The 288,358-nt window shown below is 27.4% G+C and overlaps 8 protein-coding genes and 2 long non-coding RNA genes across 12 annotated transcripts; 6 read left to right on the top strand and 4 right to left on the bottom strand.

Moving 5' to 3' along the window:
- Positions 1-10,486: 10,486 nt before the first annotated feature.
- LOC149056326 (uncharacterized) lies at positions 10,487-12,360 on the bottom strand. The gene is made up of 3 exons (XM_089227057.1): positions 11,968-12,360; positions 10,666-10,869; positions 10,487-10,603 (listed from the first exon to the last, which is right to left on the bottom strand). The coding sequence occupies exons 1-3, from the start codon at positions 12,358-12,360 to the stop codon at positions 10,487-10,489; spliced, it is 714 nt and encodes a 237-aa protein (XP_089083183.1).
- Positions 12,361-37,286: 24,926 nt separating this feature from the next.
- LOC107165767 (alpha-tocopherol transfer protein-like) lies at positions 37,287-45,807 on the bottom strand. The gene is made up of 6 exons (XM_015514157.2): positions 45,432-45,807; positions 44,714-44,876; positions 43,742-43,991; positions 41,968-42,078; positions 41,754-41,859; positions 37,287-37,490 (listed from the first exon to the last, which is right to left on the bottom strand). The coding sequence occupies exons 1-6, from the start codon at positions 45,577-45,579 to the stop codon at positions 37,336-37,338; spliced, it is 933 nt and encodes a 310-aa protein (XP_015369643.1). The 5' UTR covers positions 45,580-45,807; the 3' UTR covers positions 37,287-37,335.
- Positions 45,808-45,960: 153 nt separating this feature from the next.
- On the top strand, positions 45,961-67,400 carry LOC149056324 (uncharacterized). Its single transcript, XR_016191341.1, has 3 exons — positions 45,961-46,263; positions 59,706-59,838; positions 66,545-67,400. It is a non-coding gene; the product is annotated as an uncharacterized LOC149056324 (long non-coding RNA).
- On the top strand, positions 52,337-55,738 carry LOC149056325 (uncharacterized). Its single transcript, XR_016191340.1, has 3 exons — positions 52,337-53,915; positions 55,177-55,310; positions 55,373-55,738. It is a non-coding gene; the product is annotated as an uncharacterized LOC149056325 (long non-coding RNA).
- Positions 67,401-81,719: 14,319 nt separating the features above from the next.
- Positions 81,720-89,287, top strand: LOC107171049 (pancreatic triacylglycerol lipase-like). 2 transcript variants are annotated; one of them, XM_089225392.1, is made up of 8 exons: positions 81,720-81,756; positions 81,859-81,890; positions 83,968-84,097; positions 84,175-84,308; positions 84,506-84,763; positions 85,486-85,686; positions 88,263-88,446; positions 89,021-89,287. In XM_089225392.1, exons 2-8 carry the CDS (start codon positions 81,872-81,874, stop codon positions 89,121-89,123), a joined length of 1,029 nt encoding a protein of 342 aa, XP_089081518.1. In that variant the 5' UTR covers positions 81,720-81,756; positions 81,859-81,871; the 3' UTR covers positions 89,124-89,287. The 2 variants fall into 2 exon arrangements, with proteins under 2 accessions (XP_089081518.1, XP_089081519.1); XM_089225393.1 differs by having other exon boundaries at positions 81,733-81,890; positions 83,977-84,097.
- A 17,657-nt stretch (positions 89,288-106,944) lies between these two features.
- Positions 106,945-259,956, top strand: LOC107165238 (FMRFamide receptor). Of its 2 annotated transcripts, XM_089227306.1 has the most exons (4): positions 106,945-107,322; positions 139,976-140,045; positions 232,160-233,011; positions 255,660-259,956. In XM_089227306.1, the coding sequence occupies exons 3-4, from the start codon at positions 232,193-232,195 to the stop codon at positions 256,377-256,379; spliced, it is 1,539 nt and encodes a 512-aa protein (XP_089083432.1). In that variant the 5' UTR covers positions 106,945-107,322; positions 139,976-140,045; positions 232,160-232,192; the 3' UTR covers positions 256,380-259,956. The 2 variants fall into 2 exon arrangements, with proteins under 2 accessions (XP_089083432.1, XP_089083433.1); XM_089227307.1 differs by lacking the exon at positions 139,976-140,045.
- Positions 132,386-132,880, top strand: LOC149056323 (uncharacterized). The gene has a single exon (XM_089227056.1). It carries the CDS (start codon positions 132,386-132,388, stop codon positions 132,878-132,880), a length of 495 nt encoding a protein of 164 aa, XP_089083182.1.
- LOC149056322 (uncharacterized) lies at positions 180,792-181,391 on the bottom strand. Its single transcript, XM_089227055.1, has 2 exons — positions 181,206-181,391; positions 180,792-181,097 (listed from the first exon to the last, which is right to left on the bottom strand). The coding sequence occupies exons 1-2, from the start codon at positions 181,389-181,391 to the stop codon at positions 180,792-180,794; spliced, it is 492 nt and encodes a 163-aa protein (XP_089083181.1).
- LOC107165236 (protein CFDP2-like) lies at positions 182,012-182,536 on the bottom strand. The gene has a single exon (XM_015513391.1). The coding sequence runs from the start codon at positions 182,534-182,536 to the stop codon at positions 182,012-182,014; it is 525 nt and encodes a 174-aa protein (XP_015368877.1).
- Positions 202,037-204,863, top strand: LOC149056321 (uncharacterized). Its single transcript, XM_089226758.1, has one exon. The coding sequence runs from the start codon at positions 203,732-203,734 to the stop codon at positions 204,845-204,847; it is 1,116 nt and encodes a 371-aa protein (XP_089082884.1). The 5' UTR covers positions 202,037-203,731; the 3' UTR covers positions 204,848-204,863.
- Positions 259,957-288,358: the final 28,402 nt, after the last annotated feature.

The raw sequence follows: 288,358 nt of genomic DNA, 5'->3' as shown, positions 1-288,358 counted from the left end.
AAATAATGCATTTTGTGGAAAAAATAAAACGAAAAGCATTCTCGTTTAATACTCACACCGATATTAAAACAACACAACTCCCATAAATAAACGTATAAAAATTATAAAAATAAAATATTTATTATTGTTATTACTATCATCATGGCTACCAATAGTATAGGCTTGGTATATAAAGGTTATTTTTTCAGATATATTTTTAAAAGGGAAGATTGATTTATTTTTTATATTTAGCTCACATTTTCATAAGTAAATAAATATTTATGACACCCACCATTTTAATTTTTGAAATCTCATTATCATAAACATTTCCAATTTTACACTAATTTACTGAATTGATGTATACTTACAGCTTAGGTATCTACTGTTAATAATTTATTAACATGTATAATATTTCAAATATTTCTATGTTTATTTATTATTCTTTTATTCTCTGGTACTTCAATCGTTAATATCTAATAATAAACCAAACTAGGATCTTATTACAAAATAATTTAAAAAGAAGACAAATATATTCAATACTACGTACTTGCTTGAAAAAAAAACAATGCCTTTACCACTTTTTAATTTAGAAATAATCATAATATAAAAAAAAAAAAAACAAAAAAATTCTAATATTCTAATATTAAATAGCCAAACCATATCACCATAAGCAGCTTTACTTTTACTAGTAATTAGGTACTTAAATCAATAACAATAATATTTAAAAAAAAAAATGTAATCTAATTTATATTGCTATATTTAATTCATGATTATATGATGCCTTTATCATTAAGTTTAGTCAGGAAAAATTAAAATAATTAAATTTCAAAATAATCTACTAACTCAAAATGTATATACATCTACATATTGAAAATTTAAATTATAACTATAGAATAAAAAAATAGCATATTGTGTTGATAAAAATTCGTATGTATAGGTGCGAAGCCATTGGGTGAATTGGAAACAACGAATTCACATGTAACGATATTATTAGTATCATTGCTACTTATAATTATATCAGTGAATCGCAATTTGCTAGTTCCTACATGGTAGGTCTAACAATGTTCGTTTCCGCTGCCTGCCTATTAAAATAATAAGCAAGAATTACATAATAAATGTGTGGAACTGTAGAAGTATTAAAAAAAAATCAAACCACGTGGTTCAAACGGAAAAACCAGCATAAAAATGCTCGAGTCATGAATCCAGAGACGATGATGTGCACTCTTTAACATTGTTCCCGTTCTATGGTATAAAAATGATAATTATTATAATCCCACCGAATGAATTATGTTCGAAGACAAACATGTATCAGGCCACAGGTCAGCAGCACTCGCATATGCTTATTTATTCAGGCTTTATTACATTTTAAATAATTTATTAAAAACCGTTTTTCGATGGCACCTTTATCATAATATATAAACTCAAACACACAAACAGATTTAATATTTTACGTAACATAATGGGTATGTGGAGTTGATAAGCGATTTACGTACCTACAATTATTTGGCAACGAGCTAAAAAGGTTTATGGGTTTTATTTGCTAAAAAAAATTATTTTAAACGTTTGTTTGTAGTACATAACTATGACACCATTATCCGTCGGATAATCGGTGCGACGATTTTACACTTAATGATTTTTAATTTTTAATGTGTAATATTATTGTTCTATCAATAATTTGTAATATTAAGTACATGGGTGTTCACGTAGTATTCTACAACTCTAGGTAGTCGGCTACTCGTTTAACAAAGTGTAAAAATTTATCTTAAAAAGTTCAAAAATTATTCCCGTATAAATATTATACATATAGCCTATTGGTTGGAATTACGTTTCAGTTTTAAAAATTACCTAGTGCCACATTAATAATTAATAGTCGAAGACTAATAATTTTAATGAAAAATTGACTTTGATTAGGTTTTTTCTGTAAATAATAATATTTAGATTTTATAGGTATGGATAGACTTGCAAACCAAAATATGAATACCTGACAATGGTTCTTAGGTAGAAATTGAACCGAATGATATAGATATATTGGTTTTAAATTATGTGTAGGTATGTTTAAGTTTTATTTTGTGCCCACCATCACTTTTGGTATTGATAAAATACGAATAGGGGAACAAAGATTACGAATCAATCCTACATATACGTGTTCATATCATCGAATAGTGAGTGTTCTTTTTGACAAAACGCAAGCACAAAAGTAAATATTTATTAAACTCCTATTCGTATAGTTATCTTTTTAACGGAATTCTAATCATTAGACTGAAAACTAGGATCTTCTGTTTCTATCGAGTGGTTGATTGGTGAAACACAATTCAAACATTTTTTTTTTCTTATGAAACACTAAATTCGGACACTGTACATCTACTTTGTTTTTATTAGCTATTGGTCAAGATTCAGTTTAGTAAAGGCTAAGGAATAATATTTTTGATTTTGAGATTATAATGCATTTAAGATTATTAACACAAACACATGATTTAAGTTGATCGTGGTGGTATTAGGTCATTTATTATTATAATTATTATCATTTTTATCGATTTGTTATTTCTGTAATAAGCAAGGTTGAAATATATATATATATATTTAAGATATGCAAAGTTTAAATTATACGAGAAATTTGATATTTAAGACTGTCATTGGCATTGGTTAGATTTTCTTGAACTGAGCGAATTGCATTAACGTCGGCATCTGCTCCGATAAATGGTTAAAGTGAGTGTGGACTGTGTATTCTAAGGAATAACAATAGTTATGTTTTATAATACATTTTGATTGAACTTTATTACTATTGACGTATACGAATAGAAATAAGCAAACGTCTGCAAACAAAAATTCTCAGGCAACATTATAGTACAGCAAGCTGTATGGTGGATGAAAATATCTTTTTCTAGCTTCTGAAAGTATAGGTAAAAATCGTCCAATATTCATATAGTAGCGTTCCTAAAAAATGTAAAGTTGCATTAGATATTAAATGATTTGATTGTTGTTTGTAAGTTTTAACTTCAATGACCCTAAAAAGTAATTTGCGAATGGCGCCAAAGTCCTAATAATAATAATAATACTATTATACGTTTGCTACACGATATACACAATAGAATAATATAGAATTCAGTTAAAGCGCGTTAAAGTAGCCACGGGAAATTATTCAAGCCCCGTCTGAGATTTTCGTGATTATACAAAATAATATTTCGGGTCTCTACCTGAAATATGCAGCTCAACATTATAATATTCTCTAATCCTATATATATATACATAATTAAATAGGTTCGGTTAGCCTAACCTATCCATATACAGAGTGATTCACCAAGCATACTCACCCTTATTTTTACCCTTAATAATGCATTTATTTGAATCCTAATTTTCTAAATAATAAATATAATGGTTATTTACTTAAAAACCATATTTTAAAATTCTTGAATTGTGTTGCACTACTTAAGAGGTGACTTGTGGCGTGGCAATACATACTTCTGTTTTTTGTCAAGTAAGAACCTCCTCTTTTACTAAAAATTTGTAAAAAAAATTTGAAAATGTGGATGAGTAGGTTCTTAATTATTAAAATTGTTATATGTGAGATAATAGTCCTTAAAAACGTATTGTAAAAATATAAAATGGACGTCAAACTAGATTTAGTATTTATTAAATTTGATCCCATTTCATAAATGATTAAAATTGATAAATTAATATTAATGACTAAAATTTTCAATTCAATGCAGCCCCGGGTCTTATAAACCAATTACCAACGACTTATTATCCTTGGAACAAACAAATAAAGTTAAATAACTCATACACTACTAGTTACGAATTTTGATACTGATAAGTAACAATTTTCAAAAAAAATTTCCACTGTAAGATTTATAGTCGAAAAGTGGTATTCTCATTTGAAAAATAAAAGTTTTACCTCTACTGATCATTCATTAAGTGGTACAAATAATTTAAAGAGTGAAAATATGGTGTTAAATAATAAAAATAAAACAGATTTTGAATAACTATATTATTAAAGAAAACAAGTGGTGGACATGCTTAATAAATCACCCTGTATGTATGCATGATATTCATTCATCTTATAGGTATATACATATCCATAATATGTTTATTATAAATAAAAATTTCACTTTTGCGTTGTGCACAGAAACGGTTAGGTCATTTAAATAATACATTTATTTTGAGAGTATAATACAAACATCTATTTTGAATTCGGTAGAAATCTTATGATCAGTAATATCTGCATACATACACAAAAAATAAAATCGAAGGCCCTTGGCTCGCCGTGAATTGCTATCGTGTATCGGGCTCATTCTTGGCATGTAGTTACACTCGTTATCATATTATATTTCAAGCTACTTCGCAAGTGTGTGTACAGTCATATTGTCAAGACCGAATGGTATTTGCATAACGAAATAACGTCTGCTCTCGATATGTCTATTCGTTCGATCAACGTGGTGTTCTTTGAGTTTCTTTCAAATCGCTTAAGTGGTCTAAGATTCAACGATTAAAAAAAAATTCATTGAAAATTTGGCCTCCTATTTAAAAATTACATGTTTTTATGACCAAGAGCAGTTCATGAGAAACACATGTGTGGGCAGGGTGGAAGTGGTGGTAATGAAAATATTTTGTACATACTTATAATTTACAATCATATCCCATATTTTATATTTCCCTATTGCTTTCATATTTTTACACGGCCTAATGGGGGAGGGTGGTCAACCTATCCCCCCCCTTCCAGTAAAACCGTCACTGTTTGTGACTTAAACTAAAATTTAGTATCTTAGCAAAATAACTGATCAAATACTATACAACAATACAACTACAACTACTCATACAATTACAACTATACTATGGAACATTAATAATATGTACCTGACGCTTGCAAATATTTTGAACACATTTCTAAAAAAAAAAACAAATTTGACATAAATGTATTAAATTTTTAACTAATGTATAATATACTTAATATATATGGTTCAATAGATACTAGATAGATACATATTTGCAGAGAATACGAGAATGAACGAATAAAGAAACTATAAAAAGTTGATTTTAGTTTTTGGTTATCGTGAACCTAAAGTACAATAAATTTGCGGTGATTAGTCATCTTGGTTAACTTTGATGACTCTATAACTATAGGTATTACCTAAAAATATCGAAAAATCATGATCTATTTTGTATTTTGGTAAAGTCATTAAATATTTTCAATATAGTATCGAGTGTTGTATTAACGTGCTTCCTTTTTTTTTTTTTCTTTGAAAATGCCTGTCATCAAATGCTCCGGTGAAATATAATTTTTATTAAACTATAACATAAAATAAAAATAAAGCACCCTCCGAGAATATTATCAATATTATTTTACAGCTAACCTAACCTGAATAATTTAAACGAGTTTTTCAAAACAGAAAACGAGGAAATATTTTTTAATCAATTTCGACTTTTCTACTTAATAGCTATTAAATTTTGACAAACAATTTTTTATTGAATATAAATTATGTTTATATTATTAAAATATTTATATTTTAATCAGCAATTCACAATTATATAAGTGCCATAATCTATAAATATTTTTGTGTAATAACTGTTTTATATTAAGTAGGTATTTAAGTTAAAGGAGGATAATTTAATGATATTATAAGGTAAAAAAGGGTAAATATTTTTAATTTCACTAGACTTATGAATTTGTAATCGATAAATCAGTCCCCGAGCATTGTATTTGCACGAAGAAACAGGACTCGATGCGATAATTTTGAAGGTTACCGAATATTGAGATTGAACTATTCCTCAGGAAGCATAGGTATTATAATAATAATATATATTTCCTATTATTATATTTGTTTATTTTTCGTCGTTTGTCGAAATAATTTGTAAAAGTCGCTGTGTCCCCGTATAGGCGTACTATTTCATAGTATAATATATCACGCGCTACGATACAATAATATACCTACCTACTACAATGCATTATATTATGTGGGTGGTACGAGAAATAGGTAGGTAACTACGATTCGTTTTTGTTTCGTGACAGAGCGAAACGACATCATTTTTTTTTATTTCCATATACTCGTACATCAAGGTATAGTAACCGTGGTGGCGCTTGATTTGAATTTTCGATAGAAATCCGGATGAGAGATGTATATTTTTTTCTTATCCAATTTTCATACGGCAAACTACGTATATACGTATTATACACATACGTTTCGGTTAATAATATTATGTATGTGTACATACCATAGCGCTCCAAAAATGCACACACTTGGTTATACCTAAAACGAAAAGTAGGCACGGCGGGTGTGTTTTATTATACATATAATAATATATATAAACATATACATTAGAATATGTATACCGAGTGCACTGTGCATAACATGTATTATATATATGTATGTATGTTTATATGTTTGACAGGATATTTAAGTGAAAATGATTTTCGGAATGTGTTTCACCAATCAAGCATTCGATAGAAAAAGAAAATCCCATTTTTTTTCTTTCTCATGTATATCCAACGAATTTTTCCACGAAAATATAATAATATGAGGAAGAGTACTACAGTAAAATATATTTACTTTTCTGTTCGACTTCTCTCACACACCGTGACGCACACTATATAATAATGTATTATAATTATGTATAGGTACATGTGCATATTACATATCACATATTAGTATAATAAGGGCATATGTATATGTGGACAAGTTCGTGTAAAATCTAATGGTAATTTTTTCTTTTTATTATTATTCAACGTCTAAAATAGTTTTAAAGAATTCAAAAATCACTAATAATGTATATATATAATTGTAACGTTCGTCTTCATAATGGTCCCTCGCACAACCCGGTTAGAATAAAATAAAAAAAAAAACCACTTAGAAGTCACTCTGCTGTATATTTTCATTGCGCCACTAAAATAATTAACAGAATAAAAATAACTAAAAACAAAATGATGCGTTTAAAACAATAAGTGCCCCACGTTTCCTTTTAATCAAATTTCACCTAATTTCCAAACCCGTGTTAGCTCAAAATTATTTTCTGATAATATATTTCTTCATTTCAATATATGAAAATAAATAAAATATTATAGACTGATATTAGGTCCATATTACCACACCTCATACTCTAGTGGCCAAAATAATTTTGTAAACAAATCAATGCACATCAAGATTCTACAATTCTAAAAAGGAAATAGCACGTTCTTCTCTAACTCACTCTAAAAATGTGTCTGATCAATAAGTGGTTTCTCATCTCAAGACCCCAAAACTGAACTAAATCAACTTCACTTAAACTTGTTCAAAAATTGTATGTAAGTTAACCCCCATCATTACAAAAAAAATAACATGGTTTTGAAAATTACAAATACCATGACTCTAAATTGCCTACCCAGTGTGCCGTGCATTGTTGACCTGAATCGATTATAATATTAATAATCAACTTTTGTGCCTATACTGATTATTTTTATCAAATTCATTCGTTCAGTGTTTGAATATCTATTGTTTTGTAATGACTAATAAACTCGTTTATAGACGTCCGACATCCGTATAAAAGTATTTGGTAAGTTTTAAGAGGAAAAGTGAATTGTTTAAAATAAATAATCAATTACATACCATGTCTAATGTATAATATTATAGTTTTAGGTGTATCTAATTTCTCAGAATAAATTCGATTATGTTGCTATGTAGGGAAATCAAAATATAAATTATCCTTAAATCACCATCGTCAAAATATGTGCTTAAAAAATATGTGATAGCACTCAATGGCTTTGGGTTAAGAAAAATAAATAAAACTCGTCGTTTGAAATATAAAAAAGAGTGTCGATATCGAGCACCACTCGAAATCATTACATTTAAAAATAATAACATTTATACGGCATATAAGCGTATTACGAGAGCTAGTTCTACATTAATATTATTATTATTGTTACAAACGTTCGAGTGTACTGGCGGTGGCGATGAGCCAGACAAATGAACAGATGTTAATTTACGGATATCCGATTCCGTATTGCGGTGTTTGCGCACACACGTTTTCGATCATACATATTATAACATTATAATATATATTATTATAATTTGTAATAATAGTAATAATACACAATATACATTTGGTTGACAACGGTAAATCTGTGTGGCACTTCGTGTAATGTTTGCATGCTGATTTAATAACATTTGTTCGTAATTATAATAATAATAATATGCGTGTGTGGGCAACATTATACGCACACGATACCCGTGAATAATAATACTAATATTAATAATTTAAAGCCAAACGGCACCGTGTGGTCCGCGAATCGGCCAAAATATTTATTGCCGAAGGGAAACGGCGGCCGAGGCTTCTCCAATACACGCACACGATCAGGGGGCCAGACGAGGATAAACAATAATATTATAATATGCGTAATTATATCCAAAGTGCGATATTTATTATTATTATTGTATTATAATGCACGTACTACATTGCAACATTACACACAACCGTCATAATATAGGTACTGAGTCGGTCAGTGCATTATTACTGTTATAATAACAATGCTCACAGACATATTGACCAAAAACTCATTATAAACAGTAATTTACGACCACAGTTGTTTTCACACGCATTAAAATTTATAAGTGCATAATAATTATTTTCATTCCCCGTCACTACCTATGATCGTTGTTGGTGCAGTATAATACTATGATAATAATATTTTCTATCGTCATTTTTGCAACTGACGAAAAAAAATAATTTGATTATAACATTAAAAAATAATACAATGCATAATATAGTAAATACTAATACAATTAATATATTATATGTACATATATATATATATATATATTATGTTAATATTATCAAGTGATTTTTTCGAAAATAGTGATATATGTTTAGGGTGCATATAAAATGAAAAAACGAAGCTCGAATCCCATTAGGCTTGATGGGCTAACAACACAAGCTTTAAAAATCGTCCAACACTTTCTACAACAAATTTTTGTTTTGGTGGGATCGACGTCTGTTAATGTTGTGCTATTATGTTTACTGTTAAGTCTAATTCCTTGCATTATATATTACTTTTAATAATACATTCAAGCGATGTAAGTTAACTTTTTATTAAGTTATTTAACACTTTTTAATACATATTGTTTTGGTGACGGATATTACCTACTAATAAATTAACTGCAGTATAGACAGTGATTCATTAACTTCCAATCATCTTTAGCGATTACCAACATTTTTCCTTTATAAATGAATTCTGATTTTTGGAATTTCTTCTACATTTTGATACATATTGAATAAAATACATAATGTGTAATTATGGTTATAACCCCATGTTTCAACCAATTTAGTACATATTAAATATTGTAAAATATCTACCATAAAACCGTCAGTATGAGTACAAATTCATATTGAAAACAAGTCACAGTATTACAAAACGCAGTCATTATTCAACTCAAATATTAAATTTTGATGATCATGCCATTAATATTCATTGTTATATAATTTAGGTTTAAAGTGAGCTTTACTAGCTTAATAAATTATCCGTACTGAGTGAATGGTAGTCGCTATATAGATGCATGGAGCAATGCATTGAAACTACGGCTCGAGGATGTCCCAGGCATCACTCTGAGCCCAGAGTAAAGAATTCATCTCGATACTTTGAAGAGACTACGAATTGATACTTTGATGGAAAATCATAGGCTGGCGTTTAGTAGGATGGTGGATACGATACTCGGATGGAAAGAGGTTTCAGAGGGTGACTGACAGGAAAGAGGTGGGTGGGTAGGTAAATGTGATGTAATTATGAGGACAGAAAGGCAGAATTCCCACTTATGTATAACATTTGAAGTTGGTGAATAAATGATACGGGGCCGGATGACAGTATTTTGATAAACAGTACCCACCCACTTATTCCTTGTTTTTTGAACGGGAACAAAAAAGGTATACTTGGTAAGCTCACCTACAGTTAGAAACCACTCAAATTCAATTAGATCTAAAGAATAACGATTATTAATATTATGTGATAATTGATATCGCACATGGATACGAAATTATATTATCTAAGACACAATCAGTAGTTATGGACAGTTTGTGTTTGATTTCATAGCGCATAACTAGTGACTAATTATGTTATAATATAATATAGTGGTACAATATTTAGTTCTTAATATTCTGAAAAGGTTTATTTGTGTTTGTATTGTTCATTTGTTGTTTAAATACGTCATATATGTGGACAAAGTTTGAGACGCCTTGCAGTATGCTTGTTCTAAATATTAACCCGGGTTGGCTCCGTCTTCACCATTTCCATCCCTGCCACCACACGGTTGATTGCTCCGTGTAAATTGATACACCAGACAAAGGTTCTGAAAGTAAATAATTCGTCATCTATTATCCGCGTAACGGTATCATTAGAACACGTGTGTCTCCAGTGGCGGATTTTCAAAAATTTTGTGGGGGGGGGGGGAGTCCTAAAAAATAATATGTATTTCAAATGTATTATTTTTATTTTTATAAAAACAAATGTGTTATATTATAATATAAAAAATTTAATCTAAAATTCAAAAATTTACAAAATAAAATCTAATCTTCTTTTGGTTTTGCCTAGTTCTGTCAAGACTGCGTCAACAGTTAAGCATTGCTCATCGCTATGAATCGACATCATTGCCAAGCCGTTTAGTCTAGTCTGAAATTTAAATATTTTTTTTATTGATGTATTTTGCATAATATTTGATTATTTATTCTTACCTCGGTCATAGAATTTCGTAAATATGTTTTGATTCTTTTCAAATTTGAAAAAGAGCGCTCATTTGATGCAGTGGAAACTGGTATAGTTGCAAGGATCTGAAGGAGTTTGAAGACACTTGGGTACATTTCTTTATTGCAAACTGTCATTGCTTGGAGTGCGTTTTCTGGCTTTTTTCCCATGTTTTTTAATCTTCTTTGCCATAATTTATATTCAGTTAATAATAACGAATGATTTGTGAACTCCAGATCATCTTTGTAATCATCGGCTAATTGAATAAATTTATCCTCATCTTCTTCTGTATCAAACAGAGACTGAAAATTATTGAGTTTAATCTTATGGTTGACAAACCTTTGTTCAAGTTCAGTTATGTAAGAATCCATGTACGGATTAAATATGGATATACGGTAATACTCTTCGATAGATTTTGCTTGAATATTCATTCTATGTACTTGTCTTCCTACAACTCTCGGAATTGTTATTTCCACTTGAAATTGTGCGGCTAAATCGTGTGCAGCTGTATATATTTTTTTAAACGAATTTTCAGCATTATTTCTAAAACATTTCATTTCTTCTAAAGTTTCATCAGCTAATATATTTGCTAATTTTAAATCAATGCCAACTTTTTGCAAATGTTTAGATAGGGGTAAACCAAATCCAAAACCTTTTGATAATATTAATAATGAAATAATGAATTCTCCATCTAAGATTGATTTTTGTAAGCGTAGTGCTTTTCCACATGTATCATTATCGTTCCATTCTGATATTTCACTGAAAGACTCTACAATAAATTCAAAAAGTTCTAAAAAATCATGCACTGCGTGGTAACGTTCAATCCATCTCGTTGCACAACTACGTTTAAGTGTTTTTTTTGTTGTGTCATTGAAAGAATCTAACATTTTTTGTGATAAAACATTTTTTCGTTTGGGATGTATGAAGAAATCTCGAACTTCGCCAATTAAGCTTAAACAATTCATGATTGGTCGCACACCACATGATTTGGAGACAACAAGGTTTAAAATATGCGCAGAGCAATGAACATACATCGCAGAAGGATATATTTGTCTTATGTGAGATTGAACGCAGTTATAGATTCCCGACATTGACGCAGCACCGTCATAACCTTGGCCACGAAGGAATTTAAGCTCTACACCGAATTGCTTAAGACTTTTTATTATTAAATTTGCTAAACCTTTTCCTGTTGTATCATGTGCTGGTACAAATTGTAAAAACTCTTCACAAAGCACAAGTTTATTTAAATCAACAAATCTGACACAGAGAGACATTTGTTCCACATTCGATATATCGGCTGTTTCGTCAGCGAGTATTGAGAAATATTTTGCATCATTTACACGTGCTACAATGTTTTTGAGTAAAACTGAATTACAGGCTTCAATAATAGAATTTTGACTTGTTTTACTCGTATATTTAATTGTACCATCACTTTCTAAATACATTTTCAAATTTAAATCTCCTTGAGCTCTATAACGAAGAATTTCTCGAAAGTTTCCTTCATTATTTTTTAAGTCATTGTCATCAGATTTAGTAAGAACTAAACGACCGTCATCACGATGACCTCGCAGAGAAATGTTCTGACGGCCACATAAAATAATAGCTTCAATTATTGGTTTAATTTTGTTTCTGTTTTCTGTAATCTGTTTAACCCTCCCAGTATCTAATTGTTGTTCAATAGACATTGTTGGATTTTTTAAAACGTTTGAAAAATTAGTAGCATCAAGAAAACATTTTTGGTGATATTCTAGAGTTGAGTGTTTGGTAAATATTTCCACCGCGTGTTTCCAGTTATTAAATTTTTTTAACACAAGACTACCTAACAATTGAGAATTGTGTCCACCATGAGATTTCGAAAACGCTACACAAAATTTACAAAATGCACCACCTTGTATTCATGAATACGACAACCAAGGAAATCGCACTAACCACGAATATTGAAATTTAAGATTTCTTACTTTTTGGTCTTTTCCAGAAGTAATTGATGCTATCGGAAATTTATAATTTATTTCCGGTGTCCAGACTTTATTCAATATATCATAAATTTCATTTTGAGAAAGTATTTTGTTGCAGAATAAACTGATATCATAATTATTATGAGTTAAGGACGAAGACAAAGTTGCTAAATCATGCATAGATTTTTTTGTACTAATATCAGTAACATCATTAGGTGAAAGTGGTCTTTTAGTTGATACATTTTCTAAATGGTTAACATTTGACGTTTGAATAGGTTTTAAAAAAAAAATTTTAATGGATGTTTGGTTTTTCGACGACATTTTATTGGAAAATAAGTTCGTACTCACTTATGATTTTTTGTAAATCGGCTATTTCGTTATTACAGTGTGTCAGTGTTAGTGTCAATTGTCGGCGGTCAACTAATCGATACATTTTAATAGTAGGTATAAAATAACAAAACTAGTGTTTTAATAATATTGTCCTCTATAATGGAAAAATACGCAGATAAGCTCACTATAGCAATACAAAAGAATATCGGGAATTAACGCTACGACGGGCGATTTTATCAAAACGATTAAAATAGAATTGTTGTACAATATTATACTATATTATTATTATTATTGTAGTACAGTTTTAATAATTAACCTACTTATATTTGAAATATATATATTTATTATAATGTTATTACTCTGTGTATGCGTTACCTATGTAATTATATAATTATATATGTATACATCAGTGTCTGGGGTGGGGTCCAGACCCCATAGATCCCCCCCCCGTAAATCCGCCACTGTAGTGTCTCCATCAGTCCATCGTGAATGCATTATTATTAAAAATTAATGATGTTAAACGCGTGGAGCTAGTAAAATGTAATATTGCTAATTTGAACCAAGTATGAATTCCATTTTTATTTTTATGATTATTATTTTCATGCAAACATGATAAAAATACTATCGCAAAAATCAAATTTTCTTATACATTTTTAATTAACATTTTTTTCCGTAAATAAACTAAGGCTAACACGTAAAGCACTGTAACATCATTACAAGTACGCAATAATCATATTTTACTCATTTATAGCTGTATAAATTTTTATTTTATGTATAATTATACAAAGTCAATAGATTTTGTTTATATATGATAATATCATATCATATTATATAATCATTCATAATTTTTCTATTTAAGCAGTATTAATCAAATGTATTATCAATTATACATTTTAATTTATTTTAATATATTAATGTTGAGTTTTTAAAATTCCATAATAAAAAAAAATATACATCTATAAAATAAATAAATATAATTTTATTCCAGTTTAAAGGGTATGCTATAAGCCTATAAACATCAAAGGATTTTATTTATGTAACATTTTAAAACTTATTCTTTAAATAATTATAAACAAATTAAATATGTATATTAGTTTATAAATAATTTACAAAAATAAAAATCTATATTTTATGTATTGAACTGATACCTTAGGAAAATATTATATTATTCATAGAATGCTTTTTAAAATGTATTTAGAATAAATACTGATATTCCATACTTTTAAATTAAATTTAAAAAGTTTTGAATTTTAATAGTTGTATAACAGTAATCATATCCTAACGAAGTTTTAAAAAAGCTGTGTTAATATATATTTTTTTTTAATTTATTGCATAACATTATTACTAAATTAAATCTATAAAGTATTGTACAACTGGAATACAATACATTATATAAACGAATAAATTAAACTACATCATTTTAATATAATATTAATTGGGACAAATTTTTTTTATTGTCAACATAATTTATGAATTTATCCAGGTAATGACGGAAAACCAGTTGACAATATTTAGTGAGGCGTTTGGATTACGGTTCGATTGTAAGTATATGTTTTCAGGACTGTGCTATATATTACCGTTAAATACTCAACGGCCGACAGTAGTTCGATAAAACAAAAGCAAACGTAGTGGTGAGGAGAGGGGTATAAGGGATTCGGAAAAAGAATTAAGAGCTGTGCCTACTAAAGCTATTTGAAAAAATATCTTACCAGACGTTGACGTCGGCAACATTATTAATTAATATAACCTAACGCATGACACACCACACGCACGCCTCAGAAAAGTCACGGGGTCCAGAGTTTCTTAAAGCATAAGACATATGCACTTATACATGTTTTATGGTGAGTTACAACCATTTTAAACTTAAATCGAATATCAAGAATACACAATGAACACAAATACAAATAACATCCAATTATTTCATTGATAAAAAATATGCTAAGGTTTATTTAGTTTTAATATGAAAATTCAGTTTTACGAAACAAAAAACTTTGATAACGATTATGATGATCATCACAATATTTAGATTAGTATAATATCGTTCATCTCATTCGATAGTGATGTTTTTCGTTTTATACATATTAAATAGTTGTAAGAAAAAAATAGTAAATTAAAAAGTCTGAGGATGTAACGATATGATATTAATAATTGCTGTATCGTTCCCAACACCATCTTATAGATATCTAGTCCTTTCAAAGTGAGACGTTTTTTAATTAAATTGTCTGAATAGTCTGAATTAATGCTTAAACATCATAACCAATAAACGTATAAGGTTTTAAGGTACAATAACAACGGTGATGATTATGTGCATAAAACAATATAACATAATATATTAATATGTTTAGACAGGACTAATCTAAATACGGCTACTCCGATCCATAAAACTGCACTTTTCGCTTGTCGTAAGTTAACAACACAACATTTCAATGATTTTTGACTATTATTGGTATATTTTATGACATGGATCAATTAAGGTAGATATTATTTCGTTGATTAAAATTTTAAAATTAAATTAAATTAAAAAAGGCGGGTAAGTCGTGGATGTCGCTCTGCTGTACAGTAGGTTACGAGTGGGTTACTGTAATGGATGGAATTAAATTTGAATCCAATGATATTATAATATCATTGTATACGAAAAACGATTCTGAGCGAAGACGGTTTATCTGTCTAGGATATATTATAGATTATTAAAAATTTTCAAATCTTAGATTTAAAAAGAAAAATTTTTAATAATTTCTAGTTTAAAATAATAGCGTTTTTATACAATAAATTTAGCTGAGTTAAATATTTCGTTCATTAAAATACACAGAATTTTAAAATATATCAAAAACTCGGAACTAACAAAAATTAGCATTATAAAATTAAATAGGTATAACGTATAAAGCATTAAATTATTAAGTATATATCGAACTATACATCATTCGATCAGAATGATCAGGTTTGTTTTATCTTAACTGCAAAAAAAAAATTCCAATACCAATTATGTTCGGTCTTTGATTATAATTATATAAATGCATAACACATGGCAGTTCATATTATTAGTGTGTTTGTCAACAATTTAAAAAAAAAAATGTCTATCGTATGATGATTATTGATTTACACATTATTGTAAGAAAAACAAAGTTTATTGTACGCAATATGCAGATCAATATAAATAGGTACGACTTCGATGAGTAATTTATTTCATACACTGTAAGTTGTTTTTAAACAATGAAAGTAAAGTTTGTTGTGAAAAATAGTAATGTCTCTAAAAACAGAAAAATCAAATTATATATGCATATCAAACAATTTAAATCATATATCATAAATTTAGTACTTTACAATTATTTACCAGTAATCATACAATTAACTAACTAAATATTGTTACCTATGCCATAATAATAATAATTGTATATAATATAATAATATAATTTTATTAGTATACAAAATAGAATAAATTATTGGTTCAATTAATACAATAATAACTACCTATAACGTGATTTTCATTTTTTTTTAGAAATTTTGGAGATTATATTAAAATTTATTGATTTGGTTTTCCAATACCTATTTTAAAGACATAATTTAAATGTTTATGGGATTAATATTAATTTTACTATAATGAGTGTATTTATTTTATTAAAGTCATCATAATTGGAGCAATAAATTGTATCTAAAATTCATTTCTGAATAATTAACGATGTACCGATTTTTATTAGTATAAAAGTAAACAATACTGAAAACTTACAAAATAAAATACCTATAGAAAAATAAAATATATTATATATGCTAAAATCAGTTTTTTAGAAAAGTTGATGATATTTTTTGTTTGTAGCTTTAATGAATAACAGTTATATAGATATATTACTAGGTTTAAATTTTAATAAAACAATCGATTAGAATTGTCTAGACATTACTTGTACAAAATTAAAAACTATTTCAACTCAACCTATTACGTATATTTTATTAACTTTTAATTTTTTAATGTAAAAATAAAATTATTAATTTTAATTAAAATGAAATGTTTCAAGTTTCATGGTTTATTGTTTTTTTAACTAAAAAAAAGTAAAAAAAAAAACTAATAAAGAAGAAATTCGTTATTTTAGTTCTTAATTTATAATTTCATTAAATTTTCAACTTTAATCACTCAGAAAAATTGTGTGTTAGTTTACTATAAGCTTTTTTTCAATTCTATTTTGAATAAATATTTTCAGTCTTGTATTACATGTTTATGTCTAATGTGTTAAAATTAAAAATTGAATTAATTTTGAACTAAAAAATGAGTAGGTAGGTTTAGGTTTCATATACTCAGTCTATTGATTATTTTAATAATTAATCTATTGATAATCATAAAAATATCAACAGTTATTATAATTATAATGATGATCGTATGAATTGCAACACATATATAATAATAATAAAATCCAACAGAGTGCCAGACGGATGTGCTGCGGAAACGTGGATGTGAGATTTCCCTCGGATATCCATTATTTGGGATAAAAGCTATAGTCTGCCCGGTTCGAGTGGGCGTCGGTTGATTTGTCCACCATTCCTGCACTTGACGTAATTGACGTCGTCAGTATTAATCAATCTGCCGCGGGTACTCGTCGAGAACATCCGTCGCGTAGTCCGCGGCGCCGTCGAGTCCAATATTATACTTACCACCCACTCCACCCACATCCACGTTACACGAGTTCGATCCGTGGTTTTTGACCAGATCCATTTCCGAATTAAAGTGACCCCGTCAATTAAACCGTACGATCAAAGAATCGATCGCTATCTACTCGTGCACTGCTACGATATTAATATGTGTAACAACATATAGGCCTAAATATCATTAGATATATAATTACTTTGTATCTCACCGATCGTCTTTCTCGGACCAGTGTTTTTAATATCACGGTTAAATCGTATCTATTTTCCCCGTGTTTGTGGGCATAAGCCATCAGATGAAGGTTATTAGATATTGGAACAGGAAACGGTGAACGTTTTGAGTCGGTACTGCGGTGATGGTAGTGATAAAAGCGGACACTCTATATGTGTACATAATAATAATTAATATTGAAAGAAAACTATGACGCGGTCCGCAACACTTGAAAGTTCAAAGTACAAGCACAAGTGTGTACCTCAAACGCTCGATCCTATTCTATTACCACTTGGTACTTAGATACACAGCAAAAAGCGAAACAAAATCAAAACTGTCTTATTTTACCCAATCACGAAACAGGTGAAGAGCGGGGACCGAGCTGATGGTACACGTATTCTAACAAGGACCTTGGTGATTGTTATCCAGATAACTAGGTCCATGACGATGAATACCGACTAACGGAGTGTAATTTATAAAATTAGTATATTCGCTTTCAAGAAATATTACGTTCAATTTTGCATATTTTGGCATCTATGTTTTACTTACCATTGTTGGTTAAAATGTCACCTTACTTAGCACCATTATAAAAATATAGTTCATGTTTCATACAAACCTAAGAATAACAATGATAATTCAATGTACAAACATGATTACGATGGTCGATGGATTATAATAATTACTTATAATTTGGTGAAAAACCCGATAACTTTACTGTGAAACATGGACGTAGGTATACGTTAGTCAATTGTAGTATTATTATTTAATGCCAAATATCGATGGACTAACATTTTTCAAGAAAATAGACCAATAACAAAAACAAGCCACGTATTTTTGAAGACATTACCTCGTCAATTAATGCAAGAATAAATTAAATATCGTTTAAATTCATTTCCGAAACAAATACGATTGGGGCAAAAAAGAATACTGTAACATAACAAGACATGACGTGATGAGTGATATACTCCGTGAACGAACTTCTGTTAGATGTATTTATTTGTTTTCGTGGTTATATAAAATTCCCTAAAGCTACAAAAGTATATGCACCAATATTGTGAAAGGCTCATCTGAAGAGAACAATATTATTATTATAATATAAACTATTGCCCTGACTGCTTTTAAGTTTCGTGGGTTTATATAATCTCAATGAAATACAAATTATATATTCATATATTTATATTATAAAAGTAACCACTTATTTATAACTTATTTAATCAAATTAATCAATATACTTAAATAAAATTATAAACAAATAATTTATATCTTGTAATAAAATAACATACAATTAATATTTATTAATAGTTAGTAAAAATGTAATAATGTAAAAAAAAAATCATTTATTTATGGTCTGATCATAGATATTTTATAAAAGAATCTTCCGTGGGAGCTTATAACATATTATGATCTTCAGTAAAAGTTTGATAATTGGAGAGACAGATAGGGGTAGTCAAGAGAACAAGACATTTCAGAGGCAGGTCGTTATAAGTTTTAGTTATAATTTTCAATGTTTGGTCGACACACCGATGGTTATTTTGAATAGTCACTAACAGACTTTCGTTTAAAAGTATAAATTTAATAAAGCTATATTTAAACGGAAAAAACATCCAAGTGTTCGTTATCTCAAGTTGATGAGCTACAGTCAGTTACACATAACACATTTTTTGTTCTTTTAATTTATACACAAGCAGTCATCTTTATATATATATATAGCTCCTAGAATTTCCATAGAACACCAATAGTATATTACTTACAATCCTAAGTATTGAGTATTGTTTAATAAAATAATAGATATTTTGTTAAATGTGTTAATTATTTTTGATTAATTGCCTATTAAGTTATTTAATTAAAATAATACTTATGTATTGACTTATTTAATACCGAATATATATTATATATTAGCACAGAAATGCTTTGATTCGATAATATTTCGACTGGAATGTGCATTTGCCAGTACCTTATTCAATTCCTGTAGTTGGGCATACTGCAAATAATAAATTATTATACCGGTGCTCGAGTATGAAGACTTAAAAACCATAATAAATATAGAGTACCTAAGGCCTGTCTCCTGTATGATAATATTCATCAACTGTGATCTGAAATAATATTAAACAATAAAACATAATTCATTTTATTCCGATGTACCATTTTATGTTTACCTCTAAAACAACAGCAAAAATCAAGCATCTTGGTCTGTAACTTTTCGCCATCTAATGATTGACTGAACTAAAACTGGAGCTGAAATTTCTAAATGTTTGAGGTTTTTTTTTATCTATTCATGTTTGTAGTTTATAATAATTATTTACCTAATATAGATAGTATATATTATACTGACGACTTGAGGTTTACCATTCACTATATTATATAGAATACCCACGTTTATATTGAACACATTTAATAATTTTCCCGCTCATTTTTGGCATTCTATAAAAATCTTTGGTATTTTATAGAATGCCAAATTCAACAACTTGGTGGTATAACATATTCGCGGTATAAAAGATCTCGATGACTATAAATAACTCCACAAAATATATTATGATGTGACCGTAATTGTGCGACCGTCGTCAAGATTCCACAGCCTATAAGGTGATCTGCTTAAACATCACAGGACAATTTTTGGAATATTATAATGTACGAAATTACGTCTACGGCGCCAAGTAAAAAAAAAACCTTTCGACGAGGCATACGCACACACAATTTCATTGAGATGATAGACGCGTAGGTAATACATAATAATATTGTGATAATAATAATATAAAATATTTCGTATGATATTTATACGTAATGATATAAAAAATATATCATGATTTATAATATTTCATTATATACATAAATCACTTTTCTGGTCTTGACCCTCGACTAAAATAGTACAAATTCCCCGCCGACAACTGCTAAAAGGCCTCGTACGACACTTGAATTTTAATAACATTACTGCGACGATGGATTCTAGGGAATGGGTCTAATTATTAGGTCTGTAGCGGGTGGTGTGACCGACACCGGTGAAGGGATGGAGATGGCAATTACTTTAAAAGGCCAACACAAAAATCCCAGTCCTCCACATGATGTGATGCGTTCTTTCAGTTTTAATTCACCCGTCAAGCCCGGGCCAAGGGTGACCATAGCTTAATACGGGTTGACTGCTGTGGGGCTGGGGTTTTTTCTAACCCTCGCAAAAATCGTTGGACATTATGCTTGCTTAATAATATTATCACTGTGTAACATGGCGTAATATTATTATAGCAATATTATGTTATCATAAAACAGTGTATTCACTGAAAAAAAGTACACAGAAAAAATTCAGAAGTGGTTGTGCATACGCATAATTTAAGATTTCAAAAAATTGTCAGTCACACCACTTTATGATCAAATAATCTAGCCTTATACCCCTCAAACTTGATTTAAAAAAATGTATAGTTAACTGATTAACATAATAAGTAAGAGTAACTAAGTTATAGAATGTACCATGATTTATGAACACGCGGTATATCATGTTGTTATTGTCATTGAAGTCTTCATCGTTTATAATCCGTGTTAAACGGCGTTCTGTTAAAGACCTGATTAAAGAACCGTCGACATATTTTACAATAGTTAATCACCGTCACGTTAAATACAACTATTATAATTCATTAAATACTAACAATAGTCGTGAAATGGTTAAATATTTAAGGTTTTCTTCTCTCTCTGGTTGTGAAATTTGAGTAGAAAACAATAAACATAAACAATTAAACAGCCTATAAGATATTTTCTAAATCCTAATGCCATTATATGTGTTCAGTAGTTTGTGTAGTAGAAACATTGGTGCCAGCTTATAATTATTATAGAAGTTATCTTTTTTCCTGGCCAACTAACAAAAATTATAAACGAATCTTAGCCGATAAAGACACTATCAGATGTCAATGATGGTTTAAGAACCTTGCATTGTTGGTAAAATAATAACAATAAAACATGTTTAATAACCTCGAAAGAACAAATAAAAAGCTGATAAAAAACAATAGATGAAACGCGAAAAAAGCTCTTTGGTTTCTGAGTCTTACCTCTTATTAAATTGTTTTTTTCCTATTTTAATTGAATGGGTATTGTAGCAAAGATTAAAACTTTTTTCATTGGGTGACTAATAATAATAATAACTCTTTTTGTTTTTTTACTTCTTAGTTCTAAAGTAAATTCAAACTGATATCTACAGTCACATAAATAACTGTCGTTTAGGTTCCTATATAATTTAAGGTATACATATGTTTTATCAATAATACGTAATACGTAATAAAACGTAAAAAAAATTATTTTTAAACAATACTAGGTACCATAATAGTATCGTAATGTTTTACTTAAATTAATTTTAAGGAGGTAACTATACATACATTTTTATTTTTATTTTTTGTTTAATGTACTGTGAAATTATAATTCTATAGGTATTATGCATCATATTTACTTTGAGAAAAAAAAATAGTACATAGTGAATTTAATTATATTTCTAAATAATAATAATAACTGTTATTTTTTTTATTAAGGAAGAAAAAGCCTCGATGACGGAAACATTGGCTTGTTTTACATAATATGTACTTAAACTAAATTGTACAATTTAATATTTTACAAGAATAATAGTATGCTTAGGATGACTTCTTCGTCTGGGCCGAGTGCGTCGTGATGGTGCTCAGGTATGTATTAACTATTATTATAAAAAATATATTTATATATATATATATATATATATTATTTAATATTAATACATTTAGATTTAATTTCAAGAATTTATTACAGTTTTAAATATACAATATGATATAAATACGTGTATCGGTCATTTAAAGTGTTTGTATAAATTGTTTAATGCGTATAATAAATAATACTCCCTGTGTTAATATTTGATATGTTTTTTCTCATTTTTACAGTCCATAAAACGGTTATACGTATACCCACTGGCTGTTTAAAATCGAAACAATAATATTTAAGTTTTGTAAATAATTTTTCTATAATATGATATTATTATTTGTATGTTATGTTATTCATTTTTATTATTTAATAATATAAAAAAATATTCTAAATTTATGATATTATGATATAGTCATACTTAATTATTGTCTCAAGTATATTTATCAATCATCAAATTATTATAAATAATATTGTTCATCATGATAACAACATGTAAAGACAAACACGTGGCCACGTGGGCAATGTGACCATTTGAAGTGCTATAATAACCGTAAAATCATATTTCATGTATAAATACTATTGTAAATTTAATTTTATTTAAAACCCAGATATTTGGAAAGAAGGAAAGTAGCATACGATATTGCCCTGTTTAATTATTGGTATTTAATCGAAAATCACTAAAATATCATTAGTGACGACGGTCAAGGATTGAAAGAGGACTGAGGACTAAGATAAGCATTATATAAAGAGTTATGTGTTGGGAGGTTATAATATGGTTTTCTAACTCAAAGTTGACGAAGAAAAGACAAAGCTATACATGATTTCAATAATGACAAGGTTTTACAATATAATATACAACGCCATCTACTGTTTAACGCACAACGATAACGTTTAATAAGTATTAACACATAGATATCGTATCATAGTTGTATTTTATTTTATTTGAGTAGAATTTAACTTTAAAACTAAAAATATGTCAAATTAATATGTATCATTATGTTTTAATTATTTAAAACCGAATACGAGAGACTTCGATATTAGAAAAAATTAAAGTCTACAATGTGCAGGCTCTCACCATACACGCTCACACCAATATATTATCTGCTTTAATGATAAAGGCATTAACATTTTCACAATTTTGAGGCACACTTATAAAATTATTGTGACCTATATTATCAAATACATAGATTTTTTATGCCATTTTAAAAGCAGTGTCCGATAACATTTCTTTTCTAAGTGAAAAGCATCTTTTTATCTGTACTTTGTTTTACGAATAATAATAAATAAAAATAAAAAATAACGGATTGAACATTTTGATGCATATAAATCAACATGTCCATGAATAGTTTTTAAGGTCTTGCATATAAATATCTCTGTGTACTAAAGATAATAGTTTAATATGAAAGACTTTGGAAAATATAGAAGCAGTGATTAATATTGTAAGTTTCTTAAACTAATTATGCATCAACAAACCATATTTTGTATGAATTATTGCCTTAGTGCAATAGATACTTGATGCAATATTTTATACATTTTATGCTTTCATGTTCTAATGTATTATTCTTCTAGAATAAAATAAATACAATTTTGATATATTTTAACGATATACATCATATTATATAATATAATTATATTTTACGATATTAATAAACTTCGGAAAATAAAATAGATTAAAACATTTCATTTGTGTTAAAATATAATAATTTATTATAGGTATCTAAAAGTGTATTGTCATAAACTTCTAGCAATAGAACAGTTTTAAGAGTTAGTTTATTGGATCGAATATGTATCAATAATTTGTAGCCAATCTGGCATTCGAGTCCATTGTTAAGACGTGATATATTCACTTATAGTATAATACTATACAATACCATTTATACTTTAATTTATAAACATTAAACATAGTAATTATTAATTCATTATAAACCTTCATTGATAAGTCATTCTAATCAATTCTAATTCTCTTCAAACTAATACGTTTAAAATAAAATAAAATAAAATATTTTTCGTAATTTAATTAGAATATTTAAAATTTAAAATCCTTCTCATATTATACATATTTTTGTAGGTACATTACATAAATTACAATATATCACGGTTGTTACAAATTAAGTAATTATTTAATTATTAAAATATAACGAACACTACTATGTCCTTTTCAAGCATAATTTGCACGAAACTTTGAGTATTATATTATAATATTATAATGGTAGGTACTTGCTAATTGCTATTGTAATAAAATTTAAATCGAAACATACCGCATGTGCAATTACGTGAATTTTAATTATATTAAATTTTAATGATGTATTTTTATTGTATCTATAACTATGATGCTTTCCAGATACGGTCATTCGCGAAAAGTTCAAAACAGGCATCCGATATTTATAACAGATAATTATTATGTTATACTATTCTACCATAATACTCTATTCAAGTAATATCATTATTAATAATATACAATGCCTTAAAACATTATTATAATGTTATTGAAATTATGTTTATGTATAACATGTTTTCACCAATTTAGGGAACACTGAATTTCTCAGCCGGATTATGTTGGAACAAATCAAATTTTTTTTACAAGCTAGTGGTACATAAATACACATTTTCAAATAAATTTCAAATTTTTAACCCTCTCGGTACGCGCATTCGCAATGCAGCAATTTTTTTTTTTAAATATCAACCGGTATTTTTGATAGACTGAATTGTTTTAAGTCATTTTGACCAATTAACCATGGCTCTAAAAACAAAATTGACTGAATGAGAGCCATTTAAATTTTAATAAATAACACATTTTTACAATTCATTATAAAATACATAAAACTATTTATAATTATTTATTATTGGTAACTTTTTGAATATTTTTACGTATTTTTTTTTATACGTGTCATAAATAAAATTAACATAATATCGATATAAAATTATTTAATTAAAATTTATTAAAACTGTATACGTACCTAAATAAATTCAAAAAGTAACCAATAGTAAATAATTATAAATGGTTTTATGCATTTTATAATGAATTGTAAAAATGTATTATTTATTAAAATTTTGAATGGCTCTCATTCAGTCAATTTTGGTTTTAGAGCCATGGTTAATTGGTCAAAATGACTTAAACAAATTCAGTCTATCTGAATTTGGTATCAAAACAACCGGTTTCTATTAAAAAAAAAAAATAATAAGTTGCGTTGCACATGCGCGTACCGAGAGGGTTAAAAATTTGAAATTTATCTCAAAATGTGTATTTATGTATCACAAGCTTGTGAAAATATTCGATTTATACTAACACAATCCATCCGAGAAATTCAGAATTCCCAAAAATTGGTGAACACACGGTATATAATATATATATTAATCCATTTTTATTTAGTTTATTTTCATTATAAATTTGTTAATAGTATTGAAACAAAATATACCTTTCGAGGATAAATTTTATTAAACTTGCTGATAGTAACCAAGCTTTTCTCGTTTGTAGTTTTTTTTTAATCTTGTTTTGAGTGTATCTCAGTTTTTAATGTACCTCAATTCACGGACAAATAATTGCCATGTACCTGGCTGTTTTGTGAAATAATTTGTCCTATATGGACAGCCAACAGTCACGGATAAGATTTGGTACTAGTTATATATTTTAACTACTCTCTAATTTGTTCTGATATCTCTCAAATAACAATATTTGGGATTTTTATTAAAATAAAATCGAACAGTTTTTAAGATTCAAGCTACAAACATATATTTTGTTTTAAGTAATATATATATAGTTTCTTTAATCAAGGCCCTTTAAACGCAATGATTTGATGATTATTGATTAACAATATAATTTGTGTTTATTTAAATACAGCGAATTAAAATTCTTTCAAAAAATAAACAGAACATTTTTATCGAAGCGACCGTACGAAATCATAAATAACATAAATTGCGTTGTACCTATACAAATAACTGAAACTGACATGTGAACCATAAGTGTTTGAAGGAGCAATCATTGTTCTTTAAGCAGTATTCGTGGCGCCATTACTAATAACGAGGCGTAGTTTATCATTCATCCCGACGGCATAAAATGGTTTGCGATCGACATTTATTTTAGTACCGAATCAGATGTTAACTATTGAGCATTGTTGAGCATTTTTTTTTACCGTATATAATACTAACGGAAGGCCACAGACATTTTAGCGCATTATTTAAAACATTTGATTCTTTATGATTGTCTATATGACTAGATGTCTGATGGTCATATTTTGGACAGTTAATGTAGAGAATTGATTATATTTGAATGAAAAATATAATATAATTTTTTAATCACATTTTTTGTAAAAAAATGTGGATGATAAAATCAGAATTCTTGGTATATAAACGAGAGGTCAATATACAGGCGGTACGGACGTACATTTCTCAAAATTTACCTGTTTTAAAGTTATGGTAATGACTGTAAAACAAATTTTGAACTTGTAATTTTAAACATTTTTCAACATCGCAAATCTCAATAAGGCTAACTAGTGATTACTCCAAAATAAGATTCCAAGCAAATAAAAATAAACTACATGCACTATTGTAATATTAAATAATATAAATTAAATTTACCTAAAGAAGTCCTAACATTTTAAAACGTTTTTTGTCACGATAGAATGCTTTAGTACTTATTTGGAAAAAACTAACATCCTAAAAAAACACATAATCCACAATACTTTAAGCGAAATATCAAACTTCAGTAAGTTGGAGTGGTACCTCAGGGACATGGGAAAATTACATTTGTAACTTTTACTGATCACAGAAAAAAAAAATATTCTTAATACAAACTACTATCGACGACGCAAACGAAATTCTTATTTCTTCACAAGCAATACAAAGTTGACATGGTTTCTAATAAACCTATGATCAATGTTTTTCTAACATACCATTCATCACCGTCAAGAGTATATTAACAACTATTGTTATTTTATTTAAAAAAAAATAACAGACTATCATCAATCACGAACACCCTTCGTTAATTTAATTATTTTTAGAATTAAAATATATTATGTTGAAACGACATACAAATTAATAATATTGTAATTGCATTATAATTGTATACATCTAACGGATCTACTACCTCTATGGCATATTGGTATCACATTTTACAGGCTAATAACAGCTGTTGTTAAAGTCTTTTACCTAATAAAAAAAAAGAAAAGAAAAAAAAAGCTGCATACATTTTTAGATTCTGAACGAAGTGATGAATGTATTGATTTTACAATGATGTGTGTGTTTTTTTTTTTTGTGTCTGTGTACAGCATAACTAGTCGAAATAATGCTTCAATTTCAAACTTTGGGGGGGTTTCAGATGTAAAAGTGAATATCCTTGGTGCATTATAGAGGTCAAAAGTAAAAATTTTCTAACAGTTTTCAAAATAATCGAGAAAAACAAAAAAAAAAAATGACAGAAAAACGAGAATTTTTACGCAAAACCAGTTTTCGACTAAATCGATTTTTTTGTATGGTTGTAATTCAAAAACTAATCACTATAAATACTTGAAATTTTCACCAAATGATTATGTAAGTGAGATCTGTATACAGTTTGACTAATTTTTGTTATTTATGGACCACTAAAATTTTCAATTTTTTTGAGAATTTTTTTTGAAGTGTCGGTAAAAAAATGTTGACGACCAAAAAAATTTGAAAATTTAATACAAGGTTCCTTATGAGTTGTTCTTATTTTTTTTATAAGCGTTTATAGTTCAAATTTTTACGACAATATTTAAATATAATATATATCCTAGACCGAGCAGTTGAAAAGTAAAAGAAATATATTGTCACAAATTTTTTTTATAAGCATTTAAAGTTCAAATCTTGACTAAAAACATAAATATTACGGCAATTTTAAAATTATCTTAGATAGAAATTCATAAAAGTTTTTCTTTTTAATTCTAAGATTTGAGATTTTAATACAAGGCTCATAATATATTTTTACAATAGCAGTTGAAAAATAAAAGAAATATATAGCCACAATTTTTTTTTACATGCATTCAAATTTTAATTTTGACAAAATACGTATAAATCACGAAAATTCGCAAATCATTTTAAACTAGAAATTCATAAAAAAATTTCCTTTTATATCTAAGATATGAAAATTTAATACAAGCCTCCAAAATATTTTTACAATAGCAGTTGAAAAATAAAATAAATGCAGTCACATTTTTTTTTTACAAGCATTTAAATTTAAATTTTGACAACATACATAAAAATCACGAAAATTCGCAAATTATTTTAAGCTAGAAATTCATAAAAAAATTTCTTTTTAAATCTAAGATTTGAAAATTTTTAATAATCTCCCTATAATATATCCTAGACAGATAAATAGTCTCCGTTCAGAATCGTTTTTCGTATACAATGATACTATGGACTATGGTAAATTCCGCCCGGCAAAATATCCAAGCAAAAAAAGGTACATGTAAATTCCGCTCGAAAAAATATACAGGTACAAAAATCTTTCCGCCCGGAAAAATAAATATTTTTAATCTAAGCGTTCCGTGAATGTATGACGCGACCGTACTTTTCGCGACGCGGTGCGTGTTATAACTTATAGTATTGGGAAGTCACAACATTTTCGAACACGGAACAATCGTATCTCAAACGATAATCGTCAATCATGTCATATCATATCAGCTTTGACTGCAATATTGTGGATCTAAAATTTCAGATAGAAATATTATAAATTGTGTTCAGTACACGTCCTAGAGTCTTATACGCTTATACCTAGTACCTACGCTATAATGGCTCAACTTATCGAATCAGAACGTGGAAATATACTTTTATAATATAATATTTTTATTTTCGGGCGGAATTTACATGTACCTTTTTTTACCTGAATTTTTTTCGGGCGGAATCTACACGTACCTTATTTTACCTGTATTTCATTTTGGGCGGAACTTACATGCGCCCATTATTGCATTTAAATTTAACCTACCCTAGTCAGAGGTCCACCCCACCCCCAATGTACAGCAGAGCGATACCCACTTACCCGCTTTTTTTAGTATTGCGTGTATTTAGTTGGTCTACCTTTTTTGCTTGTGCATGACTATAATCAGTAAAATATTTTATTGAAAGAAATCTAGATATCCTAAATACTTAGGAGTGAACATAATAATTACATTTTCATATACCAAGGCTATAAATATTAAACAGATAATCACATTGTATAAATTATTTATATATACCTAAAAAAATAACATACTTATTATAGTATTACAAAATACGAGTTAAACATCTTCAGAAGTTCAGACTGCTTGTTAACTCATTAATTTGGTTCTTATACCGTTTATTATGTTTACACAATATACATATTAATTAAACACCTATTTATGTGAATATTCTCCATATTATATAAAATAGGTATGTACCTAAGCAAAAAGTATAAGCTGTATAATACTGGCATACCTATACTTTTCTTATTATTATTATTATATGGTACCTAGGTATCTAATTATATTTTAGTAAATATTATTTTATATTATATTAAAGCAATTCGATGGTTTTCATTAAAGTTGTTTAACAACGAGACAATGAAGACATAATTAATAATAATAATAATATATCACGAACGGCGTTAATAAGGTTATAATAATAATTTAAAAAAAAAAACGTTTTAGTAGGTACATAATTACAAACCAATTACCGGTTTTCAAACAAATTATCGTACACTGACCTTCCTAAGGTCCCCTAGCTGTACCGTGAAAATATAGGTACGAAAATTTCGCAATATTTTAGCGAAGTCGGTAAATTGCGTCATAGTTATATACTACGTAAATTGTGGCCCATGTACTTTTAAAATACACTTAAATTGCGACCCGGGTATATTTGAAATGTACGTAAATTTCGGCCTGGGATATTCCGATTTCCGGTCGGTTGTACAATTTAAAGATAAGTATTAATCATTGAATGATCGATTTAGATAATAATAATATATTAATAGCAGTCAGTGTGCATTTGATCGGAGACCTTATCTAATAACAAATTTTTACTGACACATTATTACTAATTAATAATAATATATTTTTTTATTAAAAACAGCAAAACCAATATTTTTAATCATACCAATATTGATACAATTATATTGACAGACCTAAGTCTGAAAAATGAGAAGGAAAATATTGATTTTAATATCATTGATAAAAAATATTTGGGTACTTAGGTAATAAAAATTATAGCCACGCCGCAATTTACGCATGTGCAAAATATGCCTGGGCCACAATTTACATAAAAAATTAAAAATGGGCCACAATTTACAGTGACCCTATTTTAGTGTGTTTCGATTAGAATAAAAACAATCGTTGATATCAAAATCATGTAACACCACTTACCAGGTGACGTCTACATTCTAATTAGAGCTTGGTTCGCGAAGGTAGATTCAGATTTTGTTTGAACACTGAACGAATAGTTTCAAGTTACAACTATTAAAACCGTTTACTTGTCTGCTTGTATTTATTAACTTTTTTATAAAATAGTTTATACAATTATAACTTTTGGATTTTTTTACAAATCACAGAGAAATATCAAAAATATTTTGTACCATTTTTCAGATTCTTTCATTTTTTTTAACCACAAAAAGTAACCAATATACTATTATTTTGCATAGTAACTTTTCAGAAGAAAATATATTCATATCGGATCAAAAATAATACAAACACACCTAAGTATATATTTATATTTATTATATATATATATTTATTTTTTTATTTTTTATTTTTATTATCCCGCGGCAACTCAGGCCATTGGGAAGGGGGTAGTACTGTAGGCTCTTATGGATCTGTAGGTTGGTTTTACACGTGGGTGAGAGTTTTTGGCAGAATTTCTATTGGGGCACCCGTAGATTTCTGCCATGCCCCGGAGTGGAGGATGGCGGCACTTGTTCTTCGGACACTTGCCCGGAGATAAATGCCGCCCGATGGTCGAGGATCGAACCCGCGGTCCGGCTGAGCCACAGCCGACGCGGTAGACCACTCGGCCACCTCGTCCCCCTATTATATTATTATGCTATCACAGATTATTATATTATATTTACATTAACTTGATAAATCGTATGATATGCACGGTGTTGCATGGGAGAGATTTACCTTTACAAAATGACAGTATTATAATATATACACAATATATATAGTATATACCTATATAGATTTAAATTTATGTAACTCAAATTCAATGTCACAATAAGGTTAACTAATTAGACGTACATAACGTAATAGCTTTGGTGTTACTTGAAAATTCCTAAGAAAAATGATTTATTATTTTCAATAATATTATTTTAAGCGTAATAAGGATATACAATTTAAACGATTACAATTCTCGAAGTTATGTCACTGGTCACTGTACACTTCCTTCTCACTAGATACATGTCTTACAACATGCCTTTTATAACTTATAACTTTTACCAGTTGCATTACCTGTATACAGTCATACAGATTATAACTAAAATTTATAAATAATAGTTATTTGTCTATAAGCGTATATTCGTAATTTATTTATTTTTAATTATATCTGTAATAATTATAATAGTTATACGTTAATTCAAATAAGAAAAAAAATATGATTAGAATATTACGTTATTACGTAAAATTGTATTATTGTCTTGATGTAACATTTATTTTACCTCATTTTAAACTAAATACATTATAACTATTCAGTATCCACTTGAAATAAATATAACTAAAACAAAAAATACAGATATTATTAAATTTTACATTTGTCAATCACCTTTTCAATTTTAACATGGTAAATGATAATAAAACATATTTTTGAAATAATTGTAAAACAAGGTATAAACAGGACGGGTTATAAAAAATATGGGACATAAGTATTATATTTCGGCTATTAATTGTTAGGAAACTAAGAAACTAAGGAACGAATGGAATACCAAGACATAATTATGATACTAAAATATACTTTGTTCCTAATCATTCGGTAATAATGAAAAGTTTACATTAATTAATGATATAATAATTCTGTTAGTAGGCCTTATTTGTTTTTAATTAAATTTGGTGTACAAGGTGACGTGATATATCTACGCCTACAACAGCTTCGACGTTATGAGATTACTGTGGATATTAATAATATATTTAAATAAATAAAATTTATAAACGTTACTTGTGTGGTTGTATCTTTGTCCACCAGATCACGGAATTAGTACCTACAATCGGAGGCAGTACAGCTTTTCGTAATAAACTGGTTTTATAATTTACAATAACTGATATTATATTATTCAAATAAGTGACTTAATTTCCATATATATATATATATATATATACATCGACATTGGCATTAACACAACAGACTTTACTAGGTATACCGATGAGGGATTTCTTCGTTCTTAGAAAAAACAAATACTTATAGGTAATAAGTGGTAAATTACTTAATTGTGATTTGTGAGTAGAAGTTGTTTGATGAGTTTTACCATTCGCAAACAACTATAATAATATATTATAAATATCATCAGATGCATATTGCATAAACTAATAATGATAGAATCATGTTTCTTCTCTGCCTCTAATTTTCAGTGAAAAATCGTTCTGTTTTTATTTTTGTAAATGGTGAATTTATGAAATTGTGCACACATTTTTTCGTATCACTTGTATTATTAGTGGCACTCGTCAAGACATTAAATGTCTTATCCTCGAACACTCTAAGTTAATGACTCTATAAAAAATTAATCTTGATCACCACTGTTAATTTAAGATGAATTACAATGGCATAGTATATTTATCGTATTATGTCCGTTCCTGTAGTGACTGATTTTAATATTCCAGAGCTGTTCAGTCGTAAGAACATAATTATGACCATAATATGATATTTATTCGATGCAGTGTCGGAGATAGATCACCCAATGATATTTTTACTTTCCAAATGCAATATATATATATATATAATTTAAATCAAACATAAAATATTTTGGTAAACTATGATCAAGAACATAATATTTAGCAATTATAAAGCTATACATAAGCTAAAATGTAAGATCAGATTTTATTTTTCCAACGTTTATATATAGTAGTTTTATATTTTTAATGAACGATTAAAATTGATAGTTAGTAACGGTTCGGGCCAGGTAAATACTATAAATCAACTTCAAAATGCACATAAAAGTTTAATGGCCTAGGAGAGTGACTTAAGTAGTTTTTTGTTTACAGTATTTAAGTCATGAAGAAATCAGAAATGCGTTTTTAGTTTTTTTTTTTTTTTTAGTGTTAATATGCTATTATATAACAAGATACATAAAAATGTTCTATCAAAAAATTCAATGACAAAATATTAATCATAAACAAAACTGAAATCGGTTATCAATTTCTATCTTTTATAGTAAACGGATATTTTAATGATCGAAGTTTTAAGTAATATATCATCAATATCACAATAATTTTTATTGGATAATTTATTAATAATTTGTTATTTGTCACCATAATTTCCCCAATTATATATCAGTAGATATGTATTTATTTAATATTATAATATAGCAAAATGAATAACTGACACTCCTCTGCTGTATGCCATTATGAATAAAATAATAAAACGATTGTCTACAACATAACATTAAGGACATCATTAAATATACTACTTTATAGCCTAACTATGGTTTTTCATAAAAAAATTTAAAAAAAAAAATGTATATATATATATATATATATATATACGGCAAATATTACGTGGCTTTCTTGATCTATGTGTTTAATGTATTCCCTTTTTTTTATATTAAAAACAAATGGATTGATCGTTAAAATGTTTAAAGATTGGACGAAACACGGAAATAAACGAAAAACTAGAAATGCAGTAGGTAGTTACTGCATAGTATAGATAATGTTAAATATAATATCATTATGAATTCAGAACGAGTTGTATAATAAGTAGGTACCCATTTGAAAAAAAAAAAAAAATGTTTTGAGATTCTCATCTTATTTCCCTATGTATAAATACCAGACAACAAGGTGTAATAATTAATTTATAAACATGTTTTTGAGTACTCAAGTTCAATTCGTATTTAAATATAGTCGTATTACCTACCTACAGCAATAAAAATTTAAAGCATAAACTGTAATTTATTAATCCACTTAATTTGCCTTTTTTGTCAAGTTATTTATCTAATCCATCTAAAATTTGTTATGAACTAAAAACTAATATCAGTTTAATTTAAAAAAGTTTTGTATTTTAATTTTATCTTTTAAATTGAACTAATCAGTTAAAAATTATTTAGAACTGTCTTGCAAACAATAACAAAAACTCAAAATAATTATGAAAAACAAATACTTATATTCGTATAGCTATTATACACACAAATACATAAACACATTTACACGTTCATATCAGTTTGTATGTTATGATATTAGTTGCCAGTTACCAAAAATATATTTTCAAAGGCGATGATCGGCCATTGAATTTTTAGAAGAAAATTCATCACAGAGTTTACATTACTATAATTATAATTAAAAATAATATTATTTTAAACATTTTTCAATCGAATTTGAATAAATTAAAATTGAAATGCAATATATTTCAACTGTTTTTTAATTAATCAGATACACAAATCCTTATACAATTATTGTGTCTCTTGATCAGTTATCAAATATTATTCTATAACATTAATCATCTCGAATTTTGATCTATAATGCATGTTGCACTTAAATGGGTGGATCACAGTCGTTAGTAGTACTAAATATTTATTATTAAAAATAAAAATGTATTTGAAATATAATATATTATTAAATAATTCAAGTGATCATCATATTAATACACATTCAGGTTTATTTGATTAAAATATTGAATATCTAGAATGTTCAAAATATATAATTCTTCTTATTTTTTATTTTATTTTGTGTTTGTAGTTATATTACATGTATGAACTGTAATTAAATAATTTATTTTGATATCAATACATTACAGTATTTTACAACTTACAAGATAATGATGAATAACCCTTTGTTCTAAGCCAATCGATTTATATATGATATTGACAAATTGTTTGTCAATACATTATAATATTTGATTTAAGTACCTACGGATGTTGTATCTACAATATGCAATGTATAATGCACATATAATTTTATTATCTCATCATAATACAGACGAATGAACGAACAATTTTAAATAATAAAGGTATTAAATAGTTAAGAAAATGATAATGATATTTTTATAACAAAAATAAAATTCATAAAAATACAAAAATATTTCTTCAACCTCTAACTGTATTCAACATTTTAAAATCGGAAATCTGTTTTTTATTTAAAGATATGCCTATGAAATAATTGTTTAAAAATTACACAATAATAACAAACCATATAGGTAACAAGATAAGAATGAATAACTCTAAGGAAATTAATTATTATAAATATCACTCATCGAGAGGTGTGATTTATCCAATCTTCGAATATCAACTTAATAATTATTATGACATCACAAGAGTACATAAATACATTGAATCCCATCTAATGATTTTGGGGCTATCTGTGATTATTTTTAGATAATAATTGATATCGTGTTTTATTAATGGATTACTCGTAATATTTATTCTTGTCTACATTACTATATCAATAAAAATAAAATATTATTATGCATTTGGAAAAAATAATACAATTTTGGAAAATACATCAAGTTAAAAACGTTTTTAAGCATTTTGACAATGACAGTTTTTGTTTTTTTTATAAGGGAATTGAAAACTATTAATTTTTAATCAAGTGAATCAATTTTAATTTAACTATATAAGTATAATAACTGTTTTCAATTAAAAATTAAAGATACTGGAAAATTATGCTTGAAAAAAATTTGCGTCTCATGAAAATAATTTAACTTGTAGTAACTTGTGTGTGGGAATGGGTAACAACTAACCATCAACCTTCACACAAATAATAATTAAAATTAATTTTTTGAGTATTTGAGTAACCACTTCTTATATATCATTAAAATAAGTAATCTTAAAAAATATTAATTCATTAGTTTTAAGAATATTTTTAATTATTTAAAGTAGATACACTCATAATAATTTACATATTTTTAAATTACGATTTAATTATATCCATTGGTTGTTATGCAGTACTATAACAGTAAAAAGTTATAAAATGTATCAAATTAAGTTTCAATATCATATGCAATACAATTATATGAAATATAAATTACAAAATATAACGTTTGATAAAAAAATATTTTATAAAAATAATGTGCCATCCTCTAGTTAAAAATAAAATAAAATAGTATCCGAGTCTCTAAACATATATATATATATATATATTTTAATATTATAGAAGATCTTAACCTCTAGCCAGAATATTCAAACATTAATGTAGTTATTTGGACGAAAACAAATAATACAAGTATACAAAGTACGAGTATTTGGAGTTTGACCGAAAAATATGATGTACACGGAGATTTCTAACAAATATAAGTTTTCAAAGTAATTTTAATAAATGTATTCTCAAACGCACGTGTAGTTGTTGGGTTGTTTAAAAATGTTTTTTTCTGTTATTTATTTAAAATTATGTAATATATTTAATAGGGTCTTGGGTTGGTGCTTACGTGTTGAGCCATTTGTATTCATATAAAATAAACTCGCGAGAATCGTACAGCCAAAAGCTATAAATACTTATAACTGTATCATGGATGGGTGTATAATAAAAATGAACTCAAAAGAAGTTAAGAAAGGTACAAACTACACATTTTTTTATATCACATAGGTACTATTGTATATTTCTATTAAAAAATAATGAAATATCAACTTATACTACTAAGCATACTTTACATAAAAACGCATGCTATTAATATCACCGAAAAAACTAAATACTGTACAAAACCTATCAAGTCTATGTCGGATAAACTTATGAAACGAAAAATTAATCAATTCACAAGTAAAAAAAAAAATATATTTCTAAAAATTAATCACAAAAATATTAGTCGACTTCAAGTTTTCTAAACGAGCCTTCAACTCCAGCCAGCATGTTCACCTTAACGCAAGGTTTCTTTGACCTTTTGTTCTCATCACAATTGACCGAATTTTGAGACAGGTACCAATCCTTGTGTTTCATCAATTCTTCTTGCCAATCAACTGCAATAATATAAGATAAATAAATAAATAAAATAAAGTTATAGATAGTTGGATTTTGACATGAAAATATATTATATAAGATGTTAAATATCCCTCAATAAAAAATAAATATAATGTTTTTATAGTAAAACACATTGGAATGTTTTGGAATATTAACACGACATTTTTCCTATGCCCGGTTGGTGTTTTGTTTTATTTTATTTGTTTGTTTGATGAATCAGTCAATATTTTTCTCATTTACATTATTATAATGATATATTATCACGATCATACGTTTGAGAAACATATATATTTTTACATTACTGCGAAATACATTTTTATGATCCACGTATTATGTTATTATTTTCTTGATGCCGTTTGGACGTCATATTATCTAAAATATAAATAAACCGCGAATCGCAATAATGTCATGCGCACGAATCGGCGATGTTAAAAAACGGCACGTTTCATAACAATACCGACGTGGTTAGAAAACTCGATCGAGCTATGACATGCGTATTTATATATAATATATGTATATATATACATATAAAATAATAATTGCATGTGTGTATAACAATATGTCTGTATGTATTATAGCTGTATTGTACCTATATGTATACAAATGATATTGTTGTTGGGTTACATCGGAACGAGTAAAATAATATTATCATTTCGGTGAATGCAATACAATATTATTGTTTTAATAAACAGGTAGGTACCTATCCAAATTCTGAAGCTTACAAACTGCAACACGCGTTATTTTATAAAAGTGACCGTAAAAAGTTAACACACGCTGGCAGCAAAACAAATAATAATAATAACAATAATGTATAGGAAGTCTATGAAGCGTATAATATAATACTATTATGACGTCACACGTGGACATAAAAATCGTAAATACAATATAATCCGCCATATAGGTCCTACCTACTCGGACTGACTACTCATGTAATAATTATGGAATATGGTGGGTCTAAGTTCAAAGAAAATGTATACACTTTTCTGAAAACCAACACTGAATTATATAAATAATAATAATACGAGTATACCTTATGTAGGGATTGTATCGTTTTTGGGTCACTATCGGTAACAGTCCGACCGCATGAAATACTATATTACTATCACACCTATTTGAATGACTGAATTATTTTCACGGATAAATGATAACACCGTTAGAAGTTAGCAATAATAAGACATGCATGCATTGGTCTAGCGCGCACAGTTCGGTCGACCTCATATTATTATTATTATCGATTTAGCCTCGTCGTAGATAATATACAATTATTATAGAGTAATTAGCATGCATATCGCAGGACGATAGGACGATGTATTGGTTATGGGGGGGGGGGGGGTTCTTTTTGAGTAGAACGCAGAAAAAATATGTGGACACGAGTAGTGTATAATATTCTTTAAATTCACCAGTAGGTGCATAATATTATCATCATTATCATCGTTCCGTGTCGTGAAATTCACAAATGGACCTTGATCGTGCAAGCAACCAATATGTAATCGATATCATCGATATAAAAATTATATAATTTCGTATACTTTTAGACTTTATTCTATAAAAGTTATTCATACCATTTTGCTGTTATTTTTTTGTCCTAGTACATTTCGATAGTTGGTAATTATGTGATACCTTCAATAAAAGAGATTTCCTGAATACTCTATCATTATATACACTGCGTATAGCATAATAATTAATCAGTGGCCATTAATTATTATGATACACACGTTGTCAAATTATACATTTGAGGTATGTATTTGGCAATCATGGATTTTTAGTGAACGAAAAACAATAATATAATCAAAATAGATACAGATGACAACTCTTCCGTTCCCACACCACGTATTACCACCGCCCGAAGACACCTTTTAATTGGCGAATAAAAAATATAATTTTTCCGAGGACATAATAAATTAATACTATTATTTTCGTGATTAAGAACAAGGAAACTAATTACAATATTATTATGTTATAATCTAGTTTGGGACGAATACATATTAATATACGGTCGACTAATCGATTCATGATACAGGTTAGGACACTCGGACAATCAGACAGTAAACTAGTTTTATATTATACAAAATAGTACGTTTTAGTAGGTAGTACAACGTAAAATGTATGAAAATTGAAATTTATGAAATGGCTAGTCATTTCAAAATAAATGAAAAATTTCCAACCGGCGTCAGATTGTCGTTTATGTAGATATTAATAGTTCATCACACAATTTATTAACGATATCAAAAAAACAGGTATCTAAACAGGTTGATATAAAAAAAGAAGGGTTTTATTTTTTTTATGACGCGTAGAGAGCAAAATAGTTAACATCAATTGTAGCATTCTTTGTCGTCTACATATAGGTTGGTCTGGTCGATATTAGTCACCATCGTCGCGTTGTCGGTGCATAAAAATCCGGTTTTTTAAGTTAGGTAATAAACTAGTATAATGTTATTATTGTTGTCGTAAAGAATAACAAACTCGATTATTATATTTAAGGAAATAAAAAATCCCCGAGGGCTTAGTATTGAGTACACGATAGCCAGTTCCATTATTTATATCATTATTTGTTAACAAAACAACAAAAATATTGTTAGGTATTAGGTGGTATCTACCGAATTCGTGCCAATAAAACGACAATTAATGTATTCAAGACACACGCGTCAATATATTTTTATTAAATCACCCAGTTGCTAATGTAATTATTTTTTCCTCAATGATGTCTTATAGTATATTATGCAGAAATAACAATTCTTCTGTTCTGCGGAGTCAACCAAATTTTATTATTTTTACTTTAATTGATACATGGAAGTATTCTACAACCTACATTGATATCAGTTTTTAAATATTTTCATATGCAACTTTATCATACTTAATCATTCAGATATTTATATATAAAAAAAAAAAACAATGACAATTTTAAGAAATTTTTAACCATTACTTGAAGTAAAATATAAATTTAGATTAAAATTTGGGAAATTTTTCAACTTTAGTTATTTTTGTTAATATAATCCATCGCACCAATCTGACAAAAGTTTTAGATGTATGAATGGACAAGTATTAAACATTTTTAATGTGTGAACTAAAATATAATCGAATATAATTTACACATGTTTATAGAAATTTGTAAAGTTGGCTCACCATTAATGAAAACGCACGTCAAGCCATCGAAACTCAGACAAAATATACGTCCACATCATTAAAAAATAGAAAATTCACCGTGTTAAATTTATGCAATTTATAAACAAAGGATAAAGTGCCGTGAATACTAAAATTGATGTGCACCGAGTCGATGATCGTCCGTGTGCAAAATATAACGAGACATATAAGGCATAATTCATATTATATAATTTTAGTTTAGTCATTACGGATCGATAAAATCTTAAAACGTTTCATACATTCCACAATAATTACGAAGATGACTACTACTGTAGTATATAACACTAATTATCTCTACTGTCATAAATAATAATTTAGCAAAATAATATTCAAATACATAATATGGTCTGGCCAAACGCTCAATTTTCAATTTTCGTGACTTGACATAAACCTTTAGTTTCGCGATGTAGTTTAATCCTCGTGGTATAAATAAAATGGTAAAATAGTACGAACCAAAATTTTAATATATTTATTTATATTATAGCAACCTAATGACATCAGTGATATTACGTGGTGTATATGCGAACAAGCAATAGTGACGTATTGAGTAGACTTGAACCAAATCTAGACTTATTATCTTCCATATCCCATGTTGTTTATACCTAGGTGGTAGTCTAAAATGCGTAGTTCTTAGTGTTCTTACCATACCTTCTAAACTTATGACGTAAATTGCAACGTGATACGTATCAACCGATAGTAATATTGTATATCAAACCGTTGTTCGTGAGCAAAATATCAAGGATACAACTCAGCAACAATATTATAACGATATCAAATAAATAACATAAATAAATATACTTTTAACGATTATGGGGTGAGGAACGCGTTTTATTTTATTACTATTGGCTTGGAGAAAATCGCTTCAGTAACGTTTATTATAGTCAGGAATATCACAACGTTAAAGGATAACATTATAATATACCTACGTAAATCACGCAAAGTGTAATAATTTATTATATTATTATTGTTATTATAATTATGTACACTTCGAGAGGTCGGAAAACCTATTAGAAAATTAGAAATTATTAGAAAACAAAGACTGTACAGTGTACATATTGTCTATAATATTGTTTTTTTTTTTTATAAATAGTTTATAAATAATTTAACGGGAAAAGACTTACCGATTAATTCTTCGCTAGTTTTCGGGAAAGTACCACCATAGTCCAAAGGCAGGATGTCTGGTGTGAGATGCTTCTTCAGGTCTTCGAGGTTGCTGTGAATTTTAATCTATAGCGAGAAAGACAAGAAAAAAAACGTTACTATCGAAACCGTTTTAATTGTAAATAATATTTTGTTCAGAAGCACGTGGTATGTCAAATGCCGAAAGTAACTCACCCTGTTGGCAATTTTCTTTTTCAAAACACCCAGCACCATGTTGACCATTGTTTGAGCGTAGCTTGGCATGTTGACAATGTGAATTTCTTGAATTCGCAATGGATAGGCTGTCTGAAAACACGATTTCAAACGCATATTAAAACTTTATTACCTACACGTTAAATTACGCGCATCATAATGAACGTCATGTCATGCATTTCGTCATCAGCTGTCTTAAGACGACACGGTATTAACATGACAATAATATTAGGGAGGTTAACTTAACCTAACCTATCAATAGTATAACAAAATATATTCGATTGTTTTTGCCACTTCTAACTGATTACAAAGACTATTACTGGAATTTCGGAAAAAATATCGTTGCTTTATGCACATGTGTACATGTAGTTAAAATGCACAAATTCTTTCAACTCAAATTTTTAAGTCAATTACATTATATGATTTTCGAAAGCTTCAAAATCGTGAACTGTAAAAGTTAAGTGTGCATTTAAAACTTTGATTTATAATTTTGGATAAAATTTAAAAAAGACCCAATGAATTATGTCAGTCCCAACAACACACGTAGGAGTTGGTTTGTTTTTTAACTGGTTTTGTAGTAGTACGTCATCGGACTCACGAGGTAATTACGATATTGTTAATTAGTTGAACAATATAATTAACTATAATATAGGTAACTAATAACCAAAGCAATTGTCTCTTTAATATGATTTATTGTAAAATATGTAAATGTATAATATTATACGTAAGTTCACGGACAGGTTTATTTCTGGTAGAAATTATTTTTATTTTTACTAAAAAAAAAAAACGCAAATTTAACAAATATATCCCGAAGCGTCACAATAATTATAATTTTAGACGGATATATTATTACGTATGGAGATTGTAGCGTTCATATTTAAATAGAATATGTTTTTAAATATAATTATTATTAATATAGAAAACTGGTAAAACGATACGCTTCGGAATAAATCACCAAACGACTTATTTAAAAACGTGCCGCTTTGTATAGGTAGCAATAACATAATTCGGCTCGACACGATAGTATGCAACCTTGACAATGGAATTAAATAATTCCGGAATAGGTTCCGTGACGTAGAAAAACCGATCTAACTAGTTTCTTGATTCGATCCATAAATTTACCATACAGAAATAAGACGCGGAGGCTTGCTGCAGTCATGATATTCCACAGAGTTTATGTTGTCCGCAAATGCCCATACAAAAATTGTATTTCTTCGAAGAATGTGCCTACGTCAATAAATCGAATTTTTATATGAAATAATACTACTGCGATATCACGTTGTGAGTGTGTGTAATAATGTTCTTACAAACATACCATATGATACATTTTAGCAACAGGTTTGTCCGGACTAGTGGGTGTACCTTCTATAGATGTTTAAGGACGGTTTATGTATAAATTATATCTTAACAGATAGTTATAAGTATATTATACGTATGCTGATTCAATACGTAGAAAGTCAAAGTTTTTAACTATAACTTTGTGTACAAACAACGAAGTATGTGTTCTTATAAAATCATGAATTACGATTTGGTTAATCATAATAATAATCATATCCAGAAAAACGAAAAAAAATCAAAACCCATTATTAATTAGATTTCTACGCGTTGTTTAGCAATTATTTTTCCATTTCTTACCACGGTTATTCGCCTATTGTAAACAATATTATTTCTGTAGCCCGTGTGGTGTTTATTCTATTCCATAAAATTAGGTTCCAGTGATCGTGTATAATTTCATAAACAAAACTAGTATACTCACTGTAGCGCAGTAAACGAACTTCTTCATATGCGGTAACATAGTGGTCAGATGAGCCATGGTGATGTCTTTCAAGTCAAAGACGAAAATTTCCTTTTTGTACATATCCAATTTGGACAACCTGATATCGATAGACATAAAGTTGACCTTGACGTAGTCTGCGAATTCAAAATCATCTATTTCTGGGCATCTGATACGACTTAGAGAAACCCTGTAGCCTTCTGGTGTTAATTTTGGTAAAGGAATGAAAAGCCTAAACATTGAAAAGAAAAATTGATTTCAATTTTTATTTAGAACAATCCAAATCTTCTATGGCCATTGGACATAACTTAGCGTTACATAGTATAGATAATATTGAGATAAACAGATGATTAATTATTTTTCTATTTATAGCGTGAATTAAAGCTTTAATGGCATCACGAATGTGTGTTTGCAGCTATAATGATTTTATGTAACCTAAAATTTTACATTTTTACTTACAATAGTTTTACTACCAGTTGTATCAATATAGCTACTTAATGGTATAGGTATATAATTATAATATTATTCTAATAATATATAGTTAAACAATCATATATTATAAATAGTTATTATTATTATAATGTAATACTGTTATATAATTACGCTAAAAATCATTGAAAATTTTTTGACTGTTGGCCATTATTATTACCTACTATCAACAATTTGAAAAGTAATCGTATACATGATATATACTTTAACATCCACAATTATAAAATTAAAAATCATTATAGGTTTAAATAATATATTATCATTCTTTGAAAATCCAACAAGTGCCTAATTATAGTACCTAACTATTTACACTTTTAAATTAATAACCATGACATGTACATAATTAGAAGTATGTGTATAAAATAAACTAATCATCTAAGAAAATTATAGGTATTAAGTACCATTGTAAATAATGTCCAGTAATAATGTATGTATATTATAATAATATAAAAAGTATGTACTAACGATGTTTTCATTGAACGCAAAAGTGGTGGTGAAGTAGGATCCCTGTCACCAAAGAATTCTGGAACCATTGACTTTAATGTGTAATATTGATCTAAAGACTCTTTGGTTCTTTCCATACTGTTTTTACAAAGAATTAAAAACATACGAATTCTTCGTTCATCACCTGAAAATAAATAACAAACGCGTTTCTACGTATATACAACTCGTTAAATGTAATGATTAGTGATAAATACATTACTTTTTAGAATTAAATATATTTTGTCGAGAAAATCACCTATTTATAAGTGTTAAATGTACACTTCAAATGAATTATGTGAAATAATTATAGTAATAACTTCAAACATCTATTTTACGAGTTTGTGTTTACTTTTTTGTACAAAAATTAGTTATGAAAAGTTCTAAGCTATTCCGTCAATTAAAAGATATTAAAACTTTGAAAATATTAGTATAATATTGTTTAAACAACTGCAAAATAAAAATCATTATATAATTTTAACGAGATAAATATATATATATATAAATAGGAAATTGAGGTTTTTTTGTATTATTATTAAATAATGTTATTACTTATTTAAATTAAGAAAGAAAATTCTAAAACATTGGAATATTAAGACGATTTATTTTTTACGACTTTTAAATTTTATAGAGTCTTATCATATGAGCATAATCTTAATATAATTTATTAGGTTAGGTATAACAATATAATAATATAATTTACCATCAGGGTTGGGAAGGTGGGGCTGTTTACGCATCCATTCTGCAATGGTCTTCACGTCCGCGTCGAGCTTTTCTTCTGTCATGCCCAAGTCTTGGTAAATCTCCTTCAACTTTTCGGGCGTGGGTAACAGTAAGGTTTTCGTGGCCATTTTTGCTGGCGTTTGGTGAATTTTGACCGGAGTTGAATATGACTACACTTATACTACCCTCGGTACGGTTTAGAGCGAGTTCTGCGTGTCAGTGACGAGATAGATATAAATTCTGTGATTTATGATATTAATTATAATTGACGTCGGTCAGTGTACAACTCTTCGATGGTCACCGTCGTCGCAGTTGTCACCGTCGCCGTATCGATAACGACTTGCACTTGGCCAGTATCCGACGAGGTTCATATATATAACAAAACGGGTACAACAAGAGGCCCTCGTCCCCCACCTAATCTCGGTCGTCGCGGAAAACCCACTGCGTATATCTACCCCACCACCCGTATTATAGGTGGAGTTGTAGTCGTGACGCGCAGTGCGGTCTTCGTTGTTTTTCCCCATCCACGGTCTCGACTTATCCCGAGTCACAGTGATTACGTGTTAGTAATTTATTTACGACACAAAGGTCTGGAAATATAATATATAACATATTTCATTATTATAATCTTTTTTTTTTTTCTTAAAAACGATACCAGAATAACGACAAAAACTTTGCGTATCCTTGGGAGTTTATACCACTCGTTGCGATAATACCACTCAAACGGGTCGACTACACTGCAACCGAACAAACAACCCAACTGACGTCATCGGATCTGACCAGTGTTTCCGGAACCCCACTGGACCTATATGGTTTGAACATTTTAGTTATTATATGGCGTATAGTCTTTGCATATTGTGCGCAGTACGGGTGTTTGTAAATTGTGCTCACATTAAATAGGTAGTAAAAATATTATAGTAAATTGCGCCCGTGATTTTTTGTGTTCTAAATGGGTATAGTAAATTGCGACTATAGTAAAATGTTTGCGATTATATTATTAACTATGAATTAACGCCTCCGATGTCTGAAAATGATCGACTTACACAATTTTTTTGTTATATTTTAAACACGTATATTTTATTTGCTGATCTTCCTCCGATTATTTGAGCATCAGCTTTCGCAACATGAACACGGACAACTAACGCCTGTGAATCTTTCTACAGTTATTTTATTAAAAGCTTTTATACATCTCACCCTCAAATTTATGATTTTGATGGAAAAATTATTCAACAATACAATTAAACATTATTATGAGGGCCGAATATGTGAAGATAATGTCTCATTAATATGCAGATAACTTATAACTATATTTTTTATCATAAAAATTGTTTTACCTAACAAAAAAATATGTAAAACTATAGTTAATACCTTAATATTTAGAAAAAAAAATTCTATTTTTATTAACTACCAAGTAAACCAAAAAAAAACATTTTTGGAGGACATTGATAGTCTCCTCATAATGGTGTCTTCTGGGCAATGCTAAATAACTATCATAAAATATTATTTCTATTAGATGCAGTTCACTGCAAAGAAATTTGTACCTGAAAAATATCGTGCGCAATTTACAATTTTTTCATTGGGTGCAATTTACGTTTGCCCCGCAGTACATTAGATATGGGTAAATAATCGGTAGGTACAAAACATCATAATATTATAATGATATATATATATATCGTACATTTTGACATTGTATTATGATGTTTTAGAGTGCGACGCGATAAAACCGTTTCTGAATATTTTTACAATACCTATATACATATAAAAATAATGGTATAATTCACAGGTTGGGCTGCATGTGCTTTGTATAGCTATAATTATTGATGATAGTAGTTAATTTTGACGTGGACTGTAATACGTTTTAATGAAATAAGGAATCGGAAATATTTATTTACTTAGTTCAAATAATAGTAAGTTTATGCATGTCATTTATTTTATGTTTTATTATAATTTGGACATTTGGTAACTAAAACCCTCAACGCATATATATGGTATTACAGTTTTAATATTTAGATACATATTTATTATTTCAATAATTATTACAAAGAAGAAGAAAGAAAATTAAATTAAATATTATTAAATTTTGTTTTACAGTTGTATGGTAATTATTATGAAAATGTTAGTAGTTTAAATTGTTTCAAGATTAGAGTGGTTCAGTAGTTCGGTAGGAGTCTGGACGGTTCAAATTGTTTTTGGTAGTGAAACCTATCGGTTTAGCGTTAATTTAAAATGCATTATGACTTATTAGTGGTGATACCTATTCCACAAGCAAGATGTTATAATTCACTGAACTATTTTTATATTATTAAAACAATGAAAAAAATTAAATATGATTTACATATTATTAGATATTATGTCATCGTATTAATTTTTTTTAATGTTATGTATTTAACCCTTTAAAACGGTAAATATTTCTGTATAAAATGTTTTATAATTTGTTTAAAATACCTCGAACCATAGATTATAAACATTCTTTAAAAATAAACGGTATAAAGAAACCCTTTTTAACATAATCTAAAACTAATTAAAAAAATAATTTTTTTTTTTAATAATAATAAAAAAAAAAAAATAAATACATTTTATTAATTATAAAGTAACTATATGATAATATTAAAATTGTATTAATCACTAATTTTAAGAGTAATAACATTGATTATAAATATTATAGTATTTATATTTACTACTATAGTATTTATAAACAATGGTAATAATATAGTTATTAATCGAATTTTTGAAACTTAAATAACATACTACACATTTTTCAGATTTTTACATATCACAGGGATTATCATTTAATTACGTACCGATTTTTAATATGTTGTGCACAACATATTATGTTGCATATTTATTTATGCAATATTATGCTATAATGTTCTAAATTAAATAAATTACCAAGTCAGATATTTGGAAGTATATTATAGCCAAAAGTTGTTTATTGAATTAATTTGATAAACTTATCATGGCAATTATTTTAAACAAGTAAAGTATACATAATATATGTATAGTACAGCGATAACTAGAATCTCGATAACTTAAAAAACTGGGAGCATACTACTTGCGTCCGAAAATATTATCAGTAGGTTAGTTGCGTTCCACAAAAAAGATTCAAAAAGGGTCATAGCCTATTTGCATTCTATAATACCTTTTTTTATAACCTAATTGCGTCCCGAAAATATCGATATATCACCCATATAATCGATATCAATAAGTTGGTAAAAAACACATTTTAATTTAATTTTTAATTTATTTTAATTTTAAATTTCTTAATTTTTACAATTTGTCATAATAATAAAATTCATATTTTTTATATTTTGGCATAATAAAAAAATTCATGTATTCAATTTAAATAGTGAGATTCATTATATAGTATAGTTTATGAACTATTGATTTGAGTGACACGATATCGATATTAATTAAATAGCCAACTTGCGTCTCCAAAACGGGACGCAAGTTACCAGTCAAATTTACTACCTGTAACATATAACTTTTTTTGGGACGCAAGTAAAATGCAGCCAAAAAACTAGGCAACTCAATTTTCTTAATTTCCCTATAAAATTCTTCCCTTATTAATAAGTTAAGTAACTCGAATAATAGATATCTCTAAGCGAATTTGTATCCCCCTTCAAATTCGAGTTATCGTGACTCGACTGTACTTTATACTAATTTCAATTTAATTTATAACCATACGAGTATAATATATGAGTTTTCAAGAATTATGGGCTGTTTTGAAAACAAAAATGTTTATAAATATCTGAATAGACTAAAAAATATAAATTAAAAGAAAAAAATGCATAATTTTCCATATAATGTGAAAACTTATTGGTTTCAAAAATATAGGTACCTATAAAATATATAAATTGAACTTTAAAAAATTTTGTTTGTATAGTTTTTAGATTTTTTTGTCATAAAATTAACCAACTTACGAGGAACCTTGCTTTAAATTTTCAATCCTTAGCTATAAAAGTTTATCGTTTTATATATTTTTGTTCACTAAATAATTTGTAAATTTTCAATTAAATAAATTTTGTTAACATTTGAATTTTAAATGGTTAAAATAAAAGTGCCTCTGTATGTATTTTTAGTATTTTCCAACTACTATTAAATCAACTTATGGGGAATCTCGACCCAATCAATAACATTTTATCGAAATTTATAAAATAAAAACTAAAAATACGAAAAAATTAAAATGTCTTTAAATAACTTAAAAATTATTGAAACATTTGTTGTAGTGTAGGAATTGATAAAATAAATATTTGGTGTACATTTCAATTTTCTACAATAATTTGTTTTTGAATAACAAAAAAATAAGAATAAAGGTACCAGAGAAATTGAGTAAATATCCAATGTTGTAATTCAAATGCTCATACAAGTTTAATTTGACATTCCAGTAGACATTTTTTATTTGATAAAAGTAGACAAACTCATGAAGCAACTTGTATTAAATTTTCAAACCTTAGTTTTAAAAAGATATATGTTTATAAATTTCTAACACAAAATAAATTGCAAATTTTAGTGATTTTTACGTTAAAATTCGAATTTTAGTTGCTTTCAAAAAAAAAATGCGTAAAATTTAATTTTAAAACTTTTTTACCAAAAATATTAAAAATTTCGATCATTTCAACTGTCTATAAACAACTTCATATGATTTGAAATATTTTGAAAATCTTATCATGTACACAAAATGTCAGTGTAAACATTCAGTGAAAATTTCTTGTATCTACGGTAATTTAGAGTTACACCAATATTAAAATTTGATTTTCTCAGAAATTGATATTCGTGAAAATTCCCGTTTTTCCTTAATTTTGTTTTTGTTTTTTCACGGTGCTTTTGAAAACAACTGGCAAATACAAATTTTGACCTTCTCAATGCACTAGCTAGATACACTATACAACCAGAAAAGTTATTGAAGTTAAAAACCGAAGCATTATTTTAACAACTTATCGTGTAAAAATACACACACAAACACAAAAAACACACAGAACAACGTAAAATTAATATCGCTCCACTCAGAATCTAATAGATTATTAAATTAATATATATGTATATTATATGCGTATTATTAGACAAGTAGATAAAATGTTATGTTTAATTACTATAACAACTACATATTATAAGAAATATTATATAAAATATAGAACTGTATTGTGATAAAACAATTTCGTAGTATTATTTTGAATCAAAGACTAGTCATTTGTAAAACTATACAACAAATCAATTACATTATATTAATATTTAAATATCCTACCTAAAAAAGCTAGGTTAAAACAGGAAATTTAACTCTTACACATCGATACAATTTTTTTCCATTAAGAAAACATGTTTCTAACTATATTTATTTTTAATATTAGACTTCAATAATATGTTGACAATTACATAAAAAATGTTATGTATTCTGCAGGTATTAACTTCTAATTAATTTAGTTGACATAATAATTCATTACAATATAATAGTTTTTTAAATTGTTATATTATGTATTTTGTATTTGAGTTCAATTTTACAATATTATATTGAATACAACAATTAGTCAGATTTTTCACTAAAAAGGCCATTGAAATATATTGATACATCAATATCGTTATAGTAGGTAATATAATATATTACATTTTGGTTGTTGGCATATAAATGTTTTTATTTTTTAACACCTAATTATTAAAATAATAATAAAAAATAAATGTTTCATACGTCTCTCGTCATTTGACCTTATTCCATCGGTCGTAAAATCGGTTAATTTATAAATTACATAAAAGTAAGTATTTATTAAATTATTGTCTCAATATCGTTAATTTAATTTTTTTTTAGCATACATGACGTATCAAAAACATACTTTATACACTTTAAGATGTATATTAAAGTGCATTTTCAATATAATGTTAATAATTTTCAATACCATTTATTTTATTGAACCTGCATTAAAAAATAAAGGGCATCGAAAAATTTAAAAAATTTGAGCAAACGTTACTTGTATGTTAAACATAGCTTAGTTAATTTTTTTAATACAGTAGTTTTTTCATTGCGAGAATTAAAATTTAAAAAGGTGGACAAGTCTGTTGCACAATATTCGTCGAGCATGTCATTATTGTAATGGATATGTTACATTTGAAATCAATGATAAAGATATCATTGAATACAAAAAACGTTTCTAAGCAGAAACGTCATCCTAGCAAAATTATTTATAAATTATCAAATTACTAACTTTGCGGTAAACTTTCTTTTATTTATGGAGGTAGAAGAACGTTTTGAGAATTTTTCATTAAAATTTTTCAATATAAGGTACAAAATGAAAAACTTTTTTGAATTTTTAACCAAAAAAATTAGAAAAAAATGCTCTTGGATATAAATAATTAGCACAATAACATTCAAAATATTTTGAAAATCTTCTATGTATAGAAAATGCTCATATATGATTATTTCAATGTTTTATTTGGTCTCAACATCTTACTTGGTAAAGCCATACCAAGGATTTTTACATAATTATTGAGACGCCAGTAGAAAAAGTAAAAAAGTAGTAGTTTAAAAATATAGAATAATATCATAAGTGCGTACTTTAAAAGAATGTTATAATTAGATAAATTTAAATACGAAATAATTTAAATATTTTATTTTCAATGTCGTATAATACACATATTTAGTTCTTACCTACTGAATATTATTAAAAAAAAAAAAACTGTATAGCAACATCAGTTTTCAATCTTCAAGTTTTACAACTTGTTGTGACAAGTAACTATTATATACAAAAACTAAAAAATATATGTTTTTATAGATCTAAAAAAAGCTTCGGCTATATATAGATTGTTAAAATATTACATTATAATCAGTGGTCGAAGTGGGGGGGGGGGGGTACGGAGGGATGGCATCCCTCTACTTTTTTGTACTTACATTTTTCATCCCTCTACTTATTTTGTCTAGAATAACGCATTCCTCCTAAGACTTGTGTTTTAAAATGAAATAATTATTATGATTTTTATAAAACTTTTTATTTTTCGTATAGGCCGTTTCGCAATCTTATTATCTATACCCGTTTTTAGAGCCACGGATTAAGAATAACCATATACCTTAGTCGTGTTTAGAGCTAATAACATAATATTTTAATATCACAAAACAATAACAATATTGATGATAATAAGTAGGGACGTAGCAACTAGCAATATGCTAAAATATCTAAACGTCATTTCTGACAATATTTTGTTGATAAAATGGTAACTGATAAGTAGATGTGTATGCGTGAACGTGAGTCGATCAATTTCTAAATTTAACCCATGGATAGAATATTGGTTATGAGTGTGATGACCATAATTAAACATGTATACTTTTGATAAGGTTTTAAGCTTTATGATTATGGTTAATGCGTGTCAGTACTCACTTTAGTTTATGTCATGCATAAACAAAATGTGAACTATAAAAAAATATACTATACAAGGTATGAAGAATGTTACGATGATATCAGGAAATCTGAATTGTAAGGCATCCCTCCACTTATCTTGAGCCATTTCGACCACTGATTATAATATCACTTTTTAAGAAAATAATAATAAGTTTCTGTTGTAATTGTATCATATGTTTGTTGAATATTTCTCATTAATCGTGATCTTTGTACTTGTGACATACCGTCACTAGGTAAACATATTTAATGCTTTGATAAAAGAATCTTTGTTTTTATTCGTATCGTATAAGTCGATTAAGTAACTATTGAAATTGAAAAATTGTATTACACATATTTATATTTATGAACATTTATTTAATGTGAAAATATAAAAATCTTCAATTCGAATTCGAAGCCAACTTTAGAGGTCTCCTATGTTTTGTGTTCAAATAATTTGTAAACATATGTAAATATAACTATAATATTCCTTTTGAAAATATCTACACCTATAACTAATATTATTCTTAACATAATTTGTAATGAAAATAACTTAAGGTGCATAATCATAGATAGCTTGAAGGTTTTTTGCATAATTTCAATAGTTTGAATCACCTCTTTTTTTCTTTTGTATCGAGAGTCAGAGAGGAAACCGCGTTAGCATTACTTCTCCTCTGACTCCCATCGTTTATTGATTACAATTACATCAACAATTATTAGCGGTGGGAAAATTCCCCACTCACTAATATTACAACAAAATTTTTCTAGTCATGGGTACAATACTGGGAGGCTCTGCCTACCTAGGTGGCTACAATAAATTGACTAGATTTATGTCCGGATTCTGCGTCTGGATCACACCGCCGCACCTCCATGGCCTAGCGGACTCGAGACTTCTTGCTCTCTACAGGGTGGGGTTAACAAGATCCTCCAGCGACTGACCTGTATATGCCGTTCCTACGATGGCTAGATCATCGGCGAACTCTATGAGCTGTACCCCGGGAGGCACGTCCATTTTCAGTAGAGCGTCATATGCGACATTCCACAGAGCCGGCCCGAGGACGGATAGTTTTAATCACCCACATGTTATTAATATGTATTATGATAAGTAGGTAAACATATAATCATTATAAACTATACACAAATTTTTTTACACATATTATTTATATTTGCTACAAAATAAATACTAAATATAGTATCATAAACGGTAACACCATAGTATAGTTTGAATAATATTATATCTATCGAATAAACAACATTGTTATAGTTTGTTTTTATTTGTAAATTATGCATAGATTATTATTATTAAATAATATTAATATATTATTGAGGTTTTGTTAAATTCGGACATGATTAAAATACCAAACTTAGGGATTCAAATGTATTTAAAATATTCTGAAGTTCAAATAAACAAAGTAGTGGAACAACTTTTTAAATGGTACCCTTAAGCAACTACATTCATCAAACATTAAATAATTGATGTAACTTTAAACATACTAGTTAAATAATCAATTCATATATAGAAATATATATAAATAAAAAAATTCGTTCGTTTATTAAATTATTAGTGGAATGCTACTAGATGTTTTCTTCTGTAAGAAAAATTAAGTTTATTGGAAAAATATATTTTTTTTTTTTTTTATTAGGAAAAATATATTTATTATACATTTGGCAATGGATTTAATTTAATATAAAGTTTTTATTGTTGATTTGCATTTCTATGACAGTAAATAAAGCGTTAGGAAATGGATTTCACAAAAAATGAGTTGGAAAAACATGTGTACCCATCCCAAAAACAATATAGTACGTTAACGATAATATTCCTTGGATTTAAACATTAAAAATATGTGTTAGGTTAGCTTATTCAGTCAATCAAAAGAGTAAAAACTTAAAAACATATAAGTGATTGAAAGACTTTACACACTTTACACTTCAAAAAGTTGTTTTTAAATTACTTTAAATTATGTTATCAGAATAATATTTTAAAAATCATTCAAACTTTTCAATGATAACTGTAATAATGATCATCCATGTCAGTAATGAACATAACGAAGGAGTAGAAAATTGTATGTAGGTAATAATATAATTTCGTTAAATATTGGTATGAGTTTTTAAAACAAAGATATCAACTACAAAACCTAATTAACCACATATTTTTTCCGGCGTGAAAATTGAAAAGGTAAAATGCATACGAGCTTTAAATAAAGAATAATAATTTTTATATTATTTTCATATTTATGATATAATAATATAATAATGTATTGTTAGCACTTTTTCTTGCAATAGTTGTAATTTTTTTTTCGTTAAAGCCATTCATTTATTGCCAAATGATTTAATTCCTAACAGATCATTCATCCATTCACATCATTTCAGGAAATTGTGTATGTGATGAGCAAAGAATTTGGAACTATCTATGTCATATGTCTTCTTGTCACTTTCGGGAAGTGGTTTGGCTACAATTTCACAGTCCAATTGACAACTTCTTGAGCACAAGAGCAAGTCATTGTGTTAGAAAACCATTCAGGGAAAAATAAAAACAAAAAAAATTTGAAAAATCGTTTATTTTTAGGGGTTGTAAATTAGTTTCATCAGGGTCAAACTAAATCTGGATCGTCTGATTTGACCGAAATAGATACATCTATAAGAATCACATGCACTTCATTACAATAATAAAATCAAGTAATTAAATCGTCGAATGAATATTGATATAATAATTTATTTGATATCGTTGTGTGTATAATATTATATTATAATAATACAGTAATTTATATTATGCGTTATAACTTACAATACACATTATTTTTGTTAAGTCGTGTTAATATAATTTATGAAACAAATTTGTTTCAAGGTACGTTTGTCACCCACAGTTAAACAGCATAGTGAATTACATAGTTTTTCCATTGATAATAAACTTCTTTAAACTGTTATTTTTTGAACTTGTTTGGGACAATATTTTAAAATTCTTGGATTTTGTATTCAATGACCTGTGGTGATACAAAGTTCTATTATTTTATGTGTAAACCGCTCTTTTTATTGAAAACTATAATGAATTTAATTTGGTATTTTAATTTTTAATGAATAATTTTAAATGTATTAAACTTTAAGCACCTAAGGTAAGTACTAAGTACTCTAGTTCTTATACATAAAGCTAAACAACTCAGAACCCAATAATTAGAATAAGATATTTCAATATTAAAAAAAAATAAAAACAGATTATTAACTAATCATAGTGAAACAGTGTATTTTCATTTCAGAAAAAAAAGATATTTGAATCATAACAGGACTTCTCAAGCCTTTAATGATAAAAATAACTTAAAGAACCTACTTAAAAAATTAAAATATTAGAATTTGAACAAATGCATTATTAAAGGATCAAAACTCGAGCATTTTGGCGAATTTCTTTGTACAATATTATAGCGTTTGACTGTCTCAATAAGCGTACTTGGCATAATGTTCAGATTAATAATGGTTGGTCTTAAACAGAAAGACAGTGTTTCTGAAAAATATAAATTTGAATAGTTGTTTTATTCATATGCGGAAGCCAACCAAAACATACAACATTTGAAGTTATACAGGGTAAACTATACAGATTTGTATCATTGTATATTATTATCTCTCATCGACTTTTACCTACTTATAATACATATACGAGTTATTGTGTAAATCGGGTACAATCCAATTTTCATATTGGTTTAAACTACATATTTAAATGTTTTGTTGTATTGAAAGAACACATTTAATTATTAATCTATTGAAAAAAAAGTCAAGACAGACATCGAGGCCAACTTGAAACCAAACGATAATTATTGTGCAAGAGAAGGCAATATTCTAGTTCTAATAATTTTTCTTGTTTTCAAAAGAAATTATTAATTATACTCTTAAATCTTAAATCTTCGCATCGTTAATATTATGTACTCACTCGTTGAACATTTTTAACATTTGTCGCTAACTAATTTAATATTATATAGATAGATTTCTCAACGTACCTACTTAAAGCCAATACTATATTATAATAAAATACAGTGTATCAGTGTCTGTAGAAATCGTATTCTGGAAACGTGCTAAACTGGTTTGAATAGTACTTATTTGTACAGTGTGAACAAGGGACTGTACACAAACCGCATCAGATATAACAACTGACAATGGGATGCGTTTTTTTCGTCTTTACGAGAAGTAAACGTTTACCATTATGAAAAAATGGCGTATGGTATGTAATACGTCAAAATGATCATGGAAAAGACTAACGCAGTTGTAGGAAATCTCCTTTTTTTTCGCAAAAATTTACGTTATTTATTGCAATGCATCAAACTATCAGTCAATTAATCGAATTCAGTATTATGTTTCAAATACTTATATCTACAATTATTTTAGCATACATAGTGCAGGTATAGAAACGCATTCAAAAAAGTAGTTGCTTTTTACATTTATATGCAATTAACTACGTGATGGATACACATTCTGCTAAAATAATATAAACCATTATAACCTAACCTAACCTTCCTGGTTTCTCAACGTGTAATTTATTTAAACCGTACGACTTGGAAACGAATTGAAAGTACTTTAACAATATAAATATCATGTTAATTATATATTTATATATTATTATAGTCGTAGCACGATCAAGTTTAGCGCTTGTCGAATTTACACTATTATACTAGAATGTATTTCACCAAACAGGTCCACAATATACCAGTGAAGCGTGAAAACGATAAAAATAAATGTATTATTACAGCAGAAGATGATGTGGTAGGTACTAGGGGTATCTGTAATTCGGTATGACACTATCACGACCGTATGTGAATGCGCATGGAAAACAATCTAAACAGAAATCAGTTTCACGTGTAGGATATTACACTATTATTTTTAGTATCGGTGACCGTGAAAATTCATGAAATCTAGCGACCGACCGTCAAATCCGAGCATACCATAATAACGTCACGAAAATTTAAGACTAATAATACCTAGTATTTATTTATATATATAGCATTATAACCACTAGTCATAGCGGTGGTTCACGTGATTAAATGTTTTTTATAATGATATTCTTGTAGGTAATAATAATTAGCGCCTAGGTACCGCCTCGCGTGCATAAATAGGTACATATCTAATATTATTATTTATACACATAGGTACATACGTGGGTGTCATAGTTTGGGTATATACCATTATGTTACCAGATATGTACCAGCAGTTACCGTACGATAACCATTGCGGTAATCATCAGATAATAATTTTATAAACATACGACGGACAATCTACAGTGCAATTATGCGCGTCGTATTGGTGGTAGGTATAGTTCTAATTATTGTTAGCGTGGTCGAACCTCCTCTGACTTCCGGTCCGTAAATATTAATATTATGGCTAATTAACGATAACTTTATCGTAAAACTAAAACTTATAATACGAAACCACGAACATATAGTCGATTACACAAAGATAAATCGCGTATAATTTATATAATGCAGGTATATAATATGACGTTATTAAGTCAATATAATTTTTTTCTACTCTTATAATCCCGAGACATTTAAATCGACTTAATACAACGATCCCACATGACATTAAATATATATTCTATTTTCGTGACCTTGATTAGTATCAGCAAGTACAAAAATAACCATTTTACCGAAATAATTATACAGGAAGCTCACAATACATCGGTTTCTATATGACATTATTATGCGCATATTTTATCGTATTTACCTATTTACCAATATATTTATGTGGTACCTACATCAAATACCTAATAACATATCTATCTTAGCCATCGCTGCAACTAATAGGTATACCTATTACCAATTCAATAGTCAATTGTATATACAAATACCAGTAACATTACGATATTGCTTATCAAAATATGCTCTTATAATTCGTACAAAATTTGTGAAAATTAATAATTAAAATATAATCTATAATATCAAAATAATTTCTCATGTGTAAAAATATCATATTTAATATTGTACTCATCATAGGATAATGCCAATCGCAATACGTCGAAGCATAACAAAACACACGAACTTTAGCGAACTTTTCTACACTTGAAGATCGTGTAATATTATATTAATATTATTCAAAACAAATGGACTTCGTTTAGAAAGAGAAATGAGGTGTCGATATGGAATAAAACAGAAAATAGACTATGTGTGAAAAGACGTGTGCTCAATGTTCAAACAAAACCTTGATCCCAGATTTTGTTTTTTTTTTTTGGAAAAATGTCACGTTAAAAAAATGTATCGTTTGTTTTGTAAACATAAACACTCATTTGACATTGACATTACGTAAACCAACTTACTTTTGTATTTTACACGTGTTTTTTTAAACTTCTTCTACATTTAAAAAGCCTTCAATATGTTTAAATACTAAATGGTTAACACTTGCTCAGTTGAGGTGTGCAAAACCAAAGCTAGTCAAAGAATTAAATTTCACAGGAATTTTTTATTTTATTAACATCCTAAAACACTAAAAAACACATTTTGAAGAAAAAAATCACAAGTCTGATATATAATAATTATGTCCACATTTTTAAGCCTTTTTTAAAATTATGTATATGTTTAATATTTTTTTAAGTATGTGGACTCCATAAAGATGATATTATTATTATATTATAATGATCAAGAAATTTAATTTCTTAAAAAATTATTTACTTGATAAAAACTTTAAAAATGTAATACAATGTTCCTCGAAAATTGTTCATTTACCTCATAAAAAATATCAAAAATAATTATATAGTCTACATTTTTTTTTATAGATGTTTAAACATACAATGTAAACAACTATCGTTAAAATTGAAAATTATTTTAATGAAAATCCATAACAATTTTCTTTTATATATTAGATTTGAAAATGTAATACAATATAATATATTATTATAACTGAATATTTAAAATATCTAAACATTTCAGATGCATGTAGATCATTTTCTTGTGACTCAAATACTATTTCTAATTTTAATGCGAGGAAAAAATTGGGAAATTGTCAGTATCAGATTTATGTATTGAACCATATCATGAGAACCATTAGAGCGTTTAATGTCAAGTAAGATAAATAATATTATTTGTATTTAAATTTTAATACCTAGTATCTATAGTTAAATAATATTCTCAAGTATAACCTAAGCAACAGACATAATTGCTGTATCAACTCCAGCCACTGAATAGAATAATATAGTAAAAATAAAATTAGGTATCTACATAAAAGTTTCATCAAAGTTAATTCTATGAATTCATAATATAAAATATTATATTATATAATCTATATTAGTAGTAAAAATGTATCTATCCAAGCGCAGTTATCTTTAATTAAATATCAATTTAAAAATTAATTGTTTTTAATTTCACATAAAAAGAAAATTAAAAAAAACAATTAAACACAATTATAATTTGAAAAAGAAATTAAAGATAACTGTCTATTGTTGCTACATTTATTATAATACTACTTGTGTTAAATTGCAATGAGTTTAATCTTATAAATTATTTATTAAATTTTAAAGAAAGATAAAATGTTTTATGAGTAATTTTTAACATTTGAATGAAGTTGATAGCTCTAACTGCAGGTTTTGATATTCTGGAAGCATTAGCAAATCAAATATGTCAACCCAAAACAAGATTGAGATCACACAAACTAAAACAATTTTGTTTCAACATCAATAAATTAATAATTATTACCTTTTGCAATATATTTGTTATTTTCATTTAAATAATATGTGTTGGAAACTTGTTTTGAAATATATGAAAAATTTATATATTATTCTTGAGTAAAGAATATTACCTATTAAAAAGTACGTGGGTAATAGGTGAATATATGAGTTAATGAGTTATAAAAATGATTTGAAACAAACTTATTTAAATAAAGTAGAAAGTAGAAAACTAGAAACAAAAACTTAATATTTAGGTAGGTACTTTCAAATTTTAATTTCGTGATGAAAGCGCATAGTTTAATAATATGATAACTATTTTATTTTAATGAAACAAAAATTTTAGTACTGAATTTCCCTCGATAATTCCTTCAATATAGTTCTCTCTCGCTCGTTCTATGTGTACGCTTCCCCGTGAGAGCGGGATGGTGAAGAGGTCTATGTACATATAGTACCGATTTAGGCTGACCTATTAGTATCATATTATAATCTACTCGGCACACGCACGTAATCAAGTTTGGCGTTGGACATCCAGTACCTAATAATAAATCCGTTTTATTGCAAATGATTGGTGTCAGATACAAAAACAATAATTTATCATCGATTTCATGCAATATAAATACGAGAACCAAAACGATAATGCTAATTATTTGCACTTATCATTTATATTTCGTATGAAGTTTATGAATATAAATAATAATTATTCTATAAATCCTACATAGTCATTTTTTAAATTTTGCATAATTAAAAACATCACATTTTATTTTACGTTTTATACGATACTGCGATACACTGTGACACTATTGCTATACGCTTGAATTTAAGTGAATGTGTGCTTGAATATAAAATTTTATTATTAAAAACAATTTTTCGTTGATTGATTATATCAATACGAAAACTGTAACGATATGCAGTTATAATTCATACAAACTGCGTGAAAGCGAATAATAATTTTTTAATACATCTAAAAAGAATTGAGTACCTTAGTATAGAATATAGATAGTCAATTTTAAACGTTTCAGGAGTATGTTAATGTATTATATTTTATTGTACGTATTTTATGTTATTGTATGTAATTCAATACACTGTAGCTTAAATGAACGCTCGAATTTATGTGACTTTATATTTGAAGATTATATTAAAATATTATCGAAAACATATAACTGATAGGTAACCATAGTTAGGTTGACTTATTTGTGAAATACCTGCCAAGCATACGCAAGTATGACATTGGATATCAAATGGTTAATATTTTTATGATATTTTGTCGGTGAATTTCTATCGTGAAATTGCCACCTCTCGTCGTCGTAGATAGGCAGTGGATACTAATTAAAGGTGAAACGATAACCACGACAGTCGTGAACGAAGAAAGACCACCAGGGTTAAATTTAGAGCCTGGAATTATATTCTTTAAAAATAGCCAAAATAAGATATTAATATTCTCTTGAAAAGTTGAAAATATTCTTCCAATATTCTTTAAAAATCATAATAAAATATGCATTTTGCTTGGAGCTAGCTATTTTTTTTGTAGTAATTCCATTTTTTGCCGCGCATTGTTATCTTAGATAAGTCACATATCTTATATACAACAGTGGATTGCAGCACATTACTACGAAGGGTAGGTATAACAATCGTATATACCAGGGATGGGCAACTCAAAGTAACTAGCGGGCCACTTTTAAGTACTTTACAATCTTAGCGGGTCGCAATGCATAGGAAAAAGCAAAAAAAAAAAAGGTCCTTCAAATTCACTAACATTTATTTTTTTTATCTTTATTTATTTATATTTACAATTATTATTTAATGTGATATTTGAGGATGAGGTTTTATATGAAGTAATTTGAAAATGTATCGCGGGCCAGATAAAAAAGGTACGCGGACCGCCAGTTGCCCATCCCTGGTATACACGATGGACGATGGTATATAAATATATAGTATATTTTCAATATAATATCATTATCACTATTATCGGACATAATATAATTTATATTATTTACGTCACTGCAACCAAAAATATCGAATATCTATACAAATTAATCGATATATTCTCTAATATTCTTTATTATACGAAATATTCTTTTATCTTGAAATATTCTCAAATATGCAAAAAAAACTTTTGCCATTAATTATTACACCTGTTTCATGATTCGTAAAGATTTCGAACCCGCGTCTGACTGCATAGACTCATAAAAAATATGCAAAAGAATATAATTCCGGGCTCTAGTTATATTTAATAGTATTCCCATAGTTGTTTTATTTTCCTCTTTTTTTTTTTTATTAGGATTTAGTCGGTAACTATGAATCGTAGTTGAATTAAAAATGTATTTAATATTATTCGTAAAGCTTATAGTATCTATATTTTATGAAGGTATCATACTACTGATTTTTTTGATTTTTACAATTAAAAGCTAAGATATTTAAGTGCACAAATTATAATTAGAAACAGAAACTATTCGTATTATTATAGTATAGTAATTATATTTGAATTAAAATTTAATAAATTAGATATAGTAATACATCTATACACAAAACCAGCTATAGTTATACAGCTGAGCATTTTTTAGAGTCATAGTTATTATTTGTTATTAAATTATAACAATAATAATTCAATAAATATTATGTTTAAGATACTATGCGATTGGTAATAAATTATACATTAAGATAAATTGATATTATTAAAATCACTATATACAAATATTGAAAAATCATTGATGACCCTGAAGATTGTTATAATACCGTTTTCCGTTACTATATTTGATGGTTAAGACGAGCAGTTTTATAACGTGTAATGTGATCGGGGGACCTTATTGTAACGACATTTTAGTTATCCAGAGAGGTTTTCTATTCCTTATGGATAAGTTTTCCATAGCTGGGGGTTAGATCACTATGTTCATCAATAATAAAACAAGTCTGGTTTATTTATCCATATTAATTATATATATATATATATATATATATATATATATATAATATATATATATATAATATACTTTACTATTTTACAGACGGTTGTTAATAATTGTATTGCTGAGTTCTCTCTCGTTGATGTCCAGTGTCGAACTGTCATTTTTATAATATGATAATAATCTGCATACGAAGAAAAGTGTTAAGCGTGTATATTTGTATTGATCAATCGTATAATGCGTGTTAAGTGTAGGTTTAATATTTTATATATAATGTGTAACGAACGTTACAAACGGAATAAGAAGATCTTTAAAGAAAATAATGTAGGCATGAAAATGAACGGATTCTTGATCTGTTGTTGAAGAGGTAAATAAAATCAAAAAGTATACGTAATTTATATATGCCTATTTAATTTAGACCTAAACTTTTGAATAAATCTCAATGCGTCAATGTAAGCTTACAAAATCTGCGGCGACACCTTTCTGTTGAATTATTACTCTCCATGATATCTCCTAATATCAAATTTGTTTTATTCAACTTGCTTTCATAGACATTGGCCGTTATTATGCTTATATACGATACGTTTATAATCAAATTACTTTAATGCATTTTTTATTATTGCTTTAAATGTATCTTCAAAATTAAATTAGTAATTAAATCATTTCATGACCCAAAATTGTTTCTAACAAATTCTAAATAATAAATGAAAAACATATCTAAAATCGATATAACATCATACTTATTTGTAGAGTATATTAGTATACATTATAGTCAGTATACACAGCAACTCATTAAGTATTCTTACATTCCTATGATGCATTTTTGATTATAAATGTATGCATTCCTACTGTGATATTGCCACTTCACGTCGTTGTAGATAGGCAGCTGATACTAATTAAGACTAAAATGATAACCACGACAGTCGTGAATTATGAACGCCACGAGGGTTATATTATTTTCTCGTACTTGAAGCATACTCGCACACCATTAGTATGCTAAGTTGGATACCTTTTCCATCGATTCCATCAATGATATTAATAAAAAAAATCTGATTTTCAAGATTGTTTTACTAATTAAGGAGTGTCACGTAGAGATATAATTTTTTTTTTAAAATAAAAATCATCTATTCTTCTTTAAATTATTTAGTGGATAATTTACCGCAAATTTTTACGTATCATATACAAAATGCTTACTAGTAGTTTTTGAGTTATTTAACTTTGTGTATTAAGGATAAAAGATTTAAGAAAAAAAGGTTTGTAAGACAGAGAGAGTAAGGATATTTGGACAATTTCAAGATTAATATTAATCTATGCACCTTAATAATTATTGAAAAAAAAAACTCTGAGTATAGGTAATACATATTCTAGATCAAATATTACATATATTTAATTTAAAAAATCATTTTCTGAAGACTATTATCTTTACTACAAACATTGTAATAACTGAGAGACTACTCGTTTTGAAATGGACATATTACAATTTTTAAAATAATTATTCCCTAGATAATTTCCAGTAAAAAAGGAGGAGTAGTAGTTTAAATAAAAGTAGAATTTTATATCACCAAAAGAGACTGCTTAAATAATACAAAAAATCAAAGGATTCGACAGGTATTTGATAATATCTATCAGAATTTCAATAAGTTCACTCTAAGAGAAAAAAAAAAGAGGTAAATCTATAGTAAATACTAATTGATATGTGTACTACATTTCATTATATAAGGTAATCATATTCTTTTAATCCTTTGTGTCCGTGTAAATTGTAGTTTTTATTTAGTATTATTTTTATTAGATAAGAATTTTAAAACTGATAAACCATGTATCGTTGTAAATGCATACTATTTTTTTATTACAGAAACCAGAAACTCAACATTGACATTATAGTACGCCTTTCCTTGCGTACTTGTTTTTGTTGAAGTATACCATATTATTATTTTTTTTTTTGCATAATATACCTACGTAATACGTAATAGATTTAACGATGAAGTGATGCAGCTTACTATAATAATAATTGATTATATTATTATTATACGTTATTTGGAATTGAAGGTCATTAATATGATATAATAGTTACCTATAATCGATGTATACAATACCTGTTTTTTGAAATGCATTGCTTGAAGTTGTCTTGTATGACGTTTAATATTTTAATTTATACTTGATTTCGTAGTTTTGGCCATTTTACTTGTACGTAAAATAGACAATCGTTTCGATCTTTTAAATACCCAAAATTGGGATATAAATGATTGCGTCACGAATTAAGTTTTTATTCTTTTGCATACATTTTCTGGTGCGACTATTCCAAACACCACAATCTGAACACTGCAGTTTTCGGCACGTTTTGAGGTACCTATTACAATTTAACCGACAACTTATGACGGGCTTCAATATTATGTACCATCTATAAAATATATATATATTTTTTTTTATAAGCCCATTGTATTATATAACACTATTTTATCAATGTATAAGATCGAAACACTTCCCGAAGGAAGAGGAGGAACATGTGTCAAGCTGTTAGTTCTTACTTCCGGATAAGTTTTTTCGAGCGAATCTTCCGACGAGGGTGTCAAGCAAGTCATTATGTTGTTTTTATACATTTCAACTGATTTGTATAGTATAATATGGTCATGAATCATAATTAATTAAAACAAAACCTATTTATTTTTTAAGACTTTCCTCTCTAAAACGTATTCACGGGAATTTTATATAGAAGAGAGATGCAAACTTGACAGTGGTTTATTTTTCTTTATTTAAACGGTCATTGAAATCAAAATATAATTAATGTTGCTCAATAATATCGACACATTTTTTTGTGTCTTTGTACCGTTTAATAAATTTGCATTATAACTTTTTTTTTTTTATTTGATTTTTATTATAAAATAATTATAGCAATATTGCATGATAATATATTATTTTTTTTCATAAGAACACTTTATACAAATGCGTCAATGCTCCCTAAGTATTGTATTTAATTTAGTTTTTTAAATTAGTATTTAGTAGGTAGGTATATCATATTATATTGACATGTTTTAAGATATATAATACTTTAGTTATAAGCTGTGCCAAAAAATTTTTAATAAAATTAATATTACATTGTATAATATTATATTAAAGATCAATATACTGGATGATAGTTGTATGCTTGTATCTTAACAATAGAAAAATAGATTTCTTTAATACTTTTGTATTAAATTTATTTTTACAGATTACTTTAAATGGTTTATTTTAAATGTATGAAAAACTGAATACTCAACTCAAGTAATGATAACATAACTATATACAATATCCATCCACTGAAAATATTAGCAGATTACAGATATTGCAGCTGAACATAAACCAGATAACTATGCATCGTGAATGTGTATGTCCAAATTGCATATCGTATACAATTTTAACTATATTCTTTTAAATTTAATTTTATAGAATTGGTTGTTTTGAAGATTTAATACATGCTTCGTCTTAACTTTTTATTTATTTATTTTTTTTTATAGAAATGTTTTATTTCAAATTTGTAAGAGTTATTAAATTCATAAATTTAATAATAGTTGTTTAGATACTTTAAAATTTCTGAGAAAATATCTCTTTGAAATGAAATTCTAAAGGAATGATGGTGATCAATGTTCATACAATAATCACGAAATTATATGGGAAAATGGAATCAAATTATTTGAACTATCGTGTTTTATCGCAGTTTTTAATCCTTTGTTAAACAAAAAATCAATATTTCAGAGACTTTATAAGGGTACTCAATTTAACCATTGTAATATTTTAAGCATCGGTATGTGTCTTTCGTGGCATATATGAGAAACTAACTGTAAACCCAATGTGATGCTCATTGCAATGTTAAAAATCGATGAATTAACTTATTATGGCAGTAAACTGGTATTAAAGAAGACAAATTCAATCAGATAGCACTGATTTCTGATATTTGAATTAACTTTTTATAATTTCAAGATAATGAACTTTTAAAATGATTAATTGCAATCTTGTGATAAAGACAACTATTATTACAACTTAGATTTTTTTTAAATCGAATTTCCATTTTTCCCATATAAAGCATAGATCATCTTTTACATAAAAAATCTATCTATTTAATGATGTGTAAGACAAATAATTTTTGTTATAAAAACATGTATAAACATTTAAGATATAAATAAATTACAAAAATAAATATGATTGGAAGTATAATATACAATTAAACTTTGTAAATATTCAATATTGATTGTGTAACATGATACTATATTATTGTGAAATATTCATATTTATTGCATAATAAAAATTAAATATAAGCTATTGCCTTATTAAATATATATGTAATTGGATTTTATATGTATGCTTACAAAAATAATATAAAAATTAATATTTTAATTTTTAACGATTTAATTGTTATGTACTGGATTCAATATTTATTATATAAATCTAGTATCTTAGTAAACAATTTGTTCAGTAGGTATCTTTAAATGTGGTACTATTACACACAAAATGTCAATTTTTATCAGTACGTCCTTTTTTTTTTTTTTTTTGTTGTAAAAATCTATAGTGATTCATTATAATGATATAAGATAGGTATAAGTTATAATACGTGCTACAAAAAATAAGTAAGATATACTTATACACCCCACCTTAATATGTTTTACCTTTAATATATATTATCTTAAAGGTGAGATAATTTACTCGTATGAACAATACAAATTTAAAAAATAAACTTTTTGATATTCAACCATTTATTTCGTATTTCTAAACATTTATTAAATATAACAAATTGCAAAACAATTTCATCAAAAATAGCAATAATAATTATAATAAAACAATATTGAATAATATAGTATAATTATTATATACTTTAATGTATTCTATTTAATGGTACTTTGTCACGAATTCTTGTTAATATTACTTTAAAATAGGTGGTTAGTTAAAAATATAAAAAATTGTATCTTTTTCGGAATAGATATAATTTAAACCATTATCGGACATTGTAGCTTAGAATTTTTAGATGGTGGTGAATGATTTTTAATATCAAATTAAAAAATATATAAGTAAAAGTAGGTATGACATATAATTATTACGCACTATTAAAAATATAATTTAAATTTAAATTAAAATAAGAACTTAGAAAAAAAAATAATTTTCACACTTTATGAAATCGTTTATGATAACGACGATATTAGTTCATCGTGTTTTAAATTATTTCTAAAAAATTGGCCTTCGTTTACCCACTTAAGAAAACACATGTTATGACAGTGATTACTACTACGACCAAGCACCTGTCTGTGCCATTTTGAGTACGGTATAAAGACCTCCACACGAAGCGAGTGACGTTCACAGTAAAGTCAAAGTGTAGAATCATATAGCAGAACCCAATAGTACCTCACATGGTCGAGTAAACATCCGACCGCGTTAGTGGGTTTGATATCATTCGTCAGTTCTATTCTAATTCAAAAAATAATTATGAATTATATCATGGAAAAGAGTATATTATTATTCATTCAGCGACGTCCAGTAAGTTATAATAGATAACTATTAATCAAATTAAACGTTGGCTTAACAGCAATTATATAATATATATTATGAATGTATTATTTAAATATTTTAATTTTTATACTGTTATCTGGAATTAACAACTACTTTAAAAACACAATTCATGCACGGCAATTTTTTGTTTGAATCTCAATTGAGTGAAAAAAACGGACATATAACAGGTAGAGCCGAAAGTCCTTGTTTATAAGAATCCAAAATAGGATAAGAATTTAGAATTAGTCGAAACGATATATTTTAGTATCCAGTTTTAAACGGGAAGTAATATTGCATTATATTTGCATAACCTGGTCCTGGTCATGGCGGAGGTACAATTTAATAAATATCATAAACACTGCAATATCAATTCTCTTCGATAGGCAACGTATTTAATTGGGTGGCTTATTGGTTTGGATCAAAAAATTAAAAAAACAGAGTGTACCTAGTCAATTTAGCTTCCAACTAAACCCGGATCCACGAATTATTCGGTTTTTGTTTTTCCCATCATCGACATCGAATCATAGTTGACGTTAAATATCGTCTGGACCATGTACATTTTATATTCAATTATCATACAATTATTTATCAAAACGTATAAAACAATAATACCTAAATTAAAAAAATACTACTTTAATTAAATACTTTTTCGTAAGATATAAGGTTATTTTATGTATAAGATAATGTTTATATGAGTCATGTTTGCACTAAAGAAACAAAATGTATGAATTCATTAAATCGGAAATAAATTATTATACCACATTTTTGCACAGCGTGAATTTTTGAAATTTTTGATCCACAGACCTTTTACTCGAGGAACACCACACAATTAAAGATAAGGTAAAGTGGAAGATATTTTTGTATTTAGTTTGTGTTTTGTTACTTTATAAGTAAAATGAATAAAACTTTGAAATGAAATACCTTAGTTTTAAAAATAAATTTTCTGTGAAAATTATATTATATTACTTAGGAACTTATATTATGATGTTATATTAAAAACGAACCAAAAAAAGATTCTGAGAAAGCCACGAATATTATGCGCCGCTATGTTTGTATGAACGTTTTGAATGGTAAAATATGAAATGGGTCTAAAGAAAAGATAATAGAATAAATAAATCCCTTCAAAATATATTTGCATTCCAAAATTGTATTAAAGTTATATCACTAAGTGAACTTATATAGATACTTACGGTCTATGAATGTGTACCAAAGGTACTTATGTATGGGAATTTTGTGACTTGTTCGTGCGGCTTTTATCGAGTTTTGGTATTCACGTAGGTGTGTATAGGTACTATACAAAACAAAAGCTTTACCAGTTGTGTATATGTACGATCTTTATTTTCGGAAAAACAAAAATAATAGTTAAGTCCAATAATACACACCTAATAGGTAATTGCATAGGATTTTCATATTGGCGATTTAAATTTTATACTTTTCAGAGTGTTGTACAGTTACTAGTGTCCAATATTATACAGAGTGCTAGTTTATTACATACACCCGTCATTACGTACATACTTTGACAGAGCACAAGATGTTTGAGAATATCTTAGAGTCTACATTTAAAATAAAATTCATTCAGCTTTAATTTCATTGTTTTAAATATTTTATCTTTGTATTGTGATATTTAACTCGATTATAACAATATTATAATATGCAAAGTGTTTGCAATTCGTGGTATACACCAAAGTGTGGCTTAAACTATGTCAAAGTATAGTAATAACTACCGTATTACGATCTGTAGACAAAGTACAAATGACTGGTAGACATATTGACAGTTATTTGACATTCTAAGAGCACGATCGAAATTCTATTTCACAACAGCGGTTCTCGTTTACATAAAAAGTTAATAGTATTGAAATTACGTTTGTTTTATTTTATTTTTACGCTTATATTGTAAAACAAATTGGTACGGCAGTTGTTGACTTCACCTAACGCGTTTTATCTATGGCTTGCACGGTAAAAATTATAAATCATATGAGCTGCAGCAATAATAATATTGTCGTTATGTCGACACCCACATTATAATCGTTGTATCAGATAATGATTTATTTATTTTATTGGTAATCAATATCAATTTTAAATTTTGTGAACATGCAATACTGATTTTTTTTTAAAGTCATTTTTGATATTGATCAAAACACAAACAATAATTTCAAGAGATTTTACAAACTTGAAAATAAAATGCAATGTGCAAGTCATTATCGATTAAAAATGATTAAATCCAGTTAAACAAATTAAGTTCCCACTAAAGTAAATTAATCAATATTATATGTTGATTTTTTTCAATTACCATATAACTTAATGAGTTTGGATTTTTTTCATGGTATACATTCACGATTATAGTTACGTTTGGAAAAAATGTTCAGTATATGAACTATATATAGATTAAAAATATACGTCATTTTATACCAGTGTGTTTCAACCATTGTGCCACAGCACAATACTATGCCGAGAGACCGACTAGGTGTACCACAAGAAGTTTTTGATATTTGTAATATGCTGGTTAAAAAATATTGAAAATGGAAATTTATCTTTCATTAAGTTTGTATTGAAAGTTTGTGCCACGAAAACTTGTGTTGTATAATAATGTACCGTGAATCAAAAAAGCTTGAGAACCACTGTTTTAAAAACATGATTATTAAAATGAAGTAAATAATCGTAAATAACATTTGTAATGTTGTAAGCTTAACTTACAATATAGGCATACGTAATATGAATTTATGACTGACAAAGTGTTTCGAATGTACTAGGTATTTATGAATTTAAACCGAAATCAAAATAGCATATTTAAACATAACTTTTTATAAATGTTCATAGTTTATTGTGTATAAACCGACTCATATTAATCATAAAACTCTATACAAGCAGACTATCCGATAACTAGGTTTGAAGAATAAAAATAATTTGTAAGTGCCACGATCTCTAAACAAAATTAATTTATTGAAAGTTCAGCTAAATAATAATTAATAAATTCTGTTATTAGTATATATTCTCTCAATGAATGGCGTCTCTTTCTGTTAGGTAATTAATCTTATTTATATTGATGTTTATTCTATACTTTTATTCTTAGTTTTGTATATATACTTTTATTAAATGCAATTACATATTGTATTATGATATGAATTTTAAACATTCAGTTAAAATCAAAATAAAACTAATATCTAACAAGTTAAATTACATTTTTAAACTAAACTTTTAACTTTAAGCTTGCCTTACATTTGTCTATATTAAATTTACTTAACGAATTAAAACAATCTGCGTAAAATTGCCCTCCTTTGATAATACTATATAGTATGTATGTATTATGCACTTTACCTGTCACAATATTATTACATCATAAAGAGTAACACAATACGCACTATGTATTATATAGATAATATTGAAGTATAACACACGCCATAATACTTGTATTTGATTAGGTAACATTAGAGTACAATACTATTAACAATAAATTGGACATCTCCGTCATCGAGCTGTCGAAGGTCACTGTTTTGACAGAATGGTTATTACAATGATATAAGCTCCTGTACACCGTATACCAACAAAATGTGTGTTTGTGTACGACAAGCTCATTTTAATATCGCGATTGAAACAATAAAGTTTGTTGTTTTTTTTTATATTTTTTACATTAGATTAACATCCGCTGTTACATAAACGCAAGCAATTTATCAATCTTTGTGAATGTTTTCGTTTTTGTGTTTCGCACTCAGTGCTCTCATATATACATAAATCAAAACGTCCGAGACAGTTATTATTTATTTAATTATTTTTTTTTTTGTCATCGTACACCGTTTTTTTTTTTTTTGAATAATCCGACCTACAAAATTACTGTATATGGGGAGGTATAAAATTTAATATGAAGTCAGGTGCTCGTGGCAATGCCATAAACACTGCACAATTTACATATCATTTGTTGTTAAACAAGTCTGGAGATAGGAATTACTATATTAATATAAATATCAAAACGCTAGCTCTGTTTTACAATGGGTTTAAAATACTGACAATGCAGCGTTTGATTCTAAATGTACGCATACTTTCACGAAAATACCTATATAATTATTATAATTGTTTAAGAAAACAATCGAAATTAAAAATAAATGTCATTAGGTACGTTTTTTTAACGCAGTAGTTTTATTATGACTCATCGACTGAAGAATATTATTTTTCTGTTCCTTGAAAAATGTAAAATTATTATATTACATATGTTATAACGGTGGTTCCCAAATTTTTTAGACTTTTTCAGAACAAATTTAGTCACGGTTCCCTAGCCGCTGTCGTGAACAATACGATGAGTACAAATAAAAGACAAACTCAAGTTTATAATGCACCAAAGATATTCACTTTTCCATCGGAAACCACCCCCAAAGTTTAAAATTGAAGCATTATTTCGACTAGTTATGCTGTACACAGACACACACACAAAAAAAAACACATCATTGTAAAATCAATACATTCATCACTTCGTTCATAATCTAAAAAAATTCATCGTCATTGAAATATAATTAATTATCAACAGATATAAATTATTTTTTATAAGATCAACAAAAATAATTACAACAATTTGTAAATGGGCGCCTGATGAAGTTTTTAAATTTTTTTTTCATGTGAAACATAGTGCTCTTGAAATGGTACTTCTAAGGCAACTTGGTTCACAAATTTTGAGAACCATTGCTATACAAAATGATGGAAAAATGCAGAACGATAATAATAATAATCATAATATTAATATCAGAAACGCTAACATGCTTCTTACCAGCCTTTACTGTCTATGCCATTTGTATGTATTAATATGACCATTGTCCTCATATGTATGACCTTGGTTTTTATGTTATAAATAACTTAAAGGGGGTGGGCTGACGTCACGTCACACCAGCCCACCCAAGAGTAGATTTCAAATTAAAGAATTGAAAGGTGTTATACAAATTCATAAAAATGGCGTACGAACGAGTAACGTCTACATTCCTATAATTGGTGGTCTGGAGCGATGTCACACCAGCTCACCCCCGTTATTTTATTTATAATTTAAAAACCAAGGTCATGTAGATGGAGCAATATGCATACAAATGCAAACAAATGGCATATTAAAGGTTGCATATGAAAAACCATCAATTTTACATATGGGGTGAACTGGTGAGATGTACGAAGAACGCTGTTCATTAAACCACATTTGGCCACCTTAAACGTTTTTATGGTTATTATGTTTAATCAATCGCTAAGTATTTATTTATTTTTAAATCTCTTTTATCAGTGTGTACTGTTTCTCTGTTGTAGTAAGCCCATGTCGGGCATGTATACATACTTGGTATCCCAATGACAATGCTTTAAGTACTAGGCTATTGAGTATTGATTGGAATTTACTTTTATTACCTTTCACAAGTACCAATATAAGTATATAACATTGAGTATTTTTTGACATTTACTTTTATTACCTATTTTAGTTCTGACGGCTAGTTGAATTACACTATAGTTTTCAGGACTGGATATGATCGGATTTGACAGGATTTCAATTTTAAGACCACTTAACCCGAGACTTCGGACTTTAGAGTGCTGACATTAAAAAATAAACTGCTTTTGTTTTTTTATTATATACCTACAAAATAAAATAAAAATGGGGTAAATTATAATTGGCCCAAAAGCTTAGGAATATATAACTACATGCGCAAATAGTATTAGTAATTATTGCTTTATTTTGTTAATAAAAAAAAAAAATATTAGTAATTAGTGTATTACATTCTATGTATTTTTATACTTTAAGATATTAACTTAACGTTTATAATATTTGAGCATAAAATTATTAAACAAGGAAAGCGCATGGCTTTTGATAAATTGTTTTTTAGTTAAAATTGCTGATCGTCATTAATAAAAATCATTAGAATAATATAATAACAATAAATATAGCTTGTCTTATACTACTATCATTCCCGGATATTATTATACATTCATATTATGGACGAAACATTTTATTGTATTAAGTAACGATTTAGAAGAATGAATATACATTTGTTTAAAATATAAATTTAAATTTATTCTTAAATATAGGTACGATTTTGTCCATCACATACTCAAGTGCCAAGCAGAAGTACAACTACATTCTGATGACAAGACGTGTTCCTGTAAATCGTCATGAACAACGTGAATTGGTTGAATCCCTCACTCTACCAGATTATAGGAGAGGTGAAGCTTGAAATTTAAACAGGCAAAACTTATATGCCGGAGCTGAAAATTCATCTTAAAGTCAAACTGCTTTAAACCATACGCTTCGCTGTATATCGAAATAACTGAAAACTGCTGACTGTTATTGTGTCATGGTTTATTTTTTGTACGTATAGGTGTCACAATCCATTTCTTAGATTAATTTATTCATAGTTTTATTATGACATTGTGGTTATTAATGTTTGAACGTAATATTTTGTCGTAATGTTAAAATTTTTAATGAATTTCTAGCATAAAATAATTTATGAATTTTCGTGATTTTTACGTATGTTGTCTGAAATTCAAATTTTGAATGCTGGTAAAAAAAAAAATGTGACTATGTATTTCATTTATTTTGCAACTGCTATTGTAACAATGTGTTAGAAGCCTTGTATTCAATTTTCAAATCTTAGGTATAAAAGGAAAATTTTTTTTGAATTTCTAGAATAAAATAATTTACCAATTTTCGTGATTTTTACGTATGTTGTCAAAATTAATATTTGAATGCATGTAAAAAAAGAGGGTAAGTCGTGGATGTCGCTCTGCTGTACAGTAGGTTACTGTAATGGATGGGATTAAATTTGAATGCAATGATAGGTATCGTTGTATAGGAAAATCGATTCTGAACGGAGATGATTTGTCAGTCTAGGATATATTATATTTAAATATTGTCATATATTCTATTTTGAAACAAATATTTTATTTTTCAATTAAGTCGCATTTTGCATAAGGCATGGTTAATCAATTAGTGTAGTTGTCATGCTTTTATCATAATTCATAATTCCTTATATTATCATAGATATACGAATACCTGGTTTGAGGATAAATTGTTATCAGTACGCGATTTCATAAAAATTTAAAACTCAAACGCTCAAAACATTTTTCCTATAATGACACTTCAAATTTTCTATATAGCTATTTGAAGAAAAACTTATAGAAAACATAGTTTTGTATTTTTAATCCTTAGTTATGAACATAGATAACGATTTATCCTGAAACGATTTTAAATATCTGTGCAAGACAAATTGAAAATTTCAGTCGTCTATAAATATCTCAAAAAAAGTCAAAATATTTTGAAAATTAAATAATAAAAAGGAAATTCCAATCTAAATAACTGATCACGTATCTACGACTTATACTTTTTGAATAATAACAAATGTTTAAAATCGTTTGAGGATAAATCGTTATCGTTACGCTATTTCGTAAAAATTTAAAATTCAAACGTATTTAAAATTTTTCCTATAATGATGCTTCGAGTTTTCTCTATAGCTATTTGAAGAAAAACTTATAGTAAACATAGTTTTGTATTTTTAATCCTTAGTTATAAACGCAAAAAATTTTATGATTTTTCAACTTCAAAATTACTTGCAAATTTTCGCGTTTTCGACAGATTTCGTAAAATTTTGAACTGTAAACGCTTATTAAAAAATGAAGACACGTAATGAAGACACACACTACGAAATATAACCGAATTCAGGCATTCTCCAGCTCAGTCAGGGTTCTGGAATACATAAACCGGAGTACGTATAGTTGCAAGATTGAGATTAAATAATGAATGAATTAAATACTGGGATCGCAATTATGATTATGTAAATATAGATAAATATTATTATGATTCATTTAATAAAATTATATTATGCACACCATTCCATAAAAAAAACTGTGTTCATATATTTATTAAAATTTCTAATTCTTAGCTATGAAAATTAAATATTTTATACATTTTTAACTAAAAAATCAATTTTATACAATATACTATATATTTACATACAGAATATTTTAGCATGTGTGTAAGTGTAATCATTATGTATATCATATAGCAATATATTATAATATATTAATACGCCTAATCCATACTAGGTTGCAATAATCACAGAGTAATTTTTCCTCCATATAGGAACTCACGTCTTTAACACTTTTTTTACCGTATATTAACTTATATACGCACCTTTTTTTCATCGTGTAAGAAGTAACACATCTTATTTTTATATTCGTGTAGGAATTAACAAATCACATTTGTAGGAATTTACGTATGTAATCGTTTACCTATTACGCTCGTTAAGGAATTTTGCTATACCCCCATTTTGACGAGAATATATTCTTTTGAAGTTTTCTCATTGGTGAATTGAAGATTTACAAGTAGAAATTCAATATTACACGTATTTAATAAAATTGTGAAATGTTCTTACTGCAACCAACTATAACGTTATGAGATCGTTGTTTAACGGCGTTTTGGATAGGCAAATTACTAGTAAAGAACATGTTATCATTATAGTTGTCATTAAACATAGTTCAAGTAAAACGCAAAATATGACAGTAATTATTTTTTATATATATATTTTTATCTTACTTTATTAAGATAGGTTATTATAATGTCCATATTATTATTTTTGTCTTTCTTTTAACTCTATAATTGAAAATAAAATATTCTGAAATAATAAGTTTCAGAGTTATACAAAGTTTATAATTTTTACTCAATCCGACAAACGGTGAATTAAATATAATTTTCCATCACATTTTATTTGATATAGCTGTATAACTTAATTTCAACCGGTGGAAAAAATGATCAATTAATACAAAATACAGTGTTCTATAAATAATTAGTGTATCTTGGTTTTGGTGTAACCCAGTTTAGATTGTAATACACCAGGATGTAATATATAATATACCTACTTGTAAGTTTATATATAGGTGAGTATATAAGATTACAAAGGTTATTGTGAAATCTTATTTGTGTATGATGTATAACATTTTAGATTCTGAACGAAGTGATGAATGTATTGATTTTACAATGATGTGTGTTTTTTTTTTTTTTTGTGTCTGTGTACAGCATAACTAGTCGAAATAATGCTTCGATTTCAAACTTTGGGGGTGGTTTCCGATGTAAAATTGAAGATCCTTGGTGCATTATAGAGGTCAAAAGTTAAAATTTTCCAAACGTTTTCAAAAAAATCGATTTTTTTATATGGTTGTAATTAAAAACTAACCACTATAAATACGTGAAATTTTCACCAAATGTTTATGTTAGTGATATCTATATACAGTTTAATTTTAAAACATTTTCGACTTTTTTTGAGTTATTTATAGATCACTGAAATTTTCGATTTTTTTGAGAATTTTTTTTTGAAGTGTCCGTAAAAAAATGTTGGACGACTAAAAAAACTTGAAAATTTAATACAAGGTCCCTTATGAGTTGTTCTTATTGTAGCTAAAACAAAATTAAAAATCGTAAGTCACAATTTTTTTTAATAAGCGTTTACAGTTTAAAATTTTACGAAATCTGTCGAAAACGCGAAAATTTGCAAAGTAATTTTGAAGTTGAAAAATCATAAAATTGTTTGCGTTAATAACTAAGGATTGAAAATAGAACACTAAGTTTTCCTTCAAGTAGCTATAGAGAAAACTCGAAACATCATTATAGGAAAAATTTTAAGTGCGTTTGAATTTTAAATTTTTTATAAATAGCGTAACGATAACGATTTATCCTCAAATGATTTTAAACATTTGTTATTATTCAAAAAGCATAAGTCGTAGATACGTGATCAGTTATTTAGATTGGAATTTTCTTTTTATTATTTAATTTTCAAAATATTTTGACTTTTTTTGAGATATTTATAGACCACTGAAATTTTTTGAAGTGTCGAAAAAAATTTTTTGGCCCTATCAAAATACTTGAAAATTTAATACAAAGTTCTTCATAAGTTATTTTAATAGTGATTAAAAAATTATAAGAATACATAGGCACAATTTTTTATTCAAATTTTAATTTTGACAACATACGTAAAAATCACAAAAATTTGTAAATTATTTTATCCTAGAAATTCATAAAAAAATTTCCTTTTATACCTATGATTTGAAAATTTAATACAAGGCTCCTAAAATAGTTTTACAATAGTATTTGAAAAATAAAAGAAATATATAGCCACAAATTTTTTTTATAAGCATTTACAGTTCAAATTTTGACTAAATACATAAAAATTACGGCAATGTTCAAATCATCTTAGATCGAAATTCATAAAAGTTTTTCTTTTTAATTCTAAGATTTGAGAATTTAATACAAGGCTCATAATATAGTTTTGCAATAGCAGTTGAAAAAGAAAAGAAAAATATAGCTACATTTTTTTTACATACATTCAAATTTTAATTTGACAACATACGTAAAAATCACGAAAATTCGTAAATTATTTTATTCTAGAAATTCATAAAAAATTTTCCTTTTATACCTAAGATTTGAAAATTTAATACAAGGCACCTTACATGTTTTTCAATCTTTATCACAAAAAAAAATGTCCACCGGAAATTCAAATTAAATTTTTATTAGCATTTGAATTTCAAATATTGACAAAAATTCGTCAAAACCATGAATATTTGCAAATTATTTTGTAGCTCAAAATTCATAATATTGTTTGTATATATATCTAAGGTTATAAAATTTAACACCAAGTTTTCCATAAGTTTTGCTTCAAATAGCTATAGAGAAAATTTGAAGTGTCATTATAGGAAAAATGTTTTGTGCGTTTGAGTTTTAAATTTTTATGAAATCGCGTAATGATAACGATTTATCCTCAAACCAGGTATTCGTATATCTATGATAATAATATAAGGTATTATGAATTATGATAACTACATGATAACTACACTAATTGATTAACCATGCCTTATGCAAAATGCGACTTAATTGAAAAATAAAATATTTATTTCAAAATAGAATATATGACAATATTTAAATATAATATATCCTAGACTGATAAATCATCTCCGTTCAGAATCGTTTTTCGTATACAATGATACCTATCATTGCATTCAAATTTAATCCCTTCCATTACAGTAACCTACTGTACAGCAGAGCGAAATCCACGACTTACCCGCTTTTTTTTTTTGTCTGATTTTTTTCATAATAGTGTAGAAATCTTTCTTGGGGTGTCTAAACCCCACCATGAAAGTTTCATAGCAATTGAACGGACGGTTAAGGGAGGCATAAGAGACATACAGAAAAATTTTCATTTTTATGCGTATAAGATATTTATAACAATAAAAAGGACTTGCAATAGTCATTCTCAATTCTACAGTATTTATACAGCCGAATACTTAGCACGATATAAAGGAATCCAATTAGCTCTAGAAATCAATGATTCAAAAATAGATATATGTTCTGACTCACTCAGCGCCTTGATTAATCTGAAATCCAAAATACTAACTGAGTCATTGGCTCTAAAAATTAGAAAAATTCTTTCCTCATCAAACAAAGTCATTAGATTCATTTGGACTCCAGGCCATTGTTACATAAAATGAAACGAGGATGCAAATAAAGCAGCAAGAAATGCATTAAATAGTCCCACCATTAAAATAATTACTTTTTCATCACTTGTTGACATATAAACATAACTTTACAAACAAATATTACATTGATTTTTGGAACACCAAATGGCCACAGTCAATAAGTTAAGAGAAATTAAGCACTCTGTTAAACTGCCCGAACTTAAATGAAGCTAGGAAATACTTCAACATTCCTGACAACCTGTAGGATGCAATGGTCCATTTTCTAAATATCAAAACATAATTTTATATCTAAAAAAAATTGAATTGTACAATATCATATATAATAATGTAAAAATGTAATATTTTTGTTAAAGCTAAATGCTAATATACCTATGTATTTGATGCTTGATCAATAAAAAAAAAAAAAATAAATAAATAAATAAATGGTTATAATTTGATATAATGTTAACAAAATATTTAATAAATTCTGTTCTAAAAAAAAAAAATATATTTTCTTTGATCTGATGAAATTATTCAATATTTAAACATCATAGATGCCATAGTTTATTTTAAACAAAAACAATAATGCAATATTATATCTATTTACAATATAATTCAGGGTGATTTTTCAAACGTTATCCTCCAATTTTGTTCATAAATAATTATTATGGATTAAAATGATGTTTAAAGTTTTTAAGTATACTCAAGTATTGTATTTTAAAATACTAAAAATTTTTAGATTCTGAACGAAGTGATGAATGTATTGATTTTACAATGATGTGTGTGTTTTTTTTTTTTGTGTCTGTGTACAGCATAACTAGTTGAAATAATGCTTCAATTTCAAACTTTGGGGGTGGTTTCCGATGTAAAAGTGAATATTCTTGGTGCATTAAAGAGGTCAAAAGTAAACATTTTCCAACAGTAAAAATTTTTTTTAAATTGTTTGAGTATTACATTAATTCTAAATTCAAAAAATAATTAAAATTCTCATTTTAATATTAATCGATATGATGCATTGACATCTAAAAAAAAAAATTGTTTAAAAATGCACTGTAAAAAATAGTTGTTTATTTTGAAAAAAATATATTGTTCTTTCAAATGGTATATTCTTTGATGTTTTATATGTTAAATAAAACTATGTACGTATTTGAAATATGTGATGTTTAATATTAAAAAAAAAATGATAAAACTCACGAAAAAAATGCAAAAGGTATTAAAAGAATAATTTCAGCGAGTATGCTTGATGTAACACTGTGTATATATAACCACTTAAACAATTGTTTTAAATTACTAAATTTATAAAAAACGTATGTTAGAGCACGTGTGAAATTTAAATAGTCTAGCTAATATTATAGATGAACATGTATACACTACGTGTCTACGTGTTGTCGAGTATTTTCATTATACATATTAGTACATCACTAAACCAATAAGTAGCCATTCGTTGAACAACTTGTAAGTAAATTTTACATATTATATTTGTTTATTTGAAGGGTAAAAATTGACGAATACTTCAACGTTTACTATATTACTATTCCTGTTGTACGCTTTTTATAGCAGCCGAGAAAAAATGTCGGATTTGAAAAAAGGTAATCGTGACAATTAATATTATAATTACTCTAGCTTATTAGTATTATTATACATACATTATTTTTTTCTCTCTCTAACTCATGCATAAAATAGAACATTTTACGTTCACAATAAGCAATGATTGTAGGTAATCATAATACTTTCTGAAATTAAAGTGAACAAATTATCTCTTTTACCATTTAAAGGCAAGATCAATATCTAGGTCATTGCATAGTATTTTTATTTTTAAGTGAGTTATGAGTACCTATTTAATTTTAATTCTTTATTATTTGTTAATTTTATTATGTTGAGAAAAAAAGAAAACGAATGAGTTTACATCTTCTTAAGGCATAATTAAAGTTAATTTTACAATACTTTAGATATTTATTTGTATTTTTGACGTCAAATCTAAATGATACCTAAATAAGTAAATAAGAAACAATGAGGTTGACACAAAGTATACTCACAATATCACTTACACTTAATAATAATAGTATTTATATAGAACACTAAAATTTCAAACTGCAATCTCAAATAAACCATAAAACACATTTAATAAATTAAATTATATAGCTTTAGAACAAAATTAATATGTTATTTTTAATGATATAACATTTTAATTTTACCTACCTGTTTAGAACAGTATTAATATTTAAAATTCTAAATTTGTTTTTTCTTGTTTAAGATTTCCATGTAAACGTATAGATATAAATTACCTTAATCTAATAACAAAATAGGCAATTATTGTTTAAGATACTTTGTTGGTCAATATAAAATCCAAAATGATAGTAAAAATGTGCCAATTATTTGTAACAAACGCATTTGGTAAACATATTTATTCCTCTACGGGAAAAATATTAAACACATATTGATAGTTTATAGCTAGTTGATAACAATATATGATAATTGATAACACTGAACACATCGCAACCATCGTGATTACGGACTTGGCGATTTTGGTAAAATCAATTATATATTTGTATTTAAAATCATTGAACTACATGAAAAAATCATCTACATGTTATTCTTATATTAATATCGATGGTTAAAATTAATATCTGTGATTATCTAATCGCAAAAAAAATTAGTAACGATCATAAATTTTATGTTTTAAATGTACAAATAATTATAGTATGCATAAATGTTTAATAGAAAAAAAAAATGGAAAATAATTCATGGGGCATGTCCTCCTTGTCTCTCACCAATTAACACCATTGCGGGTAGCTAAATATTAGATCACGTTTGCATTTTCTAGAGCTCGTGAAAAAATTATTATTTTTTGTTTATTTATATTTTAATTGATTAAGTATCTACATTATAATATCACCAGGTATTCAGATTGAATTATCTGAAATTTGGTTTAAACATTCTTTTAAAATATATATTTATTAAAAAAAAATAACAAATGTTTGGGACGGGAAGGTTGCCAGATAATAATAAAAATTCAAGAAAATATTTAACGATAAAAATAAATATAATTATAGTATACATTACTATATATTATATAAATATCATACGATGAGAACTATATGATTATTAAATACTGAATAGAATCTTTTTAGATTTTTTTATTTAGTGCGTTTAACTAAGTTTATCTTGGTCAATACTTTTCCGAAATTAAACAAAGCTTTAAAAACCTCAACAAGGACCCCTTACTGGAGGGAAAAGTTACGTTATTTATCCAATGATGAACTTGCTTCCTTCGAAGTTACTACAAATTACTGAGTGTACTTAAATTTGTTATTTATATTCGAATTACCACGAGATTTTCATGTGATCGAGCATTTGCTCCGAATCACTAAAAGTTTCAAATTATTGAAGTTTTGAATTACCAAGAATTGATTATATACCACATTTAAGTAGCAAATATTTGTTTTATTTATATATTTGTTTGTTTGGTTTTTGATTTATTTTATTTTAATTATAATATAATTATATCGTTATATGGTCACTATTCATTTTTTTAGTGGCATAAAATTTACTTCAAGTATACTGTATCATGAAATAATATTATGTAGATTATATATGTACACATTATTAACGATTCACTAAATTTAATAAATAAATAAAACCAAAATTCACGAACAACAAAAAAAGTTTTTTTAGGTTTACCTGTATTGTTCTTTATCGCCTCTTGCTCATCCATTACTAAGAATTCAAAACATTTATGTATTCAAGCGACTGATAACTGTCCTAATGAATATATTAAATTTTATTTGTATACAAAGTACGTAAGTTTATCTATCTTAATTAAATCACACGCGTGTAATGTGAAAATTATATTAATTTATTTTATGTTCAAAGTGAAAATAACACTATTGAGTTAACGGAAGACTCAATCAAAAATATTACGTTCGCATCGACTAATGTTTTAAAAGTTCTAATACACGGAGTCAAAGGGTCGAAAGACGATGACTTTAATGCGGTAATTAGAAAAGGTGAGTCAAGTCTATCATAGGTTAGGTTGAGAAAAATTACAAATTGAGAAAAATTTCTCAATGACGTGATCGCGTACAGTATAATATACTAGAATGTGCTAACGAAATTTAAAGTCAATAGTAATCTTTTGATTAGATAGTTATAATTAATGAAGCGCGTATTCAACATTTAGCTCATATAAACATTATTTGTCCAGCTTATTTCTCACAGGCAGAGTATAACATAATCACGATTGATTATTACCCTCTTGCGACTTCTTTGAAATGTTACGATGTTGCTGTTCAGAATCTGCCAGTCATCGCCAAATGTTTAACACAATTTCTGGTTGCGATCCTCGATGAATACGATCAATTTGAATACGTACACGCCATTGGATTCAGCTTGGGAGGTCAAATCGCTGGTCTCGTGGGGAAACTGTTGAAGGAGAAAGGGAAAATCCTGGACAGAGCTACGGGTAAGCCAAAATCACGTCAACCATAATATATGTCTATGCTAGTTTATCACGTGGTTCGAAAAATATACAAGGTAGTTCACCAAGTACGCTTAAACAAATTTGATTTTTAATTTTTAATTTATTCAAAATTCAGATTGTGACGCCATTTAAGGAGTATCTCATAATACGGTAGTTACATACAAAAAATATGTGTGTTCAATAAAAAGGGGATATGGCGAACCAAAAATTGAATTATTGTGTATGACTTATTAATTTTGAAGATAAAGTTTCATTCTGTTTTTGACTGATGATGACTGATATTGTATGTAACTTCTTGTATTTATATATATTTTTTATTATTATAATTGCTTTTATTTACCGTAAATTATGGATCATCATATGAATAATATTTGGGCTATTACTTTATTTCATGGCTTATACTCAACTTGTAAATTCTAAGTATTCAAAAATTATATAATTAATGGTTAAGAATTCATAACATTTTTATTCAAATATAATATTACATTTAATTCATACACAGATAAATTTAAGGTGAACATATTAGAGAATCAACCCGAGTGTAAATACTTACATATTATGACCAGTTAAAATAGTATGACCAAACATATTTTTTTATTAATAGTATTAAGTTAATATCATAATAATACACTAGTATACGACTATCGATTAAAATAACTGATTCGTTATAAAACCGATCGTCACAAGATTTATTTGACAAACAGGCCTTGATCCAGCACTACCCCATTTTGAACATTTATGGAACTTATTGGACGCAGAAAGTGCGACCGTAGTCGACATCATACATACGAATTGCGGTCTTCTCGGACAAATGTTGCCGATTGGTACAGTTGATTTTTACGCCAATGGTGGAATCACACAGCCCAGATGTGATAAGTCTAATGATGACTTGAATAAGTATAATAGTGAGTATTGTATTCATATATCGTTTGTTAACAAGCCATTTTTTCTTTAAAATTTTTTACATAATTTAATCACAACTATTTGACAGTAAAATAATACGTTTATTTAGCTGGTGTGGTTGGACCAATTAATAATATTGTAATATTAGTATAAAAAAATTAAAACCGTGACTATTGGTTATACCTTTAAAATAGTTCGATTGGCACTGACTGAATTATTGACAATCAAAATTAAAATGAATTGAACCGATAATTAGATAAATATATGAAAAAAATATCATCAATTTATTGTATGCATTTCTCAAATTCCAGTTTACCGAGCTTTCCAAGAAAATTAAGTTGCATAATATTTTGTTAAGATTTTAATTTGTCAGTAAAAAGAGTGATGATGATATAGTCAAGTTGAAGTGATTATTAATTATACATTTTAGATTCTAGATTCTGAACGGAGTGATGAATGTATTGATTTTACAATTATGTGTGTGTTTTTTTTTTGTGTGTCTGTGTACAGCATAACTAGTCGAAATAATGCTTCAATTTCAAACTTTGGGGGTGGTTTTGATGGAAAAGTAAATATCCTTGGTACATTATAGAGGTCAAAAGTTAACATTTTAAAAAAATCGAGAAAAACAAAAAAATGACAGGAAAACGGGAATTTTTATGCACACTCATTTTTCGACAAAACCGATTTTGGTTTTTTATGTAACTTTAAAACAAATGACCATAAATACATACAATTTTCACCGAATGTTTATATAAGTATATTCTATTTACCATATAATTTTCGACTTAAGTTGAACTATTCATAGGCATTTGAAATTTTCGATCATTATTAGTTTTTTTTAAATTAATATCGATAAAAATTTATTTGTTAGCAGAAAAGCTTGAAAATTTAATACACGGCTCTTAACATATTGTTACAATAGCAGTTGAAAAATAAAAGAAATTCATAGTCACAATTTTTTTTTTATAAGCATTCAAAGTTTGAGTTTCGACAAAATACGTAAAAATCACAAAAATTCACAACATATTTTAAGCTAGAAATTCATAAAAAAAGTTCTTTTTAAATCTAAAATTTGAAAATTTAATACAAGATTTCTTAAAAGTTTTTCAATCTTTATCACAAATAAAAAGTCCACCGGAAATTAAAATTAAATTTTTATGAGCATTTGAAATTTAAATTTTTACAACATTGGATTTTCACTTTTAGCGATCTCTTTATTTTAGTGTAACTCTAAAATGAATGACCACAGATACATGATATTTTCACTGAATGTTTATATAGGGTTCAAAATATTTAGATTTGTTTTGAGCTGTTTACTGACATTTTAAATATTCAACTTTTTTAGTTTTTTTTTTCTATAAATATCGATAAAAATGTATGTGTTCGGTAGAAAGGCTTGGAAATTTAATATAAGGCTTCTAACACATTGTAATAATAGAAATTAAAAAATATTAAAAATACATATACATGATTGTTTTTTATAAGCATTTAAAGTTCAAATTTTGACTAAATACGTAAAAATTACGGCAATGTTCAAATTATCTTAGATAGAAATTCATAAAAGGTTTTATTTTTAATTCTAAGATTTGAAAATTTAATACAAGACTGCTAACATATTTTTACAATAGTAGTTGAAAAATAAAAGAAATACATAGTCACCATTTTTTTTTATAAGCATTCAAATTTTGAATTTTGACAACAAATTATGTGAATTTTTATGAAATCGCGTAACGATAATGATTTATCCTCAAACCAGGTATATGTACATCTATAATAATATAAGGTATTTTGAATTATGATAACTACGTGCAATGTTTATGGAAAAATTGATTAACCATGCCTTATTCAAAATGTGTCATAATTTAAAAATAATATATTTGTTCAAAATAGAATATATGACAATATTTAAATATAATATGTCCTAGACCGATAAATAATCTCCATTCAGAATCGTTTTTCGTATACAATGATACCTATCATTGCATTCAAATTTAATCTACCTTAGTCAGAGGTTCACCCTACCCCCTAATGTACAGAAGAGTGGTACCCACTTACCCGCTTTTTTAAATTTATAGAATGTGATTAAGTTGTAAGTTATATCATATACACGTAGCGTCGTAAAGTATAACACTTGTGTTGCTTGATTTTAGTGTACACGTCTATCAAAATTACGATCAGGATAATGATGAGATTAAGGGGACATAACATGTGTGAAATGGGGTAAACATAACTATAAAAGGAGAAAATAATCTCTAGACCAAGTTTTTTATGTATGTTTCGTATAGGAACAATATATATTATCAAACATATAATATAGTTGAATACAATTCATTGATTGCCAGAAATTAATTTTTTATTTCGTTTGACATGAGAAAAACAAAAAAAGGTTATTATAATTTACAAAGTTGTTCGATTAAAATAAAGTGATATACATAATATTATTATTCGTGTATGGTTTCTATACTTGCTGGTAAATAATCTAAATTATTTATGATAAAAAAAAATTACATAATGACGCTCATGATAATACCTATGGTTGTTAAATATTTTTTTTGTAAAAATTTTCTTTTGTCAGAATACTGGTACTTTTGTAGTCACGAGAGAGCATATAAATTCTACGCAGAGTCGATTTACCACGGAACAGGCATGTCTGGATTTTATGCGATGACTTCGGCCACCGTAAACCAGCTGTCGTTATTGGGAGGGTTTAGAACATATTTGGGAGCTAAAGTATTGGTTGGAGAATATCTTGATCCTGAGTAAGTATTGATTTGAAACTTTACGAAGATAGTAGTAGTATCATACCTACAGCTGTTGAAATATTATATTCGTTTAAATCACAATGAACTGATAAAAAACGCTTAAAACTGATATACCAAATTATGTTGGTAAATATTTATAATTGACATACATGATTAGTTGATTGATAATTATTATCAAATTTCGATTAGTTCATAGTTTCTTTCATAACAGTTTAAGAATGTTGATAATTATATGAGTAGATACTTCCTATCCAATAAAATATATTTTACCTATAACTTGTTGATATCCTATATAATAATATCACAGATTATATAATCTGTTATTTAACTTTTTATATAATTTGTGATTATATCTATATTCCCAGATATTATATTTTAATAAATTCGCACCGTTAATAATTATCACGTTTTAATATAAAACTGGTGTTATAATGTTATACTAATTATTATATGTTTGTAAAATTGATGAAACAATGATATTTGGTAAAAACGAATTAATTATCTATTTAATTAATTACATAATAAGAAATAATCAATTTATATTACCTGTATAACTTATTTTAATTTTTAGCACAAAAGGAGTTTACAACTTCTTAACCAACGATAGTCCACCTTACGCTAAAGGAAGAAATACATTTCGCTCAAATATGATGCAATGGTTTTTTAGATTCTGAGCGGAGCGATGAATGTATTTAATTATAATACTCAACTATGCGTGTATTATAGATAACAAACAAAAACCTATCACAGTAGAAGACAATTATGTATTTTACTATTGAAAATATGATATACCTATACAATAATATTTCGATAAAATAGTGGCCTAATATTCATTTAATTATTTTTAGTTTTTTTTATTTATTATTATTAAAATTAGTGGAGTGGTTAAGACATATCGAAAAGTTTCTTATCACGAAAATAAATAAAGTGTGTACTTTAAAAATAACTTAAACACAGTCAACGAATCAATGTAATTTAACCGTCATAATTATTAAACAAGTTAATTAGATCATTAAACATTATTTTCGCAGTATTTAGAAGATGTTCCATATTTTCACCAAAAATAGTATGGAAAACCAAGAAAATTATTTCCCTGAATATATTATAGAGAGTTCCATAAACTTTATGTTAGAGTGACCCCATTTAAGTAAAATTCATCAGATAGAAAAAAAGAAGGTAAAGGGAGGGAGAGGTTTAGGATTTAATGATGGTTTTGAATCAGAACTTGAGCGATTTCAATTTAAATTAAACATTCTAACTATAATGTACATATAATTCATAAAGAGTACAACCATTTGAACATAACTTAAAAATATAATCTTAACATTTTGATTAACTTACTGATTTGTTAAAGCAAAAAAAAAAAAATAATGTTAAAGAAAAATAAGTAAGTATCGAAGCATAGGATTAAGATAAGTTAAAATAATCTCATGGTTCATTACTACACTAACTCAAGTTCCCCTCCCCTCTCGATTATACCAGTGTTTTTTAGTACCATACAGACACTATCCAATTCCAAACAGATGAACGGTCTCACTATCAAATGGTAAGATAATGGACAAATTTATAATATTTATTAAGTACTTATTTTCATCATATATATTATTTTTCCAATTACCACATGAATTCGTCAAATCTCATAATCAGTAAATAAAGTATAAGCCAATTACCTAATAATAGATTAAACTCAAATATAAACTTAAAAAAACCTGTAACCTTCATAATTTTAAGTGGCGTCGAGTATATTTCGTTATTGATTAGGTCACTGTATAGGATATTTATGTGTTATTTGCTAAATATTTTAACTCAATGATAAATCATTGCGTATAAAAAACGAATTTGAGCAGATAAAATCAGTCAGAATATGATCTTAAGTACCTACATTGAAATTAAAATTTATGTTTTTTCATCACAAGAATTTTTCAAACCTCATAGCATTGCACACATTTAATTTACTATACCTATCACCTAGATATAAATAAATAAAGTACCAAATAGATGATAGTAATAGATAATAGTATATAAATAAATAATAATTATATTAACATTACAAAAAAAAAATTTAAGTTAAACTTATTTATATTAATGGTATTGAGGGTACTTCTCCATTGAGCTCGGTACTTTATTATTGTGTTGTCAGACAAATATTTTAATTCAATAATAAATCATTGCATACAAACACGATTCTGTGTGGAGACGATCAGATAGCATATATGCTTATTTTATAATATATTTTATTGATATTATTATTAATATTTTATTAGTGCATAGGTGCCAGCTACAAACATGGTATAGTTTTCAATTATTTTTATATTATTTCTTATTTTAAATTATTTTTACTAAAAAATAAATCGTATATAATATGTGATCATTATTGTTATATCTTACCTTCTTATAATAACTTATAAGTCAATACCGACATGCCATACCTACTATAGAAAGATAATGTTCAAGCTCAAGAAGTCTTATCTAGTATATTTAACAAACACATTAACATAAATACATTAAAAATTACCAGTACAGCAGGTAAACACGAAATTATCCGCTAAAAAATACATAATATTACATATGAACATAAATAAGGGGTGAGTTTAAATGTAATAAATTATCAAATTAGAGCAATATAGGAGTAAAATATTCTGCAGTTTGTTGTATGTATAAGCCTTGTAGTTAATTTAATTTAAAATATATTGTAATCAAAATTACGATATTTTTTTAAATTCTTTTCAAAATACTTAAACCATGTATGAAAAATAAGTATGCGTGAAGGATTTATGCACGTTATTGGTATAATGGTTATATTTCTGGTATATATATTATACTGATGTTGTAATTGTGTTGTATTGGTTTTAGTTATTCTTTAATATAAAAAATAAAAGCGACCGCTGAACATGTTTAGAAAAGTGTTTTATATTGATTAACACAATCATTTTTTTTTTCACATAGGATGTTTGACATGGCAACATGGCAATCACAGATTTTATTTAAGATTCATCTCGAAACAATATTTTTGACGATTTTAAAATGTTTGCGATTTGTTTTGCTTGCTTCGTTCATTACGCAAATGAGGACGACTCCACCAATGCATATTATATACTATATTTAAATTTTATTTCATATTACACAAAATAAATCTCAGTTTTCTTAAGACAGGAGACAATTTGCTTTTTTTTAGTAATAAATGAATGTTATCTGTCCATTTTAAATTACTGCTCATTTCTATGCCTAACTATTTTGAAGTCAGATCATTTATAATTTATAAATTTATTATTACACAAGAATAATATTTTGTTGTTCTTGGAACATTACAACTGACTAAATGTTATACAATTTTTAAGGAATTTTCGTAGTTTTTTCAAACCTTCATCTTAAACTTAACGTCTTTACGTAAAAGAAAATGTTTCACCGCTCTGAGGACCACGCATAATTGCCATAATTTTTTTTAAAGTCATTTACTAGTTTTTTGCATATTTTTTTTATGATCAAGCATCGGGTACACATGCCAAAAACTCTAAGTCTTTAGTACCTTTTCAAAAGTTTTCCTTCTCTTTTCTAGGTTTTTGAAAGTTGAGACTGTATGCTGTAACAAATTTAACAACCAATCTTTTAAGTTGTGATAATTATGATAGTTTTTGATAATATTTACAAGACGTGTAATAGTTTACATTATATTTTTTTTGTAGTTTCGATAATACCACCGATAATAATTTCATGAGCTACGAATTCCCTCTCGAGGTGCAAAATTCTTGACTGTAAAATATAATTTTGTTTAATTTGTGCAATTTATTGAGATAATAAACTAGATGTTTTATTGTCTAAATCGTTGAAATGCTAAATGATATCAAATTTATTAGAGGTTACTAGTAACGCTAAAATGTATACATTCAAGCAATAACTATACCGAGTAGCGTGTTAAATTACCTTTGTTAGGTTTGGAATCTTAATGCATGCTCTTCCATTATGTTTTGAAACATGTTTTACATGTAAATTTAGTATTGTTTTATGAATAAAATAAATATATTAAGTGTTTTGCTAAATTACCTAATTCACATCCTGCAGTAAAGTCTATATAAGGTACATGAAACATAGATAATGCACATGAAATATTTGACGAATTTTCAACATTCAACATTTTCAACTGTCATCCAGCTTAGATGAAATATTTAGACGCTACATAACTACTAAAACTTAAAAGGTAAGTACATAAGATTATTATTATTATATTATCATAAACTAGATATAAGCGCTATTTACATAGCGTTTAAAATAATTTCAGTTATAATTTACCAAAAAGGTTAACCGAATAAACCATTTTGACCAAACAATTTAACTAGTATAACATTTTATATACGAGAAAAATAATATCTTGAACTCAGTTTTAAGGAAAGTGAAATTAATAACACAACAAATACGAGTAATTTAAAAAGAACACATTTTAAATTATTTGTACGATCTTAATTATTGCAATAATGAACAAAAGTCACTTTAAACCATGGACTTACTTAATCTAGTACAATGATACATTATAATAATTAATATAAAATCATAAAACTTGAGTTATTTAACATAGATTTATTATATATAGATAGATGGTCAATAATTTAAAGAGTTTGAGAAATAGGTTTTATAATACTTAGCTATAATTCCGTAATGATTGTGGGGCGAGTTTTCATCCTTAGATTTAAACTAGGTAGGTACTAAATAATATAAAATAGCACGATACGTGTTTATCAATATTGATGTGGTGGCGATTGATTTAGAATGATAATTTATAATTCGGTCGAAATGTCAATAACTGCAGAAAACGAAAAGCACATAAGCTTATTCATAGACAATTCGTGTCTCTTGTAGTTTTGGTCCAACAGCATTGTAAATATAAGAAAAAGAAATTTCAACTAGTAACTTTGAATGGTTCCATTGGGTATGAACATTGTGTAGTTAAGATCCCAGTACGAAATACCTATACGGTCTTTTGGAATGCCATATAATATAAAACTGATAAAAGTCATGCAATGTATCTTTGTAGTACAACAAGGGGTGGTTTTACTGATATCGCCTTTCAAATGAAAGTATATATTCGTTCTCGGTAATTGCCAGTCTTTGTGTGATCGACGTAATACTTTATAGTTGAAATAAATTTCTTAAGTTAATAATAAAAACAAGATTCATAAACATGGGGTTTTGTTACATATTTAAAATGTATTCAATTTTTATGTCGTTGGCTGATACCAAACGAACAACTACATCAGCCTATTCAAAATAAATATTTTATTCACTTTTTAAAAAGTTACTACATTAAACTTTTATAATAATATAATAATATAACATTGTTTATATCCTTACGATATTATTATTATTATTATTTATTTTTACTGAACAAAATCAAAACCAATGCAATATTAATAGATCAAATTAAATGAATACTTAATCACATTTTTATTACTATTACACATTATAAATAGATATTATAATAACACATATTAATATTATATTAAACACACGTAATCGGTGTTTTTAATGGGTAACCCGTTTAACATAATATTATTGTCCATTATGATAACTTTGATTTTATATATATATATATATATATATAAATCGTTTAAAAACATCATAAGTGCATATAATATTACTTGTATGATATCATTATTATAGGGTTTATTTAAAATTGTACATATTGTTCTAATACACTAGAATATGTTATTTTCAATAATATACAAATATTGTGATGATTTTTTTACATTTAAATAAAATTACGACTCACATGTGACGACTAACAAACGAGTTCGAAACACTAACCAAATATATAATTATTAATATTGTTGCTCAAAACTTATCGAGTCAAATGGATTTCACAATACCTACTATTGTGTTTTGGATGTGTTATCTGTATGTGGGTGTACTATACATCTGTTGGAATAAATAATTTATACACCCCTTCAAAGTAAATCTTCAAATATACAACACTGCTTACTGCCGTATTATTGGGGCATGCGATTAAATAAAACTTAGAATATTGTATAAAATATTAGAGTATTATCGTGTTGTAAAAAAAAACTAAAATACAACTAGACAAATTAAAATATCGTAACTGTACAAATAACTGTCTAGTGCATAATGTTATTATTTAAATTTATTCAAACAAGTTAGGTATGATGTTTATGTTAAACTATATATTTAGGTTAGAATATAATTAAATTTAATATATAATAATAAAATTAAATCTATGAATATTATAAAATCTACATACTATAAAAACCAAACAGAATTTTCCCATCCGTAGAATATATTATATATATATATATATATATTTTTTTAATTTTTAATTTCCCGTTGATCTTTCTAATGTGTTTAAAAATTTTAAGAAGTGAGACGACAGATAATGTTGAAATGCTTTATTTGTCACAAAAATTTATCGAGTTGTTCATGAAAATTACGATTAAGGGAGTTAACTTATGTTTTTAAATGATAATTTAAAATAAAATATTTATACTATTTATATCATACAATTATTAGATATTTTTTTTATATTTCACATATCTCTAGCGATATAGATATATTATATGTATCTGAAAACACAGTAAAATGCATGAAAATTATTTGATCTTTATATTTTAATACAAATTATTCAGTATATTTTTTGTTTTAAAGTTAGCCACGGCTTATGATTTAGTTGACTTACAAATTTAATTATCGACATTTCATTTTTAACAAAATAACATTTGAAAATTAAATGTTGGAAAACAACAACACAATTGTTTTTATTTTCCTATAACCTCTTATTTTTGTATTTGTTTCAAATTAGATCTCAGAAATTAACTTAATCTCAAAAGATCAACCTGATAAATAAAGTTTTGAGTTAATAGTATATCTAATGTATTTTGTACTACACAAAGTTTTAGAAGAAGTGACTTGGAAGAGTTACCATGGTTAATGATTACATTATTATAATCTATATATATATATATATATATATTATGTGTATGTACTTAATTTATATGATAAATATATATACATATGTACATATATAGTTTCAATTAAAAAGATTTACTGTTTTTTAAAGTAAGATCTAAAGACACACTAAAAATAACAAATTTAGTATATAGGAAATCATTCATAGCTTGAAGAACATTTTATCATTATATATTCTACAAACACTCTTTACTATAATATGTGTTTAATTGTTTCTGCCAAGACTAGGATTATATAAATGGTATTATTTCTAACGTTTTCCTGCAGGTACTACCTGTAGGTAGTATTTTAAGTTTTATTCTTTTTTTATTTCAATGGCATGTAAATGTATCAATCTCTTTTTAACCCTTTCACTGCCAGATGTTTTTACTCTGTAACACACCCCTGCCACATAAATTAAACTTTTTCATTAATTTTTTTTTCTTAATTTTAATATTTTAAAAGATGTAGCGAACTAACCTACAAAATTCAAAAAATTTAAAAATCATTATTGACTCAGTTATTCAAGTTTCAGAAAATATATGTCATGGTTTCCCAAAATACGGCAATTACCGTCTATTAGAAATTAAATAACATAAAACACTATTTTATCAAACAATTTTATTAATATTTATTAGTTTATGTTATACAATTTTATAAAAACAATATAATAACTATAATAACTAAAAAAAAAAGTAAAAAAGCGGGTAAGTCCAACATTTTTTTACCGACACTTCAAAAAAAATTCTCAATAAAATCGAAAATTTCAGTGGTCTATAAATAACTCAAAAAAAGACGAACATTTTTGAAAATTAAACTATATATAGATATCACTAACATTAACATTTGGTGAAAATTTCAAGTGTTTACAGTGATTAGTTTTTGAATTACAACCATATAAAAATATCGATTTGGTCGAAAACTGGTTTTGCGTAAAAATTCCCATTTTTCTGTCATTTTTTTTTTGTTTTTCTCGATTTTTTTGAAAACTGTTGGAAAATGTTTACTTTTGACCTCTATAATGCACCAAGGATATTCAATTTTACATCGGAAACCACCCCCAAAGTTTGAAATCGAAGCATTATTTCGACTAGTTATGCTGTATATAGGATGATATTTGTAGAACTGTTCGATGAAAATGTGCATAGAATAATATGCAATTATATTTTGTTGTTTTGCATAAACTACCACTGAAATTTGAACACATTATTGATGGGGTAATTTTTCTGAAAAATATATTTTGGAAAAATAATTTTTAAAATATTCCTGAACTTGATAACTTATTGGATTATACAAAATATAGGCGTGGTTAACATAAAAAGATCACTATAATATTTCCCCCCTCTAAAAAAAAAACTAATATAGTGATTTAATATTTTTAAATAATTATATAATTTTAAGTAATACATTTTAAAAATAATTATATTACCATTTCATACCGATGACAGTAATAATTTGATTGATTAGTATACATTAACTTTCCAATAACTTGATACGAGTATGTTATATTATTTTCATAGATGTAAAAAAATGCTGACGAAAGTGGACGTATAATGAATCAAAAAATGTGTTGAAGCTAACAAAATGCCATTGAAAATAATACCATCAATGAATCATTATTAAACGAATTGATAAATATAACAGCATGCTGAATAAATAACCTTTGGGGTAAGTGTCTGAAATAATAATGCATTATTACGAAATTCTCTAGGTTTTTGGAGTTTGTCGTAACAGAATTATGGGACAACTCTGGCGCATTGAGACAATTTATATTATGGCTGTTCGTTCGTTTGTTGGAATTAAAATAACAATAATAATAATAATAATAATAATATGAGAGAAGAGAAAAAGCTTTTGGAGTGCAGCTTCACGAGAGTAATTCATAAAATAATATAATATAAAACTTATAGTGTTAAATCCTTTGCATTTCCGAAGCCACTTATTTAAGACATAAACACTAAAAATTTCTTACGTCATTTATACTATAACACATATTATCTTATTAGTTATTAATTTTAAAGCTTTCGATATTAGCTTTGTGAAAATCGCATTCCGATGTGTCATAACCATTTTTTGAATATTTCTGATAATCACTATAAGATAATGAAAAACTTATATCAGAATGTAATTTTAAGAATCAACGAAAATCACGCTTAAGGTAGTGGAAATCTTAGTAATATTATTCAAATCAATAGGACAAGTAAAAAAAAGATATTTTTATAAATAAATCATAATGAGGTTTATACATAACAAAATGAGATTTTATAATTTTATAATGATGTAATATTGTTAAAGTTTAAATAATAATAATTTAATCTACCAATAACAATTGCTGATCATTTTGCTGATAACATTATGGGAAAACTCTGGTACATTATAAAAATGTATATTATTAGTTAGTTCGTTCATTTGAGATTAAAACAAAAAAGTAATTATATTAATAAATAATAATAACATTAGAGCATAACAAAATAAGACATTATATTATTATAACAGAGTATACTTAAAAGATAATATTATAATTTACAGTTAACAGTTGCGGAATTATAATAGTAAGCCTACCTAATAATATGAAAGAAAATAATAAGCTTGTGGAATACAGCTTTCTGAGAGTTATTCATAATATAATGTATCAACTACATGGTATATCACCAATTTAAGTAATATACGTCAATACTAGAACACAATATATTTACTCATTAACTATAAATTATTACGCTCCTGATTTTAGATTCATAGAATTCACATCCCACATACTTATAGTATCGTAAGTCATAAGTATACGTACCTACTTCATATTTTTAATGATTGTTAAAATATGATACGAAAATTACTATTAGAATATAATGATATGGATCTACGGGAATTTCGTCTGGGGCAGTATAAATATTAATAATTTATTAATCTAATCAATAGCGTGAATAATACAAAATAAATGAAGTAAATGCATAATAAAATGAGACATTTGATTTATTTTTTTTTTTTTTCACAATAAACAAGTTATACCAAGGATGACCAACTTGTGACTTAAGTCATAGTGGAATGCGACACGCGGTCTTAATAAAAAAAATATGTTTGCCACCCTGGTCTGTAGCTTAGGGACACAATAAGTTTGCGGGATTAGTGCAGAAAACATGCTTATTCATTTTATAAATACCATACAAAACGCATAACAAAAATAAAATATAAACAGGTGGTATTTTTAGTGTGATCATTCATTCATTATTAACACTCATCACCAGGTCCCGGAATTATATGTAAATGCATATTCTTTTAAAATTCACCTAGAATAATTGGCTGTAACACGATTGCGCCCGTCTTACCTTTTTAATTCAAAAAACGTAACACGATTACGCCCAGCAAATCAGCACGATTATGTCCGTTTTACCTTTTTACCTTTTTACGCTACATGATTGCGCTCCATGCAATATATGTCTTGCCCTTATAAATATCGGTCTTTGCCCAATACACTTTTTAAAAAGACAGTCGAAGTAGTAACTCAAAGTTGAAGTTAGAAGTTCGAGTTATCCATCCAAGTTCGACAAGTTTAACAATTTTTCTTCTTAATTTTATAGGCTTAGGACTGACAACAAAATTAAATTATAACTCAATACAATTACGAAAAATACTGTTTATAATTGCTTTGCTATAATTAATTTTTTAATAAAAGGCAAATTAAAAATAAAAAAAAATTACGAAAAATACTAATTAAATTTTTTATTTCATTGGTTATAATATTATATCATATATTGATATTATGTGTCCACATTAGTATACACTAATAATATATATTTTTTTTTAAATTATAATATGTCCAAATATGTATAAAAAACCCCATTAGAATTACAAATTATATTTTATGGCACAAAATTGTGGTCCCATTGCTTTCAAATATTCCATGTAGCTAAATTTTCCTGTGTATTAGTTTTATACTTGCATAGCCATTGGAAAAATACGTTTATGAAAAAATAATAATGTCATAACAATGTTTGTCATGTATTAATACAGTCGAACTTGGTTAACTCGAACTTTTAACTTCAACTTTGAGTTTACTACTTCTACTGTATTTTTAAAAATTGTATTGGGAAAAGACCAATAATTATTGAGGGCGAGACATATATTTCACAGAGCGCAATCGTGTTGCGTTTTTTGTAGGTAAAAAGGTAAAACGGGCGCAATCGTGCTAATTTGCTGGGTGCAATCGTGTTACGTTTTTGGCATGTAAAAAGGTAGTAGGACGGGCGCAATCGTGTTTCACCGGAATAATTTTGATCATAAACGCCAACGTTTCATAATTTGTAGATTCGATGGTAAATTTTTTTTTTATGCATATTTTTGCATATTTGAATGAAAATGCATATTAATTGCATATTTTTTAATAGTTCCATAAATGTTGCATATTCTACAATAATAATAATCATTACAATTCCAATCATTTATGTGTCATCACTGTTGACTATTCTCATTTTTTTTTTTTTTTTTTTTTTTTTAACCAAACTGGTAGAGAATCTATCATTGTTTAAAAGAAGGGGATGGAAAAGAATGTCACGATACCATTTTATTTTCAGACATCTTGGTGAATTTTCGAAAGAACTGTGAGATTTCAATTAATGGGTAACTGTTGGAGGGTTTATGTAAGCATTGATAGTGAATTCCATGTTTCTTCATATACTAATTATATTTCAAGATCAGAATGGATAGTGTAGTTGGAAACAAAAGTGGAAGCGTTTAAAAGTTTTCTGAACAATTAATTTTTTAACGTTTGGACTTTATTTAGGTTTTACGATTTTTTTACATTAAACCATAGGTGTATACTATACATTCAGGCGAGTCTGATTAGAGGCTTATTGTCTATTGATGAGCAGTTTGGTATTATAGCATATAGTATCAAATACATATAGTGTAACATGATTTTTTAATACTTTAATACACCAATAACATTTATTATTAGTGATAATATTTTGAGAATAATATTATAGGACGAATGTGGTGCATATTGGCAATTTACATTGTTATTGGTTATAAGTTAATTTGTCAGAATGATAATACAAAGTAATGATAACATAAGATGAAAGCTTGAGTGGTAAACGAGTTTAGGTATCAATATAATAATACATAATAAAACCATGGGCTGTCACATAACGTTGAATCCCTTGCTTTTCCGAAGCAACTTATTTGGAACGTTAACACCGTAAATTGTATACGTCTTAAATACTATACATTACATATTATCTTATTGATAGTTAATGAACGCTTACAGTTTTAGTTTTGTGGAATTTGCATTCTAATATTTTCTATCGTATCGTTAACACCTCGGTAGAACTACGTTACATAAGCATAATATATTATGTGAACAATTTTCAGTTCATTTTATACGGATTATAATATATAGTTATTCAAATCCGTTATTTTGCTTTCTCATATATTATGTTAAATTATTTTTTTTTTTTTTATCTTTAAATGATAATATTTTTTTTATTGATATTTTTATTAACTAATGTTTTTCCAACGAAGTGTGTAGTTTTTTTCTGTATGTAGATTTTAGGTAGGTACGAATTATTTTTAACGCGATTAGTCACGGCGTTAGTTCTCGTGATTTTAGCGCGATCCATCAACTATCATGATTGTTCTGTTAAAAACATAAACAAGTTTGGATACAGTACTACTCAAAAAATTATATCTGCTTAAATGGGATGATAATCATATCGCTTCGTTTAATTAGAAAATTTTAAACTTAACTAAAAATTAATTTTATAAACATTAATTCGATTACGACTAGTAAAAAAATTTACACGAGGATATAAATTGCAATAATTGGTTTATATTGCAATATTAATCTTAATGAATGTAATAATATTGTTATAGGTAATCATAAACATTATTTGTGTATTTTAATGTATATTTATATTTATTCAGTATTTGAACATAACCATGGGAAGTTTCAAAATATTTAAAGTCCACACTGATTACAGAAGTTGTTAAAAAAGCATTAATATAGTATTATATTTCATAAAAAATTTGTAATTTTCTCAAAAATAATGTTTGCGCATAATATTTTACCATTAATAATGTTCGTGTAGAAAAATTGAATACTTTTTAATTGAATAAATAACGATATACATAATTGCTTAAAATTACTTGCACGTTATTAATTTATAACTCCACAGTAAATTGTAAGAAAAACAAAAGTGTACAAATAGTGAGTAGATAGTGAAAAATCACTTTATAAAAAAATATACCTATCAATTTATAATTTTCAAAATGATTAAAAATTTAAAAGTGAATTGAATAAAATCTAGCTTTCAATATTTTAATATTTTTTAAACGTAACTTAAATAAATTACTATTACATATTGTATATAAATATTTATCATTTAATAGAAGTGGATTGTTTTGCATTTGATAACTTAAGTTTGATTTAATTTCATCAATCAAACATCACTGTATCACTGTATAGGTATTAAAACCAATTTTAGGACCAAATCGTGTACAAAGTTTTACAAGAACTCGCGGAAGTTTCATATCAAATATAATATATTATTACACTCGGTTATCGCATTGAAAACACGTTAAAGGTGCGTTTCACGGGTGAAAAATCGGTACGGAAGTTATGACAGTAGATTCGAAATAATCGCTTTCCGGTTGCAGGTTCTGAACGAAAAACGCTTACCGTACAAATAAAAACGAACATAATTTTCAGCGAATGAACATGAAAGTATTATTTTCCTTTATGTGAACATACAATGCAATAATATATTATACGTTTTCCGAAAATATTGGAATGTGTTTATAATATATTTTATACGGTTATCTAATGCGCGGGTATATTTTGTGTTTCTCAAACTGACAAGTTTTCGAAACTAGGTCCTTCGACGTTACAATAATATGCATTTTACACTACAATATATCTATCTAACCTAATCTACCTATTAAATCGTTCGAAAAAACACAAAAGTCGCTTTTTTCCATCGTTTTGTTTAAAACACATTACACATTCATTTATATAGTAACTTGCAAGTGAACTCCCGACAGTAACATTATTCAGATAATAGTAATGTCGTTTAAATGCAAACTCTGCGGTGAATATATGCTGAGTGTGGTAGGTTACCGTATTTTCTAGTTTTCGCTTATGTGTTTGTCTTTAGTTAAAGACAGAATATACCAAAAACACGACGACGCACCCTGTATAATAATATGTACGTCACTATGTGCTATTAATGTATAACAATTGTACTCCGGAGGCGCCAAAAAAAAAAAACAAGACACATTCTATAGTTAGTAGGTATTTGTAATAAAGTCAAACGCACGAAATTTTTTACTACGTACTGATATACCAATATAATGTTTAGTCCAATCAAACACTACACACGTTAGAATATTATTAGATGTACTAATATCTGAAATATTATGCCTAATCTAACCTTACGAGCATACACGTCTTATTACTAGTGTCTATTTGAAATTGTTGGTATAAAAATAAAATAGAGCCAGTACAATATTTTGGACCAAATACGTGGTTACAAAATATGACGATAAAGTGCGTTTGTATTTGTATTGGGAACGAGTTATCCAGACTATTAATCGAGTAAATATTTCATTGGTTTTTGTCGTTTTAAAAGTTATCAGAAAAAGATCATGAATTATAGAACTCAATTTCAAATTCCTCCTTTTTCAATATTTCTTAGACTTATAGTTCGTCTGTGAAATAATAACGGTACTTTTTTTATTGCATAGAGACAAAATAAAAATATATGTCAAACAGATTGTGATTTAATACTTACATAATTCATATGATCAACAAGAAAAATCATAAGTCTGCAAATCTAATTGATCATGCATTGGTGTTAAAGTAATAATAATATAAATCAATTGAAAATATTCGACGCGTTTTCTGTAAAAATGTAATAAACTCATAATATTCGTGTGAAATAAAAAATAAAATGATTATATGTATTAGGTAGACCTAAAGATCTATCTTAAAACGCTCCATGAATAACAGTGAATTACGAACGATGAAACCTATGTTTCTGTATTATTGTTGTGAGCAATTAAATTTGATAAAATCGTTTCAGAAAAATAAATGCACAAACGTTTATTTGGTTAATAACCTTAACTATTTAAAAAAAAAACTGCAATTAAATAAGAATATTAAGCTTTTATAATGGATGAGTGAACAAATGTGATCTTCTTTGACATCAAAATGTAATTTTCTTATAGCTATAATAAAAACGTTCAAACAGCTTATAAATTAGAACGTTATGACTTGAAATCACGTAAAATAATAATAAAAAGTTTTATTTTTTTACACAAAAGTAAATAATAAGTGCTGAACCATATAATGCTCTACTATGCAAAAACGTGATGCAGAAGATATTATATTTAAATTTATTTATTCGGCAAAATATAAAAAATATACGATTTTACTCGTATAGAAGGAATATACAAATGTTTTTTGGTATAGAGAATAGTTCTTAACAATAAAAATGAGACATTAAAAAAAAACACGCTCAAGTTCATATTATTATGTCTACTTAAAACTTAAATGAAAAACTAGCGTTCAAATAAAAAAGGCTTCTATTCATGCATTTATCGTTTTAACATAAAATCTCCATTATAATATAATATGAACATTTTGAATTACATGCTATAAATTATAGGTATCTACCTATAATGATTGTTTTCCAATGGTAATATTTGTAAATATTCATAAACTATTATATTTAAAAAAACTTGTATGTACGGATTGTAGTAACGACATTATAATTATTAAACAGTATCAAAAGTTCTCCCACTTCCATGTGCATAAGCAATATAATATCAAATACTTGGTAAAAATGTAATATTATCGAACTTGAACAATTTGAATTATAATATTATTCAACAACTAAAAAAATTTGTCTTAATGAGAATACAACAGATTTCATAAAATTCTATCAAATAATATAATATACAAATATCAATTATCCGATTTTTATTATTTAAACATCAAACCATGATATATTGAATATGATAGTTTCATGTGAGTATAATATTATTATATTATATATAAGTATAAGCCAATGTAGTGGCTTACGGTGGTGAATCGCTGAGGTTTTCACAAGGATCAAACTGATAGCAAACATTTGCAATCACTGAAAGGAAACACCCCGCAAAATATAAGACGTCGTGTAGCGACGTGTACAATAATATTATTACAACCGCGCTGAAAATGAATAACAGAATCACATAACAATGGTATGTAAGACGAGTGTCGAGTACAAAGTTTAGCATTATATACTATATTACTTTGGACAGAATCGCCATGTATACGTGTGACTCGTTTCAACACTTCAAACACTAGCTACGATGAAAATCGCTGTGATGTTGGTCAAGAGTTTGTCACTATATATTGGACGTCTAACGCTTTTATCAACGATATTAAACAGTGGTTAAGTTTGTAATAAAATGTTATAGATACCTAGCTATTATGGGTGGTGAACCTTAAATTACACGTGGAAATTGTGGATTCCATCATCAATTTTATGTCTCGATAGTCAATATGGATTACAAAATTCAACTATTTTAACCAGGTATAAAATAAATAAGTATAAATATAATATATAAACACCGTTATATTAAGTATAATTATCGTGAATGACGTATATAATTAGTATTAATTAGTTCTTGCCTTGTATATTTGGTATTAGTAACATATTATGAATCGGTTCAGAATTTATAATAATACCTTTTGTTTTACTTTTTCATTTATATGTACAAAGAATAATTTTTTAAATAATATAAAAATATTGTTCATAGCTATAAATCGGCCAAAAAAGTGTTTATATACATCAAACATTTTACCATTCATGGAAAACGATAAGGTACGTATTTGGTAAAAAAATTTCAAGCTCTTACAGTTATCAGTTTTTAAGTAACACAAAAAAAGAAAATCTATTTGGTCAAAAATCGGTTTTCTGTGAAAATTCTAATATTTTATGAATTTAATTTTTTTTCCATTTGGACATTTCGAATGCACCAACTAGATTCACTTTCATATCAAAAAAGATGCTTAAAAGTCGTAAATCTGAGGATTTTTACCACCCTAAATGTTGATGACAAACAGAAAAAAAAATTATATCATTGTAAATCCAATCACCACCACTCAGAATCAAAATGTTTTATGTAGTCTATGTTTAAACAAAGTTTTTTTCAAAATTCCAACTAAACATTTATCAGTTATTTAATTTTTAAATATTAAATTATTAACTTTTATTTTTCAGCTGTTTATCTTAAATATAAGTTTGTGTTTTGGGATATTTATCACATTGATTTTTTTGAATTACCCGATTAAAAAATATTTTGGAGAGTAAAATAAAATTATGAATTAATAGTTTATTACCTAACTATTTGTAACAGTACCTATGCATAGTTAGTCATGTCGTAGATAGAAATTTTTCCCACACTTTTGGCAGAAAGTCACACAATCGTCGGATTATATAATTACTTTTTGTACGGAAATCAATTATTGTCTAAAACTATGATGAGAAGTAATATATGGGGAAATTATGGGGAACAAATATTATTGCACTTTTTGTTTCTACCTGATAACCAATTCCTTACCAGCTACGCAGTGAAGTCTGAAACTATGTCGATTACCAGAGGTGGGCTTGATTGCTTAGTTGGTTGGCGTAATTGCGTTAAATTTTCAAATTTGTGGTACTGTAGTGGCGGTAATTGCAGTAATGGCAGTGATGCTAAGATCCGCCCACGACCCGATTTCAATCGGACACATTTTGATTTGCATCGTGTAATTATTTTTTAATTAAATAATTAATGTGTATTAGAGTTCATTGTTGTGGGCTGGCGGTGACGGTAATAACTTAAGCATGTGAAATCGGGTCGTTTAAAAATCAAGGTCAGTCCGCGTTAACTACTGATTACGGGGGTACAATCGGATGACCGGTTTCGGGGGATATGATTTTTTTTACATACAATTTTAAGTGAATCCATTCATGGTTTTAGGGTCAACGATAAAGCGTGCGAGTTTAGGAAAGAAAATATCGCCTATGATGAGTGATAGGGTCGACACGGGAAAAAGTTTCGCTCGCGCATCGAGAACACCAATCTCGGTCCTACCCGATTGAAATTTGCATAATACAAATCGCGCGTGAGGGTAATATTCTAATAATAACAATATTAAGTTAGCGACTGACATCTACGTGCGTACGATTTCTGAAAATATATTCTGAACATTTGTGCAAATTTCAGAGAAATATTTCGCCGATCAGCAGCCAACAAGCCTATATACATATATATACAATACACATATATTACTATGATGACAATATTTGTATTGTCATGCCCGCCCGACTAGGTGGTCCAGTTCCGGGCTTGACAAATGAGGGGTTCGAGTATGCAGACGATCGCGCTAGCGGTTGCCGATGTGGTATACGACGATGATAATAATAGTAATAATAATAACATCATCGGGTGGGCGCATGCGTGTAGCGTGCGGGTCCGAAATGCCGCCGTCTCCGACTTTTGAAAACGGCATTTGTACACCGTCGTGCAACGTCACGGTCGTAATCCGCTAAGTTCGCGTTTACGTCTAGAAAAAAGTGTTTTTTGATTTTGATTTTCCACCGTCATCATCGCATTGTCTCTATCCTTTTCTCGTATTTTTTTTTTTTTTTTTTTTTTTGATCCGACACTACCTACAAGCTCCGGACGAGATTTTCTCCGACAAACGATTTTGGAATGCGATAAACGGAATTAATTTTTTTTTTTGAACTAAACTATCGGTTCGATTTGATTTGTCATGTCAATATTTAAACGTATTATATATGAGACTTTTTTTATTGTAAACACGTGATAAGTTATTCCACTTGACTTTTTCGCGAGTTTACGCGCCTGGTCTTTCGATTCCGTTTGTTTCTTTCTTTCTTAGTAAGTATTTTATGAAATAATAAAATGTTATACGTTATGGTTTCATTGTGGATGAAATTGATGTTAAATATTTAAAGATTAACATAATAGCATTTAATTTGAGAGCTTGAAAAATATCTTATCGTACCTAGTGTGAAAAGTAAAGTTTGTATAATAATTGTATCACCTACCTTAATTTATAGCTCTAATCGCCCAGTTGTCGATGCGGAATGAACATCAATTCAAAAAAATAAAATAAAAAAATAAATTGTATGTAAAAAAAATTCCAAATACAGAAAATACATATATGCTATGATTCGAAGCTTTGATATTCAACTACCACCCATTTACATTGCACCTTTATTACAAAATCAGTGGTTTGTGTTAAATTTTTTAAAGAAACGGTAAATTTATAGGAGCATACAATTTTACCACATACATAATATTGTTTAGGAATCAAGGCAAAATGTTATAATCAGTAGGTTTTATTATTAATTATTTATGGCTTAAAATATACATTATCAAAAATATAGGTAAAATTTCAGATAGGTAACTAGGTACCTAGGTAATCAAATTTTGATAATTTTTGGTTATGTTAAAATATGATTCAATAATAACATAATGATAGTTCTTGTTGGTATTGTCTAGTAGTGATTTTTACGGAATTTCAAAAAAAAAATAAAACTATGTAAATAATTATAAAATAGGTACTGGCTAAATTATTAAAAAGAAAATATATGAATTCTTAATTCATAAATAAAATATAGTTTTAAATAAAGTACAGTATTAAATCATAGAATTTTCTTGTCATTTTTTCTGATCTTTATATTATATTAATAATTAAAAGGCACCTAGTTGTTATATTAAATTAATATATTTTTTATTAAGTCAATAAAATATTATTATTTATTAATCTAGGAAAAAGTCAAAAAAGTTTTAAAATTTAAAATACTTAACTGATGTTCGAGTGAAAAGTGTGTCTATGAACGAGTGATGAATCAGCGGAGTTAGAAGGGGTCGGACATTTCCTGCAATTCCCTTTTTTATTAAACATATGCATTATACATTTTTTCATCACTCCAGTTTCTGTGAAATATAGATATTGGTCACGCTCAATTTTATCTGGATTACCTCTCCTCCATCATTGAGTATGACAATATATTTGCGTGCAATATATGTAAAATTATTTTAAGTTTGAATTAGTTTTATCATTACCTGTTCTATATTGTTTTTATGTCCACCGAATTCAATGCATTTAGAAAATATTTGCTCATAATAAATTTCAAAAATGTCTTAACATTTGATAAACGTCGTATTATATTTAACTGAGTTCCGCTCAAGATTGTTTACTGAGTGCAATGCGTTGCTTTTATATTAAAAATAATAATAGGAACAACAACCGTTTTAGTCGAAGTGAGTGCAATGAGACAAACAATACACACCCAATCACGGCTGTCTTATGTTTATGCCCATATTATGTTTTTATATAGGTAATAGGTATGTTCCAATCGTGACTGCAGTCGAACGAGACAAATTAAACAATAATGGTTTCTAAGACATTTTTACTTTCATGACATTTTTTTCTATTTCTTCCTAGTGAAAATCAAGTATTAAACTTTAGCTTTCGAATTTTATTAAATTTTTCTAATTATTAAACTGACACTATGAGTCTTTAGAAATCTATTGGTATAATTTTAATTGAAAACAGTCCAATAATTACTAAGTCTACTGATGAAGAAAGAGTCAAAATAAATAGTCAGACGAATATATTTATTTTTACATAGGTATTATATTTTTTTTCTTATTCGCCATAATTTGACCTTAGGTGAATTTTCTAATATTATTAAAAAATGACACGTAAAATTTAATCAAATATTGTATTCAGACATTTTTGTTGAAGAACACCAACCTTATATTTAACTATACCTTATAGAATCGTTTAGTCTTTAGGGATCACTATTAATAAATTAATGTTTACATCCATATTTTTTTGACATTGACATTAAATTACATTTTAATAAATGATGTGCTAATATAATTTTAGAGTTATTTATTATTTTATAGTTTCTTTTAAATTCAAGTTACTTAGAAATACTATTTTTCAATTTTTCATTAAATTATAAGTTAGCTACAGAATAAATTATAATGTGGTTTATTCGATCTAAACTAGTTCCATATTATATAAAAGATAGGTCTAGCCGTCTAGGTAACGATGCTTATAACATAATATGTCCATATAAAAAAAAAAAAATCAAACATATAATTTTGATATAGAATATTTTATAGATAGTTGATTAGATGACATTTTAGTTCCTTTGTTATGGCAATACCTAAGGGCTAAGAGTTATAATTTGTTTTATATAATATGTTGTACACGCGACTACCATGCTATAAATTATGCATGCTGCGTATTGCATTTAATGGAAGTAAAATCATTTTAAGATCAAGTTGAAATAGGTAATCAAAAAACTCGTTACTTTATCACATTGAACGTATACGTTTTTGTCGAAGGCACTATGTACACTTTTTAACATGAACCTATACTACCTAGTTATGTCCACAAAGACATGCAAACATTGTAAATTTAATACAGATATTTTCTTTTATTCAAAAATATTTTAACTTAAATAAACTTACTGTTCTACATATTTCAATACAAATTATTATTTACATTGGATTGTCGTTTTTACAACATTGGTACCTATTGCCTGTTAAAGGAGATATATCGTATCGTATATCCAATAGTTCTGGTACAAGTCACTCGTCGACTTTTCTTCATTCATTTTGCCTATATTTTATTAAAATATCTCGGAATTGTTCATGATATTTTCAACGAATAAAATAAGGCTTAGCATTTCATAGTTTATGTTGTATTATTATTATGATCGCAACAGTACCATACAAGTATAATATTAAAATATCTTCTATAAAAAAATTTAAAAAATGAGTTCAGTGATATACACTGCATAGAGACTAGTTATTTGGAATTAGGAAGTAAGAATATATTCATCTGAATAAAGCGCTCTAATACTATAATTGTATAATATTTTAATACAGAATATAATTATTATATAAGCATTTTGAAGCTCATTAAAATAATACGTTCCATTGCCGTTTATTTATCACGTGTGGCTAAAGATATTGACGGAATAGCGCATCATACGATATAGAGGTGCAAATATATTGTTATATACATATATAGGTAGTTATTTCATACAGTTTGGTAGATTTCTGAAAAAAATACGGTGGTTTGATATTTTGCAGTTTTTTTTTTAAAGGTTTTTAGTAAGTAACAATTCGGTAATAAAACTGTCACATTGCCACACCGCACAAATCAGTAAAGCTTTAGCACTTAGGCAGTTAATATAATATTTTATAATATATTAACTGGTATAAACCATCTTGTTGGTAAAAAAATTAAAAAAAGTTATGTTCGAATATTTGTTATGCTCTCAACGGAGAAAACGGAGAATAGCGTACGTCTGGAATAAACGTCGCCGTCGACTTCGACTATAATGTCGTCTCAACAATGTGTTAAATGTAATTTTTCATTAATAAATTGTATAAAAAGCAATAATTTCAAATTTGTGCGATTTTAATAATAATCATAAGCATTCAGCGAGAACCAAGATGTTCTGATACTGCACGCATTTTCTTAATTTTAATGTCTAGGTTTATTAGTATACATAATAGCTAAGTACTTGTATAGTTGTATAGTGTACCTATATAATAGATAATAATGTATATTATATTATTATTATAATTATAGGATATTATGTCAAGTATTACGTGATTTTCTTGACGAATTAGTTTTCCTCGTGTGATTTGATCAAAATTGAACATAAACTTAAATAATTTATGTTGAATTTCGATTTGACATGATATTAGTAAAACGTTTGGTTCTTTTGTGTCTGTGTTTTTTATAACAAATATAACGCAACATCTCTATGTCAAAATTATATAATAATAGGAAATTAAAAGTAAATTTGTTCATTAAACATAATGTTATTTATTGCAAAATATTATAATTGATATAAATAATAATTACAAATGCATAAATTCATTTTTATTTACATATAACCGTGATTATTAATGATGATTATAAAGGTATAGTAATGGCCACCAATCGTCAATCCATATTAAAATTTATAAATCATTGATTTTCTTCTATCCACTGTAAAAGGTAACCATTTCGATAGAAATATGTATATTTATTTTCAAATATTACACGAAGAACTCGTGTGCAATGATATAGTAGAAAAAATCACGAGGATCAAAGAAACTGTTCAAACAATAATGCGGTGTCGGAATAATAATAATAATAATAATAAAAAAAAAACAGAAAATATCTAAGTGTACCTAATAAGGATGTTTCATGTTTGTGTACTTACCTACTATAATATGTCTGCCCTTATACTTTTTGCAGTATGTGTAACCCGTAGGTATTAAATTTAAACAACAGATGGTGAATTCTTAAAATGGTTTTCAGTGGCGTGGTATTTGCAGTTAAGGTTCAGAAAATAATGGGAAATTTGCAATTTTCAAACACTCGGATAATTTCAGTATCAAATTCAGAATGCATAGTCATCGAAAAACTCCTGGAATACATTTTTGAAATCATATTATACTTGCTAAAACAAAACAAAACAAAAAAAAAACAATAAAAACAAAAAGAATTTCGTACTCGTAATTTCTCATAGTTTCTTCCTCCACGGTGGAATCCAAAGCATGAAGGTATTTTCATACGACGTTGAAGTTGATATATTTAACCTAACCATGATGTGTGTTTTTATTATTTTTTTTTGTGTCTGTCATCATGTTTTGGGCGAGTAAAAGTGCTTCGATTTTTGACTTCAGTACCTCGTTCGATCAGACAATATCAGTTGAAAAATAAAAGAAATACATAGTCACAATTTTTTTTTACAAGCATTCAAATTTTAATTTTGACAACATACGTAAAAATCACGAAAATTTTAAGCTAGAAATTCCTAAAAAAATTTCTTTTTAAATCTAAGATTAGTAAGATTTGAAAATTTTTAATAATTTATAATATATCGTAGACAGATAAACCATCTCCGCTCAGAATTGTTTTTCGTATACATTGATATAATATCATTGGATTCAAATTTAATTCCATCCATTACAGTAAGTCGGACAGTAACCCACTTGTAACCTACTGTACAGCAGAGCAACATCCACGACTTACCCCCTTTTTTTTTTTTGTATCTGTCATCAAGTTTTTGGGCAGTAAAAGTCCTTCGATTTTCAACTTCAATACTTCGCTCGATCAGAAAGTGAATCTAGTTGGTACTTTGGTGAGGGGGGGGGGGGGTCAAAACTCAAAAGTAAAAAATTCCCAATATTATTCTTAATAATTGGGATAAACAAACTAAAAAATTAAGGAAATAACAGGAATTTTTACACACAATCAATTTTGATTTTTAATGCAACTTTAAATAAAATGACCATAGATACATTAAATTTTCACTGACTGTTTATATAAGTATATTCTAACCAAAATGTAATTTTGAAAACATTTTGACTCAAGTTGAACTATTTATTTACATATGCAGTTTTAGATCATCATTAGTTTTTTAAATTAATATCGATAAAAAATTATTTGTCGGTTAGAAAATCTTGAAAATTTAATACAAATCTTCTAACATATTGTTACAATAGTAGTTGAAAAAAAAAGAAATACATAGTCACAATTTTTTTAAGCATTCAAAGTTTGAATTTTGAAAAAATACACAAAAATCACAAATATTCGCAAATTATTTTAAACTAGAATTTCATAAAAAAAATTCTTAATTTTCTTAAAAACTATTTTTAAATTAAAAAATGTAATACAAGATTTCATACAAGTTTTTAAACGTATATTATAAGAAAAATATCCACCAGAAAGTCAAATTAAGTTCTTATGAGCGTTTGAAATTTAAATTTTTACAGCATAGGATTTTCACTAGATTTCTCATTTAGCGATTTTTTATTATAGTGTAACTATAAAACAAATGACCACAGATACTTGAAATTTTCACTGAATGTTTATATAGACATTTTCTATATTTGACAAGATTTTTAAAATATTTTGATAAGTTTTGAGCTGTTTACTGACATTTTTTTTTTAAACTTCTTATTTTTTTTTCTATTAATTTCAATAAAATTTTAGTGGTTAGTTCAAAAAAGCTTCAAAATTTAATATAAGACTTCCAACATATAGTTATAAATTAAATTTCGGACAAGTAGTTTATGAGCTATAAATATTTAAAGTTTAGATTAGCGGATTGGTGTGGTACTTACATGGGTACCCCACAAAATACTGGTCCACTACTTATTTCATCTAAATTTTAAATACTTATAACTTATAAACAATAAAGTTCTTGCCAAAATTTTATTTTTATAGTTTAAAATACTCCGAATGATAAACTGTTTTAGAGTAATATGAAATAATATATATTATATATTATATTATGTTGTCATTCAAAATAGTTAAAAACTTTTAAAACGACATAAAAAAAAAAAAAAACAATAAAAATATTTTTTTTTCAAAAATGTTGTTTAGAGTAACGATTTTAAATTATAATATAATAAAAACATTTTCAAAAACTTTTTTTCTATGGATCACACCGTATCACAATATTATAAGATAACACGTAGTGTCTTTTATTCTGAGACTGGACATTCTTGCATGATATTCGTTAGGCTAATAATAATTACTACTGTGTAGTGGTTTGGTCAACTTACCGACGAATCATCGAAAATCGCTGAAATATATTAATATTAGGCAATTTGGAATCATAATACTGTCACCGTAATTAAAGGCTTTATTAATTGAATCTATAAATCTATAAATTGATACTTTTTATCAAGTAAATGCATACTATTAATATTTAATGACGACCATCTTCAATGTTCCCTTATAATGAAAAATAAATATATTTCAATATGATATACTTAATATACTATATTATTTATGTATATGTCTTAAAGTATGAGATATTTTAAAATATTTAAAATATTATTAGACACTGAATTTTATTGTATGATAAATGAAGATTTTTAACAGTTCTAATATATTATTATAATATAACACAGAAGCGTTTTTGTTGCATTCACGCCTAGAACAAGTTAGGTAAGATAACTTAGAGATGAACTTCGATATTTAAAAAAACGTATCCCAGCCCCAAAAGTAGTTGATTTTACAAAAAAAAATATATATATAATAATAAACCACATTATTACGATATAGGTACACTGAAGATTAAACATACTACATAATTTTTATTTTTATAATCTTGAACTGAGATAAATCATTTATTTTATAGAAGAAATCATAAATATATTAATAACAAAATGTGGCTTGGTGAGGCGCGGTCGCACGCTCAATCTGCTGAAACGCACTGAGTGTACGTACTGGCCGCAGTTGCCATCTCTCGAATGGGTGACCACCCGTGATTTTTAGCAACATATCCTTGCCATACATACACAAACACGTGCTACAACCCTACCCACTTAAAAAACTTACAAACTCAATACACAAAAATAAAAGGTAATAATTTATTGGAGAAAATTTTCAGGTTCAATACTTAAAAGTATTTGAATACTCTGCCAGTGATGATAATGTCATGGTCTTAAAAAACAATCATAAAATTATCCCTTTCCTAAAAGAATAATTAATTAAATGGGTTCTATTTTGAGCATCTGAGAGATGGTAATACCAATTTAATATTATCTTATAGGATTTATAATAATTAAGCCTTAAAATTAATTGTTATGTTCTCACAAATTGATTCAGGATTAAAAATACAGGATTTTTAGTGGATTAAAAAATTAAAACAACAGTTATAATACTTCACCATAATAATAATTATATTTTCGACTTTGACGTTTGTCTTATTATTAATTTGTCAGTTTATTAAAGAAAACGATTAAAAAATTAAATTTTAATTAGAAGTTATTGATAAAAAATACGTTTTTCTTAATAATTGTATTATAGTGTTTCAATATAAAATACTCAGCCACAATTCATTTATTTCTTTTACCTTGAGTTCTAATAATGTTCCAATACATTATTATAATGATATTCATACTAAAACAGTTTTGACACATTCTAAAACTGGATATTTTTTATGATAATATTATGTTCACTTCACACTCATAAATTTAAAAAAAATATTGAAAACTATTATAATATACAATTAAGTAATTTAAGGTATTATTCTTCGAACAAATTTCATCAAATTATTCATTCTATTACATGAAATAGTTTATTTTTTATTTTTTAGTGCAATTTTATAGTAAATTCGAAAACAAATAGCTTTGGCAATCGCACAAAAGTTTAATTTGCCAGATATCGCCAAATGTTTTTTTTTTTTTTCATATACTATACATGTATAAAATCTCTAGAGAACATTTTCCTCTCCATACACCAAAAACAAAATCTAAAATTGTTGATATATAACCCATTGAGTATCGTGAAAAATGTCAATATAGATGGGTAATTTGAAAAATATAAAACTAGGTTACACGCAATGTCAATATACGTCTGAAATAATATAGTGGACAATAACTAATATCAAAATATAATATTTCTATATTTTTTTTTTTTTTTTTTTTTTTTTTGTGACTATTCTATTAATAAATGGCTTATGAAAATAATAATTGTAATTGGTACGATGTATGTATATGAAACTTTAAAACGTATGTTATGATAGTGCACAGATTTTCTTCATTACAATATAGTAAAGGTTTATTAGCATATATAGTAGATAGGTATCTGTGTAGTGTATATAACAGGTGATCATTTCATTATTATAATATTATCGGATATCATGTCAACTATGACGTGATTTTCTTTACGAAGCGATTTGCTCCTGTGTGATGCGATTAAATTTAAATATGAACCTAAATAATTGATGTTTAATCCCGGGGTTAATTAAAATGGCTTAAAATGTTGATTGGTGAGAGGGAGCGGGGTAAGAGTTGTTTCTTCATAAGCCGACCCAAAGTCGCCGAGGGATAACTTTTAATACATCAGGCCACGCTGGCGTGTATAGGTCCGGCAGTGGTTATAGGTTAGGTGATCCCTCGGCAAGACGCAACATTATATACAATTTAATAACGTGCTAAATACCACGGCGTGTCATAATATATTATAAATTATAAATATTATTAATAATATTATGATACATTGTTGTTATGACGCGTATCGAACGGAACGATAATCGTCGACACCGGGTGTCCATCATCATCGGACAGCCGTCAGTGTTCATTATATTATTATTATGTGATAATATAATAGCTATTTCGTGATATACACATGGCCATAGTCATCAGACTACGGTCAATATCGTTTTGAGAAGAACAAACCATACGTGACATAATATTACGTGTGGTGCAATGTATATACACACTGATCCGGGTTAGAGACGAGTCGCAGACGAGGGATGTCGTGACGGCGGATTTGCAATCTGAACGGCGTGTTTTTCTTTATTATTATTTATTTATTTCGGCTGAGTCGACTTATTCTCACATCTAATATTATAAGTCTGGCTTAAATTGGTGGCTGAGGTCGCACGATATATACCAAAAATCCTCGGCGATCGCACAAAACACCCCCCCCCCCTCAACCACCACCACCACGATCACGACCACGTTACGGATCAACCACTGACGCACAGTAGTTCGGTTTAACTTTGAACTTTGACTCGATATTTGGCGGAAAATCAACCTACTCGGGTGTGAAGTTTGCTGTATTTTATACCGCAGTTACGGTAAGATGAACGGCGGCGATGGTATACTAAATACTATTTAAATGATTTGCAATAGTTCTATAGTAGACTGTGTGTTGTGGCGTCCAGCGTGGTCAACGAAATGAACACCTTTTTGAACTTATGAATAACATAAATAATTACGCATACCCTTCTGGATGAACTACGTCACTTAAGAGCATCCTCAATAATTATGATAACTAATGTAGTAATGTAGTACAACTACTCGTGACGCTCTTATATTATTAGCTGCGACGACGACAATGGTTATAATATCCTCGTAACTTTTAAATCTCACAACAATTTCAAACATATAATAAATATACGATATCTCCGCATTAAGTCTGGTAAAGCGGTATACGCTATGAAAATGTAATTATGGTAATTTTAATATAAACTATCGAATAAAACTTGAACATGTATAATAGTTACTAAAGCTGTATACAGTTATTACAACAAAAACAAGGACTATAGTTTTAGATAATATGCCCCATATTAAAATATAGGTATTCGTCACCAATGGGTTTTATGATTTTTGTAGCATATTATTCACTCGTCTGAATTTTTAGCAAATAATAATATATGATAAATATACCATCTGGGCGCATTTTTACTACAGGTTAGATTTACTACAAAAACTACTAAACATAAAGATATAATTGTGATAACTACCTACAAAATATATGCCATGGTTTTTAATTTTTGAAATCGTGTTGAATGATATTTTTCTAGAATTTGTTCGCAGTTCCCGAATGACTTATCCCTAACAACATCTATGTAGAGGTTCATCGGTTAGAAAAAAAAAAAAAAGGAAACTCTCGCCAACGATCGATGGGGGTGGCGCGACGGCGATGTAAAAAAAAAACAAACAATCAGGCATAATAATGGTGGCGGTCACTAGATTTCGGAGACAATAATCAAGTGGCCTGCACGTGTGTCGTAGACGTGTGATCGACCAAGTGATGAATGATAACGATTCTTCGGTAAAAGTTTCACCGCCACTATCGTATGCCATCGACAAGACCATTGAGCGTTTGTCATAAAGTAGCGTCCGCCCGTGAGAGGTGGGTTGAACGATAGATGGGGTAACGATGAAGGGTGGAGAAGGAGGATACGATGCAGGCGTTGAAAAAGATGGAGGGGGGATACATGATAGAGATGAATAGAAAAAGCGAGAGAGAAACACACATACGGAGGCTTACAGTTTATACCGATGGAAGGGCTTCCGTTAAATTCACTACTACCACCATCACGTGTTTTTTATTTTTTTGCATGCCGAGAAATAAATTTGGTAGATGAACGCGAAAAAAAATAAGCCACTCGCGGGTGTAGGACCGTATCGAAGGGCGTCGTCGACGTCATCAAAATAATGGTCGTTAAAACGATATTATTTAACCTCTTTGTACGCACACACCGCAACGGACTTATTATTAATTTTATTACACAGCAGGATTCTTTCGCTGCAGATAAACGACATAATAATATTATATTATTGTGTAATCGACGACGATGACGATGACGACGATGACGATTACAGTTATTGTGAATTTCGTTTTCAAGTGGTATATAATATACATTATATTATTTTGACTTAACAACGCGATTTTGAAAGAAAAAAAATCTACTCGGCAGACAAAATCTCTCTACTGGTTTTTACGGCCTCACCCGGACAAAATATTTCCGTATTTTTATTTCGCCTTGTTTCTTTTTTCGTAGAATAATTAGCGATTAAACGACCATCAATATGCATATGAAACTAAGTTGTGTTCAATTAAAAATAGGTATTATATAAATAGAAATTATATAAACCTTTAGTATTTTAAATATTATTTATATACCGAAAATAACTCTTTTTATTTATTTATTGTATTTAAAATTTATCAGCATATATAGATGATCTGACAAGTCTGATAACACCAATAATTGAATAGATCTTGATATTTGAATGATTTATGATTCTATATTTTTTCGGTGAAGAAAAAAACTTATGATGTTTACTACCAAATAAAAAAAAAATGTGACAAATACTTTGTATCTATTTGTAATTTCATATTTTATAAAGCTTATCTCATTCCTCACTTAAATATCTCGAAGCTGAATAACATATTATTATAATAAGTTTTTTGGATTTATTGACCACGATTGTGCGAATACGTACTGGTTGTAATTATATTAATGCAATCTTATTTCTTAAAATAACAAATAAATTTAAATTCATAATTTTGAGATGGAAGCAACTTTTTTCTGGCTGATTCTGCGTACCCAATTTCATGTACCTAACTGTATTTTTTTACTAAATAATTCATAGTATGTAATCAAAAACTGGTAACAGTAATAACACTATATTCATTAAAATATATTTTGTGTATTATGAAAACATTTTTTTTTTTTGTTTTTCAGTTATATTAATTTCCAAAAATATGATATCCATAAATAATATTATGGTATGATACATTTGTTTTATTTAAAGCAGTTCAATTACATATTGCTTCATACGTAATTTTTTGTAAATATAATAATAGTAGTTTAAGTCAACTGACACGAATGAACTTTGAATATTATACGATTTGGACGAGATTACTGACTAACATTATAATCGATATAATATGTAAAATAATTTAGAAGCATATTAATATACAATAATTTCAACTTTATTTTGTTCTTTATAAATGTATTGTTCACCACTACCATTACCACCAACAAAGACAATATTAATTTGTTTTATTGTAATTTGTCTTTAGGTTTTTTTCGTAAGGTAGCCGATCACTGATAATACATTTACAGACAACTACGAACTATACATTCATATTAAAATTTGATTAAGTTTAAATCAATAACTTCTTCCGGTGTACAGCGGATTAGTAGTTTTAAACTTTTATTTTTATTTAACGACATTCAAGAGTTTTCCATTGTCGCTCAGCTAGCTTGAAGAAAATTATTACCAAAGTTTAAAATATATACTCCTTTCTTCTTCCGATCATGAGGTTAATATTTAATAAATGTGCGTTATCCGTGATCTGTTAATTTTTAATAATTATAAACATCAATATTCTGTTATTTTTGGGATTCATGCTGAACTTGGTTATTTGTATTATTATCAAACTTTCTTATATACGAAACTATCGATGCTCGATAGTCTCATTACCTACAACAGAGAATGAATAGTATTATATTGTTTGGTGAAATTTTATAATGCATTTTAATCTTTATCGATTTATTTATACATTTCATTATATACTCAAACATTATACATTTATAATCTTTTAGTTTTTGGACGAATCGTTATACTCGTATAATCAGTGTACGGTTTCTATTGAGTTTAGTTATTCATCAAATATCTCTAGATATAAACGAAATCAACCACTGTTTTGTAATTATTTATATGCGATCATTCACGTAATTTTCACGTCAGTTTTACGTAACTAATAAAATATATTCGAATTATTAAGAATTTATGGCTATTTAGATGATATACATATTTTAAGTTTTGAAATGTATGAGTACTCAGTATATTTTTGTGGCATTTAACATTTTTTAGACATCAATAATATTATGTTTTCAATGCATTTAGAGTGTTTAGACAATCCATAAATATGTTGTACCTAGAAACTCATTATATTATATAAAACTGAGCTTATATTGAGGTGTTTATGAATGGAATAATGTAAAAATAACGAAGGAAAGACAATTTCAGGAGTATAAATATCATAATATAGAAAAATAATATTAGTTTGATGTCAAAATTTAACATAAATACTAATTTTAATAGTTAAATGTACCATAATTGTATCAAATTGTTTTCATAGCAATAGAGTATATCTATAAAAGTGTGTTCATTGTATTTTCTGTGCAATTTATATTTAATAAGTTTCATAAAATATGTATGTAACGATCAGTCAAAAAAGTATTTTGAATAAATTCCAATCCGAACCATGACAACCACAACTGCTAACTTCTTAAAATTGAAAGTAATAGATTATGTATTAGTGATTACGCATGCGTCTTACTTACAATTATAGTTAACTCTAATATGGGATAAATAATAAACGAATATATTTGTGAATTTTTTTTTTTTAATATACATTTTTACATTATTTAGCTTAATTCAATTGTCACTTGAGTACTTTTTTTTTACATTTCAAAGCACAGGATTTAATTTTTAATTTTAATCATACATTTTATGAAGGTTTATTATCAATTTAATATTCCATACTATTATATTTCAATAATATCATGAATGAAATAATAATATTCAAAATTTAAGTTTATATTATTATTTAAAGTATTTTTTATATCATATTTACATCGTATTATGGGTATCAAAGCTTTTTTTAGTAAAAACCCTACTCTAAACAGTCTAAACTACCTATTCTATACTTTATTTGTCTCGTGCTATAATCGGATTTTGATCATTTTATCATTTTTTATTTTAAATATGGAGACTTTATGTATGTTGAATTTTGTTTTTAAACACTTTCTTTCAAGTTTTGATAGTTAAATATTTAATGTACAAGTATTCTATCATATGTTTTCAAGTGTTTAACACTGAATATGAGTAAGTGAAATACATTTATTAGAGTTATTTAAAGTCAGTTCAAAAATTCTAGTTGAATGAGACCTGAATATAGTTGTTCTCTTTAATAAAAAAATAAAAATGACCCATATTCAATAATTCTTTGATTTTGGATATTTTATTCCTATAAATTCATTTTTGATCTTAGACAAGGTTAAATTGTATTTTCCTTACGGCTTAGTACGTATTAAAACGAGGACTCCTTACACCATTTAACTAATGCACAAATGACTTTTTATGATAAACCTTTAGTAAATAGTCTGATTATACAGTTTTAGTTAGGTAAAAACTATAATATATATACATATACAATTAAAAAAAAAAAACAAATATTTAAATCAATGAAACATACAAAGTTAATTGAACATAATCTTATGCTTAGACCTTAAAATAACAGTTGTAATCATATTATTACCAGGTTAACTAAACCTAACAGACTGAATGCAAATTTTCTATTCCTATGTGGTTAAATCGTGTCTTTGTCGAGTACCTACAATTCAATACGGTGTCCCACCTGAAGTAATTTTGGCTTTCTTATTTATATTATACTATCAACTGCTCAGCTCAACCAACTCTAAATATCAACCCTGTCGCAGGATATGCAAACGATAAGCAAATATTTACTTTCAGAACTATTTATAATTATTGCTGTTGAACACTTTCTAATGATATTCTAAATGGCGCTTTACAGTTAATGAGCCACAATCTGTACACATAACATTTTCCTTAAGACAAAGAATCTGCCCTAATTTAATTTTTAATGACATACAAATTTCAACATTTTACAAGAGCAAAACATTAGTGTTTAATAAGTAACAGACCCACTTGGAATCTTCGTTTAAACGAGATGAGGTTATTGCGTTGACTAATCGAAAACGCTTATATACTTTATAAATTAATGCCAAACCAAATATATACAAAATTCTTTCTTAGATTATTATGGTAGCCAAAAGCCAGTAGGTTTGTGAGTTTCAAAGTTCTAACTTTTTCATCCTAAGCTTTTGGTCATAATAGTAAAAACCATGCCTCTTATATCATATTACAAAAAAACCCTCCATATGCACAAAATGACATATTCATACTGTAAAAGAAACTGTCAGTCACTATACCATCGAAACCACTCTAAATTCAAAAATCATTATAATGCTCAGATTTAAAAATTAACTGTAGGAACTATGATCAAATTCTCACCACGACATATATGTAGAGCTATGGACTTTAAGACTAATAACCAAATATATTAGTAAAATATGTATACGTTTCTTTCCATATATGTTTATTGTTTATTTTTTGTATGAATTATATATATATATTATCTTCTGATAAAAAAAAAGAATTTTATAACACAATGGATTTTTTTTTATTAAATTAAAAACATCATAATTTATTGGGTATACATTTTTTTTACAATGTAATATTATCATGCAATAAGTATTAATTTATGCCTGTAATTACATATTTTTAAAGTAAACAATATAATATGTTATTTTATTAATAGCAAAATATATGTTTAGTGTTTACAATAGAGGCAAAGTATAATAAATTTAAACACAAACAGTTAAATAAAAATAGTTGTGAAGCCATTAATTCACTAAATGGTATTTACTCGGTAACATATATTAGTAATATAAATAAACAATATATTTTAAAAGTTACACATTTTGTTAATTATTCTGTATTATTTTTTGTTAGCAGCTTTCAAACTAAATAATCAATCTAACTCATTAATCCAAGAGTAACAGTTATTTTATAATGATAAACCTATTGCTTGAATAATAAAAGTGTTAAAACATTTTTTGCTATTATTTTACTAAATAATATGCCATTTTTCGTAATGAGTTATCATATAAAAGAAATGGGCGTTGTTAACCCTGTTTAATTCGTAACAATGTCATTAATATATAAATATTTTATTATGCGGCAAAAAAAAAATTGAAAATATTAAGACTAATTATCACTAATTGTTATCTTAAAAAAAATTGTTTTTTACACCGCATAATACTTAAATTGGTTCCTATTATTATACTATCAAAAGTCAGGCCAAAAAGTCATAGACCCTTAAATTGATTATCATAACCTAACGGATTGATATTAGTCATTCATGCAGCTGTCTTAATTCACTGAATTTTATCCATTAAAGGTAGGCGCCATATAACTTTGTTATTTATACATTTTAAATATTAGGATATGTGAATCTAACAGTCGCATTAAAAAACGAATTTAAAGAATTGTATTAAATATAAACTATTGAGTTTAACTATATACCTAATTTTAAAACAAATAGTGGAAAAAATTCTTTTTTCTCAAGAGCTATTTTTAATGCCAATAGAATCTCCACAGTCTTGGATTTTTTTTTATTGTCTCGTCAAGTATTTAAATCTAAAACTTTGTTATTTTTAAAACATAGCGCCTAATTATTATTTCTTTGTTTTGTTTTATATACTTAATAATGTTATCTTTGTATTTCTTATCGTATTGTAAAATTGTATTTTGTATTATCACATGTCTATCAGTTTTCATATTGTGTCAATTCTTATATTGTATTGTTTTTTTTCTTTGTTAAAGGGCTTTGGCCCGTTGATTTTTATATAAATAAATAAATAAATAAATAAATAAATATCAATGATACCTCTGTTTTGTATCTATATCGTAATAATTTCACTTGTATGAATACTAATTAAATTTAACGTTTAACTTTATCACTCGTAAAAACAATACCTGTAATCGACCAGGGTTTATTTAAATATACCTACTGTCATTTATTTTAAAAAATAATTGAACTCAGTGAAATATTAATCAAAAATTTACCATATTTATATAATGCTTTTTTCATGTTTTGTATTTCAAGTAGGTATTCATGTATTATGTTTGCATCCAATGTCTCGTTGTTGGTAAAACTGAATTAAAAAATAATTATTAACAATCAATTAATTTTAGTTTTCCAAAACTTTATTTTTAAGTTATAATGAAGTTTAATTTTATAATAGCAGAACTATTATGTATTAAATTACGTAGAATTAACTCTTATGTGTGTAAACTATACTGAGTGTGTTGCTAAAAATATTTCAATAGGTAAATGCAATAGTTGTTGTTTAATTTGATTCTTAATTTCATATTTACTTGTGATAAACTTTCTCACATATATATCAGATCCAAGATGACATATTGTCATAATAATAATATATTATCCCTGGCATGACTATATCATGATTTTCTCATGGTGCTGACATAAAATAATATATTTGGTATTCTATAATTATGGTAAAATAAATAAATAAATAAATACATTTTTTAACAAATAATTAAATAATATGAACAAAGGATTTATTATTAGGTGAAATTAGATTTCATGTACATCTGAAACGTTTTGAGAAATTTAAGTATTAGTATATTACATTTTACTCAAGAACAACAACGAAAAGAAATTTATTTAAGGAATTTAATTGATCTAACTTATAAACCATACACCTAGATAATTTAGTAATGGTATAGTTTTTTACCTTGGTACATATAATGGTATTATTGCTTTTAATTTAGTTTATTGTGCACATAGTATTAATATATATGGACATATTACAGTCGAGTCACAATGGTCTCATATGTACACCTCATTAGATTAGTTCGAATTGAGTTCAAATAAGAAAGTTAAAAAAAAATTCTCATTTTACAGACTAAAGATAGTTACACAATATGTCAAAATTTTACAATTGTAGAGTATCGATTGTGAAATAAACATTGTACTCAATAATATAAGGCTTATTATCGTACGGAATTCGGGAATTAAACAGTTCAATAAATGGGTCTGAACTGTAAAATACTCCCAGATAAATAATATTCCAAAACTAATTTCTTTGTAATTAAAAGTTGTCTGCGTGATTTTGATAGACAAGAAGGTCAAAAAATGTTCTGTCATTTGACGACTATGCATTTTATTTTCTGAAAACCCACTTAAGAAAATTGTTTTTTATAATGTTCCAGTAAAAAAAAAATAAGTCGTTCATTTTACAGCTGATAATAAACTGTACAGATGATTACATATTTCACAATTTGTATAATATAATATGTGAAATTCACATAATTTGGAAATGTGTTTTTTGGGATACAAAACGTAACACTCGTACTTTTATGTCAAATGTCTTTCGGCCCGAAAGTATATCATGAACATGTTTCAACAGATCATCAACTTTGTTAAATTTAATTTTGAAAATCCATCCTTAAAAAAAAAAAAAAAAACAATTGTTTCATTAAATAATATTGCATGTACTAAAACTGATTATAGTATGATAAGTACATTTTTTATTTAATTGGTGTACCCGAAACAAATATAAGTACAAACTTGAAAAATAGATTATATTACGCCGTTGAAATTGACAACAAATCTAAATGTAAGTGTTGTATTTCGGATACAAAGCATGACCAAACAGAAAATGTCAATAAATTTATCACATATAACTAATGACAAATCAATTTATAAATTTCAGTTAATTCAGATAATTAAATAAATGGTGACATGGTACTACTATGCTACCACCCCTTTAATTGCTTTTAAAAATATTATAATATATTATAATCCTGGTTTTTTCAAACATATTATTAAATTAGTTTTCAATATTTATGCGATATTATATTTTTAATTTTTCATAGAAATTATGTGACTTAAAAGTTTTTATTATTTTGGTTTTCATAATCATCTAGAAGAATGTGAAAATTATTTTAAGTTTGTTCAATAGTTTTCAATATACCTTATAGTTTAATTGATTTAAATAATATATGAACGTAATCTAAGAAGAGTCCGATTATTTGTCTTGATTATTTCAGCGTGTTAACAACGATAAAATTTTAAAAATATTATAATATTTACAGTACTCAGTATGGATCTAAAAATTCTTTCACCATACGCTGTACTATTAAAGTGTGAAAATCACGAAATGCATTTTTTCTGGTACAAATTGAAATTCAAGTGTTGTTAAGAACTTCAATGTTAAAGTATTATTAATAGTGAATAATTTATTATGTTTTAATATTACAATAGTTTATGTTACATTCTATGACATCAAATGTTTTATAGATGGATATTATTAAATTATTCGTTTAATTAGGTAATATTACAATAAAATATGTCATATTAAGTAGGTATGAATACAATTTTTTTTGAGTAAAAATTGGAAAAAAAAATAGACACGTACAATTTTATATTTTTTAATTGCTAGAACTATTAATAAAAAATGAAAGCGGTTGTTTGTCATGCACTATATTATTATGCATTTTGATGTTTTCAATATTTAGTTTAGTAATTAAAGTACTCTTACAGTATTACAAATATTACGTTGTATATATCATAATCCTTTGAAAACGGCAAAAACAAAAATATCTGTCTCAAAACATAAAATCTTAGACAAATAACAATATGCTATCCACAGTTCCGTTTATTCTATTGTCTTAAATTCGAAGTTCAGCGCTCTGGGCTTTCACGTTTTCGGTTAACGTAATATTTAATTGTGTTATTGTTATAATAATTGGTAAGTACAGCTGCAATAACACCATGACAAGTGTCGTAAGCGATTTTGAACCTAAATATTGTTTTCATTTTTGAGTGATAAACTCGTTCATTAATACTATTATTTATTATTTCGAAAACAAAATTTGTTATTTGCAAAGATTATCGGATTGATATTATGAATTGATACCATGAAATCATCTTACAAGCATGTGATAGCATTTTTTTTAAAATTTTTTTTTTGCGATTTTATTATATCCTATTTTAATAGAAAACGATGATTTCAGAATACCAAAACATTATTGAAATGGTATTGTGATTGTATCGTGTAATTAAAAAAAAAAAAGTAAATAAACAAGCGTTATCGTCTTATGATGAGTAGACTATATTTATAGTATACACATGTATTTAGGTTTATTATAATAAATACATTTACAAGTTTTTGACAGAATTATATAATAATATATAATAATGTTCTTTTGAGCTCATCACATTTTATAATTAATTGCATTATCTACAGAAAGAGAAGATAAACAAAAAGAAGTGACAAGTAGGTATTGCTTTGCTGTACCTACTGTTATAGGTGTTTAGTATACCTCATAACAATTTAGTAGGCTATTGTAAGAAATGTGTTAAATTTTAGTTCATGATGAATCTTTGTAAAATCAAAAACAATACTGGATCGAGAAGGTCTGTCAGCTTAAATTACCAAGTTTAACTATATATTTATATTTATATATAGTATTAATTTAATTTTATATTAGAAGTTGATATGGTAGGTTGAGTTATTTGTTACCTAAAACATCGCTAAGTTATTTTAGCATCAATAATTATTTTATAAGTATAATATATTGAAAAATAATTAGTCATTGTTGTAAACTTTCATATCATTACCGGGTTTACTATATAACTGTGTAAATAGGTTCGCCGTATAAATAAGTAATGGCTTAAAACTAACTTAACATTTTGAGAATTTCATTGTGTACATTAAATATAATAATAATAATATACGTAAAAATTTCAAGCTCACAACAATAATCTTTTTGAACTAATGCTTATAACTACTATAACCATAGTTATTCTCCGTTAATATATCGAATTTCAACTTCAAATCTTGATCAAATAAAAAGGTTTAAAATTATTTTTTAAGAATTTAAGAGTCAGTAAGTACAAATTATGAAGAAACTTTTATTACTTTTTAAAGTCTTAGCTTTAAAAATTCGACCAACAAAAAAATTTAATTTTTCTTATTTCAACTAAAAAAATATTGTCTATATAATATATTTTTATATTTTTAAATATCTTACTATACCACAAAAATATCAAGAATGTAATTTGAAATTTGTATGTCCAATAAATTCTAACATAAATATTTGGAAAAAATTCAAGTCTCTAGTGCTCCCTAAATTATTAGTTTTTGAATTACAAAAAAAATTGATATCGCGTAAAAATTTCTGTTTTCTTTTCCTTCCCCTCGTTATTTTGAATAGTATTAACAAATTTTGTATCTTTCATGGGATCAATTTGATAGATAAATATTGTTGTTGATTATATTCTGATGTTTTGGTTATTCATAACTCTTACTTGAGTTATGACAAATTATCATATCTACAACATATTATTATAATATTCACGCACAGTCAGACACAATAAGTGTTTTTTTTTTGCCCTCGTCGCATTGTACAAAAGTGTGCTTACGTGTATGGTTGTATTTTGCGTGGCAATGTGGTACAAATAACTGGCTTAAATAATGGAACAGCCATTTCAATGATATCATATCGTGTATTTTATTTTTATTATGTATAGGTTATAAGTACCTAATTATATTCAGTCCGTGAATATAGAAAAAAATTTACGCACATTCCAATGAATTGAGTATTATGCTTAAAACATAAATTTATCTCCGGATATTATTTCATTTTTTCTACCCTACTAACGAAGAGGTCGACCATATCGTAACCTACTGTTAAAAAAAAAAAAAATTGCAAAAATTAATTAATGTCGTGTAGTTTAAGTGAAAATGTTCCTCGAAAAAAATACACACACACACGTGCGTACTGCTTACTGCTGAATTAATTATGAAATTGTAATTCCCTTACTATCTTGAAGGTTGACACTTCAATCTCAGTTAGTTTACTTTTTCATTGCACCGTTAATGATGATAGCTTAAATGATACCTAGCTTAACAATATTCTATCGACGTGTTTATTGATAGTAGGTATTTATCTATCTATCTATCTATCTATTTATAATAATTATGTATATAAATATATTATAATTGTGACAATATGCATAGTATTAAAATCACGATATTCATACTGCATATATAAGGAACCACTAAATAATAATAACATCTGAGTTGAGTATTTGCTGTACATTCCACATGCGCCACCACCATCGCTCTCTTTCAAAAGTCAAAAAGACGTTTATTTCACTTGATCCGGTAACCGCATGTTTATTTGAAAAGATCCCCGAATGTATTCAATCTTCGTTCAATGGATAAAAAAAAAAAACACCTATTCTAGTCGTCCGTACTGCTAAAGTAGTTCTACTTTATAATAATACTCTCACACAGTAAAATGGTATTCACACACGCACACACACACTCACACACACATGCATATGTATAATATTATAATATAGAAGGTCCAAAGCACATCGGTAGTTCACATTGAATACAACAGTTCCTCGACGTTTTAAGAGTACTTTTACCATGTTTGATTGTTTATGTTTTACGTGAACGGATCACCTATAATGTTTTATTATTCGTGTTTATATAACAATATATTTCGTCCACAATTTTATTTTTTCCCCGATAAACGCGTTGGTGTTTGTCATCTCAATGTGTGTATCGGTTTCTAATCGGATTCTAATCGGATATTGCAGATATATTATCATGTATGTATAATATATATATGTGTGTGTGTGTGTGTGTGCAATAATTCATACAACTAGATCATTTATTATTATCATCCGAACATCATATATAACTAAATCGTATTACATCTATGTCAGTGATGCTCAAACCCTCGTAGTTTTAAAATATTTAACCAGAAACACAATACATAATAACGAGGTAGATATATTATTATAATAATGTAACCGCACACTAGATCTTTATTTTTAACAGCCTTTAAATCACCAGATTCCAAAATATATATTATCACGAGTTACGTGACATTGAACGCGCTTTTACTTGTAACAAAATGATTTGTTTTTTCATTTTAACGGAAGCAAGATTTGTAGCTGTTAACATTCATCAGGAAAACCACGTAATGCAGATTTATGTAGATTTCAATAAATAATAAAAACATAATAAATAAATAAAACATAATTTTTGATTAAAAAAATTGAACCAAAATAAAACAAATAGTTATATTTAGACCAATATAAAAAAATCACATTTGTATGGCAGCCATACAGTCCAGTTACACGTTATTGTAATTGTGCAACGAAATTTTTCTACGTTTGACCAATATTTAATAGGTTTTTTTTTACTAGCCTTAATAACTTTAATGTTAATGAATTATAAATATTGATAGGAGTTAATATTATAGCACAATTGTATCATCCCTATAAACCCACATGTGAAAAATACCATAGGCACTGGCATTAGATATCGAGTTCTTGAGATTAAAAAAAAAAGTATAGGTAACAAAAAATATATTATCATAAAAATATTGTATTTTAAGTTATACATATTTATATTTCCCTAATAAACTGATCTGTATTTCAATTTAATTTAATCAACTAATTCATACACCATATAATTTATGGTATTTTCTCATAATATAATTGATTTCAATGTATTATAATATACAAATATCCATACAAATATTTTTTGTATTGGTATTTATAATATCAATGACAAATATTATTAGTTTAAAATTTTAAACAAGACAGTGTTAGAGTTTTAAAATATTAAATAAGATGGTTAAATAGTGAAAATAAAAACAATTTATGTTATACTTATTATAAATTAAATCTATAATTATGTGCCATGTGATGGTTGTAATACTGAATAACTAAATATAAAAATAAAAGAGGGTAAAGTATTTTGGTAATACGTTTGGTATCACCAAACGAAATAATAATTAAATGTAGATTTGACTTAGAGTGTCTACGATTTTAAAATATATTTGTTGAATTTAATGCACGTCGATGTTAGCCGTAAAATAGTGATTTAGTCGACTTAAAGTTTTAAACATAGTTTCTAATTTTTATTATTAAGAATTTACCAACAATATTTGTTTATCAGAGTCGCTTTGAATCTCGTTTCTTCCTAACACCATTTATTTTAAACTCGTAATATTAATAATTTATAAGTCATAATACCATATTATAATTTATAATATTTTACTGTATACGATTCGTATCCAACAAAGGATTACATGACATTTTTTAAGTAACACAACTACTATAAAATTTTTTTTTCTAAAATTGTGTTTTATTTTATAACATTTATAATATTTTAACATTATTGTGATTCGTATTATAATCATTTTTTTTTCAAAGACTTCAATCAATAAGTCTAGATAAATAGTATGTAAATATTACACATTTCTATTCATATATGTTGAATATACAGTAACATATAATATCACTTTAGTCACGTATCTCACTTATAGTTTATACAAAAAATATCAGAACAATAAAGACCATTATCAGTTCCTAAAGGCCAAGGCTTATCGTTGTAGCCATCCATGTCTGTCACATGTCGTCTTCTTAAGTTGTTGATCGTGAAACACATCCACTTTAAGATTTCTTCAAAAAAGGATTTATGTTGTCTTATTTTAGTTTTTTGTTATTTATTTTTACTTAACAATATTATGTTATCTTAATATCTCATACCTACGTATTATTATTAAGTAGAAACAACAATTATCTTGGACGTTAATCCTAAAATTAAATTTTGGTAAGAAAATAGTGTTATTGTTATAAGTTCAAGATAATCAGCTTTGATGAATAATTCATTCTAATTCGTATTAATAATCATCGTGGTCATTTTTTTTTTAAATTCTACTTTCAAGCTTAATAATATTATTGATTGATTAATAGTACTTTAAAAATGTTGGCCAACATATATCTTTTTGATATTGACCATATGTCTATCATAATTGGTCATCGGGCGCCTTATGATGATATTTTTGTCAATTTAGTAATTGATCATTAAATAAGTATTAAGTTTTTATTTCATTTACGGGAACAGAAGTGGAGGATAAGTCTATAGATAAGATATGGTAGATGAAGACAGATGACGCAGTTAACTACCCTGTAGAGCTCCTCAACATACTTAACCCTCCTGGTTTTCCAGCACATAAGATATTCCTTAAAATAAGAACTCTAATGATACTGTTACTAAATCTTCTTCCACCCAAACTCTGTAGTGGTACTAGATTGTGCATGAAAGGACTCCAAAACAATGTTATTGATGCAATAATAATTACAGGTTGTGCTCAAGAAGAATCAACGTTTATACCACGCATACCAATTATATCATCAATCTATCTATTCGAATTTAAAAGACAGCAATTGTTTGATATCAAGATATCTTTTGCAATGACCATAAATAAGTCGCAAGTTCAGTCGTTAAACATAGCAGGGATCAACTTGAATGATGACTGCTTTTCACATGGTCAATCCTATGTGACATTCTCCAGAGTTAGTTCATCTAGCAGCCTAATCATTTATGCTCCAAACGGAAAAACAACCAACGTGGTCTATAAAGAGGCGTTTTAATAGTAATAAAATAATAATAATAATATTCACAGCCTTTAAATATATGTTATCGATGAATCTAATAGTTATGTAACAATTAATATTTAATATACATAAACAAAAATGCATTCATGCGGAGTAACCCTCTCAGTAAAACACTTGATGACAGAATGCCAATCAAATGAAGAAGAAAGAGAAAAACTAAATATACCAATTACCAACCAACTTATACGAATCAATCGGACCCGACTGTCAACCCGAAAAAATCATGTCATTCCTCAGGACAACCAAAATAGATAAATACATTTAATTAGAATAAATATAGTCAACATTCCTTATTATTGTAATTAAATTGTCACCTAAAACATGTAAGTTTTAAGTAATAGCATAATGTAAATTATGTATAAATGACCCATGTCGCCGAAGCTATATAGATCAATAAAAAAAAAAAATGAATTATGAATTCCACGAAATACATATTAGCACTATTGATACAAATAAATTATACATTAACACACGGCTAACGGAAATGCCAATGAAGAAACTAATACACAGGCAACGCCGTGTCAGGACAGCTAGTAAAACATACTATGCATTACTATCACCTATATAATATTGAAAAATATATTGGTGTAGGTATAATTCGTATAAACTATTTCAAATAAATTTCGTTTCTTAACATAATTACTATGATTTAATATTTAAATTAAATTATTGTAATTTTAAAAAATATATTATTTTATTCCAAATAGTTTCTACTAAAGATACGCTGGAAACTACTTAAGTTTTAAATTTTTGGTATTTTATCTAAAGCTCGAAAGACATTAATATAACAAGTGAATGTTAGAAGACTTACAACTAAAATAAGTATAACAAATATAAATTGATTAGCAGTGAACTCAAATTAAATGAAGTAACGAATTTAAATCTTAAAATGAACAATTGTATTAATTAAAAGTTTTCGGTATTTTTTTTTTATATATCACTATAATAATAGTTATAATAATAATAATAATAATAATAATAATAAAAATAATAATAATAATGTTTTCGTAAGATATATTTTGTTCCAGTTATTTATTTATTTTTATGAGACTTCGTATAAATGAAATTATGTTAACAAAACGTGCTTAATAAAACAAAGTACCTGCAATGAATCAGACTAGAACTGTATCTCATATTCTTTTATTGAAAAATAAGGTGGTATGTCCGACTATGTTAGTATATTATATTGGCTGGATTATTGTTATCGATAAACACTAGGGTACGTGAGTACCACGACTATGGTACGGTTAACAGTATGTTATAAAAATGTGCAAATGTATGGGAGCGTTATTTCTGTTGGCATAATAATAACATTTTACCTGCAATATTACTGAAAAGTAGAAAAGAAAACGAAAAACGCCGCAAGTATAATAGCACACTACGCTCTACGCACCTACTAACTTACTATGTATAGGTACCCAAAGACGAATTTCCATTTGGCAATAGTTTCCGACCAACAAAAACGCACCGCACCTTCCTGAAAACGGTTAACCGATATCCGTTAGCCATTCACCGGATGTAAACACAAATGTAGCACGCCAAATATGCCTTAACGAAATAATCGATATTATAGTTTATGGTATTATTATATACTATATCAGCGCTGGTGTTTATGTATATGATATAGCAGGTACACCTTCAACTATTACGACTTGACATATCGTGCGCGTGCACCAACCGAAATCCACTCGTTTAAATCTCTTTACGGTCAACAAAGGGTTGACACCAAAATTATATTATTATAAATGCAAAAGGTGTGGAGGGTTTTCGACCGAGTGTACTTAGTAATGTGCGTATCCAGGATCTCTATAGTATATTTTTAATTTAAATTCGCCGACGTAATAATGAGCCTGAGAGGATTACAGCGTGTGCACTGTGCAGCCTCCATTCCCATCACCCCCGCCGCCGTCGTGACACCCACCAGGACCGACCACCCCTACCGACCGTATAACAAACTGCGGGGAAAACGAGCGGAATAAATAAAAAAAAAATCCACTCAATGTTATCTGTGTCACATCGTCTTCGCATCACCCCCCTTCAATCTCACAATCCTCCTTTAAATTGGGAAGAAGAGGAGGAAATTTTATTTTTCCATCGCATATTATTCACCACCGCCAACGCCGTCGAGAATCCCTAAGCCAATTAGTTCTTATCCATTTGATTTGATAGCCCGCACCGTGTGTTCAATACAAAATAGGTGTCTGAATAAAAACCAATTTGCATTGAAAAAACAGCGTATTTTTTTTAGCCAGTATAAACGTTTAAGCATTCAAAGCTGTTCAAAATATCCATTATATTATATTGTTAGAGTACCGCTACGACGCAAATAGTTTGATATTTTCAATTTTTCAACGGCAGTTTAAACCTCGCACCACGATATTAAATTAAAACGTCGTCATCGAATTACGTGTCCACACATTAATTCGACGGTTGTAAAAATCGATTAGAAATAAACTTGTTCTATATGATCATGAATATGTTGATAAATGATAATAATAATAATTTATTAAACAATTTGCGAGCCCTCTAAAAACCTAGTTACCGCACTCTTCAGTGCAGTACACTAACAACACGATTATATATATATATCATTATACTACAAGGCCTGTTTGTGCGCTATTCAACGGTACGTATAATAATAGAAAGGGATAGGTAATATCGGATTCCGATTAATTGCTTATAAGTGGACATAATTGACATTCAATTTTACTATTATACAACTTAGAAAGCACTGTTTCCGGACACGATGAAATACTGCTATTCTAAGATATTTAGTTTGTTTTTAAATCGTTTTCATGGATTTTCATTATAACATAAGGTGGATAAACCTCTACTGCTTTAATAATTATAATAGAACATTATCGGGTATAGTTTTCTTTAGTACCGTAATAATATGTAATAGGTATATAACTGAATTTGTGTTATAGGTTTCTGAAAATAAGATTATACATCATCCGTTGTGTCTCTAAATGTCCGTCTGTTGATCACAATCAAACAATTCATACATTTTTATATAAAGTTATATATTTATTGAAAGCATATAGTTGGTAAACTAGTTACTGTATCAGTAGTTCATAGTAGTTAGTAGTTAGTGCTATTATTCGAATTAAGATTTTACCGGTAAATCACGATTGAGCTTATAATTTTTTATGTAACGTTGCCGAACTCACGTTTATGAAATTTTGAAATTATTTTAAAGTATTATTACACCAAATATTAAGATAAAAACTTAAACAAGTCGAGAGCTGTGATTCGAGCCTAGCTTTAACGAAAATATTATTGAAAAAAAAACTGGAATTTAATATAAAATTGTTCGATCAATACTTAAATCGTACTTCTGAAAAAATGTATGCCAACTTGGAAACAGATACCATGGTATAACAATTTAATTTATTATTACTGTTAATTTTAAAACAGCGAGTATGAATATTTTATTATTTTTATTACTACTATTATTACAGGTAAATGTACAGATCTATGTAAATTCGATTATTATTTATTACGAAATAGTGTTATTTCTTAACTCGTACAATATTTTAAATTATTATTCTAATATTTAAAATGCATATTTTTTGTATAATGTAGTACAAAATCGAAAATGCTCAATCATATATGTTTTATTTTGTATTTTTATATCTTTTGATAAGCAGACGAATTCGCTCAATCGTGTCTTAAAAAAAATGTATTTTATGCTCATATGTGTTATAGCCGATTTACAACAGTTCTTTTTAAAATAAATATATATTAGTCAATAATAAAAAATATATAGAAATTTGATTATTTATTATAGATTCATATAAACTAATATTAAAAACATCGTTATTTAGTACTACCATATAAAAGTTTTACCAAATTCGTTTCAATTTGTGCATGTAATAATTATTATAGTTTATTCAGTTTATTGATTTGTATAAAAACACATTTAGAAACCGGAAATTTAGCAGTAAAATTTTCTAAGTGTTTACATTAACTCGATGTATTGTTATTTGTAGTACTAAACCTTTCTTAATGTAGGAAACGTTAATAATAATTATCGTGTGCGTACACAATATATTCGTTTCTAAATTCAAACAATCCAATTTATCGACAACCTAAATGGCGAAGTGTTGCTTACCCTCACGTGAAAATACGTGCAACTATGGTTGGATTACAGGCACGCCGTTTGATCGATCTTGTTTATAATTGTGTGTGTAATATTTTAGAATAATAATTACTCACGTATGTACGATTTCTTGGAGCTTACGAAATAAATTAGTATAATTTTGGAGAGGACACATTATATGGTCCATGTTTTCCATCCCATCAATGAAATTATTGTGATGACCATGAAAACTAATTTATACACTTAAAACTTATAGTAATAATATTTTGTTCAAGATGGATAATAGCGAATAATGTATTAGTTTGATATATGAAATCTTTAAATTGGCATATATGAAATTGATTAATCCGTTACGTTAACAGATCAGTAATTAAATTATTCTTAATTTATATATTTAAACAGTTTAAAGTTAGTGTGGTGATTAATATTAATTTCTAAGCATTTACAGAGCGTTATTGCACAATGCTGGTAACAGTTGCCACCAAATTGCTTATTTATAGATGGCGACATTTCATTGATATTTTTTTTAGTCTAATGGTATAAACTATAAGTCTGTAGTATAACATATTGGAAAAACATTTTTCATATTTAGGTATTAGCTGATAGCAGGTAAATTTGAATTAAAATAAACCTTGTATTATTCATAATAGTATTCTCATAATTTTAGATGGACATTATAAGCCCCATTTTTGTGTTTCATTCCATATAAAATAAATCTAAATATCTAAGTGAATTAAGTGCGGCTAATATAATAATTTTTCAGAGAAAAGGTATTATGTACGAGCATATATAATTGATTCTCAATATTTGAGTTTTAATTTTGAATATCAAATAAATGTGTATAGATTTAGTTTAATTCAATTCACGGAGATTAATAGTTTTATAGATTTCATTAGTATAGGAATATACTATGTTTATCAATAGTTTTTCTTGTATGAAAATAATAGTGTCATCTGTGAAACATAGTTTATTAGCATTAACATTAATATATCCATATATATATATATATATATATATGATTATTTGATCCTGAGTATAATTTATTTTGATTTAAGAAACAAACTAATTTAGTTTTAGTGAATTAATATATTTATCATTAATTTTAACCTTAACTGTAGCATATATGTAAGTCATTATATAGTAAAGCCAATATCAATGTTAAAAATGTATGAGAAAACTACTTATAAAACAAACAAATATTAGGACTTAAAATTTTAAAGGATAAAAAAAGTTTTTTTAATCTCATTAAAATTCAGTTCAGTTCAAAAAAATAATACAAAATCAGTTTTCGTTATTCAAAACGCATCACTGCATCATATTAATTGTAGAAATATGATATTAAATAAAACATTTGGCAACCTGCAACCACGTTAACATTTAAGGATGAGTGAATTTTATATTTTGTTTTTATATGCTTTTTTCAATAATAAAATGAACACAATTGTTATTTACAAATAAATCACATCAAATAAAAGACCCAAAAATACCAATTGCTAAGAATGTTATCTCTAGGCTGTGTAACGTAACTTGTTTTTTTTTCTTACAACGAGCAACTAGAACATTTTTTAATAACACTCACCTCAATAAATTGATTTGATATATAATATTATATATTATGCACATTTTGCTGATATTTCATTTTGTTATTTACATTAAATCAAAATCATTATTATTCGACTTATTATAAGAAAATCATGATATGTATTGAATCATGTTTTTTTTTATTTTATGTTCTTAAAGTTCGAAAAATATTTATCATATTATTATGTCAATGCTAAATACCATTGATCTATTTTTTCACAAAAGAAAATTTTACAAAATATACAATACTCGAGCAGTGGAAACTTATGTGTTCATTGCCAATGATATAAATAATGGCTTTTCACAATCCACCAATTCGTTAAATAAATGTAAATGTAATTTACGTTTTTGTTGCTCTCCATAAGTGTAGAGTTATAGAAGCATTCTGTATATATGAACATTGAACAGTAAATGGGATCTGTGAAATATGTTTAGTCAAAAATGTCAAAGGAGAATAAAATCTTGAGTGTCATTTTTTCTTATCTCCTACCCCCTGCTTTCACCATTAAGAATATATCTCCTGGGCATGGTCTTAAATCCGACCATTCATATACTTCGTCTTCGTTTTCATTTTCATTAGGCAATATCATTTTTTAAACTATCATATTGTATAAATACAAGTGAATTCTGCAAAATAAATCTATACATATTTTAATTACATTTAAATATAATTTCATTGTTGGATTTTAATGCTGAAACTAAAAATATTGATTTGTATAACCAAAGATTATACTTATACCCACCTACGATCTATATTCTACATGTTAAGCACATATATATCATGGTTGTTTTCGTAAAAATTTTCTCTTTTAAAATTCATTATTATCGCTATGACATTAATTAACTGAATTCAGTGATTATTGGTTTAAAAATAAACTTATAATAAAAACTAAAACTAGTATTAGTTTAAATTTTCCAATAAACAAATATTTTAAAAATTTACAGTTCATCTTTGTTTGCTCAATTAATAAAATACATAAGACTAAAGCATACTAAAACCTATGTATTTATTGTTTGAATCAACTTTAACGAATATACCTACAGTTTATCAACAATATTTCAGTTCTATAATATATTTTGGTACTTTATGAGTTGATTTTATGTTGTTAATGGCATTTTCTAATAAAATATATAATTTTTAGACAATTTCCTAATATTTTAATTAAAAAAACTAATATTAAAAATATGCGCACCATATAGACTAAAACAAAAATCTAATACTCTTAAAATAATTCTTATTCAATGATGAAAATTATTTCATATTATTATTGCGATAAGTTAATTTTACTCACGGAAATTGTAATAACTTTTCGAATATGCATTAATAATTATTTATTTATCATATCTATTAAAGTTTATTAATCAAAATGTATTTTTGTCTGTTTTAGCTTCATGAAAGATACATAGAATATATAGCTTAAACATATCAAATACGCATTACCAAATTGTTAATATCAGGTCAGTGTGTTATATTTTTAGAATATTGTATGAACTTCATGTAATCATACTTAAAACATAATTTATTCATTTCATATTCTAAGTCTAAGCTATGACTTTTATTTTTTAATAAATACTGCCATGTGGGAAAGTATAAAAATATAGTCATTAGATTTGTTTTATAATAATAATATCTGCGTAATAAAATTCTTTCCAGCATAGAAAATAAAGTATATGTCATGTATAGACATGATGGCATGATGAATGGGGTAATTCTACCGAAATTACTTTAAACATAATTTGGTTTGGTGTATAGTTATTCAGAGTCATATATTATTATGTTAAGTATATTACTTGGCATTATCTTTGTGATGACAAGGTAGATAATCGGAAACAGTATCGCAATATTGATAAATACCAAATTATAGTGGTTTTAAGTGTATACTTAGGTAAGTATCAAACTTTGTGATTTGTATGGGTATTTTATAAAATGGAACCAGCGTGGTTCCATATGGTATTAATACTTAAGTTGTTGTGAAACTTTCTTAGCTAACTATTTGAGTGTCAATACCATGCCAAAAATCAAATAATTTTTTATCTTCCGGGTTTATTAATATGTAAATACAATATCACTGGAAATATATTACGATAGTCAATATTAATAAGTTATCACTGTTATATATAATATATTTTTTAATTTTTTTTTGGAAAATTTGGCTCATGCAAAAAGGCCAAACGTTTACGTTATCGTAAATAATAATCAACGTAAATACCTCTCGGCGAGATACTAGCGAACTTGTAATTATTCGGGGAAACAACATTGTACTACAACTATAAATTGGTGGTTTTATCTTAAAAACAATTTTTTCGGTTAAGCTAAACACTATTTATATAAGCAGTTCTCAAAATTAAGGGAATACATTTTATCACTTTTATGACTTAACCCGTTAATATTAATCAATTGTATCTAATCCTCCTTGCGGATGTTACTGTATCCACACTCGTTTAATGTAATGTAAATGTGTTTTAAGACCCTATTTCTATAAAATTGGAAAGTTGAAACGGTTTTCTTATAACGTATTACGTACTTTCATAGATGGAAAAGATAAACGCACGCGGTTGAGATGAAAAATCGTCGGAAATAAAGTTCACCTAACGTCCTTGAAACTAACGAGCATCAGAACATTTTTGGCACTTAAAATTGAATAATATTATCACTAAAATACTCTGAACTATACGTGAGAACAAATTATGACAATGAAATGCAGATATTATGTTTCAGCAGTAACTGCCGTCAACGATTCAATTTAGAAATTCAATTAATTAAATATCTTCTTGATGGCATAAGAAAAATCGTTGAAATATTATGTAAAAATTACGTATCATCTTAAAATTCAGGTTTAAATGTTTTCATTTTTTTATGTGTAATTTATGTAAATATCACGTTTCAATTTAGGTACCTAATGAATAAAATTTCAGTACGTGATAAATTCACAGTGTTTATTAGAAATAAAAATAATAATATAATGTATAGTAAATAATTTTTATAAATCAAAGAAAAATTTGATTTATAATATTATATTAATAACTTGTGATTTGCTTGTTTCAATAACTGTTTCATGGAATAATTTAGCAACATAATAGTACTATACTGCTATATAATAAATTATTTTAAATTATTATACCAAAAACGATGAAGAAATAAATAATAGGTATATAGTTTAATTGTTTAATGTTTATTTGATATTACATCATAAGAAAACAGTTTAGGTTTTTGAAACTTAATATTCAGACCGAAAAGAAAAAAATTGTAAATCAAATGGATATATTTCAGTGTAATTGGCTCGTTAATTTTCTGTGACGCCACATTCATATATCATTTTGAACATGTGATTAATTTAATACTACTATGTATTTATTATCAATAAAATAAATTGGTGATGTGTACTTTAAATTTTTTATAGAAACTGTAAACTTAAGTATACATTTATTTTAATTTTGTTAAATTTACAAACATAATAACCGTTGCTCAAAATTGTGTTAAAAAAAAAAAAAAAAGGATTTCAATAACAAATATGTTTTCATAATATATCTTAAAATCAGTCAAATCTCACGTTTCATTTAATTTTGATATTGTACCAAACTTACAAATTGGTATTTTGTTGAAAATTATTAGGTTAAAAAATGTAATATGACAATTATAGTACTTGTAGTACGTATTTGTTATAGAATATTATTTCAAATATTTATTTATTTGAAAACGATCCTTATAAGTACTAAAACCATAAAAATGTACAATAAATCGTAAGTGGCGCACAATATCAGCCAAGAAACTTTTACTATTATTAGTATGAGCACAAGGCAAGACTTTTTGTAAGTATTTTAATTATTCAAACCTATACAACGTAAAGCAGACCATCTTCCCAACCACCTATCTTTCACTTACGTAACAACACCTAATTTAAAATGAAAACTAATAAAACTAAGACTATCTTCCCAATTAAAATTATCAACCAAAACACCGTAAAAAAGAAAAAGAATAAAAACAGCCAATCAAGCGAGTCCGATATAAATGATGTTTTCAATTACGACTGGATTGAGGTCGTCTGTTCCAAATCTCACAAACGTTTAAATTCTGATAAACAAAGTCAGTTAACAAAAACAATTAAAACCACGACTAACATGCAATCTCACTCTCATAACAAACTCGGCGCCCTATCACAAAATGAAGACACGGATATGGAAACTAATAACGCAAACGAAATCGTCTCTAAATTACTTCCACCGATATTTATTAAAACTAAAATCCAAAATTATCGAGTTTTTTGTGAGAGAATAAAAAATATAATAGAACCGACCGACGATTTTATCTGCAAAAGCTTTACTGAATCACTTAAAATAAACACTACTTTGTCAAATGCATACAAATCTATAATTAAATTTCTAAATGAATCAAAAGTTCAATTTTTTACATTATATCAATTAAAAGAAAACAAACCATACCGTATCGTCATTAGAGATTTACATCCCACTACTTCACCCGATTACATAAAAGAAGAACTCGAAAAAGAAGGATTTCAAGAGAGAATCGTCACAAATGCTCGGCATAGTCTCAAAAATAAAACTACCCCTATTTTTTGTAGACCTAGAACCAGCATTAAACAACAAAAACATATTCGAGCTCCAAACTATATGCTATACCAAAAGTCAAAATCTAAGCACCCCGTATTAACAAACTAACACCACAATGCTTAAATTGCCAAAACTATGGTTACGCCAGAACTTATTGCAACAACCATCCGAGATGTGTCTGTTGTGATGATAACCACAGAACTGACATATGCACCAAAAATTGAGACCTGGTGCCAAATGTGCGTTATGTAACGGTAATCACCCAGTATCGTGGATGTCTTGTATTCAAAAACCTGCAAAAACTTCGAAAAAACAATCTCCAAGCAACACTGACAAAACTGAAGGAAACACAAATCGTATAAACCCCACCTTGTACAACCCATCTCTCAACAATACTTCGCAGCCAATAAACTCAAATAACAGCCAAATCTACTCTCAGACCACCCAACAAAATAAAAATACGATACCCACAAATAACGAACACCAAAATTAACAAAACGAAAATATGACTAACCAATTGACCGCCTTCTTAAATGAATTCAAGTCCATCATTATACAACTTATACTACACTATTATACACTATACACAATACTCAGGTTATCATGTATTCCCCCAATATGGAAATTCTCAACAATAATATTAATTGCCAAGCCAGAAAAACCAAAGCAATTAGTAACCTCATACCGCCCGATAAGTCTACTACCAATGTTAGGAAAATTTAAAAAAAAACTACTTCTTAAAATAATTACCCCTATTATCAAACAAAAAAATACTATCACAAATACTCAATTTGGAATACAATCACATCATTCGACAATTCACCAAATACATAGAATCACCGATAATATATCATCATTATCATTTGAAAAAAATAACACTGCCCGGGTGACATGCGCAAGCATTTGATCGCGTTTGGCACGACGGATTATTGTTCAAATTAAAATCGTTTCTACTTGCTCCGTATTTTCTCATTCTAAAATCTTATCTTGAAGACCGATATTTCACTGTTAAACATTACAATTCTTACTCTGTCTACCATAAAATCAAAGCAGGAGTACCACCATACAACTCTAGTGATATATGCTGATGATACCGTTATACTAGCATCAAACAAAGACCCAAACATAGGCACCCACGATATATAGTACAATTTAAATATAATCTCCAATTAGACACAAAAATGGAAAATTAAAATAAACGAAAACAAATTAGTTCAAATAAATTTTTCTTTGAATAAAAACGAATGTCCACATTTTCCACTCAACAATTTGCCAATTACTATCCAAAATGTAACCAAATACTCATGAGTTAATTTAGATAACAGACTTACCTGGGCCCAACACACAAAACAGAAAAGAAAACAATCAAACACACGTCTACATCTCCTCCGTCCATTATTGTCTTCTTCAATGAATTTAAAAACAAAATATTAATATACAAGACGATTATTACCCCCATTTGGTCATATGGTATTCAAATCTGGGGCGAAGCCAAACAATCCAATATAAGACCCATACAAGCTTTCCAGTCTATATTATGTCTCAGACAAATAACTGGAGCCCCATGCTAACGACGAATTGCATAAGGATTTACAAATATCAACAGTGAATGAAATAGCAGCTTGACAATACAAAAAGTTTCACTCCAAACTGTACTCAAACTAAAACCCTCTAATTTCCCTCATGTCCTCTATATAACCATCCCCAATAACCCTTCAAGAAGATTAAAAAGAAAATGACAAAGAGACGCTCTTTCACAAAAAAAAAAAAAAAAAATGGTCTCCATAATATATGAACCCACAAAATTGTAGGAGGTACTGTTGATGGACGGATTTCCCCCCTTAAGACATTAAGTCATTATATTATTATTACCTATGTTATCAAATTTACTTATTGTGCAAATGGTATAGATTGTAAATATGCCTTTTAAATAATTAAAGTAAAAGTATAAGCACATAACGATTTACTATTATGATTGTTTGATTTCTATTAATTTTAAATTAAACTCACATGTATAGCTAGGTATATTATTATATCATTAAATAAATGTATCTAAAATAAAATAACTAAAAAGTTAAAATTATTTATTAATAATATTCAAATTTTACATTTATGAATCTCTTTTTCATAAATTGTTAAAAGTGTATTATGTATGTTGAGATTATACTGGATTTAAATAAAAATATATCATTTACATATTATTATTTTTTAAACTCTTCGAATGCATTTCATATAAAGAACAAAAAACATTTTATTTTATCCTAACAAAAGTCATAGTTTTAACTAAAAACATACTATATTAAACGGCAGCTTGGTAAAAATACACATGACTGAAATACAGAAATTACCTTTAGTACACAGAGTTGAATTGCGATATAATCATATCAAATCATAAATTTGTTTTCAATTTACTCTTGATACGTTGTGTTTTAACCTGTATTTCGTTTAAGACACACTTAAATATTTGACTCATAATTAGGTTTGTTGTATTAAATACGTACCTAGTGGTTTTTTTTTACCATTGGTAATATAATACTTATTTTTCAAAAATTCGAATACCTTGACAAAGAAAACACAAGAGTGATTTTTAGTTACTAACTTACAACAAATGATACGATGTTAAATGCTAGAATTTGTATTTTATAATCGTATACTTTTTTTTTTTACTGAGTTATTCGAATATTTATCATAATACGGATCTCTACTTGAATATTTTATAAAAAGTATTTTTTACAAGATTGCCTGGGGTATTTATATTATATATATAGTATGATCATCACTACACGGTAATGTGTGGGCTTTAATTAAGTTTTTTATAGTAAAACGTAATCCTGGAACTATTTTCAAAAGGTAAACTACATTTACTACACAATATCATTATCTTATTTGATATATTCTTGCAATGAAAAAAATCATGGGCACATTGACATAAATTTCTACAATTTTATTGTTAAACATACACCTATTATAATGCTATACTAACGAGTTCATTTCAAAATTATAACTATTATACAGTTTCAAAAAGTATGAAAATAATACCCATTGTTTATCATAAAATGTATTTGTTTTTAGCACCTGAATCAAACTCAAAAAACTGGTTAGTTTAATTATTAAAAATTATTTAACAAATCCTGCCTGCAACAGTGACATTTAAAATTACAAGAAACGACGCATCTATGATCCGTTATAATAAAATGGCTTAAAATATTTTTTATTTAAGTAAGTATGAAGCATCTCTACCACGACCGATCTTTATAATTACACATCCTTACCATTCTAACATTAGTCATTACACCACAACCCAGAAACTTTTGCTTTTTCAACCACATGTAGGTCAGGAGAGTCATGGAGATATGTCGTTTGATCAGTACGTCTGTCGACTTGTCACGCTGTAATAACTTTCTGGCCCAGTATATTAAGTTTTTAATTTGAAAATATTAAATTCATTAAAATATAGTTAAAAATAATCATAATATTACTAAGATACACGTTTCCCGTAACTTTTTTATACACCTAGGTGGCTAGGTATTATCATATTTAAAATTATGAGAAAAGATTTAGGTATCCTTATTATGTAACCTAAATTGCGATTAAATTAATTTTAACGGTAAAATTATGATGATAGTTCAAATCAAATATTATTTTATGACCTATACTACAATTTTATTATAATAAATTATTGTAATTTGTATTTCGTATAATATACAAAAAAGCTGTATAGGTACATGAAATTATAGTAAAACAGTGAATTACTTATTTTTAGTTAATTGTATATTTAAAGTATGATCTACAACTTAAAATCTAAATAATAAGAGATCATTGTGAGATAGGTTTTTATCGTGTATTTAGTAACTTATTTATTACGTGACCATTATAAAGTAGCATACTAGAAAACCGTGTAAAATAATCATAGAAATTATACTACCTAAGAACTCAATGGTATCATTTATAAAATAATAATCTGCATCACTACTACTTACGATATACAATAACCTGTGTCCTGTATGACTATGAGCCTATGTAAAAAATTATGTATTACCTGAGGTAATGCGTTACCTAAATATGTGTAGTTAACACTGAATATTTTATGAAAGTTAACAAAATAATATTGTAATTCCAATATTAGTATTTATGCTATTATATTATTTGTCATACAAACATCCATCCATCTGGGATACCAACACACCATTTGTCCTTAATATTCGTATAATCATAATGCACGCTAACGATGTTATAAATTTAACTTGTACTAACTGCTGAACACCGCTCTACTGAATTTCTATTATGAATGATACGATAAGGATATTGAACAATTTTATCATAGTATAACTTTATTAGTTAAAATATTTGGCAATATGCAACGAGTTGAAAAATATAACCTTCGGTGACGCTTATAGAAAAATAAACTACTTGGCAATAATGGTGCTTATAATACAAATACGCTCTAATAAATATTATCCTCAAAAAATATATTGTATAGACAGACACACAGACATATGGTCTACGCTCAAAAATGTGTAATAATTCATCATTAAATTCAAATTTAACATAATGTTTGTTACTGTGATCAATGCATTTGAGCGATGAGAACACTGGAACTTATTATGCACAGCTATGCTACTTCCACATTTTTTATTACTTCAATTTATAAGTTTAAAGGAAAATAATAAGAATTTGTATGATTTAAATTGGAATGTAATTTGAATGAATTCACTCAAATTGATATTTTATAAAATGTACATAGTTATTGTACCATTTTATTCACGAATAAATCGTTTAAGAACACAACTTCTTGTTTTAATATTTACTTAGTAACTTAAAATCAAAAAAAAAAAATTAAATATTATGATGGGGTTTTAAAATATTCACATTATTTGATAAACTTAGTCAATTATAAAGCTTAAAATATTTATAAACATAATATAGACTAAATCCTAAGAGACACGAAGTATAAGTTATTTATAGTAGAGTACTAAAACGATTCAAGTAAACATAATTTAATATTTTAATTGAATTTTCCTGTCTATATGTATATAAATATATTTATTTAAATTGAATTTAAAAATAAAAATGATTACATCAAAAATAATGACATGAACTCTCAAATGAGACATAATAAATAGTATATATTATTTAAAATTTTAATGAAATACATGTAGCGAAAAAAAATAGTATATTAATTATGCTGCATCATTATTTTTGAAATGCACCAAACGAAACAATATAAAATTAAGTAATACAATGTATAAAGTAAAACATTATTTAAATATATAATTCAATTGAATAATAATATAACCGTAACTATAAAATAATCAGAAAGGTGTTTTACTTGAGAGTATTTTCAGTACCTAGATTGAACTATAACACAAATATTGTGTGGAATATAACAATTTTACGAAAGTGATTTCCTAAATACTATTAATTGAAGTAATGTTCTGTTTTTAATATAAAAAATGAATATATATATATATATATATATATATATATAACCACTATGGAGTGCATATCAATCTTGATTAATAATCGATTAACTCATGAACAATAATGTAATTTTGGTTGAATTATTTTACACTGCAGGGAACTGAGAGAAAATATAATAATACAACATGTGTTTGTGCATGTGAGTGGGCAGGGAATGAGATTCAAAACAAATTATTTTCAAAACCAGCTGTTTCCACATGGATTAAACATATTTTATTGAAACAATGTTTATAAACAAATTGCCTGCCAACTGCAATACTCAGGCCAAGGATGTAGGACAATGGTGTGAGAGATGTGAATTAAAGTACAACTATTATTATGATACATTTTTATAGCATTCAAATCTCGTTCCAAATATTATTTACATATTCACATTTTATTTTTATTAATTCCCGATAATTTAAGCTATAAACTGTTTTAGATACTTCTGTTGTTACAGTTTAACCAATTAAAATTAGTTATAACGTTTACCGTAAATAATAATACGATTTACTATAAAATTCAATTAGAAATATTTTTTTAGGACCTCAAACCTACATTAATTGTGGTTTCCGTCTCACAAAAGTGCGTTACAAACAAAATTACACAATTCATGTTTGGTTTTATTTTATTTTGTCACATTAAGTAGAATCTGTTTTGATTAGTCTATGCCCATATCAAACATTCAGACCTAAATCAAGAACATCTTTAAAAATTGAAAGCAAAATCATCTATACTCTGTTAAGAAAACATAATTATCGCTGCCAATCACCTATACTCTTAGGGCGAAACGATACTGAAATAATCTGTACTTTTAAAACTTTCTAAGTCTTATCGATTATTATTATAGTTGTATCGATAATTATTATATCATAAATATGGAGAATAAACATGCAAAATCAGTAAAGAACTAAAAGAAAAAACCTGTGGCAGTCAATCTCAGAGATACCATAGTTTTCCATCTAATTATCATCTAGGTAAATAATTTGTATATCTAATATATTTTTGTGACTTTAAGTTTAATATTAGATTAATACACTGTAATATTTAAACGAAACGTAAAACAAAGATAGCATATGTGAGTGTTGATACCTGTTTAAAAGAAGTTTCAACAAAGTATGTTATCTCGGCCTTACAAATGCATAACATTGAAAAATAACATTCAGCAGTTATAATTAGATGCATTAATTTTAAAAACAATTATTATAAAGAACTTATTATTATTTATAATCATTGTTTTAATATTAGAGTTTAGTATAAGAACGTGTTATTATTATCAAATTTAAAGGAAAAAACGTGGTCTGTGGTTTGTCAGAAGTGTTTTCAAGTTGCATATAAGTTCAATAATACGTTGGTGAATTTACTCGAATATTATTCCAGTTAACTAAGCTAAATGAGAACTGATGAACGTTAATTTCTTTCGTTGAATTTGGTAGTATGTAATCATGCAGATTCGACAAAACTGAAAAACTCTATTATACTCATAAATACGTGATACAAATTTTGGAAAAAACATTTGGATTCCTCGTCTTGTTTCCTTACATTTTTGTATATTCGACTGTGAATAAAGTTTCTCTAGATAATAGAAAAATGGAAATGTTTATAAGTAAAAACCAATGTAAACCTGTTAACTATATGAAGACGTTCAAATCAATGAATAAAACCAAAATAATCATATCGATTTGCTTAATGGAATGAGCATATACCAATTTAGAAGTTAAATAATATACGATTATAATACATGCCATGTTAACTTTAATTGTTTACTTGAGCGTATTTGAATATTTGAGCACCTAAAAACTAGTTGACTCCAGATGTAACCATATCCCAATACACACTAAACAAAGTCGTTTATAAACCAACAACGATAGTGGTTGTCATTAAATGACAAAAATATCATCAACGTCGTTCATGATATCAAAAATATACGACTTTATACGTAACTTTTTAGAAGAAAAAAATGTCTGAAAATTTATTTTTATCAAATAGCCTTAGTATTACAATAATCACGATTAAAATAGACCATTGTAATTGAGGTTGGTCCATATTTGTGTCATGGTAAATTTGTATAAATTATATTTAATGCATTTATAATACACATAGTACCTATATGACATATGAATATGATACATACATATTTATTTTTTAACAATGACGAATTTAATCTTTTCAAAAACTCATATAAAATTATAGGTTATTTTAGGTATTTTTAATTTTAATATAAAATAAAGTTACACCTACTTGTAATACTTTATAAAATCGTCATAAGTTTTTCTATTTACAAATAGTTTCTTCACCATATACGCCTATGTTTTTTTTTTATAAAGTATGGCCAATAAATAATGATTTTTTAGGATGATATAATTTAAAAATAGGTATGTGCAATTCATGTGTGCTAAACGTATGTATAAACTGAATATTTAAAAAATCAATCATTTTTTCAAACCATATATATAAAGATGTCAAAACTTACTCTGAACTCCCAATTGTAGGATAAAATGCAAAAATCTTTCGATTATTAAATTATTTGAGTGTATTAAAGTTATATTTGACTTTATTAATTTCTACTTCAGTTAAATAAAAACTATGACAACAATAAAGCAGTCCATAAAAAATTAAACCTTCACTACAGCAGTGGAAACTCTTCATAAAAAAAAAAAATTATTATTATAATTTATAAGCAGATATCAAGCTTACATCAAATTAAATAGTGTGCAAAAAGATTTCTATTACGTCGCTTAAATTATTTTTTTTCTTGTTTTTTTTTGTATAAATTATATAATTGTTCCAATACGCAAAATATTGTTATAATGTTTTTACAACTTAAATTCTTAAAAGTAAAAACTTGAATCAAGTTGAGTTGGGGCCAAAATATAGTAAGAAATCAAAATATTAATTATATGTAGTAAAATATAAATTTATACTCAACACTTTGTAACACTTCATTTGTATATGGTTCAGTATAATATGGTTATTAAATAACACTCATCAGTTTGATTCTCATTTCCAGATGAATTAATATGTAATTCATTCATCAATTGAATATGTCATAAATGTTAAATGATAATATTGATTAAATATTGACCACGTAGTACCCTGTTAAAATCCGAACCCATCCATCTAATGAGTTAGATTTTGATGGAGGTACGGCTTATTTTTATTGAAAACTTGTGATGGTTCAAACCCCGATTTTTTAAATCTAACCGAACTTTAAATTATTTTTTTGAACTCGAACTAAACCGAACCGAACCGAACCTATTATGATTTTAAGTTGAACTCAATGCTTTTATCATGTACATTATACCTAGTAACTACCTACAAATTAAATTGAGTATAATATAACAATACAATCAGTGCATTTTAATAATATATAAAAAAAAAATAGTTATAATAACTATAATTATTCACAAATGATTAGTAAAATGTATAATGTAAGACATAAGTAAAGTTGTAAACATGTTTTTATTATTAGCGCAGTCGCGGTATCGGAATATTACCATGGGTTTACCCAAAATAGATTTTAACCTCTACAATGAATATGATAAAAACAAAAATAGCTATATTATGAATGTAGATACACTGCCTCTATTAGCAATAAGCAACTTATTAACGTTTAGGTCGGCGGAGGGTGGATGTGTAACGGGCGACTGGAAAAATAACATTACTTATACTATTATAAATAATACGCGTGCCCGCTACAGATTATCACTTTCTATTGCCATTAGTCTAATTCTTTCTAAAAAATCATTATCAATTTTTATTTTAGATTCTGAACGAAGTGATGAATGTATTGATTTTACAATGATGTGTGTTAAGCTTTGGGGGTAGTTTCCGATGTAAAAGTGAATATCCTTGGTGCATTATAGAGGTCAAAAGTAAACATTTTCCAACAGTTTTCAAAAAAAATCGAGAAAAACAAAAAAAAAATGACTGAAAAACGGGGATTTTTACGCAAAACCAGTTTTCGACCAAATCGATTTTTTTATATGAATGTAATTCAAAAACTAATGACTGTAAATACTTAAAATTTTCACCAAATGTTTATATTAGTTTTATATACGGTTTAATTTTCAAAAATGTTCGACTTTTTTGAGTTATTTATAGACCACTGCAATTTTAAATTTTTTTGAGAATTTTTTTTTGAAGTGTCGGTAAAAAAATGTTGGACGACCAAAAAAACTTGAAAATTTAATACACGGTTCCTTATTAGTTGTTCTTATTGTAGCTAAAAAAAATTAAAAATCGTTAGTCACAAATTTTTTTTATAAGCGTTTATAGTTCAAATTTTTACGAAATCTGTCGAAAACGCGAAAATTTGCAAGTAATTGTTTGTATTAATAATTAAGGATTTAGAATACAACACTAAGTTTTCCTTCAAGTAGGTATAGAGAAAACTCGAAGCATCATTATAGGAAAAATTTTAAGTGCGTTTGAATTTTAAATTTTTACGAAAGAGCGTAACGACAACGATTTATCCTCAAACGATTTTAAATATTTGTCATTATTTAAAAAGTATAAGTCTTTGATACTCGAAAATTTCACCAGTTATTTAGATTGGCATTTTCTTTACATGATTTAATTTTTGAAATATTTTGACTTTTTTTGAGATATTTATAGACAACTGAAATTTTCAATTTTTCTGAAAATTTTTTTTGAAGTGTCGATAAAATTTTTTTGGCCCATCAAAACACTTGAAAATTTAATACAAAGTTCCTCATAAGTAATTCTTATAGTGATTAAAAAATTATAAAAATACATAGGCATAATTTTTATTATATGATTGGATTTTCACTGGATTTCACATTTAGCGATTTTCTTATTTTGGTGTAACTCTAAAACAAATTACCACAGATAATTGAAATTTTCACTGAATGTTTATATAGGCGTTTCATATATTTTACAAAATTTTTAAAATATTTTGATTTGTTTTGAACTGTTTACTGACATTTTAATTTTTCAACTTTATTAGTTTTTTTTTTCTATAAATATCGATAAAAAATTATTTGTTAGGTAGAAAAGCTTGAAAATTTAATACATGGCTTAACACATTGTTACAATATCAGTTAAAAAATATTAAAAATACGTAGGTACGATTTTTTTTTATAAGCATTTAAATTTTAAATAAATAAGTAAAAATTACGGCAATGTTCAAATTATCTTAGATAGAAATTCATAAAAGTTTTTCTTTTTAGATCTAAGATTTGATAATTTAATACAAGGCTCCTAACATATTTTTACAATAGCAGTTGCAAAATAAAAGAAATACATAGTCACATTTTTTTTATATGCATTCAAAGTTTGAATTTTAGACAACATACGTAAAAATCACGAAAATGCATAAATTATTTTATGCTAGAAATTCGTTAAAAATTTTCCTTTTATATCTTAGAATTTAAAATTTCATATAAGCCTCCTAAAATATTTTCACAATAGCAGGTTAAAAATAAAAGAAATATATTTGCACAATTTTTTTTTTACAAGCATTCAAAGTTTGAATTTTGACAACATGTGTAAAAATCACGAAAATTTGCAAATTATTTTAAGCTAGAAATTCATAAAAAATTTCCTTTTTAAATCTAATATTTGAAAATTTTTAATAATCTATAATATATCCTAATATAATATAGACAGATAAACCGTCTCCGTTCAGAATCGTTTTTCGTATACAATGATATCATGTATCATTGCATTCAAATTTAACCTACCCTAGTCAGAGATCCACCCCGCCCCCAATGTACAGCAGAGCGATACCCACTTACCCGCTTTTTAATAAAAATAACTTTTGAAGAATTGTACAAATATTTCGTTTTCGAACTATCGTGGTCAGTAAGTCTGGTTCGACAAATATTTTCAAGTTCGATTTTCGTACAGTAAAAGATGCTTGATAGTTCGATTCGATTTTTTTTCATGCCGAGTTCGGATTTCGAACCGAACTGAACATCAAGAGTTTGGTTCGGTTCGGTTCAAGATCCAAACAGTTCGACCCATCACTATTGAAAACCTATATATTATTGAATTGATTATTTATCGACAATCATATTATTCTTTACTTTTCATTATTATTTTCTAATATTTACTTACAGGTTATAATATTGACCAAATTATTATGATATAATATTTTGTACTTTCAGTATACTTCATATTAATGTAATTTGTAAATAAACTCAGCCATATAATATATTTATTATTCAGTTGATCAAATGAATTTTCGGCTGAGTTATTATAATGTGATGTGTGTATATAATAATATAAATTGATAAGTTCAAAAAAAAAAAAAAAAAAAGTTATGATTTAAAATTGTATATGGCTTTATAAAATGAAATAATTTTAATACGATTCATTTAAATTAATGCAATACTTCAAACAATTTAAAATATCTTATTTATAAACTAGTCATTAAATATTTTCTGTTGATGCTTTGATAGGTTTTAACGGTCGTAGCCATTTTCCTCAAAAAATAAAAAAAAAATAAAATAAAATAATTTTGACCATTTTCCTCCAATAAATAAAATAATAAAATCGTCATTCGTTATCAGAATGTTAAATTTAAAAAAAAGAACAAATCAAATATTTAAATTTTAAAGTATAATATTATAATATAATAATACACCGTACGCACTGAACTTGGCAGGTGGATAAAAAGAGAATTAATATAATAAAAAAGTACTCACGTCGATAAAAATGCATCAATTAATAAATAAAAAAATAATACAAAATCAGTTAATAATATAATATGTAAAACAAAAGATATAAAATATAGTAAAATCACTGCAGTATACAATATTAAATTTATTTATAGTTATATAAGACATCTCAGCAACAACTAACGGGAATGATAATGAAAATAATACGTTTCGTTTTTGTCATTTTCAATTAAACGTGTCCTTTTAACGTAGAATTGTATTTAAAGTACTAATAATAATAATGAATTATGTTGAATTGTATACAAATGTACAAAATATATAACTTATGTTCCAATCAATTGAAATATTTGATAAATTTATCTTTGAATCGTTAAATGTAAGAACCATTCATATATTCAGTGGAAATGTGAGCAATGTTTTGGTACCACAAATCCCTTCAGTATGTTAGATATATTTGATTGAATAATAAATTAAGCTTGAATAATAATAATTATATTATGTAATGATAAAATTATAATCAAATTACATTATTTTATTCTGATTCGTGTTCAGTGTGCATTGATTCAATAAACTTTGTTATTTTTTTAAAATATTTTTATTTTTTGGACATTAATTTTATGTCTTATGTCTGGAGGTAAAATAAATTTGTTAAAACGAAAATTGCAAGGTTCTTGGAGCATTTCCCGCCTGATAACAACTTGAAATTCAATCCATAGCTTCTTTATAAGTTAAAATGGTTTCATGCAAATGTATTAATTTAAGAATTGAGTTTCATGGCCTACCAAAAAAACTAGAAATGTTATACTTTGTTTTATGGTTACAGATTTAAAATTTAAAATTATTTAGTAATTCATTTTAGGATAAATAAAGAAAAATTCAAATACAATTAATTTATTTTAAAAAGAACTAGGTATAATGAAAGAAAAAAAATATTTATTTTTAAGAGTCTGAGAATAAAATTTTTAATTTCAATACTATAATATAATATTATTTAATAAATACAACCATGAGAATTTACATGGTCTGGAGACATATTATCGCCAAATATGATGCTTTTATAGGTTTCTATGATATTTTAGGTTTTTTAATCAAAATTTGAAAAGCTTTACCACAATTTTTCTCCATCGAAACGCATATTTAACAGAGTTAGTCTTAAAAATAAAGAAAAAGAGCAATTCAATCTGCCTATAATTTGTTTGTCTAAACTACTATTTACGATTTTAGTAAATATTTTTATAAAATTTTAGTATTAACTTCATATTAATTATAATTTACTTAATTTAATAATTAATAGTAAACATAATCTTGATAAAGATTCCAAAATTATAACTGAAATCCAATATTTTTATGAAAATACGAAAATAGCTGAATAGTTAATACTGATTAAATTAAATTAAAATATATACCGTAGTCTTATGTTCTTTTTAAGGTTGCATAGTTTTATAACATTATTTAAAAGTTTAAAAAGTTTAATTTTTTAACATGTTTTGTGTTTATTGTTCAAACACATGGTCTAGATAAATTATTAATATTATATTATATCGTTAATAAATTAAAAAATCTACATTATATTAAATAAAAAAAATAAATATTTTCTTGAGAGTATTATCGTGTAAATTATCTTTTTTCAAATTAATTTTATATAAAATAAACTTTATGCACGTAATAATTGATACTTAATTTTATATTATTTAATACTCACGTGGTATGTTACGGTAAAAGTACAAATAACGGTTAAACCTAAGATTTGTCGGTAAATCCTAGGTTTCGCCGACTACTGTAGTTGGTAAATGTCCAAATTTCAGAAATTTACCAATTGATTTCGTTAGAACCTAGGATAGGTACACAACATCATTTGATCAAATCCCGAATGATTTTTGTAGGTTGGACTTTTACATACGAGATTTGATAAATCTTAGGATGAACAATCAGTGTTAGTAAAAGTCTAAAGGTTAGGTTAGGCTAGGTTATTTATTGTTATTTAAAGTTTATTTGTTAAAAAATATATATTTTTTTTTTTAACCGGGAAATTCACAGCGTATAGGTTTATAGTACACCACATAATATCTTCATTGATAAGGTAACCGTAATGGACGTGTTGAATCTGATCTCAATAATCGATCATTGTAATTAACGACGATTCTAAGCGGAAACGGTGCATCAATCTCTATTTTCTATCTGTTCATTTCGGCCAACACAGTCACCACTTCAAGTATGTCGTCTGTGTACTGCAAACCACGCTGTACCAAGGTATAGACACTGTGTGTAATGGCAAAATCTAGTGACTGTGGCCTTGAACACGGTCTCTAGAAGAGCGTGGCATGCGTTATCACTTAAATAAATCATATCATTATTATCACACAAAAAGAGACAGAACTGATATAGTGTTTTGTAATGCCCATTGGCCATTGCGTTGTTTGGTTGTTTCCGTTTTTCAATTCCGTAACTAAGAGGGATATACACGTTGCTAACATTCTACCAGATTACGGATACGGTACAATTTCCAATACTTCAACCGTAGGAATACAGTAACCCAATCAGCTGATCGAGTGTCTATTCTATATTGTTCTGTGGCTGTACGTAGGTACCTGCCTATTTCTAAAAAATGTAACGTACCTATTGGTCTAATTTGGTTCTTTATAAATAACTATACTGTGTGATAGAGCCTTTAGTCAATATTTTATTAGAATATAATAGATATGATGCATGAGCTACGACAGAAACACAGTCGTCTGGCGGACCGAATGTTTTGCCAATATTCCGTAAATGTTATAGACGTTTAATGTCAACAGATGTACTGTGCCCAATCGTCATGCGTCCGGGTATGATTCGTCTGTGTACCTATTGATAATGGAAAACGATGTGTTTTCAGTTTCCATAAAGTTTTAGTAAAACGTGTACAGATTTGTCCAATTGAATATAGACCATTCCCGGTTGCTTATTTTATGAACGTATCAAAATCAGCTACAGGTTTTTCAGAAAAAAAAAATAAGAATATTTTGGAATACCGAAAAAAACTTTATGACAAATACAATATAAATTATATTTTTTATGATGTGGTTAAGTAGCATAATCAAGCTAATAACTAATATCACTTATCGTGGTTAAGTGGTAAAAAATAAAATGGATCGACATTGATTTATTCAGTACACTCACAGTAAGTTATACTACAGAAACAACAACTTAAAGATACTCTGACTGAAACGATAAGGCGCCAGATCAAGAGACTAGCAGACTTAACCCTAAGTTTATTTTATAATATATTTATATTTATATAAATTATTTTTCAAATTTTTCAATTTATTTTTCAATAATTTAATAAAATCGTATTAATTGTATTACCTTTTTCGACTTAAACTGCATCTAAATGTTTTTAATTTTACATTTGACAACACGTTATATTAGATAATAATATTTTTCATAATGTTACCGTTACTATTTCGTAATACAATAAAACGTGAGTACATTATAACACAAACGAAATTGCCAGTCCGTGAAATTGTTTTAAATGGTTTTGGTGTAAATAGTATTAAAATAACTTATTTAACAACTATACTGTTATTTAGTCCCTCGATATACAAAGTAATTTGATAAAATATCTACTTTAAAATCTGGGAAATTCTCTGAGAGAATAAAACTCTTGGAAAATTATTTAATTCCACACAAGTCATGCTTACTTATATACTGCAACAACGCAGATCACCCAAAAAGAGATATAGATAGATAGATAGAAAGATAGAAAGAGACAGTCGTAGAATGAAAGAGCAGTATGTATGTGTCAGTTAACACTAAATAATGTTTCCATTTTTCCACACAGTATGATGGGAAATAAAATACTAAACATAAACGTTCAATAGTTGCAGTATTCAGTATATATTAAATATTGACTGAGTCCGCATCGCATAAACGATATTAGCAAACAGGTTATTGCACTTCTTTTATCACCACAAATTATACATCCTGATCCTTTAAAAACAAAAAAAATCCTTATAAAGTCTATATAGGTCATGCATAGCTTACACATCAACTCAAACACAATACTTATAAGCATCCAATCGTATGACGTTGCTATTACTTGGACATAACTGATGCTACAGGACGTTATTCTATGTAACAATAATAGGCGCATATTTCTATATTATTATAATATTGTCTTGCATCTGTATCTGAGGTGTTTCAGAGCAGTTAACGTCGAATTTGATCATTATAATTTCCGACTTCGCAAACGATTTCCGAGATTAAAATTGCACAACAGCAATGTCCACGACTGATTGAATAACGCGTGTGTTCGCGAACCAACTACATATTTATTTTTATACCTCAAAACCGGATATTACATCACGGACGTCGAATATTGTAAGTAATTGTGTACGACCACGGTACAAGTAGGTACCTACCAATGTTATACCGTATGTAGGTATCTGAATTTCAGAGCCGTAGTTTTAAGACGGTCGGCCAATTGGCAATTTCCGTTTCGTGCGCTTAGAAAAAGTAACGAGAACAGAGTAATAGAAAACAAATTTAATTTACTTGCACCTATAATAACCGGTGAAACTTTAAACAACAATATAATATACTTGTACGTCATATAAATAAAAACAATTTTTATCATGTTGTAGGATGACCGTCTAAAAACAACGATTAATCGCTTTAATCTCGACGTTGGTAAATATAGGTTATTATACATTAAATCTGTCGGTAATTCAGCTTAAGTATATTAATTCGGTAAATCCACTAAGTATTACAATGCCTTGGGCCTACACGATATTATAAACTATTTGATAAATGCATTTATTTTATCGTTTAAATTTATCATTATCATACGATTTTCGATACTACCTATTAAATCTATAGGCACTCAATTTATTTTTAATCTATATGGGTAGCATCAGTGAATTATTTTATTATTTAACATTTAATACACGTTTTACATAATATTATTGAAACAATACCATAATACGTAATTACATGTTGATACATGGAACACTTGCGAGTATAAAATGATAAGAAGTTATATATGTTTATCGGATGGATCATCAGATGACGGAAATTGATGGGCCTGAATTCCAGAAGTCTGCTAAATGCTTTCGAACGAAAATAAGAGTATAATATTATAAGTAGTGTTAAAGAAATTAAAAAATTAAAAAAATATTGACTTATTGCGTGTTTTGTATAAAATTCAGATGGGAATACAGAACATCGCTTTGCGTGACAATCTTTAGTACAAAACCGCAATAAGCAATCTATTTTACTGTAAAATCAGTCCCTTTTAATGTTGCTACAGATCCGGTTTCTGACGAAAACGAGGGTAAAACAAAAACAATAACTTTGGTAGATAGCTTTATATCTGCGAATATATAATGGTATTTTTGAGAAAATCCGAAGACAGCTTAAAACCTATTCCTTTGTTGATTAGTTATAATTACCATTACATTGTATACATTATATTATACAAGATTTCTGTGTCGAAAAGTTATTTGTTTTGAGAGGACTTTTGCGTCGAATGACGTCGACTTTTCACGCTTAAATTTAATAACCACATTAATTTCTATTTACTTTACTCCCCCGATTTAACCATTATGGTATAAAAATATTATATTGTTTGATTCGAATATGTTTTTTGTAAATACTCATTTAATTCAAAAGACCACAAATACACTAAAGCATTCGGATACAAAATCTACCCGGTGTGTTATCGAACGGAAATAATCAGTTAACATTCACGCAGTAAACCAAAAACGATATAATCATTATATTAATCTTGTTATCCTACGCAGTTAATTTATTTTTTATCAATTAACCGTTCATGAATAATATTATTTCTTTTAATTAGTAAGTTTTGCAGCTTTCTACGACTTATATAGGAATGACGCTAAATTCACTTTGCGATGAAAAATACATTTTTTCCTTCATTAATCTATCTATTTTTACTATTGTATACGGTTTTAATATTTGAAACATTCATACTAGGGGTAGCGTGAAAAATATATAAGTTTAATGGTTAAATACAATTTAATAAATCAATCATGGTACACTAAATCAATGTTTAAGGATTCATAAGTCCATTATAATGAATGGTAAAATACTTAAATGTTTAGTGATCGTCCTTGCAATTCAGCATTAGTATACCATGTAAAACAAGGATAATGTTCTAAGTCGATTGTTCTGTGCTGTTCTGTATTTTACAGACAAAAGACCCCTTTCATTTTATAATATTATTGTTTGTTTTATGTAATATTTTCACCTATAAAACATAATCGTACTTTAAAAACATATTTAAGTACATATTCAAGCATTTATTTTGAAAAGTATTTAAAATAAATATTTGAAACCTCGGCAAAATGTATTTGAGAACAATATTAATACAAATATTTTAAAATTGTAATCAATATTTTCAAATACTTTCAAAAATGTTATATATATATATATATTTTACTATGTAAATCAACTAAAACTTTTTTTTGTTTTCTGTTAATTTTATAGAGCATTTTACACCGTACCATTTGGCGTAACTTTAAAATATTCACCTTTTTTTAATTTTAAGTTAAGAGTACCTAATTCAAAAATGTATTATTATGAATTTAAAATTTTTTTTTTTATTATTATTATATGTTATGAACATTTAAATAGAAAATATATTAACCAAGAAAAATAAGTGTTTGAAAATTAATATTTGATTTTAAATACATATACTTTGAGAAAGTATTAAAAACACTTTTTCCAAGTTTTTTTTCAAACGTATTTAAAATACATATTCGAGTACTTAAACGTATTTGAATAATTTTACTCAAGTAGGTACGTCACAAGAGTACAAGACTGTCTATGCTAGTGTACCTTATACGCGTAGCTCGATAAAATGTACCCAATTCACTTTTGCACTCATATATTATTATTATTCTATATTTTTAGTGGCAATTTTATGACAAAAATAAAATAATAGCTTCTCACATTGTTTTTTATTTCTATTAATGCAATAATTTGTTTATGACAAAACATATTTTATAGCAAGTACTGAAAGTTAAAACACTTAGAATTCTCAACATTTTTAGTATTCGTTGACTAAACATACTTAAACATTTTTACATGTTTGGAGATGAATTGTTGTATAAGAATAATTCAATAAACTATTATAAAGTTTTTATATTATAGTTTGTGTGTAGAGAATTTATATATCATAGAATGATTAGAAGCATTTGATAATGAATTGAAATGATACTCTCTAAATATTTTTACAATATTATACGACCAAAAAATGGTAATTTTAGAACTGCTAATTATTTCTTAGTAGCGTATTAGAAAAATAGTAAATTCAAAAACTATAGGTAATTGAAAAACATTATTCTTACTTATAGTTTACACTTTGTGTTTAATAAACATACATTGTGTTCTACATATTATTTAAATATTATGTGCCAATGAAGGCTAATTTCAAAAAATCCTAATTTTGAAATCCTATTTTAAGTTAATTTTACTGTATTATTTTATCATTTATTGATATGTAAGGGAAACCGTATAATAGAATATATTATATTATAAATATACAATATTTGTATTATATAATACATTATGTACCTACATATCTGTTTATTTTTAGTTAAAAAATGAAAAGGTCACTATTATTTTATTAATCATAAAAATATTTAAACATAGTTATATAATATGTAAGGCATTTAAAGTATATTTTTATTTTTAAAACAACTTAAATAGTTTGTATTATTTATTAATTATAAACTTACAACCTATCTATAATGCATTGAATCAGTATCTTTAAATGTTTTGTTGTTTTAAACTTTTGTATCATTATTATTTCATTTACTATGTTTAATATTATTGCCGTATCTCATAAATTACATTAGTTATGTTAACTGTTTTATCTTGTAAATAAATAACTAATTATAAAATTAAGTATGAGTAACACTAACCTAGACTTATTGTATCTCATTTTAAATTTATGATATTTCATTACAAAATTTAATATTGTAATTTAATTTTAATACTCAGAAAGTTTTGAAGTCGGTGATTGTGAAAATTTTTATAATTTTTTAGAAAAATTTAAGTTGTACTAATAATTGTGTAGGTAATTTTAAGTCAGATCGACTTATGTTACAAATTTGGGTATCTCGGTCTTTATGATATCATTAAAAGTAAAAATGCTATATGTAGAATCCAAAAATATATTATCGATTATGCAAAATACAGTAGATTTGGGTTCTGCCTGCCCTTTGCATTTGTGTTCTGAGAACTTCAACAACAACAATACTTTACACATAATACATTTGTACTTAAATATTATATGTAAATATGACTAAAATATGTATGTATTACAAAATGAATTATATAATATTCACATATTATTTATAATTAAGTCAAACATTCTGTTATAAGGAATACATAAATATGTAAATCAGAAAAGGTCATAGTTTTTTGAAAATTATAATCTTTTTTACATGCTTAATATTCTCATAAATGATAACTTTATATTTATTAAATTATAGTGATGGAAAAATAACGATTCCGCCACATATAATTTCATTAAAATGCATTTAATGCGTAAGTCAAAGATACTAGCCTGGAAAATTGCAAAATTTACAAATCATCAATTTTTGTACTCTTAAATAATAATTTGGCTCAAGTCTAAAATCAAATGTACCTGCTATGTGAAATTGATCGACTGCGCATCATTGTTTTGCACATTTCTGCCATGTATATTGATTGTAAAACAAAAATAACTGAAAGTTTATATGTATATAAAAAAATATACATGTCCGTTGCCGTATAAACGATGGCAACTTTCATTAAAATTTATGATCTGAGTCGAAAGTAGTCGATAATTTCGCCATAAATTTAGAGGTCTGTTTTTGGCTCAATGGCTGTATTATCAAATAGATAAGTGTTATTGAACATTTGTGCCACTCAGCAGGGTTTTCTAATATTGTTATTAGCTATATATTCACCACTCAACAATTTCGAAGTTGTAAAATTCTAACCATACGCAAATAACGATTCGCACCATTACAATATTATTACACTTTACGGGTTTCATTTCCCCAAACACATTCAACACAACTGAATAAGATTTGTTTTATTAAGATTTTGCTAATAACATTAAATGCCACCCACGAAATATTTCATAAGTAATCGATTGAATCTCAGTCACTACACCTACAAAAATATATAATACGCACGTGTAATAGCAATTTGTAAATCAAAAAAGCGTATTTACACGTTGAATCTGTGTCCACTACTAGCTACTCTAACATCCCTAATAAACGAAATCCTACTCTTCATCAATTTCATTCCTTAATTTATTAACATACGCATCACATAATATCTTCAGATCATACATACCATATAATAAATAAATTCTTAACTTTACTGTATTAATTGTATTAAAAAAACAAAATTTGTAAAAACATAATATAATATGTTGACACATTTAAATATAATAAATTAAAAAGTTCGTATTAAGTGACAATGAAAACTTATAGCTTATTTAAGTATATTTCAGTATTAGTAGCTATATAGGCAAATTTAGCCACAAACTAGTAAAAAAATTTGAAGCAACTTTTTGGTTTTAATTCATAATAACTATACCTATCATTTTACTTAAAAAGTTGAATCCAATGCGGAAACGCCTTAAGTTTACTATCTTACTGCAAAAATATCATTGTTCAATAAACCAAAAAAAAAAATTGAGCACCGACTGGATATTAATCAAATATTAAAATTTAGTAGTTTTGTGATTGTAGATAATAATATATTTCATGTAAATTCTTAATATTGATTGTGATGCGTGGTTCAAACTAAGACTATAGATATAAATATTGTATGATCTAACTATGAGTTTCATATAAATAGGTACTTCATATATTTTGAAAAATGGGTTTTTAAATTTTATTGTAACCCATGAAAATAAACTGATTAAGGCCACGAGGACGTTTGAGTAATATCACACGAAAACAAAAAGGTGGCGCAACAGGAGGCAGTTAATTGTACGTTTTAGGTAGATACGTAATACAAAATGCGAGATTCCTTCGCGTGTCGATGGCATTAAACATAACTAATATACCTTTAATTAAACAGGATCCAGTTGGGTCTGGGCTTACGAAAACTCATCGTTACATTTTTCACTTGCTCTTTGTGGCGCATATCGATTGTTCTCAATTTAATTTTGTTTTAATGTAAGGTATAATATTTATTAACAATTACAATTCTCGTATAAACAATACCTTTTTTTCAGTACCTATTTGTAATATAATTAATTAATATAAAATTAGATAACACAAGTTGAAGAAATGAACTAGATTTAATAGGGTGTATTTAAAAAGATACACAAAAAATAACGAACAACTCGTGTAAATAATATTTCAGCAATTATAAAAAACATAAATAATTATAATAATTATAAAATGTAAATTTAACGACTTCTCTGCCAATGAAGAATTGATTTGTTTAATTTAATTGTATATGAAAAAATTACATTATCTTTGTAATATGTAATCTATTTGTATAGTTGATGCGTAGTGGCAATTGACATCATATTTTAACTACACCTGACAGAGGAGGACTGAACTCAAATTTTAAAAAGACGTGACTTAATTTTTAAGTATTTATCACCTCCGCCTAAAACTGTCCCCAAAATATACTCTAATATACGTTATTTACTTATAACAAAGTTTAGATGTAAATAAAATGTAGCTGAAAGAGGTCAAGGCACAGCCAGACCATAGCATAGACTTCGGCGCCGCTACCGACATCATCCCCATTTAAAAGTTGAAGCACCTGTGTCAAAATTAACCATTTCAACCCGTCGCTGACTCCCAATCATTGAAGCAGATGTGTCCCATAACAAACAACTTTCAAAAATTAATATTCGATGAGTATTTGAATAGCACGACGTAAACGTCGAATGGCTGTAGCATAAACATCAAAAAGCAGTTTGTTTACTTGTTAAGTCCGTTTTAAAGGGTGCTAGTCACTTTCATCTGAATATGATTCACGACACGAACGAGAACTTTAACGAAACAATCGAAAGCATACAATAATATCATGCATAATGTTTTTGATGTTTATATCGATAAGTCTTACTGTCAACGGCGATGGTCTAAGTGTAAGTCTGGATAATTATTATACACAATATTTATCATCGATTCAATAATATAAATGTACGACATTTCTGAATAAGTCGAAAACATCGTACGATTTGATATTCCCGAAAATAGCTTATTGGTGACGAGTGCTGCGCATCAGTTTCTACACCTGCAGTTGTAGGATTCATATATTTTTCTTACATCATATACTAAAACGGATCGATTTTTCGTCTATTGAATTACCGCCTATATCCACGACCAGCGTGTATCCGATACGAACTTAGACAATGTAAATTGAAAGGCGACGAGAACGATACGATACGATATACGAAATGAAACGCAGAGGCATCTCGGTTTCTCGGCAGCACGCATATGTACGGCCGTATAATAATAATATTATTATGAAACTATAGTAGCCTACCCTCGGGGGTGCGCAATAAAATAACCGCTGTTCACTTGAAAAATAAAATTATGTCACGTGTGTACGTGACCGAAATAGTTGACCGCTTAACGCGATATCTGATATATATTATTTTATATACAGCATACACACACACATGACACTATTTATTCTATAGGTACTACGTGTACATTATATTATAGTTCGGACGATTCTGTCTCCTCCGAGATTCCAAAGTGTATTTGTAGTAAAACTGGCGCTTATTATCGCTTCTCCAAAAATCAAACTCGATATTTTTTCAACGTCAGCAACTCAAACTATATCATGTAGCCTCAATAATTGTATTCTTTCTTGACAAACTTTTCGATGAGCCGTTGTTCAATATATTATCTAGAGACGGTATTTGTCACGAAGTTCATTGGCTGAGCAGTCCGACAAAGTTTAATAATATGATATTTACACAGGTCTATTCAAAAATCAATTGGCCATCGGATACAATCACGACCGTTATAAATTCTATTATTCTAATGATTACCCATGATTTTTGGTTATATATTATATATTTTTTAATTTAAATATATATTCTAGGTATATGTATTAAATGAAAATAAGTGGTATTTTTGGACTTTTACAAACAATATTGTAATGGTCTGAAAAGAAGTATGGATATAAATTTTACGATTGGAAATAAAAATAAACAATTGTAGAATGTTTTCTACAGATTTTACGCTATAAAAGTTAAATTATTTTATTGTTGTGAACATGCAATAAAATTGACACCAATATAAAACAAACAAAATAGATAGGTACACTATAATATGACGTACAATTATTTGTATTATTTCAAGCAATATTAGTTTTTGACCTAATAATAAGTTCGGTTTTTCAAAAATGAATAATTCAATTCTTTTGAAGTAAAAATTATAAAAGCATTTTTTATATTATACAATAACATTTTCAAAATATTTTTGCTCTTTTTAATTGAATTATTTATATTAAATATTACACAACTAGTTATATTATACTTATATAAAATGTTAGACATTTTGGATAATTCTTATTTATATAAAAATGCCCAATACCTATGATAAAATTCTTATATGAGAGTAAATTAGCTTGGAAATGTAATACAAGATTTTTTATTAGTTTTTCTTACAGTAAATATAAATGTCGAATCTTCATAAGCAGTGTAAATTTTTATTTATAAAAACTTCATTTTAAAATTGTCTCGCCTAATGTATAAGTGGTTTCGTGATTTATTATGAAAAAATATATATATATAATATTTATAAAACAAAAATAGTTAAATATAATTATTATGTCATCATAGAAAGCATCATCAATGGATTAGCTCCTTTCATAAAAATAATGTTACCTGCCAATTGTACTCTAAGCCTTAATTTTTTTTTTTATAAATATTTTTATTATAAAAAGCTTTAGAAAAATCATGTAATTTATCTTACCTAACCCGCTTAAGTAATTTGTGTTATTACGAATTAAGTAGAATATTTTAGAATGGAATACTACTAACTGACTTAAAATATAATAACATCAATAAATTATGTATATTGATAAAAATTTATAATAACTAAAAAAATAATCATAACCATTAGGTGTTTTCTCTCATTTATACCAATATAGCTATAAGTTACATCTGAACGGACCTTCAAAAGAAAAATATAATGTCATTTTTATTCTTTTGTATGAACAACTTTAAAATATTATCCAATTATTCTTGTTTACTAGTATTTTATTATTATTATTTTTTAAATTATAACGAAAAATATTGTTTTTATTATCAATGAAAATATAAATAAATAAAACTTAGTTAGCATAATCTTTTCTTATCTTTATTCAACAAATAATTGTATACTAAAATATATATTATTATTAAAATTTACCTTTGACCAATACAGCAAAATAGTTATTAAATGAAAATTAAATTCGAAAAATTATGAAACCAATTTCGGATTTTTTAATACAATTATTATATTTAAGTGAGTTTATATAAATTAAAGTCACCACTCGTTTTAGGTACCGTTAAATATTTTTAATACCATCACGTGAATCATGCATGAAATATTAATATGATATTAATTAGGAGTTATAAATAGTAAATTTAATGGTTTTATTAGTACCTATCCATAGTAAAATAATAAATATTATAAAGCTACTATATCAAATATACATCTTTATGTTCAAGAATTATTGATTTTATCAACAATTTAATTTGTTTAAACTTATACAATAATTACAGATTATTGTGTTTGTCATACGTATACTTATGCCTGTTAAAAAATACCAAATTAATATCTATTTGGTCATGAAAACATATTTAATTTTTTTTTTTTTTTTAGGAAAGATAAAATATACAATCTGTAATTAATGTATACAATAGGTAATTTTGATGGTTTTAGATTTGTACAAGGCTTGATTTCGTGATAGAAAAGGGTGCCCAGTGACACTACTTCAAACTTGATATGACTAGTGGATATTTAGTTAAATGACGATTTTTTTTTCTTTTTGACTAACTAATGTTAATTGTCTTTAAGTATTAAGTAGGTCACATGGCCAATTTTCGTTTGAGACGGTGGATTAGGTTATCCGGGAGTGAGAGAGAGGAGAGGTTAGAGATGAGGTTGGGTTAAGATGATTAATATTTTTTTTTATGAAATTTCTTGTAGTGGTTTGCGGCATATTTCGGAGATAGTTAGAATTTTTAGGTCCTTACGAAGAGTGAGATTGCTGACATACCAGGAAAATTGGTTAAGAGTCGGAGATTGATGGATTGAAAAGCTTGGAGTTTATTCATGTTAGAGTTTTTAAAGGTTTTTTGGAAGACGTTTGATGATTCTATTAGTTATTAAATCATGGCCAGGAGATTTGTTATTGGCAATATTTTTGATAATATACTGAATTTCAGAGGGAGAGGTATGTTTTATGGGTAGAGACATAGGAAGGGTTTGAGATAAAGATGATTCGACGTGGGTTGAGTGGTTCAGTGCACGACCCCTAGCGTTAGTTTTTCTAGAACCCCATGCTGGGTGTTGAGAGTTAAAATTGCCGCTGGCAATGAATTTATTGCCTAAGGATGAGAAATATTTTTTGAAGTCTGCTGTATTTATTTTTGAACAGGGTGGAAAGTAGATAGATTAGACAGTAGTTGGAATATTATTTAAAATTAATATTATATTTGTGGCTTGGAAGCTATCAGTTTGGTATGGAGGAAGGTAAGTATGATTTATGTTATTTTCAATTAATATTGCAGAGCCTGCATGAGCAGTCCGATCAGGATGACTACATTGGTATAATGTATATCCAGGAATGTTACAATGTGAACAATTGCTTAAGTGGGCTTCGCTTATGAAGAGTAAGTGAATAGGATTTTTACTTATAAATGCTTTAAGTTATAGTTTTTGATTGATAAGTCCATTAGCTTTCCAAAGAGGGATTGATATTGGATGATGAATGTTATTTTATGTATTTGTCATTAGATTTTATGAGTTTGTTTATGACGGTGTTTAAAAGCTAGATTAAAAGATTTATTAAGGATTTGAAGTCATCGAGGAAGGAAGACAGTTTAATTGAAATTAGATCCTGGTTGGAAGGTGGACTAGAAGAGTGATTGTTTGAGTTTGTTGCCTGGGCATAAGACTTAGGTAGTTAGGTATTTGAGAATTTAAATTTGTGTTTGAAGTAGTGTCCCGTTTTATATTAATTATGGGATGAGGTACCTACATTTTTACGGTTATCATAAGTTTTTTTTTATTGAAATTTTTTATGAATAGAACATTCTCGATAACTAGCTGGATGGCTTCCTCCACAAAGGACACATTTTTCTGGGACATTAGTTGCTTTTTGATAGACTGTTGACATTTTGGGGGATGGTCATAGTATACCTTTGTGTAAACAAACCCTTTAGAGGTTTGGGTAGAAAGTTTGACACCATTTATAGAACTTTTACAAGTGAAATTTTCTCCATTTGTTACCTATTTGATGCTGGCATGAAAGGAGTTAAAGTTATTGATTCTGTGAATGAATATTGGAAGAGGTAGTTTGACAGTGTTTGGTGTATAATTGGTTGGGTCAAACTTGAGTTCCATATTAGATTGATAAGAGTCAGAGCCATCGTTTAGGTCCTGTATCTTTTGAGAACAGTGAGCAGCAATTTTTTGATAAATAGTGTTGTTCTTTTTGTATTGGACATCTGCATTCGATGGAAAAGTGGAGAAAGAAGTCGTTTGGACGATGTAAAAGTAGTATTTCCATCATTACGATTGAGTTTTGAGGATGTAGTAAGGGATTGATTTGACAATCTCTGTATACGGCTTTTTGGTATTATTAGTGGCGGGACGGATTTAGAGTTATTAGGCATGTTTAAGTGGTGAGAACGGTTATCGCAAGATAATGTCGATAAGCGAAACGGTCAGATACGACCACCGCGTCGCGGTCATACTAACTAATGCTGGTTTATTTATTGATTTTATTTTGTAATTAATTAAATAATTTACCAATGTCAATATTAAGGCGATCCTTTTTTTCGGAATTTTGAGTAGACGTGATCCTTGAAATTCTGGAGCTTTTTTGAGTAATTTGGTTTTTGATTTAAGGAAAACGGAAATGATCACATAAAATAATTATTGAATATTAAATGAAACAACGACAGCGCGATGTTGCATTACCAACGATCACGACCAAGCTGATTTAATTTTTATGCGAAAAATTATATTGCTGTTAGCTTATGCAAACCGTAATACCTATTATAGATTGGTACACTCTACTTGCTATAAGTTTAAATCACAAACATTGATATAATATGTCAAATCAAACTTCGTAATACTAAGAATAATTTAGGTATACCTGCAATAATATAAATTGGTATAATTAGATGCGAAACACGTATGGTTTTGTAAACTTTGATTGAGTTTAATTCACAAATCGCAAAAACTTTGTAAGAGCTCATGCAGCATAAATAGATGGATAATTAATGGATACATACTAAGATATTGTAACCACAATCCCGATTCATTCATTGCATTTAAAATTTTTAAATTATGATTCTGATAAAGTAAAAATTATATAGAAAACTATTTAACATAATTTTTTGTCTAATCTATATGAAAATAATTTATACATTTTGAATCATTTCATGTTTATTTTTATTTTAATTTGCAATAAATGCAATAATCAAAGTTCAAAGTAATATACAAAGATACAAACATAGTTATTTCGTTATATAACCGTTCAATAAGAAGTTATACCCCTGTCTATACTCCAATTCTTAACAATTTATAAAATTATTATTATTATTATTTTTTTTTTTTTTGAATACGAGATAAAACCTATTTACACTGCACTTGTTAAATGAACGTTTTCATTTTTATTTCTAAAATTGCTAAAAGTAACAAAGTAGAATAAACCCCCTCTCTACAGAAAACTTCCAGAATTTTCATTAAAATAAGAAAAGATAAGAAAGTGTAAAAATAGTTAATTTAAATCAATTATTTATGCCTTAAAAGTTCAAAATTAAACTCATTTTTTTTTTTTAACAAGAGTTCAAGGTAAAGGGCTGTTATTATTAAATTATTTTGGGAAACAAATTTTACTAATTTATTTATTTTTAATTATTTTGTTCTTACAATACATTATTACAAGTAATATCTAAGCACAAAGTTGTTACATTATTTATTTACATAAACCTTATTGTTAAATATTAATAATGAAATACTTCTGCATTTTTATACTTAAGATGAAATTCTAATCTTCGCTCAAACGGTTATAAGAGTGGTATAAAAATGAAACTTTTTCATTATTATGAAAGAGTTTGTACTTAATAATTGCAATTAATGTTCACGTGACAATTTATTACCATTCATCATTATGAAATCCAGTGTATATAAATGTATAATATGTATATAAGAAACAAATGGAAAAATTAACTATAAATAATAATACTGTATTATTAACTTTACTGTAAAGGAGTGATAAACTTTTTTATTCATCTTAATTACCAATCAAAACACAAAATTAAAATATATTTTATACGGAATATGACAATTAAATAGAAAAATACAATTGAAAACGTATAAGTATTATATAAATCTTGAATGAAAAAAATAATAATTTTACATGTATTGAGCATACTAAATTACTAAACCCATTGCCTATTATGTAGTTACATCCATCAATATTTATTTAGCAATTATTTTTCAACTACTGTTATATTTTTTAACTATACATATTACATAACATATATAAATTTCAATAATTGCTACTATTATCATTGATTATAAGTACTAGTATTTATAATCAATGCTATTACCTACATAGACAATACTAAAAAATTAAAATTAAATAACAAGAACAGATTTAAATTATCGCGGAGGGTGGAGTGGCCGAGAGGACTAAGCCGTCGGTTGCGACGCACGCAGTCGCAGGTTCGAATCTCGGTCACGGGCAGCATTGCTCTTTGGGCATTTCACGGTGTCTGAAGAGAGAGACAGCCGCCCCCCAACCGGGCATGGCAGAAACTCACGGGTACCCATTCAAAATTCTGCCAAAAACCCACAGTACCTTACCCTACAGTTCCCCAGGCTAATGACCTCAGTTGTCGAAGTCCTAACCCTAAAAAAAAAAGATATAAATTATAATTTTGATGAATCAAATTGCATATAAAAAAAAATATATTAATTATGACATCTTACATTAGATTAATTACTTTATTTTGAACAAAATAAAATCATTAATAATTATGTACTGCCCTATAGATAATTTTGCAATTTTCAAAATATATATTTAATAAAATAATACACATTCTTAGTCAACACATTCAAATTATAAATTTATAAAAAAAAAAAATGCAAATCTATTTTCAAGCCATCAACTCCGTGAATTGACTAACAACAAAATTTAGTAGTGTCACATACATTTTCAAACTATTAACACTGATAAACGCATAATGAGTCACATTGTTTCTAAATGGTACCTATATTAAGATTGGTAAATGAAAGATCTCTGTATGATTTCTAAGATTTTGGTTGATTCTTTTGATTGCAGTATATTTAATTCTACTAAATAATATACAGTTATGGTATTATAAAATATATTATTAATAACTATTCATTTCATATAATCTAGTAGGTATCATTATATTATGAGTAAAATTAACATATTGTTTTTGAAAAAAAGTAGATTATTCAGTGGAGTAGGTATAAATTAATAAATAAAAACATTTTACCGAGAATCAAGTTTGAATCAACTAAGTAAATTATTATTTCAAATAATATTTTGAATTTTTTTTTCTAATCTAAAGAACACATTAATATTATAATATGTATGAGCAATTTTCTAATCCATAGCAGTAGTCAGTAGCTATATATTACATCAATATTATATATTGAGAATGAAAAAAAAAACAATTAACTATAGTTTATAGTTGCAATATTTAATTAAAATAATAAACAACCATCTTTTATTTTCATTTCATACATAATTTATAAGAAGAAAAAGGGTATTTTCGTTTTACTGTGGACACTAGAGCTATATAATATTAACTAAAACTCAATAAAATACATTGAAGTAATATTTTTAAATTACGAATAATGATGATTTTTTAGTGAAATATATTTAAAATACACATTTTTAAAATTGAATAACAAAAAATAATAATGAATTTGTCCATCAAATATCTTGAGTTTTAATTTTCATGTTGATTAAATAAACTATAAATTTGTATACATTATTATAATGCAAAATACAAGAAATGTTATGCTTATTAACAAAATAAAATATTGTGGTGTTGAAAATTAATCAAATAATAATATAAAGGCATATTATGAAAATCATTTAAACCATATAATAGTGAAAAACGTTCAGTGAATTCCTTGTCACTTAAAATATCTACACAATTAATCATGCATTATTAATAATGAAAATATTTGGTACTTTCATTTAGTTGCATAATACGTTCTTTTCCTACACTTTAATCACAGTTAACAAAATTACCACTTAAATGAGTATGTCCGATTCATTTTACCAACATCAACCCATTGTTTGAATGTCGAATATAATAAATATATACACGTAAATTATTACTAAGCATTTCGTATTGATTCCAACATTTTATTTTATTAAACAATTTTAAAAGGGACCTATATACTACCTAGGTACGGAAAACATTTTAATATCTATGAAAATAGATGTAACGTGATAACATTATGTGTGAAATTGTATCAAATAATGTATTATAACATTATTGTATAATAGGTACATTTGTTGCTAAGTAAGTCACATGCGTGTATCAATTAATTAGCATACATCTTGAATATACAAAACAATGGTTGGCGGGATCTCTGCTTGTAGTGTGAATTGCTCACCAAAAATCGTTATACGTACACATTTGAATAAATGGCTTCTAAATGTGACAACGTATTCAGACTAATACAATAGCAATAGTTAAGTTCCGTCAACTAACTTCTGGATATAATTCTAATGGGTTTTCACCACGTACGAATAATTGAAAATCAACTCACCGATATGTTAGCAAACATTACAACTATAAATTATAACAGACGACACCCACAATAATTCTTACGTCCTCACGACATACGGCTGATATTGTAATTTTTTTTTGTGTGTTTACCTTGGAATAGTTTATAATTTACCTACATAAAATAGTTAGTTGCCGTGTTGATATAAATTGGTTTAATCAATCAAAACTGTGGAGTATAATGCAATATCGAGTAATCAGTTGTTAATAATTGTTTATACCATTAAAGTAGATACATTCACACTAAATATTATATGGTTTGAAATTCAACAAAACTAACATCATAATTTTATTATTCTACTATTACTTTCCAGACTGTCTATGCTCGGTATAAAATCGTATTATTGTTACGCCATTAAATTGAAAGTTTTAATAACATTCGATTCTGATCTTAGCATAAATTTAGTTTATAACATATGTAAATGTTATTATTATTTTACATCTCATTAAAATGATACAAACACTTGACGATTAAATCTTACTTTAATATATATTACTAACATAATATTTTATCGTCATCTAAAAAGTATTCTACAATATTTAAAATATTTCATTTAATAATTTAAATATTTAGTTACATTTCTTTTTACTTTATTAACCTAAACATTTAAATTGTTATTTTTACAGGAGTTAACTGCAATAATTATATAGATTATAACAATACTTTATGAAATTAATAAATGTATTTAACTTTTTACGACCGAAGTAATATATAAAAAAGTTATATAACCATAGTTATATATTGCACAGTAATATTTACTTGTTTTTGATGCAAGGGAATATTGTTTTATAGTATATTATTAGCAAACAAGTACATACAGATTATTTTAAGAATAAAATCTTTTATTCAAAAGTCAATGTGACCAAGTGCACAAAAGATAAACCATGACTGAAATTAAAATACAAGGAATATTATACATATAATATATTTCAAATAATATTTATTTAAGCTTGGAAAATGTTGTTAAAGACCATACAATTCTTGACCAAATCCATGGAAATTTTTATGTATAGGTACATTTTTGTAACCGTTTAACGTATTTAAAAATTTTAACAATTAATTATATATCATAAATATAAATTCTTGTATTGAGTACCTATTTTAAATTATTATTTACAAGCTCTGAGATTGGATAAACAGTCAAATAATAATATAATCTTAATCAATTTTCTAAAAGAAATTAAACAATATATTTTAATTTAATTTAACCAACAATTTACTGTAAACCAATTTGTTTTTCTTATGTAAATCATACATAAAATCTATAAATACATAAATATTATACCAATTACCTACATACAAAAGTGACCTTCATACATAGATGTTTTTGAGTTTTTTTAATCAATATATCAAATTAAACAAATCGCAATAATATTATTCAATATACATATTATATAGCATATATAAAAATATAAAAATATTATAATAAAAATCTAACCTAATGTCATATGTGTATAAACTTTGAATAAAAAAGCGTAAACAGTAATGGCCTTAGCTGCTGGAGTTTAAGATCGACAAAAAAAACATACAAATATTATTTAATATATTTGTGTAGATAAATATCTATCTGGTCCCCATGTAATTCGCTGCCGTTAAAAATACCAACTATAAATAATTCAAAGTTTTTGTTTAATTCGTCGTATAATACCCGGCTATTCGTTTTCGAAATTTATGGTGAATGGCCTAACTGATGTTGGTTCGGGAATTTTAGGTATAACTACTTTTCTACCACTACAGCATAGTCCACGAGCTTCAGCCTTCCATTTCTTAGCTTGACATTTAATGCATATTTTATCCATTCTACTAATATCAATATCATTTAGTATAGAATAGTCAATATTACAGTCATAATTAAAGTTTAAGAAATCGTATCGCCTGCGTGTTCTATTCATTATTGATCGTGTATTTTGTTAAGCTAATCGGTGGGAACGTTCAACGTTCAATTCCTTAGCTTGGTTTTGTTCAATGATTACTCGTTGGGTAGCCAACCTAAGTATATTTTCACCCACTGTTTCATTTCTGCGTAAAAGTTGCAGCCGTTTAGGTGTAGCAGACTGCCAAAAAAGCTGAGTTATTTTTCTAGGCATAATACAAATGTTGATAAAACTACGAAACAATACCCAATATAAAATGACTACAAAATCATATAATGTACTGTTTAAATCAAATTGAGTGTGGACAAAAACTTAAATAAAAACAATAAAACAAATATTAATATTATTTCTTTGCCCAGTAATTTTATTTTAAAACTATGCTATTTTTATTTTTATATATACTTTGCTGAGTTTGCTGGGGCATGGTTTTTAATAAGTTTTTTTTTTTTTTTGAAAACAGAGAAAAATGTTTGGACCATCGAAACTAATTCAAACTAGAGACACATCAGTACATTGATCCTACTGAAGTGCCTTTGTGTCATAGAATTTCCGCATTTCATTTTTATTAATTTTTAAATAGCAAATTCATAAATTTCTTATCAATTCTTAGGTACTGACTTAACCTGTGGACTTTCTAAAAATGTTATAATACAGCCTATAGCTTTCCCTGATAAAATTAAAATTCAACAAAAAAAATTTTTAATTCGAACCAGTTGTTCCAGAGATTAATGTGTTCAATTTTTTTTACTTTTCAGCTTTATAATATTATAGATTAAAAACTTAAATACCTAATACTGATATTCAACATATATATTTAATTTAATAAGTAAAGTATAGTGAACCCTAAAATTTAGATAATATGGGTTACACAAAACTAATAGAAATGTTTAAAACCATGTAACAAGAATTTTGTAATAGGATATTTTATTTGCAAAGTAATTTACACTCAATGGTTTATTTTGAGTTCTTTATAAAAACAGTAAATCAAAAATAATAGGTATGGACGAAATCAAATATATACTTATTAATATCATCTTCTAAGACAGTAAATTAGTAAAACTATTATAAGTAAACTTAACCATTTATTTTAAATATAACAACCATTATCGATTGATAAACCAAACAAGTCTTATTGTTGATAAAAACCTCATACTTAGTGCTTTAATCTTCAGATATGGAAAACTTATTCATGAAGAATTATTCATTCCGGAAGCAAGGCTGCAATTAGTGCAGTGATATTAAATGTTAAAATTTTTTTCTTTTTTTTTTTTTTGTTAATGGAATATAAAATATAATGTAAATAATAAAATCACAAATAATTAAATAAAACACTAATAAACATATTATTCATATTATTGGACTAAACAAAATATTAATCTTACCATTCTTATTACACTTTTTTATTTTTATTTTTTTGATTGCACTTAATGCGTTTGATGAAATCGAGATTGATGTTATAAGATGATCATTACTCATTAGTAATAAATTGTTAAGATATATCATTATATTAGGAGTATAATAATTAATCCATACACGATACTGTATATAGGTACCTACATCTAAATACTAAAATGATATAAATGATTTTGTTTGTGCTTAATTATTTGTTTCTGAACAGATTAATAAAATTGTTTCTTTCTTTAAAGTAACAGCCAAATAGACTTCACATCACTCAAGTTTCATTTGTTTTCATTTTTCAGTTGATTAATCAATTTATTTGGAATAGGATTTTTGTAGTGATAATATTTTAAAATATAAGCTGAGTATAATAAAAAAACATAATATACTTACTGGATGATTATTTACGTCACAGTTACCATTGTCTCAAAATTGTTTACAGTATAACATTGTTTTGTTATTTTTCACCTATTCATGTTTATCAAATAAGTAAAACTTTTGATGAGTGCAACATCCAATCTGTATAATGTGTATACAGACATTTTAATGTGCATGTATTAATATGTAGCGGCTTTTCTCCGTGATATATTTCAGAGACAACATAACTATAAATTGGTATCTTGTGGTATATGAATTACAGGTGTGTAAATTTATAAGCATAATTTTGCAACATGGTATTTCTTAATTAAACCTATGTAAATGCTGTCTAGAAACAAAACGGAATACCAATTGCATATAATACCACACACCCGTTTGAATACCTTCGTTGTGCAACATTCTCACTCAACTCACCGTGAGAGGATTTTAAGACTTAACAGTGTCAATTGAATAGAAAACCATTCATGTATGCCATACATACCTATATTATAATATAATATTATTCTGTTTATTTTTAACATTATGTTGGTATACATACACATACAGATAAATTTGGTGATATTCTTCTTATCTTGATAATTCATTCAACATATTACAATATTATAATAATGTTGTCAATAATTGATTATATTCTTCTTTATACAAAAAATAATTTATATTATGTAATTATCGATAGGTTTGGTAATTCAAATCTTAAAGATTCTTTTATCACAACAAAGTAAATCTTATAGATTTAGACAACGTTATATCATACATGCAATATTAGATAGTACCTACGCAATGTGTTAGATAAATCGAATAGGGACAAATGGACGTAGCCGTTTGGACGTGGCCATTTGGACGTGGAGACAATTGGACGTCAAAAAAAAAATTAATTATAAATTAAATTTAAAATTTAAAATTTATACAATTAAAAAAAAAAAAAAAAACTAAAAATTAAAAACTAATTGTTCTTGTTTATATTTTATAGGTGTTTACCTATTTATAAATTATAAAACCATTAATATTATATTTGTTTGTAATATAACTAATGGTATCGTATCATATCGAAGGCTCGTGTTCATACTGGTATAACAGACTTAATTATTCTTAAGCACATAAACAATCACCCTTACGACTCTGACGCTGCTAAAGTGGAAGCAAATATAGCAGTATGCAATATTAAAAAACGTGCTAGAGAAACCATGGAACCAACATCTACAGTGATAAATGAGTGTATTTCTGGATTATCACAAGCATCTAAGGTACTTAGATAATATTAGATTTTACACAATTACACAATTTTTATTATATTTATAATTATTTATAATTTATCATATTTATGAAAAAAAAAATTTAAAATGAGGGGAAAATGTCCTACTACAGATAGCTTATTAATTTAATTTATTTAATAATGTAAATATGGTTTATATATATATATTTTTTTTTTGACGTCCAATTGTCCCCACGTCCAAACAGCCACGTCCAAATGGCCGCGTCCAAACGGCTACATTTGTCCATTTGTCCTAGATCGTAGATAAATACCTAAAATACAATAAGACACCGTATTGCATAAATTTTATTTATAACTTTTTTTTTTTTTTGGACCTTTAGACCATCTTGCCATAGAACATATCCTCCCCCATTCTTCTCTATGTTCCGCTCCCTCCTTCCAATCCATGTCTTCGTAGTCCACTCCTCTAACACTTAGGAAATCTTTTTTAATTCCATCTTCCCATCGTAGTCTTTGTCTACCCAGTAGTCTTTTTCCCCTTGGGTTTTCTTGGAGTACTCTTTGAACCATTGAATCTTGCTTTCTACATACGTGCCCTGCCCATTCCAACTTACTTCGTTTGATCTTGTTTATAATACTTGGTCTATTGAAAAGCTCTGTAAGTTCTTGATTATGCCTTTTTCTCCATCCTTGAAGATAGGTCCATATATTTTGCAAAGTACCTTCCTCTCAAAGATCGATAATCTTTCCTCCTCAGTCCTTCGTAACGTCCAACATTGTGAACCATACATGACTATTGGTCGTATAATTGCTAGGTATAGCTGAGTGTTAACCTCTTTTAACAGGACTTTCAAGCTTAGTAGTTTGCCTAGTGCAAAGAAGCATTTATTTCCCATTTTTATTCTTTGTTGAATTTCAATTTGACATTCATTCTTCTGCGTTACAATCGTGCCTAGGTATTTCAAATCTTCCACTTTTTTGAACTCGTACTGACCCACTGTTACGGTTTCGGTTTAAGGAAAGTTATCTGGTTCCCTACTAACTTTCATGTATTGCGTTTTCTCCATGTTGAGATGTAGCTCTACTCTTTTTGCGGATTCTATTAACCTGTCGCATAGATTCACCACTTTTTGTTCCTCTTCCCCTAGCAAGACTATATCGTCTGCATAGGCGAGCAAACTAAAGCAGGTTCTATCCATTCTTACTCCTTCATCTCTACCAATATTCATTTCTCGGATCACCTTCTCTAATACTAAATTAAAAAGGATTTTCGACAAGGCATCTCCTTGTCTAAATCAGGTTCTTACCTTCACCATCCTTGATGTCGCATTTCCTACTTTGACTTTGACTTTAGTCTGTTTTATACTAGCTTCAACTAAACGTACTATTTTCCTTGGGAAATGGAAATGCGGTAATGTTAGTTCTATCTATACTGTCATACGCCTTTTGAAAATCTACGAAAATTATATGGAGTTCTGTATAACTTCTCTCACCATTTTCTGTATGTGCTCTTGGAACTCTCTAATTTTCCCATTATTCTTGAGTTTATCTACATCATACCTGACAATTTCCGATCTCATATTTCTACTCATCGTTTTTAGCTTTACCCTAAGATTGCTAGCTACTAGAAAGTGGTCAGAGCCGCAGTCAGCTCCCATGTATGTTCTTACATCCGTTATGTTGTTGGAAAATCTCTCATTTGTCAATATATGGTCTATTTGGTTTAAGTGCCTACCATCAGGTGATATCCACGTCCCCTTATGTATGTTCTTATGTGGGAACATTGTACTCTTGACTCTAAGACCTTTCCCTATGGCCAAATCTACAAGTTTTGTGCCATTGTCATTAGTCATGTCATGTAAACTGTGGATACCAATAGTTGGTCTAAATGATTTCTCTTTCCCATTTTGGCGTTCATGTCTCCTAGTACAATTTTTATTTTGCTATTACTAATCCCTTCTAGTAGTAGTTCTATCTCAGTATAAAAATCTTCTTTTTCTTGTTGTGATTTGTCCTCCGTGGGTGTGTGTACGTTAATGAATACGATATCGAACCATTTAGACTCTATTTTCAATAAAGCTAGTCTTGGGTTAATTACTCTAAAAACTTCTATCGTTGGTACTATATTCTTACGTACCGCAAAACCAACTCCGAATTGTCCTCTTTCATCACACCCACCAAAAAGGATTGTCATCTTTCCCATGTCCATATTTCCTGCTTCCTTCCATCTTATTTCCTGCAGAACCACTACTCCTAAATCATATTTTTCTACTTCCTTGACCATACTTTGACCTGCAACCTTGACCAGCATCAGGTTTTTAAAGTGTTCGTACGTTCCAAGTTCCAAAAGTGAGTTCTGGGTTTCCGTTTCCATATCTTTTTCATATTAAATCTAGACCAAGGCTTGTTCTTAAGATCCTGAACAAAACATTTTTAGGAGGCGGGGTTATTAGCACTGTGCTCAACCCTCAATCTGGAGGACCAGACTATCCCAACCATTTAAGGTCAGGGTACGGATACTGCAGTGTAATGATTGAGGTACACTGGGCGATGGGAGCGCCACTTTCCCTACGCCTTGAATTTTTATTTGTAACTAAAAATTAATTTTTTTTTACATTTCGTTGTGTACTTATGTAATATAGTTGTTACTCGTATAATACTTATATCAGTAAAAGTAATCCAATTATGTCCAAATTAACAAATTTGTTTTTTTTTTTATCCCGTTAATAAATTATTGATGTTTTTTTTTCATATTATTTTTAATAAAAATATTATTGATATACGTAGGTATCTTATAGGTAACTACATGGATTGTTTAAAAATAAGTAAAACATAATCAGACAAAACGAATTAATAAATATATACAACAGAATTCATTTATTCTAACTATAATAATTTTAAAATAAGTGATTATTTAAATAATATCTGAAAATATTGAATAAATTTAATTTTTGTCTACATTAATAATTATTGTAGGTATGTATTACTCAATAAATCCGTTTAAGGTGCGATGCGTGTCAAGAATTTGTCACTAAGAACCCAAGTGGTCAATGTTCATATATCTGAAAAATAGTGACAACTGCTGATGTTGGCCTTCAGAACACATTTGATACTAAAGCACGTCTTACAAAACCACAACTACAATCATTTATATATGACGTATATTGATACGGAGCGTTGAATTCCAACGTTCCGCGTCGTGAAAAAAAGTAACAAATTGCGAGTGTTGGTAATCACATTAATATATTGCTATATTGAATAATAATTTATACAATGTTGGGGCACGTAAAGCGTCGATCTACACCACCCAGACTTGATAAGTGAGGTGGCATAGTCAGTGGTGCTTGTGGCTAGTCGGGCACAGGCCCGACTCTATTTACAATGTCGGGTATGTTAAGTTTTGACTATATGGTCGGGAACCGCCCGTTACCGGTACACGCTTTTATAAGCGTTACTCCGGTGGCGAATCAGGTTCAGAAAAGATCAACTTAATTAAGAGCCGTTTTATGTGTTGCTCGACTGAGTCGGTCGCGACGATGGTTGCCACGCGGAATCTATCTGATGGGTTCGGGCTTCGGACTGTTGTCCTAGTCGGTCGTCGTTCCCGCCTGGTGGATGGTGTCCACGTTGTCCTCCGGGATAGCTCGGCTCGTATCGTGTGTTCCGGCGTATTCGACAATCGATTAACCCTGAACGGTGAGAGAATAAGCGTAACGCTGGGTGCTCGGCTGATAGGCAATCCGTACACTCACTGTTGATGTTTGGCGATAGTATTGTTGACAGGGCCGGTCGTTCGGTGTTTCTCCGCAGTCTCCGGTAGACAACAATCGTGTTTTGTCCGTGCGGCATGAGTCGCTGAGTGGGTCGTAGTTTTGGTGTCCGGCAACGGGTTCACTGAGTGATCGGCAGTCGGCGGATAACGGCTTGTGCGTTGCACGTCGTGGCTGATGATCGTCGTTAACTTGAGTTTCCAAATGATTCCAGTTCTTCGTAATTGATTGTTCAGTTGTTGAAGAGTTGAAGTTTGGAATTTGAATCATTGTCCTCGGTTGTTGTACCGGTATTTATACACGTTAATCAGATTTCCGTAGCTTTTATTGGATTCAGGCTACATGGAATGACAAGTCGACATAACCTCATTGTTATGGTCACCTGATCTCAACGGTGCTGTTTTCACTCAGTGAACTTGTTCGTCTGTTCGAATATAAACGTCGTTGTGTGTATAACGATGTTGTTATAGCGGTTAATTTAATGGTAGTCTGTGGTTGGTTGGTGGTCCTGCAAAAGACCGTTTCTGTCGTCTGATAATGTTCCGTAACAATATATAGATCATACAAACCTAAATTATGAATTAATAACTATCATAAATGTTAAGAAACATGTTAAGAACATCCAGCCACGCATTTTATATTTACAAATAAACCGATACGGTGATACCTATTGTTTGAATCTCAACATTAAGGTACATAATAATTGTTGAACAATTTCAGCCATATTGTAGGTGAGCAATATAACTTAATTTTGAACTTAAATGTCTAGATTTAAAGGAAGTATTGATACGTATAGGTATGGAAAGTTCACAAGTTATAACGATAAGAAAAATAGATAAAAATGTTTTTAAAAAATAAAACAAAAGCCATGAAACACTATAATATTATTTTTATTTTCACTCTAGTTAAGAGACTACATTAAGTATTCATACTTAAAATTATTTATTATGATTATGCTTTATAAAGTATACTAAAAGTACACTACAGTAATATTATATTAATTATATGAAATGCTTTTCTTTCTTATGCGTGTCTAAATATTAAAATCAAACGACTCATACAGTACGTGATATTAACTAATAAACTAGGTAAATAATCAGTATTCAAATTTGAAGATTCTGATCAGTTAAATAAGTAATTTATAAAACGTAATATTATACGTCTAATAAAACATGATAAACAAATAAATAATGCAACACGCGTTATATGAATTATACTCGTATGTATAATATATTATTTTCATTTGCAAAAGTTTTAAATAAATAACAATAATTATTAAGTTTTTGGTATTGTGATATATTAAAGTGTATAAACAATTCATATTTCCATACTATAGACTACTATAATATTAAACCTAATAAGGCAAAAAATATGATAAATAATTTAAGAATAATATTTAAATCGATTCATAATTTCACATTTATTTTTTTAACTTTGCACTGAGGTTTATTTATATTTTATAACAAAATATTTTCAATAAAATAATCTAATAATATCACATAGCTAAATTGAAAAAGAGCTGTTAAAATAAATAAATACTTTAGATGTATCATTAATTATTTAAACAATCTAAGAATATGTAAGGTACACACAATACCGGTATACACACAATACATACAATTGTTAACTCTACTCGTAAATTTTAATTCATATTTGTTTTTATATTTATTGATAGTTAAACATTGAATTATTAGCTTATATTTTCTGAAAAATGTATACAAATAAAAATATTTTAAATTGAAAAACTATTTTCATAGTAGCTTTAAACAATAATTTGATTTACGTAGTTAATTATGTGTAAACGTGTATTTATTGTTTGAATATACTATCTTTATTCAGCGCTTTTTGTTGTGAAAAGATTTGTTTAGAATATTATTAAAGATTATAAATTGATCATAATATATACAAAAATTAATCACTGAGTTTGATCATAGAGTTCTCACCACATCTACAACTAACCTGGTGTAGGAGACTTGACTGATGAGGTATAGGAATGAATGTGATGAGGTACTGAAATAGTAATAACTTTGTTTCTTATTTCATTATACAGACGAGTATACAGTCAAATTCGCTTATAAAGATCTTCTAGGGACCTAGGGAATCTGATCGTTATAACCAAACTTCGTTATATCCGGATCATAAAAAAATTATAATTTTTTTGAAAAATTGATTTATTAAACACATTTTTTACTGTTATTTAAGATTACAAAATATGTATTTTAACATTCAAGGTATTTATATAAATTTTAATAAATGTACAGAATATACCTGTATAGACGTATAGTATAATATGTTTACGATTTGTTTGAAAAATAATCTTTAATAGTAGTTTGTTTATAATTTGAATAAGATTTTTTAACAAAATTAGAAATATTATTTAATGTCATTGATACTTCTGGCGTATTTATGTCACTATTTACCGAAACAAAAGTACGCACCTGATCAATATAAAAATACATTTCCGAAATAGATGGTACTTTGAATACGATTTCTTCGCTCTCTTCGTCAGCTTGTTCACTTTCATCATTATTTGCATTCAAATAGACTTGACAATTTATTCTTCATTGGGTTCTTCGTTGGTCAAAAGAGCATCGTCAACCTCCGCAAAACTTTGTATGTTTTCTTCAGAAAAGCACTCTGTGTCCAAATGATTTTCACTTAGTACTTCTGTTTCGTCGTTTATAGATACCATATTTCATTTTTAAACGTTAATATTTGAATTTTTGAATATGTTTGATATATTATGTCAATTATTCCATTTGGTTATATTTCCACGCTTCAATCGTTTTGCTCTTCATAATGTCAAATATCTCTGATGTTGAAGTTTATTTTTGTTGAAAAATAAGTCATTTTCATTCCCTTATACGTAGGATTTTATACATCCATTTATCCTTATAATATAAGAAACCTGCGTGAATATAATAACTTATCAATACACATACTATTAATATAATAAATTGCTATGTATAATATGAATATTATATTTCAAGTATGTAGTTAGTTTAAGCTTATTTTGCTTTCAAAATGTTTGATTACCTATATCAACGTATACTTACAAAGATTTTTTTGTTTTTAAACTACCTAATTCAATAAGTTACAACATTAAAACTATAACGGTAGATTAAATTAAAATGTTTATATATTGTCTGACAGGAAGAGGAGTTCTCTCATTGATGACACCCTGTGGGAAACATTTTATATTTTTATTAATTTAGTTTAAAGTTATAACTAAGTGTGTATAAACTATAAATATATATATATATATATATATATTTGTTATTAAATAAATAAGTAAAATTTACAATCTATACAATAAAAAAAAATTCTAATAAACAAATAGGTGAATATTATATTATATTGGATATAGTTGGTGACTTGGAGAAATAAAACTATCCAGTGAGAAGAGACGTGTGCTAGATTTTTCAAGACCTTATTTTAAACTAAAAGGTCACGGCACCAACGTATTTTAAGACAACGTGGTTGGGTTTTAGGGGAATTTGACTATAAATATTTTTAAAATTAGTAAATATTAAAAATATAAATACATAAATATTATTATTTTATTGATTTACCAGTTTATATTATAATATAATATGCAATCTATTATATAAAATATAATCAGTAATTAGAAAGAATTTCAGTCATAAATAAACGTTAACATGTTCATATTATAATATAGCAAACGATACGCGGGCGTCTCGTTTTTTTCTTCAAATTGAACATCGACATGAACAATGTTTATATTTTAATGAATTTGAACAATTTTTAAGATATTCAATTTATTTACCATTTAATAAAGATATGTTTAAAATGTATTGAATGATTATATTATATGATAATATTTTATCATTGTGATTCCTATTGTAAAAAAATAAAAAAAATTAATACCTAATAAATGAATGACACAATGAACACATTCATTGTATCAAAGGACGTAAATGTAAACAAGTTATTTTTTGTGAACGTTCCGAACACTGAATAAAAGGAACCTACTAGTTTGTTTTATGAATATTCAAATAATATAACTTAAATTAATTAATAATAACAAAAAAAAAAGAATAAGTGTTGAAATTTAAGCAAAATATATATGAAACGAGTAAATTGTCACTCGGAAACTTGAAGAGCTCATGCCATTTCCTCCCAAACAATTGGATTATTTAGATTCCACTTTAGATTTTTTTTCAACAGTTTAGTAATAAATTAACACGTTGGCTATGTTTACATTAGTAATTTCTCAAAATAATTATATTTTAGCAGTTTTGCAACATATCCTTCCGAGTTCCAACGGAACTTGCACACCATTACGGTCACCTTGGAAACGTGTGCTCTAGAGAAATGTATAAAGGCAAATCCTAGTAATTTGTTTGTAACAATAGTGTAGAACATGAAAAAAAAACTTGTAAGTCACTTTTCTGACTTTATTTTAAATATTTCTCGCCACTGAGTAGGTCATTGCAATGGTTTTGTATTAAATATTTTAATTTAATGATAAATCATTGTATAGGGATGAAAAATCATTTTATGATTTTAATGAACTATTTTATAATGCAATTTGAAATCTATTTTCAAACAAGTAAAACGGTAGGTAGGTAGGTTAAACTATTTGCTAACAAAAAGGAACCGTAAGTATGATCTTCTATAATGTTTTATCATTTAGTGATACTAAATGAGTTATAATATAGGTATCAGGAAAATTTATTGTCACACCACAAAACAGTGTGAATAGAATTGTTGTATAAATACTTTATAACTTATTTGTATAAGTTGTTTTGAATATGCATGTGCATTTTTAAATATAATAAAATAGAATATTGTGTCAAAATAACTATTATGATCATTAAATATTTTATGTGAACTTCTCAGTGACAGTTATTATTTTTTATTATTCTGTAAGCTTGCGGTACTTAGTTTATAGCTATTTCATTTATTTGCAACATGTATGTTGGATTTGTCTTAAAATATATGTTTAACTTTTATACATATTAATAAATAATATTTTTATTATAATATAAAAATATTAATAAATACATATATTTCTCATAGTTATGAAAAACAACTTAAATTTATTTATGATTATTATTAATTTTTTTAATTTTTTTTTGTACTGGAGATAATAAATTGAAAAAAATACCATAACTAATTATTATAGTACTATTATAATAGTAAGTAGAGATGCAAAATATTTTCAGCATTTAGGTTGCTTTTGGGTTTTAAATGATAGTATAGTTCTTTAAAATTACTTATTCCAATTATTATCATAAAAAAAAACTAAACTAATAATAAGCAAAAAGTGTATTCATCAACGAAACATTATATTTATTTTATTTGAATAATATGTAAATCTGGATGAACAATTGAAATGTAAAATGTAAATATTATCAGATGGAAACCATTAAAAAAAAATATATATAATAGATTTATTCATTGTTAATATAATTCATATATGATGTATGTGTACATTTTATATTGATGTTTTTCAAAAAACACTATTTTAATTCATCAATATCAATTAAATTAATCTAAAAACTTCAGATTGATGCAATTACTTGTTATTTGTTGTTGCACTAAAAAATGTAAAAACCACGTATGTATGCTGTAAAAATAATAATAAAAGTTTCTCATCTCAATTAGGTACCTATGGATGTTGTCCATTATAAGAAAATACAAAATTCAGAATTTTTACGATTTATTGAATTTGAAATAGTGAAATATGAATCCAATAAGTTAAATATGGATTATTTACAAAGATCATAAAAAATAACGAGCTTAAACAAAGGTCATAAAAATTATTTCAACAGAATACCAGGTGGATTTTCATGGCCTATACAACTAATAAAAATGACAGCAACCGTTAACTACTCTTCATCCTCCTGAGTATTGTTAGATGTTACACAATATGGTTGATAAATTGTGTTTTGTTAGTAACCGAATCTCATTGTGCTGTTCACACGATGAGATGGATACAACATCGATGTTGTTAAATAACATTTCTGAACATTTGAATACACGTTTATGTTTCATCTATTATTACTTCAGTGATACTATGGTTTAGTGTAGGGATTTATAACTGTTCATTACATTCATTAAATCCATTCCAAAAATAAGTCATCATAGACACTTAATAGTTAATACCTAAAGTATAACAATATTAATAAACTATTATTTTAGAATAATTTCGTGTTTTCAAAAACATATTTTGTAGTTTCAAAATCAATGTCAATTAATAATATAAGACGAACCAATCAGATTATGATACAAAATTATAAATATTGATTTATTTAGTTTACGTTTACAAAATTGTATGACATGGTTTTTTTTCCAACGGATATACAGTAAAAATGTCACTCAATGAATTTAAACTTCAAAGCTAGCAAATTTGTGTAAAAAACTTTTTGTTTTGTTACAGATTGTTTTTTTGTTTATGAAACATGTAAAATTTTTTCTATATTGGCCACATTTCAAAATAAGTTTTGTGGTCTCAAAATCGTAGAAGCATTCGAATAATTTTGGCCATACGATTATAGAACTCATTCATAGAACAATAATATTTATGAAATAAATCAGCAAGTATAATTTGATGTTTTGAAGGTGCGTTATACACAAAAAAAAATTGAATATTATGATGCCCAATAAATATTTTAATTACTAATTAATTATCGTATGTTGAAATCAAAATTGAATAGGCATATTATGAATAGTATGCCTTTATTCAAATATTATTTTTTTTTCATTTTAAATCTCATAAAATTTATCAAAATACTTTGATCTGTTGTAGTTATTCAACGATGTGTAGGGTAAAGCAAGTAATACTGTTATTATAGTGGTTAAGTATAAGAAACAATAATATGATTTCGGGTAACAATGACCCTCATTTATCTGATGTCCATATACGTCATCATTGGCGTCTCTCCATCTTTGGGGGGGATTGTTATACGAAACTGTTGAATGGAGTTTGAAAATGTTGATTCACAGCTCATAAAACACGGGTGTGTTTTCGGTAAATTTGAGGCACGATAGTTCTGAATTAGATGACTAGAAATTGCGTTCGCGGGGGAATAAAGAAATAAATGAGGGATGTCGGGCAAAGAAAGAACGAGGCTGAGTTTTTGCTTAAACCTTAGGCTTATTGATGACATTCTAGTGTATAAGAAAGCTTGATTCATGACTGGACAACCAAACAAAACTAAAACCTCGTACATTAAATGATTAAATGTCTACATAGCTAAATATAATATTTTCAAACACATACTTTATTGTCCACTAAAACGGCCAAATCGTTTAGTATAAGCACACGCCACGGAATTATTATTTCACTGTGTTTTTAAGAACAACGAAATAAAACATTGTACGTCAGGGATATGATAGTTTTGAAATCATAAAATAAAATATAACAATAGCTTTTGTTAACGATGGTCACTAGAATTGTGTGTTCAAACTGTTTGATTGATGACTTAAACGAGGAAAATGAAATATATGAGTTGTATCACATTTAATTACTATATTATCTACGAGAGAATCAAATCATATAATTCTAAAATACAATTTTATTTATGATTGAAAAAAATGTTGGTTAAAATATTTTTCAAATGTATACTGGCTTATTAAAATTATATCATATCGAGTCCATAAACATCAAAAGATAGTTAGACTTAATTTGTATTTATTTATTAGAGAAAAAATTCGAAATCAGATTATATAATACATACAATTTGTCATACAATTAATAAATGTATTGAATAAGTGAATAAAATATTATAAATGTTTATAAATGTTTTATGTAAATATTTTACCATTTATGTAGTATTGATTTATCTTATTTACATACTTACCTAAACATGTTGTACCACAGTAGTTTTCTCTAAGAACGTAAAAACACAAAATTGAATTATTATTTACTTAACGTTCAAAAAGATTCCCGTTAACTTGCTCACAAAGTTTACTGACCTAAAAAAAAGCGATAACGAGAGTTTCAAAGCAGTTTTACCTTCTTTCATTTTAGGGACCATGAACAAACATTAACTAGGTAACTGAATAAGTAAAAAAAGTGAATAATCTCATACAAAGTTTTAATATATTTTTGAAAAACAATTCTTGATGCTAATTTTTCATAGTAAGTAACAGAGATCAATGAATTATTTTATCCATTTCAATATTAAACACAATTTACATTGATATTTAAGTTAAGTCTATGTTCCACATTATGACGTGTGCAAGTTTAACTGCTTATGTACAACCTTCTTACTGTAGTATTGTGGTGTGATCTCTTCGGAGGTTTCAGTAGAAGCCCCCTCCTCAGACACCATTTGCATCAAAGACGTTAATGGAATCTAACTAGTTAAATTACTTAATTATATTTTACCTTGTTTCATTTTTAACGTCATTCTTTGTTTAAAGATACGGGGACATAAATAATCAGATCATAAAATAGCTATCATTTTTAACGAATTCCCTATCGTGATTAACGGGGCCATTCGACCTAACATAATCCTCTAACCTTTACCCCATTCGTTTAGTGTCACTTCAACCAAATAATGCTATTAAAATCATGTACCTACACTTTGGTGGTTATTGTATTTTTGATATTGTAAAAACTTCAACATACAATATATATACATTGTGATTAAATGTACAGCTTAGTAAAATAACTTTTGATATGTAATTTTTAGTTGATTTAATATTATAATGAATAATCGTTTAATATCTGGTAACAGTAAGTTAATAATTCGTTTCGAAAATTTTAATTTTATGAAATTGTTTAAACGTCTTGCTTTTTACACACTTTTCTTAAGGTCACTTTCACGTTTGTTTGTTTGTCTATTTGTCTATAATCAAACCTTGCGCGCTCAATTTGAGGCAGTTTTTGACGATGAAAAATTCGGAAAATTGGTATAGACCTTGGTCTTGGATGACAATACAATAATCCGTTGTCATTTTGGGACACGGACCTCCAGGTAGGCGATGACGGGTGTGCAAAGTCATCTCCGAGGAAGTAAAGGTATAATAATATAATAATATAACCATAACAACTACCATCTACCAAAAAAATAAAAAATATATTATCAACATTGTTTAAATTTTTTAACTTTACTTTTAAATTTTTCATCACGCGCGCTCGTATCACTGCTGCTGTTCGTCGAGTTCGCTGCCATTTAACCTAACCATTACTCGCCGAAAAAAAAAACAGCGTTGCATGATAATATATGTATGATAAACGTTTAATAAAAAAATTTACTTTCAACTAAAAAGTAGAAAATAAAAAAATAATTAAAAAAAAAAAAATTTTAAAAATATAAATATTAATATTAAATTGTACTTTAAAATAATGAAAAATGTATTGATGAAAAATTTAAAAGAGTGTGGTGCTCTTCCACTTGGCATATACTCCCAGTCACTATCTTATAAACAGGTTTGAACAAAGAAGTGTATGTGAGACTTAGCTCGGCTTTAAATGTTTATATGATGCACCATACACTTTTAAATTTTTCATTATTTTTAAGTACAATTTAATATATATATTTATATTTTTTTAAATATGTTTTTATAGGAAAGTGTATTTTTAATAATAATATATAAATAATGAGTGTTCTTCGATAAAAAAATCACCCTGTATATATACACGCGCGGTGCGGAGAATTGTTCAAATTAATATTTGTTTTATAGTTTCAATTAATTTAACTTTTTTTTATGTAACTTAACTAATTATTAATATTTTTTCTGGAAAAAATATATTAACATATTGTATTATAGTGCTTAATTCAATCATTTAATTTACATAATAATTATGTAATCATTACATTTACATGAGTCAGCTTCTTATCATTTATATTTTAGGAAATGCCAATTTACACTGAAATATTACTAATCTAATTTTTGTCGATACATGATATGTACATTTCTATACTTAACCATCACTTACGCTTTAAAAAAATAAATAGTTTAGTTATTTGTATCTATTTATTTTCACTCTACCTATATGTACACGTTTCATATACTTTTTAAAGAATTTTTATTTAATTTAATTTTGTTTTCATTTTGTTTATACTTTCAGTTCGATACCAATAGATTTTTATAATACACTGTTAGTATTAACTCTTGTTTAAATTATTTATTATCAAAAACGCAAGATACTGTAAAATCCTCTGCGATACAAGTTTATGAATATTTATACAATAATGATGTTATCATAAATTTAGGTACACAATATCTTTAGTAATTTACAACTGTTATTTTACGCTATACCATCTAAATGTGCAATCTTTATCATTATTGGCAACAGTACAATGTTTTAAATATATTTTTTTATAACAATATTCACTGATTGAAACCCTTGTTCATAAAATCATGGACCTATAATTCAATCAAATAAATTAAGGAAGATCGATATAATATAATGTTTTATGTATTTTTATAGATTATATATTTCGAATTTACCTGATACTGAAAAAAAAATTAAATTTGGACAACTTATATTTAGACTTATGAGGTAAGCACGTAACTATTGTGATGAATATTTTGATTCTGATTTCACATAACCAACACAATGATCTATTTACAGCTCACAAAAACAAACTATACTACAAGCATTGAATTCATTATTTACAAGAACACATTAATTAAAAAAATAACGATAGAGATTCTCTCCCTATATTAAACTTCTTAACACAGTTCCCTTAATCATGAGTTGTATCACCAGTACTAAGTAGTATACATTTGTATAATTACAGCACATTTATACATGGAGATATTAAAATTTCAAGTGGGAATTTTTCACTCAAAGACATTAATTTTTCTGGTTAATGCGCAGGATCATAGTATATTCCTATAATAATGGATATCATTATAAATATAAGCAATGTATATGCTTTTTGTTTATTATAATGTTACACATACCTACCACACATGATGTGGTAATGTGCATGTACGATGTATATTTCGTTTGAGCAATTAATTAAGAGTCTAAGCACGCTTAATATACATATACATATGTGTTGTGAACATAAACTTTATAATTTTCAAAAAATTCTGTGATTACACGGAAAAATTAATATCTATAAGCAGGATATTCCAGCCTTGAAAATTTCACTGTACAATTATTCTGTGAATATATATGTACAAATATAATACTTTACTAAACACATGGAACAAAACCAAGTTTAAAAACTTTTACGCCAATCTAAAAAACTTGGTCAGTGCTCGATATTTTCACCTAGAAAAAAAACCCTCAACAGAAGTCTGCGGCCTCGACTACCCAAGGACATATAATATACAAGATCTTATAACATTATTTCTATTTCTATTTCTATTTTTATTTGTATTCATATATACTTGCAATAATAATCTTTGTCATTAATTTTAAAATTCATAAACCGCAATTAATTGTAAAAAAAAAAAAAAAAAATAGTTGTAATAACACAATATAAGCTGCAACATTTTATAATTAATTAAATAATAATATTTTAATGCCCTATGTTGGTATAATAACAATATTATTAACATAATACACTTCAAGTTTATGCTGGGTACGCAGTGTATCATATTAATGTGTGTCAAAATGTATTTGTTTATACATGAACAAAAAATACTACCTATGGTAATGCGACCAGTTTAGAGGTTTTTGTTATTCACGACATAACACATAATTTCAAGATTGGACATATTGTGATTTGAATCATTAGAATCAAAAAATAATAATTGGCGATAGTATATAATTGACTAATTCTGTTTGTCACAAGATTAAAATATTATATCTTTAGACAAAAAATGTATTTTTTTTTGCATGTTATTTATCGTAAAATAGTAATTTATAATATTCAAATATGTCTAAAATTATATCTTAATATAATTATTGATAGTACTCACATTATTTAATTTAAGCAAAAATTCATCTCAGTTATTCAATTATTATTATTATTTATCAATTTTTTTGATTAATTCATAATTATTTGACAGTATCAATACATAAATATATTATTTTTAATTCACATTGATACTAAATTCATATATTTATGACTTATAGGAATCATACCTATACTTTATGTAAATGTTCATTATTTTAATAAGTACCTCTGATAAAAGATTATATATTTTAACTTAAAATTTAAAATTGAATTTTAATTTGTAACAATAATTTTATTAATACAATTGATCGTATTTATTATAAACATTTTTTTTAAACGATCTATTGTACATATTTTCCATTATGTATTTGTGTATTTCGGCCTTAGGGTACTTTGTCCGTACTATTTCATTAATGTTTCAGTCACTAAAAATATAATTATTATTTATAATCATCATGCAAATACAAATATCACCAATAAAACATAATTTATGAAAAATAGTAAATATTACATATTTTATCATACAAATCATTATTGACAAAATGAATTATGAGGTCTATAAATCTTAATGATTTTGATTCTATAATAATATGTTATTATTATGACATTAATATTATTATAAAGGTATAATATTACTATTATATATGAATTTCATTTTTAGTTTGAAAATGGAATAAAAGCAAATTATATTATATTATCATAGTTAATTAGTGAAATTTAAACTATTTATTTTTTGACATTATTAAAATCAGTTTCTTCCTTTTAGATATAAGAATAAATAAAACTAATCCTACAAAAACTGTAAGTTGAAGAAAAAACATTGTCAACTATTTAGTTTAGTTCAGTAAGCAACATAGCTATTTTTGACAAAATTTAATCGTAAACGTCTTGGCAAAATATTATAGTCGATACTCAATATATGATTTTTCAAGGATTAAAATAACTGAAAATTAATCAAATACTTTTTTTTTTTTGGTTCAGAAAAACAAGTATTTGAATAAATTGACGATTTTTATGCGATTGTATGACAAACAACACAATTATTTACAACATTGTTAAATATTTGTATTTTAAACGAATTTATGTTTATTTCTGTCTTTAAATCGTATTTTAGATATCGACATTTAAATACTTGATAACATAAATTATTTTAATTGAATATGATTATAGAAAGATTTATATAACGTTTATATCATGAATATATTTACTCAGACATTTAATTGTACCCCAAAGTCATTATTATTTTGGTATAGGGAATGTACATATTTTACGTTTTAATAAATAACTTAAAATGAAATTCAAATTATATACCTAATATCTTCAAGCTAATACTTTTATAAAATTGTATGATTAAATGCTTATCACAATTTAACAACGAAAATCTCAATAAAGTTAGAAGTATAATAAAAATTCAAGTTTATTATAAGTTTTAATTCGTAACTCGTAGACATTGACATATATGTTACATTATATTAAATTTGAAAACTAAATACTTTTATCTAGATACTTTTCATAATTAAATATATATATATATATATATAATATATAAATTACTCGGCACATCGGGTTATTTTTTTGATATTTACCTAGTATATTATTTTATTTATGATTAAAATCAAATAACTATATATTTATTTATTTAATCAATATTTAAGTATTTATATAATAGTTATTTTTATTTGTTTTCAATGTGAATTATAATTTTAAATCAATCATGTGATTAATCACAAATTAAATTGCTTTCCAATATGTACAATTAAATAGATAAAATTAAAAAGTTTTTGAAATAACAACAATCTTTCGTTATGTATTAAAGAAAAAATACATTCTTAATGGATGTATTTTTATTAGGGATTGCATCTGAAAAAAAAAATTGATTCGCATTACTCAGAAATAACTTGTGTTTATCATTATCTACAATTTAAATCTTTTAAATTTTTTACATTTAACATTTAACAAATCTCTACAGACCAACTAATTGGTTGCATATTACAATGGATTATAGGAATTAGATCAGAGCGTGACGTTAAATTTCAATGTATAGTTATTATAAATTACATAATTTTAATATTAAAAATATAATAGTAATATTTAATTGGTTTATGACATAGTAGCCAGGAGAGAAGATAATATATGTATATATTTTGATGGTTTGTTAACATAAAAATAAATCGGGTGGAAAAATATTTCCAGGAAACCAATATAAATGGAAAAATATATTTTATTTTTAGGATGCACAAACATAAAATAGTTTTAAGCTTTTTCATTTTGAAGTTATTTTTCGTTTAATATCACACTTATAATAATATTTTGTTAACCATTATGTTCTTTTTTTTTGTTGCAGTATATTATTTTGTTTCATTTATCGGTGTCAATTTTAATTGTATTTACAAAGTATAAAAATTAAAATTATATAGGTACATACTGTTATTATATTTTTTACAAGTTCCGATTTGTACTTGTATCATAAATACAATTTTAAAAGTATTTATTACGAGGCTGCTATTTAAGAAGGACACAACTCGTGCAGGTATGTGTTATTTCTTGAAGTTGGAAATAAAAAAAAAAAGTTATTAAACCAAGTCGACTGTGTAATGTGGTTCGGCCGTAAACACTGTCAATGGATTTTATAATCCCCCTATTATGGTCTAGCAGTCGCGTCACTGACGTTCGACTCCAACAACTGACCTCTGTTGATCCTTATAAATCTTTTTTTCACCTCATCGGACATTTTATCACCCTTGTCCAACAGCAACAGGTGTTTGAGAATTAGTGATAAGTTCTATGGAGAATGAGCAGAGAATATAAACATATATCACGTCTGATCTCTAGGTTTTTATTTGCATTACACATTTAAACTTCATACATAGGTAAAAAAATTACCGTTTAACTAGGTAAATTGATTATATATTGTTTCTTTTAAATTATTAATATTTTGGGTAATATTCTTACGAGCTTATTCAAACTAATTAAACTAAGTTTTCAGTCACAAATTCATTTTTAGAATAATTTTTAATTTTTTTAATTTTTTTGATTTATTGTCAATCATTATACTATTACATATTGCAAATTAATATTTGAAATAAAAATCTTAAAATGTAAACTTTTTTTATTATTCAGTATTCTAAAATAATATTTAAGAATGTTTAACAAATGTATATGGATTTAATAAATATTGTTTATTTTATTATATTCAGCAAATTAAAGATTATTATGTTGTAATTTTTTTATTTTAACTAATATATAGAAGATAAGTTTAATAAAACGTATCAATTTTATCATATAATATCACATATTTGGTTCTAAGATTAACTTAAATTTTACAGACCAATATAATTGCTATTTAGTGGTTTCCATATAATAATGTGTTTTTTCTTGGAATTCTGAAATTACCGCTAACATGATTCTATGAAAGTGAAGATTTAACAGTAAGTTTTTAAATATTACAACGTAATTTCAAACAAAACGTCAAGACACTAAAACTTTTTTGGTGTATGTAATAATTAATAAGTAAACATAAAGAAAAAAAATGTATTAATTATTTTATATAAACTATAATAACAATTTATGAATGACTAAAGTTTATAATGTGAAAGATTATTTAGTAAGCGTATTGGACTAATAAACAATACAAGACGTTGTTTCAATTGGAATTCAATAATAATATATAATATTATAATATGTGTGGTCTAAGGTACAGGTAGTGTTAAAACTTTGAAGAGGGCTACTGCCGTCTTAACAAAGCTATGAACTCAAAATCACTCACATGAGGTGTTTTTCTAAAATTGATTTAAAAGGGATTTTTTGGGAGACTAAATCTTAGTCAGGGTAGGGTGACTAGGCCCACTCTATACCTTCCTTAGTTGCATCACTATGTGAGGTAAACATTTAAACGATTTAAATGCCCAGTGTGTTATGTTTTTTTAAGCTTTTTCAACCGTTTTACCTAAATTATCATTTATCTAAATAATCGTAAATTTGAAAACTTTATAAAAGTGAATATCGAAATACTAATGTCAGACGATATTTATTGAATGTTATATTAAATTTAGTATAGAAAAATCAACAAATCTTGTTAAATTATTTTGGATAATATGAGAGTTTAAGTCTGTAGTTATTTCTTTTGAAGTGTTCATTCGGGTTATTCCCACGGGGTCAAGGGATGTGCTAATCTCTATTATTTTGTCGAGAGCTCAAATAATGCATTTTCTAATGATCGACTTCTCAATGAAATTGACTGTTTTGTATACGAGTGAGTCATGAAATCATATTTTATGCACATATTATACTGCAGATATCCTAACTATCAAGCACGCACGATCGTTTTAAAATTGTATCGATTTCCTGTGTGATGTACGCAAAATTGACATTGAAACATTTTCCCCCCATTTTTTTTTTTAAGTTTATTATTGAATAATACAATATTATTTATTATTTAATAAGAATTTTTTTTTTTAATAAAATATTATTTTTATATAAAATAATATTATTTCCTATTATGTATGGAATGTACATAAATGCTACAAAGAAAAACACAGGTAGAACAAATAATATAAGTGAAGATTGCAATAATAAATTTAAAACTTTGGTAAAAACTCAGCATCCAAATATTTGGATGTTCATTGAAGCACTACAAAAGTCAAATTCAATGGCAATTAATAAATTATTACCAAAAATAAATAAATATGAAAGACGATTACAAAATATGTGCTTAGGTATAAAAAAAGAATCAGAAATTAAATGTTTTTTACAAAATGTATCATTTTTATGTCGACATTTTTAGACTATTATACTTATATAATTTTTTTACGTTTTATTATATTTATGAAAAAAAAAAATTAAGTTATAGTATAAATGTATAAAGTAAATTATAGTATAATTGATTAAATTTATGAAAAAAAATAATATTTTATTAAAAAAATAAATAATTTCTTATTAGATAATAAATAATATTATATTATTCAATAAAATACTTTAAAAAAAAAATGTGGGGAAAATGTCCTACTACGCCCAAAACAGTCGGGGGGAAAATGTCAGGGGGGATATTGTCCGCTATTCACTAAACCATAATATATACCGGTAAGCGCTGTCACGTTCAAACACAACATGTATTAATCGTTAACCATATATTATACAATAATCAATCTTTTATTTCTACTATTTTATAACCATCGAACACAACCATATGCAGCCTAACTGTATTATCGAAGAAGGATGGGCGTTGAGCACAACTTTACTGTCCCCATTAAAAACTGTGCACTGTTTAATACGAAATGGATGTTGTCGGAGCAGATACAAGCTGATTCACCAATCAAACTTATCCCATTTTTTAGTCATTTATTAAAATAGTGATTTTTGGGAATTTTCAAGTATTCTAAATGGCTATATTATAAAATATTTATATGTTTTATACCATTAATAGAGGATCCTGTGATGGTTCAAATATATTTTTTCCCATTTAAATATAAATTATTAAGCAGTCAAGCAAATTTTTTTTTTTTTTTTTGGTTTGAAAATATCATGCGTCTGAACCAACATTTTAACACGTGATCTCTGAATTATTAAAATGTACGCACTAAGGATAATTTATAGGCCTTTACTAGTGTCAACTATTTGCAAACTATATATCACAATTTTCAACGCATTTATAGGTAATAATATACTATTTATTTTATCCTTCACAAATTACAAACGAATCCGAAATAGTACTATCCGTGCAGTTGTCGGGGAAACTAATTACAAGGGCGGCCACTATAATAGGCTACCACCTGTCCCTAGTGACACAAATATAATCTATATTTAACACAATGTAAATAAAATTATATAGCTGTGATCATTTGAATATTGTGAAAAAAATAACGAATCATGTAGAATAAAAAAAAAAAGTTTGAGAATTATTTTAAATAGATACCTATTTGCTGTACCTAGTACAATTTAAATCTATTTTTATTTCTAAACCACTATCACTGTGGGTTATAATATTATCTTTGGTAATTGAAAATATAATAATATGAAATCCTCTTAGGCTAAACACCCACCGAGGAGGTTTGGTCATAGTTTGAAAGGGGTGATAAGGTTTGATCACTGACTATGTAGTTGTCGCAATTTTTTTCACTGCTTTTGTGTGCTCCCGTGGGTCCAGTGTACCTATTTGAAATTTACGACAACCAGAATTTAAATAAATGCTTTTAGGCGAGCGTGCTTGGGGGCAAATCACCCTGAACACACCGCGGCAGCATTCCAGCAGTAAGGGGTATGGCGTTGTAACAGAACGTAAAACGGAACTATATCATAAAAAGGCTCTGGTCAGAGCCAACAACTCGTATGTCCAACAGCCAATCACAGTAGAGAACGAACACGGCCAATCACAGGGCAGATCGTAAGCACAACACCGCTTTTTGGACTTTGAGAGGTGTTATAAGTACTTCCGGTCATCTGGCAGTCATAAAAAGCACATCAACGAATAGGGGAAATCGAGACGAAGGCAACAGTACTTTCCCCAGGGTCGTAACCCTAAAAACTACGGTGATATCATCAAATCAATTACGAAAGAAAACACAACACGCAGCACGGCAGTAGATGAGTTTACTAGTCGGTACGGATAGTAGTACTTAGACTAGTAAGATTCATCGGAACAGACACATTTCTCTTTCATTCTTCAAACTTCAACTCAACCCCAACGAAGACAGAAGAACCGAAGAAACATCAAGAGGAGTAATCCAGTGAACCAACCGATCCGAATATCAGCGACGACATCGATTCCAATACGCGGCATTCCAGAGCTCCTGAGGACAACGACCCATACGATCCCGTGTGCAACTCTTTAGAGCATCGCCACAATTTGATCGTACGGGTTAACAACGAAGCAGTCTCCGGCCACGGCATCGTCAGTGTTCCCGAACGAGAGTGAATAAGTACGATCCCGTGTGCAACTTATTAGAGTATCGCCACAAACAGATCGTACGATTCAACTACCACGCCGATTCCGACACGCAGCATTCAAGTGCACCGGTGGGCACAGACCGCTACGATCCCGTGTGCAACTCATTTAGAGCATCGCCACAGTTTGATCATACGGTCTAACGACGAAACTATCACCGGCCTACGACGCCTGAGTGCGCAACCGAATGTGAACAAGTACGATCCCGTGTGCAACTCTTTTAGAGCATCGCCACAAACAGATCGTACGAATCGGTGACTTCGCCGAATTCGTGCCACGACGTTCCAGCGTCCCAACGAGTTGAGAAGCGACCCATCGTGAACAATAACTAAGCAGATCCCGAGCAACGACGTTCCAGCGCACCAACAAGTGAGAACATTGCTGGTTGCCTATCCCTCTATGTCCACGGGAGTAACGCAACGGTAACCTCTCGTTATATCTGACGTCGGAGAATGGTCTAGGCCGGAACTCCGACGCGGGTACTCGACGCGCCACCGCAATACCCGTGTGACATAGAGACCCGATCGGGCGGAATAAACAGCAGTGAGGGGGTCATAGAATATCGAACAAATCTACCTATCAAACACGCGGAGAAGGTACCGACAAGCAGAAGGCGTACACGCTGCAATATAAATTGTCCTTTTCAGGACAACCCTAATAAAACAAGTCCCCCCCGAGCGCGCCTGTTTAGGCTTCGCATAATCCGGACAGTGATTATAATAAACGCCACTTACTTGAGCGGGCCTAATATAGTTGCTGTCCCATCCATTAATGTAAGATAAACACCATCTCCTTTCATTTTGTATAAATTTAATGGGAAATAGTTTCCCACTCCCTAGTATTGTTATGTATATATGATTATATAGAAATAAAAAAGTGAATTATTACATACATGTAAACAAAAGCGTTCACATCATTAGTAAACGGACAAATACCTTAAAAAGTACCGTTTCAACTGGCGCCCAACTAGTGGCAAGAAACCACGATATCAAGAATTCAACAAACATAGAGAATTACACAAGATGGGAAAAAACCACACAGAGCGTATTCAGGAGCTGGAGGACAAAATACAGCAACTTCAGTACACAATAGACAAACAAATAGAAGCTCATAACAATCTGGCAGCAGAACTGAATGAAGCAACGAACACAATTAAACAAATGATTAACGACACGGATACCAAAATTACAGTGGAGTCGGCAAAAAGAGAAAGAGAAATACTTACGTTAAAATCAATAAAACAGGATGACACGAACGCGAGGACTAGTAACGTTGAATTGACCACCCCTACATTCAACGGAGAGCCTAACGAACACCCGAAACAATTCTTAAAAGAATTAAATGCATATTTTTTACATAAAAATACGTCACACACAGATCGCATGATTATAATTGAAAACTGCATGAAGGGAAAAGCAGCAAAATGGTTCGGAATGGTCAAAGATGCAACGCCAAATGAAGACACGTTCAAGTCACTATTTTTAAAGCATTTCTTTTCCGAAGACCGACAATGGGACATTTTTATAAGATGCACAGAGGCAGGAAAAAAACCAATTAATGGAAGCTTCCAAGAACACTTCCACTTTTGGATGGCCGAACTTAAATACCTAGATTCACCAAAAATGGATGAAACACAGGCCATTAACCTAATTACCAAACACTTCCCCATCGCAATTCAAGCGTATATCCATACAACTCAGGAAAAGAAATTCCTTACCATATGGGAAAAACTGGGTGAATTGGAAAATAATTATAACAAACAAAATAATACCATACAACAAAACACTACAGGCAGATACTCAAACAACAATTCAGCGCACACAGTCAATAATCGTTACAGCCGCACAAATAATAACACAGCACAAGCAAGTAATAACCGATACAACTACAACCAGTCACAGGGTCCGACGAGCCAATACACGCAAGGAAATCCGTCACAACAAGCAAATTTGCGACACACAACACAAGATAATACTCCCGCCACAAATACACAAAAACAGTATACAAAAACAATTAAAAGCATATCAGCACACATCAATGAGGATGACGAGTCAGATTGTGACAAAGGCGAAGAAGAGTTGAATGAAGACATGTCAAAAAACGAATTCAGGGAGACTATGGAAACGGAAAACCAATAGTCATACATCCCGACATTTCCAAAAATCAAATCAAACGAATTTCATGTAGAAAACAGCATTGTGAGTCACAGCCACACAAAAAAAAGGGTAATGAAACGTCAATAGTCAATGCAAGTGAACTGACGAAAGATGAGGACTATGAAATTCAACTAAGCGATGAAAAAAACGGTTGTCCTTACATAAACGTAAAAATACACGAAAAACAATATGAAATGTTAGTAGACTCTGGAGCCGAAATTAGTGCAATATCCATTGATTATGAGACTGAAATATTAAAATCTGATAAATCAACACCAACCCTTCCATTAATGGGAATGATAATTCATAACGCGATTGGGGACAAAGCGATAAAAGTAAATAGACAAGTGCTAATTCCAATATCAATCAATGAAAAAATTATACAAACCTCATTCATCACAGTACCATCACTGAATGAAGGAGGGATAATTGGTAACGATTTCCTTGAGGCATTTAACGCCAAAATTGATTTTGGAAAGAAAACGGTGACAATAACGATCGAACAAGAAGAAATAAAAATACCGTTTGTGAACAAACATAACGGTGCACCCATGCATTTGAAGACAATACAAACTCAAGTATCAAAAGAACCCATTCAGCCAAGAGCAATTACTACACATTCACCATCGGAACAAAATTATTTAGACAAAATTTTAAATAGATTTTCTAATGTATTTAGAGACGAACCTGGCAAGATAAAAAATTATGAATGTGCAATCAAATTAAAAAACCACACACCAATATACGTAAAACCATATCCCATACCCGTCGCAAAGCAAGACGCGGTAAACAGGGAAGTCGAAAAAATGTTAAACATGGGGATAATCGAACGATCACGATCGCCATATTCAATCCCAATAGTTCCAGTATTTAAAAAAAACGGGGAGGTAAGATTGTGTTTAGACGCAAGAAAAATTAACGAGCAAATTGTTATGGACTGCGAGCGACCACTCACTATCGAATCAATACTGGCAAAATTTAAAAAAGTGAAATACATTAGCACACTGGATTTACGATCGGGATACTGGCAAGTGCCTTTAGCAGAAAAAAGCAGGGCCCCATGCTCATTCCTAATAAACGGCAGAAACTTTTCTTACACACGGCTACCATTTGGACTGTGTATAAGCGGAGCAGAATTCCAGAAGGCAATGGACAGAGTACTAGGACACTTAACAGAAGAGTTTGTAACAATATATGTCGACGACATACTAATAACATCTCCATCCATTGAGGAACATTACGAACATATCCAAAGGGTACTAACAAAATTTAGGGAACACAACGTAACAGTCAACCTTGAAAAGTGCCAATTTTTCAAGAGTGAAGTCACATTTTTGGGGCATATAATTTCCAGTCAAGGAATAAGGATGGATAATGAAAAGATAAAGACCATACAAGATTTCAAAGCCCCCGGTAATAAGAAAGAATTACAAAGTTTTCTAGGGTTTTTAAATTTCTACCGGAGATTTATTGATAAATTTGCACATACCATAGAACCAATGTTAGAGCTAGTAAGAAAGGACAAAAAATGGTGTTGGGACGAACATCATCAGAAAACATTTGAGGAAGCAAAAGCGACCTTCTTACAAGAAGTAATAATAGCATTTCCCGATTTCTCACAACCATTTTATTTAAACACAGACGCATCCACGGCAGCAATCGGCGGTGAATTATTCCAACAAATCGACGATCACAGACACACGCTAGGATACGTTAGTAGAACCCTCAAACCAGCGGAAACTCGCTATACAACAACCGAACAAGAGGCATTGGCAATCGTATATTGTTGCGCAAAATTTAGACAGTATATTATCGGCCACAAAGTAATCACGCAAACCGACCATCACGCATTAACTTTTATAAAAAAATGCAGACTGACTAGCGGAAGACTAACTAGGTGGTCGTTGGCATTACAGGAATATGACTTAACAATCGAATACATTCCCGGTAAACTAAATGTAGCAGCAGATACCTTAACAAGATATCCAAGAGTAAATGATATTCGAAAAGACAGGAAAATTTCAATCAATGCACTAAAAGAAATAGCGTATAGTAAAGAGCTTGTTGATAATCTGAAGGTAATTGGTGAATTACAAAATATGGATCAATACACAAAGAAGTTAAGAGAAAAAAAGTCAGTATTCACAACAACAAAGGATGGAATAACGTTTGTTAGAACCAAGATTACGGGACAGTGGAGAGTAATAATTCCGGAGCAGTTACAAGAGCAAATGATACGAGAAACACATAGAACCATGGGACATCCAGGAAAATTCAAAACTTTCCATATCTTAAATAATATTTGTACTTTCAGAAATATGAATAGAACAATAGCCCAGGTCATAAAAACATGTGATGAATGCCAAAGAAATAAACCCCTCAACTTCAAGGCGGCTGGAAACATAATGGCACACAAGCCAACGAGGCTGTTAGAAAGAATATCCGTCGACTTAATGGGACCTCTACCAACAGGACGGGGTGGTGTACATTACATTCTAGCCATTTTAGACACATTCTCAAAATACATAAAACTATACGCTTTAAAAAGGGCAACCACTAAAGCTATATTAAACAAGATCGAGACCGACTATATACAGAACGTCGGCAAACCCCAATCAGTCCTGACGGACAACGGTACACAGTTCGCCAACAAGATTTGGAAGGAAAAAATGAACGAACTGGGCATAACGGTAACATTTTCGACAATATATCACCCTCAATCAAACCCCGTTGAACGCTACAACAGGGAAATCGGGAGAATACTACGCACATACTGCAACAATCAACAGTCGAAATGGCCAAACATGCTGGGGGCGGTGGAAGAGTGGATGAACAAAATGAAGTCTGAAATAACAGAAGAAACACCATTCGAGATCATGTTTAAGAAAAAACCAAAACACCAAATACACAGAATTTTATCATACCCCGATCAACCGGACACGGACGAAAACATTATTTGTTTGGTAGCTGATAGAATTAAAACCAAAGCAGAGAAAAGAGAAAATAGGAAGAAAGTATCTAATAAAAAAAAGTACGAAGTCGGACAACATATACTGATCAGAAACCACCAATTATCAAATGCGGAACGAGGTGAAATAAAGAAACTGTTTAATCTTTTTCACGGCCCGTATGAAATTGTAAAGATAATTAGCCAAAACACATTGGTAATACGAAACCTAGTGACAAAAAAAGAACAGCTGACAAACGTCGCCGAAGTCCGACCGTATTACCAATCAAACCCACAGTAACAATAGAAAATCGACCACCGGATTGGCCAGTCGGATAGGCCAATCAAGACACACGAACCAACACCAAATAATGTATATAAGACCATGAGAAACAGTTAATTTATCAGTAATCAATCAGCAGCCATCATGAATACTTCAGAAAAGTACAAAAACCTGAAGAAAGCCGCTGCCAAAGCAAGACGTAGACTACATAAAGAAGACACGGTCGATGAACGCGGTTTAGCATCAGTTCGACCGATCAAAATAGCATCGCCAGCCGAGGAAGCGGAACGGAAAAAGAATAAGGAAAAACATGCCGCCATTATAAGCTGGGTCACCGAGGTAAATGCTGCCCGTCAAGAATTCACCAAATCCAGCTGGAACAAGCCCACAGATTGGAGAATGGTCACGGGAAAAACTATCCACAAATATATCCCCTTTGAGCAAGAAAACATCGGACTATCGGAAGCAGTCAGATACGTATTGGAACAACTAGCACGATATGAAAAGCCAAGAGGTATGAAGATTGACATAGGAGAGGACACACCACTGTGGTACCTGTCAAGGAACCAGATACGCAAGACCCTGTACAAAGCATCCATTCGCGGCGCGCGGGATTCTTCGAATTAGCTCCCGCTCCCTTCGCCACCCGGTCACTAATCCGGGGGGGGGAATTGTAACAGAACGTAAAACGGAACTATATCATAAAAAGGCTCTGGTCAGAGCCAACAACTCGTATGTCCAACAGCCAATCACAGTAGAGAACGAACACGGCCAATCACAGGGCAGATCGTAAGCACAACACCGCTTTTTGGACTTTGAGAGGTGTTATAAGTACTTCCGGTCATCTGGCAGTCATAAAAAGCACATCAACGAATAGGGGAAATCGAGACGAAGGCAACAGTACTTTCCCCAGGGTCGTAACCCTAAAAACTACGGTGATATCATCAAATCAATTACGAAAGAAAACACAACACGCAGCACGGCAGTAGATGAGTTTACTAGTCGGTACGGATAGTAGTACTTAGACTAGTAAGATTCATCGGAACAGACACATTTCTCTTTCATTCTTCAAACTTCAACTCAACCCCAACGAAGACAGAAGAACCGAAGAAACATCAAGAGGAGTAATCCAGTGAACCAACCGATCCGAATATCAGCGACGACATCGATTCCAATACGCGGCATTCCAGAGCTCCTGAGGACAACGACCCATACGATCCCGTGTGCAACTCTTTAGAGCATCGCCACAATTTGATCGTACGGGTTAACAACGAAGCAGTCTCCGGCCACGGCATCGTCAGTGTTCCCGAACGAGAGTGAATAAGTACGATCCCGTGTGCAACTTATTAGAGTATCGCCACAAACAGATCGTACGATTCAACTACCACGCCGATTCCGACACGCAGCATTCAAGTGCACCGGTGGGCACAGACCGCTACGATCCCGTGTGCAACTCATTTAGAGCATCGCCACAGTTTGATCATACGGTCTAACGACGAAACTATCACCGGCCTACGACGCCTGAGTGCGCAACCGAATGTGAACAAGTACGATCCCGTGTGCAACTCTTTTAGAGCATCGCCACAAACAGATCGTACGAATCGGTGACTTCGCCGAATTCGTGCCACGACGTTCCAGCGTCCCAACGAGTTGAGAAGCGACCCATCGTGAACAATAACTAAGCAGATCCCGAGCAACGACGTTCCAGCGCACCAACAAGTGAGAACATTGCTGGTTGCCTATCCCTCTATGTCCACGGGAGTAACGCAACGGTAACCTCTCGTTATATCTGACGTCGGAGAATGGTCTAGGCCGGAACTCCGACGCGGGTACTCGACGCGCCACCGCAATACCCGTGTGACATAGAGACCCGATCGGGCGGAATAAACAGCAGTGAGGGGGTCATAGAATATCGAACAAATCTACCTATCAAACACGCGGAGAAGGTACCGACAAGCAGAAGGCGTACACGCTGCAATATAAATTGTCCTTTTCAGGACAACCCTAATAAAACAAGTCCCCCCCGAGCGCGCCTGTTTAGGCTTCGCATAATCCGGACAGTGATTATAATAAACGCCACTTACTTGAGCGGGCCTAATATAGTTGCTGTCCCATCCATTAATGTAAGATAAACACCATCTCCTTTCATTTTGTATAAATTTAATGGGAAATAGTTTCCCACTCCCTAGTATTGTTATGTATATATGATTATATAGAAATAAAAAAGTGAATTATTACATACATGTAAACAAAAGCGTTCACATCATTAGTAAACGGACAAATACCTTAAAAAGTACCGTTTCAGCGTGTGCGTCCGGTTTATGGCAGGCGCCTCGAAATGAAAATAAAACTTATACACGCTATTTGTCCGGTCGGCGGACGGTTTTAAATTGGGGTCGGAGACATGCACTACATCCTTGCCCACCGTAGATACCGTATTTTGATTTCTTTTGTATTTCGCACGACCGGGTCGTATGTTAAATTGAAAACCCTTCAAAACGATCGCCTCGGGACGCATCTCAACAGTCTCTGGTCCAAGGAGCGGGCGTGCGATGTGTACCAAGCGTGTACAAACAGTACACACGTGATATAAGTTACGAAAATCCGATAGCATTCTATTCGCATTTAAGCGACAGGTGCGTATAAATAGTGATATATAACGGATAGAATAATCGCGCGACCCCGTATTTTCTTTGACGGTGTTGATAGTTTAGATCAACAGTGATTGGTGTTAAAAGAATAAAAGCAAATATAAAATATATAACCTAACCAATAATTAATTCCGATGAAAGGAATACACCGCAACGAGAGCGATGACCAAAAAATATCCCATTGGTCTCTCAATGTTGCAAATACGTGTTAGTTATGTACACTAACTTTTACGAGTATCGTCATAATATAAAACGTATATAAATTTAAAAAAAAATACTATATAGCCACCAAAGGTTTTGCAAATGAAGGAAACGGCGACCGGCGCCGGGTTGATTAATGACGTTTGTTCGCCGTTGAGCGTTCTCCTTCAGGATTAGTGATTTTTTATTTAAAAAAAAGTTTAATTATCCCGTAAAGATTAAATTGGCACTTGATTGGGAGTTTTGTGTATCGGGATATTTCTTGGCAAACCTTTATCATTAAAAATAACATTCCATTATGGATTCTGCCGAAAAAAAATATATTTATATAATTATATATCACACTCCATAAAGTATATAATATGTATAGTGGCTATTATACGCATCGGGTGAAAAGAAAAAGAAAATAAAGAACATTGGAATTGATTATAATTTTCAGTGAACGATGATCTTGTTCCAAGTTTAAATGGTATACTATCTTAAATGACGTCAATTGTGTAAAAGTTGATAAAGAACATCAGATTTTACTTTAAATTCTAGAAATGAAGTCAAAGAAAATGCTCATTCAATATTAACAATATATTATAGAATGCTTGGATTAATTAATTATTGGGTTTTGTGAGTTTTTTTTACCTATAATTTAATTTTAAAGAATCAAAAATATCAAAAATATTTTTTTAGCTAAATTACATCGATTCACGTCTACACCATAGTTTTTTGGTTATTTTGTTCACAATATGTTTTTATCAAAAAAAAAAAACGATATTCAATTTTGATATAAAATCAATATTTAATGTAGGCTTTTTTTATTGATCTTTTTATACAACTCGACAGTAAGGGCCATTAGTTAATCTCTTAAATACTAATTACAGTTTTCACAATTTTTTTGAAGTTTACATTAAATATTATCTTAACAATTACAAATAAGCACAATAATATTTTATTTATAATATAACACGTTCTGTGATGTAGGTTTATTTAGTTCATAAAACTGTATGTTAATAATATATCAATCTATTGTCTAATCTCTATCTACAAAAAAGTATATTGGAATTATAGAGACTAGAGAATACTTTTTAAATTATGTAAATTTTATTACTTCTACACATAAACAAAACGATTAATTATCAATCGGCAAAATTTGTTTATATTTATAGTTAACCAGCATCAAATATTTCCTTAGCGATTTTTTTTATAAAAAATAAACAGTTTCATAAAATTTAATTTCCATACCTACGAACAATTTAAATAAATCTACAATGAAATTATTTGTATGATATTATGATTCTGTATTCAAAAATAATATTGTATTAATATGAAAAAAGTATAATACCCATTCATGTTATTAATGTAAACTCATGTGGACATAAATATTAGTTATTCATAAAAGTAGGAAGAAAAAGTTTGTAAACATTTTTATTAAAATTAATAAATTAAATTCTGATTGTTTAGTAGGAGCGCATTATATTACATAACACTAAAATAATGTGCTTTTATACTGCCAACTATAGCTTAAATATAGGTACTTCTATTTTTTAGTTGAATAATAAAAATTGAATATAATTTGGACAAATATTAGAAAATTATTTAAAATCAAAATAATGTTTGATTGCTTGATATGATACTATAAAGTTCTAAATATATACAATAAAAAAGAACTACCAAAAGTAAAAAATTCTTAATATTTTTCTAAATAATTGGGATAAACAAACTAAAAATTAAGGGGAAACATGGAATTTTTACGCACAATCAATTTTCGACAAAATCGATTTTGGTTTTTGATGTAACTTTAAAACAAATGACCGCAGATATTTGAAATTTTCACTGAATGTTTATATAGACATTATATATATTTGATAAAAGTTTCGAAATATTTTGACAAGTTATGAGCTGTTTAGTGACATTTAAATTTTTTAGTTTTTTTTTTTTCTATTAATGTCAATAAAATTTTATTGGTTGGGTAAAAAGTTTCAAAATGTATTATAAGGCTTCTAACATATTGTTACAATAGCAGTTGAAAAATAAAAGAAATTCATAGTGACAGTTTTTTTTTTTTTTTACATAAGCATTCAAAGTTTGAATTTTGACAAAATACATAAAAATCACAAAAATTTGCAAATTATTTTAAGCTAGAAATTCATAAAAAATTTTCATTTTATATCTAAGATTTGAAATTTTTTAATAATTTATAATATATTCTAGACAGATAAACCGTCTCCGCTCAGAATCGTTTTTCGTATACAATGATATAATATCATTGGATTCAAATTTAATTCCATCCATTACAGAAGCCCACTTGTAACCTACTGCACAGCAGAGCGAAATCCACGACTTACCAGCTTTTTTTTTTTATTAATATTGATAAAAATGTATTTGTTGGGTAGAAAAGCTTGAAAATGTAATTTAAGACACCTAACATGTTGTTACAATAGCAGTTAAAAAATATTAAAAATAAATGAACACGATTTCTTTTGTAAGCATTTAAAGTTCAAATGTTGACTAAATTCGTAAAAATTATGGCAATGTTCAAATTATCTTAGATAGAAATTCATAAAATGTTTTCTTTTTAAATACAAGATTTGAAAATTTTTAATAATCTCGAGACAAATAAACCAACTCCGCTCAGAATCGTATTTCGTATATACAATTCGTAAATTTAATTCCTCACATTACAGTAACCCACTTGTAACCTACTCTACAGCAAAAAGCGACATCCATGACTTACCTGATTTTTAAAACCAAATTCGAAAAAGGAAAAAAAAACATCAACCTGAATTTCATTTTTTAGACCTTGCAGTTGTATATAAATATACAGAAAAAGTCACATTTCTAACAAACGCTACACCTATTATCGAACTATACAAATATAATATTATGTCCATTGCAAATGTCAATAAAAATTCAACAGAAGAATGATTCTTTTATTCTTAAAGTTATAATATTATATTTGAAAAATGCATGATTTACTTATTTATTTGCATTCTTTTATTCTTCTTCTTTTTTTTTTTTTTTGTAAGCTGACATGAATTTCATATAAAATATTTAATATTCGATATTCAAAATACCATGTAAATTGTACACAATATGTTATTTCACGGAGTTCTTAAGCAGTAATATAATTAAGGTGTTTTGAATAAAAATATTTTACACCCTAACATACTTTCATGATAACCATAGAACACAGTTCTATAGATAATGAAAAAGGTTATTTAGGATTATTTATTTTTTAATAATGACATTAGTTACCATTAATAGTTACCAGGGTTCGTAATATTATGTGTACCTATCCAAGTTAAAAATATTGGATTTAGTAAAAATAAGAGGGAGAAAGTAAGTTCTGCTATACAGTGTTGTTGTAATAATCAATTGAACTTCGTAATTAAATAAGTCACTGTGTAATGGATGTGTTAAATTTAAATTCAATGATAAATCATGCATACAATTAATAGGTAGTGATTCTGAGCGGAGACCGTTTGTCCGCCTATTATTAGACAGCAACAGCTAATAAGCAATAGAATAATATTGATGTAAAAATTTTGAAAATGTCATAATTTGTATAAAATAAAATAATGATAATATTAAAAGTTTCAAATGCTCACGAAAAATATTGTAACAAAATAACTAAATGCTTTGTTTAAATATTCCTTTTGCGTGAATAATAAAAAAGTACCAAGTGATTTATCATATTGTGATATAAAAATAAGGTTTAAAGTGATAGAGCAAAATAAAATATTTTTAACAAATGTACATAATGTATTTACTTTGACTTCAGTCGTCGGTTGTTACCTACGTTGAAAAGTTGACAATATTTATTGTCAGGAAATTATTTTTACCATAACCCTTTTAAATTAAAAAATTAAAATATAAATAACTGTTATAATATTAGTAATGGAGCAGTGTTTGGGGAAAATAATATTTTATTATTATATTTCTCTAAAAATTCAACAATAAAATATTATTTGATGTGAGTGCACCGTTATACATTTAGGAGCGAGTGGCACAAATCTCAGGGTTAAAGAGAAAAACTTAACCGCAACCAAAAAAAATATATTTCGTAGTGAGTTTATGAGTGCTTACATGCTAACTATATCGTAGTAACTGCTTAAGGTTAGATAATTACTCATATTATAAATTTAGGTAGAATTAATTCATAAAACTCATTACAATTAACAATGTGGGTGGGTTTTGGTTGTTGAATGTCTAATTTTGTCACCTTAAAAAATAAAATCATTTGTGCCATCGTGCAGAGTTTCTTCATTGCGAGATGTACATAATATTATGTACGTTTAAGTTACTATTTGTTCACTGGTTGAATAAAATTCAACGTCACTATTTCATAATTACTAGACAATAGATTATTAGTAATAGAGTATATACCTACATAAGTGTAATTAAAAGTTCAAAATTTAAAAATAAAAAATAAAATGATAATTAATATTATTTTTCCTTAATTTTGTTTTAAACTTTTATTAATTATCGCTTTAAACTTTTTAATAAACATACGCACATTTTACATACGATTTTGAAGTAAAAAACATGTAGTTTTTTAACAGAAATGGACTTAGTAAAAAAGGTAACCCACATTATGCTTGCTTTTAATTATAATGTTTTTAACATCCGAATTTTTTATAAAAAACTTCTTTTCATTTAATTAAAATTAATTCCGAAATAACAAAGTGAAGATATGTAATTACAAGTAGTTTTCATGATGTAACATGTAATTTTTTTGCAACATTTAGCACGCAATGTTATTATAATTTATTGTGCTAAAAATAGTCTGTGAAAGGTGAACAATGAACCCAGTCACTGTAGTTAATGATACATATTGCATTTATTTTTTAAATATTTAAATATTACTGCAATATATTTTGTATAATCACCTAATGTAATAGTTTATACTTCAATTAATTTATACATATTATAGAGAATTTTGTATTGTTAAAAAAAATAACGATAAGTACATAATTGACATTTTAATAGTTTTTATTTAACTTTTAACCTAAACACTATTATTAAAATATAACATGCTATAGCAATAATCTTTATCATAAAATATTATTTTATTTACTCGTCGCCTTGACGCCTTATTAGTACAAATAATTATATTAATACGTACCTTTAACAACATATTATAAACAGGTAAATAAATCTGTTTATAGTTAATCATAAAAAAAATATGACATTATAAATTTTATTTACATAGTGATTTATCAGACATGATGATAACCATTTTTTCTTTAGTTGAGAAAAATGAAATTCTGATTTTTTGAATTCTTAAATACATTAAAAAGACCATTTTTTTAATACCATCAAATTTTAGATTCTGAGCGGTGCGATGAATGTATTGATTTTATCATGATGTGTATGTTTTTTTTTGTTTTTTTTTTTGTCTGTCATCACGTTTTGGGGCAGTTAAAGTGCTTCGATTTTTGACTTCAGTACCTCGTTCGATCAGAAAGTGAATCTATTCGGTAGTTTGGGGGGTCAAAAGTGAAAAATTCTTAATATTTTTCTAAATAATCGGGATAAATAATTAAAATAAAAATTGAGGGAAAAAGCGAAATTTTACGCACACTCGGTTTTCAACAAAATCGATTTTGGTATTTAATGTAACATTAAAACAAATTACCATAGATTCATGAAATTTTCACCAAATATTTATAAAAGTATATTCTATCCACCGTGCAATTTTAAAAAGTATTCGACTAATGTTGAACTATTCATAGGCATTTGAAATTTTCGATCATTATTAGTTTTTTTTAAATTAATATCGATAAAAATGTATTTGTCAGGCAGAAAAGCTTGAAAATTTAATAAAAGGCTTTTAACATATTATTGTTACAATAGTAGTTGAATAATAAAATAAATTCATAGTAATAATTTTTTTTGTAAGCGTTCAAAGTTTGAATTTTGACAAAATACGTAAAAATCACGAAACTTCACAAATTATTTTAAGCTAGAAATTCATAAAAAAATTTCTTTTAAAATCTATTTAATACAAGATTCCTTACAAGTTTTTTAATCTTTATGAGCATTCGAAATTTAAATTTTTACATTGGATTTTCACTGGATTTCACATTTAGCGATTTTCTTATTTTGGTGTAACTCTAAAACAAATTACCACAGATACTTGAAATTTTCACTGAATGTTTATATAGGCATTTTATATATTTTATAAAATTTTCAAAATATTTTAATTTGTTTTCAGCTGTTTACTGACATTTTAATTTTTTAACTTTATTAGTTTTTTTTTTTTTTAAATATATATCGATAAAAATTTATTTGTTAGGTTGAAAAGCTTGAAAATTTAATAAAAGGCTTCTAACACATTGTTACAATATCAGTTAAAAAATATTAAAAATACATATGCACGATTTTTTTTTATAAGCGTTTAAATTTCAAATTTTGACTAAATAAGTAAAAATTACGGCAATGTTCAAATTATCTTAGATTTGAAAATTTAAAATAAGGCTCCAAACATATTTTTACAATAGCAGTTGAAAAAATAAATAAATATATAGCCACAATTTTTTTTATAAGCATTCAAAGTTTGAATTTTGAATTTTGACATCATATTATGTAAAAATCACAAAAATTCGCAATTTATTTTAAGCTAGAAAATTCATAAAAAATTTTCTTTTTAAATCTAAGATTTGAAAATGTTTAATAATCTATAATATATCCTAGACAGATAAACCATTTCCGCTCAGAATCGTTTTTCGTATACAATGATATAATATCATTGGATTCAAATTTAATTCCATCCATTACAGTAACACACTTGTAACCTACTGTACAGCAGAGCGATATCCATGACTTACCCGTTTTTTTTTTTAGATTCTTAGCGGAGCGATGAATGTATTTTTTTATTGTATTGTTGAGTATGTTGTGGTAAAAAAAAACTTCTGTTTTTAAATAAGAATTCTCATTTTGGAACGTAATTAATTATTATATTATTTACATTAAATAATTAATTTATCAATATTAACTTTTTGTGAAAACGATCTATGTATAATAAATACTTAATCTAATATTACATCTGTTCTATATTTTTGTAAAATTATTTTTAAGTACTATTATCCTTATTGCAAAATCGATATTTTAAAAATAAAGTAAAGTACATATAAAAGTTTGTATTTCCACAAGAAACTCATTAAGTGGGATAAAATATTTTAAGAATTTTAAATATGATTTTTAACTATATTAAATTTTAAAATTCCAAAAATTAGAAGATTTACCTAACCTGGGATTATTAAGGGGAAAATGTGAGTGAGCATGGTTAGCGAATCACTTTTTATACATTTTGCGTTCAATATTTAATGAAAATGTTGATAAATTTGAAATTAATATTTGTAAAATTATTATATTATATTATTTTACTTGTATTTTATAATATAGAATGGCTTAAAATGGTAGTCTCCACATAGAATCATAAATAAACATGTATACATTGTTTGTTATTTTGGAAATTCCTAAAAGTACAAAAATAAAAATATAAACATTATTTTATACTGTATAGCAATAATATGATTTAGTTGAACACGTATGTACACAAAAATGTATCATTTTAATTTAATCGTATTTACTGTGACTGTTAATTGTTTCTCTTTGAAATTATAATTTACAATTATTAGTTGTAATTATTATTTAATAATATAAGTTTTATGTCAATAAAAAAAAAGTTAACAATTTGAGATATATTTTTAATTGCATATATTACAACTTCCAACAAACAATAATGAAAACAAAATATCAGGCAATTATTACAGTTTTCGTTAAAGTATTGTTTCCTTAGGTATATGAAGATTGTTAAAAAAAAAACCCAAAAATTGATATGACAACATATTTAACCGTTTTCACTCATCCATGGATACCAATATTATGCTTTGGACCTAACGCGTCACTATTATTTTACGCGGAGTTTCAAGGGGGAAAAAGTCATTAGAAAACCTTTCCACAGCTCTTTCGCTCCAGGGGGTTCCACTACTACTTATCATTTTGGCCTTGCTTGCACGAAAAGTTCAAATGAAAGCGTTGGCTTACCATGGAGACGGTGAACGGGAGGAAAGCGACCGAGTGTATACAACCGAAACCGACACTAAAAGTAAAACAACAAAATTCTTCTTCGCAATTAAGATTAACATCCGTGGCTGGGGGTTGACAAAAATAGGTGGGCGGGGGTGCCAAAGGAGTTGTTTTTTGAACGTGGGGTTAAATCTTATGTGACGATTAAACCCCGAAAGCCTTCACCTCCTTTGTAGATTAAATTACTCTAATTTCCGTTTCACCCGGATACCCCCCGTAGAACTTTAATAGTGTATATATACGTCGAAACATTCTATTTTATTTACGTAAACTGAGTAGAAAAAAAAATAAAACCGTCACGCCAAAACAAATTAGTGTTTCACTGGCGATAATTACGCTGGCATGTGTACAATACCTAAGCAGTACTTTCTGTCAAATTGCTAGTTTCGTGTTATTAATCAGTTGTTTTTTTCAATTCAGATTATATTTATATTTTAAAATAATTGTGTTCCTTAATAATATATTCGTAACATGTTTTAATCACATGATAAAAAATGTCTATTTTACTATGAACTGTAAATGTTTTATTGAAGATATGCAGGCGAAAATTGTACCAGCACAGTTTATATTTAAGCCAATACCTTCTAATGATAAGCACTCGCAAAACTTAATATTATATTACCTATGTATTATTGATTAGATTGATTTCATAATATTCTATAAATATTTATTTGGACTATGCGTGTTAAGATATATATTTAAAATAATGATTTGCAAGAAGAACAAGTGATTTAAAAAATTATATAGAAACGAAAAAATATTAAAGATAAAATAACAAACAATAAGTTAAATTAAATTATAATTATTTACATCAGTTTGGTCAAGGCGATTGAGTGAAGAGGCCATCCATTGATTGAACTTCATAACATTTGGTGGTGGGGGTTAGACTATTGTGTAAACCTTAAGTAGTGAATTTTTTGGCCAATAAGCAGTGGAAGGTGATTAATGTACACGTAAGGGAAAACAGATTGTAGAAGTGTGAACGTGCAGTGGATGGATTTTGTTTCATTAATTTTTATCCCTCATTCTTTGTACTAGATCAATAAAATATTTAAGTGGTTATGGATGAGGCTTATCAAAATCAAAGTTCCCAGTAGTTATATGGGTAGTGTTGGGTTTATCAGAGGTGAATAGGTTAAACAGCAGTGGAGCAGCAACCTGTCTTGGGGGGGGGGTGGGGACACCGACACAGATCAAAAATATTTTCGATATAGAGGATCCTGAATTGATGGTGAAGGTTAGGACAGACACCTGTCTTGGAGATAATATTTAAAAAGTTAATATAAGTAAGAGGAGGAGAAGAGTAATAGCTTAAAGAGGAGATCTTTATGGTATATTGTGTAGGCTTGTGCCACGTCAAGGAATAAAATTGTGTATATTAGCTTTTTTTACAAAGCATAGGTGATTTGTCATCTAGGTGAGGATCTGATGAATAGTTTAATGGTTGAATGGTTGTAGCAAAATCCAAATTGGTTGTTAGATAGGTTAGATTTGATGATGGGTATATGATATGCTATAGAATTTGGGAATAATGGAAGTAAGCTAATTGGGCTGTATGCCTTAACGGAGTATGGGGGTTTGCCTGGCTTGATCATGACAATTACAGAAAACTTCAATAGGACTAGAAAATATGAGAGCCTCAACATGAAGTTATATAATATGTACGTAAGCATCATCAGGGCTCTTTTGGGTAATTTTATTGCCACTTTAGACGTGTTTAAGTCTTAACCTGGGATTTTTCGATGAAGAGATTCGCGCGAATTGTATGTTAAACTATGCTCGGACAAATATTTTTAAGTGGGAAATAGTTGTAATTAAAAATATAAACCATCAAAAAAATATATCTACGATATTTCCTTTCTCCAACATAAAAATTAAAGGTAAAAGTTCGTTTAATTTTAAACATAATGTATTGCTTATTATTATACAAACGGAAATTATGAAAGTATTGTTTGATTATTAAAATATAATTATGAAATTCTCCTAACTCAACATTTTTATGTAAAAAAAACACAAATATTATAATATAAAGTAAGTCTTAACCCGAATCGATACTTTTTCAAGTTACTCTTATTTTAATTTAATATAAAATCGATTTGTTTCAATAATATAGTATATTATTATTATTATATTGTAATTTCAGAACAGTTGGCATGTTAAATATTTTTTTTTCATGCCAAATGAAAAACAAAATATTATAAGTCAATCTCTATTGAAGCAAGAGTGAAAATAATCAATCTAAAATAAATAAACACTACATTCGAGAAACTTTGCGTGTAATTATGTAAAGTACATCAAACGTGTAAAATATGAGTACATTCATTATTCAACTGGAATCATTTTGTTTTATTAATATACAGGGTGTCCCAAAGAGATCTGATATTATGAAAAATGAAATAACTTTTGTTCTAATCAAGATTTTTTTTTAAATTTCTTATAAATATAATCCATAGACACTTGCGCTACATTTTTAGAATACATTTTTTTTTTTTTTTTAATACTGAAAATAAAAAACTTAAAAATTGATAAAAAATGTTTTCGAAATATTCAATATAGTCAATTTGTAAATCTGATTTTTAGAAAAATTTATATGGTAAAAACACTTATTTTAGTCAAATGGCTGATTTTTTGCAATTTTTTTAAATATCAATATTTTCGTTAGGTAAATTATAGTAATTTATAGTTTATACATCATATATTATTAAAATAAATACAATAAAAAAAAATAAATAGATTTTAACATGCACTTATTTAAAAATGTTCTTATAAAATATTTTTAAAAAACTTTATTATTATTTGAAATTACAAGGTTTCTAATATAAACTAGATCGTAAATATTGATATTTAAAAAAATTGTAAAAAATCAGCCATTTGACTTAAATAATTGTTTTTACCATATACATTTTTCTAAAAATCAGATTTACAAATTGGTTATATTGAATATTTCGAAAAAAAGATTTATTAATTTTTAAGTTTTTTATTTTCAGTATTAAAAAATTAAAAATAAATAATGTATTCTAAAAATGTAGCGCAAGCGTCTATGAATTATATTTAAAAGAAATTTTTTAAAAAATATTGATTAGAACAAAAGTTATTTCATTTGTCAGAATGTCATATCTCTGTGGGACACCCTGTATATACCCAACTATGCGAGTAAATGTACATCGATTACATTATTGAACAATCTAACCATTCAAGAGGCACCTTACTTCTTATTATTTATTGATTATGTTTTGAAAACGGCTTAATTTATGTATGTAGACAAATTAAAATTAAAAACATGTAGCTAATCATAATGTTACGAGGTCTAAAAACACACATAAAATAGGTTACTTACTATTAACTTACAAAGTTAATATTTTTCATGTTTTTGTTGATTATTAATGCCATAAATGTTTAAATTAACAATATTAGCTAAATGATTGATTTTTCGATATTACCTCACTCGCATGTTTAGTCGTGTAAAAAAAACCTATAATTGAACTTAATGGACATGTCATAAAAATTAACTGTTGACCTTCATATTATACCTATGCGTTTTGTGACGTATATTTGATATTTGTTTGTATATCAAAACATAGGTACATCGTCATACCTACATACATAGTCATAATATAGTATACATTTGGGTACGAGGTCAAAAATACAAGGCAGTATAGACATATTGTGTGACTTTATAGGAACAGTAGGTGCATATACCTTGTACACTGTACAGTATAGTAAATATTGTACACTTTACTACAGTTGTACTAGTTGTCAGATATAGTCTTTAAACTAGCACTGTTCATATTATTGAAGATCCCAGGGGATCCAATACGACACATCACAATATGCATGCATAGCTAGATGGCACACAATGAAAAACTTCGGAAAACCTTAACGATCAACTTCAATGTTCTCCATTTATAGCATTACTATAATAATATACACATTTACTGTGTACGCATAGACTATTGTACGACACCCATCATGTATCCACGGTTGACGCGATTTAACAAACTTGAATAATATTTTAACATGTACCTACGGTGAAGGTTTCTCTTTTGTGCTCGGATAAAATATTGCACACGAAAACCGAGGTTTTTGTTTTTTACATAGTGTTACTTATTATGCATGTATACCATACCTACAATACCTATATAACCAGCTGGAATATAATATATATATATATATATATATGTATTTTAAACAAAATAACTATTGTTATTTTTCGAACAGACCGGATATGGCTTTATTATAAATGGTGCATACGTTGATAATTGATTTTATTTTAAACAATATTATTTAGGTTATAGAGATTAAAAACAAAAAATCAAACGTATAGGCAAAAAAAAATGGCGATTAGTTTGACCAAATGTTTTCGTGAGACCATAAATTAATATGTTAAATGTTTATGTTTATAACACGGAGTCTATATTGGTTTATAATTTTAATTTCAATATTTTTTTTTAAATTAATTAAATGAATTTATTTTAATTTCACGGTAATCTAATATATTATACTTATAATAATGAACTACCATATTTTAGATTTTTTTAATGTTTTTAATTTTGTGATGTTTATTTGATTTAATATGAAAATTTTCTATTTTATCATTTTTACCAACGCATCCTACTTTTTTTGTCACTAGTTAAATCATATTTTTTGAGGTAGGTTGGCCAAATAAATAACTAATATTAACCATTATTTAAATTGTATTAAAATATAACATGGCATTTTTTTAGAAAAAAAGAAAAATGCGTTCTGTGATTGAGTTTACGTTAAAAATGTGTGGTAGGTATTCATAAACTTCCTTATAATTTAATACTTTCTTGATAACTACGTCATTTTAACGCAATTATTGTAACATAAACAATTATATAACCCATTAACTGTAGTGGACAGATTCTTTGTGTGTTTTGGACATGATTAATTTATGAATAAGTATAATGAACATTGTAACCCGTGTAAATCATTTGATTTACCATAGGAAAATAAATATATAAAAGTATAATACAATGTAAATTAAAGCTGTATGTATTTTTCGTTAAAAAAAAGTTAACTTCTCTTTTTAATAACATCAATGTTAACATCATTTTAATATTCGGCAAAATGTCTCAAATTAGTAAGTACTTTATAATATCTACCAAACTATACAAAAATGTAACTACTACAAGTACATAAAATCGTTATAAAAACAACAAATTACTTAAAAATCTTGAAGATTAATAATCAATTTATACATTTATACTTATTTTATATTTTGGGAATCTCTATAATCAATAATTATTGAATTAACTTTTAATTTCAACAATTGACATGAATTCTCTGTTACAATTATCGAATTATAGTGTTATAAGTATAGGATAGTTAAACAAATTTAAACTAATTGTTAAAAGTGAATCGTTCACCACGCACTATTAAAGTCACTATTGAATCTTTTGTTTTGAGAGAAATCGTTTTTAAAGTTAACCTTACATTTAGTGTATAAATATTTTGTAAAATGAGTTTTTAAACATTATGAAACGAGTTCAATCAAGATAAAATCTCTTTATTTGTATAAGTTCTAATATTTTATCTCATCTTATTCAATTTTAAACTAACTGTTTCCACGTTACTTATGTTTTACGAAGATAATTTAAAAAATTGAAAGCATAGAAATTGTAATATTGAAATTTCAATAAAAACAATTACGAATCTCAAAGTTAGAAATCAATTAGGGTATAATATTAGCAATGAATACACTTGATAGTATTTAATTAGTATTTAAACAAACTGCGATTTTTTTTTTTTCAAATAATTGAGTAACAAAGTTCGTCTTTTATACTTTTACACAATAAATATTTCTGTTCTATTTTTAAATGAGTTAGATTTATTCAAAACATTAAATTTATATTATACATCCAAAAACATAAAGTTACTTTTTAACAAAAGCTCTAATTTTATGCACATTGATAATACGTCACACATATTCTAAATCTACAGATAAATTTTTTAGAAATCATTTTTTTTTTCAAAAATTCTTTGAAACGCATTTTAATCCTCGGATTGATGAATATCCCCTAGTAGAAAATGATTTTATACAATAACCATGTACATACATGTAGGGTGATAGATTACGAGCGAGGCTTTTGAGTTGTGATGAAATATAAATGCATACAAGTAACTTGGTAAGTGAAGTAAATATGTTAGTTTTAATTTAGAAAATGATGTAGGAAATCAAAAACTACGCATTACTATTTACATTAATAAACTTACTTTGTGTAAAAGTCTAATCATCGATGAGGTTCAATTTTACATAAGAAAAAAATAATAACGAACCAATGTGATATCAAAGAAATAACTCAAAATAGCAATAACTAGTATGATTCTAACTGTTATCCTATTCATAAAGTCGTGCTATCATAATAATTTAGCTATTGAATTGCATAAAAAAATATTTGATTTCCGAGACACTAAAGAAAAGATGGTGTAAATTCCGATAAAAATGGCTATAAAAACATCGTATAAAATGTAAAATCAGAAGATAATTAAGTCGAAGCAATTAGTGGTCATTTGTCGAATAATTAATTATTCAAGTGTATAACGTTTTTAAGATTACTTGATTTAGGTAAAATATTTTCACTATGAACAAAATATTATAGAATTGTATTAATTGTTTACATTACGACGGTGTTATATGGTGAGTAAAAAATATAATTCTCAACACCACAAGTAAAACTCAACTCTGTTAAATTAGAACAAGAATTTGGTCAACTTTTGTTTTCTAAAAATATTTGGGAATATACAATTTATATTAAAATTAAAATAAATATTGTTGTGATCGCATCGTTGCATAATTATTTGGATTTATTTCACAACAATCATTCAACAAATCTTTCAATGTATTACATTTTTTTTAATGTATTTTTTTAAATTCAATGTTAATAAAAATAATGGTCTTCTTCTTGGTATTCAACCTTTAAGGTTGGTTTTGCAGTTGGACATGCGCTCTCCACTCTTCCCTGTTCCATAGCTAACCTCTTCAGTTCAGTGTAGCTTGATAGTCTAGCATCGGAAATCATTTGTTTGATAAATGAAGTTCTTGGACGTCCTTGGCCCCTTTTGCCTTCCATTTTCCCTTCTATTATTCTGTAGATTAGCTCATTTTCGTGCCTCAATATGTGACCAATCATGTTCCATCGTCTTGCTCTGATGGTTTTGAGAATCTCTCTGTCTTATATTTCACTGAGTATGCTTTCGTTGGTACGGTGTTCTATCCATCTCACTCTCAGCATCCTTCTCCAACACCACATTTCAAAGCTTTCTAGTGTTCGTTGTTATGCCTTATTCAGAACCCATGTTTCGTAGCCATATAGTGCCACACTCCATACATACACTTTAATGAAGCGTTTCCTCACTCTAATACTCATGCTATTGGAGCATAACAAATTTTTCTTATTCATAAATGCTGACTTCGCCTGTGCGATTCTGGATCTTATTGCCATGACACATCTTCCATCTTGGTTGATTAAACTGCCTAGATATTTAAAATGTTCCACTTGTTCGAGCAGCTGATTCCCTGCTTGGATATTAATTCTACGGATTCTGTCTGATTTTTGGCACATCATAACTTTAGTTTTTTGCCAGTTGATAATCAGCTGATATTTTCGGAAGCACCTCATCATTTCTTCCAGTGCTCTCTCTAAATCATGCTCATTGTAAAGGTGAAGAAAAATAAACACAAAAAGGTGTTTGCGGATTTTATTTCATATTCACAGTAGTTAATTTAATATTTTACAAAATATATATTAGAAACCAATTGGTTTAAAATAGAAAAATATTTTGTTATAATAAAATAATATTTCGTATTTTCATATTCTATATTTGTTAAACTAACAACTTTAAAGTATGTATGTTTATTTTTAATTTTGTAAACTTTGCAAACATCTTCAAAATATTATGAAATCAAGTTTCGTAAACCAAAAATAAATTTATCAATTGTTTCTACTTAACAATATTTTATCTCACACTTTGTGAAATATTTATCGTATTGGTTTTATCTGTCTAGCGCCTATGCTCTAGGCGTACCTATAAACAAGATATGTACAATTTGAATTTATACAATTATAATTAATACCAATAGTGTACTGCTTAAAAACTGTACTACCTATTGTCTTATAGTTTAATTTTTTTCTTTGAATTACTCTATTTTGTTTTCATTTTTAACTGTTGATTTTATTATTACTTAGCTAACCTTATATGCAAATAACATTTAAATTATATAGTATATTGGTGACAATAAAAAACGTATTATAATATGGTATGTATAGTATGGTTATTATATTATACTATACGTTCAAAAAATATAATATCAAATGCATTCTCGTAATTTATTTTTAATCATAAACAAATAAATGATTCATGTCTTGCCAATTTTAATAAAACGTCGAAAAAACTTCTAATTCATGCTTCAGTATTATTCTTTTTAAAGAATCCACTTTTGATAGTATATTATTATAATTAAAAGGAATGAATACCTAGTTATTAATTTGTTTTGATAGACTACCTATTAGTAATGAAATAATTTTTCTCATACACTTAACAAAATTAAAACTCTGAATGTACATTACTACCTCTTTATTCATTGTATGAATAAAAATACTTTCATTTTTCATTATTCTAATATCATCACTATAATTAATAAATGTAATAATAATTAATACAAACAATTTAAGAAATATAATCGTATCTATAGTAATTTATTCTACTCAAATACATCTTTTTTTTTTTTGATATCATTTTGGTACCTAATTGATAATGTTAAACTATTTGTAGATACTTAATTATAGAAATTTTAACTCATTTTGATATTATATTGTATATTGAAACATATTAATACATATGAAGAAGAATTCTTTTAAATTAACTGTAATTTGTATAATTTAAAATATTATATTACATTTTATTGCTGTTTTCTTAGTTTTATACTTTATATTGTTTACCAAATTCGTTTTTTCTCTAAAACCAACCAAGATGAAAATTTCTCGGAACTGCAATCATAAATCGTTCTAGCTGTAGAACGCCCATTAAACCTTTATAATTTACTTTTAAATACAAATGACTGTTTTTCTTTGCTTTTTTCAAATAAGTATTGGAACGTTATAATATTAATGTTATAATAATAATTTATTTTTATTTCATTATTTGAGTCATTATACGACTTGATGTTCTATTATTGTTTCAAATACATCATCTTTATAGATGTATTAGGCTATAAATCAATATAATATTGAAATGTTATTTAAAACACTTTGGAGCTTAGGCTAACTTAATAAACCAAAAAAAAAAAAAACTTAAAATATGTACCGTACTAATGGGTGGCTTTTTCCTTCAAAATATTCATAGTAAATTACTTTGTCCACATTTGCTTATTGTTCTAGCTAAGAATAGATAGTAAATTTCTTATAAAAAAAAAAAAAAAAACACACACACACACACACACACTAGTGTTCTAAGTATCAACATTCGACGTTATTTTGATTATTACGATTATTCATTTTTATGAATTGTATTTTTAGATATTTATTGAATATATTATAACTTTTTTTTTTAATGCCAGTATTAAAATGTATGTTTAATTTTTTTAAATAAATCATTTTCATATTATGTATAAGTTAATTATGTAAATTTAACTTATAGTACTAATTATATGGAACATTGTATCTTATACTTTAAAATCACATTAAATAAAAAAAAAAACATTAAAACATAAAATATTTGATAAGCTCGTATATTACGATTAGGTCACTAAAAGTAAATTAATTCGGTAATTAATTAATTTAATTACTTTTCGTTGATTATAATCACCCAATTTTAGGTAAGTACATACGTACTAAAAGCAAATATTTCAATGTTATCATACAAAACAATAATTTGTTTTATTTCAGTTAAAATATAGTACAAACATTATCGAACAAACTTTAGAATTTTTATTATCTTATATATAAATATAACAAATATTTTTGTTCAATAACACACTGGTAACCATTGCATATTTTTTACATCAACACATAAATTTCATTTACCTATATATTTAGTTTAATTATTTAATATACTTACATATTATTATATTATACACTATAAGCAAACTGATTTTTTTTCAATTATAATGATGCAAATATACTTTTTGCTTAATACTTGGCGTGTATTATTACGGCGTATTTTAATTGAATCATCATATGAATTTATAATAATACATTTAAACCGTTTCCTAAATTAGTTACAATAATCTAATCACTAAAGGGTGAAAATAAATTAATTTTGATGTAGGTATAAACTGAAATATTTAAAACCTTGGTCTTAAACTGGTATTTTAGTTGTTTTGTTTAGATAACGAGTGATATAAATTGTATGTAAGGAATATACTATAATGTAAACATAATCACTTGAATCCATTTTATTTGTAACGATCAATGTATTTCTTAGTTAATACCTAAGCATAATATGACCCATAATTCCAGTTAGTGTTTCTAATCAACAGTTAAGTATGCTGACTTCCATTTTACTTCAGAAGATATATTTCCTGCCAAACACAATTGGAACGGCATTAGAGTTTTCAAAAATCTGTGCGATTAGTTTGAAATTGTTAGACTTTAGTACGTGCTTGTTTATTCGAACACGTGTTAAACATAGGTGTACGGAAAGGCATTCGCTTGTGTTTTCGTTATAACACTATAATACAGTCTGCGCGGATATAATGACCGTAATAATTAAATTAGTAGGGAACTAGGTATGGAAAATCAAAGAAATACTTTTTCCAGTCGTTTCTTGAACCAGAAGTAATCTACAAAAAAAAAAAACCATCTGATAGACTTTTTGAAAGTGTTCAAAAAAAGTTTCTGTCGATCAACCTGCTGCCGAAAATGATCCGTTAAAATTATTACATAGATATATACTATTTGTTGATACCTTTTGAATCACCATCACATTACGTAACTATAGGTATTTTATTTTTACATTTTATAGAATGCGTACTATACAGAAGAAAAATGTACATGAAATGTTGGATAAAGCATAATAAAATATAACATATCATTTTCATCGTGAAACGTTTTAACGATGAACGTATTTTTTTATTTATTTTTTTTTTTTTATTGGTAAAAAATAACATCCAGACACTTAAGAGATACCTACATAATTTAAGTATGTAACATCATCGACTAAACGTCACAATAATAAATCAAAAACAGATAGGAATGGTCATAAAAAGCACTTAAATACATTGATTGTAAACATAGATTCAATTTCATAAAATATTATTATTGAATGACTAAGTCTGACGAATCCCGAATGGAATAACTGCTGCCTCTTTAGTAATGGAAAAGTCTTCGAATTTTAAATGGAAATAATCAATTCTACACCAATAACTATAGAAGATAGGATTTAATTATTTTCATAAAAGAATTATATTTTTTACTTCTACATATTATACCTACATTTAATGCATATAATTTAGTTAATTTCTTTGTTTATACTGTCAGCGTGATAAGTAACAAATATTTATATTAACGTAAAAACCTATTTTTATAATATAATTACGCTTAAAAGTACTATTATTATAATATTATTAATAACTTTACATGAGATGATTTTATGTTTTAAAAATATTATTTAATATTTTAATTGATAGTCATGAAAAAATCATTTATGCAATATTTGAAAATAATTTTTATCATAAGGTTAAACATAATATAGAAATATTAATTTTTGGTACCCAAATAATTTTTAAAAAACATTTACGATCAAATGGTAAAATCTACACATGCAAATTATCTAATCGTTTGTTTGACTGGAGAATTCATGCAATTTAAATGTTATGTTATTTAATATAAAACCGTATTTAAATACATTCATTTTAGTTTTAAAACTATTTAAACTTGTAAACTAATAAACTGCACATTTTTTAAACTATTTTAATACCTGGCTTCCACGAGAAAGTGCTGTTTACAGACATTTAAAAGCATGCAGTATATTACCTAGTATAATAGATTGAAACACAACGACAATTTAAACGAAACAGTGTACACATTTTATGTATGGTAAAAAATTGGCTTAGAAGAAAACAATTTAATTAAAAACAAAACGTGATAAATTAAATAGAACAATAATAATCAAATGATGATTGTTTTTCTCCGAATTCATGGGGTGGAATAATAAGAGTATTTTGGGCAACGTTATGTGAAGACTGTAGTGGATGGAATAAAATATTATTATTTGTCTATTAGATGGTTTTTAAAACGTATATTGAATATTTAAATTAATACCTATCAGTCAAAATAGATAGCCTACAAAGCCAAAAATAAAATTGGAAATAAATTGACTAGGTATCAATCAGACGTGTATGCTGAGGTACGAGCTAAGTAGGTTTAACATTTAGTTAATGGTTTTTTATCATGACTCATGAGGGATAGGGATAAGAAGGGAATTTTAGGACAAATAAGTTATAAGAATATAAAAACAAAAGTTACATATTGTATAAATTTCAATATACCAACTTATTCACTATTGAATCTCTAGAAGTGTGATGGTTGAAAAAAACAGAACCATTTTAAAGTATAAGTCTTATGGGAACACACAGTTAATTGCTTTTGGAGAAACAAATAGTTTAAAATCTTATTCGATCCTTTAGATTTCACTAAGGAGTTTAAACTTTTAAATCGTGTTTCTTCAAGTGAGGACTCAGGTTTCAAGTTTAACACAGAAAAACTGAACGATGAATAGAAAGTTATGACTATCATTTTCATTAGTAGATTATCTGAAGCTCAACTGTAGGGGTTTAGTGTGTACGAAAACACTTAACATCAATACCATTATAAATTATCATTCAAGTAGTATATTATAATTGTATAATATTATAGTACTCGAATTATTTTTCTTCATCAATTATAAAATTATTCTATTATTTCGATTTTCGGTCATAAGATAATATTTTTTGCCATCATTCGCACGTATTCCAATATCCAGACCTAACTACCAGCAAACCACACCCTATCCCACCACTCCTTCTTCCCTAAAACAAATACGATATCTGTGCACAAATAAACTTGACTGTTTCGATGGTACAACAATAATATTTTATAAATTATAATTTGTTTGTTGTTCCGCAGACGTAAGACATCGATGCAACTTTTCGGTGGCGAATGGCTGCGGCTCGGACGACGGCCACGGACGCGATGAATTTGTCGGCTACTGACCACGACGGTGCGACCGGCAACTGGTCGTCGTCGTCGTCGTCGTCACCATTCCCGGAGTGGAACGGTGCCAGCAACTGGTCCGTATTTTTTTGTCCCGTGTTCGAGGACGATGGGACGGACGATGACGACTACAACCTGCTGTTCGAGTTCATCACATACGGCGTGCTGCTCAACGTGATCGGGGTGTTCGGCATACTGGGCAACGTGATATCAATGGTGATCCTGTCCCGGCCGCAGATGAAGTCGTCCATCAACTACTTGCTGATCGGCCTGGCCCGGTGTGACACGGTGCTGATCATCACGTCCATGTTGCTGTTCGGGTTGCCCGTCATCTACCCGGCCACCGGCCACCTGTTCAACTACTACTTCAAAGTGTACCCACTGATCGCGCCCGTCGTCTACCCCATAGCGATGGTATCGCAGACCGTGTCCGTGTACCTGACGCTCACCGTCACCCTGGAACGGTTCGTGGCCGTCTGCCATCCGCTCCGCGCCCGGTCACTGTGCACGTACGGCCGGGCCCGGGCCTACGTGGTGGCCACCATCGCATTCGCCGTCCTCTACAACGTCACCCGGTTCATGGAGGTGCGCGTCCAGAAGTGCATGCACACCGGTTACAACCAGTTCGTATACCAGGTATACCCCACCGACCTGCGCAACAACCGCGACTACATATCCATCTACATACACTGGATGTACCTGCTCATCATGTACTTCATACCGTTCGGGTCGCTAGCAGTTCTCAACGCCGCCATATACCGTCAGGTGAGTCCGACGTCAGTGACGTGTGCGCCGGGACACGTGTGAATCACCGCAAACGTTTTCAATTTCATGGCTAGCTGCAGCCACTCGTTAACATATGTCTGTGTTGGTTGTTGTGCAGTTGATGGGAGGAGGGTGATTAGTAGTAAAGGAATAAGGGAGGAGACGAAGACGGTGAAGCCCAAAAGCGCAAATGGTCAATTATTTTCGATAAACTAAAAGCGCAAAACGAATTTGCGCTTTTGTACCTTAGTAGTGGTATAAAAGCGCAAAAATAAATTGCATTACCTGATACAATATTGTACCCGTTACACTATAGGTTTCATTTTAAAATTATTATAATAGTATATTATTTCAGTTTAATTTAGTACTTAGTATTATCGAATTTTATCGTAACAAATTACGATAAAAAATATTTCATGATTGGATTACTTAAAAACGGTGGGCTTCAAATTTCAAATTTAATATTAAGGTACTTATTTATTTTTTTTTTTTTATTGATCTTAAACAAAACATCTATTAGTTTTTGCTATTAAATTGAATACAATTGTTATAATTATTTATATATTTTTATATTTAAATACACATTTTATAATCACTGCAAATAGCATAGTATATTAATAACTATATGATTTTAATTATATGTTTTTAACAATATGATTTTAATAAAATAACATTTTTTTTATAAAATTAGTTTGTGCTTATGGGTTATTAAAAAGGTAATTTTTTTTTGCGCTTTTGGGTTGTGTTTGGGTCATATTTTGCGCTTATGGGCTACAGCCGACGAAGATATTTTTCACACGGTGTTATCAGATAGTCATTTCGAATATCATTTTTTACCTGTTTATAAATGTCATCGCCACAGATGAAAACACACTACTACATTGATTAAATTAAAAATAGTATCGATGACGTCTTATTCTCTCTTATTTTCAATGAGCGAAAAAAAATTCACCGTCGTTAAACTCTATCACTGTTAACGTAACATTTTCATTTATAATATGACCGCCGAGAACAAAGACTTTTAACGAAATTCGTAACTCATTATTATTTCATGCTTACGCCATTACTGACCGTCCGTTCGAAGGCCATGATACATAAATCTTTAAAATTATAAATTGTTGTAAAATTGATGATGGACTATAAAGAATTCGCTCGCAGTCGACCACTGCAAATACAAGTACAAAATTAAAATAGGTGCTTAACGTATTAAACATACAGCGGAAATGTATACATAATTTTTTATTTAATTTATAATAATTGACCAAATCTAGCCACTCTGTTATCCATAATAATATCTCACTATAAATTGTTTCACCACTGCTTCACGCATGTTAAATTATGATACAAAAGTTTATAACATTATAACGACGACAAGGCTGAGCTCCAGCATAATAAAACTTTATAAAACGAGACCTATGAACTATAATAATGATAATAGATTAACAGCTTCATATTTGTATTTATACTTTATCAACAAGCAAATAGGCCGTATAAAATGGGGACATATATATATATGATAATTATTTTATATGCGATGCATGCGGAACGTTAGTAATAATATTGTAGAAATATTTAATACGTCGCGTTTGTTATGTTGGATTTATTACAATATTTTAAATTTAAAAATTATGTTCCTATTAGGTAGAACCAACGCGGTTGGTCACGTTATCTAGCTAGTTTGTTCAGGCATATCGTTTAATACCAAATGGTTACTGTCGATTATCTAGGCCTGAAGTATTAGTCGCAAACTTTCAAACAATTTGACAATATATGGTTCAACCAGTGCTGAGTTTTAATTGTTATTTTTTCTTATCTACTTTTGATTCTTATTTATGAGGTACAATACATATAAATTATCATTCATGCGAAAAACGAAAACTTACAGTTGATATTAATAGTTGGTAAAATATAAAATTGATTAAATAATAAAAATGATGCAAAACGGAAAATGATTTAAGTATGAAATATTTTTTGAAAATATTTATCATACCTAATGGCTGCTTGATTGTTTAATCTTGTTTTCGATTGTTATTTTTTTAATAAATTTCTTCAAACTATCAACGTCAAACCTGTCTGAAATATCGGTATACCTACATAAATTAAACGTAACTTGTGGTATTATAATTTATTCGGTGGAGTACGATTGCGCGCGTTTTACCTTTTTGGGCATACGATTGCGCGCGGTGCCGGAATAACAAAGAACATGCTTTTGACTATTCAAAAGCGTACGATTTCGCGTGAAATTGGATGCGACGTTGCCAATTTATTATTAAAATTTAAAATTATTATTATTATTAAAAAAATTTGTTATTTGTCATATATTTTGTTATTGTATAATAACATTATAAACGTGACATCACGTGTCAATGAATCAGTAAAAAATAGCACAACAATTTACAAATAGTACAAATAGTTACAAAAAATAACAGATACTTTATATTCACACTTAGTCTACCTAAAAAGTTCGGATATTTACCATGCACCTATAATCTGTATATTTAGCAACGTTGCTTAGAAGCAAAAATAATTTAGCACGCGCAATCGTACACCTAAAAAGGTACCGTGGATAAAGACCGCCCGCAATCGTATTGCAGCCAATTTATTTATACAATGAAACTGTGATTAATTATTATTATTATTATTAAATCTGATAAGTATCAAATCATTATTAGTAGTGCCTAGGTTATCCTCTGGATAAGCCATTAAATATATTGTATGAAGATATTCATTGACATTTCGTTATAAGTTATAACCGCTAAATAGTGTAATACATGTATATTATATTAAAAGATAGTAGATAAAATGTTAAATATTAAATAATATTATCAACATGGTGGAAAATTGAATTGGGTAGTTGAAAAAAGCTATTAGTGATTGGAAGTGAAATAATTTTCTCAGCAAATAGAAAATGAGAGGAAAGTTATTGTAAACTAAGAGAGAAAGAAATAAGAAGATAAAAAAGTGCCACATAATATTAAATGTAGAGTTCTGTGAAGCGTATAAACACAATTAAATAGTGAAATACATTTAACGATAAGGTTGAATATTGATTTTAATTAAATTTTTTATTGTTTAAATAAGGTTTAGTCGATCTAAATTATGTAATCATTTTGATCTAAATACAAAATTTGGGTCTTTGTTTCCTCCAAAAGTTGGCATTTTATTGATATAGCTTTTCACCCTCTTGACCCTTGGGGCACTTTGGTATTTGGGAATTATAATGAAATATTATCAGAAAAACTTCACACAGAACTTTAGTCTCAGTAATGAATAAAGTTAATATTTTTATTTTTATTGTTAAGTCTCACTTTATATAAATTCACATATGATGTTGTAATAGATAACAATTGGTTTATAACTATAAACTTTGAATTATTAGGAATTAGTGATTAGATTCGTTCAACGCAAGCTTCGTTAAAATAAGATTCGAAGTTAAAGTCATTTACAAGATATTTTAATTACAATTTGCGATTTATATGTTTACAATAATGTTAAAGATAATATTTACAGTCATTTTTAATTTTGGTTAGCTTATAGATTGAAAACTCATAACGTACACAATATGGTATTTCTATAACCGTAGAGTATATTGTTAAATTCGACTAAAAATAGGTTGATATACAATCTTCCAACCACAATACCTAACATTAAAAATCCAAAAATTACTGTACTAGCTTTACGATTTGGTTTTTTCAGTAGTTTGAGGATAATAATAATTCCATATCATGCGGTTTGCACTAAGTCGTTTTAACGTAACTAAAGTTAGGTCAATGGGTTAGGTCACGGACCATGAATCATGTGATTCACCGCGTATGGCTGTGACAAGTTACTCTCCAATGGGTTAAGCGCTCTTGTGTGATTTTCCGTCATCTGTATTACGGGCGCGTGCATTTAGTCGCATTAAATCAAGTTTATGGTACGACCAGTTTGTTCGAAAAATCATATCCTGTAAAGTAAATTAAAAATAAACTTCTGTTTTAACAAGTATATTGAAATATTGTGTTTAACGTCCATTGTGTGTGAGCTTCTATTGATGGAATTTAAATCTACTACTATGCAAAAACTATAACATAATAAATTAATAATATATAAAAATATATATGTATTCATCTTAGATTAAAATAATAAATTATCGGTGCTTTTTTTAAACTTAATTTCAAACGTCTTTATATTATATTTTTGATTAAGTAAATGTGCCTACGTTAAATGAATAAAATATTGGATAGTGTATTACTTGCTAAAAATCCACCGAGTTTTATTAATTTATTGGTGGTTTATGCTAATTGTATTTACGTGACTAGATTTTTAAATTTGAAGTCGATTTACTCTATTGAATTCTATTAGCTTAATACATTTTATCGAGTTCAATGTTAATGATCATAACTAAATAAATTAGTATTGAAAGTAGAAAATAAAAATTCGCAATCTACAAAAACGGTTATTAGTTTTATTTATTAAAATTCAAACGCAAGAGACTGAAAATAAAGGCTGAATTGGCCAGAGACAGTCATTTTAATATATATATATATTTATATATTTTATTCGACTTTGTTTTGCATTTTAGTGCATCGTTTGGGCTTTAATAAAATATTAGGTATGTTGAATATTTTTTAAGTTTTATTTTATAATATTCAAAATAACTTATTTAAGTTTTTAAATATGTTAAAATCTATCATACCAACAAAATGTTCTTTTAAGTGTTAGAAAATTTAAGACCCCGACATTATGGTAAAATATAAACATTGCATAAATAGTTTAAAATTAAAAATATTGACACATCCATGAATACGCTTGTGTGTAAATTTATTCAATACTCAAAGAAAGTTATTGAATATTCAATAAGGCACTATAATAAGTCCTAGTAATTTATCAAATGCCTTCAAAATTAAAAAGAAATATTGGCCATTTCAGAATCATTTTGAAATATAGTGAGATTGTGGTCGATAGACGATAATGTTATACTACTGATACAGGTTAATAATAAAACGCTCTTTAACACACTCGGAAAGAAACACCAAATGTGAGTATAATATATCACACTATACTTGTATATAAAATAACATGTATAGAATATTATTGTAGTTCGCTAATAGAAGAATGTTATTAATTTGTAAATATGTGTTCTGTCTATATTACTCTAATAATCAAATATGATTTGTTGTTAATGGTCGTGAGAATTAGAATATTTAATAAATATGATATTTTATAGATATAATATTTTGATTAAATGCCCAAATGGAGTTGGTAAGAGGAATGAGTATGGAGCTTAAGTAGCAAATTAAGTAAACAGTTCAATTAAGTATTAATAATGTAGTAATTAGTTCAATTTTGGTTTCCATTTGTACTTTATAGATTTCTAGGTAAATTCGTTACACTATTCAGATGTTAAGGTTATATGATAACATTAGCTAAATATACGTTACCCCTGAACTATTTAAGGAGTTTTCATCTGAGATTTCAACCCAAAAGTTAAGCTATTTCGCTCGGCAGTAATTGAATAACTTTGTGGTACAAAGTGTTATTGGAATGCACATTAATGATACTATTACACAATCTGAAAATTATTATATCATTTGACTGTATTATGCACAATATTATTTTTTTATTTTTTACAATACATAGGTACTATAAATAATTAATTACCTAATGTTCTTGCTATCAAAATTATTATTTTGGAACTTGGATAAAAAAAAAAACTCGAACAATTGTATAAAATGTATTTTATCACTAATTTGCACTTATCAGTTATAAGTGCAAATAGGGATGATTAGCGCCCTCAATTTTAATATTAGTACCCTCAAATAATTTTCTTGTTTATGTATCAAAAACTTCTCCTTACAAAAAAAAAAAAAAAAATGAGAATATACATAGCTTAATATGTAGTTATGCACACTTAGTATATTTTATTGAATAAAAACCATTGTATAGAACAATAGTGAACTAAAATATTCCTATTATATTTATATTTAAAAACTATGTTTATTTTAAATAATTTTTAATATGATGCATTGGTATTTTTTCTTTTCTTTTTATACTGCATTGTTAATTTTTATCAAACAAGAAGTGAAATATAATTTACTATGGATGAAAATGTGTGTATACACATTATTTAAAAATGAATACTACATAGGTACCTACTATAAAATATAAATCATATTATAAACATATTATATTACATTACCTCAGTGTGATTACTAGTTTTTCATCAGCAGTTATTGGTATTTTTAATTTTGATGCTTGGGTTAGTTTTTATGACTTTTTCAACTAGATTCAATTTCGATATATAATTAAATTTCTCCAATCTTACCCTGAAAAATTCCCTGAATTTTGTTTCGTCTCACCATAAATATTTTTCAATCAGGAAACTGAAAAACCCTTTAGCGGCTTTAGCTTCCCAGGCTAAATGCATTTCATTTATATTATTTGACTAAACATATTTTATTATGACTTGTTCTTCTTCTACTTGATATAAAAAAGTAGTTTTAAGGTTAACTTGTGTTTTTAGATTCAGAGCGGAGCGAGGAATTTATTGGTTTTACAATAATGTTTATTTCTTTTTCTTTTTTATTCTGTAAACACTTTTTCTCCCTCTAAACTTGCTCAAAAGTGTCAAAGGTAGCATTTTTTCTGAAAGGTAATATTCTTGATCTGGTACTTTAGAGAGGTCATTTGATTTTCGAAACGGTACTAAAATAAAAGCGGTTGAAGGAGAAAAACGTACGATTTAACGATTTAATAATATTAAATAATTGCGGAAGACGTTTTTTCTATCTAAGATTTGAAAATTGTTAATAATCTATAATATATCCTAGAGAGATAAACCGTCTCCACTCAGAATCGTTTTTCGTATACTATAATATAATATCATTGGATTCAAATTTAATTTCATCCATTAAAGTAACCCACTTGTAACCTGCCGTATAGGAGAGCGATATCCACCTTCCCGGTTTTTGTTTTGTTTAGGATATGGTTAAACTAAAACGGTAATGCTTTAAAACACATTTATATAAGCATACAAGTACAATCGTTCCAAACAGAAGACTGGATAGTTTGATACTGATACGTGTACGAACCTAATTATAGTCCCATAGTGTTTACCGCGTACATAGGAATTAATATTAGATCGAGTGGCTAAATAAATGACCACGTGGTATAAAAAATCCAAACCGCACTGCATTGTTCACGCATCTTCAGGCACGTACATAGAAATCACACCTTAAGATCATAAAATTCAATATAAGATTCTCTATGCGTTTGTGTACTTTTATCAAATTGAAAATGTCAAATTAAATTTTTATGAGTATTTGAATTACAACATTGGATATTCACTCGATTTCTGTTGTACCAATATTCTGATTTTGTTGTTATTCATAAACAAATAAGTGTAGAAAATTAAAATTTACAACAAATGTTTTTTTTATCAATTCCTATTCCTGATAAAATTTTTAAATATTTTCATGTTATTTATACATTTGATATTTTCCGTTTTTTTTAGTTTTTTATTCTTTCAATGTAAATAAAATTTTATTCGTTAGATCAAAAAACTTGAAAACTTGATACAAGGTCCCCCATAAGTTGATATAATAGCAGTTGGAATATATTAAAAATACATAGGTACGTTTTTTTTTAATCGTTTAAAGTTCAAATTTTGACAAAACTCATTTAATTGAAAATTTACAAATTATTTAGTTGTTAAAAATGTATAAAAAATTCAACTTTTACAGCTAAGGGATGAAAATTAAAACAAGGTTCCACGTAAAAAGATAATTCTTCAGAAAAAAAAAATTTGAAATCTATACTAAGTACTAACACAGTTTTCTAATAGTTATTTTAAGTTCAAATTTAGATGAAATTACATATAAAATGACCAAAAATTAAAATTTTAGTTATATTGTTGTAATTTAAAAATATTATTCGTGCGTACTTAAAAATTTCTAGAGTGTACTTTATATAGTAATTGTAATAGTTAATTATGTTAATGAATAATATTAATAATTTTTAATAAATATTGTATACACTATGAATTAGTGAATGAGTCAGGTACATTTTAGTAGTGTAGTAATAAGTTCTGATTTTATTAATTTTAAATTTATTTTATAGGTAGGTACCTACCTATTTTTTTTTTTAAATAACAGCATTATATAATTAATACCGTATAAAATATCCTAGACTAATGACCCGTATCCGTTCAGAATTGTTTTTTATATAAAATTATTATATTATATCATTGAATTTAAATTTAATACCATCAATTACAGTATCCTACTGTACAATAAAGTGACAACCCGTTTTTTATATTGACTTATAACTGATTGTAAATGTTTCTTAAAATCCCGAGCACTACGTTCAAGTTGAAATACATGTTCAAAAAAAATATTTATTTAACTATAATGATAAATGTTTTTTTTTTTTTATTATTGTTTCTTAAGCTATTCTAAATTATATACATACCATTGTTATTTTTTAAAGTTATTCTAACTAACTGTAATCTCATACTTTTGCTGTTTTTCATAAAACATGGATCTGTGTTATAATTAAATTGCAACAGCATGTCATAACAACGTTTTTCGATTATTTTACCGATACATATTTCTTAAAAATATTCATACTATCATAAGACATGTATTAATTTTAATACTTAGCTTTTTACTGTACTATTGGATTTACTTGATATTATAAGTACCTTCTTATTAAATGTTAAATGCTGGTTAAATGTTTTTAAGGTTTGGGTGGTCGTTTTAAAATGAATGACGTGTATATTTTCTAGTCTTTAACTTTCGTTTGCAATACCGATTTTCTGAGCAAATGGGTATTTTTGTAGCCTCTTGTCGCTGACGAAAAAAAGAAACAAAATTTATATTATCTGTAAAAACATTTTTCGAGTACATGTCTTTGAATACATTGAAAACAGAAAGACAAATGGATAAAAAAAAAAATCGATTCCACTTTTTTCTCCAGTGCACATCATTTTTTATCCAACTTTTGACGGCATTTTGAATAGGCAATTTTGCGGCATAAAAGTGCATTAATCGAAAAATATGCTTCTTCATACTGTCGAGATTTATAAGAACACAAACACTTACCACCGATAATAATTTTCATGCGACAAAATAATAATATTATTTACATACATATTTGTTTCACAGTATACAACTAGGTACTTTTGATGCCGAGATAATGGAATAAAACAAAAAATTAGAAAACCAAGTTTATTGAATTTCGAGTAATTTTTTAGCACAATTATGTGTAACCAATGTTTTTATATATGTATACTATAATTGTGATATTATATTCAATCTAATTGATTTTTTTAAGAATATGTAATAAGATGAACATTTGTTGTATATTGGTACAAAAAGAAAAAAATTAAATTGTCATGTAGGTATACTTATTATGTTTAATGGTAATATAGTTATATACAGGCGTATATTATAATAAAATGAAATGTGAAAATATAGAAAACATTTTATGGTTTGGTATTGAATATATATTCGTCATTTCTCATGTACCTAGGTAGTGTCTAAATCTGTTATCTAAGAAAAGCAAATATTTTTTTTTACATGCACTTGATTTTGAATACAAGAATATATTTTTATACATTTTATTCATTTTACAACTGATCTAGTAATCCAGACAGTAGACAGATTGAATCTTCACAGTTTGAGTGCTTTGACAAAGAACTCCGATTGAGTTTCCAATAAATTTTCAAGAATAATAACAAATACTAACAATGTGAGTCTCCCACACACGACACCATAGAGAAGAGTACAGAAGGATTGCCTACACAATATGATATTATTATGCTATAGGTACGTTTTTTGCAGTTAGCCGACTTCCTTTGAAGATTTACCTTAATAACTGTTACCATTTTTATGTCTCAAAGTCAATCGACCAATAAGTAGTTAGAATCTCAAATATAAGTGTTTCTCAGATACATAAGTTATTAAATACGTGGGTAAGGTAAAAGTACTTAATTATAATTTTTTTTTATTATTATTATACGTTTATGTTTAGAAATTTGTTTACCTGATTAAAACTACCAATTTAGTTGTAAATGTTTTAGTGAAATTTATTTAAGCTATGAAAATTTCACAAATAAATTATAAGACTAAAGATGATTCTAATGGTATACATAGAAAATACAATTAATTAATTAAATACGATAATTAAATTATAATCATAATATGGATATTGTTCTTATCAATGTATAATAATAATAATAATAATAATCTTATCTATTCAATAAAGTTTTCCGATTGTCTATATAGGGTGTAATAAATTATACCTTCTAATACGGTTCATTTCATATTAAAATATTATGTTAAAATTAACTCTGAAATATAATTTAATGGACAATTTTGTACCTGATTTAAGCTTTAAAAATTATTATTTAATATAAAATTTTAGATAGAATATAACAATACTGTAAATATAATTTAAAACTATGAATTCCTTTTGTATTGTATTTAAATCCACATTTTTATAACTGTGCATAACTAACATTTTAATGAACAAATTATATGAGTAGAATCAATGCCTATCTACTCTATTTTGATTAAAACTTTAATTTAATCATCAGTTAAATAATTTATATATATATACATAATATTTCTATTTTTTTCCACTATGGTATTCAGTTAAAATCTTATTAAGTTAAAACCATTTGTCAGTTAATACAAATACAAAATATCATGGCATAGCGTCGTTTCTTGCGCCATAGAGTAGAGACACGATCGTCATTTAGACGTTAAAAAACTATATTTTCGTATCCTAAAAGAAACATTATTTTTCACTATATTTGAAAGGATTTTTGTCAATTTTCTAATACTGTGGACCTTCAAAATAATACATAGGTACTCTACAGAATTCTGATCCAGATATAATATAATATTTGACTTCTGATTATTTGTGTCAAACTACAAACATATTGGCTCTTGTTTTCTATTGATATTCAACCATAGAAAGTAATTTCAGAGAATCGATAAACACAGAAATATTTTTAAATATTTAAGTATAGTGATGAAAAATAGATTCGATTTTATTGATTTTACAAAAAAGGCTCAAAGAGAATTGCATGCAGTTTCGCCGACAGTCAATTAGATAATATAACAAAACCTGAAGAGCTGCTCTGCGATAAAGTAGAATTGTGTGTACTTTGTCATTGAATAAGTCATCACATGAATGTGTATAATTTGAAATCAAACGTTGCATACGAAAAACAGTTTTCAGCAAATACTGTCACACAGTTTTTCCTCAATTTTCGAAAATAAATTTCAATTTATTTAAACTTTTTTTTATCACATATTATTATATTATACAACATTAACAATTATATTATTAAATTAAACTGTTTTTAAGTCAATAGTGAAAATCATAATTAATGGTATAAAATAATTAGAATTCTGAAAAAAAACTGAAATCGTTGTACGTTATAGAAATATTATTCTTAAAATAACATTTATAAATAATAAAATATATTAATTGATTCAACTATAAACTTTGAAGGTACCTAGCTTTTTGGTAGAAATAGGTTCTAGTTTGAATTAAAGTGGCTCAAAATTAAAATAATAATGTCTGATTCTTTCAATATTACCATGAAAAATAAATTAAAATTAAGGAATAACTGAAATACTTGAATATTTGCTATTGTTTGATTAAATCGATTTTATTGTTTGTTTTAATACAAAAATAAATAATTTAAGATGTTTGAATTGCTTGTCAAATACTTATAATAGCATTATCTAGACATGAAATAATTTTCAAAACATTTTAGGTATTTTTGTACCATTAACTATAGATATATGATAATATTATGCTCGAATTTCTTTAATTTCTTCGAATTAATTTTGATAAATTTCTTGTTGGGGAATAAGAAATATTTAATATCGAGTACAGTATTCTTTAAGAGTGGTTCTATCTTAATTAGAAAACATCGAAAAATCAAAGACATAATTTTGTAATTTATTTTTAGTTAAAAATGTGTACAATCCACAATCCATTTTTATTTTTCTATTCATCAAATGAATTTAAGATAATCAATTTATACAGGCTGTATTATTTTATAGTTTCGAAAGACATCATCCAGAAATTTGGGTACCTACACATTCCCCGCGTTTTGATTAAATTAAAACGTCAAATCTTAGACGAGTATGTAGTGCGGTACACATAATCATAAAATCTGAATTAAGCTATCAAGTTTCTATAATAGTGTTATGTACTAGAAGCTAATAAAAAAAGCTATTAAGTTGTTAATACGTTATATTTTAAAACTTTAATAACTTCCACTATTAAAAAAATGTAATTTTAAAAATTCATAAAAAATAAACTATGCTAGATAGAGTATAAGGTCATATTAAAACAAGATTTAAAGCCGCGAGAGAAAAATTAAAAGGCAAATGTACCATGTCCAGTAAATACGAACGCTATTTACTATTTATTACACCTACATTTTAAACCGTATTCTTCTAGTCCAGTGAATTATTTCGGACAATTAGTTTTTTGCCATCGCACTTTACGTGTATATGGTTGAAACAGCCTCTGTTCAAATGTATTGCGGTAGATGAAAATATTATGTGCATAGCACTGTTTTATTGTATTCGAGCAAAATAATTTATAGATACAACTGTTATAATCATTTGACCTCACATCAAAGCATTTAGTTTTCGTGAAAACTATCTAACCTTTAGTAAAATATGAAGACATTGTAGACATTTTGGAATTCTAATTCAGAAATATGAAACGTGATCAACTGTTACTTTATCAACCAATTCTTTCCCTTACACAAAATCAGAGCTTTAGATAACACGAAATTATATTATCATTGGGTGTTTTTTTTTTAAAAAATATAATATGATTGATTTCATACTAATATTACCTACAGTATATTTTAATGTTTAAGAAACTATTTCTGCAGACTTGATGAATAAAAAAAACCGATTTGTATTATAGAAACAGAATTCAAATCCCGATGATGATCTAGCGATAAATTTCAACGGGACTTAATAGCAGCTATAACACTGGAGTTCGATCGGTTAAATAATAATATTATGCAACATTAAAAGTGATGTGTTCAATTTTTCAGTAGTTACCGTTTTCACAATTTGTTGAAACGCTCCTTAACGCTCCTTTTATTATTACCATCCAGTGTGCGAACCGTATTTTGAGTTTTTAAGTGTATAATATTATTATATTATATTCGTGTGGTTGTAAATTACATCGCTTTCGAGCTCGGATCCGTGTTCTTAGAGAACTGACGTATAAAATATTGTGAACCGTAAATGCATAATATATACAATAAACTGCTGCACTACTCGGCACATGAGTACATGATGCCTTAATGTACTCAAATCGTATGGCTGACACGTGATGCTGAAATATACAAACATGTATCTCGTGTTACTATAATATTACTGTATTTTATGTATTGTAATATTTTATAGGTTACTCGCGCTTCGTACCGAGCAAGTAATCCAGCGTACGCACGTTTAATAATTCGAAAATCAACGAGTTTTACATAATAATTTAACGGCACGGAATCCGTGAAACTGATGCACCGGCACACCGCTATATTAATTTTCCATAAAATTATTTATTGATAAATTATTATGGTCATAGATAGTCACTATAGGCATAATATATATGGTGGTTTTAATTCCAAGTAATATTTTAACATTACACGCCATACCATCTCGGAGATCTGGTACATTAATTACTTATTTACACGAAGTTCTGCAAACTAAAACTAAAAGCGTATTCAAAGTAAAATCATCCACAAATAATTTTCACATACACAAATACGTATTTAATATAGTTTTGAAAAAAGTACTTGGAAAATATTTAAAATACTCTCTTACAGTAACTGTATTCAAAATAAATACTAATTTTCAAATATGTATATTTATAGCACAAATATTCACGTAAAACAAAACTAAATAAATTGTGAATTTATAATAGTATTTTTTTTTTCTGTAAATTATTATACTTAACAGAAAAATAAAAACTTTTAAAAAGAAAGTATAAATGAGTTCTTATAATTACACATTGTCACTGTTTAAAATACTCTATACAATTTACGTAAATCATGAAAATCGATTTAGATGATTCACGAGAAAGAAAAAAATTTAAAGTATTTTCGAAAGCATCCATAAAAACTTTTTAAAATTATTTGTATTCGCAATCAACTATGTCACGTGGTTGTAGTTCCTAAATTGTATTTTAAATGCTTTTCATAATAATAGTATCTGTATCTATGCTTAAAAGTATCTTTTACAAGACTACGTTATGTGATAAACAATATAACCCGTCATCGTTTTTTAAATTTAAAAGAATTTCTATTTTATTTTAACCGACGCGTGATACGTTATGCGTTATTTTCTCTGTTCCGTATTTTGTAGAAACGCGTAGGTTTCATTACGGTTTCTAGTTTGAGCTCGTTATAGTATTGTCGTTTTTTGAGCTTTTTTTCATAAATATAATTGAAAATAATTCAATTCTTTCTTTTCGTTTTATATTAATTTTATGAACCCACGTTTATATAAGTTTCACTAATAACGGTTTTATGAACAGTATTCTATTCGAATCAAAAGACTATATGTACTAATATGAGTAAAATCAATGTACATCTCAACCACACGAGTCAACTAACTTCAAATCGTTTTACGTTCAAATTAAATTTGAAATAAATAAGTGACAGTTATTTTATGAGATTAGTATTATAAGCGATTTGGAAAATTATAGTGACTGAAGATTAAATTTATCGTAAACTATCTATTCCTAAGCCCTTAGGTCAACCAAACATATAGTGTGACTTGAACAAAAATTATTATTATTACAAACATATAAAAACTTGACCTCACAAAAACGTACTCAAAAATCCCATGGCATCGTCAATTTAACCGATTTGATTATTTGATGAACCACGTTTGTATAACATCGGACCAATGCAACGGTTATTATTATATGTAAATAATATATAACAATAAACTAATTGTTAACAATATATTTTTTCTATGTTCAACCTTATCTTTTGTTAATACATTTATTCTAATTTTGATTTTTGGAGTTTTTTAAATATAGGAAATAGACCATTTTAACGAATTCTTGTATCATTGTATTCGAAAAACGATTCTGAACGGAGACGGTTTATCTGTCTAAAATATATTATAGATTATTAAAAATTTTCAAGTCTTAGATTTAAAAAGAAAATTTTTTATGAATTTCTAGCTTAAAATAATTTGCGAATTTTCGTGATTTTTACGTGTGTTGTCAAAATTTAAATTTAAATGCTTGTAAAAAAAAAAATGTGACTATTCATTTTTTTTAATTTCTTTTATTTTTCAACTACTATTGTAAAAATATTTTAGGAACCTTGTATTAAATTTTCAAATCTTAGATATAAAAGGAAAATTTTTTATGAATTTCTAGGATAAAATAATTTACGAATTTTTGTGATTTTTACGTATGTTGTCAAAATTAAAATTTGAATGCATGTAAAAAAAAATTGTGGCTACATATTTCTTTTATTTTTCAACTGCTATTGTAAAAATATATTATGAGCCTTGTATTAAGTTCTCAAATCTTAAAATTAAAATGAAAAACTTTTATGAATTTCTATCTAAGATAATTTGAACATTGCCGTAAAAATAATTAAAAAATTATATTGAAATATTGAAATACAATAATTTTTGTCTTTGATCCGTGAAAAACATTCAGCGAAGTAGATGATTTTCGAAACACTTTCAAAATATGCAGAAAAAATTATAAATATGCTCTTAAAATCAAAAGTACCTATGTCCTTTAAACCCAAAAATGTCAAAATATGCACTAAAATCTTTAACCTTTTGGTCACAAACAATGTGAAATATATTATATTATACTAACTCTGCATATGATAAAGTTAACCAGAAAAAATATACGAATGAATGAAAGTCCTTGCTCTAAATATTACAATTGGATAATATATTATACTTCTGCATTGTGTTATATTTTATCATTTAGGCTTAAAAGCTATTTTATGAATTGTAAAACTGAGTAACAGCTATATTGTATTATATTCAGGGCAAACTAAAGTGAAAATAGTGCACTAAGAAAAATCAAATTCTGCCTCCCGTAAAATAATAAATTTATAATTTTTATGCAAACTCTGCTTCTTTACTTATGTTCCACCCTAGGTGTGGGCCATATTTCGCATATCCCTGAAGTTGGGACTGATTATATAGGAGGAACTAAAAAAGATCAAAATAAATAAACGACCAAATTTGACAAAAAAAAAAAAAAAAAAAAAAAAAATGAGAATATTTCAAGTGAAACAATATAAACAATAGATCGATCGATTATACGTTTTAATAAATAATTGCAAATCCATATTATATTATTAATCGGTTGTATCAAAATTACGGATATTCAAATCTAATTAAATTAAATAATATTTCAGACATTTGCATATTTATTATTTGTGATCCCGGACGAGAGTTGTAAGAGTATTAGAGAATAGATTGTATTTGTATGAACAGCTATTATATATATATATGTATATGATGTATGTATAAAAACGCTAAGTATACGACTGAGGCTTAAAGAATCAAAAAAAAAACTCGACCTATTTCGATTGTTTTGGAGGTTTGGACAATAGATTTAACCAGTTATTTTAGGGTGGCTTAAACGCTATGAATAATATTAAAATCATACCCACATAATATTTGTTTACTTTTACTTGCAATCACCGCATATCCACCGCAGTCGCATTTCCGATCTCAGATTAATTTATACCTGAACATTGCTGGATATAAAGTTTAAGTATATTATAATATAGTATAATTATCAAACAGAAAATATTTAATCAAAGATCAAAGTGGAATAAAATTAAAATGGTCTGATGCAATTAATTATTTTCCTACTAAAAATTATGATTTTAGTTGCGTCGAATAAAAATAAACCGTAATGTAAAATATTTAAATTTACATTAATTTTAGGTTTATAAATAATAAATTAATTTTTAAAATGAAGATTTTGATGTTTCGTTGATGTTTTGTACCGTCGGATTATACAGTTTAAGTATGTTTAAGGTGTAATACAATTATAAATTCGAAAATATTTAGTCTCGGGTAAAAAAGGAATGCAATTGATGTGGAAATGTGCAATAAATCAAATCCCCGTTACAATATTGAGTACCTATCTCGTAATACACTAATACGCATATTATTTCGTTGAATTAAAACAAAAGATAATACATTATATTATTTAAATAATTGTCATTATTTATTTTGGATTTATAAATAACTAAATCATTCTGAAGATAAAAAGTTTGGTGTTTCGATTTCACTCGAACGGACTTCAACGTTATCAGCTAATGGTAAAATGCAATTTTGTAATAATTGTGCTTAAATCGCAAACCAAAAGTGCGTATATGTGTATGTGTAAGTGTAATGCTAACGCATTTTGAATTGCATTTCGATTTTGTTCTTTTGCAATGATCTGTGATACGATTATAAAGTCATGAACATTCGCTTGTTTTCATCGCCAGTAGACATGAGAAAATAGTTTTTACGTGACGAGAAAACGGATTAGTATGTAACAACTTTTAAGCGTGTTTATAAAAATGTGTAAGCTTTCAATTTTTTTTTACGAACATTTCACTCACAGTGATTTCATTTAATTGTATTTTATGGGTTTCGCTAAATTGACCAAATTGTTAATATATTTAGCACTAAACGCAAAGTTGTAAGACAATATGATAATTTATAATCATAGTGTTAATTACCATTTTTTTTAGTAGAAACACAAATGTATCAGTCTAAGAAAACATTAAATATATATATGTTTATTTTTTTTTAAATAAATAGATGACTAAATAAACACAGAAATTTAATTTGGCCTGTTTCTTTTATTATTCTGTACTTGCAGGGCATCATTTACAGGACAATCCTCGCTACAAACTTCACTAAACAAGTACGAAAAAATATTATTTTTTCTGGAACTTATACTCTGCAGTTATTTGATGCCGACCATACGCTATGACCTATACTTACAATTTTTTTTTTCAAAAAACCCAATGACAATAAACAATATTATATTCATTCATACTTACAGTTATACGTTTTATAAATATTGTACAAATCGATCGTGATCGAATGACGATATTCGTATAAATCATAACTACAACTTCGATTTATGAGCCTAACATTTTACTTAATCTTTACTTAACCTTCACGCCATTTCCAAAAAAGTGCCATCGCATTTAATCAGACTCGATAAAGTACGGCGTTACAATTAATTTTTTTCTCTATAACCTTGAATGTCCAATGGTGTTTACTGTACACAATACGCGTAATAACTTGTACATCGTACAATATTATATGAATTTATCATACTATATAATTTAAAGTATGTTTCGGCGAAATTTGATTGAATCAAACATTAAAATACTCATACTTACGGACTTCAAGTTGTAACATATCAAGTTCACAAATCGATAGTGATCAAGCAACAATATCCAAGTAAATTATAACTAAAAACTTGATTTTGGTACATTAAACTGTATATTTGGTTGAAATTCTTGGCACGCTGTCTTAATTCCATAATCGGATTACTCATACGATACACCTAATTCTGTACTTAATTATTAACTATGCTATTTCAAAGATATAGAGACACGTTGCAAACAATTCACACCAGATCGTCAGTCATGACACAATAGATATGATATTTAGAGCTCACAAAGAAGCTATATCACGTTAACTACCTACTTCGTTGTTGTATGTTTTCGTTATGCCGATAACGGCATTATAGTTCTATTAAACTATCAAATCCCTTCGTCGTTTCTGCAACAAAACACGAATTATTAAGGTATAGTGTGGTTACCGTCTGCCATACATTCTAACAATGCGGAAATTATGTAAGCGGCTATATTATTATGTAACCAATGAATACTATTATTAAATATTCTTATATGATGACAATATGACAGTTTCTTTGACACCGGTTCGTGACGTTTACGACGTGAGTTAAAAGTTAAATGTGTTTTATTTTGACCCTTCTAATTATTCTACTACATTTCATACCGGGTAATGGATAGTAAACGCTTACACGGCCTATAATAATATGAAATACAATTTATGGACATTTACTATTTCTACTAATAATTGAAACAATATTTCAAAAAAAAAAAAAAAAACGTAATAAATTTCTGGATGATATTAAAGCATATTTTACGGGCGCATATAAACATATTCGCGTAAGACAAATCACCAATGAGAAAACAAAAAGTGTGAACTCAATAAACCAAATTGTTAAGCAGAAAAACTTTATATAACCATTCAACACATCATCCTAGACTGCTCAGATCTTTAAAATATCTGAAATACCTTATCAATATCCAACAACTTAGAAGAATCTCTCCATGAAGACATCACCATAAAACTCTTAAATTTCTTTACACAAATGAACATTGTAACTAATCTTTTGACTAATATGTATTCATAATTTAAGACTATTATAACCTTTGAAATTTAATTATTCATGTAACGCACATAATATAACATGTACACAAGGCTAATAACCTCAGATGCTAAAGCCTCCCTTCTCTCTCAATAATAATAATAAAAAAAACTTTAGACTTAAAACTGTTTGTCATCCCATTTCAAAACGAAAGATTTTTTAACTATGGCTGAATATAAAAACTAACAAAGTAATACGTTAAGTCTTGTAATTATTTGGGTTTTTATTAAACGAAACTTAAACTTAACGTTGAAAGAAAATCGAAGTTGTCAACGATTTTTTGTTAACCTTAACCTAAGAGTTATGCAGCTAAAACCTTCTGGTTGTGATTATAATTTTTAATATAACATAATTTATTTTTTTAAACGAAAATTCGATTTTGACAACAGATGATTTGACATTATATATTGACGTGATTTTAAAACCGACATAATAATAATATTACGGTATTTTCTTTTATAGATTTTTCATTCTCTCGATAAATGTGTAATAATTAGGTTATAATGACCTTATATGTCAGGATTCAGGATTACTTTATAAAAAAAAAAAAAGGTAATAAAATTGAATTATTAGATTAATGAATGGTTTACATAATTGTCATGATATCATAGAACTTTTTGGTTATCGTCACTTTATATTATCATGGTGATAACAACTATTGGTTTTCAATACTTTAGCTAAGATTCAGTTAACCAGTAAACAAAAAATATTGTCTCTGCATATGAATTATGGAGTATTAATAACTAAATCTACTATGATGTATATCAACTGGATACCTTTTGGTGTTGATCCCATTTAACCTAATCTTATACATCTCTATAGAGAGGTATCTATATAGGAACCTATATAGGTTATCTACCTACAGAGGCTGTATTTTCAAAATACAAACACATATATCCAACACAATAGCACATGCCATAAATGCGATAATATGAGATACAATATGTATGCAAATTTTATTAAATCATTATATTATCTACTATCGTTGTTTCTAAATACCTAGTTTAAGCTCAAATGTATTACGTATTATATAATATTAACAAACCCCGTAACAAACAAAATGGTCGTTACTAGTATGGATAGTCAGTGCGTCTATACTTAAACCTTATTTCGTGTTTTGTATTAGCCATTAATCAACATTAAAATAATTGACTACTGTATTATTATATTAGGTACCTAATAATGTATTAAATATTACGTTTAGATTTAATTATTAATATTTTTTTCTAAGCATGCTGATAGTATTATTTTTAGAAACAATTTGAACAGTAAAATTTACAAAAAAGCTACAAAAAAAAATCAATATTTTAATAATATGTATAAACACTTCACTAACCGAGGTTCTCGATGTAATATAAATTATTTCCTCAATTCCATAATAATAATACCTAAATACCCATTGCAAAAACAATCGATGTTGAAACATAACAAGATAAAAACTTCCAATCTTGTGTAACATAATATCATAATATTCTGAATACGGCGTATCTTATAGGCAAACAAATAACTCAATGTTTATAATGTTATAATCAAATTGTTTTGTCATGATAAACAATCACATAAACACGCTGCACAGTTTCCATAATAGTATTCTTAAGCATAATATTTTATCGGATTTAATACAAAAGGAGGCATATTGCGTTTCAAAATACACTTAGTTCCAAATTATAATATATTATGACAGTATTATATTTTTTATTAAGTGATTTGAAATTTTATTTTAAACGTCATAAATGTTGTGAATTTTATTTGTAATCATCTACATTGACAGAAATTTTAAAAGATTCGAAATCAAATATTATTATGTATAGTATTAAATGGTAATTGAGTTTAAGTTACATTTGTGTGGTACTGTGGTCGCAGTTGTTTGGAAAACCTATTACATGAAATGCAATAATCATTAGATCGAGAGTACACGATTGAAATAAATTGAAAAATCTAATACTCGAGTACGCGCGTTGCCTTATTATTCCTATTTAATAAGTTTAAATGTTTTGTTCTTAAAGTCCATTTTTTTGGACCAGAAAGGATAAGAATATGTCTACTACTTACTTAGAATAATCCACTTTTAATCTTATAGGATTATACATTGTTTTTAGTAAACATAATAATATTGTTTACTTAATTGTTTTCTTGTTTTCAAATATAGTGGTTGTATTCATACTTTTGACATAAAAACTAAGAATTCATCGTATTATCTTGTTTTTATCTAACAGTTGGGTGGAAATATAATATTGAAAATTGTGAGAAAAAAATCCTTTGAAACTATAGGAAAAAAAACAAAACAGAAATCTATTTTTCGTTGATATTTCTTGTTGTGGTATTATTGGTATATCAAATATCATATAAAAACGTTGTAGTCTATATTACACGTATTTTGTGAGGTAATAATTCGAAAATTCGTTTTTTTATTTTTTATTTATCGTTTGCCAAAACTCGTAGGTTTCTATAATCAATTTATAACACAATATTATTATCCCATCTTACGATTGATGTTAAAAAATTGTTGTAGTTTGAATAGGAATGTTATGCAATATAAACGGAAATCAAGAATAATTCTTTATTTCAAAGTGATTGATAACCATGTATTTATATTTGTTGTTGTGGAAATATTGTTAATTTTTTATGTTTTTTTTATAAATTGACATGTGTACATTTTAACAATTTAAAACTATAAAACATTATATTCGAGGGTAATATCAACAAAATGAAAAACACGCTAAATTTATTTCGTGAACATTTTTGAATATTTATAAATAAATCCAAAGCAATGCAATTATTAATATAAAAAAAGACTTTAAAGTTATCCAATTGAATATAAACTAAGAAGATTTAAAAAGTAAAATCACAAAATCAAATGTTTGCGGTGTAGTAATCTGGTGTTACCTCCCCGTAGTGTGTCTAGGGAAATGTTTATTAATTTAAACTGAGACGCACGCTGTGGGATGCTATATGAAGTAAAAAAATAATTGTTGGTTTGGGACACTCGTAACTTTTTTTCGGATTCACTCTGGAGATTCTCCAGGCACTCAACATTCTGCCACTAACTAGCTAACCGGAGGCATCCGTCACCACGACTACGGTTAACCTATCCACCACCAAGCAAAGAATATTTATCGTGTATTAATGTCTTTATCGGGTCGGTGTGTTTCAGGTGAGAAGGGCCAACAGAGAGCGACAGCGGCTGTCACGTCTGCAGAAGAAGGAGATCGGGCTGGCCACAATGCTGCTGTGTGTGGTGGTCGTGTTCCTCCAGTGCAACGTGTGGGCGCTCATAGCGAACGTGGTGGAGGCGTTCTACGGCATCACCGTCGACCATCTGGTCAAAGTTAGCAACCTTCTGGTGACGATCAACTCGTCTGTCAACTTCGTCATCTACGTGATATTCGGTGAGAAGTTCAAACGGCTGTTCTTCAAGCTGTTCTTCCCGCGGGGCGTGTGGATGTGCGGTTGGCACTATGCCACCGACGGCCGGGGAGGTCCTAGCGGCGCTGGAGGCGGTGGCCACGTGGCTATGGACGACAGTGAAGCCACATGCAATGGGGCAACGGCGTTTGAGTGCAGGCAACTGGCCACCACCGCAGTGTGTGGTTCTCTGTCGTCCGCGGACCACTACAAGCGGTCTCATCGTAGCCGCCACCATCACCAAAACCACCATCACCATCATCACAGCCATCATCACCACAATCGGGACGGTGACCGCGTGGATCACCAACACGGAACGGTGACTAATGGCGGTAATAGATATGGTAACGGTGGTAACTCTACATCCGACGACCGGGAGCTCAGCTCGAAGACGCCAACCAACAGTGGTCTGATGTGGGAACACTCGACCACTACCACTACGACCACCGTAAACGTACACCAGATCTGAGCGTTGTTAGACTGACTAAGTGTGTTTTAACTTTGTCACAAAAGTGTGAGTGTGTGTGTGTGTGTGTTTTTTTTAACAAATGTATTATCATGTTATCAACCAATACTTACATTCGATCGGGTGAGGGGAGTAGGAGGATGAACTGCAGGATATTGATGATAATGAGGAAGAGCGTTGGACGAGTATGATATGGAACTTGGATGTATGAAATATGTCATATTAGACGCAGACGGTTGGACGGGTGCATAATACCAATATCTGAAATTTAAAAAAAATATGCTTCTTGAAACGTTTAAAATTAAATAAGAAAAAAAATGGTCAAATATCTCGTATTGAATATTGTTTAATACGAGATCGGTTGTGCCTACCATATCTCGATAGTCGATGACACGAAATATTGGCAACGGATGATTAGATATTATATAATATTTCACGAGGATAGTTATTTTTTCTTACCCAACTTCGTGGTTCACTGAACGTCATCTATTATATGCCAGCATCCTCCGGACGATCACCCGCTATTGTGGAAACATGAGAGACAACACATGGTACACAAGTGAATAGTATCTACCACTAAGGCTGGACAATTTGACTAATTTGTTTTTTTTTTTTTAATTCATGGATTTAAGTTTAAGAAAGTTAATAGTTACATATTTTCTTCTTGGTATAACTTTAAATTTAAATGAAAATAAGTAACTTGGTGAATTCGTTAAAATAATTTATATTTTATCTGAATATTTACAATCCACTTTAAAGCTCAAAAAGTAAATTTCATAAAATTATACACACTATACAATTAAATACATAATAATAATAGATAAGTACATAATATAAGAATAATTACAGATTACTAAAGAAAGGGATGATAGACTTTACTAATTAGATTTTCTTGCATTGTTTAGGTTTAGATTTTGAGAAGTCATGGAATCAAATTAGGTATCTTAAAATTCCAACTAAGTTCCCTGGTTGTTTTATTGTACTGACATATTTTTTCCCATAATATTCTAAAACTTAATCTATATGTTAAGACTACTATATCTCAGGATGGGGTTACGAAATTCGTATTTTCATATAAATATATATTATGTTAATTAGAAACAATAGTTTATACAAAACAAAATTAATTTTAATTATACAGAGTTATATTATTCGGAAATAATATTAATTTAACTTGATTTTACAATCAATCAACTAATGTTTAAACTGCATATCTTGGAACACATTTTTACTCCATTCTAACCTAATTGCTTAATCCAATGTAACTTTACTTTGATTTTTTATTTCGTTCATGTCCAACCTCCAACCTCGCATACTGTGCATATAAATCGGATACGATACACATGCATGTCATATACAATTTATAGTTATGTTTAATTTAATATTATGGTTTCGAAATGTGAATGGATGCTATCTAATATACTATAGGTATCAAGAAAGTATGTAAAGGTGTGTGCAAGTTGAAATTCGTTTGTTCAATATAAAACGTCTATATGCAAGCAAATCGTGTATCACATACTGCACCGATTAAACAATATAATAAAACAGTCAATCGTTCTGTATTTTTTTCCATATAACCAGTGTTAATGTCATAAGTAGGTAAGCGATATGTTTTAGATTCTGAGCGGAGTGAGGGATGTTTGGTATTTGGTTTCACAATGCTGTTTATTCCTTTTCCTTATTCTGTAAACACTTTTTCTCCCTCTAAACTTGCTCAAAAGTATCGAGTGTATCATCTTTTTTGAAAGACAATGCTCTTGAGCTGGTACTTTTGATACGTCATTTTTCGATTTTCGAAACTATATTCGAAATAAAAGCGGTTAAAAGAGAAAAAATGTACGATTTCACGATTTTATTATAATAAATAATTACGGACGCTACCAGAAATATTGCTTCAAATGAAAAATGACAATAGATCTTTTTTGTTGTATTTTGGATTTTGTTCCTTATGGTTTAAAATTCACAACATTTTAGCCATTTTTGAGCTTTTTTTAGATATTTCAATTTTGGAATTTTTTTTGTTATAATTCGATTAAAAACATTCGTAAAAACTTGAAATTTTCGTTGCTTACTTATATTAGCCTTACATGGTAACATTTTCAAAACATTTGAGCTTTTTCTTTTTTTTCATTTTTATGATATTTCCTAATATTATAAATTATAATTATAATTATATAAATCGTTCTTAAGCTGTTCTTATAACGCTTTGTTTATCACCATAGATACCAATAAAATTAAATAAAAAAGATTCCTTCGTCCGCTCAGAATCGTTTTTTATTGAATGCAATCATTGCATTCAAATCGAATATAGTGAAATTTCAGTATCATGTCCAAGGACTGAAGGATACCCCCGAAAATCTGACCTACTTTTTGTTGTTGTTTCATTTGTGTGTATACGGGAAAATCTAATGTATACAGATAATTCAAATATAGTGAATAATATTATAATTATTTAATCAATATTTTTTTAATAATATTTCCCAGTAAATACCGAAATAATTTTACCAAAATATAGTGTTGATGTTTTACTGTCATGAGTAAAAATATACACCCATAGAGTGGATTCTGATGACATACTTATTTTGCTTGTATCCCGAATGACATCACTGTTCCACAATAATAATAAATACCCTACGTCGAATACCAAGTCCCACGTTTGTATGTATTTATAAACAAATGAGTTATTTTTTTATTTTTTTTCGAAGCCAAATTCAAAGACTTTCAGAAATATACGCACGATTCGTACACATAAACGCGGATAAACCATTGCCGCATACCTATACGTGGCGTATGTCAAAACGTCACTCAGATTTTAATCTCATTTTACACCACAACCAAAAAATACAGATGATACCTAACGTTGGTATATAGGACCATAGAACCGACAAAGCGGTTTCGTGTTTTTTTCATATCCAAATACAATTAAAAACCCCAAGCATGTCAACAATCACAAATTCGTCTAATATTATCATGTAAATATATTATTATTATTATATTATTAATTTACGTGCATGTATACACATATTACTATGCATTTATATATAATTATATGTGTAACGAGTATGTATATAATATTATTTGTGTGTTTTCACTTGTGTTAAATTGTTTATTAATGTTTACGTGGGTGGGTAGGTAAACAACGTTTTCGGTATTACGTCACGGCGTTAAGGTTGCAAATATAATAATAGTTGAGGTTTTGTCAAACCTATTTTTAATTCAAAATTTACTATGAATACCTATAATACTTGTACGAAGCCCCTGTATTGATGTTTCATTATAATATTATTAATATCGTATACGACGTATGTTATTGAAAAGTCCTACTGTACCCGTGGTTATACAAAAAATACAAGCCATTGATAATATCATCTAAGTAAAATGTACTGTATACAATGTTTATTGTGTATAAAAAAACCTGTTATACCATCATCACTTTTCTGTAATTTTTTTATATATATATAATCGAATGTTTTTTTTTTAAGTTTAAATTACACACAACAATATTATGTAAAATATACGTATTTTATTGTACCTTTTAAATAACATTGAAATATATATGAAAACATGTTTACAAAAACTATATTTTTAGATTCTTATTATTTTTATTCGTAGGTTAGGTCGAACTCAAATATATATGTATAATATAATATATAATATATTTTAGTTTAAACTATACGATAAAGAGAGTGTGTGAACATTTATTTTGAAACAGAAGAAATGGATTATCAGATAATACGTAACAGAAACAAAAATCCGAAAAATAGGGTTTAAGTGATTGAAATTAAAATCAAAAACAAAGATGAGGATGTTGATCAAAATGTGGACTTCAAATGATCAATCTAAAAATTATGGATAATCATAAAGGTACTAAGATACAAAATCCAAACCTAAATGAATTGCATATAGATAAAGGTCGCAAAATTGAATATTAACTCGATTTTTTGAAATAAAATAAAATAAAAACTCAAAAAGGTAAAGAAGGTAAAGAATAACATATACACATGATAACTTATTTAGATCTGTGATTATGACATACACTCATCAGAATTTCTGAAATATTATGCAGGTGTAACTCTTCAATTTTGAAAACTATAATTTTATTTTGAAGATTATATAGTAGCCAATTCATTGTGCAATCTTATGTGCCTCATTTTTCTATTTTATTCTAAACTAATGTTCTTCGATTTATAGTGGTTGGATATTTTAAAAAGCTTCTTGTCATGTGTAACACACAAAATAAATATAGATTGGTTGAGTATATTATTTATTAAATTTTGAAGAGTATTTGGGTACGAATGTAAGTCGTGGTACATAACGTTAGGTTGGTAATGTACCAGAGAGTGAAAAATACTCACTCAATGTTTGTAAATTGTAAAGATTGAAGTTAATTTAAGATAAAGTTCTGGACGTTATATTAAACACTCAATGCTTAACGGCATACTCATCGAAGGAAACACAGGTCCAAAAGGCTAGCCCGTAGATATATTATACTAAATGAAAAAAATAATAATAATAAACAAAATATTCACTAAAATTCAAGAAAAAAATTCATCTGAAAATTTTTATAAAGTCGTTTTAAATGTTACATATAAATTGTAAATTATCTTTGGAGCATAAAATGAACTCAGAAACACACTGATCATTTTCACATTAACCTTCCAAATTTCGTCTTCACTGAAGCAAATATAGACGCTTCCGATCTACGAAGAGTAGGTAAGACTTATATTCTCATGTTATTTTTTAGATTAAATTGTTCAATTGGCCACAAAATAATATTTTGTTTAATGTTTTTTATTCAAATGTCTTTACGTTAACAGCTTAAAGACTCAAAATATATTACGCCTATTTTGACGAAAATTCAAGAATTAATTTTAGAGATACGTATAAGAAATTGTAAAGAGTAGTTTGAACAATATTTTGAAAATAATGCTTATATAAAAAATTAATATTGCTTTATCAAATCCGTCATAGGTGGATAGTCCATATTAGTCAAATTAGTTTCACAAAGTGGACCTATGCAATTTGACATTAAACTGAAGTAAACTTAACCGAGAAACACCTATTATATTATAACGCCGTATTTTATATTCTTTAATTTTTTATCAGGGTGAAGTCAGTTTATGTACAACTAATATAGATATTATATTTTATAAAACATAAGCTTTATTCAGTGTTGATATTTTCAATATAGATTAAGGTTTTAATATTTTTCTAAGAATATGGAAATAATATATCATTATATAGAATCAACTTTTCTTCGTCACCTAATTTTTGAAACCAAAAAATAGATATAATTTCAATGCAATTTAAGTATTGGAAAACAAACTAAAAAATTGCTTTCATTTGGTGTTTTAATTTCTTATCTATAACGTTATAGATTCAAACCGCTTTGAATTTTTTTCTTATTGTTATTTACAACGGGTATTTATTTCTAGATCTAAACTAATTATTTTTACCAGCCTGTTTTTTTTTTATTCTTTTGTTTTCTACCACTATCTGAAGTATGATATTACATAAAGTATGAATAAAATGTTTTCTGCACAAATTTTAATTCACAATCGTATATTTATTATTAAATTCATTTTGAGTTCATAGGTGATAACATCTTAAAAAATATGTATATAGTTCATCTTAAATATTACCCACTCTACCTAAATAATCTTGAACGAATAAGTTAAGATTCACGATAAGTAACCACTTTTCAGTTTGTAAGTTATCAATTTTGTTCTTTTGTTTTTATATTAATATTCAGTAATATATGGATACGCATTCATATACATATTATAAACCTATATAATGTTTACAACTGTATTGACAATTAAAATACTACAAAAATTATGAAATCCCAAGAGTTTAATTAGTGAGTACTTAATGTCAAACCATATACAATAAATCTAAGAAAATGTATTGCTCATACAAATTATTCTGAAAAAAAAAATACAGTACACTATTTAAATTTTTCATTATTATGCTCAAAATTATACAATTAGACAAGTAAGAGTTTTGTTTGTTCGTTCAGCACATAGTTTATTATTTTTCAAATTTATATCAATAATGTCAAAAATGTTCAGTGAGTGATTTAACATATAACTTCACTGCAAGGTATATACCTGTTATGGTATATTTTCGAACCACAAGGGTCATAAAATACTGTCTGAAAACTTATAATCGTACGACATACCTACGACTAAACGTAAATAACTAAATGCACATTTATCACATACCTTGCAGACATTTTCTATCTTAGAGAAAAGAAAAAACCCTCAAAGTCTATATTGATTTTTTTTTATTTCATTTTTATTCATAATTCGATATTTTCGTATACATTGTGTGACAATTCATTGTTAACGTGATTTATAACTATTGACGGGATTTAAATATTACCATATAATTTTATGATATTTATTTTTACTTTTTTAAAATTGTTATTAAATGCCTCTTGTATTTAGAATGACGAAAATTATAAGCTTAAATTTATTCTCACATTAGTGGATCTATTGTTTTAAAATATGAAACATGGGGACCGTTGTGTGCTAACAGGGAAGACATTAGCTAATGTTTAATAGTTGAGTACATGTTATGAGAAAATAAGCAAGACCAACTTCTAAAGAACATATAAATTATGTTTTTGTACCCACGAAATGTGTTGTGTCATAAATTCCTTTAATTCATTCAAATATAATTTATCATCTCGTTACTCAACAAAGACTTTTGGCAATCTAAGGTATAAGTTTAGAATAAGTACCTACTCTAGACAGATTAGATGAAGCATTTGGTCTCAAATTCTTCACAAAACTAATCAAATAAATAATCTGAATTGAACTGATTATGTATAAGATTTTATGTAGTTACTAGAAAGATGTCTTAGTCTGATTTCTAGTATTTCTACTTATTAACTTTAAGGTTACAATGAAAGGACTTTCTGAGGTACGTGTCACATTATATTTAGTTAATAATTTAGAAGATTAACAATTATTTTCTATTAGTTATAATTAACATAAAATTGTTTTTATTTATGTTTTTTTTTTTTTTTTTTTTAGTTAAAAAGGTTACGTCATTTAAATTGAAGAAAAATACATTTTTTTCAATACTTGGAAACTTTGTGTATTTATTTTATGTGTCAAGAAAAATATTCAATTATAACTTAACTTATGAAAAAAAATTAGGATTACATTGGTTAGCCTTTCTATCTACGATATCATATGAATATTTGTATTGTTATTTCTGTTATTTTAACACACAAAACATTTTAAGTATAGTTATAAAAAGAAAGTACATAAATTTAAATTACAACTTAGTCAGCAAAAATATGACAATATTTCTTATGATCATAAACAATAAAATAAAAACACAAAAACTTTTTTAATTTTTCTAATGGAGCGAAGAAAATACGTTTCATATATTAATATTTCCAAAAAAATGTATTTAATACAAACTCAAGTCAATCACACAAATATAATAATATAAATTATTACTTCAGTTTTGCGATAATGTTTTAAAATAATTTTATTTATTGAATAACATATTTTAAATAATATAAATATGAAATTATTATAAAATAATTTTGAACACATAGCACATATTTTTTCGATCTTTATTCACTATTTTTCTATTAGATACTATATTATTTTAAATAATTTTTAAATATTAAAGTATTGTTTTAAAATTTAAATCAGTAGATTTTGATTCAAAAAATATACTACATCCAGATGTTACACATTGAATAATCAAATTATATATTCTGTTTTTATTTATTTTTTGATCTATGCGTTCATCAAATATGCATTTTAAATTTGTATTAAGTTATTTAAATAAAATAATTAACACCCAGTAGAAAGGAATACCCTTGGACAATAGAAAATGTTGAATTATGATTAAATTAATTTAATGAATATACAAAATGTTTTATAACATTAACAAATAGTTTGATTTTAAAAATAAATAGTATTAAATTTTTATTTATTTGATTAGCAAAGGGTTATAAGAGTGACGTCAGTGGTCTTACTGGCGGTATTTTATCAAATAATATTAAACGTTTGAACAAAACAAATACACATATAACAAACCAACACTTTGTCAACCAAAAGATATTACATTACCTACATCATAATGTTGGTCAAATTATGTTTTAATGTTCGTGAGCATTATAATAAAAATATGAAAAAAACCCACATGTTTTGTGTTGAATTTATATTAAAATATGGTCTTGTATATACTGACTACTAACATCCACAATAATAGATCACAAAATATTATACTTCAGAACCTGAATAAATAGGAACTTTAATAATAAGTGAATTTACTTTATAAAACTAAACTCATGCTAATGTTTAAATATCGTATGTGTTATAATAGTAAAATTGTATTAATTTAAAAATTCAAACAATTATTATTTAAAATATATAAAATTAGAATCAGATATGGTATGTTGTATGGATAGTGGTCTTTTTTTAAAGGCATCAATGGAATCCATACAATTTTAAATAAAATGAGACTAAGCTCAATTAATTACATATAAATGATTGCAATTTTTCAAGAACTATTTATTAATCATAAAAATTAATTCTGAAAATAGTCCTACTATCTAAATATTATCTATAAGAAATTTATTTGAATTAACACATTTATATATTGTAACAGTTTACAGGTTACTGTCTTATCATCTATGTCACACTAGGTGAATTTGCTTAGGTTGACAAATAACAGAAAATAGGAACGTAGAGTTCGAATCAGTCGAGTTTCAAATTACACAGAAAAGACAACAGTAACCACTACATTTTTAATTTATTTTAATGTATTGATTTAGTAAATTTAAAATAGCCTTCCTCATAGATAAATCATAATAATTAAATTCAACTTGTACTTTGCTACTCATATGATGTTCAATATAATATCATCCTTTAGAATAGGGTTACTCAAGTGATAGTTTACTATATGGAATTATACATAATTTAACAAACCTTTTATTCATTTCTATATCATGTTCAACTGTATCAGTCTTTGAACGATAGTCAGATGATAAGTTTCTAAAACCTATAAGATTTAACTTAAAAACATTATTTGTTTCAATTCAACAAATACCTATGTTCTCAAATCCGGTTAGGTTAGAAAGGAATAGCTAATAATAATATGATGCGGCATGTGTGCTATAAAAATAAAAATGTTAATGATGGTCAGTTATTTTTACAATTTAAATGTTGAGACTGTTGAGAGCAGAATATTATAATCTCTATTTTAAAAATATGTTGTATTAAAATTGCATATACACTGCGCCGTCTTAACAATGTTAAGTTTAATTATTGTTTAATAAATAAACCAAGTTTAATCTTTGTGTTTATAATATTTGTATGATAAAAAACAGCATTGCATACAATATAATATATCTTACACAACATTTAAAAAATATATAATAATAATTTTTTTCATTTACATATTTTTATATAATTTAATTATACAGGACTTTAACATTATGGATAACGTTAAGGAAGGTCCAAGTTATCTGATGAAGATAAAAAACTACGACAAGAACTATAGGCCAAAAACTAAAAACAGTATGAAAAACGGTATTGGATATTTAAATATATTAAAAATCTTGATAATCATAATTATTATTTTAGAGCATTATTGAGAGCGTGTATACAATATTTCAGTAAGACGACAAAACTAAATTTGTATATTTTTGTTCCATATTTATGATGGGTTCCTATGGTGTTTTTGAAAAATTACTAATTCACATAACTGATCCCTTTAGGTGATTCAACCGACAATGATAATTAGACTAAATATTTTTAAATATTGTCAGTTGAATATTTTATTTTTCTGAAAATAACTCTATTATACATGTGTTTATATCATTAAATTTTCTAATAGGTACGGTGATTCCAAGTCTAATAATTAAGTTATTTCAAAATACGATCTTAAATTAAACAAAATGTTCATACTCGTATCCGCCTAAAATAATTTAAGACATTATTCTAGTTAAAATCTAATTAAAAAAAATCAATTTCAATTATGATAATTAATACTAAGTTTAACTTACCTACAAGAACTTAATTTTCTTTACAATAACTTCGCTTTCCACATAGTTGTATTTTAATTGTATAAAGTCAATGTCTGCTGATAATAAAATATGAATATTATTATTTCCTCTAAGTTTATTTATATAATAATAAAGAAAACTTTCCAAAATTTCACTTACTTGATTATTATTTTAACATCATGCGTTTAAATCTTTATTCTAATGACTTTTTGTAGAAGATGCACAACTTACTTATCATGTTTACCTTATTATGCTAAATATAAGAATTACAATTTAGGTGGAAATCAATCAAAAATTGTTCAATGTAAATTATACCAAAAATTGTAAATAAATCCGTAAAATGAGATCCATCCAATCAGTTTAAAAACATAGGTAAATTTATTACATACTAATATAGTAAATCCAATAGTTATACCCATATTTAGTTCTCATGATTTCGAAGAGTAACCAATTCAGTGCTGAACCAGATATTAAGTAACTCTAACTTATTCGTATATATTTCTTAACCAAAATTGATTGAATCAATCGGGAAAATAACACAGAATGACATGCTATTAATACTATTAATAAATATAACAGGAATTCCTTTATTTTATACATTTTTTTTTCAGAAATTATCATATTATGTAAGATTTGTTTTTTATCTGTTTGATAATAGTTTCATTAGTCTTGTCATGAACATTGGATGAAAAAAAAAATGAGATCATGCTAGAACTTAAGTTATTTAATATTTGTGAAGAATCTAGTACCCCAGTAACTTTGGCAAAAAAAAAAAAAATACAAATAAATATTTTAAATACTCTATTTAATTTTATCATAATTTTAAAAAATGCAATAAATCTTCTATTTAATTGAATATATATTTTCAAATAGTATCATATCAAATTTATATTTTTTATGGAAATATTGTTTTACAATATTGCTTAAAATATTTAATATATATTTCACAAATATATACATATTATATTGGGCAGATAAAAAAATAAAAGTTTGAAAACAACATAAATAGGTAATAAGTATATATAAAATGCATATTATATTTTTAATAATACTGAAAAAAGTACTTTATAAAATAAATAATTTTCAATATTTAATTGATAGTATGCAAGCTAAAATATTAATAAACGTTTATAAATAAATAATATAAAAAAATATGAATGAAAATATGAAATAAACAAATTCCAATGAAATTGTAATTGCTGCTAAAGTTGTTTCGTACACTGATAATTTAAATAGGTACTTGGAAATGTTAGTAAAATATGTATATGTTGAATTTTAATACAAGAAAGAATAAATACTATACAAATTATAAAACAAACGAATAAACTGAAACATATTGAAAAAATTAAAAATTAAAAATTAAACTGATGATTGATATCAGAAGGGTACGTATAAAATCGTTTATATAGTTTTTGTCCAATTGGTGGAATGAAGTAAACCAGTAGTAAAACAATCAACCCCTGTCCACTAGGCACTAATATCTTAATTGGATCTGTACTTTAATTATTATCGCCAGTATTTTGTTTTTCTTTTGTCTGTGGCTAGTATGAATCATGGAAAAAATATAAAACATTTAAATACTTAAGTATTTGTGATCAATACTTTACCAATTCACATTTATAGATATGGTGGTAAAAAAAGTAAGTTCTTAGTACAAACATTTTTCTAATAAATATGAATAACCATTATACAATAACTGCCTATATTTTTCATTATAATCGTCGAACTTGCGGTGAAACTTCCACGGTTGAACATCTAATATGCCACTGCCGTAAATTCACCGACATCAGAACTAAGCTCAACATAGAAGACAATCTGGAAGAAGCTCTAAGTCCCCAGCCATGCAACATTGAAAAATTAATCAGTTATTTAAAACAAACTAAACTATATCAAATTATTTAACCTAGACATATCTCAATCCTTTTTTGTTCATACTATTACCTTTGTTTTGTATATATTATTGTCAATGACTATTCTTGTGAAAAAAAATATTAATGTTAAAGGCCAATAACCTTTGTTGTTTGTTGAGGATCATTAAAAAAAAAAAGCGGGTAAGTCGTGGATGTCGCTCTGCTGTACAGTAGGTTACTGTAATGGATGGGATTAAATTTGAATGCAATGATAGGTATCATTGTATACGAAAAACGATTCTGAACGGAGATGATTTGTCAGTCTAGGATATATTATATTTAAATATTGTCATATATTCTACTTTGAAACAAATATTTGATTTTTCAATTAAGACGCATTTTGCATATAGCATGGTTAATCAATTAGTGTAATTATCATGTAGTTATCATAATTCACAATACCATATATTTATCATAGATATACGAATGCCTACCTGGTTTGAGGATAAATCGTTATCATTACGCGATTTCATAAAAATTTAAAACTCAAACGCTCAAAACATTTTTTCTATAATGACGCTTCAAATTTTATCTATAGCTATTTGAAACAAAACTTATGGAAAACTTAGTGTTGAATTTTATAACCTTAGATAAAAATACAAACAATATTATGAATTTTGAACTACAAAAAAATTCGTAAATATTCATGGTTTTAACGAATTTTTGTCAATATTTGAAATTCAAATGCTTATAAAAATTTAATTTGCATTTCCGATGGACATTTTTTTGTGATAGAGATTGAAAAACTTGTAAGGAATCTAATATTAAATTTTTAAATCTTAGTTTAAAAAAGAAAATTTTTTATTAATTTCTAGCTTAAAATAATTTGTAAATTTTTGTGATTTTTACGTATTTTGTCAAAATTCAAACTTTGAATGCTTATAAAAAAAAAATTGTAACTATGAATTTATTTTATTTTTCAACTGCTATTGTAATAATATGTTAATAACAATTTTATTAACATTCGGTGAAAATCTCATGTATTAATGATCATTCGTTTTAAAGTTACATCAAAAATCAAAATCGATTTTGTCGAAAACTGATTGTACGTAAAATTTCCTGTTTTCCCGTTAATTTTTAGTTTGTTTATCCGGATTATTTAGAAAAATATTAAGAATTTTTACTTTTGACCCCCCAAACTACCAACTAGATTCACTTTCTGATCGAACAAGGTACTGAAGTTAAAAGTCGAAGCATTTTTACTGCCCCAAAACGTAATGACAAACACAAAAAAAAAATATTTATGGTTTTGACGAATTTTTGTCAATATTTGAACTTCAAATGCTAATAAAAAAAATCGTGCCTATGTATTTTTATAATTTTTTAAAAACTATAAGAATAACTTATGAGGAACTTTGTATTAAATTTTCAAGTATTTTGATAGGGCCATATAAATTTTATCGACACTTCAAAAAAAAATTTTCAGAAAAATCGAAAATTTCAGTTGTTTATAAATACCTCAAAAAAAAGTCAAAATATTTTGAAAATTAAATCATGTAAAGAAAATGCCAATCTTGATAACTGATAAAATTTTCAAGTATCTACGACTTATACTTTTTGAATAATAATAAATATTTAAAATCGTTTCAGGATAAATCGTTATCGTTACGCTATTTCGTAAAAATTTAAAATTCAAACGCACTTAAAATTTTTTCTATAATGATGCTTCGAGTTTTCTCTATAGCTACTTGAAGGAAAACTTATGGAACACTTAATGTTGTATTTTTAATCCTTAGTTATAAACGCAAAAAATTTTATGATTTTTTAACTTCAAAATTACTTGCGAATTTTCGCGTTTTCGACAGATTTCGTAAGAATTTGATCTATAAACGCGTATTAAAAAAAATTGTGACTTACGATTTTTAATTTTTTTTAGCTACAATAAGAACAACTCATAAAGAACCTTGTATTAAATTTTCAAGTTTTTTTTGGTCGTCCAACATTTTTTTACTGACACTTCAAAAAAAAATTCTCAAAAAAATTGAAAATTTCAGTGGTCTATAAATAACACAAATTAGTCAAACTGTATATAGATAACACTAACATAAACATTTGGTGAAAATTTCAAGTATTTACAGTGATTAGTTTTTGAATGACAACTATATAAAAAAATCGATTTTTTTGAAAACTGTTGGAAAATGTTTACTTTTGACCTCTATAATGCACCAAGGATCTTCAATTTTACATCGGAATCCACCCCCAAAGTTTGAAATCGAAGCATTATTTTGACTAGTTATGCTGTATACAGACACAAAAAAAAAAACACACATCATTGTAAAATTAATACATTCATCACTTCGTTCAGAATCTAAAAATATTATAAGCATATGTGATGAAATTAAACAATCTCAAACCGGTGATTTTACAGTAAATTGTAAATTCAATTAAAGCCGCTGTATTCATAATTCTTAATAATACACTATTCATACAATAGTAAGTTTACGTGATGACTATGTGATTTATACCATTCATTTGTGAACTGGTATTTTACTATGATAAAAGTTTTCGAAAACTTAGAGAAGAGTTTGGGTGGGTTAGCTATATCAAATGTCAAAGCGCCATCTGCCAACCGCTATATACCGAACACCTAGCGACTTTATAAGTTTCTAAAGTAAACACCGAATTTTAATCCAACAAAAGTTTGAATAAGAAAACAATTCACAATCGAAAACTTAGCGGTGTAAAAACGTCCGGTTAATTTTCATTGTTCAAGTCAATATAATATTTTGTACTATATATAAACGACAAATACACGAAATTCCATTAGGTTTTTTTTTTTTATACCTATACTCATGTATTATAGGTGATCGACTTTACGTCTCCAATTGGTATACACCGTGTGTCCACAAAAACAGGGTACGCTATTATATAACTCAGTTTCTTAATATTTAACTCAGTACCATATATGTTTGCTGGAAATACGACTAAACTATTGCATCATACATTCCTATGACTCGTGTGCTTATTGCATGGAGAACAACTTCAATTTTTATGTGTATACCCTGCTTTCCTAAAGTACCTACAATATGTAATACATATAATATTATCACAATTTTGAATAGGTGAAAATATCGTCATGGCAATCGTTTGCAACACGTCTTAGATTTTTAAACATTTGGTGTAGGCATGGTGTTAAGTAAAAAATATTCCAAAGGAAACTGTTTTATTCACTGCGTTTTTGTTGTTGATTTTATCATCATTTTTACGTGCATGAATATAATATTATAACGGTAGTTTATATAAAATTATGGCGGTAAAAATTATTCAGAATAAATAATCGCGAAAACATGGAAAAATAAGTTTGGGCAAGACGTCCAGAGGTAGGTGCCGCTTTAATAGTACCTTCGTATATTTATCTACATCAATATTTTACATTGACGGTTATGACTATCATTGATCACTTTTATCTCTGCGGTCTTCCCGCCTGTAGTATATCATAGACATCTACACCTGGTGTTTACGGTACCTAAGGCAACCGCACGGTCAAAATGTATTTTTTTGTTTTAAATTACATTCTGTGGTCACTGCACACACCGCAACCACGCGGGTACATACGTACCTACATAAATTTACGCAAAACATCTCGATTGGTAATGGTCTGTGAGTGCTGCAGTTATCTGTTGTTCTCCAAAAAACAAAGTTTGAATAATGGATTGACACATTTCTAATATTTTAACTTGATCGTTTTCACAACCGTTGAAATATCAATATAAATTTAGCTAAATTACTAAATGAATATTATAATAATCTCATAAAGTTAATCTATTTTGTATTCTAACATGTTAAAAAAAAATAACAATATCATTACTGATAAATTTTAACCTTTTTAACAATTAATTATAATATTTAAAGCAGAAAAAATTTAGGAAATACTATTCCGGAAGAGTTAACGTTTCTAAAATGATTTATACACAATATACAATAATTGCATGAACAATTTTTAAAATAATTGTTGGTAATTAATTATACACTTATTTGTAGCAAAATAAAATATTTTTTCTTAATTTTTATACAATTGATTGGATATTTTTTGAATTATTCTAGTACTCTTATTATTTTTGTATCTAATTTTTTAATAATATTAGCTAATATGTGAATTTATATAGATAAGTAAGTACTCATGTTTTAATGTTTTTCACTACTTAATAGTACAAATTTACTTTTAACAAAATACTTTTTAAACGATTAATGTATTCATGTTTTTAAACTATTGATAAAAACCCTTTAGGTTTTTGTTTTATATTCTGGGGTCTGGTGTTGCTCGGTGGTTGGTTACATTCACTAACGTTTTCTGAGGTAAAGCGTCAGCCGGTGTCACTAGTTCCTGGATGGATGACCACCCTAGTTTTAAGTTCCAAATCTTCATACAAAATACCCGTGTTCCTCAACCAACCGTAACACCTTTAGTAAATGTCAATGTCCATTATAGTTAACGATGCTAAAGATCAACAAAACTGTATATTTTTTTTTTCTAACTCAGGTTAGGTTTATATAGTAATATACTTACTATTTAAAACTAGATATACTTATCATTAAATTATAATACCAACATTTAAGTATGAGTTGTTTTATATTAATCACTGTAAAATGGTACCAGGCACGCTACAGATATCAGAGATTATTTATTGGTGCACATGAATTCTATAACTTCATCATCATTGAAACGACTATTATGTTTTGTTTTTTTTTTATAATATAAATACATTTACAATCTATAATATAATAAAAGAATAAGTAAATATTAGAGGTTAGGAGGCTTGACTGAAGTTTTTTTTTGTTATTATTTAGCGAAGTAAATCATGAGGCCAATTTCATTTTAGTCGACGAGGAGGGTTATCCGGGAGAGTCTTAGAGGAGAGGTTAACTATTATGTTACGAAAAAAATTGGAAATTGAAATTATTACAATATAATAAGTATATAAATAGTTATTAATTAGTTATTAGAAAAATATTTTATCAAGTTTAATAACTATACGAATGCAGAGTTAAACTATTTAATTTATTATATATATTTTATTAAATTGATATTTAACAAATTCGTCAGTTACAAAATTATGGAAATATAAGGCTTAGTCAATATAAGTACCTATATATTATACACTATACATAATAAACAAGGCGTTAGTACAGTGTTGGGTATATTATTGTTTTGTTCACAGTTCAAGCCAGTTGAACTGATATTTCTGTTGTAATGTAATTATTGTATGAATAGCTATATTATTATTCACACAAGCGGTATAATAATATTGATTACGGTATAACTATAGTATAACATTATAATATAGACAATCTATTATACGAATGAATACGACTGTTACAATATCACTATCTACTATTGTCTATAATTTATTATAATAGATTATTTTAATGTAATGCTTAAATTTCAACCCAAAACGACGTAGGAAACTCGTTCAGTGAGTAAAGTTTGAAAAAAAAAGAGATATATATATATATATATATAAAGCACCCACAACCGTGTACATAGTATTGTAGTTGTATACTTCATATACTACAGTATAGAACTCCGATTATCCAGACTAATTAATGTCAAGGGTGGTCCGGATAAGCAAATATCCGGATAATTGACGTATGATATATCAAAAGTTATATAATTGTATGTATGTATTTATTATTAATATATATGTAATATAATTTAAAATGTTTAACCTTAAACAATTAATTTCATTATATATTTAACTGAAACAAAATAAACCTTAATTGTAATACGTTTTAAAACCAAAAAAACGGATTTGGCGCATTATTTATTTTATTTTGAAAAATGATGATACTTTAGTTTGTTTAATAGTTGATTTTATCTTTAGAGTAGCTTTGTCTCTCAATCTTCTTAATTGCAACAATTGAGTATGGTGTTCGATTCTTCTTGCCTCCCAAACCATTTAAATGCCATATCCAATGCATCAAAAGCATCAGAATGAACGGACCATTTTCACCTTCAGTCAAATCGTCAGTTTCGTTTTCCTCTTCTTCAGTATCATCTTCCTTAAATAACCTACGAACAATTTCATCATCTGAATTTATTTGATACCCAAGATCATTTGTATCCATAAGCAACCACTCATTTATATTGTCTTCATCATAATCCCCAAACACGTGAACTTGACTTATACATTCTTGTATTTCAGCTATTTCAACATTTAGGGTATCCTCAACTTGCTTCAGTAGCTTATTCCACCTTTCTAAAGTGAAATTTCGTACACATTTTCACGTGTATGAATAACGCACGTGCCGTTTTTTTTCTCGTCCAGTTAATTGGACATCCGGATGATTGGCATTTGGATAATCGGAGTTCTACTGTATAACAATTCTAACCTCGGCCGATTCTTGCAGTGGTCTCCGTAACAACCCAATCATTTTCGAATTATTATTGTCAACGATTCGGTAGAAAATAATTGTCTTTGTTAACAACGACGGTTTCGAGAAAATACTGATAATTCTATAGCGGGAAACGCAGACATTGGTTTTCACAATCGGTAATTCTACAGCAGCTCTTCATCCGTTTTAATCATATAAACTGTAGACGGACTTTTAGTTAATTACGATCTCCATCCGAATATGTTATCGTTTCGCGGTCGTTGTTGTTGGAGTTGTTGTTTCGACTTAAAAGAGAAACGGACGTGTACAACATATACACACACGCGTTGTGGCTCGGGGAGAGGAGATTAAAGAGTGGCGTTTTTGGACAGGAGCAGATTGTTATCCCGCTTGTTATATGCCGAAACGGCCGCCGAGCGGATATCGTCCACGAGGGGATGAAAAAAAAAATATATATATAGACATAACGCCCGTTGTATTTAGAAACGATTAGTCTTCGGACCTTTTAGTCGCTTCCTTCATCCTCATCCACCATTCACCGATCCACGGCAACGGGAACGACCGGAACAACGCACCGCAGCGTGGCACTGGCTGCTGTTATCAATCATACCGGAAACAAACCACAATATCGAATGAGTGAAAAAAAAACATATCCCCCGGCCGATACTAGCTCGTAACCCCAAACGATCAATGCGACGACTAAAATATAATAATAATAATAATAATAATAATAATATGATAATAATATATTATCATTATAAGTCTACGGGACGCGCGCATCGCCCGTCGAGGTTTAAAAACGAGAAAAAACGACACAACGTCGTCGATCTATCAAAAAATAATATTTTTGTATTGAATATTCGGCGGAAAGTTTTGTTCACCACACCGGAAATTAAGAGTTGAACACATATTTTCTGTGGAGGTGTATCGAAATAAATTTCAGAAACTCGCTCCCCGGGGAGATGAAGACAATCATTTATAAAATAGACAGCAACGTTATAAAAATAAAAGCTCTAAACTTTTTTTTTTTTCAAGAAAATAATAATATATAATATCATAAACTTCTTATAATTATATAAAATAAAATGTAAAGCCATTAAATGAATATTATATTTCTGATAAACTGTGTATAGCGGAACAGTAAAGTAAAATATAGTGTGTCATGCGTAATTTGTTATGTTAACCAGAATTGTGATAGGTAGCAATCAATAATATATTTTCTTGGTCTTTATAAAAATGAGTACCTAGTGTGATCAATCGTACAAAATCCAAAAAAAAATACAATTTATAGCATTCGATTACGAATCACACTTTGTTAACGCAAAAGTCTATATTTGGTTAAAAATCGATAGTTTTTATCCGAATAAAATACATTTGCCAGTTTCTCGAAGAGGACTGTGGGCGTTGGCTAATGTTCATAAAATACGAAAATACAATACAAGATTCTGTTCAAATTCTGGTGATAAAAAAAAAAAAAAAAAAAAAAAACAATTAATAAATAAATACAATCACAAAGTAAGTGCCGCCGTTCATACCTGTTCATTGTTGTTGTTATTATTATTTTATTGAGCCATTGTTGTGTATATGTGAAAAACGTTTTAGCAGTACATAACCGATGTAGTTTTTTAATTAAACCACCCTCAGAGATTTAATTATAAGCGTGATAACTCGTGAACCGTTTGTCGTTGGACAGCCCACAATGTAGTTCGTAGGTTGGCATCGTCGGACACATAGTTTTATTTTGAACGGAAGCGGAACTATAACTGTACGTCGCACAACTCATTTACTCATATTATTATGATATTATAAGAATCGTCGTGTATCCCGTGTTATACGTCTCATCAAATCATAAAGTATAATATCCATAGTCATATTAGGTGTTTAAGATGGATCTACTTATTATTATGTATGTATATTTTCAATATTTATATATTTAGAAGAAAAAAAATTAGTGTAGTAAGCTGGACAGTACTTACGATATGTCTCATCTGTTATTGAAAAACATCGACTTTTTAACATACTGATTTTTAGATCATGTTATGTTTTTACCATAGGTAGTGATTTTATATGAGATTTTTATGCTCATATTACATTATTTATTATCAGTCAAAAACTATTTTGACAAGAATAAGACTAGTATGGCATGAGATACTGCGAATTCGCGCACTGTCCAGCTCATTGATTAAATTGTGTGGCACCAATTCTTCTATAATGAAACCATCCTATTGCAGAATCGTTCACAAAAACGCACCGTTTCACATAGCACAAAAAAATGTATAAGCTCTCGAGTATGTTGAAAAATAATGCTCCAAAGATAACGATAAATAGTAATAAACTACAAATTGAAGAATAGTGTTGGCGTCCGCAGTGCAGTAGTAATAAGACGTGTCGTCTAGTACAGTGCTTCACAACCTTGGGGGATCACGATTCCTTTGGAGCCAACCAACTGATTATTTAGGACCACCAGCATATTGTTAATAATCAAAACATTATAAAAATAATGAAGCACATTGATAAATAAATATATCATACTAATCCTATACCTACTTATAATATTATGTCCAAATACAACTAAAATTAATATTTGTTATAACCGATCGTTTAAAGCAAGAGCAGTAATCTACTTATAGACAAAATTATTTCAGATTATTTATAACAAGATAGCCAGTAGAATTTTAATTGAAGAAAGATTATTGATATTTAAGATTTATTTCACATGATATATTTATAATTGAAACACATAAACAGTTTTAATAGGTATTTTAAATAACTGCAATGTTTGTACTTTATATTCCACGTACATTGAGTATTTATTTTTTCAATGGTAATCTATATAGATGATAGGTGTATGTAAAATATATATTTAGTGGTGGGAACTAAGGACTAACTAGGAAAGGGCTGAATATTCATTTGGAGATGAGAAAGTGGTCACCACAGTGTAAAAATTGAGAATCACTGGTCAAGCAAATCAATATAATAGATTGTTCTAGACGACGGTCTAGTCACTCTGCGGCACAACTGCAGACATGTCCCACGCCTTATCCGAGATCGTTCCTTCCGAAAGGACGACGTATCCTGCGCAAAATAAATTAAGATAATACGCCCCTGTGGACCACATTATATAGTAATGGACGCGTCAATATAAAAGTTTGACGGCAATACATGATGCATTCAAGTAGTTATTCTCCACCAATATTATTTAACCAAGGGTTCATGTAAATATGCATTATGTTTAGGACATTCCTTTTTCTATCTCTATTTGTTTTATTTTTATTTCGTTCAGAAAACACGACAGTATAATATTATGCGCTTATGACTTAAACACATTACTATATAATATTTCTCGTGGATAAATATTATTTTAAAATTATGTTTAAAGCGTGGTATACATGTATTTAATTACAAGTGCTACTTTTTCATTGGAATTAATATTTTTTTTAAACACAAAAAATGACAACATCTGAAAACGTAAAAACCAAAAATTAACTTACAATAACATCAACGACGATCTCTATTACCACGTTCTACATATTTTGATGTTTACATATTCATATGATTTACATGAGAATATTATATTATTTTTCTTTTTTTTAGTCATTGATTTAATTTTTTTAAGTTGCTAAATGCTGATTTTTAATACTCCTCGTAAATCACGAGCTTAACTGTTTTCCGACACCTTGAATTATTTTATTTCGGGAAAAAACCGGAGAGTTAACGAATTCGAAGTATAATCGTGCATGGATTTTAAGTGGTCTACATTTTCAACCGTTCGGTAAATTATATACAGACGCACAGAGCAGACCAAATGGTTTTTATGTGTTACAACAGTGGAATAAAATACGTACAGGATTTATATCGTATAGCTTAGAAGTTCAGATCGTTTTGATTTGGCAGTTATATATATTGTCGGTAAAACAATACAAATTTCAACAATTTAATTTTCATTTCAGCTAGCTGAACTTCAACACAATGTGTCAGGTTCGACAATAAAATAAATCAGTATTCACGGCTCTGTTTGGCCAACAGAAAACTAATAATGTGAAAATATCAGTTTTTAAAATACGAAAAACAACCAAAAAAATAACATCAAAACGTCATATGCACTACCCGCTATCAAAACATTTTAAGTTTTATAGTTATATGATATAAATACCGTATTTTTGTTATACTAAATACTTATTGTTATTCTGTGTGTTGAAAGTATATATAAATAATTAATAAATACGACACACTATAATATTAAATAAAATATGAAAAAAAGCTAAATGATTAAATAGTTAAAATGTGTAACAATAAATAACCTATATATACATACCTATTTTGTAATATAACTTTAACAAAAAATTATTGAACTATAGAATTATGGCTGTTTATGTTTTTAGTTAATTGAAAAAGTTGAGTGTCGTACAATGTTTTTCATGAATTTTATAATAATAAAAACAAAATAGGTATAAAAATGAAGTGTTAGGCACTTGTCTGACTTAACTCTCTTTGGCACAAGAAAGAAGTATACTGTATTATTAAATTTAAGAGTAATGATAAATCACAGATTTGAAAAATGATTCGGAGTTTGTTCCAACCAACCCTTATTAGAATTTTTAAATTTCTTTTTTCTTTTTTTACACTTTTTAAAACAACTGAAGAAATCTGAAAATGACCTAAAAATAACTTAAAAGTTTTGACTAGGTATATTAGATTGCCTATCATTTATAACGGTTCTGAATAAGACTTACGATGAACACTGTCTTTCTACCCGAATAAGTTTCCACAGAAACATATAATGTTAAAACATCAATACATAACTATTAAATTCCATAAAATTTGAAAAATTATAATAACTCAAACGTTGAATTATGCATTTCTCAAATAAAATATGATGAAAGTTAGCTACCTATCTGTTTTTCTATATCCAACTTTGAACTGGCGACAGACGATTAAAACGTCATGTCAAAATCAAAATAAATTCTCAACCGAGAAAAATAAAACGTGGATACTGGTCTTGAAAATTCAATATTCATTAAAATTATATAATTGATTTTCACTCTTCAAACTGTATAGGCACTCGTTTCCAAAAAGTACATCAATTACACAGAAAAAAAATGTTTATAAATTTAAATACTTAAATAGTAAACAAATAAAACAGTTGTGGTGGCTTAAGCACCAGAAACCTATTATAATTTTTGCAAAAAACCTCGTCATAATAAATAAAGTGCACCTTATATTTTATAAATGCTATACAAATATTTTCATTATGACTTTAAAACCTAATAAAAGCATTTTGCTTCGTATAAAAAATTGCCAACTTAGATTCCTCGTAATTCCTACCATAATTTAATTAAAAATAATCGCATAGTGTATAGTAAATATGGTTGTTTGTTTGTAGGTATAAGTAAATGAAAAAAAGTATAAAATTATTACAGAACCAATCGTCGGTAAGAACATTAATTCATGGTATATAAAAGCAAAAATATATGCAAACGTACAGCTATAATAGTTGTACAGCTGATATATTCACTATTATTATAGCAATAATACAATTAATACATTTCAGAATTTTTATATTTTCTCTTTTTTAGGAATATATATATATATATATATATATATATTAGTCTTGTTAAAATATTATAATATCCGCATTTTGTACCAAATGATTATATTTACTCATTATGAATATGCTAGAATTTTAATTAATTTCCAAGTTGTAAATTTCAATTTACATTACTTTTTATTTTTGCCAGTTCTAAACATGTTAAAATGACATTTCTTTTCAAAGCAACAACTGCAGCTAATGGAATCACAAAGATAATAAATATAAATAAGCATTTTAAACGTACTCTTTTGTTTTAAACATCTTTTTGTATTTCATATAATCTCCCGAAAACAAACATCATAAACATTTAATTGATCGATTACGTCTAATTACGAGCTCTTTATTTTGAACAATGAACAATGTGTATCTATAAAAATACTATTTATATATATTTTAAATTATATGATAGCATGCACTGTCAAGATAACGATACATCATTGTCGAACTGTATCAATAGCGTTTCAAATTAACTTTATGAAGTATTAAACTCATTATTTCTAAAAATATTTAATTATTATAGTTAAACATAGTTATAAATAAAAATATATTGAAATATCACATTTAGAATATAATCGTCATGAAATAAAATAACGCAAAATTAATTAAAAATATTTTTTTTTTAGTTTTTGAACATGATTAACTTGTTAACTCTATTTGTATTTTATATTAGACTGTTGTCTGTTAGGTTAAAATAATTTATTTTAGTCAGAATACGATCGATGCGAGTTGTATCTGTGCCACACTTTTGATTTAAATGATAGCAGTGTATCGTCAAGACGTTTCACATCCTCTACTAGCACAAACAATATATCAAAATTAGTTTTCCAATCGTTATTGATTATACGAACAAGATAAAATAAATACATGTATTACGGTAATGACATTATTATTTAAATCTATCTCCGAGTCAAATAATTCAATTTACTCGTACAATTAACAATATCAATAGTGATATAACCTGCGAAGGTATACGAGAACGTATTGTTTGACACAATGATATTACCTCATCCGTGCATAATAATATATTCGCTAGCAGTTGATAACTAAAAAACAATTAATTCGATAATTTACTGTGCAATCATTCGATCCTCGAAAAACAATATATTGAACATTGTCGGAGATACTCATGTTTCAATTAAACAGACGCGTTCAATTCGTTTTTACTTTTTACGAGCATCTTAAAAATTATACGATATAATATTGTTCAGTACATTTTAATCAGATTTTTTTTTTTTATGTGAAGGATGCATTTTATCATTCGTCCTAGACGATATCGTCTGCAACCCTGTACAGTAATATTAGGTATTATGTAAAATTGTCGCCCACCCGATCGATGCAGCAATTCATGTATAGCACCTGTTCGGATTTTTTTATTTACAATTCATATCCTCAAATATAATGCCACGTATATACGATATACCCATGCACGTGCGAGACGTGCAAAGGGTACTGTCGTGGTAATAAATATTCGAAGACATAGTCTGTTTCCTCATATCTCACGTACGTAACATATTATAATATACACAAGTATACTAAAATACACACACACACGCGCGTATATATATATATTATGAAGATTACTGAGTAAACAATCGTTATCCGGAATACTTTCGCAGTTTTATTTCAGAAGCTCTCAGATTTATCCGACCTGCAGCAATAAATAAGTCATGTCATATCAGCATAGATAAATAAAAACAACAACATAATAATAATTGTACTAAATTTGTATAACAATTTTTTATTTCAAAGTATAACATCATATTATAATGATGAAGTAATAAAGTATTTGAAACTATTCAAATACATATACCTCTTGGAATATTGACAGTAAATTGTTATTATTTGAATACCTATTCTTATAATAATCTAATTGAGTTCAGCAAATCAATACACTTCTGGATACACAGATAACACGGGAGTGAATATCATAGCGTAACAATTTTAAACATTTCTAACATTTATACTGAGAAGTATTATTGCCAATATTTTAGGAAAAATTATGATAGATGAACATGCAGTAGAATACTTTATCTTGCGATATAATTTCAATATCTATCGATACCTACAAGGCTACAACAATTTGTATAGCGTGCGGTAGGGGTCACCAATTAATATATTTTGCGGTCAACATTAAGAAATCGAAATATTCTCGCGTACCATAAAAATTCAAAGTACATAATATTTATTACAATATGCTGGTTGGCAAAAAATATTTTATTTCTAAATAAAAATATATAAACTTATTAATTATTTAACTAAAACTAATGAAAATATAATTAAATTATTGGATTTTTCTTTCAGTCTGCGGGCCGGTTAAAATACATTCGTGGGCCGGATGTGGCCGGCTGGGCACCATTTTGTGACCCATGGCGTACGGCAACAAAACTCAATAAATGTTGTTGATATTCAATCCTCGAGAAGAGTATAGACTGGTTAGGTTCGGATATCGGTTGACATTGATTTCCTGAACTTGAGATACAACGTCGTAAATCATGGTAATAACTCTCAGAAGCAAGGTGGCTTTTGATTGAGACAAAAAAACCTATCTTTTATTTGGCCTAAACCCTTATTTACGATGCTCTTGGTGGAAAACATGAACAATTTATAAGGTGAAATCGTACATTATACCGTTTAGCATCCACTGCATGCAGACGATTCTAAATTCAAATTTTAATAATAAAACACAACATAACATTAATTATAGTTAGGTATGGTTATCGTTTGATCTTATTATAATGGTGAAAAGTTTTCTTATAATAAATTAGTATTTCAGTTTTGAAGTGTTTAATTTTACAATTTGAAGTTGGAGGATTAAGACATGATTGCATTACTTATTTACTCAAGAACTGCATGTGAATGTTTCTTCAGTATAAACAAAATTATATTATTAACTTCATTTCTTTTTCAATAGGTATTAAAAAACTGTTTAAAATGTGCAGGTACAATTCAATTAAAAAATAAAATATTAAAAATTGTTCTTTTCATCAAAACACTTTTGATAAAATAATACCGGTACAATATTTGAGTTTAAGCAATATCGTAAAGTTCAATTATTTTTTTTTTATACAATTTAGAAAAAGTTTTTTTTTTCACTTTGGTGGTTTTACAGTTGTAACTATTACAAGTTTATACATACCTATTTAAATGTTGAAGTAAAACTTTTACAAACTGAAAACTTTAGTTTCATAATTACTTTAATAATTTTAAATTTTTGACTGGAACATGTCGAAAATTTCACTAGAAATGTATTGAATTGTCTACTGTCGAATAAAGTTGTTTTTTGTTTAAACGTGAAATCCGACTACAAAAAATAATTAAATAGGCCCAATACATATTTACTTATAGGTAGCGACCCCACTATTTATCTTATGATATTCAATAAAGTGATACTAACCAATATTAATAATATTATGTAAAAAACTCACACATTAGAACTTTTTTCATAAAAAAGTGGCAACATTTTTCAACCATGGTTAACACTATTTATATTTATTAAACTAAATAATAGTTGATTAGAGATGATAATAATGATAATAAAGATGGATATAATTATGTATCTTGAGTCTTGTGCTCTTTTTTAAGAAATGTGAGATTTTCTACCAATTATGATGAACTACGAATTATTGGTCCCCCATTTGTTCTATTCGAACACACAAAATTGAATTAAAAATATTATTCAAGATCGTGATTTCACTAAAAATGACGGACCTAAGTTATAACTCATAATATTAATACCATATAATCAAACATTATTATTACTATTGTGCATGCGTGAATACTGTAGTCTGTAGGTAACTATGTAATAACATACATATTATACCTACATACCTACCCCATGTGTTTTTCACACGTCACGTGAACCGCTGTGGTAATGGGATGGGAAAATGTTTGAACTAATATGCATACATATTACGCAAACGGCGAGACAGCATATTATTATCATAAAGAAACTGTACTATTTTCGTCAACATCTCATGTGTATGTCCTATAGGAGGATATATTAAAAATACCAAAACGTCGAAGAGATAACGAACGAGGAAAACGTACGTTTTAGAATATTCTTGTACCCAAATACGACGGAATAGGGGGAAAAAAAACAAAAGGCCCTTTATGTATAGTGTCCACCGTATGTGCATATAGGTATACCTATATATACCTAATTATTGTCACCACGAGTTTTTGGTTGTTTTGGTGTGAAAAAAATCATCGAATCGTGTTAAAAAAAATGTAGGCTGTTACAACAATACATAGAGAGCAGTTGTATTTTTATTGTCATCAAACACAATCGCACGCACGTCTCTCTGTATATAATAGATAAATGTTTACATTACCACTATTTACCGATAAAGAATGTTTGATACGTTTATAAATGCAAACACAAAATAAATACATTAGGTAATATATCATACTAATACATTTTTAAATATTGATTTAAATTAAATTTCGCGCCTAACTGCTTAGAAAGTTTACAATGTAATATGAGTTATCCACCTAAAAACAACTGATATCAAATAATTATTTAATATAAACCAAAACTACCTATATTAATTATGATGAACATAAATGATGAAGGTTTATCTTAACGTAGTAAATATTTATTATCTCTAAAAGTATTAATAGGTACTATATAAGTAATAATTATAGAGCCTGTATAAATGTGGTTTTTAAATTCTACGCCATTCATCCTGAAAACTAATGACAATCTACACGACTAAAACTACTGACCAACTATGTAAATGCTTGATCTCGACCCCTTAGATGAATACATAGAAGAGCAAAGGTTAACTTATATTAGTAATACTACATAGGCTGATGCATGGAGTATTTATATCATAAATGATGCCACCGCTTTGATCTCCCAATTATATTTTGAATTATCTTCACGTCACACGAATTCCCAAATCCCATGTAATTTTGTAACCGTTCATACAACTAATTACGGTTACAACCACGTCAAAGACAAAAAAATGAACCTTGGCATCCCCGTCTATTTTTCAAGCAAAATTATTTTTTTTTATGTGTTTATTATGTTTATTATAGTACCTACTACTTGTGTCGTAAATCTTATTTCTGTTATTTATTAAAACCTAATGTAACTAACACTGTTTATTTATTTATTCTTTTAAATACTATTTGTATTGTATTTAACCATAATATTGGGTTTTAATAATAAATATTTTAAACTATATCAATGTGGTAAAAAAAATTTTGTGGAATATCACTCCATACACTGTGTATAATATAATATAATATAATACATACACATAACCTAGTAGACAAATCATTGAAATAAATTTAACTAGGAACATAGATATTGACAAAACCAAAAAAAATCAAATGAAATAAATAATAGATTTTTCATTCACTTATAAGTAAAGGTGAAAACATAAATTATGATATGAAATAATAATTGTTTGCAGTAAAGTCAAATAAAAGTAAAAGATTGAATTGTATAAGTTTAGTTAAGTCAATATTAAATCTTTAAATTTAAGTTCGTAGTTAACAAGTAATATTTTTACTCTAAACTAAAAGATAAATTTAATATATAATATTAAAAAAAAAAAACACACACAATAATAATATAATGTTTAACTTATAAACTTAACTGAGTTATCAAACGTTTTTTGAAATATATATGTATATATACATTTTAAACAAATGATTTAATATCAGGCACACATAATGTGTTGTGCTCGTTACCTAAATGCTTAAATATTATAAATTTGCTGTTTGTATAACTCAAGTCAATTTCAGATATCGTGTACTATGGATTATGTTTTTTCATTTTACTCAATTAAAATTTTCTGAAAACTGTATTAATCTAAAGTTTAGATTCTAAAACAGTTGTTGTACGCATAAATTATAATTATTAATTAAAAATATATATATTCATAAGAAATCAAAAAAATATTGTTGTATATATTGAATCAATTATATAAATTTAGAGTTATATTATTTTTCACTGTAGACTTATAGTAGGTTATCCATTTTAAAAATCAAATTAATAATGATAAATGAATACCATAGAAATATATTATTATTTTTTTTTTTTTTATTAATTAAAGGCTTCAAATACAATGTTTATTAGCCTACAATGGTTTATATGTTTAATTTATAATATAATGGAAATTGATAGTTGTGATGTGCTGTCTTTGGTTCTTGTCTTATATGTTGGTTGTAAGGTCGGCCATCTTGATGAAGTTAACTATGTTTTTTTCTTGTCCTGGTCCGAGTGCGTCTTTGAGTGAGGAGGTGTTTATTTTTGCTTTTGATCTAGCGTTATGATAAGTGGGGCATTCTAGGAATATATGTTTAACGGTGAGTTCGCAGTTGCATGTTTCACACCTGGGTTTGAGCTCTCTACGCATAAGATAGGAGTGGGTGATTCTAGTATGTCCGATGAGTACTCTGGCGATCATGGTCTCTTCATGTCGTGTAAGCTTGACTGGAGGGTCCGGCCATTTTTTGGTTAATGGTTTTATTTGTCTGAGTTTATTGTTTTGGTTGGATTGTTTTTCCCATTGATTCTGCCAGAGGGTGTATAATTTCGTTTTGAGGGCGCGGATTACATCGTCGTACTTTACATGCGGGTATATTTTGGTGTCCTGGGAGCTAGCAGCTTTCATCGCCAGTTCGTCAGCGAGTTCATTACCGGAGATGCCGATGTGAAATGGAACCCACATGAGTTTGATGGATTTGTCGGTTGAGAGGATTATGTTTTGAATGCTTTGGGCGAGGTTGCATTTTGTATGTACGTTGGCTATTGAGGTGACCGCGCTCATAGAGTCACTTAAGATGAGAACTTTAACGTGGTTTGAGGAGAGTGTGGTTAATGTGGCTTCGAGTATGGTGAATGTTTCTGCTGAGTATATGCTGGAGAGAGGGTCTAATTTATGAAGACTATTTTCATCCCTGTGGGTAATGGCGAAACCGGTTTCATTCGATGTTTTGGAGGCGTCTGTATAGAAATGGTAGAAATTTTTGAATTTGTTGTTGACTATGCGGTGTGTTGTTTTTGTTGAATTTGGTAAGTTCTGTGTTGGCTTCTATGTGATTCGTGTTCGTGATTTGTAGTTTTTGAGGGAGGGATTTTTTTATTATGATTTAGGTTGGTTTCTTGTAGGCAGAGGGCTAATGGTTGGAAGTCTACAACTATTCTGTGGACGTCTGGTAGTTTCTTAAAATAACTATTTTTGTTCCATTGGACTATTGTTTCTAATTGTGCTTGGTTGCAGTAGGGGGAGGAATAATTGAAGTATATTATATTGTTTTTTGGTGTCATTTTTATTTATTTATTTTTTTTTTTTTAAAGCGGCGGTTGTATGATTGTGTGATTGAATGACGTATTTTTATTTGTATGATTATGCTTCTGATTCGTTAGAATCATAGAGTTCAGCATTTAGAATTTTTGTGAAGCGGGTAATTCTGTTTTTGATACTGTTGTCTCGCAGACTTGGTTTGATTTTCGAAATGATATCTAATAATTCTTCTTTTGAAATATTGTATTCTTTATAGATTGATACGGGATAGAAGGGACCTTGGTTATTTTCTAAAATATGTTTAAAGGTGTCGTAGTCGATTTTGAAACTGTATTGGTCGTTGAAAAAATGTTATGTAGGTTCTAAATAAGTATCGATATTTTCTAAGAATTATTTTAAGGATGTGGATTTAGTTTTCTTATTCTTTTTTTTTTCTGTTGTTTTACTTTGGTGGGTTTCACAGTTTGAAGGAGCAAACATTTCGTTTGTTTCTTGAGCTATTTCCATCGGAGACGAGGGAGCGGATTGGGTATAAAACGAATCTGGCAGTGATGTTTTGATGCCGCTTGGTTGTTCAAGTTCCATTTCTATTATGTCTGTGTTCGGATTTGATTCGAGATCTAGAAGTTCTGGTAGGGTTAATCTTGAGGTAGAAGTTGGTGGATTGTTTTGGGGAAGGGGCTCAGAAAGGATCTTTAGCGGCTCTAGTAGAGGTCTTGAGGGTACTGTTTGGGGGTGTGCTTCTGTGGGTGTATTGTCTATATTTAGAATATCATCTATTCTTGAAGCCGAGTTTGGGTATGTCATTATTTTCCTTTGTAATTTTACTATTTTAAAAATTTTAATTTGTG

This window comes from Diuraphis noxia, unplaced genomic scaffold, assembly GCF_037042655.1.
Source record: "Diuraphis noxia isolate RWA-SAM2 unplaced genomic scaffold, SU_Dnox_SAM2 contig0004, whole genome shotgun sequence".
NCBI lineage: Eukaryota > Metazoa > Arthropoda > Insecta > Hemiptera > Aphididae > Diuraphis > Diuraphis noxia.
The sequence above is the reverse complement of the archived record's forward strand: the minus strand, read 5'-3'. Positions and strand labels throughout refer to the sequence as shown.

Coding starts and splice junctions, on each gene's coding strand:
- LOC149056322 (XM_089227055.1), bottom strand. CDS start 181,391: ATGAATATTGGTAGAGATGAAGGAGTAAGAATGGATAGAACCTGCTTT. Junction 181,098..181,205: donor AGAAAACGCAATACATGAAA/GTTAGTAGGGAA, acceptor ATTGTAACGCAG/AAGAATGAATGTCAAATTGA.
- LOC107171049 (XM_089225392.1), top strand. Junction 84,098..84,174: donor AAATTTTATTTGTATACAAA/GTACGTAAGTTT, acceptor TTATGTTCAAAG/TGAAAATAACACTATTGAGT. Junction 84,309..84,505: donor TAATGCGGTAATTAGAAAAG/GTGAGTCAAGTC, acceptor TTATTTGTCCAG/CTTATTTCTCACAGGCAGAG.
- LOC107165238 (XM_089227307.1), top strand. CDS start 232,193: ATGGCTGCGGCTCGGACGACGGCCACGGACGCGATGAATTTGTCGGCT. Junction 233,012..255,659: donor ACGCCGCCATATACCGTCAG/GTGAGTCCGACG, acceptor GGTGTGTTTCAG/GTGAGAAGGGCCAACAGAGA.
- LOC149056326 (XM_089227057.1), bottom strand. CDS start 12,360: ATGTCTATTGAACAACAATTAGATACTGGGAGGGTTAAACAGATTACA. Junction 10,870..11,967: donor TCGCTGACGAAACAGCCGAT/ATATCGAATGTG, acceptor ACTGAATATAAA/TTATGGCAAAGAAGATTAAA. Junction 10,604..10,665: donor TACGAAATTCTATGACCGAG/GTAAGAATAAAT, acceptor TTTAAATTTCAG/ACTAGACTAAACGGCTTGGC.
- LOC107165236 (XM_015513391.1), bottom strand. CDS start 182,536: ATGGAAACGGAAACCCAGAACTCACTTTTGGAACTTGGAACGTACGAA.
- LOC149056321 (XM_089226758.1), top strand. CDS start 203,732: ATGGGAAAAAACCACACAGAGCGTATTCAGGAGCTGGAGGACAAAATA.
- LOC149056323 (XM_089227056.1), top strand. CDS start 132,386: ATGAAGACAGATGACGCAGTTAACTACCCTGTAGAGCTCCTCAACATA.
- LOC107165767 (XM_015514157.2), bottom strand. CDS start 45,579: ATGGCCACGAAAACCTTACTGTTACCCACGCCCGAAAAGTTGAAGGAG. Junction 43,992..44,713: donor TTGCGTTCAATGAAAACATC/GTTAGTACATAC, acceptor TTCAATGTTTAG/GCTTTTCATTCCTTTACCAA. Junction 41,860..41,967: donor AAAAGAAAATTGCCAACAGG/GTGAGTTACTTT, acceptor TTCTCGCTATAG/ATTAAAATTCACAGCAACCT.